General features: G+C 38.9%; 1 protein-coding gene and 2 long non-coding RNA genes across 7 annotated transcripts; 1 reads left to right on the top strand and 2 right to left on the bottom strand.

Annotated features, from left to right (window-relative positions):
- Positions 1-10,927: 10,927 nt before the first annotated feature.
- Positions 10,928-14,719, bottom strand: LOC138988284 (uncharacterized). The gene is made up of 3 exons (XR_011464600.1): positions 14,325-14,719; positions 13,420-13,513; positions 10,928-11,101 (listed from the first exon to the last, which is right to left on the bottom strand). It is a non-coding gene; the product is annotated as an uncharacterized lncRNA (long non-coding RNA).
- Positions 14,720-84,283: 69,564 nt separating this feature from the next.
- On the bottom strand, positions 84,284-112,490 carry LOC138988211 (uncharacterized). Of its 3 annotated transcripts, none has more exons than XR_011464464.1 (4): positions 112,239-112,490; positions 105,788-106,022; positions 85,300-85,617; positions 84,284-84,411 (listed from the first exon to the last, which is right to left on the bottom strand). It is a non-coding gene; the product is annotated as an uncharacterized lncRNA (long non-coding RNA). The 3 variants fall into 3 exon arrangements; XR_011464462.1 differs by having other exon boundaries at positions 84,288-84,585; XR_011464463.1 differs by lacking the exon at positions 105,788-106,022 and having other exon boundaries at positions 84,288-84,585.
- TET2 (tet methylcytosine dioxygenase 2) lies at positions 111,797-255,215 on the top strand. Of its 3 annotated transcripts, none has more exons than XM_070372062.1 (11): positions 111,797-111,967; positions 155,812-155,958; positions 209,883-213,334; positions 214,945-215,035; positions 216,425-216,518; positions 217,120-217,328; positions 232,013-232,163; positions 234,305-234,394; positions 245,227-245,364; positions 248,067-248,421; positions 250,424-255,215. In XM_070372062.1, the coding sequence occupies exons 3-11, from the start codon at positions 209,929-209,931 to the stop codon at positions 251,911-251,913; spliced, it is 6,024 nt and encodes a 2,007-aa protein (XP_070228163.1). In that variant the 5' UTR covers positions 111,797-111,967; positions 155,812-155,958; positions 209,883-209,928; the 3' UTR covers positions 251,914-255,215. The 3 variants fall into 3 exon arrangements, with proteins under 3 accessions (XP_070228163.1, XP_070228162.1, XP_070228164.1); XM_070372061.1 differs by having other exon boundaries at positions 155,812-155,990; XM_070372063.1 differs by lacking the exons at positions 111,797-111,967; positions 155,812-155,958 and adding an exon at positions 155,976-156,098.
- The last annotated feature ends 33,143 nt before the right edge of the window (positions 255,216-288,358 follow it).

Here is a 288,358-nt window from a genome sequence, read left to right as displayed (position 1 = left end):
AGGGCAACCAACTCCAGTATTCTTGCCTGGGAAATTTCATGGACAGTGGGCTATAGTCCATGGGGTCTCAAACTGTCAGACAAGACTGAGCCACACACAGACTCACAGAGACACGTGCACACACACACACACACACACACACACACACATGATCAATATGACAATCTTTTGCTAATCAATAGAAATAAGATACCACAAAAGGAGAACTTATTCCCAGTCTTCTCACTGCGGGAGGTCTATTTAGCAGCATAACTTCTAAACCTTCATCAGACCACCTATAAACAGATTCTTGGAACTAGTTAGAGCAGAGAAAGCAGTGATTCTAAGCCACCACCTGAAGTCATATGACTCATCTGAAGCAGAAGTGGTAAGAAACATTTAGGCCAGGAATCTGAAGTTATGAGCAGCAAAGAAAGTCATAATGATTGTACTGATGAGTCATCTGCCATCTGCTTCTCATTCAGAAAAGATAAGTCAAGATACAAATAACCAAGAATAAAGCAATACCAAGAAAATGCAAAAACTGTTCTACTAGAATGATAGAAGGAAAGATGAAGTGTATGAGAAGCTATCACAAGGAGACTGACTTATTCAGAACCTCATTAAACAGGCTGGGCAGATACAGATATGAGACCTAAAACCTGCAGGAACTGCCATGGGAAAAGAAAAGAGGCTTATACTCTAACCAGAGACCTGGAAGCCAACAGACTCAATAGATGAGTTTCAGTTTAACCAATTCATTCTTCCAACTCTACTTGCTGGCTCAACTTGCGATACCAGAGGCAAGAAAATGTCCTAATGACAAGATTCCATTTTAATGAAAGGAGAGAAACTGACAGCTCACATAAGGTCTCTTCTTGGTGCCCTGATTCCCTTCAGCCCTCTCCATGATCTATTTTGACTACTTCACTAGGAGAGACAAATATTCAGTGGAATTGCGTGATGCTCAGTGGAGCTTCTCATGTCATGGCTCTTGCTTTATATTGCCATGTTAGCACCAGTCACACTGTACTGTGAGGCTTTGTTCATACACTTGTTTCTCTAATAGATGATAAACTGAGAGCAGAAGCAACAGCTGATTCATCTCTGTCTCTCTAGTACCCAGCTAAGTTCCTGGACCAGATAGGCATTTTTTAAATTTTGGTACAACAATGTCCTATTTTATAGCACAGAGAACTATATTCAATACCCTGTAATAAAACACAGTGGAAAAGAATATAAAAGAAGAATGTATTTTTATAACTGAATCACTTTGCTGTACAGCAGAAATTTATAAAACATTGAAATTCAACTATATTTCAGGTTTTTTTTTTTTTTTTAAAAAAAAAACCTTAATGTATTGAATTTAACCGAAAGTCCTCTTGATGTTTCATTTGTGGCTTGCCTTCCTATTAGCATACACAATAGGACTTTGGTTATAACTCTTCTCCAGAACCCTAATGAAATTCCTCTGAGATTATAGCAGCCCTACTCAAAAACTTACCTAAAAGAGGGGCTGTAGACTTATATTCAATCATTCATCCTACAAATCTTTATTGAGCATCTGCTATGTGCTACATATAGTTCTTAGGGCTTGGGATACACTAGTAAACAAATTAAGAACCCTGCCCTTGTGGAACTTAACATTTGAGTAGGAAGCAGAAACAGAAAATTAATATAATAAGTAGACATGCTGGGGCTTCCCTGTCGGTACAGTGGTTAAGAATCCACCTGCCAATGCAAGGGACACGGGTTAGATCCCTGGTCCAGGAAGTCCCACATGCCACAAGGCAATAAGCCCATATACCACAACTACTGAAGCCCGCTTACCCTAGGGCCTGTTCTCTGCCACAGGAGAAGCCACTGCAATGAGAAGCCCACATATCACAGCTGGAGAGTGGCCCCCGCTCTCCACAGCTAGGTAAAGCCCACATGCAGCAACGAAGACCAAGCACAGCCAAAAAACAGTAATAATAATAAGTAGACATGCTAATATAGAAGAGTATAAATGCCACAGAAAAGAAAGAATGTAGAGTAAGAAAGATCAGGAGTGCTGGGATCGGAGTTGGAGGTGTGGCCATTTGCAGCACTAAGTAGCGGAGTCAGAGTGTGTCTCATTTAGAAGGTGAGGTTTGACTAGACTTAAGGAGGTGTTGGGGTGAGCCGAATGGATATTTGAGAAATGATGTATGACGCTTTCCTCCCCCAACTCCATGGAGAACTTTCAGTCCGTGCTGTCTGAGATTCAGAAGATGTGGTTAGTTGGCTGAGCTGCCAGGGCACTTGCTTTTGGCTCATGCAGTAAATTCAGTGAGTAAGGTTTTAGTCATTTTGTTACTGCTGTGTGACGTGGGAGACTGAGAACAGGAACAGAGAAAGGAGAAGCACAGTACTCAAGAATGGGGCAAGGAGGAGAGGTAGCTCAATGCTAATCTGAGATCAAGGAAGGTTCTGGAAACCTTGTGAGTGGTAGGAAGTCAAAACTTTTCCTATTTCCTAAATGTTGTCCCCTGTAGGAAGTTTAAATTATCTAAATTTACCATTGAAAACTCACAGGATCTTTTTGCTGCTGCTAAAGACTTCTTTAACTGGATTTTTTTCCTTCATTCTGTATTTCTGTGGCATCCAAAGGAGAGCAATCAGAACTATAATTTCTGACCCAAGAGAGGGAATTCCAGTTTTATGGTTTTAATCCTTGCTCTCTATCAGTCTTATCACATTATATCTCTCTTTTCCTTGGAACTTTTCAAGCTAATCAAAACATAGTTGAAAATGTATGCATTCAACTAAATATGTTTATTAAATGATTGGCAGATCCTGACTATATTCCAAGGACACAAAGATGAAGAAAACGTGATCCTATCAGTAGTGAGAAGCCAACTTTAATAGCCTGTTGGGGTGTTATGTACCATAGACCAGGACATCTGACCATAAATCACAAGAAAACGATAAAATATATTTGTCACACTCTAAAAATAATTCAGCCAAAAATAACATTTTTCCCAATGGCATCTAAAGAGTTGAAACTTAAGAAAACTCATGTTCTTTCCAATGACATTTTATGACTGCCATTGTCTTTCCCATAAAAGTCTGAGGCCCCAGCAATATTTAGCCACTCCTCCCAGTTCCTGTTAGTAAGTTCGTGTTTCAACAAAAGGCCTGTATCGCCCACATTTACCATTTCATCACTACACCACAAGAAAGGACGAGGATGCAAGCTTCACAAAATTCAGTATAGAAGAACTGGACACAGTGAAGTTAGGCGACACTTTAAGCCAGGGATTATGGACAACCTATGAGCATAGAGAGTGATGGTGGCCCGGTGGTCAGAAACCATGACTCTACAGTGAGGTCTGCCTGGTGATGTCATTTACGTAATATGGAGCTCAGTTGTCTGAGAAATAAAGGTCTCTTCAGCCGTATAGGTCTTAAGAATTTCCCCCCAAACTCAAATAACAAAACATGAAAACCACATGGACGTGGTGTTTGGCGTCACATCACAGAAATGTTTTTGCTTCGATGAGCAGGTAGTTGCTGACGTGAAATAAGACTGCGCTTCTGCAGGGGGAATTGCAGACGTATGGGGATGGGAGCAGAAAACAAGCATTGCCTCACAGACTGCTGTCTTCGTTTTATTCGTTCTGAGGTCCCACCACTCTCAGGAGGATTTTGCACTGCTTCTGTTTTGCTGCCGGGGCCTATCCTGTTCCCATACCCCAATGAAGTATTCCTGGAATCTGAGGTGTCATTTTACCAGCCTAACCACAAGTTCTGCATTGTTTCCTCTGCTCTGCTCTCCCCCTTGAATAATACCTCTCCCTCAATCTACATTCAGTGCCCTGTCTAGGACCCAGGGAAGAATACTGAGTCCTCTGCCCTGCATATCTTCCAAAACAGTAAGACAGACCATCAGGGCAGTAAAATGACAGGCCCATTGTTTGAGCCCAAAACCGGGACTTCCCCTTTTGTATAAGCTGAGTCACATTTTTCCTGTTGTCAACTTGAAGCCTGTCCGTTGATGTACGATAGGCTATCTTGCTGATGTATAAAGCCAGGCAGACAGGTTTCCCTGCATTTGTTTGCCTTACCTTGGACCCTTACCAATTAGAAGCTGTCCACTGGCCAAAGGAGATAAGACGTGGCTTATTACAGCCCAGATACTAGACTGAATGAACTAATTTCTGACAATTTTCTTCTGTTAGCACGCTATCCCCGAGGTTCCTGCCTTGTGCAATCTTACCGATTTTGACACAAGTCTTTTGGGATGTATATGTGCATTTTATTCTTGCTATCTGTTCAGTTGACACATGCTTTCAAACCACACATCTCTTTGATTGGTTGGCAAATTGTGAAAACAGGAAGTCAAAGGATGGAATCAACTGTGAAACAACCATAACAAGTAAAGCTTTCTGCTTAAGTGCTAAGATGGGAATGCTGTTATAAGGAACAGACAAAAAATGAGACAATAATATTGATATAATTCCGACAGGAAAAGTGAGCATTCATAATGCTCTAATTATCTTATTTTCAGGACCTTATAACCATGAAACATTTGCAGATCTCAATCCACAATATTGCTGCTAGGTATGATAAAATCTCCAAAATTAGGTGAGGGGTGTGGTAACATTTGCTGACTAGGAAATATTTGAGATAATATTTTTTGTCCGACAATCACTATCTGCATTGAACTGAAAGGGAAAAAAAAAAAGTTGCTGTTCTAATTTAATCCCTTCATTTATTTGCAAATATCTATTAGTTCTCACTCTGAAACAGGATTGTGGAGGTCATAGCATATTCCTTTTTTGCTTACGAGCCTTTGCAACAAGATTTCTCTTGTAATTCTTCAAAGTTGCAATGCATCGGTCCTCCTTTGATATTATTCTCCTCTGGTGAATTCTCAAAATGAAGGATTTTACCACCAGGATAAAGAATAAAGTGAGGTCGCTCAGTCGTGTCCGACTCTTTGCGACCCCATGGACTGTAGCCTACCAGGCTCCTCTGTCCATGGGATTTTCCAGGCAGTAGTATTGGAGTAGATTGCCATTTCCTTCTCCAGAGGATCTTCCCTCCCCAGGGATCGAACCTGGGTCTCCGGCATTGTAAACAGACACTTTGCCGTCTGAGCCACCAGGGAAGTATAAAGAATAAAATATAAAGAATAAAAGGTATCTTCAAATCAGTAGATATGAGGAACACAGGCAAATATTAAAATGAATGAATGAGGCAATCTTCAGACAAATGTCAGAATTACTACTTCACTGATACGTAGAATGCTTATGGAGTTATTACTTTATAACTTTCAAAACTGTAAATGGACTTTAGAAGGATACGGATAAATTTTCAGGCAGGACAACTGTTGGCGATAGAGTAAGGGAAGGACAGAGAATGAACCACTCCTGTGCTAAATCTTGTTTATCTATTTTCTGAGAATTTCTATATAAATATGCTATATAAATGATATCATGTGCCATCTATTCAGATAATTAACTCTTATTTAAGGCATGATCAATATATCTCAAGGTCTACCTCTGCCTGAAAAGAATTTAGAAGAACACAATGGGGCATTTTAATGTCATCTTGTTGGAGGGAGAATAAAGAATTCATAATGAGGACTTGGTACAAAAGTGCTTGTTCATTACAAGATTAAAACCCAATACATGTATTAATCCATTTAACCTTCAAATACTATTTAAAAGACTGTTTTAGATTGAAGCACTTTTGGGGCAGTTGGATGTTCATTTCAGCCAGCCTTAATTGTATTCAAAAACCTGGTTTCTAGAAATTTAAAATTAAAGCTGGAAGAAAATAAATCTAAGGGGGAAATGTGGGGGAAAGGAGGAATAAACTAAGAGCTTGGGATTGACATATACTCACTACTGAGCTATATATAAAATGGATAGCTGGCAAGGACCTACTGTAAAGCACAGGGAGCTCTACTCAAATTCTATAATAACCTAAATGGGAAAATAATCTGAAAAAGAATGAACACAGGTATGTGTATAACTGAATCACTCGAATCACTATGCTGTACACTTGAAACTAACATTGTAAATCAACAATAAAAAATTTTTAAAAAGTTAAAGAAAAGAAAATAAATTACTCTAACCCACTTATCTCACAGATAAGGAAACTGAGGCACAAACAAAATGACTCCAGAGATCACAGCATTGATACAATGCTTGAAAGACGCCAAGGCCAGCCCAAGTCACTTCGATACTGAGCTTGTTTTCTGCTTCTGTGCATGAGGAAATAAATCTGCAACCTAGAATTATCCAGTTATCCTCAATCCCACATTGTGAAATGATTCCATTTAAGGATGTAATCAATCTTAATTGTGAAGGTCCTGCATTGATTTTCGACTCATGAATCTGCCTGAAGAGGTGATATCCTTGTCATAGTTCTAGCCCCATCCACAGTGCATTCCAGAGCTGCTCACCCACCTTGGACTAACAAAACAGTTCTTTTTGTTGTTTAATAGAAAGATGAAAAGTGAAGAAAATTTCTAAGTGTAAAGGTACACCCAAAGAGAAATCCAGAGAAAATAGCAATAATAATGCAAAATATTCAACTATATAATTTCCAAGACTTTCATTTAACTGTGTAGTCAAATAATGCTATTATTCATTTCACAGCTATAGATCAATTTGCTCATGTGTGAAACCTATGAAATAACAACAATTTTCTCTTCAGATGAATAATTCTGGTCTGAGTTAGCCATACAATTTGATGAAAATACATTATTCCAGATGGACTCCAGTTGCTGGGCAGATGGAAATGTATAAGTAAAAGACTAAAAACCTTATTATCCTAAATTAGGTGGTCAGAGAAAGTATGAGAACATAAACTGTATCCCAAATAATTTATAAGTTTTCTGATTTTTAAAAAATCTTTTCAGGAAAAAAAAGCTGCTAAAGAGAAAAAAATGTATGTATTTAATTTTGACAAATATTTCAGTTTTAAAAAAATCTACTTTTACAGTCAAATTTTTATCCATATATTGTAGCTATACTAAATATAATACAGTCACTTTCCATTTTCACATACTTGGCCAATTTGTCTATAAACCAAGCACATGTATTTTCAGTCTCCTTTAGATGAATGCATGGTATTCCCCCCACCCACGGGCACAGGTACAAACTAAGGGGAAATCACTGGTTTGACTGTGTTGAGTGACATGAGGTTCTGGGCCACCTACCCATGCAGCTACCTGTGTTCTCTGTCATTGCCTGTGCCATTTCTGGACATACCTTTCTATCTAAAAACAGACTGTTGCTGGGCCCATCCACATTCATGACTTGGCCAGTCCAACAGAAATTAGCTCACAATGGGCAGCTCAACTGGGGTCCTCTGGGCAGAAGTTCCATCTTTACCTGAACCCAATACCACTTCAGAAGCTGTTTTTCAAGAAGTATGTGATTCTCCACTGCAAATGGCATGGCCTTTCTCCAGACTCCCAAAGACCTGCCTTGAGTATCTGCCACTAGATATCGCTAGAAGCTCCAAACAACATCTTTTCCCACCACTGACACCTCTGTCGACTCCGATGGATCACACAGCCTGAGGTCTTGGACCCCCACTGCAGACTAGTCCTGTTGCAGAGTCCTTTCCTTCTCTGGTGCCCTTCAAAACTGACAGCCTTCTGTGTAACCAGTGTATGGGCTACAGTAGCATTTCCAGTTTAGAAAGCACTGCCTCTAGAACTGAGAAGAACCCCACTGGGAGCAGTGTCTCCCTGCTTGTGATGGGGATGCAAAATGCAGCAATTTGACTTTTATATAGGAGAGCATATTCCACCATATCACTCATCACTGGGTATCTATAAACTTCACTGAAGTGGCAGGTCCCTGAAATTTCATCACCCACACTCAGGGATCGCCAACTCTTATTATAGAAGAGTAGACTATCTCTGTAAACTCTGAACACTCAGGCCAGTCTACAGAGCCCAAATCCTCTGGGGGTCATTTTTCCAGATGTTTCCATCCCATGTTTCAAGATCCCAGGTTTTCCAAATCAGGGCCTACAGAGACCTGCTCTGGCCGAGCATCAAAATATCTCTTCAGCTTTCAGACTCTATCAAGTTCTGAGTCTGCTCTTGGCTGTTCACTGTTCTACTGGAGGAGATAAGAGGCTCTTCATCATCATAAGGTACCAAAGAGCCTCTCCGACACTCACTCTTAGTATTTGTTTGTGAACAGCCCTCAGTTTCTCATATCCCACTGCAGGGCATCAGCATAGGATAGTTATAACCAGTTAACTCTGCTGTCCTTGCATGCCCCATTCCCACATCCTCAAATCCCTATTTCATCACACCCAGAGGGGTGTTCTCCATTGTGATGTGTCTGCACATCCCCACTGGTGAAATCTCCAGCTATAGGGCTGCCTTCTGTGCCAGGGAATGTCCGCATCCTACATTCCTTTCAGGATGGGGCCTTCCTTGCTTGCTGGGCATTAAGTGAGCCAGTCCCCAAACCCATCTTACCACCTGATTTATCAGAACATTTTTAGTATCAACTATATCAGTGCAGGCCAACCCAGAAGCAGACATCAAGATAGGATTTAAACTTGTAGGATGTTTATTAGGAAACACTCCTGTGAATGATAAAGGGAGAGGGGGCAGAAGGGGGGAGAGCTTTCAGGGCACCATGAGGTTTATCTCTGTAAAAATAGAAAGTTTGTCATCCTGGATCAGAGGATTTCTAACTTTATAGCTCCCCCACTTCTGCATCTTCTGCTCACAAAGTTGTCAGAAGAACTAAAGGTAGGTGTAGATGGAAAGGCCTAGTTCAGAGTCCATGCTGAGAAGGTACTTTAACGACAATAGTTCTTTAATAATGTTAAGTTATATGTTCAGTGCAGAAAAAACAGGGGAATAATAGGCAGAGCCCTTGCGTGTCCTTCAGAGAAATACAGTGCCCTTAATTCCATGCGTAAATAGGTAGCCATGGAGGCTGCCTCTCTCTGCATTTACAACAACCCTTATTTATCATCAAAGTCAATGTTAAGCACTTTATATTTAGCACAAGGAAAAAAACAGGATGCACTTATCTCTTACAGACACGACCTCAAAATGTATTCTGTTTTACAACCATTATTACTAACTAAAATGCATCTCCCCTATTGTTTAAGCAGAAAGAGGAAAAATAGGGCTTGTGGCAAGAGGTAGAACAAGGCAAACAATTACTGTGTGCTGGTTGATGCCAGGCATTACTTTACACCCTTGATGAATGTCTTCTGACTTCATCCTTACAACAGCACTCTGGGGTAGGAATTATTATCCATATCTTATATGAAAATTGAGGTTTATAGAGGTTAAGTCACTAGTTCATAGTAACTCAGTTAATTATCAAAATGATTAATCATTGACTCTAGATCCTTGTATATTTCACTTTTTAAAATTTTCATCTATAAAGGGAGACTTATGTAAGAGTTATAAAAATATTTTAGCTTAAATGATTTTCTTTTCAATATACAAAGACTTTTGGCTATATTTTAATATAATGAACTCTGTAATAATTTTTATCCCTACCTCAGTTAATACCACATTAAAGTAGTTAGTAGTTTGGTGCAAATGTATTTGCAGTTTTGGACCATGAATTTTAAATCATCATGCTGCTGCTGCTGCTAAGTCACTTCAGTCGTGTCCGACTCTGTGCGACCCCATAGACGGCAGCCCACCAGGCTCCCCCATCCCTGGGATTCTCCAGGCAAGAACACTGGAGTGGGTTGCCATTTCCTTCTCAGAATGGGAACCATTACCATCAATACATTTTTGCAAATGAGAAATGTTTGTTTATTCCTGTAGCAAAAAAAAAAAAATCTGTGCTTCAGCATTCCGTGAACTCTTGGAAACTCTTCTACCTCCTGCTGGCTGTGGAAGTATTTTGCCTGCAGAAAGCTGTCCAGTTCCTTGAAGAAGTGGTAGTCAGTTGGTGAGAAGTCAGATGAATATGGCAGATGAGGCAACATTTTTGTAGCCCGAATTGTTCCACTTTTGAAGCACTGGTTGTATGATGTACAGACAGGCACTGTCATGGAGAAGAACTGGACCCATTCTGCTGACCAATACCAGTTTCGGGCATTGTCGTTTTCAGTGCGTCTCATTGATTTGCTGAGTGTACTTCTCAGATATAATGGTTTCACTGTCTGCAGTGGATCGGACAGGCAGCGGATGACCAAACAGTGACCATGACCTTTTTGTGGTGCAAGTTTGGCTTTGGAAAGTGCTTTGGAGCTTCTTCTTGGTCCAACCACTGAGATGGTCATCACCAGCTGTTGTATAAAATCCACTGTTCATCACGTGTCACAATCCAATTGAGAAATGATTCATTGTTGTGGAGAATAAGAGACGACAACACTTCAAAATGACAATTATTTCGATTTGCATCAGCTCACGAGGCACCCACTTATCGAGCTTTTTCCACTTTCCAAAGTGCTTCAAATGCCAAACAAACCATTGAATGGTCAACTCTGAGTTCTCTGGCAACTTCTCATAGAGTTATAAGAGGATCAGCTTTGATAATTGCTCTCAATCAGTCGTTGTCACCTTCTGATTGCTGGCCACTACACTCCTCATCTCCAAGACTCCCTTGCAGAATTTCTTGAACCACCACTACACTGTACTTTCATTAGCAGTTCCTGGGCCAAATGCATTGTTGATGTTCAAGTTTTCTCCACTCCTATACAACCTATTTTGAACTTGAATACGAATTGAATCACTCGAATTTGCTTTTTGTCTAACATCATTTCCATAATCTACAGTAAGTATAAAATACACAGCAAGTAATAAGTCATTCAGTTCAGTTCAGTTCAGTCGCTCAGTCGTGTCCGACTCTTTGCGACCCCATGAATCGCAGCACGCCAGGCCTCCCTGTCCATCACCAACTCCCGGAGTTCACTCAGACTCACGTCCATCGAGTCAGTGATGCCATCCAGCCATCTCATCCTCTGTCGTCCCCTTCTCCTCCTGCCCCCAATCCCTCCCAGCATCAGAGTCTTTTCCAATGAGTCAACTCTTCGCATGAGGTGGCCAAAGTACTGGAGTTTCAGCTTTAGCATCATTCCTTCCAAAGAATACCCAGGGCTGATCTCCTTCAGAATGGACTGGTTGAATCTCCTTGCAGTCCTTAGCAAAAATCATAAAGTGAGAAATATGCATTATAGCATAGTCACATTTAAGAATGTATTCCAATAACAAACAGCAAATTTCAACAGTGCAAAACTGAAATTAGTTTTGTATCAACCTAACAGTTGTTCATAGATCTATTGCTCTCACTTAAATTTAACCTCCTTGAGGACAGTTGTCATGTCTAATTCATCTCATCCCTGCCACCCAGAACAAGGCCTAAATATTACAGCTACTTCATTTCTGTATGCTGAGCCAAATAGGAAATCTCAAACAACACAGTTAATTTTTCTTCTAATTCTCCAGTTATTTTGATATAACAGATTAGAATATTAGAGAGGAAAACACATTCTCCTCTTTATTCTGTGGAACCCACATCAACATGGAAGGACTCTCTCAAGAGTGTTAAAACTCTTCTATTTGTTAAGAATCCAAAGTTGTTTAACTAGGTTTTTCCCTTGGCTAAAAGATAGATGTGTGCCATGGGAATCAACAGCAAGCCCTCATCCCAGAAACTCACCCCGAGGGTTTCCCCACTGCATGGAGAGAGGATGGGGAACGTGAAAGGAGAGAGCACCTGGGGGCTGGGGAACAGATCATGAAAGAGTCACTTCAGAAAATAAGGCTTTGACAGTGGCTTTCTGCGTTTGCATCGTGGAGCACAGGCTTAGAGACAGACGAGCCTTAGTTTGAATCCTGCATGTGGCATTAAGCTGTGTGACCTTGAACCATCTGCTGAAAACTTCTAACCACAGTTTCCTTGAGTGTTTCACACTAATACTATACTAATAGTGTTATTGTGAGAATGAAAAGAAAGAGCAAGTGTAAAGCATTTAGCACCTGGCCAGAGCAGGAGAAATACTCATTAAATACTCATTGCTACTCATTCTTATTTTTCCTTTGCATGCAACTATCTCCTCGTCTGTCTGGGCCAAATGATAACAACACTTGGAACTCATGATTTTAGTAGGTCTTTGAGTTTCCACAGCATCCTCCATCTCAGAGAACCAAAACCCTGGAAAATATAAATTCTTATCTACTTTATTTATACTAGTAAAGGCAGGAGCACACACAATGGCCAGTTATTCAAAAGAACTGTAGTATAGAAAACTAACTCCACAGGCACAAAGAAAAACCAAGTAAACCCTTAGCAGAATCTAGGTCTCTCATCTTGCAGGATTCCTCTTTAGTTGGATCAGACTATCTGTTTCCGGTGGCTAAATATTATTTATTGGCAGCGTAAGTCAATGCTGCTGATATATTACTCTTTCGGGGAGTGTTTGTTTTTGGAAAACTGCTCTCAAATTTTCTAAATGTGAATTTAAAAGTCTGTCAGTCTATGTGCCGATAACACAAAACAGATTGTAAATGTAACGGGATGCAATCAAGTCAAACAAATCCAATGAGAGTGCCAGAAGGCTTAATATTAGGACTGCTCCTGTTCACAGGCTTTTGCTAATGACGGAACAATTGTTTGTGCTGATTTGTAGCTGGCATTGATATGCAGACAGCGACACTTTCATCTAAAATCCAGCTCCAAAATTTTTTTAATCCTGTCAGTGAATTTGCTGTGTCTGCAAAGAGCAACTCCAAAGAATCTTTCTCAATAATAAGAAACGGGAATATGTAAGCAGAGTCTTTAATTCTAAATCCAAGGCTTTCGTCAAAATATACAATGATTCTTTTTCTCTGTCATTGTTTTGTCATCTACTGGGATGCCTGCCTCTGAACTACTTATGTGAATTTATAAGTAACACATCTTTAAAATACTGAAATTGGTCGATGATGGAGGGAGGTGGGCATTAAACTACAGAAGGATATTGCAAGATTCCAAACTCATCTAACATTTCCTTCTGAAAATAAGAAAATGTAAATGCGCTCTGACTGCTGTTCACATTGACTGTGGGGACCAGTTTTTTATCAAACAGCACCTGCCTCTCTTTTCAGAGATGTCTGTGTGTGAGGATAAATGCAAACAACAAAGGCTTCGACTGTGGCAGCGGCTGCATCATTTGCTGGGAACTTGCCATTATGTTTCAGGTCAGAGACTGAGGCTTGATGCAGGGAATGGAGCTTTTAATATCAGGTGAATGGATTTTTATAAGAGGTTGGGAAGCTTTGGGTCTTAGTGAGAAAATAGCGCTTTAAAAATAGTCACATTTCTTTTGTACTGCAATTATCAGTGCATGACGAATCATTTTTTATTCTGCTTCATGTAGGCAAAGGGAAATATCCCCTACCCATCTCTGTGGGCTGGACATTTTAAGAAGTCAAAATGTTCCCGTGTTTAATCAGTTTCCTGAGAATATGCAATTTACCTCAAAGATTGATCCTGAAACCAGGCTTCTGAGGGAGGATGAACAAATGGCACAAATTCATCAATTTGTCCAGGAAGTCACTGTCACATGTTCCCTGTTTAAACAGGTAATGTTAAGTAAATTGGTAGCATTTCCATAATTCCTACTGGAAAGAAGCTCACATTTTAAGTGACCAAACATCAGAAATAATAATCAGCTTTATTAAAAATTGGGAAAAAATGATAAAAATGAAAGAACAGAACAATCCCTTGAACACAGCTCTGACTTTGATGGTGAAACCCAGGCAGATCTCTTAATGCCTCTGAGCTTCCATTTCCTTGTCTGTAAAGCAGAAATAGTCAAAGGTTCCCCTAATTGTGAATAGGAAATGGGAAAATGTGAAGAGCTTTGCAAACAGTAAAACACTTAAGAGCATCAGGAAGAAAAGGAGCTAGGGGAATGATAATAGTAACAATAAAACAATTGTAAAAGCAATTTTATTATTAAGTAATATAATGGCAATTATTATCATTACTATTGAAAATAGTAAATCTTGCCCAGAAGTGCCGAAAATTAGTAGATGGTACACCTCAGACTATGTTGTTCTTATGCTCTGGAGGAAAAGGAGACACAGAGGCCTCTTAATCCCATATGAAAAAATGAGTCTGTTCTGACTGAAGTGGACTCTAGTCACATTAACATGTATTCTTTGAAAGAAATTCTGCAGACCTTGAATTAAAATCACATCTTTCTGAGAGCCTTTTTCAAAAGCAAAGGGTGGGCTGGTTAAGGATCCTATTCTTCAGAGAGTTTGCAGGGTTTCAAATGACCTTGGCCCACCTAACAGGAGTGGGGGATCACATTAACTTTTAAGGTCATATTTCTCTCTCAATAAATCAGTTGGCCACATGTTTATATAGTCTTACCCAAAGGTGCCTGTCAGTGGCAAGCATTCATTACTGTATCTCTGCTCCAAAATTCATAGCAATCCATTGCTTCAGGGACTAAAGATTTTTAAACAGCATCCTAAAAACATCACAGGAATTATGGATCAAAAACTACTGTGTAAACCAACACCCCCCAAAAATAAATATATGTTTAACACTAGATGCATTGTATATACAACTTCCCACACTCACTTTCAGGGTGAAAAGTTTTGTGATAAGAAGGTAAGGCAACGGTGGTCACACATGAAGAATCTAAGCACCACAATTCTCTGCTCAGAGATGGAGAAAGATGTGATCAGTATGTAGGTTGCCAAGCTTTTCCCTGCCTTTGGTGGTTGTAAACTGTGTCTGTTTAGATAACCACATTTCCCAGAGTCTTCTTCCCTGTGTAGTCCTGCGTTAGTGCCACCATGGAGATGTTTGCATGAGATTTGGGAGATTGAGTAAATCAGCAGGCATTATACTCAGAAGATAGTGGTTGCTTCAGTCAGAGAGGAACAGAGAGGTTTGTGTTGTCCTGTTCTCCTTGATCTATGTCCACCTTCCTATCTGACTGCCTGCTCTGCTAACCAATAACGGCCCCAGGCTACCTCCAGACCCTTTGTGGTGAATTCACAGAGGCGTTAGCCACCAAGAACGAGAAACTTTAAGAAGACTTCCCACTCGGTGCTGTTTCTGACTCCACTCTAGTGGCTGGACTTAACTGGCTCCCTGCAAGCTCTACTCTGTTTACCCACTGGAGAGTTGGGTCAAGTCAGGTTCATATATCAACACAGTTAAAGCCATATAAAGATGTTCGGTATTAGAAAAAAAAGCGTGGGCTTCAAAGCCATTTAAATCTACGTACTCCTCATAACTCTTTCCTCTTTTCAGCTATATTACCTTAATTTTCTTAAGCCTCCATTTCTACCTTCAGGCAAAATAGTAAAAGTCTTGCCTTGGTCTTATGTGAAGAACGTAGAAGTTCTTCCATGAGAATTCTTTATCATAGCTAGTCTTCAAGTAGGTTTGGGGCTCATGCACTCTACCTACATGAAAAGCCTAAGCGGAGACTTTAAAGCGACCCATGATTGTTAGTGCCTTGGAAGCATTTGGGAAGATCAAATATAGAAACTTTCCAAAGGAAAGCACCTTAGATCCAGGGCACAAAGTTTTTCCCAAAATATTTCCAAGAAACATGAGCTCAGTTAAGGGGGAAAAAATTGCAAACACCCAAGGTTGTTGTCATCAACAAAAACAGCAAAAAAACAGAATCTGACTTGCAAAGATTGCAAATAATTAATTTACAAACATATTTATCAATCTCATACTTTGTGTCAGACTGTCCTTGGTGCCTGGGCTCGTTGACGTATCAATGAGCAAAACTGAATTCTATCCATCTTGGTGATATTTATTATCAATGTTTAAAATGTAAGGTATGTCCCTTTAAATTTTTGAAGAGATACTAGAGGCTGTCAAGGGCTTCCCAGGTGGCAGTAAGGGTAAAGAACTCGCCTGCCAAGGCAGGAGACGTAAGAGACATGGGTTTGATTCCTGGGTTGGGAGGATCCTCTGGAGGAGGGCAGTCCACTCCAGTATTCTTGTCTGGAGAATCCCATGGACAGAGAAGCCTGGCAGGCTAAAATTCATAGGGTTGCAAAGTGTCAGACATGACTCAAGTAACTTAGCATGCACGCACAAAGAGAGTGTCAAAATTACAGGCAAATTTGATAAATAAATAGAACTTGAAGAAAAAAATAAAAATAATGATCTTGGAAATTAGAAACTCAAAAGGACAGGATAAGACACACGTTAGAAACAACTAAAGAGAGAACTCAAGATTTTATCCAGAATGTAGGACAAAGAGACAGAGGGATGAATAATATGAACTCAAGACAACAGGACATGAAAATTAGGTTAATTTCTAACACATACCCTTTCAGTGTTTCAGAAGGAGAAGTGGCAGGTGGGGGGACAGGGAGTGCAATATTCAAGAGATTGTGGCTGAGAGTTTTCCAGAAGTGAAAGATAGCAATCCTCACATTCAAGAAACACAGCAAGTCACACTGCTGTGTTGTTGTTTAATTTATTTGACAATAAATAAAATTTAATTGTAACATATTTTATAACATTAGGTTTTGGTACCAAATGCATATTAAAAGATGGAATAAAAATGTATCTTCTATCATGTCTTCAAAAAGGGTGATGCACTCAAGGCATGAGATTTAAGGAAGCATAATCTAGAGACATACAAGGGCAGGGCTGACCCTTTTGGAAATCTGATGGTGAACACCGCCTTCAACTTTGTGCCCTGGGTGTCTCATTTGCCTCACCTCTGTCCTAGCCCTCATAGACAAAAATCTGCTTTTGTGATCTGATACTTGAAATTATCTAATTGAACATTTAAAAAAATAAACTGAGCTATTTTTATGAAGTTTATATATTTTTAAATTTACTATCTTGTAATCTAATATATATTCAATATAATACACCCTTTGTAAATGTATAGTTTATTGAATTTAACAATGTAACTAACTCCACAATCAAGATACAGATATTTCCATCATCCCCCGAAATTCACTCATGCTCTTTTGCTGTTATCTGTCCCCACCGCTGCTCCTAGGAAACCATTGATGTGATTTCTGTCATTGTAGTTTAGATTTGACTTTTTAACAATTTTATATGAATGGTATCATGTAGCATTTGTGCGTGCATGCTAAGTCACTTCAGTTGTGTGTGACTCTGCAGCCTCATGGACTGTAGCCCTCCAGGCTCCTCTGTCTGTGGGATTCTGCAGGCAGGAATATCGGAGCTGGCTGCCCCAACTTTCTCCAGGGGATCTTCCTGACCTAAGGATCCAACTTGCATCTCCTGCGGCTTTGGCGTTACAGGTGGATACTTCATCGCAGAACCATCAGGGAAGCCCTGTAGAATTTACATTTTGTTTTTAAATAACAAGATAAAATTATCTAAGGCAACACTTTTTTCCAAATGTCACATTACAGATATGAATTATCATTTTTGTAATAAATAAAAAAGCTAAGTTAGACATGTTTGTCACTCTGCTTTTTTCTTTTTACCAAGGCTTCAGAAGTACTAAAGAGATTTTGATGTACTGTGTAAAAAATGTTGAAATTAGCGAAATCAGAATTTTGTACAGTATGTCTTGAGGCAAATTAGAGAATTACTATTATTTCTATACTCTTAGTTAAATCATATTTAACTTCATATTCATTTTGTTTTTTTGTCTACAGAAAGTTTGATCATGGATATAAATTAAATTTAAAAGGTACAAAGAATTTTTTTTTAAATTTTAGCCTTATAACAATCAAAATCAACATAATGGCTAAACTTGGCCAAATCACAAGTGTAATTATCTTATATCCAATGATTGGTATGCCTGGCCACTCCATATACTCCATCAAACTCTCAAAGGTTCAGTTCTGAAAGAAAAAATAATCACATCATCATTTAAGTATGTTTAAAACAGAAATTAGAGGTCACTAACAATTTTTATGCATCTCTGTATTGTTTTTCTAAGGGAGATATAACACATTAAATCTTCCCTGGTGGCTCAATAGTAAAGAATCCACCTGCAAAGCAGGAGACATGGGTTCGATTCCTAGGTGGGGAAAATTGCCTGGAGAAGGAAATGGCAACTCACTCCAGTATTCTTGTCCTGGAAATTGCATGGACAGAGGAGCCTGCTGGGCTACAGTCCATGGGGTTGCAAGAGTCGGACATGACTTAGCGACTAAGCCACCACTATTGTTACATTCAAAAATCTTCTATAGGGACTTCTCTGGTGGTTCCAGTGGTTAAGACTCTGTGCTCCCAATTCAAGGGTACAAGTCTGATCCCTGGTTGGAGAACTAAGATCCTTCATGTGCTGTACAGTGTGACCAAAAAGAAAAATCTTTTATAAACTTACCAAACAGGTAACTTTTTAAACATACCAGAAGCCAAAGTGAAGTCGTTCAGTCATGTCCAACTCTTTGCGACCTCATGGACTGTAGCCTACCAAGCTCCTCCATCCATGGAATTTTCCAGGCAAGAGTTCTGGAGTGGGTTGCCATTTCCTTCTCCATGGGATCTTCCCGACCCAGGGATCAAACCCGGGTCTCCCGCGTTGCAGGCAGATGAGTTACCATCTGAGCCACCAGGGAAGCCCCCTAGAAGCCAAAATAGATGTCAATACCATTTTTTAATGATGAATCCCCTGTGACTGTTTTGCAAGCTTCTGAGAATTTTCAAACCACAATTCAGGAAATAAAATTTAACTGTTTATAGGCCACTTATGGCTCACTAATTACTGCACGTCATCAAGAAAAATTCTCTTTAGCCAGTCACACACTCTTTGAAGTCTCTGCATTATTTTACACCATTTATCAGACCTCTCCTTCTCCCTTGTAATCCTGTCACTTTTTAATTAAGGCCAACATTGTATTACTGTCTCTCCAACCTACCTAGCTGGTTCATCTCTGCTTCTTTGCCAGTTCCTCTTCCTTCTCCACGGCTGCAACAAGGCTACACCCTCTGCTTTTCCTCTGATTCATCTACATACTGATCCTGGTCTTGGTTCCCCAGTTCTATTTCATTTTGCAGACTGTGTTTCCTGGGTATCCCCTGTCCGCTGGCTTCATTTGGTTAGACCAAATGGGGGCACTGGAGGGAGGCTGGAAGCAGCCACAGAGGCACTGAGGAAGACAGGAGGGTAAAGCGTGGGGGAAGTCAGGGTATTTCCCTCCCTCTCTGTGTCTTGGGTGTCATCTCGGATGTCTTCACTGGAGCTGGGTGGTGCAGGCTTCACTCACATGTCTGGCAATTTATTTTGGCTGCTAGCAAGGTTCTCCTTCATGTGATAACTCACCTCTCAGCAGACAAGACTGGGCTTTTTCACAGAGCGGGGTCTGAAGGTTTGGAGAGAGCAAGACTGGAACTGCGAGACCTCTTATGGCATATGGGTTCCAGAATTCACACAGTGTCACATCCCCCGTGTTCTATCAGTCAACACAAGTTACAAGGCCAGCCCTTATTCGATGGCTAGAAAAAATAGACTTTACTTCTTGATGAAAAGAGCAGAAATAATATATTACAAAGGGCCTGGACACAAGGGAATGTTATTCCTTGGGGGCCATTATTGTAACAATATGCTTTACCCCATCCCTCCAGAAATACTACCTCCATCCTAACCATGGCTTAGAGTCCTAGCTGCATGCTGTTCCTAATCTCTGGCTTGTCTCCTTAGCTCCTTCATCACCTGTTAAACCTATTATTTGCATCAGATTGCTTCTGGTTTCTGTGTTACTGATTTGAAGCTAAATGTGTGTTACCTTTCTTACTTTAACAGTGAATAACTCAAATCTGAGTCCAGCTTGGTCTCTCATCCAAAATCCAATCCTAAATGCCCATATTGCCACCTAGATTTCCTCTTCATCATCTAAAGCTGGCATATCCAAAATCTAAGTTACAGTCCTCTCTTCCAGGCAATGACCATTGTCATTTTCTCTATACTCTAAACCAGGGGGTGATTAACGATAGCCAGTGAACAAATGCACCACTGGTGGTTATACTAGAACACAGTCATGCTTGTTTATTTTTGTACCATTTATGGCTGCTTTAACACCACAGGGAATGGCAAACCACTTCAGTATTCTTGCCTTGAGAACCCCATGAACAGTATGAAAGGCAAAATGATAGGATACTGAGTAGGTGCCCAACATGCTACTGGAGATCAGTGGAGAAATAACTCCAGAAAGAATGAAGGGATGGATACCACAACAATACCCAGTTGTGGATGTGACTGGAGATAAAAGCAAGGTCCGATGCTGTAAAGAGCGATATTGCATAGAAACCTGGAGTGTCAGGTCCATGAATCAAGGCAAATTGGAAGTGGTCAAACAAGAGATGGCTAGAGTGAATGTTGACATTCTAGGAATCAGCGAACTAAAATGGACTGGAATCAGTGAATTTAACTCACATGACCATTATATCTACTACTGCAGGCAGGAATCCCTCAGAAGAAATGGAGTAGCCATCATGGTCAACAAAAGAGTCCGAAATGCAGTACTTGGATGCAGTCTCAAAAACGACAGAATGATCTCTGTTCATTTCCAAGGCAAACCATTCAATATTACAGCAATCCAAGTCTATGCCCCAACCAGTAAACTGAAGAAGCTGAAGTTGAACAGTTCTATGAAGACCTACAAGACCTTTTAGGACTAACACCCAAAAAAGATGTCCTTTTCATTATAGGGGACTGGTATGCAAAAGTAGGAAGTCAAGAAACACCTGGAGTAACAGGAAAATTTGGCCTTGGAATACAGAATGAAGTAGGGCAAAGACTAATAGAGTTTTGCCAACACAACACACTGGTCGTAGCAAACACCCTCTTCCAACAACACAAGAGAACACTCTACACAGGGACATCACCAGATGGTCAACACCAAAATCAGATTGATTATATTCTTTGCAGCCAAAGATGGAGAAGCTCTAGGCAGTCAGCAAAAACAAGACCGGGAGCTGACTGTGGCCCAGATCATGAACTCCTTATCGCCAAATTCAGATTTAAATTGAAGAAAGCAGGGAAAATCACTAGACCATTCATGTATGACCTAAATCAAATCCCTTATGATTGCACAGTGGAAGTGAGAAATAGATTTAAGGGCCTAGATCTGATAAAGTGCCTGATGAACTATGGAATGAGGTTTGTGACACTGTATAGGAGACAGGGATCAAGACTATCCCCATGGAAAAGAAATGCAAAAAAGCAAAATGGCTGTCTGGGGAAGCCTTACAAATACCTGTGAAAAGAAGAGAAGTGAAAGCAAAGGAGAAAAGGAAAGATATAAGCATCTGAATGCAGAGTTCCAAAGAATAACAAGAAGAGATAAGAAAGCCTTCCTCAGCGATCAATGCAAAGAAATAGAGGAAAACAACAGAATGGGAAAGACTAGAGATCTCTTCAAGAAAATTAGAGATACCAAGGGAATATTTCATGCAAAGATGGGCTCAATAAAGGACAGAAATGGTATGGACATAAGAGAAGCAGAAGATATTAAGAAGAAGAGGCAAGAATACACAAAAGAGGTGGCAAGAATACACAAAAAAGATCTTCACGACCCAGATAATCACGATGGTGTGATCACTGACCTAGAGCCAGACATCCTGGAATGTGAAGTCAAGTGGGCCTTAGAAAGCATCACTACAAACAAAGCTAGTGGAGGTGATGGCATTCCAGTTGAGCTATTTTAAAACCTGGAAGATGATGCTGTGAAAGTGCTGCACTCAATATGCCAGCACATTTGGAAAACTCAGCAGTGGCCACAGGACTGGAAAAGGTCAGTTTTCATTCCAATCCCAAAGAAAGGCAATGCCAAAGAATGTTCAAACTACCACACAATTGCACTCATCTCACATGCTAGTAAAGTAATGCTCAAAACTCTCCAAGCCAGGCTTCAGCAATACATGAACCATGAACTTCCAGATGTTCAAGCTGGTTTTAGAAAAAGCAGAGGAACCAGAGACCAAATTGCCAACATCCACTGGATCATGGAAAAAGCAAGAGAGTTCCAGAAAAACATCTATTTCTGCTTTATTGACTATGCCAAAGCCTTTGACTGTGTGGATCACAACAAACTGTGGAAAATTCTGAGAGATGGGAATACCAGACCACCTGACCTGCCTCTTGAGAAATTTGTATGCAGGTCAGGAAGCAACAGGTAGAACTGGACATGGAACAACAGACTGGTTCCAAATAGGAAAAGGAGCACGTCAAGGCTGTATATTGTCACCCTGCTTATTTAACTTCTATGCAGAGTACATCATGAGAAACGCTGGGCTGGAAGAAGCACAAGCTGGAATTAAGATTGCCAGGAGAAATATCAATAACCTCAGATGACACCACCCTTATGGCAGAAAGTGAAGAGGAACTAAAAAGCCTCTTGATGAAGGTAAAAGAGAAGAGTGAAAAAGTTGGCTTAAAACTCAGCATTCAGAAAACGAAGATCATGGCATCTGGTCCCACCACTTCATGGGAAATAGATGGGGAAAGAGTGGAAACAGTGTCAGACTTTATTTTTTTTGGCTCCAAAATCACTGCAGATGGTGATTGCAGCCATGAAATTAAAAGACACTTACTCCTTGGAAGAAAAGTTATGACCAACCTAGATAGCATATTGAAAAGCAGAGACATTACTTTGCCAACAAAGGTCCATCTAGCCAAAAAGGCTATGGTTTTTCCAGTGGTCATGTATGGATGTGAGAGTTGGACTGTGAAGAAAGCTGAGCGCCGAAGAATTGATGCTTTTGAACTGTGGTGTTGGAGAAGACTCCTGAGAGTCCCTTGGACTGCAAGGAGATCCAACCAGTCCATTCTGAAGGAGATCAGCCCTGGAATTTCTTTGGAAGGAATGATGCTAAAGCTGAAACTCCAGTACTTTGGCCACCTGTTGTGAAGAGTTGACTCATTGGAAAAGACTCTGATGCTGGGAGGGATTGGGGGCAGGAGGAGAAGCGGACAACAGAGGATGAGATGGCTGGATGGCATCACTGACTCGATGGACATGAGTCTGAGTGAACTCCGGGAGTTGGTGATGGACAGGGAGGCCTGGTGTGCTGCGATTCGTGGGGTCACAAAGAGTCGGACACGACTGAGCGACTGAACTGAACTGAACTCACACCACAAGGGCAGAACTGAGTAGCTGCAACAGAGACCATCTGACCTGCAAAGTTTAAAATATTTACTATCTGGCTTTTTTGGAAAATTTGCCAACTCATTTTCTAGACCTCTGGTTCCTTCTTTCTCGTGTACAATCAGTGAGCAAGTGTTATCAATATCAGTTCAGACTCTAAGTTATCTCAGTATTCTCTTATCTCTCCCTGTCTCCAACCTCTTGATCTATTTTACATGTCTCCACTAAATTGATTGCTGCAAAATACCATTTTAATTGTTACTCACAGGTCTACAGTGACTTATTTTATGTATCTAATAATTACAAACTCACATTCTTCCATATTCACCCAACAAAAGTTAATTTGCTCTTTTCCCAACCCATCCTTTCCAATCTAGTGTTCCTTCTTTTACTTCATGTCAGAGTCTATGAATACAGGAATTTTGTTTCATTGCTTAAAGCTCTGGCACCAACTACAGTGTCAGGCATATAGTGACCTGGGAGTGAGTCACTGAGTGACTGTTCCACCTGAATACTACTAACTTTTTCCCTCTTCTGATACTTTATTTATGTATTTCTTCTACCTAGGGTGCCCTCTCCATTTTCTATCCATCCAAACTATTTTCATAGTCTCAACTTCTTTCCAAACTGTCTTAAACTTAATGATCTCTTCCTTCACTCAAATACTATGACCCTAAAAATCCATATCATCCATCCACCACTTAGCCCCATGCACAAGTGGATATGAAATTAGCTACTATATTGGTTCTTGGGACAGTAAGAACATATGTTTAACCATTCAAATTTATAACCTCCTTTCACATACCTCACAGCTGTCCTTTGAGATATATTTCATTATTGTTGATTAGTCATTTGACCAAAATTACAAAGCTAAATATTAAAAGACAGACCAATAGTCCAGTTTCTAAAAATATAAGTTCTAAGTCCAAAACTCTATGTTAATAAGACTTTCTAAGAAATGTCAGATGAGTCAGGTAATATAAAATTTTGTTCTTTTTTTTGTTTGTTTTTGTAAACTGAGAAGAAAAATTATTCAAATAGAAGAGTTGGGAAAAAGATGTAGAAAACACTTACCCGTAGGTTTTTACTCAAAAGAGAAAAAGATCACTTACACAGAATCTAACAATTACAACTCTTCCTTTCAATGTTTGTAAACAAAATCTTGAGATCAATACAGACATCCCTGGAAATAAACTCTTAAGACATTTAAGAGTTGAAACACTTTTTTACCAGTTTGAGAGGACAGATTATTAAATAATCAGGAATTTCACAATCTAAGCATTAAGTCTTTGGTACTTTGAAATCACCCACTGTGTATGAACTTATATGGAAATTGGCAATGATGAAAATCAGGAATTTTTTCATTTTTTTAAGCTTTTTAAAAATAGTTTTCCAGCATATCACTGGATTGTAAAAGAAGAGGAAGAGAGAGAATAATAATAGCAGTAGTAATTAATAATTGATTAAAAAAAAGACACATTAGTTTAGATTTTACTATGTCAGTGGGGTGTTAAAGTTTCCTACTATTATTTTATAATATTACTGTCAGTTTCTCTCTTTATGTCTGTTGGTATTTGCCTTATATTTCAGTTCAGTTCACTCTCTGAGTCATGTCTGACTCTTTGCAACCCCATGAATCACAGCACGCCAGGCCTCCCTGTCCATCACCAACTCCCGGAGTTCACTTAAACTCATGTCCGTCGAGTCAGTGATGCCATCCAGCCATCTCATCCTCTGTCGTCCCCTTCTCCTCCTGCCCCCAATTCCTCCTAGCATCAGAGACTTTTGCAATGAGTCAACTCTTCGCATGAGGTGGCCAAAGTAATGGAGTTTCAGCTTTAGCATCATTCCTTCCAATGAACACCTAGGACTGATCTCCTTTAGGACAGAATGGTTGGATCTCCTTGCAGTCCAAGGGTCTCTCAAGAGTCTTCTCCAACACCACAGTTCAAAAGCATCAATTCTTCAATGCTCAGCTTTCTTCACAGTCCAACTCTCACATCCATACATGACCACTGGAAAAACCATAGCCTTTTTGGCTAGACGGACCTTTGTTGGCAAAGTAATGTCTCTGCTTTTCAATATGCTATCTAGGTTGGTCAAAGCTTTTCTTCCAAGGAGTAAGCGTCTTTTAATTTCATGGCTGCAATCACCATCTGCAGTGATTTTGAAGACCAAAAAATTAAAGTCTGATACTGTTTCCACTCTTTCCCCATCTATTTCCCATGAAGTGATGGGACCAGATGCCATGATCTTCATTTTCTGAATGTTGAGCTTTAAGCCAACTTTTTCACTCTCCTCTTCCACTTTCATCAAGAGGCTTTTTAGTTCCTCTTCACTTTCTGCCATAAGGGTGGTGTCATCTGCATATCTGAGGTTATTGATATTTCTCTTGGCAATCTTGATTCCAGCTTGTGCTTCTTCCAGCCCAGCGTTTCTCATGATGTACTCTGCATAGAAGTTAAATAAGCAGGGTGACAATATACAGCCTTGACGTGCTCCTTTTCCTATTTGGAACCAGTCTGTTGTTCCATGTCCAGTTCTACCTGTTGCTTCCTGACCTGCATACAAATTTCTCAAGAGGCAGGTCAGGTGGTCTGGTATTCCCATCTCTTTCAGAATGTTCCACGGTTTGTTGTGATCCACACAGTCAAAGGCTTTGGCATAGTCAAGAAAGCAGAAATAGATGTTTTTCTGGAACTCTCTTGCTTTTTCGATGATCCAGCGGATGTTGGCAATTTGATCTCTGGTTCCTCTGCCTTTTCTAAGACCAGCTTGAACATCTGGAAGTTCACGGTTCACGTATTTTTGAAACCTGGCTTGGAGAATTTTGAGCATTACTTTACTAGCATGTGAGATGAGTGCAAATGTGCGGTAGTTTGGCATTCTTTGGCATTGCCTTTCTTTGGGATTGGAATGAAAACTGACCTTTTCTAGTCCTGTGGCCAATGCTGAGTTTTCCAAATGTGCTGGCATATTGAGCGCAGCACTTTCACAGCATCATCTTTCAGGATTTCAAATAGCTCAACTGGAATTCCATCACCTCCACTAGCTTTGTTCGTAGTGATGCTTTCTAAGGCCCACTTGACTTCACATTCCAGGATGTCTGGCTCTAGGTCAGTGATCACACCATCGTGATTATCTGGGTTGTGGAGCTCTTTTTTGTACAGTTCTCCTGTGTATTCTTACCACCTCTTCTTATTATCTTCTGTTTGTTAGGTCCATACCATTTCTGTCCTTTATCGAGCCCATCATTGGTGCTCCTATATTGGAGGCACATAGGTTAATGAGTGTAATATTTTCTTCTTGCATTTGTCACTTTATCATTATATAATGCCCTTCATCTTTTGTTATAGTCTTTGTTTTAAAATATATTTTGTTGTTATGAGTATAGTTAACCCCACTATTTTATCATTTGTTTGAAATATCTTTTTCTATCTGCTCTATCTGTGTATGTCTTTAGCCCCGAAGTGATTTTCTTATAGCTAGCTTATTGAAGGTCCTGGTTTTTTATCCTGTCAGATAATGCCTTTTGATCATTTAGTTCATTGACATTTCAGTAACTATTAATAGATATGTAGATATTGCCATTACTGGTTTTCCATTGTTTTTGTAGTTATTTACTGTCCATTTCTTTTTTTTTTGGTTTCTCACATTGCACTTTGGTGATTTTCTTTAGTAGTATTCTTAGATTTCCTTTCTTTTTGGTTTTTGTGTATCTGCTGTAGTTTTTTGATTTGTGGCTACTGTTGGCTTTACATATGTTGATTCATAATTATATCTACTTGACTTAAACTGATAGTCATTTAAATTCAAATACATGCTAAACAATCTACATTTTTTTCTCCCCTCTACCACATTTTGTGTCTTTGATGTCATATTTTGCATCTTCCATCTTATTCCGTTACTGTTTATTGTACTTATTAGTATTTAAAAAAAATTTTTTTATCTTTGTACTGACTTGAGACATTATAACAGCTTATTTGATCCCTTATCAGCTTATTTAACATTTGTAATGTTATCCCAGAGACCTCATATGTTGCACTTTTTTTTTTAATTGCCTTTCTGTCTGTTGTTCTTATTGGATGATTTCCATCATTCTATCTTCCCAATCACTTATGTACTTTTTTCTGTGTAATTTGGTTATTCATTGCTTCTAGCATATTTTTATCTCAGATATTGAATTATCTGTTTTTTTTATTGGATCATCTTTATATTTTCTAGTTACTTGTTAAAATGATTTGTGTTGAGATCAATTCTCTTCCCTAATTCAGGTGGCATTTCTATTACCAATATCTTGAGGTCCTTGGTAAAATTTCTTTTATTTCATAATTTTTTTTTCTGTGAATTTTTTCTTGCTATTTTTAAATTTTTTTATTTATTTTTTATTGAAGGATAATTCCTTTACAGAATTCTGCTGTTTTCTCTTAAATCTCAACATGAATCAGCCATGGGTATACATATATCCCCTCCCTTTTGAACCTCCCTCCTATCTCCCTCCCCAACCACTAGGCTGATACAGAGCCCCTGTTTGAGTCTCCTGAGGCATACAGCAAATTCCCATTGGCTATTTTATATACGGTAGTGTAAGTTTCCATGCTACTCTTCCCATGCATCTCACCCTGTCCTCCCCTCTCCCCATGTCCATAAGTCTATTCTCTGTGTCTGTTTCTCCAGTGTTGCCCTGTAAATTAATTCTTCAGTACCATTTTTCTAGATTCTGTATATATGCATTAGAATATGATATTTATCTTTCTCTTTCTGACTTACTTCACTCTGTATAATAGGTCTTAGGTTCATCCACCTCATTAGAACTGACTCAAATGCATTCCTTTTTATGGCTGAGTAATGTTCCATTGTGTATATGTACCACAACTTCTTTATTTATTCATCTGTTGATGGACATCTAGGTTGCTTCCATGTTCTAGCTATTGTAAATAGTACTGCAATAAACAATGGAATAATGTGTCTTTTCCAATTTTGGTTTCCTCGGGGTATATGCCTAGGAGTCAGATTGCTGGATTATATGGCGGTTTTATTCCTAGGTTTTTAAGGAATCTCCATATCATCTTCCATAGTGTCTGTATCAATTTACATTCCCACCAACAGTGCAAGAGCATTCCCTTTTCTCCAAAACCCCTCCAGCATTTATTGTTTGTAGACTTTTTGATGATGGCCATTCTGACTGGTGTGAGGTGATATCTCATAGTTTTGATTTGCATTTCTCTAATAATGAGCAATGTTGAGCATCTTTTCATGTGTTCGTTAGCCATCTGTATGTATTCTTTGGAGAAATGTCTGTTTAGGACTTTATTCCATGTTTTGATTGGGTTGTTTGTTTTTCTGGTATTGAGTTGTATGAACTGCTTGTATATTTTGGAAATTAATGCTTTGTCAGTTGTTTCATTTGCTATTATTTTCTCCCATTCTGAGGGTTGTCTTTTCACCTTGTTTTTAGTTTTCTTTGCTGTACAAAAGCTTTTAAGTTTAGTCAGGTCCCACTTGTTTGCTTTTGTTTTTATTTCCATTACTCTAAGGAGGTGGGTCATAGAGCATCTTGCTTTGATTTATGTCTTTGAGTGTTCTGCCTGTTTTCCTCTAAGAGTTTTATGGTTTTGGGTCTTAAATTTAGGTCTTTAATCCATTCTGAGTTTATCTTTGTGTATGGTGTTCATTTCAGTTCAGTTCAGTCACTCAGTCATGTCCAACTCTTTGCAACTACATGAACTGCAGCACATCAGGCCTCCCTATTCATCACCAACTCCTGAAGTCCACCCAAACCCATGTCCATTGAGTCAGTGATGCCCACCATCTCATCCTCTGTCATCCCCTTCTCCTCCTGCCCTCAATCTTTCCCAGCATCAGGGTCTATTCAGATGAGTCAGTTCTTCTGACTCAGGCCGCCAAGGTATTGGAGTTTCAGCTTCAACATCAGTCCTTCCAATGAATACCCAGGACTGATCTCCTTTAGGATGGACTGGTTGGATCTCCTTGCAGTCCAAGGGACTCTCAAGAGTCTTCTCCAACACCACAGTTCAAAAGCATCAATTCTTCAGTGCTCAGCTTTCTTTATAGTCCAACTCTCACGTCCATACAGGACTACTGGAAAAACCATAGCCTTGACTAGACGGACCTTTGTTGACAAAGTAATGTCTCTGCTTTTTAATATGCTGTCTAGTTTGGTCCTAACTTTCCTTCCAAGGAGCAAATATCTTTTAATTTCATGGCTGCAATCACCATCTGCAGTGATTTTGGAGCCCCCCAAAATAAAGTCTGACACTGTTTCCCCATCTATTTCCCATGAAGTGATGGGACCAGATGCCATGATCTTAGTTTTCTGAATGTTGAGCTTTAAGCCAACTTTTTAACTCTCCTCTTTTACTTTCAACAAGAGGCTCTTTAGTTCTTCTTCACTTTCTGCTGTAAGGGTGGTGTCATCTGCATATCTGAGGTTATTGATATTTCTCCTGGCAATCTTGATTCCAGCTTGTGCTTCTTCCAGCCCAGCGTTTCTCATGATGTACTCTGCATAGAAGTTAAATAAGTTAAATAAGGGTGACAATATACAGCCTAGACATGCTCCTTTTCCTATTTGGAACCAGTCTGTTGTTCCATGTCCAGTTCTAACTGTTGCTTCCTGACCTGCATACAAATTTCTCAAGGGGCAGGTCAGGTGGTCTGGTATTCCCATCTCTTTCAGAATTTTCCACAGTTTATTGTGATCCACACAGTCAAAGGCTTTGGCATAGTCAAGAAAGCAGAAATAGATGTTTTTCTGGAACCCTCTTCCTGTTTCCATGATCCAGCGGATGTTAGCAATTTGATCTCTGGTTCCTCTGCCTTTTCTAAAACCAGCTTGAATATCTGGTACTTCACGGTTCACGTATTGCTGAAGCCTGGCTTGGAGAATTTTAAGCATCACTTTCCTAGCGTGTGAGATGAGTGCAATTGTGTGGTAGTTTGAGCATTCTTTGGCATTGCCTTTCTTTGGGATTGGAATGAAAACTTACATTTTTCAGTCCTGTGGCCACTGCTGAGTTTGTGTTTTAATGTCATTCTTTTACATGTACCTGTCCAGTTTTCCCAGCACCATTTATTGAAGAGGCTGTCTTTGCCCCATTGTATATTCTTGCCTCCTTTGTCAAAAATAAGGGATCCATAGGTGCATGGGTTTATTTCTGGGTTTTCTAGCTTATTCCATTGGTCTATATTTCTGTTTTTGTGCCAGTGCCATACCGTCTTGATGACTGTATCTTTGTAGTATAATCTGAGGTCAGGAAGGTTGATTCCTCCATCTCCATTCTTCTTTCTCAAGACTGTTCTGGCTATTAGGGGTCTTTTGTGTTTCCATATGAACTGTGAAATCTTTTGTTCTAGCTCTGTGGAAAATGCCATTGGTAACTTGACAGGGATTGCATCAAATCTATTGATTGCATTTGGTAGTATAGTCATTTTCAAAATATTGATTCTTCCTACCCAGGAACATGGAATATCTCTCCATCTATTTATGTCATCTTTGATTTCTTTCATTAGTGTCTTATAATTTTCTGTGTACAGTTCCTTTGTCTTCTTAGGTAAGTTTATTCCTAGATATCTAATTCTTTTTATACAATGGTGAATGAGATAGATTCCTTCATTTCTTTTTCTGATTTTTCATTGTTAGTATGTAGAAATGCAAGTGATTTCTGTGTATTGATTTTGTCTCATGCAACTTTCCTAAATTCACTGATTAGCTCTAATAATTTTCTGATACTATCTTTAGGGTTTTCACTAGTAAAGTAATACTCAAAATTCTCCAAGCCAGGCTTCAGCAATACGTGAACCATGAACTTCCTGATGTTCAAGCTGGTTTTAGAAAAGGCAGAGGAACCAGAGATCAAATTGCCAACATCTGCTGGATCATCGAAAAAGCAAGAGAGTTCCAGAAAAACATCTATTTCTGCTTTCTTGACTATGCCAAAGCCTTTGACTGTGTGGATCACAATAAACTGTGGAAAATTCTGAAAGAGATGGGAATACCAGACCACCTGACCTGCCTCTTGAGAAATTTGTATGCAGGTCAGGAAGCAACAGTTAGAACTGGACATGGAACAACAGACTGGTTCCAAATAGGAAAAGGAGTACATCAAGGCTGTATATTGTCACCCTGCTTATTTAACTTCTATGCAGAGTACATCATGAGAAACACTGGACTGGAAGAAACACAGGCTGGAATCAAGATTGCCAGGAGAAATATCAATAACCTCAGATATGCAGATGACACCACCCTTATGGCAGAAAGTGAAGAGGAACTCAAAAGCCTCTTGATGAAAGTGAAAGTGGAGAGAGAAAAAGTTGGCTTAAAGCTCAACATTCAGAAAATGAAGATCATGGCATCCGGTCCCATCACTTCATGGGAAATAGATGGGGAAACAGTGTCAGACTTTATTTTCCTGGGCTCCAAAATCACTACAGATGGTGATTGCGGCCATGAAATTAAAAGATGCTTACTCCTTGGAAGGAAAGCTTTGACCAACCTACATAGCATATTCAAAAGCAGAGACATTACTTTGCCAACAAAGGTTCGTCTAGTCAAGGCTATGGTTTTTCCCATGGTCATGTATGGATGTGAGAGTTGGACTGTGAAGAAGGCTGAGTGCCAAAGAATTGATGCTTTTGAACTGTGGTGTTGGAGAAGACTCTTGAGAGACCCTTGGACTGCAAGGAGATCCAACCAGTCCATTCTGAAGGAGATCAGCCCTGGAATTTCTTTGGAAGGAATGATGCTAAAGCTGAAACTCCAGTACTTTGGCCACCTCATGCGAAGAGTTGACTCATTTGAAAAGACTCTGATGCTGGGAGGGATTGGGGGCAGGAGGAGAAGAGGATGACAGAGGATGAGATGGCTGGATGGCATCACTGACTCGATGGACGTGAGTCTGAGTGAACTCCGGGAGTTGGTGATGGACAGGGAGGCCTGGCGTGCTGCAATTCATGGGGTCGCAAAAAGTCGGACATGACTGAGCAACTGATCTGATCTGATGTACAGTATCACGTCTTCTGTAAAGAGTGAGAGATTTACTTCTTCTTTTCCAATCTTGATTCTTTTTATTTCTTTTTCTACTCTGGTTGCTGTAGCTAAGACTTCCAAAACTAGGTTGAATAATAGTAGCAAAGTGGACACCCTTGTCTTGTTCCTGATCTTAAGGGGGATGCTTTCAGTTTTTCACCATTGAGAATGATCTTTGCCGTAGTCTTATCATAATGGCCTTTACTATGTTGACGTAGGTTCCTTCTATGCCCATTTCTTAAAGAGTTGTAATCGTAAATGGGTGCTGAATTTTGTCCAAAAAAAATCTCAGAATATGTTCTGCATCTATTGAGATTATCATATGGTTTTTATCTTTCATTTTGTTAATATGGTGTATCACACTGATAGATCTGCATATGCTTAAGAATCCTTGCTTCCTGAAATAAACCCAACTTGATCATGATATATGAGCTTTTTGATGTGTTGCTGAATTCTGTTTGCTAAAATTTTGTTGAGGATTTTTGCATCTATGTTCATCAGTGATATTGCCCTGTAGTTCTCTTTTTTTGTGCTGTCTTTGCCTGGTTTTGGTATCAGGATAATAGTGGCCCCATAGAATGAGTTTGGGAGTGTTCCTTTCTCTACAATCTTTTGAAAGGGTTTTAGAAGGATAGGCATTAGCTCTTCTCTAAATGTTTGATAGAATTCTCCTGTGACACCATATGGTCGTGGGCTTTTTTTTTTTTTTTTTGCAGATTTTTAAGTCACAGCTTCAATTTCAGTGTTTGTAATTAAGCAGTTTATAATTTCTATTTCTTCCTGGTTCAGTCTTGGAAGACTGAACTTTTCTAAGAATCTATCCATTTCTTACAGGTTATCTACTTTATTCTCATATAGTTGTTCATAATAGTCTCTTATAATCCTTTGTATTTCTGCATTGTCTGTTGTAACCTCTTCTTTTTCATTTCTAATTTTGTTGATTTGATTCTTCTCTTTTTTTCTTGATGAGTCTGACTAAACGTTTGTCAATTTTGTTTATCTTCTCAAAGAATCAGCTTTTAGTTTTATTAACCTTTACTGTTGCTTCTTTCTTTTCTTTTTCATTTATTTCTGCTCAGATCTTTATGATTTCTTTCCTTCTACTAATTTTGGGATGTTTTTGTTCTTCTTTTTCTTCTTGTTTTACATGTAAAGTTAGTCTATTCAATGTTTTTCTTGTTTCTTGAAGTAGGATTGTATTGCTATAAACTTCCCTCTTAGAACTGCTTTTGCTGCACCCCACAGGTTTTGAGTTGTCATGTTTTCCTTGTTATTTGTTTCTAGAAATTTTTTGATTTCCCTTTTGATTTCTTCAGTAACCTGTTTATTTAAAAATGTGTTGTTTAATCTCTGTGTGCTTGTGTTTTTTACAGTTTTTCTTGTAATTGCTATCTAGTCTTATAGCATTGTGGTCAGGGAAGATGCTTGATACAATTTCAATTTTGTTAAATTTACTGAGGTTTGGTTTGTGACCCAAGACGCGGTCTACCCTAGAGAATGTTCCATGTGCACTTGAGAAGAAGGTGTATTCTTCTGCATTTGGATGGATTGTCCTGAAGATATAAATGAGATCCATCTCATCTAATGTATAACTTAAGACTTGTGTTCCCTTATTAATTTTCTGTTTTGATTCTCTGTTTTGATTATCTATTGGTGTGAGTGGGGTGTTAAAGTCTCCTACTATTATTGTGTTACTGTCAATTTCTCCTTTATGTCTGTCAGTATTTGTCTTATGTATTGAGGTGCTCCTATGTTGAGTGCATAGATATTTACAATTGTTGTGTCTTCCTCTTGGATTGATCCCTTGATCATTATGTAGTGTCCTTCCTTATCTCTTGTAATATTCTTTATTTTAAGGTCTATTTTGTCTGATATGAGGATTGCTACTCCAGCTTTCTTTTGCTTCCGATTGGCATGGAATCTATTTTTCCATCCTCTCACTTTAGTCTATACGTGTGTTTAGGTCTGAAGTGGGTTTCTTGCAGACAGCATATGTATGCATCTTGTTTTTGTATTCATTTAGCCAGTCTATATCTTTTGGTTGGAGCATTTAATCCATTTACAATTAAACTAATTATTGATATATATGTTCCTATTGCCATTTTCTTAATCATTTGGGGTTGATTTTATAGATCTTTTTTCTTCTCTTGTATTTCTTGACTGTATAAGTCCCTTTAACATTTGTTGTAAAGCTGGTTTGGTGGTACTGAATTCTCTTAACTTTTCTTGTCTGAAAAACTTTTTATTTCTCCATCAATTTTGAATGATATCCTTGCCAGTTGCAGTAATCTAGGTTGTAGATTTTTCCCTTTCAGTACTTTAAATATGTCCTGCCATTCCCTTCTGGCCTCTGGAGTTTCTGCTGAAAGATTAGCTGTTAAGCTTATGGGGTTTCCCCTGTATATTACTTGTTCCTTCTCCCTTGCTGCCTTTAATATTCTTTGTGTTTAGTCTTTGTTAGTTTGATTAGCATGTGGCTTGGCATGTTTCTCCTTGGGTTTATCCTGTATGGGACTCTTTGTGCCTCTTGGACTTGATTGACTATTTCCTTTTCCACATTGGGCAAACTTTCAACTATAATCTCTTCAAAAATTGTCTCATACCCTTTCTTTTGCTCTTCATCTTCTGGGACCACTATAATTCAAATGTTGGTGCATTTGATATTGTCCCAGAGGTCTCTGAAACTATCCTCAGTTCTTTTCATTCTTTTAACTTTATTTAGCTCTTCAGAAGTTATTTTCACCATTTTATCTTCCAGCTCACTGATTCGTTCTTCTGCTTCAGATATTCTGCTATTGATTCCTTCTAGAGTACTTTCATGCATTGGAGAAGGAAATGGAAACCCAATCCAGTATTCTTGCCTGGAGAATCCCAAGGACAGGGGAGCCTGGTGGGCTGCTGTCTATGGGGTAGCACAGAGTCAGACATGACTGATGTGACTTAGCAGCAGCAGCAGCAGCAGCAGAGTACTTTTAATTTCAGTAATTGTTTTGTCTCTGAACGTTTATTCTTTAATTCTTCTAGGTCTGTGTTTATTGATTCTTGCATTTTCTTCAGTTTGTTTTCAAGGTTTTTTGATCATCTTTACTATCATTATTCTGAATTCTTTTTCGGGTAGTTTGCCTATTTCCTCTTCATTTATTTGGACTTCTGTGTTTCTAGTTTGTTCCTTCATTTGTGTAGTGTTTCTATGCCTTTTCATTATTTTTTTTTAACTTATTGTTTGAGATCTCCTTTTCCCAGGCTTCAAGGAAAGTTGAATTCTTTCTTTGAAGAGGATTGAATTCTTTCTTCCTTTTGGTTTCTTCCCTCCTAAGGTTGGTCCAGTGGTTTGTGTACGATTCCTATAGGGTGATATTTGTGCTGAGGTTTTTTTTGTTTGTTTTTCCTCTGATGGGCACAGCTGAGTGAGATAGTAACCCTGTCTGCTGATGACTGGGTTTGTATTTCTGTTTTATTTGTTGTTTAGATGAGGTATCCCACACAGGATGCTTCTGGTGGTTGGGTGATGCCAGGTCTTGTAATTGAAGTGGTTTCCTTTGTGGGAGTTCTCACTATTTGATACTCCCTCAGGTTAGTTCTCTGGTGGTCTAAGGTCTTGGAATCAGTGCTCCCATTCCAAAGGCTCAGGGCTTGATCTCTGATCAGGAATAAAGATTCCACATGTGGTTTGTTATGGCATTAAGTGAGATTAAAACAAACATCCAAAAATGAGAAATCAAAGATGAACCCCAGACGAATGACAGTTACAAAATCAGGCAAATAATAATTAAAATAATGGAATACACATAAAGTCAGAACAGTCCTCCAAAAATAAAGTACAGTAGATTGACATGGCAAACAAAGGAAATTAAAAATTATATTTGCCAGTTAAGAACAAAATCAACTAAAGCACAAATTGGAAAATAAAACTAAAGCAAGATGCCAGGTGGCAAATAATGCGATGAAAACAAAACTAACAAGTATGTTGAGAGGAAAGGAAAGAAAGAAAGAATAAATATGCAAATTAAATAGAGGTAGATGAAGATTTATATACATTAAAGATTAACTGCAAGGGGAAAAGAACAGTAGGAAATGCAAACAAAGGAATAAATGTAGAAAAAATAATAATAGGTTTAAAATTTTTTAATTAAAAATAAAAAGAGTAAAGAAAAAAAAAAGGCGGGTGGGGTGGGGAGGGGAACTCCACAGAACTTCAAAAGCCCAACGTAGGAGCAGAGGTTTATAACAACAATAAAAAATGTGACTGAAGGGGGGGAAAAAAAGCTCAAAAGCTTAACTGGATTTCTTAGTGCCAATAAAATTGACAAGTACAACAGAGGTGGAAAAAAAAGAAAAAGAGGAAAAAGGAAAAAATCCAAAAGAATCTACAAAACACGTCAAAAAATAAGAACAATAAATGTTTTTCTCGAGTCACTGCTGTCAGAGTCCTTTCCCTCGCTGGGAGTCACAGTCCAGCTCACCTCCCTAGGGTGCCCTCAAACACTGTGCTGATCTCTGGACCTGCTGGGGGGCAGCTCAGATTCTAATCTGGTCCTACTCCTTTGTGTTCTTGCCTCCAACGTCCACAGCTAACAGAACTAGTGCATTTTCTTTTGTGGGAGCTCTCAATGGTCTTTTATATATTCCATAGACACAACAGAGTCTGCCTTGTTTATTGTATGGATTTAATTTGCAGCTTGTACAGCTAGTGGGAAGGTTTTGGGTCTTCTTCCTTAGCCACACTGCCCTTGGATTTCAACTGTGGTTTTATTTCCACCTCTACATGTGGGTCATCCACTGGGGTTTGCTCCTGAGGCTGCCCTGGAGGGCTTGGGTTTGCCCCTGTGAATGCCAGGTGTGGAGGTGGTGCAGCTGCTTGGGTCGCAGGGGTTCTGGCAGCACCAGGTACTCAGGGGGTTGGCGGCTAGGGCAGCAGGAAATATAGTGCTTTAGAAGGGTATGGCAACCAGTATTGGCCAATACACTCCAGTATTCTTGCCTGGAGAACTGTCCCTGACAGAAGCCTGGCAGGCCACAGTCCACAGGGTTGCAGAGTCAGACATGACCAAAGTGACACTGTGAGCATAGATGTAAGACTTTTTTGCCTGTGGCAGCTCTGCCCCAGTGAGAGTTGAGTGTGAAGGTGGAACAGCTGCTTGGCTTGCAGGGACCCTGGCAGCACCAAGTGTGCAGGGACATGGACTGCCTCTACCGCAGGAGTTATGGTCCTATCAGAGTCTTTTTTTCAAGCCTCTTGTAGCTGGCGATCAGAAGGCCTCTTTGGCTGGTCTTTCTCCATAGCCCCACCTATTCAGGCACTTACAGGGCTCCCTTGCCTGGGGTCCTTCTCTGTTTGGCACATCAGTCACTTAAAGGAGCACCCTGGGTGGGGTCCTACTCTGTAGTTCAGTGCCTCAGGCGTTTGATGGGCGAACCTCTCTATTGTTCAGCTGCCTATGCTGGCGGGTGGGGAGAGGGAGGCTATGGTGATGGCTCCACCCACTACGTGTGACTCAGCAGTACTGCCTTGCTTCCAAGGCTGCCCGGCTTTCTTCCACTGGCATTTCCCACCATGATCTCCTCCCTCACATCCTCTCAATTTCTCTCTCCGCAGTCAACAGCAGCCCTCACAGCCAGACTGCTCCCCCATCCCCAAATTCCAGCTTCCAGCTGCTGAGCCTTCCAGGGGACCAGCGTTCCTGTCCAGGGTATGTATGGCTTCAGTAAGGACTGTCTGATTCTCATTCCATTTAGGCTGCCACAGGTCAGCTGTTTCACTTTCGGCCTTAAATGTTTCTCTTCTCAGACCATCGCTCCAATGTGGGGATCGGACCCTTGCTTCAGTTCCCCCACCCACTGAGGGCAGGTCCAGTCCTACTAACACTCCTGTTTTTCCCCTAGTTCCTTCGTCCTACCGAGTTTTGCGTGGTTCTATATATTCTTTTCTGCTGGTCAGGTACTCCTATCCACTCTCAGGACACGAGAGTGAATGTGTTCTGCATGCACTTCTGTGTCTGAAAGTGTATTCCTGATGTATCTGTGGAAAGAGATGTACTCTACATCCACCTACTCCTCTGCCATCTTGTTCTCCCCCTCTTGCTCTTTCAGTGGAAAATAGTTCCTCTGCCATCTTATTTTACTTAACTTGCTCTGCCTCTATGAATTTAGGTGAAACGATTTCCTATTGTGGTCACACAGAGGTGTTCTTATGTGAGAGCATCCTTATGCAGGCTGCATATGCCCAATGCCTTTGGTGGGAAAGCTGGACCTGAAGAGTTTGCCAGTCACATCTTTCCTCAGGATGTGCTAGCAAAGCATATGGCTGATTATGGTGGAGCTATGTTCTTGCCTGGAAAATCCCAGGGAAGGGGGAGCCTGGTGGGCTGCCGTCTATGGAGTCGCACAAAGTCGGACACGACTGAAGCGACTTAGCAGCAGCAGCAGCAGCAGCAGAGCTTACCTGGAGTGTGAGATGGGATTTCCTCTCTGCTCTGTCGTCATCACTGCCCTATCAGGAGCAGGATCTGCTCTCAGATCACTGAATCAGAAGTTTTGAGGGTTGGGCTCAAGGTGGCTCTGTTCCCTTGAAGAGTGTGATTTTCCTTCTCCCTGCTCTGGGACCTTTGCCCTTACAGAGGGGAGTGCTGAAACAAGTGGGGTTCATGTGCTTACAGAAGTCCAGTGCTCTGTCTGTGTAGGCAACTGTGGCTGCAGTCAGACACAGTTCGTGGTCACATCTTGCCGTTGTCATGGCCACCCCAGATCTAGTGCTAGGCTGCAATGTAGAGACAGCGGGGGCTCAGTGTTCCCTCATCTTGGGTTAGGACACACGGCAAGGCTGTGGTGGGAATTCCAGCAGCTGTACTGCTGTCAGAACTCTGGGTTGCTTCTGGGGTGCAACCTGAGTAAGTACCAACAGTGGCCACCACCACTCCACCTGAGCTACACCCCAGGGCCTCAGGTTGCTGCTGCATTGCTAGATCAGGTCTTTTTTCCAGGTCTTGGATGCCTAGATCTTGTGCCAAGCTGTGGTACAGAGTGAGCAGTGCCAGGGTTCACTCAGTTCCAACTGGGGAATGCAACAAGGAGGTAGCAGCTAGGACAGACCTCTGTCCACCTTCCTGGGGACACACCACACCTGTGCAGTCCTCACAAGTGGGGGTCTAGTCTTCTCCTGACTTTCTATCTGTCCCGGCAGTTCTCCAGGCATCCAAAAGGGTTTGTCTCCTACTCTTAGGACTCAAAGACTGTGACACCCAGTCTGTGACTGGATCCACTCACTCCCCAGGGCAAGTGTGCATCCGGGCAATCTCCCTTTTCCTCTTGTTCCCTCCCAGGGGTGCAGGTCTCCACCTGATGCTTTTCTTCCTGTCCTACTTTATTACGTGTTTATCCTTCTTACAGTCTTGGTTGTACAGGAGTCCTTCTGCCAGTTTTCTCTGAGAAGCGTTTCACATGCAGGTGTGTTTTTGATGTGTTCATGGAGGGAGGCGAGCTTCATATCCTCTTACTCTGCCATCTTTATCTCTCCCTCTCCAGCACATCATTGGTCTTAAGCCAGACTTTTACAAGACAGAATACTCACTATTGGTCTCCTGATGAATTAATCTGTGTCCTTTCATCAATAGGAAACCTATACTTGAGTAAAGAAACAGGAAGGAGAAATATGAGATTGCAAAAAGTAAAGGACACTTGACTGCAGTATAACTGGTCTGTGGAAAATAGGAAGTCTAGGAACTAATCACTTACCTTCCTTCTGCCATGGGAACTTCGGGGGAAAGATGGCTGCATATTCTTCCATTCACTGTGCTATCTCCATCATCCTTGCCCTCTCCACAAAAAAGAATTGTGAATAGTTCAAATGCTTCACTTAACTCCTGGAGGATCACTAACCATTTCTGATCACACCCCTTAGTCATCAATAAGCAGGGATTTCCTAAATCTAGATAATCATTTATAAAATATGACCTTGAGCAGGTTCAAAGCAATATGCCAGCACTAATGAAGTAGGGGAAAGTGTGAGACAAGGGAAAGAGAACCAGATAAAGAAAGAAATTAAGAATGGCACCAGGGATGGGGTGAGTTCTCTAAGGGTTCAGATTCTCCCAAGTTAGTAGGGTTCTCTCGATGCTTTGAAATGGCAACAACACGGTGCCTGTGCTTGCATTCCACTTTCCCTCCCTCACAATTCTTGGTGTATCCCTGAGTATATCTGGGAAACTGCACAAAAAGAAAGTTAAAGCAAACTTCTTATGTCATATGTCCATAAAAGGAAAAGATTTCTATATTTCCAAGAAGTAAAAGTTCATTTTTAATTCAAGTTTATGCCCCCCTTAGGGGAAGAGCTATCCAGTAAATTAGACAAATTTCTTTTTTTTTTTTCCTCTAATTTTATTTTATTTTTAAACTTTACATAATTGTATTAGTTTTGCCAAATATCAAAATGAATCCGCCACAGGTATACATGTGTTCCCCATCCCGAACCCTCCTCTCTCCTCCCTCCCCATACCATCCCTCTGGGCCGTCCCAGTGCACCAGCCCCAAGCATCCAGCATCATGCATCGAACCTGGACTGGCAACTCGTTTCCTACATGATATTTTACATGTTTCATTGCCATTCTCCCAAATCTTCCCACCCTCTCCCTCTCCCACAGAGTCCATAAGACTGTTCTATACATCAGTGTCTCTTTTGCTGTCTCGTACACCGGGTTATTGTTACCATCTTTCTAAATTCCATATATATGCATTAATATACTGTATTTATGTTTTTCCTTCTGGCTTACTTCACTCTGTATAATAGGCTCCAGTTTCATCCATCTCATTAGAACTGATTCAAATGTATTCTTTTTAATGGCTGAGTAATACTCCATTGTGTATATGTACCACAGCTTTCTTATCCATTCATCTGCTGATGGACATCTAGGTTGCTTCCATGTCTTGGCTATTATAAACAGTGCTGCGATGAACATTGGGGTGGATTGGAAGAATCAATATAGTGAAAATGAGTATACTACCCAAAGCAATTTATAGATTCAACGCAATCCCTATCAAGCTACCAACAGTATTCTTCACAGAGCTAGAACAAATAATTTCACAATTTGTATGGAAATACAAAAAACCTCGAATAGCCAAAGTGATCTTGAGAAAGAAGAATGGAACTGGAGGAATCAACCTACCTGACTTCAGGCTCTACTACAAAGCCACAGTTATCAAGACAGTATGGTACTGGCACAAAGACAGAAATATTGATCAAAGGAATAAAATAGAAAGCCCAGAGATAAATCCACGCACATATGGACACCTTATCTTCGACAAAGGAGGCAAGAATATACAATGGATTAAAGACAATCTCTTTAACAAGTGGTGCTGGGAAATCTGGTCAACCACTTGTAAAAGAATGAAACTGGACCACTTTCTAACACCATACACAAAAATAAACTCAAAATGGATTAAAGATCTAAACGTAAGACCAGAAACTATAAAACTCCTAGAGGAGAACATAGGCAAAACACTCTCCGACATACATCACAGCAGGATCCTCTATGACCCACCTCCCAGAATATTGGAAATAAAAGCAAAATAAACAAATGGGACCTAATTAACCTTAAAAGCTTCTGCACATCAAAGGAAACTATTAGCAAGGTGAAAAGACAGCCTTCAGAATGGGAGAAAATAATAGCAAATGAAGCAACCGACAAACAACTAATCTCAAAAATATACAAGCAACTCCTACAGCTCAACTCCAGAAAAATAAACGACCCAATCAAAAAATGGGCCAAAGAACTAAATAGACATTTCTCCAAAAAAGACATACAGATGGCTAACAAACACATGAAAAGATGCTCAACATCACTCATTATCAGAGAAATGCAAATTAAATTAGATAAATTTCAAAATTTGCTAGCAGAAATAAAAATCCAGAAACTTGGAGGAAAATGCACACAATAACAAACGGTAAGTTTTCTGTCATAAACAACAACGCTGGGCTTCAGAAGAGGAGAGGGAGGTGTACAGTTCAATTAGGAAGTGTTCGCCCAGAATACAGTGGCCTCCCAAATGCTCTGCTTAGTTTGCTATGGGCCATTGTCTTTCTCCATAAAGTTAAATTAGCATCTGCAGCAACTCTCCTAGAATTAAAGACTATAGTTCTGTGTCTCATTTTGAACACTCACTGGTCTTGAACTAAATTTAAATCATGAATGGAATATTATTTAAAGGTTGATAATCTTCACGTAACATTACTTCAGCCATGAAACTAAAACCCCTTGAATAAAATTCTGTTGGCTAGCCAAGAGGACCCTGGTTAGGTTCCAGTTTAATAAAATTATCTAGCATTTGCAACTGTAAATGCTTTAAGGCCTTTTTAAAGGTGATATTATGACCCATACAACACTGAGCATAAAGTGATTGACAATAAAACCTTGAGCTGATCTGTAGAGGAAGAGGGGGTGATAGAGGCCCATGGGAAGTGTCATGTACTTCCTCCAATTGGGAAGAATCTCTTTTCTCTTTTCCTCCCTAACATCAATAAGGAGCAACTCTTCTGTTCCAAAAGGATTTTTAAATTTCCATCCCAAAGAAAACATATTCCACTGAGAAATTTCAATAGCCAGTGAGATTGCAGAGCCAGAGCACACTTATTGGGAGGAAAATGGCATCCACGGTTACCAAATTAACTTCTTTGTTACACCCATGACATCTACCAGTATTTCCAGGTACAGTCTGTCATGCTGTGGAAGGGTATAGTCAGGAGAAATAATCTTGTTATTATGCAATCACAAATCTGTAAAGCCCTAGAGGTCATGCAGATCATCTTTTCTATTTCAGTCTACAGGCATTGTCCCCAGTGGAGAGTCCACAGGTTCTTGTAGTGCTTGGTCCCCAAAGAAGGCTGGACATCCTGCAGACACTTGTGCTAAGATTGGGTATCTGGAATGTGATGCTTCTGGTGTGTTATTATGTTCTTGTGGGGTGGGAGAGAATAAAAGGAGATCTGGAAGAAAATTTGATCCCGTCTACCTAGGGAAAACCGAACTACCTAGAGGAGTCAAAGAGACCTCATGAGAAAAAGGTTCTGCTTCATTTTTATTTTTCTCTCACATTTAAAGATTTAGCCAACTCATTAATACCTGGGAAGCAAGAAGCAAGTGTCTCAGCTCAGTGCAGACCTGGAACTAAGAACAACAGGCCAACAGTCAATGTCCACCTGACAAGGGGAGCCAACCTTCCATACGATCCTGATATGTGAGCTATCGTGGATATCCTGATGTCCACACAGAGATCCCAGAAAATTCCAGAAGCCCTATTGGAAATTAACTGGATCAGCTTTGAATCTATTATCTGATGGGACCTGATATCCTGAAAGTATATTGTATCATGTACTGAAGCACTATTACCTTCCTCATTGAATGCTCAGAAATGATGAAAAGCAGCTACTATGATCTCAGAAACTGAGGAAAGCTTCTGGGCTGTTCTCATAGTTCTGACATGAGAGAAACAGACCCAGCCCATTCATTCTGTTAGACACAAGACAGGAAATGATCTTTTTGTAAGTACGCCGAGAATTGTTAGGGAAAGATGAGATCAAGAAGGAAGGTCACAGTCACTCTACAAACAGTTGTAGCATCAACAAATCAGCAAATAATTTGAGAAAACCAATGTGATTTATGATTAATAATCCTAAAAATCTGTAATAGGTATAGATAGACACAGATATAGATATATACACATACACACAAGGCCTAATGCAGGTAGAATTGAGACAAACATATGACTATTATCAACAGTTAGTTAAAAAATAACGTGACAAGTCCATTGCTACTACTGCTACTTCAGTGTCATGGGCAGGGTAAAAGAAAGAAATACTCATGTGTCAATTACTGTGTTCTCATCAGTGCTATCATCTTTGATCTTCATTCCAAAAATAGCAAGGAGTGATCATCATAATCACAAAACAATACCATAGGACATTATGAAATTTAAAATAGTTTCCTACGTGTTGTTTCATCTCATGATTGCCCTGTGAGAAAAGCAGGCTATTAGGACAGACATGGTAGTATTAAGAAGAGGAAGCATGGAAAAGAAAGGAAGGGCAGAAAGGGAGAAAGGGAAGGAAGAGAGAAAGGAGGAAGGGAGGGAAGTTGCCTCCCAGGTCTTCCTGCAATTGGATATCAGTCTCGATTCTAATAATATCTCCTAACAAGTGTTCCAGAGATTAAGAACTGCATAGTTCTTTGAAATTCATGATACCAATTGCTTTACAAATTCTAAGTAGTAATATCATCATCATCAATCTTAGCTATAAAATTTCTCATAAACCCATGTATTAAGTTGGGAAACTTCAGAAAAAAACAACAGTAAGAGCAGAGTTAAGCACAAAGTCAAGGAAGTTGGTTAAGGAAGGAAAAAAAGCAACAAGCACTAACTTTCCCCATAAGCCTCATAATCTTTCTCCGGGAGGCACTCGGCAGCCAAGCAGTAAGCTTCCATGAAGCACAGGGTGCGTAAAGAGACCCAGAGACCAGCCCTTCGAAGGGAAATCCCTCCCATTTTGTCCTCAGTTCAACTCCCAAGATTCCCAGGCTCACTGTGTGAGTCACACTGCAATTGCCTAGGACAGGCATCTGCACGGATGCCCTCTGCTTCAGCAGGGAATTGCAAGCTCCCGCCTGCCTGTAATAAGGGGGAAAATCAGGGCAATAATGTGACCGGATGCTGGAAATCTGGCAGCCAGAGAAAACAGTAGTGTATTTGGCAAATTTTCTTTTGCAGGGCTTTTTACTGTAAAGAACATTGGCCTCCATGGACTAAGAGAAATTTTGCGTCCCTTTCTCTCGAATTTGATCTCTTTGTTTCCATTTTAATAGGTCGTGGGAAGTTTCCTGTGAATACGTAAACAAGCTTTGTGTTTATTTTAATCACTTTTTCCTCCTGTTTCCAGGCTCTGGGACAATCCCCGGCCCTCACTTGAATTGTGGTGGTTACAGTAGAACACAACCCAGTTGTAACTCAAGTCTTTCCTTTTGTAAGAGGAAGTGGTGAGATAAATAAAGGGATGGTATTTCCTTAAAGCAGCTGCATCTCCTATTAACTGGCTAAAGAACTAACTCCTCAACAAAAATTAGTCAACTGAACTAGTTTAAGAAAGAAAAGAAATCTTTGAGCTGGCGAATTTGTAGCTTTGAAAACTGAACACCTACCTAAGAAAGAATCTCTTGCTTTCTTGTCATTCATGAATAGTGCCTCTCTCCTTTATTTCTCAGTGAATCACCTTGAAAATGTTGCCATTTTATGATATCTAGTCCCTCTCATCTGAATTATCAACCCACTGTAATCTGGCATCTGCCCTTACTACCTTACTGAAACTTACAAAGAAAATGATCAAAATGACCTGCTTATTGACAAACACAGTGGATATTTTAAAGTCCTTATCTTATTAGATTTCTCTGCGGTATTTCTATATGCTGACCAACCTCTTCTTTGAGAAGTCTCTCTTCTTTTCTTTGCCATGATAACATGCTCTCCTGATTCTCTGACGTCTCAGAACAATTCTTTTTTTTTTTTTTCAATTCCTTTTTTTAAGGCAGCAACTATAAAATTTTTAATATTCTTCAAGTATAGAATAAAGAGTTAAGTAAACACTTTTTAACTTTTAAATCAGATCAATCCTTAGAGTTCTTTCCTGAATCCTCTTCCCCCATCTTCTTAAAAATAGGTTCTTTTGTGTTCTCCACCTCTTCTTTATCTTGTTTATTCTTGTGCTTTCAACATCACCTGTACATAATTTTCACATCTGTATCTCTAGCCTAGATTTCTTCCCTAAGTCCTTACATCTTCACCTCCCCATCTTGACTGTAGCCATGGTTATTATGAACAGTTCTAACTCAGCTCCTGCTGCCAGACTCCCACCACAAGTGCCTGCTTCTGCACGTCTTTCTGTATTCTGCCCCCAGGACCTTCTCTAATACCACAGGAGTTGGGCAGCCCACAGCGGGGGTGTCAGTAGATAAAAGCTCCAGACTTCCACCCTTCAGATGACTAATTCTTGGAAGCATTTTGTTCTTCTCAAAAGTCCCTTGTTGCCCAGAGTTCTGATCTGAATAAAGTACCCTGACATTGTCTCTTCCTCCTTCACCATCTCATTCTTCTTACCTGGATGCTCATGCTTTGTAGGATCACTACCCAAATAAACTACCCACACCCAGGTTCTTATCTCAGGCATTGCTTTTAGTGAAACCCAAAGGTATTTGGTACCAAGAATGGTCCTGGAAAGCAGATTCTCAACATGAGACTCTATGGCCATACTGTCTCCATTTAGATGATACCAGTAATATAATCACTGGTGGGAGCAGGAGAGTGATAAAACCCAGCATGATGTAGCATTCAATTACTCACATTCTATGTGAGACTCACATTCATCCATAGTGAATGTGATGAAATACAGGGGAAAGGAAAAGCATTGCATGAATGATATGGGCTGATGGTAATTACCAGTATTGTGGAATTGAAAGTTTTTTGTTAGATGTCATAAAAGGCTTGAAAGAATAGAATAGAATATGGAGTAGAAATAAAATAGAATCATATCAGCCATCAACTCAGTGCCCACTGGAAGATCAGAAAGCTTCCATCAGTTCAGTTCAGTTCAGTCACTCAGTTGTGTCCAACTCTTTGCGACCCCATGAATTGCAGCACGCCAGGCCTCCCTGTCCATCACCAATTCCCAGAGTCTTCCCAAACTCATGTCCATCGAGTTGGTGATGCCATCCAGCCATCTCATCCTCTGTCGTCCCCTTCTCCTCCTGCCGCCAATCTCTCCCAGCATCAGGATCTTTTCCAATGAGTCAACTCTTCACATGAGGTGGCCAAAGTATTAGAGTTTCAGCTTCCACATCAGTCCTTTCAATGAACACCCAGGACTGATCTCCTTTATGATGGACTGGATGGATCTCCTTGCAGTCCAAGGGACTCTCAAGAGTCTTCTCTAACACCACAGTTCAAAAGCATCAATTCTTCGGCACTCAGCTTTCTTCAGAGTCCAACTCTCACATCCATACATGACCACTGGAAAAACCATAGCCTTGACTAGATGGACCTTTGTTGGCAAAGTAATGTCTCTGCTTTTTAATATGCTGAAGGTCCAAAAAGAACTTCACTCTTACAATTAGATGGTAGTCTATGTTGAAAGTCAGGCCAAAGAGCTAAACCTTATGAAAAGACTGGATGTACAATGTTGAGATATCTCCCAAGCTGAAGACACAGCCATAATAGAAAAATAGTGGAATCCTGAGACCTGATATGAAGATATTTGGGTGGATTCATTTAAGAAGACTGAAGCACCAAGTTCTTCTGGAGCCTTCAGACTGCCTGAAGCATCTTGCTCCCTTCTGCTAGAGAAAAAGAATGTCCCTTACCTGAATATCTTGTAAAGATCTCACATGAGGCAGATTCCTAGAAAGATGATGTTGCCTCCTTAAGACCCACCACAGTCTCCCCTTACAATGTACAAACTAATAACTAAGGTCATGACCCAGTATTCACTGAGTAAGGAAATACAGTCCCTGCTCCAGAAGAAAATAGCTTTTTTTAACAAAATGTAGTACTAGCTTATTAAGGCTTCCTTGGTGGCTCAGTGGTAAAGAATCTGCCTGCCAATCCAAGAGATGCAGATTCAATTCCTGGTTCAGGAAGATCCCCTGGAGAAGGAAATGGCAACCCACTCCAGTATTCTTGCCTGGGAAATCCTATGGACAGAGGAGCCTGACAGGCTATAATCCAGTTCAGCTCAGTCACTCAGTCATGTCCAACTCTTTGCAACTCCATGGGCTTCAGTACACCAGATCTCCCTGTCCATCACCAACTCCTGGAGCATGCTCAAACTCATGTCCATCAAGTAGGTGATGTCATCCAACCATCTTATCCTCTGTCATCCCCTTCTCTTCCTGCTTTCAAACTTTCCCAGCATCAGGGTATTTTCAAATGAGTCAGTTCTTTGCATCAGGTGGCCAAAGTAATGGAGTTTAAGCTTCAGCATCAATCCTTCCAATGAATATACAGGACTGATCTCCTTTAGGATGAACTGGTTGGATCTCCTTGCAGTCCAAGGGACTCTCAAGAGTCTTCTCCAACACCACAGTTCAAAAGTATCCATTCTTTGGCTCTCAGCTTTCTTCATAGTCCAACTCTCACATCCATACATGACCACAGGGAAAACCATAGACTTGACTACACGGACCTTTGTTGGCAAAGTAATGTCTCTGCTTTTCAACGTGCCATCTAGGTTGGACATAACTTTCCTTCCAAGGAGTAAGCGTCTTTTAATTTCATGGCTGCAGTCACCATCTGCAGTGATTTTGTAGCCCAGGAAAATAAAGTCTGTCACTGTTTCCGTTGTTTCCCCATCTATCTGCCATAAAGTGATGGGACCGGATGCCATTGTCTTTGCTTTCTGAATGTTGAATTTTAAGCCAGCTTTTTCACTTTTCTCTTTCATTTTCATCAAGAGGCCCTTCAGTTCCTCTTTGCTTTCTCCCATAAGGGGGTGTCATCTGCATATCTGAGGTCACTGATATTTCTCCTGGCAATTCCAACTTGTGCTTCATCCAACCTGACATTTTGCACAATGTACTCTGCATAGAAGTTAAATAAGCAGGGTGAAAATATACAGCCTTGATGTACTCCTTTCCCAATTTGGAACCAGTCCATTGTTCCATGCCTGGTTCCATTGCTTCTTGACCTGCATATAGATTTCTCAGAAGACAGATAAGGTGATCTGGTATTTCCATCTCTTTAAGAATTTTCCACAGTTTGTTGTGATCCACATAGTAAAAGGCTTTGGCATCATCAATAAAGCAGAAATAGATGTTTTTCTGTAATTCTCTTGCTTTTTCTGTGATCCAACAGATGTTGGCAATTTGATTTCTAAAACCAGCTTGAACATCTGGAAGTTCTCGGTTCATGTACTATTGAAGCCTCACTTGGAGAATTTTGAGCATTACTTTGCTAGTGTGTGAGATGAGTGCAATTGTGCAGTAGTTTGAACATTCTTTGGCATTGCCTTTCTTTGGGATTGGAATGAAAACTGACCTTTTCCGGTCCTGTGGCCAATGCTGAGTTTTCCAAATTTTCTGGCATATTGAGTGTAGCACTTTAACAGCAGCATCTTTTAGGACTTGAAATAGCTCAGCTGGAATTCCATCACCTCCACTAGCTTTGCTCATAGTGATGCTTCCTTAGGCCCACTTGACTTCACATTCCAGGATGTCTGGCTCTAGGTGAGTGATCACGCCATTGTGGTTATCTGGGTCATGAAGATCTCTCTTGTACAGTTCTTCTGCGTATTCTTGCCACCTCTTCTTAATATCTTCTGCTTCTGTTGGGTCCATACTGTTTCTGTCCTTTATTGTGCCCATCTTTGCATCAAATGTTCCCTTGGTACCTCTAATTTTCTTGAAGAGATCTCTAGTCTTTCCCATTCTATTGTTTTCCTCTATATCTTTGCACTGATCGCTAAGGAAGGTTTTCTTATCTCTCTCCTTGCTATTCTTTGGAACTCTGCATTCAGATGGATATATCTTCCTTTGCATCTTTTCTTTTCTCAGCTATTTGTAAGGCCTTCTCAGCCAACCATTTTGCCTTTTTGCATTTCTTTTTCTTGGAGATGATCTTGATTACTGCCTCCTGTATAATGTGACGAACCTCCATCCATAGTTCTTCAGGCACTCTATCTGATCTAATCCCTTGAATCTGTTTGTCACTTCCACTGTATAATCATAAGGGATATGAAATAGATCATACCTCAATGGTTAGTGGCTTTCCCTACTTTCTTCAATTTAAGTCTAAATTTGGCCCTGGTGGCTCAGATGGTAAAGCGTCTGCCTACAGTGCGGGAGACCTGGGTTTGATCCCTGGGTCAGGAAGATCCTCTGGAGTAGGAAATGGCAACCCACTCTAGTACTCTTGCCTGGAAAATCTCATAGACAGAGGAGTGTAGTAGGCTACAGTCCATGGGGTCACAAAGAGTCGGACACAACTGAGCAACTTCACTTCACTTCACTTCATAGTCCATGGAGTTGCAAAGAGTCAGACACAACTTAGTGACTAAACAACAACAACAGTACTAGCTTATCTGTTTTGACAGGGCTTGGAAGAATATGTGTGGGAAAGGATTGTGAGGGTTAAGATGGGCAGGCAGTGTATTAATCTGAATAAGGGAGATTTGTTGACATTGAAGTACTCTTCTGTGACTCAGGATTTAATATCTTGGCAAGAACACAGGAACCCAGTTCTAACACAGAACTGGGATGCCTTCTTGAAGCTTAGTCACAATTATGGCCTATAAGGGTAGAGATAATGGAACTGCCTTGGCAGAGTACTATAAAAGGATTTAGAAGGCTCAGGAAAGAGTGAAAGAAAACACCCTAACCTTGTTCTGCAGGACAGCCCAGAGGATATACCCTTTACTAAGACAGCAAAGAATCAAATTTTTGTAGGATTCTCTCATATCTTTGAGAATTTCAGGGCTAATTCTTCTCTGTATGCCTGTGTAGATAGTAGGAATTAATGCCACAGTAGTGCATTTCCATTTTGCTGATGGGGATGATAGAATTCCAAAAAATCAGAGACCCAGTTGTTGCAGTTAATAGTCAGAAGCAAGGTAAAAGTGATTACCATCAGTTCAGTTCAGTCACTCAATCATGTCTGACTCTTTGTGGCCCTGTGGACTGCAGCACGCCAGGCCTCCCTGTCCATCACCAACTCCTGGAGTTTACTCAAACTCATATCCTTTGAGTTGGAGATGCCATCCAACCATCTCATCCTCTGTCGTCCCCTTCTCCTCCTGCCTTCAATCTTTCCCAGCATCAGGGTCTTTTAAAATGAGTCTGCTCTTTGCATCAGGTGGCCAAAGTATTGGAGCTTCAGCTCAGCATCAGTCTTTCCAATGAATATTCAGGACTGATCTCCTTTAGGATGGATTACCATAATAGGCATCAAATCCATAATGGCAATCAAGAGTACCTTGACCATGGTGTTTCTGGGAATGACACAGATGGCCGTCTGCCTACAGAAAAAAATCAAGGGCTGGTGAGCAGATAACTGATGTCAGCCTCCACACTGGAAAATCACAATATACTCAGTTGATTTTCACCAAGGGTCCCAAGAAAATTCAATAGGGAAAGAGCAGTCTTTTTAGCAATAGTGCTGGGACAACTGATGATCCACATGTAACAAAATGGATTTGGATCCTTTCCTCACACCATACATAAAAATTAACTCAAAATTGGTTGTAAATCTAAAGAGCTCAACTATAAAATGCTTATTAAAAAAACACAAGTGGATCTTCATGACCTTGGGTAAGGCAACTTCTTAGAGATGACATGCATGTGATAAGAGAATGCAAGTGATAAGAGGAAAAAAATAATAAATTCAACTTTATTTTTAAAACTTTTGTTTTTCAAATGTCACCATCAAGAAAATGATAAGACAATTTTGACTGTTAATTTTATGTTCCAATTTCGCTAGGGTATGGTGCTCTGTTATTTGGTCAAACACCAAGCTACATGTTGCTGTGAGAGCATTTTTTAGATGTAATTGATATTTAAATCAGTAGACTTTGAACACATTACTCTCCATAATGTATATGAGTCTTATCCAGTCAGTTAAAGACCTTAAGAGAAAAAACTGAGTTCCCTGGAAAAGGAAATATTCTGCCTCCAGACTTGCCTTCATACAGCAACATATGAAAGACTACAACATCAACTCCTACCAGAATCTTCAGCCTGCCAACCTGCCTACAGATTTCAGACTTGCCCCCACAATATGTGAACCAATTCCTTAAAATATCTCTTCTCTGTATCTAGATATATATATTTTTTTCTCAATATATGTATTCTTTCCCTGGGGAACCATGACTAATACAATAACCCACAGAATAGAAAAAATTTGCATATTATGTATCTGATAAGAGACTACTTTTATCTAGAATGTATTTGAAAACACAGTTCAGTAGTAAAGAAAAAAATAACCAAATTTTGAAATGAATAAAAGTTTTTACATAGACATTTCTTCATGAAATATACATGAATGGCCATTCGTGAAATGATGCATATTATCTCTAGTCATTAGGAAAATGCAAACCAAAACCACAATAAAATATCATTTCACATTTACTAGGATCTAAAATCAAGATGTAAGACAATATCAAATATTGGCAAGAATGTGGAGAAGTCATAACCCTCATACATTGTTGTGGGAATGTAAAATGATATAACTACTTTGGAAAATAATTTGGGAGTTAACTGTTTAATGTCAAAATAGAGTTACTACATAATTCACTCCTACATATGGATCCATATAAAATGAAAATACATGCCCACATAAATATTTCTGAAGTATTATTCATACTAGCTAGGAATGCAAACAATTCAAATGTCCATCACCTAGTAACTGGATAAACAGTATGTAGCATACAATAGAATATTATTTGGCAAAAAAAGAGAAATGAAATTCTGATATATGCTGTTAATACAATTTTGATGACCCTTGAACACATTGTGCTAAATGAAAGAAGCCAGTAACATCAGATCAAATATTGCATGATTCCACTTACATAAAATGCCCATAATGGTCAAATCTATAGAGACAGAATGTCAATGACTCGTTGCCTAAGACTGTGTAAGGCAGTGGAAAGAGGAATGTAAGGAATGGTAAATGAATGTTGATGGGGATCGAGGGTCTCTTGCAATAGTGAAACTGTTCTAAAATTAACATATAGTGATGTAACACAACTCTTTAACTATACAAAAAAAAAAAAAAAAACTCTTGAATTATACACTTAAATGGGTAAATTTTGTGGTACATAAATTACAGCTCAATAAAGCTATTTTTAAAAAAAGAAAATAAGAAAATAAATCCTTTATTGGCTTCCTTCATTTCTTATTTCATTTTTCCATTCTCTTTCCATGATTTCCTCTGCTTGTTTGTTTCCTCCCAAACAAACAACTGGCATTGCACACAAATCCCTTTTTTCACTGCATATTTTATGGGAAAATTAAAACAATAGTAGGCTTTGGATTTTAGAGTCATCATATACCACATCTGAGAATATTACTCTGACCCATATCACAGTACTGAAAAGGACTGAAAATTCTGAGAGGGCTCAGAGCAAGATCCAGTCTATGAAGCAAGCCTCCCCACTATTTAGGTCACAAGACCCAGAAGGCCCAGTGGTGATAAAGCTACATACCACAGTAGAGGATGCTTTATGGGGTCTCAGTAGGAGACAGCACAGAATCCTCTGGTTTGCAGCTACATCTTCCACAATAGAGACTGAATATCTCATTATGGCTAATCATGTGTTTACAACCAGATCTTCCCAATTTGAGCTGGATATTGTGAGAGCCACCAAATTTTGTAAGGTGGATGTTGATTGCACAGCTCCAATCAATCATATTGGATATAGTACGTTGGTGGAGTCAGGTCTCAACACGCCTAGAGGATACAAGTAAATTACATGAATATGAGGCCATGATCACTGTATCAGTTACCCCTGATAACTGAGGGCCAGTTTTCAGGACTGGTGGACTCTTCTTCAACACACAACTATGCATATTGTCTATGGTGAGTCCTTCTTGTCATAAACAAAGGGAAATACTGGGCCTGTTCACAGTCGTTTCAATATGTTGACCTGAGACAAAAAGGTCTGCACTACACCAGAACTCCACTAATGGACAAAGCAGTCCCTAAAGAACAGAGAAAGGGAAATGCTGTTTGACAGAAATTTGATCAGTATTTTTAGTTGCCCACTGTTTGTAGAGGGACAAATGGCCTGAGTAAGGGTATATAAAGACAGTGAATTACTATCACCCAGAGGTAATAGAGTTCTTGGTACTATTACCAAGAAGTAATAGTAGTATTGACTCCTCACTATCACTGCTAATAATATGCTTGTAAAACTTGTGCTTTGATATCCTGTGGTCTTAGACTTTGTTGTATTTGAGGTCTTAATTCTGAAAGGGGTGGTAATATTTGGGAATTCTTCTACCAGGCAACATTGTAAGTATTCCACTGAATTTGAAACTGTAGTTCTTCATGTCAATGGACCAACTGGCAAAGAAGAAAGTACTCTACTGAGAAGAACACTCAAACTTGATTCTCTTGAGGGGTTATAGCTGATACAAAATAGAGATAAAAAGGACTGCATCTGCAGCTTGCAGTGTTCACCACAGTCTACTATGGTGCTTCCATGCTTGGCAATGACTGTTTATTGGCAACTGGAGCAATCACACCACACAAGGGACTCAGGTCCTTTCATCCAACCAGGCAGGCAGCCTCAACCAGCCGGTGTTGGACTGTTGTTGTTCAGTCACTCAGTTGTGTCCAACTCTTTGTGACTCCATGGACTGCAGCAGGCCAGGCTTTCCTGTCCTTCACCATCTCCTGGAGTTTGTGCAAACTCATGTCCGTTGAGTCAATGATGCCATCCAACTATCTCATCCTCTGTCACCCTCTTCTCCTGCCCTCAATCTTTTCCAGCACCAGGTCTTTTCCAGTGAGTCAGCTCTTCCCATCAGGTGCCCAAAGTATTGGAGCTTCAACTTCAGCATCAGTCTTTCCAGTGAATATTCAGGGTTGATTTCCTTTAGGATTGACTGGTGTGATCTTGCTGTCCATGGGACTGTCAAAAGTCTTCTCCAGCACCACAGTTTGAAAGCATCAATTCTTCAGCACTCAACCTTCCTTATGGTCCAAATTTCACAAGGGTTAAAAATCTAGTGTCAGGAGTAGAAGAGGCAGAAGATAAAAATCAAGGACAGTCTGAGGACCACTGAAACAACACAGATTGTAGCTTATACTACTGATTCATCTGAGCATCTTCCTGCCTTCTGTTCCAGGGCTTTCTCTAGCACAACAGGAAGTCCCATGGCTAACAGAACTTCAGTGCGGCTCATACTTCTTGAGGCTTTCTTCACCTCCTTTCATCCAATTGTAGGAACTACATCCAGTTGTCTCTACTTCCCAAGAGTCTGTTGAACCTATCATTTGAACTGTCTCCTCTGGTCGCCCTGACTGCAGTCTTACTAATTTCAAATCTTCTCTAATATCAAGACAGGCTTTTAAAAAGCAAGTTATGTTTCTGCCCTTTAAGTCTTTCAATGGCTTCATATCACCTACAAGTTAAGGACTAAATTCCTTAGCCAGGTATATAAGGCCCTGGATGGTATTTCTCTGCTTACTTCTCAAGTCTGATTTCCTATCATTTTTTTAATCCTCAGCCTTTTCACTCTCCAGAAATATCAAGTAGCTGAAGCTTCCAGATACCTTGTAATAGGCATTTACTATCCATTCTCCCTCTGGAAAACATATTCTAAGTTATCTCTGGGTGACCAGCATTTCTCCCTTTTCCAGAGTGCGTGCTTGCAATTGGACCACAGTTATTGTCCCAGGAATGGGCACTACTTGATCAGAACCAGTGAATCATAATGAGATTTTTTTTTTCAGGAATCCTACAAAAGAAAACATTCCCATTGAAAGAAAACTTTCCTATGAAATGTAAACCCATGAATTATGTGAGCTCTGCATCTGTGGAGGCCACCTGGAGACCATGGGGGAGAGCCATGAGAATAAAGCCAACACAGTGGATGCAAAGCAAATAATAGAGCAAAAAGAACTGGATACCACCTACCTCATTGAGACCTTATATACTGCCAAAATAGAAGTTAGATCTACTCTACGTTGCTCACATGTATGAACCAGGGCCTTCCATTTTTAGCTTAACTTAGATGGATTCTCTAGGCCCTCCTGTGCCCGCGCAGCCATGGCTCCTTGGACATGGGGTTGGACCTCCCAGCCGCCGCCCCTGACCTCGGGCTTGGGGGCGTGGAGTAGCTTCTCCCAGCTGCTGCCCCTGACCTCGGACACAGGGTAACTCCTCTCGTCGCCGCCCCTGACCTCGGACGCGGGGTAGCTCACCTCGGAGTTCCTGCGCCGTCACAGTCTGGCACTCTCGGCCACTGCCCCTGACCATGGACGTGGGGTAACTCCTCTTGGCCGCTGCCCTTCGGGCATGGGGTCCTCCCAGCTTCTTGCCCCTGACTTCGGATGTGGGGTGGCTCCTCTCGGCCGTGCTTAATGCACCGGAGGAGCTATCCCATGTTGAAGCTCAGGAAGAGCAGCGGTGAGGAGATACCCCTCGTCCAAGGTAAGGAGCAGCAGCTGCGCTTTGCTAGAGCAGCTGTGAAGAGATACCCCACGCCCAAGGTAAGATAAACCCAAGTAAGATGGTAGGTGTTGCAAGAGGGCATCAGAGGGCAGACACACTGAAACCATACTCACAGAAAACTAGTCAATCTAATCACACTAGGACCACAGCCTTGTCTAATTCAATGAAACTAAGCCATGCCCGTGGGACAACCCAAGACGGGCGGGTCATGGTGGAGAGCTCTGACAGAATGTGGTCCACTGGAGAAGGGAACAGCAAACCACTTCAGTATTCTTGCCTTGAGAACCCCATGAACAGTATGAAAAGGCAAAATGATAGGATACTGAAAGAGGAACTCCCCAGGTCAGTAGGTACCCAATATGTTACTGGAGATTAGTGGAGAAATAACTCCAGAAAGAATGAAGGGTTGGAGCCAAAGCAAAAAGAATACGAGCTGTGGATGTGACTGGAAATAGAAGCAAGGTCCAATGCTGTAAAGAGCAATATTGCAAGGGAACCTGGAATGTCAAGTCCATGAATCAAGGCAAATTGGAAGTGGTCAAACAAGAGATGGCAAGAGTGAACGTCGACATTCTAGGAATCAGTGAACTAAAATGGACTGGAATGGGTGAATTTAACTCACATGACCATTATATCTACTACTGTGGGCAGGAATCTCTCAGAAGAAATGGAGTAGCCATCATGGTCAACAAAAGAGTCCAAAATGCAGTACTTGGATGCAATCTCAAAAACGACAGAATGATCTCTCTTCATTTCTAAGCCAAACCATTCATTATCACAGTAAGCCAAGTCTGTGCCCCAACCAGTAACGCTGAAGAAGCTGAAGTTGAACGGTTCTATGAAGACCTACAAGACCTTTTAGAACTAACACCCAAAAAAGATGTCCTTATCTTTATAGGGGACTGGAATGCAAAATTAGGAAGTCAAGAAATACCTGGAGTAACAGGCAAATTTGGCCTTGGAATACGGAATGAAGCAGGGCAAAGACTAATAGAGTTTTGCCAAGAAAATGCACTGGTCGTAACAAACACCCTCTTCCAACAACACAAGAGAAGACTATACACATGGACATCACCAGATGGTCAACACCAAAATCAGGTTGATTAAATTCTTTGCAGCCAGAGATGGAGAAGCACTATACAGTCAACAAAAACAAGACCAGAAGCTGACTGTGGCTCACATCATGAATTCCTTATTGCCAAATTCAGACTTAAATTGAAGAAAGTAGGAAAAACCACTAGACCATTCAGGTATGACCTAAATCAAATCCCTTATGATTATACAGTGGAAGTGAGAAATAAATTTAAGGGTTTAGATCTGATAGATAGACTGCCTAAAGAACTATGGACTGAGGTTCGTGACCTTGTACAGGAGACAGGGATCAAGACCATCCCTGTGGAAAAGAAATGCAAAAAAGCAAAATGGCTGTCTGGGAAGGCCTTACAAATAGCTGTGAAAAGAAGAGAAGTGAAAAGCAAAGGAGAAAAGGAAATACATAAGCATCTGAATGCAGAGTTCCAAAGAATAGCAAGAAGAGATAAGAAAGCCTTCTTAAACGATCAATGCAAAGAAATAGAGGAAAACAACAGAATGGGAAAGACTAGAGATCTCTTCAAGAAAATTAGAGATACCAAGGGAACATTTCATGCAAAGATGGGCTCAATAAAGGACAGAAATGGTATGGACCTAACAGAAGCAGAAGATATTAAGAAGAGGTGGCAAGAATACACAGAAGAACTATACAAAAAAGATCTTCACGACCCAGATAATCACGATGGTGTGATCACTGACCTAGAGCCAGACATCCTGGAATGTGAAGTCAAATGGGCCTTAGAAACCATCACTACGAACGAAGCTAGTGGAGGTGATTGCATTCCAGTTGAGCTATTTGAAATCCTGAAAGATGATGCTGTGAAAGTGCTGCACTCAATATGCCAGCAAATTTGGAAAAGTCAACAGTGGCCACAGGACTGGAAAAAGTCAGTTTTCATTCCAATCCCAAAGAAACGCAATGCCAAAGAATGCTCAAACTACCGCACAATTGCACTCATCTCACACGCTAGGAAAGTAATGGTCAAAATTCTCCAAGCCAGGCTTCAGCAATATGTGAATGGTGAACTTCCTGATGTTCAAGCTGGTTTTAGAAAAGGCAGAAGAACCAGAGATCAAATTGCCAGCATCCGCTGGATCATGGAAAAAGCAAGAGAGTTCCAGAAAAACATCTATTTCTGCTTTATTGACTATGCCAAAGCCTTTGACTGTGTGGATCACAATAAACTGTGGAAAATTCTGAAAGAGATGGGAATACCAACCACTTGACCTGCCTCTTGAGAAATTTGTATGCAGGTCAGGAAGCAACAGTTAGAACTGGACATGGAACAACAGACTGGTTCCAAATAGGAAAAGGAGTACATCAAGGCTGTATATTGTCACCCTGCTTATTTAACTTCTATGCAGACTACATCATGAGAAATGCTGGACTGGAGGAAACACAAGCTGGAATAAAGATTGCCAAGAGAAATATCAATAACCTCAGATATGCAGATGACACTACGCTTATGGCAGAAAGTGAAGAAGAACTAAAAAGCCTCTTGATGAAAGTGAAAGTGGAGAGTGAAAAAGTTGGCTTAAAACTCAACATTCAGAAAACGAAGATCATGGCTTCTGGTCCCATCACTTCATGGCAGATAGACGGGGAAACAGTGGAAGCAGTGTCAGACTTTATTTTTGGGGGCTGCAAAATCACTGCAGATGGTGACTGCAGCCATGAAATTAAAAGACGCTTACTCCTTGGAAGGAAAGTTATGACCAACCTAGATAGCATATTCAAAAGCAAAGACATTACTTTGCCAACAAAGGTTCGTCTAGTCAAGGCTATGGTTTTTCCTGTGGTCATGTATGGATGTGAGAGTTGGACTGTGAAGAAGGCTGAGCGCTGAAGAATTGATGTTTTTGAACTGTCGTGTTGGAGAAGACTCTTGAGAGTCCCTTGGACTGCAAGGAGATCCAACCAGTCCATTCTGAAGGAGATCAGCCCTGGGATTTCTTTGGAAGGAATGATGCTAAAGCTGAAACTCCGGTACTTTGGCCACCTCATGTGAAGAGTTGACTCATTGGGAAAGACTCCAATGCTGGGAGGGATTAGGGGCAGGAGGAGAAGGGGATGACAGAGGATGAGATGGCTGGATGGCATCACTGGCTCGATGGACGGGAGTCTGGGTGAACTCCGGAGTTGGTGATGGACAGGGAGGCCTGGCGTGCTGTGATTCATGGGGTTGCAAAGAGTCGGACACGACTGAGCAACTGAACTGAACTCAACTTAGTTCGATTCTGATTTTTTTGGTTTTGTCCATTAAATATGTCCTAACTGATATAAAATTCTCCAAGCCAGGCTTCAGCAATACGTGAACCATGAACTTCCAGATATTCAAGCTGGTTTTAGAAAAGGCAGAGGAACCAGAGATCAAATTGCCAACATCTGTTGGATCATCGAAAAAGTAAGAGAGTTCCAGAAAAACATCTATTTCTGCATTATTGACTATGCCAAAGCCTTTGACTGTGTGGATCACAATAAACTGTGCAAAATTCTGAAAGAGATGGCAATACCAGACCACCTGACCTGCCTCTTGAGAAATCTGTATGCAGGTCAGGAAGCAACAGTTAGAACTGGATGTGGAACAACAGACTGGTTCCAAACAGGAAAAGGAGTATGTCAAGGCTGTATATTATCACCCTGCTTATTTAACTTATATTCAGAGTACATCATGCAAAATGACAGGCTGAAAGAAGCACAAGCTGTAATCAAAATTGCCAGGAGAAATATCAATAACCTCAGATATGCAGATGACACTACCCTTATGGCAGAAAGTGAAGAACTAAAGAGGCTCTTGATGAAAATGAAAGAGGAGAGTGAAAAAGTTGGCTTAAAGCTCAACATCCAGAAAACTAAGATCATGGCATCCAGTCCCATCACTTCATGGGAAATAGATGGAACAGTGGAAACAGTGGCTGACTTTATTTTGGGGGGCTCCAAAATCACTGCAGATGGTGATTGCAGCCATGAAATTAAAAGACGTTTATTCCTTGGAAGGAAAGCTATAACCAACCTAGAGAGCATATTAAAAAGCAGAGACATTACTTTGTCAACAAAGGTCCATCTATTCAAGGCTATGGTTTTTCCAATAGTCCTGTATGGATGTGAGAGTTGGAGTGTAAAGAAAGCTGAGCACTGAAGAATCGATGCTTTTGAACTGTGGTGTTGGAGAAGACTCTTGAGAGTCCCTTGGACTGCAAGGAGATCCAACCAGTCCATCCTAAAGGAGATCAGTCCTGAGTGTTCATTGGAAGGACTGATGTTGAAGCTGAAACTCCAATAATTTGGCCACCCGATGCACAGAGCTGACTCATTTGAAAAGACCCTGATGCTGGGAAAGATTGAAGTTGGGAGGAGGAGGGGATGACAGAGGATGAGATGGTTGGATGGCATCACCAACTCTATGGAGATGAGTTTGAATAAACTCTGGGAGTTGGTGATGGACAGGGAGGCCTGGCGTGCTACAGTCCATGGAGTCACAAGATTCGGACTCGACTGAGCGACTGAACTGAACTGAACTGAACTGATATACATATACTGTTTCATGTTTCTGTATACTTGTGCATGTATAAATGCCTAAATGCCTTATTTAAATACTTTGGTTACATGTTATCTTCCTTGGAAGTTTTTCCTAATTATTCAGAATGTGTTTTTCAGGTGGATCACTGTGTTTTCTCTGTACATAAATACAGAGAAATTTGTATTTATGTATTTGAATTTGTCCCCATATACTATATGCATAGCTAATGTGTAGGTCTCTTCCACTAGACTATTATTAATTCTATTTGTTTCTTGAAAGAGAATTTTGCTTTCAACTAGCCCAATGACAGGCACATAGCAAATACTTACATTTATATATTGTGGTGGTTTAGTCACTAAGTCGTGTCTCTTTGCGACCCCATGGACTATAGCCTGCCACGTTCATTTATGGAATTTTCCAGGCAAGAATATGGAATTGAGTTGCCATCTCCTTCTCCAGGGGATCTTCCCAACCCAGGGATTGAACTCGGTTCTCTTGCATTCCAGGCGGATTCCTTACTGACTGAGCAAACCAAAGAAACCCACATTTATATATTGTTGCATATCACAACTTCCCCAAAATCACTGACTTAAAGCAATCAAGATTAATAATTTCTCTTTATTCTGGGTTTTGAACCCAGAATTTTGAACCCTGAAGAACCATTCTGGGCTGGTTCTTCTGCTTCGTGTAGTGTCATCTGGGGCATAAGGACAACTGAAAAATACCAAATGGCTTCATTCACATAGCTGTCACTTTACAACCAGGAACTCAGCTGGGATTGGGATTGTCAGCCAGAGCTCTTGGTTCTCCTTCACATGGACCTCTCCTCTCCAGGGGACTGCTTGGGCTTCCTCACAGCATGGTGTCTGTGTTCCAAGCAACAAAAGCAGCAACGGAAGATATTTTTAAAATTTTATTTATAAGTATACTTGACTTATAATATTATATTAATTTTAGGTATACAGCTTCAAAGTCTTTTCCATTATAGATTATTATAAGATACTGAATATAGTTCCCTGTGTTATACAGTAAATCCTTGTTGTTTATCTATTTTATATACAGTGCTGTGTATCTGTTACTTCGATACTTTTAATTTATCCCTCCCCCTAACCTTTCCCCTGTGGTAACTAAGTTTGTTTTCTATATCTGTGAGTCTGTTTCTGTCTAGTAAATAAGTTGACTTGTGTTCTTTTTTTAGATTTCACATAGAAGGGATATCATATTTGCCTTTCTCTGCCTGATTTACTTTACTTAGCATGATAATCTTTAGGTCCATTCATGTTGCTCCAAATGGCAGTATTTCATTCATATGTATGCACATCCACAATAGAATATATATATATATATATATATATATATATATATATTATACACACACACACACACACACCCTCCACATCTTCTTTATCCACTTATCTTTTGATGGATATTTGGGTTGTTTCCATGTCTTGGCTATTCTGAAGAGTAGCAACTGAAGATATTTTAAAGCCCAGGCTTGCAAGTTACACAGCGTCACTTCTATCAATACTGTTGAACAAAGCAGCCAATCAAAACTCAAGGGGAAGAGAAACAGATTCCACCTCTTGATGTATAAGTAGGAAGATTATATTGCAAAAGAGCATTTAATGTGGCAACTAGTGTTGCAGCCATCTCTGAAAACAAAGTAAAACCATCCACTGCAGCACTTAACAATCTTTGAAGGAATGAATGAGAAAATGAATGAACATACTATTGCCAGCCTTTACTCCTGTCACTCATCTCGTTCCACCACATTTGTGTTTAAAGTTTGATGGTGGCACGATTTCTCTTATTGGAATACTCTTTTCTTTCAGTAAGAATTTCTAGAATTTTCAGCTAGTAAGATCAAGATTTAGGTCAGTTTATATAATTTTTCTCTAATAGTCTCTTTGTGGGGGGAAAAAAAAACCCTCTTTCAAGCCTGTGTTGCAGGAATGTATTGTGTGTGTGTGTGTATTTGCTTATTCTGTGTATTCAACAGATCTAAAATGCTCTAATATTCTGACTCAAATTTTAAATTCCTGAGACTTTTTAAAATTGTATTTATTTATTTTTGGCTATGCTGAGTATTGTTGCATGGGCTTTTCTCTAGTTGCTGTGAGCAAGGGCTACTCTCTAGCTGAGAGAAGCACGGGCTTCTCACTGCAGTGGTTTCTCTTGTTGCAGAGCATGGGCTCTACGGCACACACGCTTCAGTCTCTGTGGTACATGGGCTTAGCAGTTGCAGGTCCCAGGCTCTAGAGCACAAGCTCAGTAGTTTCTGTGTATGGGCTTAGCTATTCCATGTCATGTGTGATCTTCCCAGATCAGGGATCAAACCCATGTCTCCTGCATTCACATATGGACTCTTTACCACTGAGCCACCAGGGAAGTCCCTTAAATTCCTGAGTTTTAAGGCTTATGTCTGGTTTAATTACTTTATATAAAACACAGTCCAACAATACTTAATGACTGTGAGAAGGTGATAATTTGGCTTATAGCCAGATTCTTGAGTCTTTAAAAAATAAGGCAAAGGAGTTTATTACCCTACATCCAAGTCTATGCTACAAAACTCCATGAAGAATGTATAAATGACTGTTTAGCATAGATCAGCATTATATTTTTTCATGTACTATTATAAAACATATAAAGTGAAAATTTTCCATGTTTGAGGCTACATGAACATTGCTAAAGTCTCCACAAGACCCTTTTATCCAATGAGCTTCTTTTAAGACCAGATGGCCCCAGTCAGAGAGCTTTTGTTCAATTAGTCATTTCCTGAGGACACATCTCTATGGTTTGTCCTTTGCAGTATAATTCCTCTGATTCCCTTTCTATCCTTAGTGAGTTTGATCTAACTTCTCTTTTGACTTGGGTGTTCAAGACATCATCACATATTTTTTGCTGTATATCTTTATAAATTATATGCTTTATTATATAGAAAGCATATAATTTATGCATATATAATTTAAGCATATCTTTATTATATGCTTGGGTTTTTGCCACAGTCTCTTCCACACTAGTTTCTACTTTGGTCCTGCTATTTTTTTGTTTCTTTTAGTTTTGCCTCATAAACCAAGCCCTAAATACCAAAACAAATTCTCTGTTTTCAACATTCTTGAATTGGAAACAGTAAACTACATGAACCGTCACTTGCCCTGGAACCACCAAACCAAGCCCAATTTCTATGGCTAAATCTGTGGATACAACTATTTGGAGCTTGGCATATGTATTTTCACAATACCTACGGTTAGGTTCTGTGCATCACAAAATTTCTAATCAAACCATGACGTAGCTAAAAACCTACTATCCAAGAGTTGAGTTTTAAGTCTCAGATATATTTGAATCTTTGGCTCAGATGGTAAAGAATCTGCCTGCAATGTGGGAGACCCAGGTTCAATTCCTGGGTCAGGAAGATCCCCTGGAGAAGTGAATGGCAACCCACTCCAGTATTCTTGCCTGGAGAATTCCATGGACAGAGGAGCCTGGTGGGCTACTGTCCATGGGGTTGCAAAGAGATGGACACAACTGAAGCGACTTAGCAGGTATATTTGAATCTTAAGTTACTGAGAACTCTGAAGGTGGGAAACCAGAGGGATAACAGCTTGTATACTGACCCCGGAAGGTGGTTCTCATGACAGCAGCCACCTATGTACCATGCAGAGGCATTCAGAGAACATGTTTTAAAAATAAGCTGGAATTTATTTTCCGAATACTGAAAATGACACATCTGTTCTTCATTTGCCCTGGTAGGTGAACTTAGGTAATCAGTGAAATGGTACTAGTTCTCTGCTTTAGAAATTTTGCAAAAACATCTTGTAAAATGTAAGGAACAAGGAGTTATTTTCTGTCATAGGCCTGTTCTACAGGGTGATCCATGTACTCTGTGTTTCTTAATCTTTCTTCCCACTTGAGATGCCATCAAGGTAATAATGTTGATACTGAGTATATGGACTTCTTGATGTGTCTGAAATCTAGCCAGAGGCTGACTCCAACTCCTCTTCACAGGCTGGCTGCTGGAAAAATGATATAGTATCTGGTGCTAACTAGCTAGTGAATAAAAGAAGGAAGGAAGAAGAACATTAAATTGCTAAATCAGAAACAAAAAAATGCCGGAACACCAGGAAATTAATTGAAGTCACCAATGTCAGGGAATAAATCTGATGCTGTCTCACCATCAGGATGCCAGCAGAGCCTTGATTCCTGTTCTTGGAAGAGCGGTGGGGAAATCAGTGCTGGCCCCAGCAGGGCTAGGTGGGAGTGACAGGTTAAGAAGTGTCTAGAAAGGCCTAAGGGGCTACGAGAGTTATTGGAACTTTCTCTGGGAATTTTCTAAAAATTAAAGTCATAAATCTCTTCATTAAGTTGTAAGTAGTTGGAAAATCTACTTTAAGCAAATCCATAAATATGAAGATTATCTCACTTGATACAAAGAGAGATTTTAAGTCAAATGCCAGGGATGAAATATATAATTTCTTAGGCATGAACCAAGAGTAAATAGAGGAAGCCTTGTGCTTTTAAATAAACACCCTCAGCAGGCTCAGACAGACACAGAATCTGCAGTCCCCAAAACATCTTCACTTGATAGAGAATAGTATATTACCTGTCTTTCATAAACACACAGAAGAAAGTTTCATAATAAAATGTGTTCCAAGATGCATTTGTAAATCAGTTGATTGGCATTGGAACATATATATATTTTTTAATACTAAATCCATAGTTCAGGTTCTTAGATGAATCCAAAAAATTACTTAAAATCATGCAGTTGAAAATCCGGACCATTCAAATGTTGAGTACAATGACCCAAGTTCTTTGAGTCCTAAGCTAAGCAAGCACCAAAGATAGAGATCAGAGGAAAAGCAGTGTCCATAGTAGTCCAGGAAGATAGTTCCTATGGCAACAAACATATGTATGCATTTGCCATGCATACGTCAAGAATCTTCAAGACATATAGCATAATATTCCCTCTATCGAAATCCCAACTTGACCTAAGTTTCTTTCCATTTCATTTATCAATTAAAAAGTGTTTTCATTCCATTTTAAAATAAAACTGCTACACCATAAGAGGTTTCATTCACTTTTTCTATCTCAACCCATGTTTTTCTTTCTAAAACCAAAATATGGAGCTTTTATTCTGCCAGTAATTTTCCTCCATGTTCCAGGGACCCATGATAAGACCTGTAATATAATTTGTCACTCTTTAAGCATAAGAAACCATTAGCCTTTGTCTACCTCTTCCTCACAGAGGCTTTTATTGCTGTCTTCTTTCTCACTTATCCCTTGAGAAACAGTTCCTTCCAAATTGAAACTTACCAAAAACACTAGTTTTGCTCGACCCACAGTAAGACCTAACAGTACCAAAATGTATGAGTTTGGAACAGAGAAAGGTTTATTGTAGGGACCTGCAAGGGGTGGCTCACGCCTGAAAAACCCCAAATTCCCCAAAGGCTTTCAGCAAATCCGTTTCATAGCAAAGGTGAGGGAGGGCTGTGGTTGGTTGCTGCAAATTTCTTGGTGTCAGAGTCTTTGTTCTTGACATCGTGGTCAGGTAATAATGTTCCTATAAATCTCTACCAAACAAATACTATTTTCTGTTCTGGAAAGAAAGGGCAAGGTTCCCAGGTACAACATTCACCCTCTGAGGTCTAGGCCCTGGCTAAGGGGAGGGGGTCCCTGCAAGGCCCAGTTACCCTGCCCAGGAGTATTCCTCCAGCCCTGAGTCTGGGTCGGCCTGCCAGGGCTAACAAGGCAGATCTCAGTTGGAAGTTCCCTGAGGGCCAGGGCCCCATACCCTGCCCAACTGTCATCACTGAGGGAGCCAGGAGCCCAGGAGCCAAGTAGGCCTCAGGTTCCTCAGTCCTCCCAAACAGCAGGGCTGAAGCCTTACAGACAGTGTTCCATCGCACACTGCCACTTCCATTAGGTCCCAGAGGTGATGGGAAAGAGGCTCACGGCCACCTCAATGCTTCAGCTTGGCCAGTTGGTGGCCTTGGCAAGGGCTATGGAGCCCCGAAGGCTGGCCTGAGACCAGGTGAGCTGGAGAGCTCTCGGGAGAAAGCCGGTATCCACCTCTTCTTACCTCACTGCCTGAAGACTGCCACTCCACCAACCAAGACCGAACAGGCCTCTACCAACCGGTTGCTCATTGACCTCGGTTCCCCGGGGGAGGGGCCCACTGCAGGGTCGACCAATGACTGAGCAGAACCTCTAACCGCCGCCCTAACCTTTCAGTTAGTGGTCTCGTGGAAACAGTTGCCTGGTAATGGTGCTAAGGGCCGCACTCCGCCCTGCTCTTTTGTAAAACCACCGCTCATTTGTATTTAGAGAACCGTTTATGTTTGTGTTCCCAGCCTTTGCCAGGGATACTAAACTCACATTTCAATGTTCTCCAACAATAAATCTCAATCAAAAATGCCCCTGCCTTACATGTTCCAGAATGACATATTCACCAGGCTCCTCTGTCCGTGGGATTTCCCAGGCAAGAATACCGGAGTGGGTTGCCATTTCCTTCTCCAGGGATCAAACTTGCATCTCCTGCATTAGCAGGTGGATTCTTTACCACTGACTGAGCCACCAGGGAAAGCATACAGCCATTACTTATAATTCCCTATTGAATTTATGATTGACATGATAAATTCTGGGATTCTGAATTAAGAATTAATTCTGGGATTTTAAGTGTCTAGACCAAAAAAGAAGGTTCTATTTGTCATTCTCTCCTCCTATTGCCCTCTTTTCCTCTCTCTATTCAAGTCTTTTTTTTTTTTTCAGAAAGTTGCTCAGCCATGCACTCTTCCAGAGCTTGGTTCTTACACTTCATTTTTCAAGCACGACATGCTACTGAGATAAGGTCTTGGCTGACTTACATTCTGGCCCAGCAGCTGTAATTACCTGCTGTGTAGACTGTCCCCCAGTACAGCAGGGGGAATTTTATTAGAAACGCCAGTGGGTTTTGTGTAAATAGTCATTCTAAGTCGTTAGTGACCATTCTCATTCCCAAGATTGCCATGAAAAATTACATGTTAGCATCAAACCTAGCTCAGTGTAAGCTTTCAAGTTCCCAGCCAGTCTCAGGAGGCCCTACATCTCTTCCCTCTTGAGATATTCTTTGTCTGCTGGCCAACACATAGCCGAGAAGCAGGCAGACGGGTGTACAACCTCATGAAATTCAGCCCAGTTCTTCCAACTTTCTAAGTACCGTTTCCTGTTTGCCTTGAATTAAGTGAGAGTTGCTGTGGTGTCATACAGTATTCACCAAGTACAGTATACTACAGTTCACCTTTCCAGAGGTGTCTGAAACATTCAAGACTTAAGTCATGTTACATTGACTCCAAGTGATAATTTAGTTCATACTTCATACTGTTGGCCAAAAATTCAATTTTCTATTGTCTATTTAGTTCCTGACCTTATTTCTAGTCTTAATAACTTTTTAAAAAATTATTTTATAGTAATAACTACTCTGACATTATCACTTTAATGAAAATGTTAAAATTAATTATAAATGCAAAGTTTTAGTTCACTAAAGTGTTATTTTCTATTTTTAAAAGAATGTTCATTAGCCATAAATATCTGGTTTCTAGCAGATTCAAGTGACTTGGTTCTGCTTAAGACAAAAAGTTTCATCACCAGAGGTGATAGAACACAAATTACAGACAACAATCCCACTAATCCACATTGGCAAGAAAAAACAACAAAACAAATTAGTGTAACTCTAGATAAAATTCCTATTTCTTACCAAGGGTTTCACCAGCAATCCTCTTAGGATGAAAAGTTCAGCACACTTGTGATATTGGGGAAATCCCAATTTGAGGCAAAGGTAGTTTGGAGTAGCTATTGGCATCTCATTGAGTAACAATAATAAAGCATTCTACACATGTATGCCTGTTTCCATTTCAGTGGAAGAAATCGAGTGGCATCTGGGTTTGAAGCTCTTATGACTAGGAGAGGGAGTGTATCATAAGGGTTAGGTGTATAACCCCAGAAACATACTTGAATGAGTTTGCAGCCCATTCTACACAATCAGTGTATGTGCGAACGTGCTAAGTTGTTTCAGACTTGTTCATCTCTTTGTGACCCTATCGACCGTTGACCCAGGAAACGAACTTACATCTCTTACATCTCTTGTACTGGGAGGTGGGTTCTTTACCATCAGCGCCACCTAGGAGGCCCAACACAATAAATAACATTAAACGAGTTACTCAAGGTCTTTGTGTCTCAGTTTTTGCATTTTTAAAATGGGGATGATAATAATAACCAAATTTTAGGGATATTATAAACATCTAGAACAGTACCTGGTCCAAAAAAAAAAATAAATTAACAAATGTTAAGTCCATGGCTATAGCTGTGAAAGCAAGACTATATTTTTATTTTTAAAGCTCTCAGTGGCTGCAGCTAATGAGGTTGTGACTAGCCCTCTTAACATTTCATTCACACATTTTCAGTAAACTGAATGCAATGAGAGCAAAAGAAATCATTCTGAACTGAGAATTGGGTTATAGTGACTGTCTTGGCCACCAACTGATGGTGATCATAAATGATTTGGGCTCTCTATTTCCTTATCTGAAGACTGAAGGGAGTAAAATTTATATCTCTAAGGTTCCTCTAGATCTTACAAAAGAGGCTGTACTTGACTATCTTGAAACAATTGGGATGCAATTTTTTAACAACCATTTTTCAACAGGTATGTTTCCATGCTTGCTTTTAGATGTTTTTCTTCTTTTAAACTTTAAATTGAAGGTCTGTGTTAACTGAAATAGGATTTCATGAATTTTGAACCAGAAATACAACAAAATGCATTTTTATACCAGAGTCAATAATAGCATATTATACTCTAAATGAAGATAATTTTTTAAAACATAAACTTCTAGTTTAGGGCAACTTGGAAAATAAGGACTTCAATTAAGAGCTATATAAAGGAAAGACAGAGAGATAAGAGAAAACAAGTGGAACTCTTAAAGGAGAATTTAAATTACACTTTTAGAAAGCATTTTTAAAATAGAGTCATCTTTGCAGGGAGCACATAGTCTTGAAGGGAGGTGCTAAAGAGTCAGAAAGAAGACAAATCAATTACAATCTTCAAAGATAGTATTATCTCAAGGAAACAGATGAGTGCCTCAAGAGAAAAGTTGGTTAAGAAAAAAACCTGATAAAAGAGAACAAAGGGATTTTCCAGATAAATAGAGGGATAATGAAAAGATATGTGGATCAGGAGGAAGATTTTTTTTTTAAGTTATAAAGCAATCGGGACAATAGGGGAAATTTGGATATGGACAACACATTAGGTAACAGTGTGGTGTCGATGATAATTTCTTCAGTGATAATAAGATTGTGGTTATGTAGGAGAATGTCTTATTAGAAGATATATGCTCAAGTATTTAAGGGTAAGTAAAGTAAAAAGATGCCACTTATTCTCAACTGGTTCAGGAGGGAAATGTTAAAGAAAAAGAAACAGTAAATGTGGCAAAATATTGGCAATCATGAACATAGGTGAACAATCTGCAAGTGTTCATTGTATTTTTCTTGTAATTTGACTATAGGTTTGACATTTTTTTAAAAAAGAGTTCTCAAAATTAAAAAAATTCACATATAACCCTTGAATAAATGTTATTGTTTACCAAAAAAAAAAAATGAGCTTTCAGATGTATTTGACCCTTGTCCATTCTCCTCCTCCCCTATCAAAGGAGGAGTGTGTGAAAATGAATCAGTAGTTGCTGATTGGTTCACACATCAGAACACCAGGGGCTTTGGAGGTTAGCGCTCTCCTTGTAATTAGAGCCAGTTATTTTGTGGTATCTATTGGGTAACACCAAGAGAAAAAAAAAAATGGGAACCTCTAAATGTAAAGTCAGCCAGTGGTGAGAATAAAGCTAGCAAGGGGAATTTCTTCCCCTAAATTGAGGTGATGTAAAGTCTTGAGTGGATAAACAAGAAGGGATAACTCAATACTTAGAGCCATATGGCTCACATCTCTTGGGGAGGTATTAGTGGTGGAAAAGAAACTGATTTTGGTAGTCTATTGAGCCTCTTTTAATTATAAAAAATCAACTTGTCTAAAACTACAAAAGGTGAAAAAAATTTTAAAGGAACCCTTGAAAGGTGGAATTTTTCTTAATGAGAAAGCATTCTATCACCATTTTAAATTTAAAATTATAATGAACAATTCTAGCAAGGAGAAAAAGAAATGGTGTTCCCATACATTGCTTATTTCCGCATAAATTAGTGCAGCATTTTTTGTAAATAATTTCACAAGAATTGTCAAGAGTTAAAAAAATTCTTTTCCTATAATCATTTTTCACAATGTATCTTAACAAAGGAGAGAAAAGTAAGGGAGAAGGAGGTGAGGGAAGAAAAAATGAAAGAGGACAAGAAAGAAGTGAAAAAGAGAGGAAGAAAGGTGAGCTATATATAATAAGATGGTCATTGCAGATATCTACAAAAACAAAAAGAGAGGCTAAAAAGAGAGGAGAAAAAGAAAGAAAATGCCCAGTAATGATGACATGTTTGCATAATGCACATCAACGTTTGTTGTTGTCCTTCATTCACTGTCATGTCCAACATCAAACCCAAGTACATAAAATATTTTGCAAATGGTAAAACTATACATACATACTAGGTCTCTTCAGTCGTATTCAACTATTTGCAGTCCTATGGACTGTAGCCAGCCAGACTGTCCATGGGATTCTCCAGGCAAGAATACTGGAGTGGGTTGCCATTGCCTTCTCAAGGGGATCTTCCATACCCAGGGATCAAACCCGTGTGTTTTACATCTCCTGCTCTGGTAGGCAGGTCCTTTACCACTAGCACCATCTCGGAAGCCTGTAAGACCATACAGGAAGAAGGAAAAATGCGTAGAGTGCCAAGCACATAGAATTAACAATTGCATCTACATTTTTAATTCAACTATGTAAAGTCATGAAGCACAAAGATATTGATCTGTTGGATTATAACCAGGATGGGAATTGGGTTTATCCTTTTAAAATCGCCATTGCTATTGTTACGAGAAGAGACTTGAGTTTAATTATTCTCTGAATAGTTTAGGGCATGCAAGCAGCTTTGTTATTGTTGTTGTTTAGTTGCTAAGTTGTGTCCAACTCTTTTGTGACCCCATGGACTGTAGCCCACTATGTTTCTCTGTCATGAGATTTCCCAGGCCATTTCTTTCTCCAGGACATCTTCTCAACCCAGGGGTCAAACTCATGTCTTCTGCACTGGCAGGCCACTGAGGCACCAGAGAAGCCCATGCATGCAGCAAAGTATACTAAATTGAATATAAATTTGGGGGCATCAGTAAATATAAATTCTCTCTCCACCTCTACTGCAGACTGTCCATATGAAATTATATTAAACCCCTATATTCCTCAGCCTGTTCTTACATAAAGAAATCTCAAGACACGAAAATAATACTTACAAGATTAGAAAAACAATACATGCCAATTTGATGAGACTACTTATTTTAGGTTTTCACCTTTACAGTGTGACTCTGATACTGGCAACACATCTATTTGTCATTTTCAGGAAACTTGGTTTAGAAGGTCATATAGTACACCAGAGGTTAGCATATGGCTCTAGAGTTAGGTAAATCTGAATCTGTTTTGTACATTGAAAATCCTTGAGAATATTTGTTAGCAACTTTCTGCACCTTTGCTTCCCTATCTGTAAACTGAGTAAAAACTACACCTGTTGTAGGGCTATCATGAAGACGAAATGAGTTGTTATATATAAAGTGGTTAGCACAATGTCTGACATACAACGATGCTAGGTGAACATCAGGGATTGCTGTTGGTCTCTTTAATTTCTTTAAAAAGGGATGGTCAGAAACACTATAGGGCCCGGTTCTCTATTTGAACTCATTTATAGTAAGTCAGAGTATTCAGTGGGTAATGTTCCTTGAAAACATCTTCAGTGGCATAATTCTATCACCATATAAGATACATTAAATAATATATTATTGGGCTATATTACATGATATATAAAATTATATAGGGTTGTGGGAGATTTTAAAAGAAAAACTTTACAAAGTTATGTCCAGATGTGTTACTTCTCAAGCCCCATAGAATACGTGCAGTTGAGAGGAAACTGAAGAGTAAGTTTAGGCTCTTCCTGGAACTAGCTCTGAAAGAGTTCATTTTCCTAATGCCTCTTGCTGCAGTCATAATACCCAAATTCAGGATTTGAATACCCCAGAAGATATTGAGACATTTTTAGATAATCTGCATCCCTTTGTTTCTCTAGAAAAGTCAATTACAGAATCATGGGAATTCATCCAAACTTCTTTGAGGGACTGGTCTAATCCAGCCATAATCAAGAAATAGAGAAGTTGACCAAGAATGTCTCTGTAAAATAAGCGGAAAATTTGATGCTAATAAAAACACCTAAATAATAGAAAATAAATATGCAGATTGCATCCTGTTATTACTCACCAAGCAGTTCTGGACACTTAAATAAGGCTGTGTATTAGCACAGTGGAGAAACAGGGGGCACTATTTTTGATTGCAGGAAACTTGCACTTTATGTGATCAAAATATATGTGTGAAAAAATAAATCATGGTGAACTATTAAATGCATCCAAAATACAGTCCTGATAGCGTGATTGTGAATGAGCTTTAAAACCTAAAGTCTTCATTCTGGCAGGTAGTAATCTTTAGGTTCTTTTTAGTTCCACAAATAACTTAGGTCTTGAACTTTCAACACCTCATTAACTGAAAGGAGAGGCTGGGGCAATCAGTGTTGTAATAGCATGACTGCTCTTTTTTTTTTTTTTTAACTCTCTCAGCCACCAACGGATAGCTGCAAAGCTGCTTCTACTAAGAATGTGTCGAGAGAGTTTCAAGGCTCACCAAAGTTCACTCTTTTGCCGTCAGAGGTACAATCAGACATTTGATGCATCGCTTAGGTTAGTTATAAAGGAAGCATCTCATTGGATTAATAAACACTGAGGTTGTTGCCCTAGAAATGAGGGAAAATAGTACCAAATAATTCAGTTTGCTCTATCTGGTTGGCACTTGGCAGTGTTAGTTACTTGGCAGGTCAACGTGACCCGGGTTAAGTCACAAAAGACCACGTGCGGCAGGTGTGGAAGCAAGTCAAGTGATGCTAGCACGTGTCACACAGAGCATTCTGTGCACATTATCAAGTTGAAGTAGCACACAATATGAGCTGGCTTTCCTCTGTGGACTAAAAGCTCAGTTGTTCTTCCACTTATTTGATTGATAAAGATACTTTATTTTGGAGCAAAATTTCACCAAAAGTAGTCTCCAAATGTATTTCTAAATTCTGGGAGTTTGAAAAATATACTGGTAGAGTAAGAGAGTCCATTCCTGGAAAAAGTCTTTCAAAATATATGTATAATCTACAGCCCAAATGCATTAGAAAGCAACTCTGCTTGGACATATCAAAAGTGACTTCTAAGTAAGCACAAACTTGGCACTTTGTTTTACTGTGATAATAGAAATGACAGTTAAAAAGTTTATCTTTTTTCTTCCTAGAACAATATCTAACCTGTTTTAAGCTCTTGATAAGTAGTTCTTGAATAAACGAATAACCCTTTGACTAGCCTAGGAAAGTAGACTCCATTTGGCATTTATGCCTATGATTAATCTCTGGTAATTTCCACTGGTATTTTAGGGACAAGTTTTGATACTCTAATCCTTTGAGATTCAAAATTTGGCCCACAGAGAAGCATCATCAATGTCACCGGGGAGCCTGTGAAAACTACAGTATTTCAGGCCTAATGAACCAGCATCTTCACGTTATGTGTGTGCATGCTCAGTCATGTCCAACTTTTTGCGACCCCCCCTAGACTGTAGCCTGTCAGGCTCCAGGCAAGAATATTGGAGTGGAGTACCATTTCCTACTCCAGGAGATCTTCCTGACCCAGGGATCGAGCCTGCATCTCCTGTGGCTCCTGCATTGGCAGGTGGATTCTTTACCACTCGTGCCACGTGGGTTTGATAAAGGTTGAAAAAACCTGATTTAAAACAGGTGACATAGTTTTAAAATCAACACACAAGCCTGCCTTCAAAGGAGACCCAAGGGGAGAAAATCTCACAAATGGCAACAGGACCAAATGTGAGGTTTGGAAGGTCAAAAATTTTACTCATACGTGATATATGGTAGATACATGAAGTCAAATGCCTGTATCAAAGGAGTTATGACACTTCAGGTAAGTTTCTTAGCCGTTCTTAGAATTATCTGTTTAAAAAAAGCAAAGAAAAAGCCAAAGTAGATATCTTCTAGCCATAATGAGACTTTTCTCTTGCCCTCAAGTGCCTCGGGCTTTGTTTCCCAGAAATTAACTGGGGCATCTCTTTCACCCTAGATCACTCTCGTTTGGCTACGGCACGTGCTTCCTGCCCATCTCCTGCCCCCTCCTCAACTCTGCCAGGTGCTGTACACATTCTGCGTAGACTTCTAGTCCATGAAAATGTAAAAACAGCATTTATTCTGAAAAGCCTTGTCATTTCAGACAGCTCAGGAAAGAGTTTACCCATATGTATTGCATTCACGTGTACTTGATTAATAGGGCACAATAAAAAAATGTCTAGGGAATCCCCTGGCAGTCCAGTGGTTAGGACTCTGTGTTTACTGCCAAGGACCCAGATTTGATCCCTGGTGTGGGCCCAGAAAAATCCCAGAAGCTGTGTGGCAGAGCTAAAAACAAAAGGCAATCTTCCACAAAGATCTGTTTTGTACTTTTTTTAGTTTTATATTTGTTCTATTAACTTTAGAAGTTTTTTTTTAGTACTTTTAAAGGCGATTCTGTAGAAAATAATTGCCTGTACAGCTTTCAGGAAAGTTAAAAGTTTTTATTTATATCCTTAGACTAGAGAAGTGCTGTGTGTGTGGCATGGTTTAAGGAAAACATTGCTAATAAACACAGTGATTCTCAGCAAGTTATGACAAGTGGCCCTGAACACACCCCATTCTCACCACCAACACCCCATTGGGTGTTGGGACCTTCCATTTGCATAGTACAAAGACTCAGAACTGGAAAACCATATGTCTCTAAAGTAACCCTGATATGGTGACTGAAGGATATCATCAAATTCTTGCCACACCTCTCATCAAGCGTGCATGTAGTCTGAGAGGTGAGGTTTATTTCCCCTCCCCTTGATTCTAAACTAGCCCTTACACACACTTTGACAAATGGGATGTGGCAGCAGTGGCTATATAACTTTCAAGGCTGGTCTTCAAAGATCTGTATATTCTACTTAACCCTTCCTGGAATGCTCCTTAGAAACCAGCCACCACTTAAGAAGTACAACTAACCAGGGATCACCGAGCAGTGAGGGAGCCCAGGCTAGCCCCGTACAGGGTGAGAACCCTTGTGGTGGAGCACAGAAGTGCCATTTACATGAGGAAAGTTTGCTTGGAACTTCCAGTCCAGCTCCACCACCAGGTGAATGCAAATGAGTGAACGAGACAGCTCAGGCCATGTGGAGCAGAAAAACTTGCCCAAACTCTGCCTAAATTCCTGACCCAATCACGAGCAAGCAAAACTCTTGTTGATAGCACTGAGTATGGGAGTAATTTGTTACACAGCAGGAGCTAGCCAAAACACTTGGGGACCAATTATTTTCTCTTTTATTACTTTATCGGTTTTCTCCTATTTTAATATTTTTAACATTTTTATTTATTTATTTGGCTGTTCTGGGTCTTAGTTGTGGCTCAAGGGATATTCAGTCTTCAATGCAGCATGAAGATCTTTAATTGCAGCATGCTGGATCTTTTTAGTTGCTGGCACATGGGATCTAGCTCCCTGTCCAGGGATGGAGCCTGGGCCCCCTGCATTGGGAGCATGGAGTCTTAGCCACTGGACCATCAAGGAAGTTCCTTCTCCTATTTTAATCTGTCTGACTGGCCTGCCCATTCTGCTCTTGTATACCCTTCCTGGGAATTTTTTCCTGGAATCTTCATAGGAAACTCTGAAGGAGATAGGATGATTGGTTTAGTGAATTATCTCACCCTTACTGGACAGAACGTTTTGAACCAGTCAGTCTTACAGGTACCTACTCTGGTCAAATTAGTTCTGACTTTGCATGTAGAGCCTTTCCTCAGCAGAGCAGTTCATGGGGGTATTGGGCATGACTGGCACCTGATCGGATTGTTCTGAATATTTTATGATTAAATCTTCAGCCCTCTGAATTAACCAATTATCCCATGCTAAAATGCAGATACTCCTTGCACACAAGAAACTACTCATTGTTTAAACTTCAATAAATGTATGAGAGTTTTCCAATATGATCTGGCTGAATCTGAACTTTAATGTTGGAAAAGGAAAAGAAGGCCTGATATCCGTGAACAGTTGGTAGAGGTACTAAAAAGAAATCAACAAGGACTTAAAGACTAGGAGATAGTGAAGGATAATTTTTTCTGGTTCAGCCTAGAGCAGGCCTTTGGCTTAAAGGTGGAGTGTTGATGAAAGATAGGATTTTTCTAGATATGTGGGGTCACTTGAGAAGTCATGTGAAGGCATAATATGGTGACTAAGTCTATGTGACAGTAAAGGAAGAGGAAGATGGAACAAGATACTTGAGGAATATAAGCAAGAGGTTGGAGCCTAGAAAAAGAGGAAGAGAACAGAAGTTTTGGGAAGTATAGAAAGTGTAATACCCTAAAGAGGTTGTTCACTGTCTATCCTTTTCTGGTAAATGCTATTAAATAATACTTAAAATCAGCATTTACACAATAGACATATGTACATAATGTTTACTGACTTCTAGAATTTGGTCTGTATGCTTCCGGAGGCTTTCAGAGTTTTTAAAATGGCATTCCCTTTATAATTTTTTGCAGTGTCTCCAATTTGAAATGTACATCATCTCAAACATCTGAGCTGTTAGTATTCTATGCAGGTGATCCAGCGCACTGGGGGAAGAAAAGAAAGACAAAAATTGCCCAAGTGGCAAAAGTAAAAAAACAAAAAAAAAAAGTACTTTCTTACATCAGTGAATTTCAAAATCTAGATGAAGCATGCATTTTTCTTGCAAGAAAAATTCTTAATTTTTCCTTCAAGCTTATGTAAGATTTTAAAAAATAATCTTTTCAGTATTAATTGGACTAAACTTCATTTTAATCAAAGACTATACAATCAGGAAACTAAAGACTTCTCTATGATATTTGTTTATATCTGCTTTATAAAACCATAATCGGTACTATATCATTACATTCAAAACTGTAAAAACAAACCCAACAAAACAGACTTCAAACATAAAGCTTGTTCTCATTAAGATGAGAACACAAGACTCGTATATTTGTAAGATAAATCTCCAAGACAAAGTGTGGGACACGAGGAAAGAATATGTATCCTAGAATTTGGCCAAGTGTGCATTTTTTAAAAGTTATACTTTATATTGGAGTATGGTTGAATTACAATGTTGTGTTATTTTCAGGTATACAGCAAAGTGATGTAAACATGTATGTTAAACATACACAGGCACCTGTTCTTTTTCAGGTCCTTTTCCTATATATGTTATTACAGAGTACAGTAGGTCCTTGTGGACTATTGTGTATATATAGTAGTAGGTATATGTTAATCCCAACCTTCTAATTTATCCGTCCCCCTACATTTCTGCTTTGTTAACCATAAATTTGTTTTCTAAGCCTATGAGTCTATTTCTGTTTTTCAAATAAGTTGATTTGTATCATTTTTCAGATTCCACATATAAATGATATTGTATGGTATTTGTTTTTCTTTCTTGTTTCACTTAGTATGATAATTTCTAGGTTAATCCATGTTGCTGCAAATGGCATTATTTCATTTTGTTAATGGCTGAATAATATTCCACTGAATATTGTATACAACATTCCATTGTATATATATATTCTTTATTCATCCCTCTGTTAATGGCATTTAAGTTGCTTCCTTGTCTTGGCTATTGTAAATAGTGCTGCAATGAACATTGGGATACATGTATCTTTTCAAATTGTGGTTTTCTCCAGACATATGCCCAGGAGTGGGATGTCTAAAATATTATCCTTCCTAGGGGAAACAGTGGAAACAGTGTCAGACTTTATTTTTCTGGGCTCCAAAATCACTACAGATGGTGACTGCAGCCATGAAATTAAAAGACGCTTACTCCTTGGAAGGAAAGTTATGACCAACCTAGATAGCATATTCAAGAGCAGAGACATTACTTTGCCAACAAAGTTTCGTCTAGTCAAGGCTATGGTTTTTCCTGTGGTCACGTATGGATGTGAGAGTTGGACTGTGAAGAAGGCTGAGCACCGAAGAATTGATGCTTTTGAACTGTGGTGTTGGAGAAGACTCTTGAGAGTCCCTTGGACTGCAAGGAGATCCAACCAGTCCATTCTGAAGGAGATCAGCCCTGGAATTTCTTTGGAAGGAATGATACTAAAGCTGAAACTGCAGTACTTTATCCACCTGATGTGAAGAGTTGACTCATTGGAAAAGACTCTGATGCTGGGAGGGATTGGGGGCCAGAGGAGAAGGGGATGACAGAGGATGAGATGGCTGGATGGCATCACTGACTCGATGGACGTGAGTCTGAGTGAACTCCGGGAGTTGGTGATGGACAGGGAGGCCTGGCATGCTGTGATTCATAGGGTCACAAAGAGTCGGACACGACTGAGCGACTGATCTGATCTGATTTTTGATTAATGTAAAATTAGTAATGTGATATTTTAAATTCTCTTTCATGCTATGTTTTCAAAATTTGGTATGTGTTTTACACTTTGGTTTCAAGTGCTCAGTAGCCATCTGGGACTGGGCTGCCATATCAAGCAGTGCAGTTTAGCCTGTAGATAACGTGGCAATGAGTCACAGACAGGGAAAGAGTGATTTGGGGATGTTCCTTCCCTGTTGGATCGCCACAGACTGGCTTTGTCCTTCATAGCTCCCCGCAGGGTGGCCTCGTCTACACATTGTTCGCTTCTGGGTTCTGGTAACCACTTCTTCAACTTGCCCCTGCAAGCTTAGGGGTGCGAGCGGTGCTCTCCTTTGTATTTTGCATAAACCTTCTCCAAACATCTGCAGTCTCTATTAAACCCTTTTTAGAAATCCTTGTTTGAGTATGCCTTCCATTTCCAGCTGGGACCCTTTCTAACTCATCTCTTTTATTGGCATTTTTCTAAAAGGTTTAAGGGTTATGTCCCTGAAAGTATTAGGGATGGTCAGTTCTAAGTATGAACCTGTCAAATGATAGGGTGGTATACCTAAAAAGTTCACTAATAAGTAGAATTCACTGGAATTTGATAAACTAAAATTTGCTTAATGTAATTATAAAGGTGCCTAATAGAGTATACCTTCTGTATTCAATACCTATTGCTCAATAAAAAATTGGCACATGGAAAAGTTTCTGGATTTTTAAAGGTTGAAACAATCTTGAAACTTTAAATGTCAGTATTTTCCTGTGTTCCAGGACTTCTAAACACAGTATTCTAGCAAGAATAAAACTTTTGGAAGTCCTACAAATCTTAGATTTTATGGATTAAAATATCCTCTTTCAAAAAAAAATGTGAGGAAAAAAATCCATTTATGTAACACAGATATTGATTTGGTTAGCTTTATTATTGATTTCTAAGATTTATTTTGTTAAGGATTGTTATCAGTTCCAAGAAGGAAATTATATATAAATAATCTTTCTAACTGGTAAATAATACATAGATTGTAGGAAAAAATCTTTGGCACCTGCTAATAAGAAAACTCACTCTGTGCCCCTTTATGGATAAAAGAAGTCTATTCAATTGAGTACTGTGATCTCTCATGTAAGCTATTTGAGAACATTTTCTAGACACTTTTGGACCTATGGAAATGCATGTCTCCTTTATCTCAAACCATGGCCATAATTTCAAATATTTTTGAAACACAGGAAATTCAGTTATATGTTATTCTCTAGTGAAATCCAGACATAAAATATTTATTTTTGTAGATGCTTTTCTTGGCCAAAGACATTGTTTGTGGGACAAATGGGAAAATGGAAAAAAATCTATGCTGAAATGAAAAGTACTTGGGGTTCATAAATTGACAACCTAATGGGATGAGAATATTTTCTCCTTTACAAAGTAAAGTGCTTTTTTCCAGAGATCAATGAGGTAGTAACAACATTGTTGCAAAATATATTTGAATGAGATTCCAGCAGGCATACTAGAAAGAGAAGTACTTACAAAATCAGTTTTCAAAGCTAAACTCCACTTGTTTCACTGATGCCAGCCAATGCCCTCCATGTTTTGAAATAGTTGGCAGATGTCCCTAACACCATAACATTATGGGTGCAGCCAATTTTCTTGTGGCTAAATCTACTCTTAAATATTGGTTAAAATAGAATGGGGAGTGAGGAGATTACTCTTAAACTGTGGGCTTCACTGATGCATATGTGGATTCATCTGAAGAAACTCAGATTTTAAGGACAATAACTTGTAAAACCACAAGAGGGTTTACCCCAAACCTCGATCACTTAGAATTGGCCACAGAAGCTTGGTTTTGAATAACAAACTCTGTCAAACACTAAATTAAGCTTCATGCTTACCATCCTCTGCTTCTGTTCAAAAGAAAACATTAGTTTAGAATATTAGTAGGTTAAGTTGTTGAATAAGAGTCTCAGTATTTTTTTCTGGGAAGGGGCCAGTGAATTACCCTAAATACTCTCCAACTTATTAATGCAAATATCTCTTAGCCAATCCATTAAGCAAAATTTCACCTACAAAAGTGAGTGATCTAGATTTTTAGGTCACTCTTCCTCTGTAAAATATGCTGAGAAATGTAGAGGGAAAAGAAAGAAATCTTGCTATAAAGAAGGAAATCTTGTGGCTCTGAGGCATTGTGTATAAACCAAAACGTATGTATAGGCTGGTATCTTGACACTGAAAAATGAGAATGGGAACCCAAGTCAGGCATTATACCATCAGAACTTTCTAAACTTTTGCAATGATAAGGAATCACGAGATTACCCTATTAGAAGGTGGTAATGTGGTAGTAACATTACATGGAGGAAAATGCTTCTTACTGTTAACATCTTTTAAAATATATCAATAGAATTTAAATTAATACAAAAAGGCATTTTAAAAAGCTGACTCACTTTTCTCAAAATTGTCTTTCCTAAAACTTTTCAATAAGGAACATGTTACTATCATTATGTTACATATTTATTCCTCATTATGTTTCACACCCTGAGTATCTCTGTGTAAATATCTAACTTACAATTTTTAGTCTGAAACTGAAAGTAGATAATAGTATTTTGTCCAAATTCAGATACACAACAGGTTGTCAAGACATTTGATATTAATTGTTAGTTATGTTTTAAATGTATACTTATACCCAGATAAGACTTCAGGTTCTAGAAATCAAAGAAATTATTTTGTAATTTTATTTATTTAGTTAGTTTCATTTTTGGCCATAATTTTATTTAGTTAGTTTCATTTTTAGCTGTCCTGGGTCTTCGTTGCTGCACACACACTTTCTCTCGTTGCAGCAAGTGGGGGCCGCTCTCTATTTGCGGTGGGCAGCTTCTCACGGCTGTGAGTTTTCTTGTTGCAGAGCACGGGCTCCAGAGCACATGGGCTCAGCAGTTGCAGCTCATGGGCTTAATTGCTCCATGGCACGTGGAATCTTCCTGGGGCACGTGGAATCTTCCTGGACCAGGGATCGAACCCATGTGCCCTGCGTTGGCAGGCAGATTCTCAGCCACTGAACCACCAGTGAAGTCCTATACAAAGTAATTTTTCAGTCTCTTGGGGAGAAGGGTATATAACTCAGAGTGTCAAGCAATTTCTTTCCTCTGGAATGAGAACACTTAATGGGTGCATATTAAAATGTTCGTTAAAGGCAAACTACTTAATCATTCGGAAAACCTATTGAAAAAAGTAATGTGTGAGAAGTTTCACCTCTTTATGTCCAAGTTGCATAGATGTGAAGTCCAACTTGTTTCCTCCTTCTATAAGAAGCATTTAAAGCCACTTGGCTGGGAGAGAAATGTGCTTCTTTCCTGCAACTCAGGCCTCCTTGTGTGGCTTGCTTCCCACCATGAAATAAACATAGTTGCCTTGAAGGAAATTTTGCACTTGGTCATAATTTTCCTCTTTTTGAACTTTTCTTGCATGCTGAGGAAGTAGAATAAGTCCCCAGCTTAAAAGCAGGCCCTCTTTTCTTCACAATAAATATGTTAGAGGTGACAGATATAGAATTCAACAAAAATGAAGGAAAGAATTTATCAATGTAGAGTCTGGGGGCTTTTTTTTCCTCCCAATTTGGCTCTTGTTTTCCACCAAGGTATAATTAGATGGATTTTTTTTTCTTTAACTTTTATTTAGACTTGAGGATTAGAAGTATGAGGGACCTAATTTAGTATTTTCTTTCATTTTTCTCACCTATTTTCTTACCTCTAGTTGCTTCAGAAAGTTACAAAAACACTTAAGAATCGAACACGAAGCTTATCATTCTATCCTTAAGTTTAGATTTAACTTAAAGTCTAGCACTTCCGTTTCTTCCATGCAGAACTAAATATTGCAGTGAAAAGTCTGTCTCTTGTATCTTTCTGATATACATTTCCGATTCTAAATCACTTCCTATAATTGAATCATTATTTATAATTTTAACATATCTCAAGCCCATTTTTATTTTTAAAAAATTTTTTTATTTTGTATTGGGGTGTAGCCAATTAACAATGTTGTTGCAGGTGAGTGTCTAAGGGACTCAGCCATACATATACATGTATCCATTCTCCTCTAAACTCCCCTCCCATCCAGGCTGCCACATAACAGTGAGCAGAGTTCCATGGGCCATAAGGTAGGTCCTTGTTGCTTACCACGTCCATGCCAAACACCCTGTTTCTTCCCCCTATCAAGTCCATTTTTAGACTATACAGAATTAAATGTTTCAAGTTATATCTATATCTTAGATATAATTAAATTCAAACTAATTTTAAAAGAATAAGTCTATAATACCACTATTTGTAAAATGATTAATCAAATCAAATTTCTGTGCTCTCAAAATTATGAATTTAGAAATACCCTTATTCTGTTACGTATTCCTACTTTTCATAAAGCACTCATAATCTTTCATGCACAGTGTTGACAGATCTTCTACAAATAAAGTTTCTCAGACCACTTATATCGGAGTTATCTGGGATGCTTTTTAAAAATGCAGACTCCTGGACCATACTCCAGCACCAGTAAATGAAAATCTCTGGGAATAGAATCCAAAATCACCTTTCTAAACAAGCTCCCCAGGAAATTTTTATGTATTCTAAAGTTTGGCAAACATTGGCATTCCCTCTATATCCTGAGAATAAAGAAAAAGTTAGATTTTTGTTTAGCTTTTGGTCACCTAATCTGCTACATACACATACACATTATTTGGAAATAATAATCCATTCTATCTGATGGATGCACACACTAAACTTATGTATTAAAGAGCCACCAAAATACCATGCTTTACATAAAACAGTTTATTTCTCATGGGTTGTCCCAGGTAGGTGGGTGGCTCCAATCCAGGTGGTCACTTAGGGATCCAGGTTACTTCTGCCTTGCTGTTCTGCCTCCTCTAGAGTGTTGGCCTCATCTTCATGGCTCATGGTCAACACTGGCTCTTATCATCATGTCCACAATTCAGCCATCGGTCCACAGTAGGGAAAGGAGATGAAGTGGAGAGCAATAAAATGAGGTCTACAAGTTGTATGGCTTCCCTGGTGACTCAGATGGTAAAGAAACTGTTTGCAATGCAGGAGACGCAGGTTTGATCCCTGGGTCAGGAGAAGATCCCCTGGAGAAGGGAATGGTTACTCACTCCAGTATTCTTGCTTGGGAACTCCCATGGACAAAGGAGCCTGGCAGGCTACAGTCCACGGGGTTGCAAAAGTTGGACATGACTGAGCAACTAACACTTCTCACAAGTCATATACTTCACTTCTGTTGTTGTTGTTTAGTCCCTGAGTTGTGTCCGACTCTTTTGTAACCCCAGGGACTGAAGCCGGCCAGGCTCTTCTGTCCATGGGAATCTCCAGGCAAGAATACTGGAGTGGGTAGCCATTCCCTTCCCCAAGGCATCTTCCCAAGGATGGAACCTGTGTCTCTTGTCTTCTGCATTGCAGTCGAGTTATTTACCACCTGTGCTGCCTGGGAAGCCCAAACATGATCACATCTCTGATTAAATCCAGTTCATGACTTCCAGTTGCACTTGGGTTAAAGAGTCTTTCAGTTGGAAAGAAAATAAACCCAACATAATCTAGATAATCTAGATTATCCCCCAAGAAAGTGGGAAGTGGAGGCAGGGGATTGACTCACATTATGAAAAAAATTCAAGGGTAGATTATTTTTAGGTTCAGCTAGATGGAAGTGACTCAAGTGAGTCAAATGCTCTCATTTGTCTATGTTAGTTTTATTGTCAGGTAGGTTCATCATTTATGATAGGTGCTCGAAACCCCAGGCTTATATTCTACATTCACAACAATCCCAACAGAAAGAAATTGACTCCTACCCAGCTCCAGAACTGTTCTGTTTCTTTTGATTTAACTGGCCTGCTGCTGCTGCTGCTGCCAAGTCGCTTCAGTCGTGTCCAACTCTGTGCGACCCCATGGACTGCAGCCTACCAGGCTTCTCCGTCCATGGGATTCTCCAGGCAAGAACACTGGCCTAGATATCAACATATGGTTCAGATGTCCAGAATCGATCACTGAAGCCAGAGGTTTACAATGTTTTGATTGGCTATGTCTGCAGTTCAAAGTGAAATCAGATTCACCTATTCACATGTAAAGGAAGTTAAGAGTCGTTCCTTTGGGAAAATCAGGGAGCAGACCTAGAAGAAATGGATTCCAGACAGGTCAAAACACAGACATTTATTATAGTTCATCTCCTAGCTGCACACCATCCACACATCTTTTTCTTATACCTAAAAATTCAAAAATTCCCCAAGCTTACATTAAGCAATAATATCATGTGGAATCAAAAACATATGTTATCAGCACCAGGCACTTGTTACCCAGTTACTGCTCCTAGGCTGAGTCTAGACTCTTACTAATGTACATTTCTCCTGGCTCAGAAACTTATTGCACAATGATATTTAATCATCTCCAACAAACATATATTTGTGAGGAGGAAACAAAATAGCTACCATAAGAATTTCTACTTGAAAAAGAGGAAATGGGAGGAAGAGTGGCTTACAATATACTATTTGCAGGACAGGAGTAGACGGATCTCTTGTTCTGGCTTTAGAGTGAATTTCTTGAGAACCTCTTTTGTCTACTCCGGGATCTGTCTTCTAAGAGGATTTTGCTAGTCCTCTGTCTTCTATGGCCATTGCTGAGAAAGGCACTGGGGAGTGTTTACTTCCTGAGCTTCATAGCCTTCTCCTGGTGCTGTTTCTGTTAGTGTGGGTTTAGGATCCTGGCTGAGTACTGCCTTGGGAGTTGAGCAATCACAGCCTTGAGTTTATGGGTGTTGCAGTTTCTCTGGAAACCCAAGTTCCTTAAAAGTTTAGTAAACTCAACCAAATGTTGAGTTTAGTAAACTCAACCATGTTTCCTATAAATTCAGGGAGTTAGCAACAAAAGCCAGTGTTGGTACTTCAGGCCAATCCTTGACTCCAGATCCTAAAGGGATAGTTTCTGTCTTCTAATAATTAACCTTGGTGCTCTTGTCAACAGATGTGGGTGCAGCTCCTGTTTTCAGTCTTATCTTCTAATTTCATTCTACCCTCCCCACTTTTGCCAGCATTAAATTTAGACTGAAACAGAGGACTTTACTTTCCAAACTCCAGTTATAAAGTTTCTGACTCCTGGTTGGTTGGGATTTCAGGATAAGGGTTAGGGGCTGCTGTTAGTGTTTTCACTGCTTTCAGACAAACCGATGTTAACTGCAGCTTGCCCCTTTCTTAAAGGACCTCACTAAACCTCACAAGAAGGAACCAGTACTTTACTGATTTTTTTTTTAAAAACACATCCTCAAATCTCCAGTCTCAGTAGACCCACACTCTGAGCCCCAAGATACTACAGATAGATAACCAATTGTTGTGTTTCGTTTCTCAGCTAAAGCAGTGTAAGCAGATAAGGTAGGGGATTCCTGGTAAACGAGAACCAGGAATGGTTTTCTTGACAGAAGAGAGGCCATTTTGGTCGAAGCCACTCTTTTTTTTTTTTTTTTTTTTTAATCTAAACCTTCCCACAATGCTTGCCCTTGGACAGGCCTCAGTAACACTGATCTTAAGAGAACAGAAGGACAAACTTAGCAGGCAAGAAAAGTAACAATAACAAAGATGACAAACCAGTTGTAAAGAATCCCAGCTCTATTTCGGTGGTAAAGACAAGCCTAAAGCACTGTCTTGAGCTGTTTTGCAGAATTTAAATCCCCTACTCTGGTGCTCCACTACCAGATCAATTGGAATCTAAGGAGTGATGATGTTGACCTTTTCTGACCCTCATGACTTCAATTAACTAAAGCTTGGGCTCTGTCAATCTCTGTCCCAATTCTATGCTGAACTCTATTCTCTGCATGAATTGACATGTACTCTTAGCTTAAAACTTCCCCAATTTTGCTGTTCTGAAACCTTGTAACTCTGACTGGGACTTGAATCCACACGGCCCGGACTCAAACCCAGCCAAAATCCACAAACTTTTAACTAAAATCACACACCTAGTTTCAGGACTTAATGAAGCTCAGTGACAGATTTTAGAGTGAACCGCACTCCACAGACAGAATGTAGGCCATCTCAAAAGGCAAGGTGGCCTCAAAATATGGCATGGTTAGTTTTTATGGGCTTGGTAATTTCACAGGCAAATGAGTGGGAGGATTATTCAAGCTATTTGGGGAAAGGGGCAGAGATTTCCAGGAATTGGGCCCCACCTACTTTTTTGGTCTTTGATGCTCATTCTTAGAACTATCCTGGCCTTGTGGGAGTGTCATTTAGCTTGTTGATGTGTTATATAGAGCATATACTGAGGCTTAAGGCCTAATGGAAGTTGTTGACTCTGTCGACCGTTTTGAATCCATTTGGTTCAAATCAGTTTTTGTAGTGTTCGTAGTCCTCGGACTATGTCATTCTTTCAACGGTTGTGCCCTGCCTTTTTTACTCATGTGCCAGTTTGAGGAGTCTGGCTGCAAGTAATAAATCCTTCCTTCTCCTGATCTTTGGCTTGGTTGTGTCTTTTGGTTCAATATCCTTCAAGAAGCTGAAATGGAGCAGGACTCTGTGCAGCCCTCCCAGGGAAAAGTCTTTTTCATATCCCTCTTTCTTATTTGTAGGCAATAGAGTTCATTCAGCCTCCTTGACTTTCCCTGAATTCCAAAGGGCAAGTTCAAACTGTTGTTGTTGTTCAGTCACTCAGTCATGTCTGACTCTTTGTGACCCCATGGACTGCAGCACACCAGGCTTCCCTGTCCTTCATCTCCTGGAGTTTGCTCAAACTCATGTCCATTGAGTCAGTGATGCCATCCAACTATCTCATCCTCTATCCCCTTCTCCTCCTGCCTTCAATCTTTCCCAGCATTAGCTTCAGCATCAGTCATTCCAACGAATATTTAGGATTGATTTCCTTCAGGATTGATTGGTTTGATCTTGCAGTCAAAGGGATGCTCAAGAATCTTCTCCAACACCACAGTTTGAAAACATCAATTTTTCAGCACTCAGCCTTCTTTATGGTCTGACTCTCAAATCCATACATGACTACTGGAAAAACCACAGCTTTGCATATATGGACCTTTGCCAGCAAAGTAATGTCTCTGCTTTTTAACATACTGTCTAGGTTTGTCATAGCTTTTCTTCCAAGGAGCAAACGTCTTTTAATTTCATGGCCGCAGTCACCATCCACAGTGATTTTGGAGCCCAAAACAATAAAGTCTTTCACTGTTTCCATTGTTTCCCCTTCTATTTGCCATGAGGTAATAGGGTCAGATGCCATGATCTTTGTTTTCTTAATGTTGACCTTTAAACCAACTTTTTCACTCTCCTCTTTCAACATTATCAAGAGGCTCTTTAATTCCTCTTTGCTTTCTGCCATAAGGGTGGTGTCATCTGCATATGTTAGGTTACTGATATTTCTCCCAGCAAATTCCAGCTTGTGCTTCTTCCAGCCCAGCATTTCTCATGATGTATTCTGCATAGAAGTTAAATAAGCAGGGTGACAATATACAGCCTTGATGTACTCCTTTCCCAATCTTCAAACTGTTACTAATCGCAGAAGGGAGGGAATGCAGAAACAAGAGAGGAGTAATCAAGGAAACAATAATGTCGCCTTGGGGTAGGGTCCTGGTTCCTCCTCAAGGAGTATACATAATATCTTTAGGTCTTTGTTGAAGGTCAGGAAGGGCGGCGGTGAGGAGATACCCCTCAATCAAGGTAAGGAGCAATGGCTCCGCTTTGCTGGAGCAGCCTTGAAGAGATACCCCACGTCCAAGGTAAGAGAAACCCAAGTAAGATGGTAGGCATTGCAAAAGGGCATCAGAGGGCAGACACACTGAAACCATACTCACAGAAAACTAGTCAATCTAATCACACTAGGACCACAGCCTTGTCTAACTCAATGAAAATAAGCCATGCCCGTGGGACAACCCAAGACGGGCGGGTCATGGTGGAGAGAGCTAACAGAATGTGGTCCACTGGAGAAGGGAATGGCAAACCACTTCAGTATTCTTGCCTTGAGAACCCCATGAACAGTATGAAAAGGCAAAATGATACAATACTGAAAGAGGAACGCCCCAGGTCGGTAGGTGCCCAATATGCTGCTGGAGATCAGTGGAGAAATAACTCCAGAAACAATGAAGGGATGGAGCCAAAGCAAAAAGAATACCCAGCTGTGGATGTGACTGGTGATAGAAGCAAGGTCCGATGCTGTAAAGAGCAATATTGCATAGGAACCTGGAATGTCAGGTCCATGAATCAAGGCAAATTGGAAGTGGTCAAACAAGAGATGGCAAGAGTGAATGTCGCCATTCTAGGAATCAGCGAACTAAAATGGATGGGAATGGATGAATTTAACTCAGATGACCATTATATCTACTACTGCAGGCAGGAATCCCTCAGAAGAAATGGAGTAGCCATCATGGTCAACAAAAGAGTCTGAAATGAAGTACTTGGCTGCAATCTCAAAAACGACAGAATGATCTCTGTTCGTTTCCAAGGTAAACCATTCAGTATCACAGTAATCCAAGTCTATGCCCCAACCAGTAACACTGAAGAAGCTGAAGTTGAATGGTTCTATGAAGACCTACAAGACCTTTTAGAACTAACACCCAAAAAAGATGTCCTTTTCGTTATAGGGGACTGGAATGCAAAAGTAGGAAGTCAAGAAACACCTGGAGTAACAGGCAAATTTGGCCTTGGAATACGGAATGAAGCAGGGCAAAAACTAATAGAGTTTTGCCAAGAAAATGCACTGGTCATAGCAAACACCCTCTTCCAACAACACAAGAGAAGACTCTACACAGGGACATCACCAGATAGTCAATACCGAAATCAGATTGATTATATCCTTTGCAGCCAAAGATGGAGAAGCTCTATACAGTCAACAAAAACAAGACCAGGAGCTGACTGTGGCTCAGATCATGAACTCCTTATCGCCAAATTCAGACTTAAATTGAAGAAAGTAGGGAAAACCACTAGACCATTTATGTATGACCTAAATCAAATCACTTATGATTATACAGTGGAAGTGAGAAATAGATTTAAGGGCCTAGATCTGATAGATAGAGTTCCTGGTAACTATGGAATGAGGTTCCTGACATTGTACAAGAGACAGGGATCAGACTATCCCCATGGAAAAGAAATGCAAAAAAGCAAAATGGCTGTCTGGGGAGGCCTTACAAATAGCTGAGAAAAGAAGAGAAGCAAAAAGCAAAGAAGAAAAGGAAAGATTTAAGCATCTGAATGCAGAGTTCCAAAGAATAGCAAGGAGAGATAAGAAAGCCTTCCTCAGTGATCAATGCAAAGAAATAGAGGAAAACAACAGAATGGGAAAGACTAGAGATCTCTTCAAGAAAATTAGAGATACCAAGGGAACATTTCATGCAAAGATCGGCTCGATAAAGGACAGAAATGGTATGGACCTAACAGAAGCAGAAGATATTAAGAAGAGGTGGCAAGAATACACAGTTCTTCTGTGTATTCTTGTACAGAATACACAGAATTCTGTGTATTCTTCTTGTACAGACAAAAAAGATCTTCATGACCCAGATAATCACGATGGTGTGATCACTCATCTAGAGCCAGACATCCTGGAATGTGAAGTCAAGTGGGCCTTGGAAAGCATCACTATGAACAAAGCTAGTGGAGGTGATGGAATTCCAGTTGAGCTATTCCAAATCCTGAAAGATGATGCTGTGAAAGTGCTGCACTCAATATGCCAGGAAATTTGGAAAACTCAGCAGTGGCCACAGGACTGGAAAAGGTCAGTTTTCATTCCAATCCCAAAGAAGGCAATGCCAAAGAATGCACAATTGCACTCATCTCACATGCTAGTAAAGTAATGCTCAAAATTCTTCAAGTCAGGCTTCAGCAATACGTGAACCGTGAACTTCCTGATGTTCAAGCTGGTTTTAGAAAAGGCAGAGGAACCAGAGATCAAATTGCCAACATCCGCTGGATCATGGAAAAAGCAAGAGAGTTCCAGAAAAACATCTATTTCTGCTTTATTGACTGCCAAAGCCTTTGACTGTGTGGATCACAACAAACTGTGGAAAATTCTGAAAGAGATGGGAATACCAGACAACCTGATCTGCCTCTTAAGAAATCTATATGCAGGTCAGGAAGCAACAGTTAGAACTGGACATGGAACAACAGACTGGTTCCAAATAGGAAAAGGAGTTCATCAAGGCTGTATACTGTCATCCTGCTTATTTAACTTATATGCAGAGTACATCATGAGAAATGCTGGACTGGAAGAAACACAAGCTGGAATCAAGATTGCCGGGAGAAATATCAATCACCTCAGATATGCAGATGACACCACCCTTATGGCAGAAAGTGAAGAGGAACTACAAAGCCTCTTGATGTAAGTGAAAGTGGAGAGTGAAGAAGTTGGCTTAAAGCTCAACATTCAGAAAACGAAGATCATGGCATCCGGTCCCATCACTTCATGGGAAATAGATGGGGAAACAGTGGAAACAGTGTCAGACTTTACTTTTTTGGGCTCCAAAATCACTGCAGATGGTGACAGCAGCCATGAAATTAAAAGACGCTTACTCCTTGGAAGGAAAGTTATGACCAACCTAGATAGCATATTCAAAAGCAGAGACATTACTTTGCCAACAAAGGTCCGTCTAGTCAAGGCTATGGTTTTTTCTTGTGGTCATGTATGGATGTGAGAGTTGGACTGTGAAGAAGGCTGAGCGCCGAAGAATTGATGCTTTTGAACTGTGGTGTTGGAGAAGACTCTTGAGAGTCCCTTGGACTGCAAGGAGATCCAACCAATCCATTCTGAAGGAGATCAGCCCTGGGATTTCTTTGGAAGAAATGATGCTAAAGCTGAAACTCCAGTACTTTGGCCACCTGTTGTGAAGAATTGACTCGTTGGAAAAGACTCTGATGCTGGGAGGGATTGGGGGCAGGAGGAGAAGGGGATGACAGAGGATGAGATGGCTGGATGGCATCACTGACTTGATGGACTTGAGTCGGAGTGAACTCTGGGAGCTGGTGATGGACAGGGAGGCCTGGCATGCTGCGATTCATGGGGTCGCAAAGAGTTGGACACGACTGAGTGACTGAACTGAACTGAACTGATGGAACAAAGCTACTGAAGATAATTTCAGCTGAGCTATTTAAAATCCTAAGAGATTTTTGTGCGTGGTGTTAGAAAGTGTTCTAGTTTCATTCTTTTACAAGTGGTTGACCAGTTTTCCCAGCACCACTTGTTAAAGAGATTGTCTTTATTCCATTGTATATTCTTGCCTCCTTTGTCAAAGATAAGGTGTCTGTATGTACATGGATTATCTCTGGGCTTTCTATTTTGTTCCACTGATCTATATTTCTGTCTTTGTGCCAGTACCATACTGTCTTGATGACTGTGGCTTTGTAGTAGAGCCTAAAGTCAGGCAGGTTGATTCTTCCAGTTCCATTCTTCTTTCTCAAGAAAGCTTTGGCTTTTCGAGGTTTTTTGTATTTCCATACAAACTGTGAAATTATTTGTTCTAGCTCTGTGAAGAATACCATTGGTAGCTTGATAGGGATTGCATTGAATCTATAAATTGCTTTGGGTAGTATACTCATTTTCTCAAAATGGATTAAAGATCTAAACATAAGACCAGGAACTATAAAACTCCTAGAGGAGAACATAGGCAAAACACTCTCCGACATACATCACAGCAGGATCCTCTATGACCCACTTCCCAGAATATTGGAAATAAAAGCAAAAATAAACAAATGGGACCTGATTTAACTTAAAAGCTTCTGCACAACAAAGGAAACTATAAGCAAGGTGAAAAGACAGCCTTCAGAATGGGAGAACATAATAGCAAATGAAGCAACTGACAAACAACTAATCTCAAAAATATACAAGCAACTCCTACAGCTCAATTCCAGAAAAATAAATGACCCAATCAAAAAATTGGCCAAAGAACTAAATAGACGTTTCTCCAAAGAAGACATACAAATGGCTAACAAACACATGAAAAAATGCTCAACATCACTCATTATCAGAGAAATGCAAATCAAAACCACCATTTCACGCCAGTCAGAATGGCTGCGATCCAAAAGTCTACAAGCAATAAATGTTGGAGAGGGTGTGGAGAAAAGGGAACCCTCTTACACTGTTGGTGGGAATGCAAACTAGTACAGCCCACTATGGAGAACAGTGTGGAGATTCCTTAAAAAACTGGAAATAGATCTGCCTTATGATCCAGCAACTCCACTGCTGGGCATACACACTGAGGAAACCAGAAGGGAAAGAGACACGTGTACCCCAATATTCATTGCAGCACTGTTTATAATAGCCAGGACATGGAAGCAACCTAGATGTCCATCAGCAGATGAATGGATAAGAAAGCCATGGTACATATACACAATGGAGTATTACTCAGCCATTAAAAAGAATACATTTAAATCAGTTCTAATGAGGTGGATGAAACTGGAGCCTATTATACAGAGTGAAGTAACCCAGAAAGAAAAACACCAATACAGTATACTAACGCATACATATGCAATTTAAAAAGATGGTAACAATAACCCTGTATATGAGACAGCAAAAGAGACACTGATGTATAGAACAGTCTTTTGGACTCTGTGGGAGAGGGAGAGGGTGGGATGATTTGGGAGAATGGCATTGAAATATGTATAATATCATATATGAAACGAGTCGCCAGTCCAGGTTCGATGCATGATACTGGATGCTTGGGGCTGGTGCACTGGGATAACCCAGAGGGATGGTATGGGGAGGGAGGAGGGGGGAGGGTTCAGAATGGGGAACACATGTATACCTGTGGCAGATTCATTTTTATATATGGCAAAACCAATACAATATTGTAAAGTTAAATAAAATTAAATTAAAATTAATAAATAAAATCCTAAGAGATGATGCTGTTAAAACCCTGCACTCAATATGCCAGCAAATTTCGAAAACTCAGCAGTGGCCACAGGACTGGAAAAGGTCAGTTTTCACTCCAGTCCTAAAGAAGGGCAGTGCCAAAGAATGTTCAAGCTACCATACAGTTGTGCTCATTTCACATGCTAGCAAGGTTATACTCAAAAGCCTTCAAGCTGAAACCATTTACCTTAGATTGGAACATGAACTCATGTGGTCAGGACTCAAACACAGCCAAAAGCTATGGTATCTGGTTTCAGGACCTAATGAAGCTCAGATTGATGTCTCATCTCAGAAAGAATTCAGTGAAAGACAAAGTGATTGGTAAGAAGTGGATTAATTTAGAGAGAAAGGCCCGCCACAGACAGAATATAGGCCATCACAGAGAATGAGAGTGATGGCCTTGAAATGTGGCATGGTTAGCCTTTATGGGCTGGGTAATTTCATAGGCTAATGAGTGGGAGGATTATTCCAACTATTTTGGGGAAAGGGTGGAGATTTCCAGGAATTGGGCCATTGCCCACTTTTTTTTTTTTTTTTTTGACAGTGCCTTGGAACTGTCATGGCACCTCTGGCTGTGTCATTTAGCTTGCTGACTAAGGATCATGGTCCAGTCTGAAGTTGACTTGTCTGTCATCTTGGACACATTTGATTCTAATTTGTTTATGTTGTGTCCTTGGGCTATGTCATTCTTTCAGAAGTTGTGCCCTGCTATTTCTACATTAGGCTTCAGCAGTATGTGAACCAAGAACTTTCAGATGTACAAGCTGGGTTTAGAAAAGACAAAAGAACCAGAGATCAAATTGCCAACATCCGTTGGATCAAGGAAGAAGCAAGGAAATTCCAGAAAAGCATTTTCTTCTGCCTTATTGACTATGCTAAATCCTTTGACTGTGTGAATCACAACCGAAAAATTCTTAAAGAGATGGGAATACCAGACCACCTTTACCTGCCTCCTGAGAAACCTGTATGCAGGTCAAGGAGCAACAGTTAGAACCAGACAGGAAACAACTGACTGGTTCCAAATTGGGAAAGGAGTTCAAGGCTGTATATTGTCACCCTGCTTATTTAATTTCTATGCAGAGTACATCGTGTGAAATGCCAGGCTAGATGAATCACAAGCTGGAATCCAGATTGCCAGGAGAAATGTCAACCACCTCAGATACAGAGATGAGACCACAAATATCAACAACCTCAGATACAGAGATGAGACTACTTTAATGGCAGAAAGTGAAGAGGAACTAAAGAGCCTCTTAATGGAGGTGAAAGAAGAGAGTTAAAAAGCTGGCTTGAAATTCAGCATTCAAAAAACTAAGATCATGGCATTGACATAGAAGCAAACAGAAGGGGAAAAAGTGGAAGCAGTGACAGATTTTCTTTTCGGGGCACCTGTGGGGCATCATGTAGTTTGTTATGTGTTACAGTGAGTGTATACTGATCTTCAAGGTCTAGTGGGAGGATAGTGACTAGTCTACATCTTGGACCTGTTTTGTTCTGATCGGTTTATGTTGTGTCCTTGGGCTATGTCATTCTTTTAAATGTTGTTCCCTGCCCCCTTCCTTCCTGTTTCAAAAAGAAGGCTTTATTATCTCTTGCAGTAAGTAAAGAGAACACTGGGGATCTTTCCTAAAGTAGTGTCTCCCTGAACAGCAAAACCGGGGGAATTTTAAGCTAAGAGTACATGGCCATTTATGCAGGCACTTGGGCAGTTGACATGGACCATTGGCAGAGTCCAAGCTTTAGTTGATCGAAGTCATAAGGGTCAGAAAATGTCAACATCATCCTTCTTTAGGTTCAGGATGATCTGGCAGTTGAATGTTTCAGGCTGATCTTTACCACTGAAATAGAACTGGGACTCTTTACAACTGATATATTATTTTGCTATGGTTTACTTCTCTTGTCTGAGAAGTTGAGAATTATTACTGAGACCTGTTCAAGGGCCGGCTTCCCAGGTGGCGCTAGTGGTAAAGAACCTGCCTGCCAATGTAAGAAACCCAGATTCATTTCCTGGGTCAGGAAGATCCCCTGGAGAAGGGCCTGGCAACCCTTCAGTATTCTTGCCTAGAGAGTCCCATGGACAGAGGAGCCTGGCAGGCTACAGTCCATAGTGTTGCAAAGGATCAGACACGACTGAAGTGATTTAGCACTCCACGTTCAAGGGCAAGCATTGTGCCCAGGCTTAGATCACAAAATGGCATAGGTCAAAGATGGCCTCTCTTCTGTTAAGAAAGTCGTGCCTGGTTCTTTTTCTCCCCTATCTACTTACAGTTTCCCAAGGATAAGATCACAGTACCAGTATATCACAGTATCAGTATATGAGAAAAGGGAGGATGGATCCTGAGCAGGTTAAATCAATAGGAAAAGATAGTAACAGACTCAACATGACCTACAAGGACCTGTATGTCCAGATCCCTGCCTATCTTTCCAGTCTCACCTGATTGAATTCTATTAACTTTTGGGGCTGCAGCTGCACTTGCCTTATGCCACACCCATCTCTGCTTTTGGCCTTAGAAGCAGAAGTGTTAGTCACTCAGTCACGTCTGACTCTTTGCAGCTCCATGGACTATAGCCCACAAGGCTCCTCTGACCATGGACTTCTCCAGGCAAGAATCCTAGAGTGAGTTGCCATTCCCTTCTCCAGGGAATCTTCCCAACCAGGAATTGAATCTGGGTCTCTTGCATTGAAGGCGGATTCTTTATCATCTGAGCCATGAGGGAAGCCCTGCTTTGGGCCTTCCCCCTGTGCAATTCCTTCTGCCTGAAACAAGACTCCTCTCCTCATGCCCGATTTGACTGGTTCATTTCTAGTTATTTTTCAAGTCAGCACAGTTATCACTTCCTCAAAGAAAGCTTAAGTGGGCTTCTAAACTGAGCAGTGTCCTTTTATCTTCCCCACAGCCACTAAACTTCTCCTTTGTAGCACCTATCATAATTACAATTAAGTATTTAGTTGTGTAATTACTGTAGCTCTAGGAGGACACAATACATCTGTAAACTTGAGAATATTATTCATGGAATGAATAAATAAAGTGCATGAACAAATAAGCCAGCTGAAGGAATATGCGATGGCAAAGATAGTTTTTTTTCTCTCATTAATCTCTATATGTCTGGATCTTGTTTTTCTCCAACTCTCTCTTCCTTGTACACCAATACTAGTTTTTCCCTAGGCTGATTGTTCACTAATATCTAAAAGAGATGTCTTAGTTGCATAACATGTGACTGTAAGGGAAATTGAGGGCAAAAAGAAAATTTTTCAATTAGGTATTTATGCAAGATACATCATGTTACTTAATGCGAAGTGCTCGCATGCTGAAACAGATAAACTTGGGTTCTACTACTAGTTGAGCCATTAACCAGCTCTTTGATTGTAAATGTTTATTCTCTCTGAGCCTTTACTTATTTGTAAACTGAAAATAGCAATCTACCATGCAGGATTCTCATAGGAATATAAAAATAACATGTACTTTGTGCTTAGTACTTAGTAAGCAATCAGTATTTGGTATATATTCTTATGATATTTCATGAATCACAGAGCTGTCAATATAGTAGGAAGCATGGATTAGAAACCATGGCCATCACTACACATCACCCTGATGGAGATTCTTTTGCCAGCATATGATCCTTTTACTATTTATTTATTACCTGTGTGTGTGTGTGTGTGTGTGTGTGAGCCCTCAGTCATGTCCAGCTCTTTGTGACCACATGGGCTGTAGCCCACCAGGCTCCTCTGTCCATGGAGTGTTTTATAATACACCCTTGTGTTTCGAAGGAAGCTCTGATTTCTAGAAATTCTTGTTATATTATAGACACCACTTCAGCCTTGTCCAAGCACCAGCCTTTAATCCATAATACATTTCACAGACCCCATTCCTCTTTCTCGCCAAAGCAATGATGAAACTTTATGAAGAAAATCTACAGAGCCCTCTAAGGAGATGGTCGAGGAAAGGCAAAGTGTAATGAACTCTTTCAGCCCATCAGCAACTATGGACTATACACAACCTGAACCACAAAAAATGGAAAGACATCTTGAAACCAACTCCCACCTCCCTCAACCCCTGTACAAGGCCTATCCTCTTCCACCATTTAACAGCAGAATACTCTCTTAACAGACCCTACCTTTCAGGGACCTTGCTCAGTAAGTCTTTTTTACTTTCTGTATCTTTAACCACCCTCCTCAATCTGCTTTCTCCCATCAGTAAACATGCTTGAGTCTCTTCCATCTTAAAACATTCTTTCCTCAACCCCACACCGCCTCCCCCCCACCCCTGAACTCCTTTGCTATCTGCTTCCTCGTCTCTGCAGCCAACCTTCTTTAAACATTGGCTCTCCCTATCTCCACATCCTCACTTCCTGTTTATCCTTCAACCTCAGGCAATCTGGCTTCTGTCACAGGACTCTTCTCCTGAAACTCACTTTGCCAAGGATTCCAATGAATGCCCCACTGTTATATCCAAGGGACTTCTCATTACTTGTCTCAGGTGACGGCTGCTAACCAGGTCAGACCTCCTTCATGAGGTTTGTCCTTAATTTGGCTCCTACAACAGCACACACCTCTGGCTTCCTTCTTTGGGGGTTCCTCTTCTTTCTCTCAAACCTCACAGGGGGTGTCCCTCTGGTTCTGTGCTAGAGCTCAGAAACTCAGGTGACATTCTGGAGCCCTGTCTCTGCTTCATCTTGCTTCCAAGCAGTTTACTTGGCTCTATTTCTTCTGCCTCTGTGACACCAATGGAGCTGTCCATTTCTCTCCTTATTGCCTAATCTCTAATTCAAGGCCACTCTAATTTTTCCTAAGTCACTACCCCAGTCTCCCCATGGGTGCCGTAGCCCCTGCTGTTGTGTTCTCTCAATTCACTCTCCCCAGTGCTACTAGGCATATACTTCCAACATCCATAGCTGATCATTTTCCTCCCTCTCAAAACTAACCATTGATTTCCTACTCCACTTAAGGCCACAACCCAAACCCCTTATCATGACTATCACTAACTCAAGAGCTGGTCCCCACATGCCGCCACAGCCTAAGCGGTCACCCTCTTCCTCTTCACTTCCTATACGAGTCATCTGGAATGTGCTTTTTCTCTCAAATGCATCATGCTCTCTCCTGTCCCTATTCTTCATATATTCTTTGATCTCCACCAAGTGGTCTCTGACTTTCTACTTGGCTTGAATAATTCCTATTCATCTTTAAGCTCTCATATCTCAGTATCATGTTACTTTCATGGAAAGTTTGCTCTGAGCTTGCAAGTATGAGGTAAGTACCCTTCTGACTATACTCTAGCACACAACATAGAGTGTTTTATCGTTGCCTGTATACATGTCGAAAGCAAAGATCATGGCATCTGGTCCCATCACTTCATGGCAAACAGGGAAACAATGGAAACAGTGACAGACTTTATTTTCTTGGGCTCCAAAATCACTGCAGATGGTGACTGTGGCCCTGAAATTAAAAGACACTTGCTCCTTGGAAGAAAAGGTATGACAAACCTAGACAGTGTATTAAAAAGCAGAGACATTACTTCGCTAACAAAGGTCCACATCGACAAAGCTATTGTTTTTCTGGTAGTCATGTACAGATGTGAGAGCTGGACAATAAAAAAGACTGAGCGCTGAAGAACTGATGCCTTTGAACTGTGCCGTTGGAGAAGATTCTTAAGAGTCACTTGGACAGCAAGGAGATCAAATCAGTCAATCCTAAAAGAAATCAACCCTGAATATTCATATGAAGGACTGACACTGAAGCTGAAATTTCAATACTCTGGCCACCTGATGCAAATAGCTGACTCATTGGAAAAGACCCTGATGCTGGGAAAGATTGAAGGCAGGAGAAGAGGGGGACAACAGAAGACCAGATGGTTGGATGGCATCACCAACTCAACAGACATGAGTTTGAGCAAACTCTGGGAGATGGCGAAGGACAGAGAAATCTGGCGTGCAACAGCCCATGGGATCACAAAGAGTCAAACATGACTGATCAACTGAGCAACAATTTATATGTCTGTTTTCCCACTTGACAATAAGCTCTTGGCAGGTAGGCAGCACATCTTGTTCACTGTTATATCACTGAATGAGAGAATAAACATATTGAAGTGAGAATAATGTGGTGGACTATCACCACGTAAGTTCAATTTTAAGTTACAGCATTAGGCTGAGAGAGCAGAGCCTGGGAAATGCCACCACTAGTGTGAAACAAGGATGACCAGATGTGTCATTATTATTACATCTTTAATGGATGTTTTTGCAATGGTATTTCTATTCCCTTCTGATCCTTCTGTGATCTGAGGATCTCCCGGGCAGACCTTCATAATCGTGCCATTTGACTCTGGTTACGGTCATGTGCTGATTAAGCTGCCCCTCAAGAATATGAAATTGAAACGCAAATGACACATCAGTATCTCAAGCACCACCACAACCTATGACAGTTTAGAAACTTCAGATTAACCATTCGGCAATGGAAAATGAGACTAGGAAGCCTTCACTTCTAAAGCTTTAAAAAAAAACATTTCTGAGAAAGCGTCTTGCCTAGGTTAGTTTTCAATCACTTCAAATCGTCTGGTAAGCTACTCCCAAACCTTTGCATTTACAGCACAACCCTTTCATGAGCAAAGCAGTTCAAAAGGTGGGGCCTACAATTTAGTGCTAAGGTCAACAAAGCTATGCTTTTGAATGGTATGCATTATCCCCAGATCTGTACCCTCCATGTCAGGCAGCAAGTCTAAAAAGACCAAAAGTAGAAATATATGCCAGCAAATAAAATAATTATTGTCACCAAGAATGAACAATTCTACAGTAAATTTATTAAACGTCAGTGCTTTTCTTTCCCCCTAATAATATATGGCATGTAATGAAGTGCTCTTGTTTGGTAAGCAGCCGTCTTGGAGAGCACTCTCATTTGCTAGAGTTGTATGAAACTTGCCTTTTCATGAAATAGTTTAAAGCAAAATGTTTTACTCATTCCAAATTGTATGTATGAAGTTTCATTTTGAGTTTTAGTTTCATTAGAAAATCTGTGAGTTTGTAACTGACTTAAATTAAATCTACTAAACCCCACCCTCTACAGCCCTATTCAATAAAAGGGGAGTTATTTCGATAAATTTCAGATTAAAAAAAATAATTTGCTTTTTATGTAAATGTAAGTCTATGTCTTCTTATCTAATGACTTTGCTCCATTAAACCCACACCCACACCCACCCACACACCTATAACCAAAATCTTTCTCTATGCTCTGAGAGGAAAGACTGCAAGGAAGAACTCCCGTGTTTTTATCTTTCATACCTTTGAGTAAATTGTTATTCTTTCACTTAAGAAATGTTGTTAGGTAATAGATTAACTATCTCCTCACATTTGAGTGGGGAGAAGACAATGGCAACCCACTCCAGTACTCTTGCCTGGAAAATCCCATGGATGGAGGAACCTGGTAGACTGCAGTCCATGGGGTCGCGAAGAGTCGGACATGACTGGGCGACTTCCCTTTCACTTTTCACTTTCATGCGTTGGAGAAGGAAATGGCAACCCACTCCAGTGTTCTTGCCTGGAGAATCCCAGGGACAGGGGAGCCTGGTGGGCTGCCGTCTATGGGGTCGCACAGAGTTGGACACAACTGAAGTGACTTAGCAGCAGCAGCACATTTGAGTGAACAGAATGCCTATCACACTGGCTGGGCTACATTAAAATATACACAAATAAATAAACAAATGAAAACACTCATTACTGTAGCTTTCTGCTCTGCCTGTGTGACCACCTGCAAAGAATACAAAAGTAGTATCAGCATAGGATACAATGTCACAAGTTGGCCAGAACATTTTTTTTCTGCTCCCAAGAAGGAATTAAAGTTGGTTGATATGTTTCCTTTTGGTTGTGGAAAAGTACTGAAGAACACTTAAATCTGAGAAGGTATCACCTGCTGTGTGACCCTGGGCAAGTTACTTAATCTTTCTGACATGTCCCCTTATACATTGAACACATGTTCCCTAGTGTTAAAAAATAAGATAAAATGGGATTCATAAATGTCTCATCTATTTTTAAGATTATTATACATACTAAATTCTGCTGCTGCTGCTGCTGCTGCTAAGTCGCTTCAGTCGTGTCCAACTCTGTGTGACCCCATAGAGGGCAGCCCACCAGGCTCCCCAGTCCCTGGGATTCTCCAGGCAAGAACACTGGAGTGGGTTGCCATTTCCTTCTCCAATGCATGAAAGTGAAAAGTGAAAGTGAAGTCACTCAGTTGTGTCCGACCCTCAGCGACCCCATGGACTGCAGCCTGCACCAGGTTCCTCTGTCCATGGGATTTTCCAGGCAAGAGTACTGGAGTGGGGTACCATATAAGATAATACATATTAAATATTTGGGGTAGGTTTAAACTACAGACCTACACCTTGTTATTTACTCATATCAGATTGAGTTTAACACTTCCGATAACTGTTTTTATTAGTTTTTTTTTTTTAATTTTTTGAATATCTATTTTGTGAGTTGCTAATAGTGGGCCTTAACCTTTAACAGTGGGCCTTAACCACCAAAATTATGATTTTACCCTTTTTTCTTTCTTTTTTTTTTTTTAAATTTAAAGAGACTTGATTCTTGACAGTAGATATTAATGTTCTAAGATTTAAGGAGAATCAGGAATGTCTCTTTTATTAAACTACATCAATATTATCACTAGGATTACACCCACTTGACATCTTCCAGCCCCATGCTAAGCATACCATTCTCCAACAGTTCTCTCTTCCTTCTCTCTCTCTACCCAGTCTAACTAGGGTCAGTGATCATAAGACTTCAGAGAAATAAATGTTAGGGACAACCAAGCAAATGCTTCTTTAGCATTCTTTTTTTTAAAGATTGATTTATTCTAATTGAAGGATAATTACAACATTGGGATGGTTTTTGCCATACATCAATTTGAATTGGCCATAGGTATACGTGTGTCCCCTCCATTCTGAATTCCCCTCCCACCTCCTCCCCACCAAGCCCTCTAGGTTGTCACAGAGCACTAGCTTTGGGTGCCCTGCCTCACGCATTGAACCTGAACTGGTTATCTATTTTACATATGGTAATGTTTATGTTTCAATGCTATTCTCCCAAGTCATCCAACCCTCTCCTTCTCCCACTGAGTCCAAAATAGCATCTGTTTTTGATGTTCTGATTTAATGTGTGTGTGTATTTCTTTTCACCTTCTACTCTAACTGCTCTTTCAAGAACACCTATTTTGTGGTCAGTGCTTAAATATAATTTATTCTCTTGGGGATTAAAGTCATTGTGAAATGCAGAACAATTGCTTGGCAATCAACCCACGTTCAACTTAGAGGCATGCCTAATTACTGACAGATGAAGGAGATTTTCTGCCAAATAGTAATAGTATTCTATTCTAAGATATAAAATAAGAAAACAAGTTAAACAGAGGTTGGTGGTTTAGATCTTTGCAGGAAACTACTTCACCTTCCCACAGGCTCTGAGTTGGCATGAGATAGATCTCATTACACTTTCTCACACATCTCTTGAAAGTATGAAAACACACTTAAAATATTTGAAGAAAACTGGATGTCAAGTAGTGATACTCTTAATTTTTCTTTCTTTTCCATACAGAGTATCGTAAGAAAGGAAAGAATCTAACTCATGGGGCCTAAAATTAGTTTAATCTGTAAAGCTCTTCCTTTCAGGAAGAGCTGCACTAATAGTTAGCATGGTTCTTTGTAATATATTCATGAACTACTGCCTGACTATTATTTTGGGGGAAAAAAAAAGAAATCAGAATCAACCTGTCTAATTGCCTGTATTAAAGATTTGTTTACATTTTTAAAGAAAACTGTAATAAACTAAACCAATAGATTTTTCTTATTAGAACAAAAATCCCAAATAGTCTTCACCAGTTGAACTCAGGCAACCTTCACCACTTCCTCTCCTCTGCACCAAGCTACCAGTCCTGTCGTTTGCATTTTCCCCTGCTTCTTCCTTTTCATGACTGATAGTTGGGATCATTCTTTGGCAGCTAATTACTTACCTTTTTCTCGAAGGAGAGTCTGTATTTTTAACCTGTTATAAGACAACTTAGAAGGATTTGCTGCTGCTGCTGCTAAGTCACTTCAGTTGTGTCCGACTCTGTGCGACCTCATAGACGGCAGCCCACCAGGCTCCTCTGTCCCTGGGATTCTCCAGGCAAGAAGACTGGAGTGGGTTGCCATTTCCTTCTCCAATGCATGCATGCATGCTAAGGGGCTTCAGTCGTGTCTGACTCTGTGCTACCCCATGGACAGCAGCCCACCAGGCTCCTCCATCCATGGGATTCTCTAGGCAAGAATACTGGAGTGGGTTGCCATTTCCCTCTTAGAAGGATTTAACTAACCTGAAATACAGAAAGGGAGTCACAGGCAGATTTGCTGGATTTTTGCAAAGGTATGAGGGCTTCACCAGAATGCAGAAAGATACACACTGTTTGCTATTTGTCATGGATGCTCTATGAATAAAAACAGTGTGCGCCTATTAACTATTAATATTGTGTGTAAGCATTAATTATTTTTATCATATTTTTACACACTAGGCTATACCATTGATTTTTTAAGCAAAGCTGTACATCTGATTTCTGTGAATCTTTTGAAAAATATTGTTACTCCAGCCCCATCCCAGATGTTAATCAGAATTTTCCAAGATGCTGCTGGGGTAGTATAAAACTGGAACCTAGTTATGTGTATTTTTCAAATGCTCCAGAGGGGATCCTCATTCATTTCCCCAGTGGAAAGATTTGGTGACATCCCATTCTGAGTATTTTATCCTCAAACATCCATATGTCCTATGACAATTTCAGTAGGTGGCACTCTTTCCACCCGTCAGCTTTCCTCTTTGGTGGGGATGAACCCTAAGTTATCCCTGGCAATCAGGAACAGATCAAGAGTGCAACTACCTTTTACCACACCAATATTGAAAACAGATAGCAGAACTTACGTTTGTAAACAATTTGTTAGTAAGGCAAATTTGGAGTAAGACATACATTAAAGGGGTGGAGGGAGTAGGCAAGGGCGTGTAGCTCCATTTATTTATTACATAGATAATAATCACTGATCTAAAGAGCTCAAACATGCCAATTTCTAATATACAATTGGGAAACTTAAGGAACAGGGTAGAGAGAAAATGATGCTAACAAACAAGCAAAACCAAGTAGAGGTTAACAAGAGTTTTTGTTTCTGTTTTTGTTTTATAAGAAGAATGGGGAACACTAATGTTATTGCAAAAAAACCCCAAAACTCCCTAACAACAAAACAACCCTCCTCTCCCCCCCACATGCATTAATTGTGTGAAAAGTTTATCATGGCATTAAACATAGATGTCTGTATCTGTAAGCTGGGGAGAGAGCACAGTGTAGCTTGCAAGGACATGAGCTTTAGAAACAGATAAATCTAGATTCAGATTTGGACTTTGGTTCAAGCTCTTTAATCCCAACCAAGTTACTTGACTTTTAATTCTCAATAAACTATTACCTACCTTAATGGTTATTCTAAGCATTAAATTAAAAGATCAGTTCAGGCGCTCCGTCCTGTCTGACTCTGGGACCCCATGGACTGCAGCACACCAGGCCTCCCTGTCCATCACCAACTTCCAGAGCTTGCTCAGACTCATGTCCACTGAGTCAGTGATGCCATCCAACCATCTCATCTTCTGTTGTCCCCTTCTCCTGCCTTCAATCTTTCCCAGCATCAAGCTCCACTACTTTGGCCACCTGATGTGAAAAGATAAGGGATCTGAAAGAATTATCATAATGCTTGGTACATAGCCAGTATTTAACAAAGAAATATAATGCTAGGTATATGTAAGTGCAGATGTTGAGTTTTTTTTTTTTTTTTTTAACAGAATATTGGGAAATTACTGTGAGTTTTGAAGGGAAGATTTTTATACTAGTTAGTACTAGTAATGGTACAAAAATTTTGGAGGAAAGCGAGCAGGAAAAGATAGGAGGACAGTTTGGGTATAATGAAAAAGGTCAAATCTTGGATTCACAGAACTTGGGTTTGAGAGGTGATCATTTATTTGCAAGCAAGGTCACTCAACCTCACTTTTCATTTTTATAAGATGGGAATTAAAGGCCATTTTGAATGTGGCATATAATTTTGAATATTAAACTTTTATTAGTGTGTACCTAACCATAAAAAGACTAGTGTACAAAAACTTTTTTTTTTAACTTTACAATATTGTATTGGTTTTACCATACATTGACATGGCACCCCACTCCAGTACTTTGCCTAGAAAATCCCATGGACGGAGGAGCCTGGTAGGCTGCAGTCCATGGGGTCGCTAGAGTCGGACACGACTGAGCGACTTCCCTTTCACTTTTCACTTTCATGCACTGGAGAAGGAAATGGCAACCCACTCCAGTGTTCTTTCCTGGAGAATCCCAGGGACGGGGGAGCCTGGTGGCTGCCATCTATGGGGTCGCACAGAGTCGGACACGACTAAAGCGACGCAGCAGCAGCAGCAGCAGACATGGGTGTACATGCGTTCCCCATCCTGAACCCCCCATCCCACCTCCCTCCCCATCCCATCCCTCTGGGTCATCCCAGTGCACCAGCACTGAGCACACTGTATCATGCATCGAACCTGGACCGGTGATTCGTTTCACATATGATAATTTACATGAAAAACATTTTTTAAATTAACTATTCATTTATTTTATTTTTGGCTGTGCTGGGTCTTCGTTGCTGTGTAGGCTTTCTCTAGTCCTGAGAGGGCGCTACTGTCTCGTGCGGCGTGCAGGCTTCTCCTTGCGGTGGCTTCTCTTGCAGAGTACAAGCGCAGGCTCTAGCAGCGTGGGCTTCAGTAGTTGCATCTCACGGGCTCTGGAGCGCCAGCTCCGTAATTTTGGTAAGTGGACTGTTGCCCGGTGGCATACGGAACCTTTGGACCGTTGGCAGGCAGATTTCTAGTTGTAGAGAACAGGAGGCTACTCTTCGTTGTGGTGCAGGGGCTTCTCATTGCGGGGGCTTCTCTTGTTGCGGAGCACGGACTCTAGAGCCTGCGGTTACACGCATGCTCAGTAGCTGTGGCAAGTGGGCTTAGTTGTTCCACGGGCATGTGGAATCTTCTTGTACCAATGATGGAATTGTTTCCTGTATTGGTGGTTGGATTCTCCTCCACTGTACCACCAGATAAGTCCCCCCAAACACTTTTAAAACTATAAAAATCTTATATCAATGTGGACTGGTGCTGAAGTAATTACTAATAAATTTCATTACTGAAGTTTATCACTGAAAAAGAAGAAGTGAAGTCGCTCAGTCACGTCCGACTCTTTGCGACCCCATGGACTGTAGCCTACCAGGCGCCTCAGTTCATGGAATTTTTCAGGCAAGAGTACTGGAGTGGGTTGTCATTTCCTTCTCCAGGGGATCTTTCTGACCCAGGGATCGAACCCGGGTCTCCTGCTTTGCAGGAAGACGCTTTACCGTCTGAGCCTATCACTGAAGCTGAAAAATTATTCTCTCAAAGAAAGTGGAACATTAAATGTGTTACCAAATTTGGATGAGAAGAAGAGTAGTTACTGGATTGCAGATTCAGAATTCATGAGAAGGAAATTCATGGATGTCAGGAACACATTGGCAACACTTCTAGAGGCATTTCCATGAGATCTCTAGTGATCCTAATATTCTTTTTATAACACCTTTGGCAGTTTTTAAATCAGATTAGATTTCTGAGTTTCATCTGACATCTTGTTTTAACCCCCATTAAGTCAGTAGACACATTTGGTTTGAGTGCTAGGATTATATCATTTGTATCTATTTCTTTAAAAATTTCCAAATTATAGAAAGAGGAATTAACCATATGAAACAAGGTCAGGAAAAAAAAAAATAAGTAAAAATCACATTAACAAAAGAGAATCATAATATTATGATCCTTGGCTTTAGACAATGATTATTTATATTAGTAACAATGTATATAAATAATTTAAAGTGTTCTAAATGGTTCATCTCTTGGAGATTTTTTTTTTAACTGGCATTCGACTTATGTTAAATAGATACCTTGTATGGTGTGCAGTAATGTCACTAGACAAAAGAAACAAGAAAGTCCCTTCACAGCAATGACTGCTGTGCTGTTTGAAGGTCAACTGTCTCTTAAGCATGCAGAGAATCTTTATCATGTCATGCTTCAGAAATATGTTTTTGGAGATGGGAAACAACAGGCCATAATTTAATGTTTTTGTTAAACCACTATAATTCTTTCAAAGGAGTATGTACCACAACTCTTTTCTCTCTGTTAAAGAGAAAGTCAAGTCCTTAAGAAAATTTCCTATTCTGCAGGAGGGGAGGAAAGTAAGAATAACCTATTATTTTTTGTTAGTACAAGAAATTTGCATTGTAAAGCAAGCTGCTGTTGTCAGCTCTTTAAAGGACAGAGCAGACAGGAAGCTGCCTCCACCCTAAGAGGCTTAGAGACCAGCAACTGAGTTAGACAGCAGGTGCCCAGGCCAATCAAGTCAATTTTCTAACACAGAATAGCATGTCATGGAACTTGTTCTATTAGTCTTTTTTCTCTGGTAAGGAAGCAAGGATTTTTCTGTGTGGAAGCAGAGCTGGTCTTTCTAGTTGGAGGGGGTAAAATGGTAAGGAGTTTGATAACAATTGACTGTTGTTAAAACAACAAATTATCTTTTAAAAACACATTATCCACACCTATAAGAGGAGGAATCTCAAGAATGCACACAATTAATAAAAGCTGGCTCTGAATTACTCGTACAAATGTGCACTAATATTTAGTAAACAGCTGATTATGTGCACTATAGGTTTTCTTTCCCAGAAATCGAGGTTAAGAAAGAGGGTGTTTTTTTTTTTTTAATCAACAATACAAAATTTTACTAAAATATTTTATACCTGTAGACGTAGAATTTTACTTCCTTTTGCTGTTGAAAAGTCACAATAGCCAAGAGGAGTAAGGAATTTTCTTTCAAATTAACAAAATGTCATGGTGGTTAAGGGTGGGGTGGGGTGCAGAGAAGTTGGCAAGAAAAGGTTCAGGGCCTGTCGCAAAACCAACTGCAAGTCAAGTGTGATTCCAGACAGACAAGAACCACCTGTTACAACACAGAAAGAGGGAGGTATTTAAAAGATAAATGAGAAAGAGGTGACCCTACAGATCATTTCCCCAATTATCATATACATAAGTAAGGGAGCATTCAGGTAGTCATATCAAACTCATGTCAGTACAATATTTGCCGCATGTTACTCAATGTAAGAAGACATATATTTACTTATATACTTCTAGTCAAACAAGAAAAACTCCTGGAAGTAGAAAGTTTATGATCGGTAATAGTATTAATAATAACTACCTGGGCACTTAGTGTCATATTTAATTCTCACAACACACTGTTTTAATAGTGGCTCAGACAGTAAAGAATCTGCCTGCAATGCAGGAGACCCAGGAAAGATCCCCTGGAGAAGGGAAAGGCAACCCACTCCAGTATTCTTACCTGGAGAATTCCATGGACAGAAGAGCCTGGCAGGGTAGTCCATGGAATCACCAAGAGTAGCACACCACTGAGAGACCAGCACTTCATACTTGACAGATAAGGGCACTGATACACAAAGAGTTAAGTACCATGCTTAAGGTCACACATTTAGTAAGGGGTGGAGTCAAGATCCATCTAGGTCTGACTCCAAAGCCCATGTTTTCCACAATTCTGCTGTTTTGTGCTGGACACAAAGGTAGGTCACAGTCTTCAGGAAACTTTACATTTGGGACTTGAGAACAAATTACAAGGCACCTGTTAAACAGCTTACAGCTCATTAGCAATTACCAAGACTTCAAAGACACATTGGTGTGCAGTTAAAAAAGATGGAAATTCATTTTACATGAATGCTTAGGGAAACGAATGATCTTGCTTAGACAAGTTCGAAACCAGAAGTCGAAGTCAACTTTGTCTCAAAGTGGAATAAACAATGTTTCATTGGAACACACTTTAAACGCTCTTCTTTGTTACAACGTAACATACAAACAGTTGCCTTTTTAAAGCCTTTTCAAAGAGGAAATATTCCGATCTCATAAAATTGGGTAAAGCCTTCACTTCTTAAAGAAATTACGGACAAAAAATGTAAGCTATACAAAATAACTTGTGTTGACTTAAGAATAGCCTGGTCACAATGTAGCGATCCCAAAACAGATGTGCCCCCAAAAATCTATCTAAAATTTGAATGCCAGTAACGTGAGAACTTCTAATACAGGGCCAATCTCAAAAACTATCAATCTGATATAAAGATTCACATGGGCTTTGTTCTTTATCTCATCTTCAACATAAATGATGATTCTTTTTAACAAAGCATTAAAAAGAGAAGCAAATCTACTTGGCAATAGAAAAGAAAAACTGTCAACGGATGCGAGTGATTGTAGAATCCCGAACGTCAGGGAAAATCGAGAGTCCGTCATTCGGAGTCTAGTTCTTTACGGGTCGATTTCTTCATTACTTAATTATAAGGCTGGGCATTTTTGCAAAATAGAGGCTCTCACGCGAGAAATTGCAGGTTTATTTCTTACGACCGAATTTAGGGAGAAGTAAGGAGTCACTGTTGAGAAAGTCCTCTCGGATCTGCTTGAATCCTTCTTCTCAGCCCACGTGGCCAAAGTAAACAGAAGGTGGGCTGGGGCTGTGAGAAGCGGGCCTCGGTCAATTTCCTAATTTGTCGAGTCTTTGAGACTACAGGCCCCTAAAGCACTAAGGGCATGCCCTCTGAGAAACTGGGGAGTGCTTCTGCAGAGCGAGATTAACACGACTGTGGGGAGAGGATGCCAAAGTGGGGGCGAGGCGGGGCGAGTGGACCTACCAGGGGTTGGGGTGCGGGCCTGCGCGGGCGAAGGTGGGTGCGCTCCGGGGCGTGCGCGAGGATACCTGCCAGGAGGTGGGAGTCGGGGCGGGTGCGCGGGCACTGGGGATTAGGGAGGTGCGCATCTACCCTAAGGTCTCAGTGGGTACGATACCAAAAAAAGTTTAAAAGGTTCAGCTGGGGTCTCGCACCCTCCTGCCAGGGACTCACACTACCTCCCCCGTCGCGCCAGTCCCACGCCTCCACCTGGGTGGCGACCCGTCCAAGGGTCCCGGGGTCTGGACCTTCCCCCGCGCTCCTCCGGGCGCACTGCTCCCCTCCCTGGCTCCCCAGTCCCAGCCTCGAGAGTGCGCCCCTTCGATCGGCCCCAGGTGCCTCCGGCTTTTGTGCTGGGAGCCCCGGGGCGAGGAGCCAATTCCCGGGGAGTCCGGGCCGAGAGCCCCGGGGCAGCGGTGGAGGCCCGGGCGGAGGGGAAGGAGGAGGCGGCCAGGAGGAGGAGGAGGAGGAGGAAGCGGGGCGGAGGAGGCGGAGAAGCGGGAGGAGGAGGAGGCGGAGAGCGGCGGCGGCGGCGGCAGCGGCCAGTGCTCGGGCGGCCCCGCCGCCTCCTCCTCGCGAGCGCCGCGCGCCCAGGCCCGGCTCGCATGCGAGTCACGTCCGCCCCCTTGCCGCGGCCGCCCCGAGACGCCAGCCCCGCCGAGTGATGAGAACAGACGTCAAACTGCCTTATGAATATTGATGCGGAGGCTAGGCTGCTTTCGTAGAGAAGCAGAAGGAAGCAAGATGGCTGCCCTTTAGGATTTGTTAGAAAGGAGACCCGACTGCAAACTGCTGGATTGCTGCAAGGCTGAGGGACGAGAACGAGGTCAGAGCGCTTCTCTTATGCCGCGAAACTCTCCCTTTCCTCTCCCCTTCGCTTTCTCTCGGGCTCACAGGGACTGGGGAGCAAAGCCTGCAGTGTCACCCGCAAATACCAAGAGGGAAGAAGGGAAGCTTCACAAATTACTGGAGCCTCTTCAACATGGCTGACAAATATAGTTTTAATTCCCCCCACCCCCCTTTTAAACCTGTAGTTGTGTGTTCCCCTCTCTCTCCTGTTAATTAATGCTCGTGCCCTCCTCACCCAGAAAACTTACCTTTGTGAGTCCGGCCGGCCGCTTTCCCGGCCTTTTATCCTCCGGAAAGTGATTTTTCTCTGCTTTCCTTTCTAAACTAGTTCAGCTGTCGGGGGGCACGACTTTTTCCTTGAATCTTCCCCCACCCCCTCCCTCGGTGGAAGGCAGACGAGCCCCGGGTTTATCCTCACCCACCCCTGGGGAGCACACGGACCGTGTGGTTTTCGACCCTTTTCTCCGCTGGGGGTCTGGATCTGAGTGTGCGTTTGCGTCCGCCCCCTTCTGCCTGCCCCGTGTCCCCTTTTCGGGGGGCCGCGCTCAGCGAGTGTCAGGGCGAGTGGAACAGGAGTCCACTCGGTCGGGGGTTGTTGTTTTTTTTCTTTTTTTTCGTTCCCCCCTGAAGTCCGCGGGTTTTGTTAGCGCTGCGGAGCCGAGAGAGGAAAGAATAGTTTCTTGGCTTCCCCAGACAAGACCCGAACCCCACTTTTCTCAAGGTACATCAGCTCTGCCATGGGCTGTACCTTTCAGCGTGGGGGAACGTGTGTGAGAGCATTTGTGAGCAAATCTGTGTCCTGGCTTTGTGCTTTTCCCAAATCAGCTTCGTCGGGTTCACCGGTAAGTGACAGGCAGACACAAAGGCAGGCGCAGGCCGGGGGAGGGGGCAGACGGGCGAGCGCGGGGACGGGGGGAGAGGGGTGAGTTGGAAGACTGCAAGGTCAGGGGCGCAGAAAGAAATGAAACCCAATCCCAGTGAAGAAACGGAGAAGCAGAGAGCACATTTCTAACAGTCTCATCCAAATTTCTCTTTTTCGCAGTTCTCTGGTCTTTTTATCTTTCTGCCTTTCTCTGTGTGTCCCTTTTCTCCTCCCGTTCTTCTCCTTTTTCTCCTTCTTCCTTTACTCATACATGACTCTTGATGAATCTTTTTCATGGAGGCTGCTTTTCTAGTGATACTAAGCTAAGTTTCTACGGAGAGTTTTCTATCTGTGGCAAAATAAAGTGTGGGCTGGATAGACTGCTGGGAAGGTCGAATGTGAAATATAAGTGAAATGTACAGGCTGGTGCCCTCATGACATACTTTTAATTGTATTGAGTGAGTTTTTCTCCTCCTCCTTGTACTGTTTAGGAATTGAAAAGGGGTCATTTTCCAGTCGTTTAAAATTTAGTAAAATATTTTTGTATTTGCCTGTCTAGGGAGTAGAATAGAGCCACAGTTTAAAATCTCAAATCATACATCATGCTTTTCTTTCTCCAATCAGGGATAGATAATGACAAATCCAAATCCAAAAATATTCATCAATAAATGATCCAACATAAAAGTAAGATTCTATCTTAGGGACAGTTGGAAATGTATATAGGAAAGATACTGGCTATGGTTTGGTTTGATTTAAGGCTGTGGGTATTGTTGCTTGGCTAATGAAATCATTATATTTGCATTTTAATGGAAAGTCGAAATACTGGAGGGGAGTTATATTCTTTTCCTTGTTTGCTTGTGTTTCATAATAGGTTTGAAGTAGAATATACATTTCAACATAATAAATACTGATATTTTAATGCTATTAAACAGAGAAGTGTTAGTGAAGGATTGGAAAGTCAAACAAGTTTAGAAGTCATGTATACAATTAAAAGATGGATGGGGAAAAAACGCAATAATGGACATTGTTCCATAAATCCCATCTCCAAAACTACTTGTCCTTAGTAATTGACTTTGTAACTCTACATTTTGATCTCTGGAAAGCAGTTAAGTTTAATCGTTGTAGATGCATGATTCCAAGGGAGACATGTTACTCATCTTTGTGGAATAGAAACAGCTCATTTGGTTGTTCTTATTTGTCCTCAGATAATAAAGAAAACACTTAAAGAGTTTAGCAGAAATGCTTACTATCTGTTGAGAAAACTGTGGTTAATTATCCCAGCAACTGAGAATTTAAAATATACAATTCCTTTTGCCAAGAGTAGTATCTAACTACTCTTGGCAAAGTAGTTAGCCAGATGTCACTAACTACTTTGGGGGGACTTTTCCAATGTTGTATATACTGTCTTCAGGCTATTCAACTAATAATAGATATAATATTTATTGTTCACATTGATAAATAAGAATATCTACATTGGTTAATCATTTTGAGTGTGACCATGAAGGCCTGTTCTTTCCCAGCATCCAATTTAGACTTTTCTGAAAGTAGCTACTAATGAATATTATATAAGGGATTTCAATGATTATAAGAAGGACTTGTACATTTTATTCACTAATCCAAATAAAAGTGTTCTCTTTTATTAGAAAAATTATTTGAATTACTATGGAATAGTTTACAATGAAAGATATAACCTCAGCTCTTTGTTTACCATATTTGTGAAAGTCAGTGCTACCTGGATTCTTCAAAAATTTCACAGCTTGACCTGTTTTGGGTAATTGAATTGTAGTGGAGTCATAGTGGAGAATAATAAGATAGATAGTTTTTCTTAAACTACAATATTGTTTTGCTTATGTTTAAAAATTGAGCTAATGCTTAATGAGAAATTAACTTGGAATAAGGGAAGTCTCTTGTCTTGTTTAAATTCACACATTTACCAAACTTCTTAGGGCTCTGATTAGATCTGGCCTCGTGCTGGTCCATGCCAGGAGCCAACAGGATTGATAGGATTTTGATTCAGTGGCACATGGATGTAGACATTAGCAGGTCCGCGTCACTCCCAGCAGGTGAAATGCGGCTGCCCAGGAGTTGCTATGACAGACTTCCAGAGTTCTGTTTGGGCACTTAGATAACAAAGACTGGAGTTAATGTTTTGGTTTCACTTGTTGGAGTTAGAATTTCTCTATCAATTTCTCCAGTGCTCCACCCATACACAGTGCTGTAAGCCAGATGTCACTATTGAAATGTATTTCCTTATTTGCTGACTCATTAAGAAGTTCTTATGATTCACAGAAACACCTGGCAGAACACCTTATTTTTCATCCTGGCCCAAATCCAAGTTAGTATATTCTTATGAATTCTCAAGAAATTACCATAAAATGTTCTCAAAAGCTTTAGATGTTTCACAGTTTTTAGAATGTCCAATATTTAGAAAGTGTTCAATCTGCTTTTCCTTGCCCTAATTCCTTCTACTACAAGAGTTCAATTGTTGTCTTTGTTGTTGATGTTGTTGTTAGTTAGAAGAATTTAATAGTCTTACCTAGCCATCTTCACTAGGAAGAGACTTCTTTTGTAAACAACCATGTAGACTGTTCCACTCTAATCTTTCTGAGTCATGGAGACAGGTTAAAACTTTGGATCAGCTAGCTGTCAGTATTGGTTCATGAAAGTAACATTTTCTCAACTCTTAGGCCATCACTGCATAGTAGTTCTTAAGAGTAGTAATGGCACCAGAGCCAGTAGCAAGAAAATATCTCTTAAGCCAGCTTTACAAATGGAGTCTTAACTGTGGGAGAGTAAGGTTGCCAAGTAGAGCTGGTGGTTATCTTGGAAACTGTGTTGAAGAACACAACCACAAATGATTTTGCCAAATATACAGTATTTACTTGGTCTAGATCTCCAATTTCTATTTTGATTCACTGCCAAAACTCAGTGAATACTGTGGCATTATTTAAGAAGGTTACATAGTGCATCTGTTGTTTTGGTATGTTGTAGGAGAGAAGAGTTTCAGAAAGGAAGAGGGTAAAGCAATACACCTGAATCATTGTGACTAGCAGCCAAAAAAGAATTGTGTGTCTTTGCTTATTTCCAGCATTATTCTTATCCTAAATTGTGCATTGCAGAAAAATCCTAAGATAGACATACAATACTTTCTCAGTAAAATAGATTTTGGTTGCCCATTCCAAAATAGTAAATTCTATCAGCTTTCATTTATACCTTTTCCACTTGTCATGAAATGCAGTTAAGTGCACCAGGTTTCAAGAACTATAGATAGATGGTAGGTGGATTTTGAATATTTTGTGTAAAAATAAATTCAGTGATAATGTCAACCTACCTGCAGTATTAAGAATTTGGAAATCAACATTTTATACTTACTAAGGGTTGTTCCTCAAAGTGACTTGAATTCAAGCTTTGGATAATCTGAGAATTAAGTAAAAAGATGAGTGAATTGGGATGAAGTGTTTTGGAGGACAATTTAGGACAGAAAATGAAGTTATTGCTTCACTAAAAATACCATAAATGCTTCTTTCAAGTTAGATTTATGTCTGTTGAAAGATTTATGTTCTGAGAATAGCACTGAAACATGTATATTATCATATGTGAAACAGATCGCAAGTCCAGGTTCGATGAATGAGACAGGGTGCTCAGGGCTGGTGCACTGGGATGACCCTGAGGGATGGGATGGGGAAGGAGTTGGAAGGGGGGTTCAGGATGGGGGACACATGTGCGCCTGTGGCGGATTCATGTGCATGTATGGCAAAAATCACTACAATATTGTAAAGTAATTAGCCTCCAATTAAAATAAATAAATAAATAAAAAAGAGTTATGTTCTATGTCTTTTTATTCCCTAATAGAATCTATTGGTATACTGCTAGGTCCAGGTTTAATTTGTTGGGGGTCAGGGGTGATGGGGTGAAGGTGCTCAGAGGGTACTAACTTCCAGTTATGAAATGAATAAGTGCTGGGTTGAAAGCATAGTATGGTGACTATAGCCAGCAATACTGTATTGTATATTTGAAAGTTGCTCATAACTATGTGAGGTCATGGATGTGTTAACTAACCTTATTGTGGTAGTCATTTCCTAATATTTACCTATTATAAATTGTTACATTGTATATTTTACATTTATACAGTGTTATATGTCAGTTACTCGAAATAAAAGCTGAGGGGGAAAAGATACAATGAATGATGTAGAAGTAGCTAAAAAATGTCATTTAACTAGAAAATGTGTAATCTGTTCTCAATGCATAAGAGAAAAGCAAAGTAAAAGGTGTTTGGTGATACCAGTGATGAAAGCAATGGTGCTGCTTTTTCCTTAATGTAACTTCTACAGGTTATGGCAGTTGTCCCATAAAAGCCACCCATTATAAGCATACAGTTGAATGATGTTTTGTAAATTTATATTTTTAAATTTAAAATTGTTTTGAGCTAGTTGTAGAGTCACATGCCATTGGTATGAACTAATAATTGGACATGGACGTTCTGTCCAGTATTCCCCAGTGGTAACATTTTGCAAAACCATAGTATAATATCCCAGTCAGGAGACTGACATTGATGTAGTCTACCAACCTTACTCAGATTTGACTTGAATGTTTGTGTAGGTGTATGTTTCATTCCATATACCATTTCAAAGATAATTTAATCATTGATAATGTAATCATTTGATCAGATAATTTTAAACATTTTCCCTCCTGAAAACAGAAGTTTAACACAGTTTTACTTCATCAATCATGTGATTGTGCTACCATGCCTTATCAAAATGTGTATCAGAATATAGGTTTTTGTTTATTCAAATATTTTAAGTTGTTATAATGTTTTATGACATTTCAGGTTACATCATTTGATTCTTATCACAACTCTAGAAATAGGTGGTGGTGGTATTATCCCTATCTCTGGAGAGGAAACTAATGCACAGTGAGATTAAATAACTTGCCCAAGTTCATACAGCCAGTACATGTCTTAGTTAGGATTTGAATTTAAGCAGTCTGTCTCTGGAGTCAGTCTTTTAACCACTATACTGCTGCTGCGGCTGCTAAGTTGCTTCAGTCATGTCCAAGTCTCTGTGACCCCATAGACGGCAGCCCACCAGGCTCCCCCGTCCCTGGGATTCTCCAGGCAAGAACACTGGAGTGGGTTGCCATTTCCTTCTCCAATGCAGGAAAGTGAAAAGTGAAAGTGAAGTGGCTCAGTTGTGTCGGACTCTTAGTGACCCCATAGATTGCAGCCCACCAGGCTCCTCTGTCCATGGGATTTTCCAGGCAAGAGTACTGGAGTAACCACTATACTATATCACCACTAATAATAAACATGTAGCGGTAACATAGGCTATGTAGGGAAATTCATAAAAGGAGACTTAAAATGCATGCAACTATCTACACAAAAACTTGTGCCTGAATATTCGTAGCAGCATTATTAACAATATACATGTGAAATCAGTTTGAGAAAAGAAACTGGTCGGCAGAAGTCTTTGTGATGCCAGGACAAGTGGGAAAAAGAATCTGAACATTGATGGCTCTCCATGTTTTGCAACATATAGCCAGTCTTTAGAAACACCAACAAAATTTTACAGATTGTTAATGGTAAAATGAGTTCAGATTTTTAGGAATAGCCCTTATGAAATTAGGACATTATTTTTGACACATTATTTTGACTTCATTTTAATTTCTAACTTTATATACTTCTAGATACCAAACATTCTTCTTCTTAAGCAGTACTTCTTTCTCTTTTATCCTGTTGAGAAAGATGCCAGTTGGGTCCCTTACCTTGATACCATGACTGTTAACAGCTCTGGGGGAAGAGCCAGTGATCTTGAAGCATTCAGCTTTAATAACATGTGCCTGTTGTTATACTCAATGAGGACATGTCTTGGCTTCATATAATTACTGTAATCATTTCTTTTTCAAGGAATAGCTATAGAAATGACCCAGAGATACCTTTTAAGAGTATGATTATAGCATTTACTTGTAGGTTTGTTGTATATTTGTGCCAGGTTCAAGTTAGACACTCTTGTTAGAACCTTTTAACCCATCAAGAAGTTGACGTAGTGATTGTTCAGTTCAGGTCGCTGAGTCATGTCTGACTCTTGCAACCCCATGGACTACAGCACACCAGGCTTCCCTGTCCATCACCAACTCCCTGAGCTTGCTCAAACTCATGTCCAGTGAGTTGGTGATGCCATCCAACCATCTCATCCTCTGTCATCCCCTTCTCCTCCTGCCTTCAATCTTTCCCAGCATCAGGGTCTTTTCCAATGAGTCAGTTCTTCGAATCAGGTGGCCAATGTATTGGAGTTTCCACTTCAGCCTTAGTCCTTCCAATGAATATTCATGACTGATTTCCTTTAGGATGGACTGGTTGGATCTCCTTTCTGTCCAAGGGACTCTCAAGAGTCTTCTCCAACACCACAGTTCAAAAGCATCAATTCTTTGGTGCTCAATTTTCTTTATAGTCCAACTCTCACATCCATACATGACTACCGGAAAAGCCATAGCTTTGACTAGATGGACCTTTGTGGGCAAAGTAGTGTCTCTGCTTTTTAATATGCTGTCTAGGTTGGTCATAGCTTTTCTTTCAAGGACCAAACATCTTTTAATTTCATGGCTGCAGTCACCATCCACAATGATTTTGGAGCCCAAGAAAGTAAAGTCTGTCACTGCTTCCATTGTTTCCCCATCTATTTGCCATGAAGTGATGGGACCTGATGCCATGATCTTAGTTTTCTGAATGTGGAGTTTTAAGCCAACTTTTTCACTCTCCTCTTTTACTTTCATCAAGAGACTCTAGTTCTTCTTCACTTTCTGCCATAAGAGTGGTGTCATCTGCATATCTGAGGTTATTGATATTTCTCCCGGCAATCTTGATTCTAGCTTGTGCTTCATCCAGCCCAGTGTTTCTCATGATGTACTCTGCATATAAGTTAAATAAGCAGGGTGACAATATAAGCCTTGATGTACTCCTTTCCCAATTTGGAATCAGTCTGTTGTTCCATGTCCAGTGACTGTTATGGAAAGCAATAAGGTAGAATACAGGTCTGATCTTTCTTATGGGAGAGATGAGTAGCTTATTTGCTTCTACCATCTCTTATTTCTTGTGACACTTTTTGAACCACCTCAGCTGATAGTAGATTTTTATGCTATTTTTATTATATTCAAAAAGCTATTCACTGAATTTGAGTGTAGTACTCCATCTTTGCTTTTCTAAAGTGAAAGTGAAACTCTTTGTGACCCCATGGACTATACAGTCTATGGAATTCTCCAGGCCAGAATACTGGAGTGGGTAGCCTTTCCCTTCTTCAGGAGATTTTCCCAACCCAGGGATCAAACCCAGGTCTCCCACATTGCAGGCGGATTCTTTACCAGCTGAGCCACCAGGGAAGCCCAAGAATACTGGAGTGGGTAGCCTATCCCTTTTCCAGTAGATCTTCCCAATACAAGAATCGAACCAGGGTCTCTTGCAATGCAGGCAGATTCTTTACCAACTGAGCTATCAGAGAAGCCCATGAAAGATACACTATATTCAAAAGAAAAACAGTGGGCTGTGGATATTTACTGATGGAATGACTGCTCTCTTCAAAGAGAACAGACTTGCCCATGATCAAACATAGACAGTAGATCTCCCACAAAGGTATACCATACATACTATTGATGTCTTTCACTTGCTACTTTTGCAGTTTTGAGATTTATTAAATTTGTGGATGTCACAAAGTAATGATCATTTTAATTACGATTGTCATGATTCATTAGTTATTGCTAAAACTTGCCTCATCATGTCTTTTTCTTGATAGAGTATTAAATATTGTTTCTATGATTAGATTACACATTAATGGAAACTCTTCACCCAACTCTTAGAGTTTTTATTATTTCTCCTCAAATTGATTTTTTTTTTTAATCTAGCAATGGATAAGAAAAAAGGCTTAAATAGTAATAGTGAAGCCTAGAGGATATAATGTGGTCTATCTCTGAGTTATTTCTCCTATTTTTCATTCCTGCCTGCATTGAGGAACAAGAGTACTTAATTATTATTTTAAAAATACCTTAATTATTAGCTGTGCTAATTCTAAAGTAAAGCACAAGAATCTAAAAATAGTGCAATGATACCACACCCGGATTCCATCACTAACCTACTGTCTTGTTCCTATTAATTTATTTTTTAATGTTTGTTCTTTCAGCACTTTTCCCATTTTTGTTTGAAGTCTCTTACTTTGAAGTCACAGAATTTTCATATTTGCCATTGGCTATAAAGTTCTGTCAGTTCTTTTATAACCTTTCATGATTTTTGTATTAAAAGGATTACTTTTGGACTCCCACTAATTAGTTTGGATCACTATTAGCCTTTTGTTTGTCTTCCTGCTTACATCATAACAGAACAAGAAATCATTTGTGCAAATACAGTGATAGTTCATAAAATTAGAGTGAGCCTCTTAAAAAGTGAATTCAGTTATTTGGATATTAATTTACTTTATATTCATATTTTCATGTGCCAAACATAACTAATAAAAGGAAAAAAATACCATAAATGGATACTTTCAAATATGAGGGAAGGACATACAGTGATGTATGTCAATTATTTCTCATTAAAACAGGAAAAAATTTTAAAAAGCATGAAGGAAGAACAAATCTTCCAACCTAAAAATACTCACCACATAAATTATTTTTGTAAAAAGAGAAGCAGGTATAGTTCAGCGAGAAAGCATGCATTCTAAACTTTGCATTCTAGATTTCGTCTATCTTTATTGTAATCTACTCACCTAAATGGTGTTTTTTTCCTTTTGTGAAGTTATACTATATAAAATTGAAGTGAAAACAAAGGTGTATTCTAATTTTTGAATTATCTACCACATTATAGCTTGGAGAAAAACATATTGACCAAAAAGAAAGCTAGTGAACATTTTACTAATAGCTTACAAAGGTAAAATAACTATGACATAATTATGTATTTCTACCAGAAATCAAAATTAGAAAGGACATTTGGTTAACTTTGGGAACTAAAATTTCAATATATTGAAACAACATTTTTAATCAAGCATATAGAAAATACAGGATATGGTATTTTAAAATGACTAAAATATATGCATGAGGTTTTGCTGAAGTCAGTATTTTTTTAAAATAGTTTAATTTACTACTGATAATTTGCATCAGTATTTTTGCATTGTTATAATTTGTCATGTTTCAAGTAATCCTGAAGATTATGGGAAACTTTTCATATGTAGGAATAAAAAGCTTAGTTGTTGACATTGTCAATTTCCTTTAATATAGGTAAGAATTTGGCCTCCTTAAGGAATAGAGCTTGTTTTCTGTAAACAAACCCATGTAAAAGATACAATGAGTATAGTGAGGGTAAAATTTAAAATAAGAAGACAGGTAGAAAACTAAACTGTACTTCCATTCACTCAAATGAAGTTATTGGATACTTTCCTCTGAAAGGATCATATTGTAATTTTATTTGGATGTAGAATTGTTACTTTGCAAACAGTTTGCCTCCTTAGTGTCTTAGTAGTTGTTGTGTAATGCAATCTTTCATAATAAGAAAAACAATTTTTGAGAGGAGGTATAAAGTGCATTCAGAATTCACTGTTGAGATTACAAAATTTGCCCTAAATTTAATTAGGCAGGCAGTTAATTTTGATCATGTCCTAGGTCAGGAGCTACTTAAAGAAGAAAAGAAATGTGATAGAGATTGGTCATGTCCTCCAGTTCTTCCCACTGCTCTTTTTTTTTTTTTTTTTTGCACGGGGCAGGGGTTGGAGGGAGAGAGAAAAAACCTCCCTAATAAATAATTCCTTGACACTCACATGCTCTTTTTTTAGGGCCAAAGAAATAGGAGGTTTCTCTCTGGAGCTTGTTGACACTTTCTCGCCTTGCGATTACACGCGGTCACAACAACATTTGCCACGTGGGTTCCGTGCGCATGGCAGCGCTATTTACAAACACCATCCAGGGATTCCAGAGACTCTTATGTAACAGCTGAGAGTACGGGCTTTGTGTGTCCGTGGGCGCGGAGGAACCGAACAATTTTATTCATAATGGGGGAGCCCTTGTCTGGCTCTGATGGGGTCCTGCATCAAAGTTCACCGAAGTCTAGGTCAGGATCTACCTAATATGCAACTTGCCGGCGCCTCAAAGGCTGTGCCTTAGTATAGGATCACTCTTTTCTTTTCCCCGCCCCCTCTTGCGGCAAACGGAATCCGTTATGCCAAACTTTTCTGTGTGCGTTTTTTCGAAATGTGGGCAAATTGTGTCTTGGTTCTGGTTGTCATTTACTTCTACCACTTGTGACAGAAATGCACATGCCTGCCACCCAGTCTCACAAATGCTTTTTTTTTTTTTTGAAAAATATTTTCTTATTTGTAAGCAACTTCAGGTGCAAGAGAATTGGTAAACTGACTTGGTAACTCGACACTCTGACCACAGAATACTCAGGAAAACGGTTGTTTGATCATCCTCCATATCCAGTTCAGTTGTACCCATCCCTGTCATTTCTCACCTCCCTCTTAAATTTTCCATTATCACACCTCCCTCAGCCCTCTTCCATCTTAAGTTACGTATCAAGACATGGTATTTCTTTTTTAAATTAGATTTCAATATTTAGGAAATTGTTCTTCTTTTCCCATATTGCTTTTAAGAGTTTTTCATTTATACTTATCATTTTTTTTAAGTCTCAAGTTAAAAATAATTAAAACACCCAAGAATTTGTGTCTCATCCTGTGTACCTGTGTTCCTGGTGCTTTTTTTTTTTTTTTAATTGTAAATTGTAAATTGACTGGTTGGAATATTTAAAATATGAGTAAATTTTGAGTCCTTTTTGATCAAAAAGGATCCTAAAATGCAATACAAAAAAAGGACTCAAAATTTACTCATATTTTAAATATTCCAACCAGTCACTGGTTATCCAAAAATAGAAACCTTGCCTAACAAAGAATTGAAATTAAATCATCAAAAAAAACAAAACCAAAAAAAACTTGTAGTTACTTAAAAACTTGGGCTGTTTGAAGTCTTCTTTCATAGATTTTTTTTTTTCTAATCACACTATCTTTCTAAAAAGAGGAATGATCAGAATCTTTGAAATGTGGTACTGTAAATAGAAGGAATTTAACTTTTCAAAATAAAGAATTTTCTCCCCAAGAGATAAACCAAACACCAAGAAATGTTTGGTATAGGAATAATTTAGAGGTTATGTCTTCAAGTCTATTATTTACCTATGAGACTTAGAAATTAAATTTGATCTGTTTAACAGCTGGATGTGCTCTCTTTTAGAAGAAATTATCAAGAGAGTGATTAATTTAACCAATATAAAGGAAATTTGAGAATAGACATTTTCTATTTTTTCTTGCTGAGTAAAATTTCCTTCTAAATTTGAAGATAATATAATTTATTTAGTGGTTATAAGTTATTGTACTTTTTTAATACATTAAGATTTAGTGAATTTAGATTATAGGCTTTAAAATTTATTTTCATTTTTTATTTGCATGCTTATCATTGTTTTGACCTGAAGATGGTGTATTTATCTTAATTGCCCTAAATTCAAATAGTGAAAGTTTGTGTGAAATTACTTATGAGTATACTTTCTTCCTAAAAGCAGTACCATGTCTGAACACTCTTGAGCTTTCACAAGGATGATCTTAGCCTATGTTAGAACATTACCATTTTCCTCTCTTCTTATACCTTTATTGGACAGTAAATTATATATGGTTATAAACTGAATCTGCTCAGAATTTGATGAAGGTTGTAAGTTGATTCATTTCTGCTAAGAAAGGGATTAAATATAACTATTTTTGTTTCACTTGAAGCTGCAAGCATTCAGTAAACATTTATTCAATAGATGGCCTTCCTTCCTGAAGGTGAGATGAACAGCAATTGTCTCTGTATTATAAAAGATTAAAGTGGTAGATCAAATGTGAAGGATACCGAGCAAGATGCAGTGTGGGAATTTAGGTTGTTTTCTCTCTCCACCAACTATTGAGAGCATGTGTTTGCACATGCTTGTGTGTGTTCTCTCCCTCAAAAAGTTTTTGGACTTCTGAGTTAATTTCTCTTTGGTAGGAATGATTAATTAAACCATAGTAAAACTATCTACAAATATAAAATTTAAAAAATATTGATGTCATGCATTTTCCCAAATATCGTGAAGGTGAACAAAATCCCCAGGGTCTTTTATAGAAACTACTTTTATATGATTCCTTAGAAGACCGTTGAGGAATCATATAGGCGCTCACACATAAAAACAAACAGCTGGTGTGGTGATGTTAAAATTGGCCAGGGTGTTCCCTCTAGCGTAGGAGTCCTAGGTCATAATGATGCCTTCCCATGTGGTCAAGCACCCATGGCTTTCATGTTTACACACACAGCCCCAGAATTCTGAACACCAGTGATGCAGCAGTGGGGGAAGGGGTGATCTGTGTCTCACAAACTGTTTAATGACCTGGGTCATGAATATTGATAGAGAATAAGAACGAACCGATTGTGGTAAAATGTGCCTGGAGGGGAAATAGAGTAGATGCTTAAAGCAGGCTTTCCACCCTCACCCCACAAGCTCTGGATTGTTTATTTTAAGCTATCATTACCACCCAAAAGGAGCTTTCTACTTTGAACTTAAAATAGTAGCTTTTAACCGGACAAATGAGTAAGCGCTTTGGTATCCAGGGACTAGAGGTGACAAAGCTCACAAGAGTGTCACTCTCTTTCGTAACCAAGCTGACTCAGACTCTTTTGGAAGCTTTTATGGCAATTTAACCAGCTCTAATGATATTACCGCATAGGTGCATGGGAACAGATAATTGGAGCTAGAGCTGCCATTTTCTCCAATTTTAAAATTGTTTCATACCCATCATTCCAATTTTATTTGTGAAAATAGGCCAATCATACTACATATAGAAATGCTTTTCAAAATCACTGCATTTATTTGTATAGAACTGCTTTGTTTACCTGTGTAAACATGTAGCCTATGTCTACAACAATACAGAGGAAAATACCTTCTTATCTGGTAGAATCAATGATAAAGGGGAAAAAAGAGTGAATGGTAATTCTGGAAAAATATATGATAATAGCATGGTGGTATTCATGCAACTAAATGGCAAGCAACTATTTTTAAGCATGGAAAAGACCTCAAAGGATGAGGGGGGAACATGTTATAAACAAGGAAAATATAGTTTTCAGTAAATAAATGCTTTATTACAAACTATGGACATTTAAAAGATTTGTTTCAAACTCTTTCCTCCTTGTAACAAATTATCCAAGACATTATCTACCTATCTCTGAACTTTTAACGGATTGTTCTGGACTGTGGGTTTAATTTTGTATGCATGTATGTGTATGTTTGAGTATGCGTGTGTTTGAGTATGTTTTTCTGTTTTAGATCTAGCTATGCAAACTAGAGACTTTGCCCACTACTTATAAGATATTGCTCCCTGGATTCCCATCACATTTACTTCAATATGTCAATAAATCATTCATCAGATTTGCAAAAAATGTAGCTTATTTTCAAAGATAGAATCATAAACTATTATTAACAAGAAACAGAAACTTTAGAGACTATCTGTTGCATTAACTAGAAAAAAATGGCAGCATAGAGAGGTGAAGACCATTGCCTCAAATTGAATAATGGGATATTTATCATTCTGCTGCTGTTGCTGCTAAGTCGCGTCAGTCGTGTCTGACTCTGTGCGACCCCATAGACGGCAGCCCACCAGGCTCCCCCGTCCCTGGGATTCTCCAGGCAAGAACACTTGCCATTTCCTTCTCCAATGCATGAAAGTGAAAAGTGAAAGGGAAGTCGCTCAGTCATGTCCGACCCTCAGAGACACCATGGACTGTAGCCTTCCAGACTCCTCCGTCCATGGGATTTTCCACGCAAGAGTACTGGAGTGGGGTGCCATTGCCTTCTCCGATTTATCATTCTAGTAATAGCCAATAATAACTAAGGTCTTCACATTGTGTCAAGAACCATACTAGGGACTTTCAGAGGTTATCTTATTCAATTCTTACATCACATCTATTTTTGTTGGTGCTATTATTATCCTCATTTTACTAAGGAAGAAACCAAGACGTCGGATTAAATAATTTCCCTACACATTTTGAATTATCTTTGACATCTCCCTATTTGCAAATTTATCCTTAAACCCTATAGAATATTTTACTATGGCCATTTGGCTTGTCTCTTTCCATTTCTGCTTCCCTCATCCTTTTTTTTTTTTTTTTTTAAAAACATATGTATTTATTTTTGGCTGTGCTGGGTCTTCACGGCTGCACAGGCTTTGCTCTAGTTGCAGAGAGCGGGGGCTACTCACTAGCTGTGGTATGCAGGCTTCTTATTGCAGTGGCTCTTTGGTTGCAGAGCATGGGCTCTAGGCATGTGGGCTTCTTCAGTAGTTCTGGCGTGTGTTTAGTAGTTTCAGCTCCACAGGCCCAGTAGTTGTGATGCCCAGGCTCAGTTGTTTCATGACACACGGAATCTTCTGAGGCAGGGATCAAACAATGTCTCTTGGATTGGCAGGTAGATTTGTTACCACTGAGCCACCAGGGAAGCCCTCACCCTATTCTTTTTTTCACTCTGTTCCTTTGTAACTGAAATTTCTTCCTTCTTGGTGTTCTCACCTATATGAGCTTTCTCTTCCATCTTCTTGGCTTTTTCAGCTGTTCACCATATTTTCCCTGGAATCTGTGTTCATTGCCTCCTTATTTCTGATAAATCAATCAACTCCTAAACAGTTCAGTTCAGTTCAGTTGCTCAGTCGTGTCAGACTCTTTGCGACCCCATGAATCGCAGCACACCAGGCCTCCCTGTCCACCACCAACTCCCGGAGTTCACTCAAACTCACATCCATGGAGTCAGTGGTGCCATCCAGCCATCTCATCCTCTGTCGTCCCCTTCTCCTCCTGCCCCCAATCCCTCCCAGCATCAGAGTCCTTTCCCGTGAGTCAACTCTTCACATGAGATGGCCAAAGTATTGGAGTTTCAGCTTTAGCATCAGTCCTTCCAAAGAAATCCCAGGGCTGATCTCCTTCAGAATGGACTGGTTGGATCTCCTTGCAGTCCAAGGGACTCTCAAGAGTCTTTTCCAACACCACAGTTCAAAAACATCAGTTCTTCAGCGCTCAGCATTCTTCACAGTCTAACTCTCATATGCATACATGACCACTGGAAAAACCATAGCCTTGACTAGACGGACCTTTTTTGGCAAAGAAATGTCTCTACTTTTTACTATGCTATCTAGGTTGGTCATAACTTTCCTTCAAAGGAGTAAGCATCTTTTAATTTCATGGCTGCAGTCACCATCTGCAGTGATTTTAGAACCCCAAAATAAAAGTCTGACACTGTTTCCACTGTTTCCCCATTTATTTCCCATGAAGTGACGGGACCGGATGCCATGATCTTCGTTTTCTGAATGTTGAGCTTTAAGCCAACTTTTTCACTCTCCTCTTTCACTTTCATCAAGACATAAATTGAAGAAAGTAGGGAAAACCACTAGATCATTTATGTATGACCTAAATCAAATCCGTTATGATTATACAGTAGAAGTGAGAAATAAATTTAAGGGACTAGATCTGATAGACAGAGTGCCTGATGAACTATGGATGGAGGTTTGTGACATTGTACAGGAGACAGGGATCAAGACCATCCCCATGGAAAAGAAATGCGAAAAAGCAAAACAGCTGTCTGAAGAGGCCTTACAAATAGCTGTGAAAAGAAGAGAAGTGAAAAGCAAAGGAGAAAAGGAAAGATTTAAGCATCTGAATGCAGAGTTCCAAAGAATAGCAAGGAGAGATAAGAAAGCCTTCCTCAGTGATCAATGCAAAGAAATAGAGGAAAACAACAGAATGGGAAAGACTAGAGATCTCTTCAAGAAAATTAGAGATACCAAGGGAACATTTCATGCAAAGATGGGCTCGATAAAGGACAGAAATGGTATGGACCTAACAGAAGCAGAAGATATTAAGAAGAGGTGGCAAGAATACACAGAAGAACTGTACAAAAAAGATCTTCACAACCAAGATAACCACAATGGTGTGATCACTCACCTAGAGCCAGACATCCTGGAATGTGAAGTCAAGTGGGCCTTAGAAAGCATCACTATAATAGTGGAGGTGATGGCATTCCAGTTGAGCTATTTCAAATCCTGGAAGATGATACCTTGAAAGTGCTACACTCAATATGCCAGCACATTTGGAAAACTCCACAGTGGCCACAGGACTGGAAAATGTCAGTTTTCATTCCTAAACAGTTGGATTCCATCAAACAATGGTTTTATTTTGTTTTTTGACTGCCCCACTCACCTTGTGGTATCCTAGTTCCCTGACCAGAATCAAACCTGGGCCCTTGGCAGTGAAAGAATAATGTCCTAACCACTGGAGCACTGGAGAATTCACAAACAGTCTGGTTTTTGGAGTTAGGAAGATCTATTTTTGAATCCTGACTTGCCTTCTTATAAGCTGTGTATATTCTTACACAACACGGCAGCTTTAGCCTCTCTGAATCGTCTTCCCCATCTGTCAAACGGGGCCAGCTAAAAATTCTCATCTGTCTCAATGATTTTTCAAGTTTCTTAATTATACCACTTGGTGAATGAAATATACCTTCTATTTAAACTCCTCTGTGCTCTCTGATTATTCTATTCTGATTTGGTTTTCGTTCATTATTCCCCTGCTTAGGTCCACCATTGCTTTAGTTCCATGTCTTTCTCGGTAGTTTCTTCTTTCATTCTTTTCTTTTCACTGATTTACATCCACAATTTATTTATTTTGTCCAGAAATGGTGTGTAGGAGGAAAACTGAGTCCTTGCATGTCCAAAATGCCTTGAATTTTCCCTGAGCTAATTGATAAAATAATGGTGTATAGAATTCCATGTTCAAAGTAATTTTCCCTCAGAACTTGGGAGACGTTGGTGCATTGAAACAGCATTTCATCCAGTGTTGGTTAATGAGATATCTGAAATAAATATGGTTCATCTTCTTTAGATAACTCTTTTCAAAAAAGCTTATTCCCCGAAGTTAGGGAAGTCGGACTTTTAGGAGGGAATGCAAAGACAGATAAAAATATTCAATCTCTAAACAAAGTCTGTTGACTCTGGTTTTGAACTCTATCCAGAATCTGACCCGTTTTCTGTCATTTCCTATCATTTCACCATTTCCACACTCTTGCAAGCCACTGTCATGTCTGCTGCTGCTGCTGCTGCTGCTGCTGCTAAGTCACTTCCAACTCTGTGCGACCCCATAGACGGCCTCCCACCAGGCTCCCCTGTCCCTGGGATTCTCCAGGCAAGAACACTGGAGTGGGTTGCCATTTCCTTCTCCAATGCATGAGAGTGAAAAGTGAAAGTGAAGTCACCCAGTCGAGTCCGACTCTTAGCGACCCCATGGACCACAGCCCACCAGGCTCCTTTGTCCATGGGATTTTCCGGGCAGGAAGAGTACTGGAGTGGGGTGCCATTGCCTTCTCCACTATCATGTCTAACTTTGCATATAACCGTGTCATCCTAATGGATCTCCCTGCTTCCGACTTTGCCCTCCCTTCCTCACCTTACCGACGTGTTTTACCCAAATTCAGAAATAAAAGTTTAATCATTTAAACATTGTCAGCTCATACCTCTGCTTAAAGCCACTGATGAATCCCTATTTAACTCAGAGTAAATACCATGGTTTTTTTTATTTTTTTGTAGCCTCCAAGGTCTCAGCTGATATTTAAATTTCTGATTCCATTTCTTTCCAGTTCTCTCCCTCATTCTAATAGCCATGGCTGTCTTGCTGTCCAAGCAGCAAAATGAGCATCCTCTTTCCTCTAGGTTTTTGCGCTTGCTATTTCCTTTTCTTGGAACAACCTTTGTTTAGGTATCCACTTACATTGCTTCTTCCTTTACTTCTAATCTCTCCTTGAGAGTGTTAGTTTTCCAGGAATAAAATTCAGGGATTTTCCTGGAAATCCAGTATTTAAGACTCTGTGCTTCCTCTTCAGGGGTTATGGGTTCAATCCCTGGTCCGGAAACTAAGATCCCACATACCATGTGGTGTGGCCAAAAGGAAAAACAAACCCATAACCATTTAACAGAACTACCACACTTAGCCTTGTCTCATTTTATTTCATTAGGTTTATCATCACTTGCTAGAGTACTTGTTGCTGCTTTAAAAAAAAAAAAAAAAAAAATTTGGGAATTTCCTTTTGGTCCAAGGGTTAGGACTTTTGAGTTTCCACTGCATGGGTTCAATCCCTGTTTGGGGAACTAAGATCCTGCAAGCCAGGAGGTGTGACCAGAAAAGTTTCTTTTAATTTATTTTCTGCTCCTCCCAGAAGATGTGAGTTCCATGAGAACAAGGGCATTGTTTGGGTCACATATAGCTTCAGCACCTAGAATGGTGGCTGGCATGTGGTAGACATTGAATAAATATTTGGTGAATATATATATGAATAAAATGGTGAGTAAAGGGGCAATAATATAATTTTATTTTTACTGCTTTCCCTTTAAGGCTACCAGTGTTCTGTTTGACACAATATCCCAGGAGTTTCTAGGGCCAAGGAAACATTTGTAGCTAAAATGTCATACATACTGGCAACTGTACTCCTTTCTGATGTTGTTGTAATTGGATAGTATTTCAGGTACCTATGTGTTTAAAAATCTACTTTCAAATACAAACAGGATTTTAAAAGCTACCTTAAGTTTTAAACAACTAATTTATGAGTAGATTTTTGGAGCTAAAACCTCCTAAAAGATGAGCAATGCATATGTTCTTCTTTCTGCTTCCTTTCTCTGAGTTGTGTGGTTACCAACTTCCTTCCAGCTAGGAGAAATGGCACTGTTCTCAGTATCTCTTAGCTTCTTCTATCAAGATGAGATAATATCCTTCAGAAAATTAGTTATGAACTCAAGTGTCCTTGACATTTATTTCATAGTGAGAAATAATTACAGATAGATGATTCTTCAATGAAGTTTCCAAAAGTTTTGACATACCCTCTTTATTAATTAATTGAGGGGAGGGTGGGATATAAATTCATAGTGTTTTGAGTGCATTTTTCTCTCACTATTGTTTTTATCATTTAAGGCTTAAAGTCTAGTAGAATTTGAGTGTGATTTGTAAGTTTCATGTTAGAAGTTCTTTTTCTGTTTTAAGTGTTATGACCATTGCCTAACATAGCACCTGAAACATTGTAAGCCCATAATAGCTATTTGTTGAATGTGGACCCTTACTTTTGGGGAATTCTGATTCCAAAGTTTTTATAGCATAAAAACTCATAATGATTAATATTCTTCTTGATGCTAGTAAAACGAAGTATAAACTGATAGAGTAGTTCTTTCTTTTCTTTTCTTCCAAATATAGAGAATTTTGTAAAATCAGAGAGTTGGTTTAAGATTTTTAATATCTTTTATTGACATAATTATATGTGACCACATAGCCAGATAAGAGAAGCCAGTAGTCTTTCACCATGTAACTTACTGAAGCATCCTTTGAAATTCTTAAAATTTATAGTCATGTTACCAAGGTACAATTCTTTTTGTTTTTGTTGTTGCCTAGGACTGGGGAGATTGGGAGGAAATGGGGAGTGAGTGATAGTGGGCATGGGGATTCTTTTGGGGATAGTGAAACTGTTTTAATGGCTGCACAATTCTGTGACCAAGGTACAGTTCTCGAGCTACAACAGTTTCTTGATAAAGAATGCTGGTCCTTGCTGCCATTGTTACATTTGCCCATTTACAGTCACCTACAGAAGTAAGCTAGCTTCTTTCTTCTTTATGTCATCTTCTTCAGCTAGCTTCATTCATCTTTATGAATATCATTTCCATATACTTTACCTGTTTTGGAAAAAAATTAGAAAACTGTCCCTGTCCAGTAGTCTGTGGGGTCGCAAAGAGTCGAATATGACTGAGCGACTTTCATTTTACCTGTTTTGGAAGTCTGTTTTCTAATATTCTTCCAAGGTTTATCATCTTCCTATGTTTATAGCATGTGTTTTTCAGACAGGTCAAACAGAATTAATACATATTTGGTATTGCAAAAATACATTATTGACTTTAAATGAGTTCTTTAGCTTTTCATGTGATGCTGGGCAGGAAGTTTATTACTGTTTCCTCATCTATAGAAAGAATAACTTGGGCAAAATAATGTTTTCTGAAATTTCACTGAACTTCAAAATTTGAATTTAAATATACATATGGGCTTCCCTGGTAGCTTAGCTGGTAAAGAATCCATCTGCAATGCAGGAGACCCCAGTTCGATTCCTGGGTCAGGAAGATCCCCTGGAGAAGGGATAGTATATCCACTCCAGTATTAAGAATCCATCTGCAGTGTGGGAGACATGGATTTGATCCCTGGGTTGGGAAGATCCTCTGGGGAAGGGAATGGCTACCACTCCAGTATTCTAGCTTGGAGAATTTGGGGTTGCAAAGTGTTGGACACAACTGAGCAACTTTCGCTTTCATATGACTACTTGCAGCGTATCACAGATATTAACTAAGTATTTGTTTCATTGCATTTTGTAAGTGACCTTGTTATTTCCTTTCAAGGAAAAAACAATAGTATTTTATTCAAATGCTTGAATGTTTATGAGAAATATTTCAGAACTCTGAAGGCTGAATTCAGGGTTACTTACAGATTGTTTTTATACTTTATGCAATATTTATCAGAATGTGAAATAGCAAAGAGCAAAATTATTTTGGCCTTATTTCCATAAATCAAACTTTAAATATTCCTTGAGGGAATAGATATTGTAGAGGACAAAAAAAGAATTCTGCTTTTCAGACCTCTTAAGGATGTATATTTTGTTTTTAAGAGGAAGTTCATTTCTACACACCAATACAAAGGATAAAAAGTTTACCTGTCTTTAATCCCTGAAGAAAAATGTTCTAAAATTGCCTTTTGCTCTGTACAATTTACTAAAGTGATGAGTTCCTGGATTAATCTTTAAAGAAAATGTCAAGCTTATTGAAAAACTTGAGATAACAATGAGTCATTTTAGTAAGTAAAAGATATAAAATCTAGTTGAAAATGAAAGATTGTCTACAAGAATGCAAAGATGATGAGTCTAGGAAATTCAGAGAAATTTGCAGATTTATTTTCTTTACTTAGTGAATACAAAAGTCCACTTGTTCAGATATTAATTACATGCTAAATTAAACCATTTTTGAAGTCAGGCTAATATCCTTAACAGAACTCCTCTTAAACTGATATATGAACAGGATATAAATTAACAGAGATTGGTACTAGTTAGGAACAATATTGAGACTTCTTCAGGATTTCAGTTTATAACATACTGACTGAAGGTTAGTTTTGTGCATGGAAGTATAAAACGTACCATGCCTATAAAAATAATGTATATCATTTTTTAAATAGTAGATAGCAGTGACTTCAAAAGACCATAGGTCATTCTGTAAACATACACACTGACAAAAGTATTATAAATGTGAATTTAGCATGCTAATTACATTCTCATCCAGAACTTCAACTTGTTTTATAACTGTATTACATATATGAGTACAATCTGATAGGTATCAGAGTTACAAAAAGGCAAGTGTTTTTATAAATATATATAAAACCTTGGTCAGTCTACACCTTCTTTGATATGTCTTAAAGGTTATTTCACCAGTGTCTTCTAAAAGTCTTATTTGTACATTGTGAAAACCCTTTTTGAGAAACAGCTCACTGTGATCACAGAATTTTAGTCACTACTATTTCCCCATGCATATTTGCAAAAGAAGACGTGATATATTTCTAGGATGACATATGGTTTTAAAGTTTTTTTAAAATCCTAAAAGAAAAATACTGAGATTTTCTATTTCTAGTCCAGCATGTGAGGAGTTTGCTATCCTACTAAGTGAAAAGCTGAACAAACTGAAAAATCAACAATTGTTCTTTGTTCCATCAGAGAAGCATGGTCATAGGGCAAACTACTGCTTCCAAAACTGGAGATAACAGGCAGATTCTGAGAATCGTAAACTTGTTGGAGCAGAAATATGTGAGTAGAAATGGCCGCAGGAACCAGTGCCATGGTAGAAAAAAATCCTGTAATTAGCAAACTGCTGGAGCTTCACTGTGGATAAAAGTCATAGGGATAAGTCATTAGGGGAGCCTAGCTATAGGGGGTGGGCAGGCACATTTTTGTGAATTTTACCTCCAAGAACTCTACCAGGGCCTTAAAGTAAATACTCAATATATTTAAATGTTTATGATATATGTAATAGAAACATTAGAGGAAAATTGTCTTCTGCTTCTGGAAGGAGCAGGGAAAAGAAGAGTTTTGAAATATACCAGAGCATTGTGTTCTTCTTGACAAAGCCTCCCCTCAGGGGAAACTGTTTTACCAGAGCTCAGAATACTGCAGATCCCTCTAACCTCCCATGTGGGGGAAGGGAAATATGCACCTCCAGACTCCTCCAGCTATTTTATCCTTCTTTTAAAAGTGAGGGGAGAGGGGATGACAAGCATTAGTGAAATCCACAGTCCAGGGGCAAAGACTCACCAGAAGACTGAGATGAGACCTAATCATATGACTCTAGAATGCTTCCCACTTCTCCACACTGTACACCACATTTGTTGTTGATTACTGTTAAGTAGTATCTGACTCTTGTGACCCCATGGACTGCAGCCCACAAGGCTCTTCTCTCCATGGGAATTCCCAGGTAGGAATACTGGAGGGGGGTGCCATTTCCTCCTCCAGGGGATCTTGCTGACTCAGGGATAGAACCCCCATCTCCTTCATTTGGCAGGTGGATTTGTTACCACTGAGCCACCAGGGAAGCCCCTGTATTACTAAAGGCCTGTTTACTGCAGTTTCTTTTCCTGAGTACATCATGTCCACCTTACAACAAAAAATTATGAGGCATACTAAAAGGTTAAAACAAACAAAACAAACAAACGAAAAAAAAAAAAAAAAAAACCCAGAATTTGAAGAGACCAAACAAGCATCAGAACCAGACTCAGATATGGCAGGAATGTTGGAATTATCAGACCAGGATTTTTTTTTAAAACTAAAACCTAAGGATTTTAAATGGAAAAGTAGACAACATGCAAGAACAGATGACAGAAATGACAATTTTTAGGAAAAAAATGCTTCTGGTGAAAAACATTGTAACAGAAATGAAGAATTTGCCTTTGAGCACTGCTGAGTAGACTGTGGGCTTCCCTGATGGCCCAGTGGATAAAGAATCTGCCTGCAGTGCAGGAGACAGGAGACATGGGTTTGATCCCTGGGTCAGGAGGATCCCCTAGAGAAGGATATGGCAACCCACTCCAATATTCTTGCTTAAAATCCCACGGGCCGAGGAGCATGGTGGACTACAGTCCATGAGATTGAGAAGAATCAGACAGGATTGAGTGACTGAGCACACAAGTAGACTGTATATGCCTGAAGAAGGAATCTCAGAACTTGAGATATAACTTCAAAAATGGAAAATACAGGAGAAACAAGAACAAAATAGAATATCCAGAACAGAATATCCAAGAACTGTGGAATAGTTACAAAAGATGTACTGTAGGCAAAATGGGAATACTCAGAGGAAGACAGGAACAGAAGCAATATTTGAAGCAGCAGTGGCTAGAATTTCCCCAAGTTACGTCAGACACTAAACCACACATCCAGGAAGCTCAGGGAACACTAAACAGGATAAATACCAAAACAAAACAAAAACAAAACAAAAAGCCACACATAGATGTCATATTCAAACTTCAGAAAATCAAAGAAAAAGAAAAACACTTGAAAGAAAAAAAAAAAGAATACCTTTCCTATAGAGAAGCAAAGATAAAAATTACATTCAACTTATCCCAAGATACCATGAAAGCAAAAATAAAGTGGAGGGAGATATTTAAAATACAGAGATTAAAAAAAAAAAAACAAAAACATCAACCTAGAATCCTGTACCCTGTGAAATTGTTCTGTAAAAGTGAAGGAGAAACAAAGTGTTTCTCAGACAAGAAATGGAAGGAATTTGTTGCCAGTAGTTTTTCCTGTAAGAAATGCTAAAAGGCATTCTTCACAGAGAAGGAAAATGACATAGATCAGAACCAAGGATCTACGTAAAGGAAGAGCATTGGTGATGCAACTGAAAATAAAATGAAGACTTATTTTTATTATTCTTTGTTGGTCTAATAGTTGGTTCAAAATAATAATAGCAATACTAAATCATATATGTGGATATACAAAATACGTGGGTATATAATGTATGTATGTTGTAATTACATATATACACATATAGTGTATATTCTTATGTAGTGAAATAAGTGACAGCAATGATACACAAACAAGGTGGAATTAAGAATATTTTATTATAAGGTACTTGCATTACCAATAAAGTAGTATATATTGTTATTGGAAAGTAGACTTGAATTAGCTGTAAATGTCTGTTGCAAACTCTAGGACAACCACTAAAAAATGGTTTTTAAAAAGTATAACTCATATTCTAAGAAATGAGAGAAAAGGGAAATACAAAATGCTCAGTGAAAACCACAAAAGAAAGGAAAAGTATGGAAGACAAAAATAAGAAAAAAACCAAGGCTATAATTAGAAAGCAGTAATAGCAGATATTAATTCAACTATACCAATAAACACTTTAAATACCAATGATCTAAATACACCAGTTAGAAAACAGATCATCAGAGTGGATCAAAAAACAAAATCCAACTATATGTTTTCTACAGGATACCCACTTTAAATGTAAAGACACATAGTGATTATAAGTAAAGGTTATGCAAACACTAACAGTAATGAAAAGCTAAGATAGCTATATTACTTTTTTTTTTTTAAACATTTTATTTTGCATTGGGGTATAATCGATTAACAATGTTGTGATAGTTTCAGATGCTCAGCAGAGCAACTCAGCCATACATATACCTGTATCCATTCTCCTCTAAATGGTGTTTTATTTATTTATTTATTTATTTGGATTTGAATGGTTTTTTTTTTTTTTAAACTTTACATAATTGTATTAGTTTTGCCAAATATCAAAATGAATCTGCCACAGGTATACATGTGTTCCTCATCCTGAACCCTCCTCCCTCCTCCCTCCCCTCTGGGTCGTCCCAGTGCACTAGCCCTAAGCATCCAGTATCCTGCATCGAACCTGGACTGGCAACTCATTTCATACATGATATTTTACATGTTTCAATGCCATTCTCCCAAATCTTCCCACCCTCTCCCTCTCCCACAGAGTCCATAAGACTGTTCTATACATCCATGTCTCTTTTGCTGTCTCGTACACAGGGTTATTGTTACAATCTTTCTAAATTCCATATATATGTGTTAGTATACTGTATTGGTGTTTTTCTTTCTGGCTTACTTCCCTCTGTATAATAGGCTCCAGTTTCATTCACCTCATTAGAACTGATTCAAATGTATTCTTTTTAATGGCTGAGTAATACTCCATTGTGTACATGTACCACAGCTTTCTTATCCATTCATCTGCTGATGGACAACTAGGTTGTTTCCATGTCCTGGCTATTATAAACAGTGCTGCGATGAACATTGGGGTACATGTGTCTCTTTCCCTTCTGGTTTCCTCAGTGTGTATGCCCAGCAGTGGGATTGCTGGATCATAAGGCAGTTCTATTTCCAGTTTTTTAAGGAATCTCCACACTGTTCTCCATAGTGGCTGTACTAGTTTGCATTCCCACCAACAGTGTAAGAGGGTTCCCTTTTCTCCACACCCTCTCCAGCATTTATTATTTGTAGACTTTTGGATCGCAGCCATTCTGACTGGTGTGAAATGGTACCTCATAGTGGTTTTGATTTGCATTTCTCTTACAATGAGTGATGTTGAGCATCTTTTCATGTGTTTGTTAACCATCTGTATGTCTTCTTTAGAGAAATGTCTATTTAGTTCTTTGGCCCATTTTTTGATTGGGTCATTTATTTTTCTGGAGTTGAGCTGTAGGAGTTGCTTGTATATTTTTGAGATTAGTTCTTTGTCAATTGCTTCATTTGCTATTATTTTCTCCCATTCTGAAGGCTGTCTTTTCACCTTGCTAATAGTTTCCTTTGATGTGCAGAAGCTTTTAAGGTTAATTAGGTCCCATTTGTTTATTTTTCTTTTATTTCCAATATTCTGGGAGGTGGGTCATAGAGGATCCTGCTATGATGTATGTCAGAGAGTCTTTTGCCTATGTTCTCCTCTAGGAGTTTTATAGTTTCTGGTCTTACATTTAGATCTTTAATCCATTTTGAGTTTATTTTTGTGTATGGTGTTAGAAAGTGTTCTAGTTTCATTCTTTTACAAGTGGTTGACCAGATTTCCCAGCACCACTTGTTAAAGAGATTGTCTGTAATCCATTGTATATTCTTGCCTCCTTTGTCAAAGATAAGATAGCTATATTACTTTCAAACACAGCTGACTTCAGACTTAAAAAGTGCATTGCGTAATGATAAAGAGGTTCAGTTCAGTTCAGTTCAGTCGCTCAGTCGTGTCCGACTCTTTGCGACCCCATGAATTGCAGCATGCCAGGCCTCCCTGTCCGTCACCAATCACAGAGTTCACACAGACTCACGTCCATCGAGTCGGTGATGCCATCCAGCCATCTCATTCTCTGTCGTCCCCTTCTCCTCCTGCCCCCAATCCCTCCCAGCATCAGTCTTTCCCAATGAGTCAACTCTTCGCAAGAGATGGCCAAAGTACTGGAGTTTCAGCTTTAGCATCATTCCTTCCAAAGAAATCCCAGGGCTGATCTCCTTCAGAATGGACTGGTTGGATCTCCTTGCAGTCCAAGGGACTCTCAAGAGCCTTCTCCAACACCACAGTTCAAAAGCATCAATTCTTCAGTGCTCAGCTTTCTTCACAGTCCAACTCTCACATCCATACATGACCACTGGAAAAACCATAGCCTAGACTAGACAGACCTTTGTTGGCAAAATAATGTATCTGCTTTTGAATATGCTATTTAGGTTGGTCAGAACTTTCCTTCCAAGGAGTAAGCGTCTTTTAATTTCATGGCTGCAATCTCCATCTGCAGTGAATTTGGAGCCCAGAAAAATAAAGTCTGACACTGTTTCCACTATTTCCCCATCTATTTCCCATGAAGTGATGGGACCAGATGTCGTGATCTTCGTTTTCTGAATGTTGAGCTTTAAGCCAACTTTTTCACTCTCCACTTCCACTTTCATCAAGAGGCTTTTTAGTTCTCTTCACTTTCTGCCATAAGGGTGGTGTCATCTGCATATCTGAGGTTATTGATATTTCTCCTGGCAATCTTGGTTCCAGCTTGTGCTTCATCCAGTCCAGCATTTCTCATGATGTACTCTGCATATAAGTTAAATAAGCAGGGTGACAATATACAGCCATGACGTACTCCTTTCCCTATTTGGAACCAGTCTGTTGTTCCATGTCCAGTTCTATCTGTTGCTTCCTGACCTGCATACAAATTTCTCAAGAGGCAGATCAGGTGGTCTGGTATTCCCATCTCTTTCAGATTTTTCCACAGTTTATTGTGATCCACACAGTCAAAGAATTTGGCATAGTCAATAAAGCAGAAATAGATGTTTTTCTGGAACTCTCTTGCTTTTTCCATGATCCAGCGGATGTTGGCAATTTGATCTCTGGTTCCGCTGCCTTTTCTAAAACCAGCTTGAACATCAGGAAGTTCACGGTTCACATATTGCTGAAGCCTGGCTTGGAGAATTTTGAGCATTACTTTACTAGCATGTGAGATGAGTGCAATTGTGTGGTAGTTTGAGCATTCTTTGGCATTTCCTTTCTTTGGGATTGGAATAAAAACTGACCTTGTCCAGTCCTGTGGCCATTGCTGAGTTTTCCAAATTTCCTGGCATATTGAGTACAGCACTTTCACAGCATCATCTTTCAGGATTTGAAATAGCTCAACTGGAATTCCATCACCTCCACTAGCTTTGTTCGTAGTGATGCTTTCTAAGGCCCACTTGACTTCACATTCCAGGATGTCTGGCTCTAGGTGAGTGATCACACCATCATCATTATCTTGGTTGTGAAGATATTTTTTGTACAGTTCTTCTGTGTATTCTTGCCACCTCTTCTTAATATCTTCTGCTTCTGTTAGGTCCATACCATTTCTGTCCTTTATCGAGCCCATCTTTGCATGAAATGTTCCCTTGGTATCTCTGATTTTCTTGAAGAGATCTCTAGTCTTTCCCATTCTGTTGTTTTCCTCTATTTCTTTGCATTGATCACTGAGGAAGGCTTTCTTATCTCTCCTTGCTGTTCTTTTGGAACTCTGCATTCAGATGCTTATATCTTTCCTTTTCTCCTTTGCTTTTTGCTTCTCTTCTTTTCACAGCTATTTGTAAGGCCTCCCCAGACAGCCATTTTGCTTTTTTGCATGGGGTGGATAAAGAGGTTAAGACTCCAAAAAAGTATACAGTTTTTAATGTGCATGCATCTAACAATAGTATCAAAATAAGTGAGGCAAAAACTGATAGAATGTCAAAAAAGAAAAGAAGAAGCAGCATCTACTATTATAGTTGGGGGATTTAACAACTTTGTATTAAAAACAGCCAGCTCCAGCAGGCCAAAAATCAGTCAGAACATAGTAGCACCATCAATCAGTGGGATAAAGTTGACGTCTATAGGTTTCATCCAGTGATAGATAGTGTGTTAGTCTAACACACAGCATATGTTGATATCAACCAGTGATAGCATGTTACATATTCTTTGAAGCTCTCATGGAACATTCACCAAGACAGACCACATTCTGGGCCATAAAAAATACCTTATCGAGTTTTAAAGGAATAGGAATTAAAATTCCCTTAATGTCTGCTCTCAGACCCTAAGGGAATTACACTGGAAATCAATTACAGAGAGACCATTGAAAAATCCCTGAACACCTGGAGATTTAACATACTTGTAAATCAAACTTAGGTCAAGGAGGGGATCTCAAGAGAAATATAAAAATATTTTGAACTAAATGAAAATGAAAATACAACATATAAATTTGTGGGAAATCAGTGAATATAGTGTTCAAAGGTAATATATGTATAGTACTGAATACATATATCAGAAATGAAATATCTAAAATCAATAAGGGAATGTCTCTGGCAGCCCAGTGGTAAAGATTCTGTGCTTCCACTGGAAAGGGCATGGGTTTGATCCCTGTTTAGGGAGCTAAAATCTCACATGCTGCATTGGTGTGGCCAAAAATAAATAAATAATAAAAATAAATAAAATCTATAAGCTAAGCTTTCATCGTAGGAAACTAGAAAATTGAGAGCAAATTCAATCCAAAGTAAGCAGAAGAAAATAAAAATCAGAGGTAAAATCAATGAAATTTAAAGCTGGAAATCAATAAAGGAGACAGTACTACAGATGCCATGGACATTAAAAAGAAAAGAAGACAGTAATGTGAAAACTGTATGCCCACAAATGTGGTAACCTAGATGAAAAGAGCTAATTCCTTGAAAGACACAACCTGCCAAAATTCACACAAGAAGGATTAAATAATCAAAATAGGCCTATATTTGTTAAATAAATTGAATCAGTAATTTAAAACTTTCCAAAGCAAAACACCTGGTCTTTCTTATGGGTTCATTGGTGAATTCTACCAAACATTTAAAGAAGAAAGTATATTAATTTCAGAGAACAGAAGCAGCGAAAATAATTTCTAACTCATTCTTTGAAGTCAACCTTGTGTGTGTTACTCCCATACTGCTAATTTATCCCTCTCTCTTTCCCCTTTAGTAACTATAAGTTTGTTTTCTACATCTGTGAGTCGGTTTCTGTTTTGTATACATGTTGCTTCAAATGGCAATGTTTCATTCTTTTTTTATGGCAGAGTAAGAGTCCACTGTGTGTGTGTGTGTGTGTGTGGGTGCGCGCGCGCACATTTACCTATATATATACACACACACACATATACACATACTCATACTGTATCTTCTTAAACCAATCATCTCTTGATGGGCACTTGGGTAGTTTCTAAGGCTTGGCTGTTGTAAATAGTGCTGCTATGAACATTGGCATGCATATATCTTTTTGAATTAGAATTTTCATCTTTTCAGGATATGTGCCCAGGAGTGGTGTTGCTGGATCATATGGTACCTCTATTTTTAGTTTTTAAGGAAAGTCCATACTGTTTTTCCTATTGGTGGTGCCAATTTACATTTCCACCAAGAATGTAAAAGTATTCCCATACTCACACCAGCATTATTATTTGTAGACTCTTTTTTTTTTCTTTTGTAGACTTTTGTATCATAGCCATTCTGACTGGTGTGAGTTGATAACCTCTTGGTGATACACCACCAAAGACATGATTCTTGAAAGGAATAGTTTTTAAGCTGGACTTCATTAAAATGGGGATAAAGCGTCTGCCTGCAATGTGGGAGACCTGGGTTTGATCCCTGGGTTGGGAAGATCCCCTGGAGAAGGAAATGGCAACCCACTCCTGTACTCTTGCCTGGAAAATCCCATGGATGGAGAAGCCTGGTAGGCTACCATCCATAGGGTTGCAAAGAGGCAGACACGACTGAGTGAGTTCATCTTCACTTTCATTAAAATGAAAAACTGGAAATTCTCTGGCCATCAGTGGTTAGGACTTTGAGCTTTCACTGCCAAGGGCCAGGGTTCGATCCCTGCTAAGGGAACTAAGATCCCACAAGCCGAGCAGCACTGCCAAAAAAAAAAAAAAAAAAATTTAAACTTCTGTTCTACTAAAGTGTATGTCGAAAGAATGAGAATACAAGCCACAGACTCGGAGAAAATGTTTACAAAGACCACATTTGTTAAAGGACAGTCATATACAAAGAACTATATACAGAGAAAACTATATAGAGAGGAAAATATAGAGAACTCTTGAAACTGAAAACAATTAAAAAATCAACAACCTATTTAAAAATTGGGCTAAAGACCTGAACAGATATATTATCAAAGAAGATATACAGATGGTAAATAAGTTTATGAAAAGGTGTTCATCATCATGTAATTAGGGAATTACAAATTAATGAATGAGGTTACTCAGCGCACCTAATAGAATGGCCAAAACCTAGAATGCTAAAAATGCCAAGTGCCGGTGAGGTTATGGAACAACAGAAATTCTTCACTCATTGATGGTAGAATGCAAAATGGTAGGGCCACTTTTGGAAGAAAGTTTCGCAGTTACTAATAACACTAAATATATTCTTACCATATAAGCCGGTGATTGCACTCCTGGGAATTTACTCAAAGGAGTTGGAAACTTAAGTCTACACAAAAATCCACATAGAGTGTTTATAGTCGCTTTCTTCCTAATTGCCAAAACTTGGTAGCAACCAAGATGCCCTTCAGTAGGTAAATGGATAAATATACCGTGGCATGCAGACAATAGAATATTATTTAACACCAAAAAAATTAGGTATCAAGCAATGAAAAGACAGAGAAATCTTAAATGCATATTACCAAGAAAAATAGTCTATTCTGTAAAAGTCCATACCCTTTGATTCTGATTGTATGACTTTCTGGAAAAGGTGAAACTATGCAGATACTATAAAAATTAGTTTTTCCAGGAATTAGGGGTAGGAAGGATGAATAGGCAAAATACAGAGGGTTTCTTTTGGGGGGGTGAAACTGTTCTGTAATATATTACAAAGGTAAATACATGTCATTAAACATCTGTCAAAATTCATAGAAGGTAAAACAGCAAGAGTAACACCTAGGGTCAACTTGGTGATAATGATGAGTCAGTGTAAGTTCATCAACGGTAACAAATGCACCACTCCAAAAGGAAGCCTTATAGTGGGAGAGGTTTTACATGTGTGTGGCAACACACCAGGCTTCTGTGTCTGTCACTGTTTCCCTGAGTTTGCACAAACCCGTGTCCATTGAGTCAGTGATGCTATCCAACCATATTGTCCTCTGTCAACCCCTTTTCATCCAGCCCTCAGTCTTCCCAGCATCAGGATCTTTTCCAGTTAGTTGGCTCTTTGCATGAGGTGACCAATGTATTGAAGCTTCAGCGTCAGCATCAGTCCTTCCAATGAATATTCAGGGTTGATTTCCTTTAGGGTTGACTGGTTTGATCTCCTTGCTGTCTAAGGGACTATCAAGAGTCTTCTCCAACATCACAGTTCAAAAGCATCGAATTCTTTGGCACTCAGCCTTCTTTATGGTTCAACTCTCACATCCATACATGACTATTGGAAAAAACCATAGCTTTGACTATACAGACCTTTGTAGGCAAAGTGATGTCTCTGCTTTTTAATATACTGTCTAGATTGGCCATAGCTTTTCTTCCAGGGGGCAAGTGTCTTTTAATTTCATGACTACAGTCACTGTCCACAGTGATTTTGGAGCCCAGGAAAATAAAGTTACCGTTTCCACTTTTTCCCATCTGTTTGCCATGAAGTGATGGGACCAGATGCCATAATGTTAGTTTTTAAAATGTTGACTTTTAAGCCAACTTTTTCACTCTCCTCTTTTATTTTCATCAAAAGGCTCTTTAGTTCCTCTTTGCTTTCTGCCATAAGGGTGGTGTCATCTGCATATCTGAGGTTATTGTTATTTCTCCCAGCAATCTTGATTCTAGCTTGAGCTTCATCCAGCCCAGCATTTCGCATGATGTACTCTGAATATAAGTTAAATAAGCACGGTGACAATATACAGCCTTTACGTACTCCTTTCCAATTTTGAACCTGTCTGTTGTTCCATGTCCAGTTCTATTGCTTCTTGACCTGCACCAGATATCTCAGGAAGCAGGTAAGGTGATCTGGTATTCCCATCTCTTAAAGAATTTTCCACAATTTATTGTGATCCACACAGTCAAAGGCTTTGGCATAGTCAATAAAGCAGAAGTAGATGTTTTTCTGGAACTCTTTTGCTTTTTCTGTGATCCAGTGGATATTGGCAATTTGATCTCTGGTTCCTCTGCCTCTCTAAATCCAGCTTTTACATCTTGAAGTTCTCAGTTCACGTACTGCTGAAGCCTAGCTTAAAGAATTTTAAGCATAATCTTGCTAGAATGTGAAATGAGTGCACTTGTGTGGTAATTTAAACATTCTTTGACATTGCCTTTCTTTGGGATTGGAATGAAAACTGACCTTTCCTGCCCTGTGGCCACTGCTGAGTTTTCCAGATTTGCTGGCATGTTGTATGCAGCACTTTCACAGCATCATCTTTTAGGATTTGAAATAGCTCAGCTGGAATTCCATCACCTCCACTAGCTTTATTTGTAGTAACACTTTCTAAGGCCCACCTGACATTATACTCCAGGATATCTGTCTCTAGTGAGTGACCATACCATTGTGGTTATCTGGATCATTAAGACATATTTTGTACAGTTCTTCTGTGTATTCTTGCCACCTCTTCTTACTATCTTCTGCTTCTGTTAGGTCTTCGCCATTTTTGTCCATTTTTGTGCCCATCTTTGCATGACATATTCCCTTTGTATCTCCAGTTTTTTTGAAGAAATCTCCCTCAATGTATTGTTTTCCTCTACTTCTTTCCATTGTTCACTTAGGAAAGCGTTCTTGTGTCCTCTTGCTGTTCTCTGGAACTCCACATTCAGTTGGGTATATTTTTCCCTTTCTCCTTGCCTTTTGCACCTCTTCTTTTCTCATCTATTTGTAAGGCCTCTTCAGACAACCACTTGCCTTCTTGCATTTCTTTTTCTTGGGGATAGTTTTGGTAGTGTTATGAACCTCCATCCATAGTTCTTTGGGCTCTCTTGTCTACCAGATCTAGTCCCTTGAATCGGTTCATCACCTCCACTGTATAATCATAAGGGATTTGATTTAGGTCATACCTGAATGGTCTAGTGGTTTTCCCTCCTTTCTTCAATTTGAGCCTGAATTTTGCAATAAGGAGCTCATGATCTGTGCCACAGTTGGCTCCAGGTCTTGTTTTTTGCTGACTGTATAGACTTTCTCCATCTTCAGTTGCAAAGGATATTATCAATCTGATTACATGTGTGTGCATGTGTGGTAAGTTGCTTCAGTTGTGTCCAACTCTGTGCGACCCCATGGACTGTAGCCCACCAGGCTCCTCTGTCCATGGGATTCTCCAGGCAAGAATACTGGAATGGGTTGCCATTCCCTTCTCCAGGGGATCTTCCCAACCCAGGGATCGAACCCACATGTCATGTTTCCCTACGTTGGCAGGCAGGTTCTTTACCACATGTGTGTAGCGCAAAGTATATTACAACTCATTATTCTTTCTGATATATTTTACAGTGAACCAAAATCTGCTCTAAAAATATGTTTAATTTTAAAAATGTAATGCAACCTAAAAACACCATAAATTTATTAAAAGAAAATGGTCTAGGCAGTAAAAGTATCTTTTGTTTTTCTTAGTGTTTCAGTTCAAGTCCTGTCTTGACTCTTGGTTTCCAGTCTGAGGTTGAGAAAATAACCTAATCTTCTTAATTGAGTCACAACCTAATTTCAATGAACAGTTAGTACCAGTCCTTTATACAAAAGGTGAGGGAGGGGATATGAGTTGATCAGAAGATGGCCAGTGGGCGAGATTTACTTGGCTTCATTCAGTGCCTTTGATAGATGAAGGGCTACAAGCCAAACTCATGTACCTACAGACTCCATGCCTTTTCTCCGAGTACTGAAGATGAGAGTCCTGTTTGGTTTTATGTGAGGATTTCCCCCCTCCTCATCACTCCTCAGAAAATGAAGGATATCTATCCTCCTCATTTAGGAAATGAGTGCTTGTAATAGAAACTTATTTTTAGTCAGCTGTTCTCCTTAGATGATTTATGTTACCTCTGACCTGCTTTCTGATAAAACATGACTTCATTCATGGCTCTGGAGATGACCTGGCATAAACCTGGAGTGTTAAGTCATTTTAATGACAGCTGGAGACAGGATTGGTCTCCCACTGTAAGACTGTCTACCGTGAGATTCTGTAAAGCAGCTGCATTCCTAGGGAGGCCTGGTTAAGTTTATCCCACTATTAGGTTCTTCAGTATTGCTCATCTTTCTCAAAAGAAAAGAGGTTTTTCCAGCATGCACAGTATCTGGCTTTTAATGGCTGTTGTGTGCTTATTTGCTCAGTTGTGTCCAACTCTTTGTGAACCCATGGACTGTAGCCCGCCAGGCTCCTCTGTCCATGGGGATTCTTCAGGCAAGAATACTGGAGTGGGTTGCCATGCCCTTCACCAGGGGATCTTCCTGACCCAGGAATCGAACCAGGGTCTCCTGTACTGCAGGCGGATTCTTTACCACCTGAGCTCCCAGGGAAGCCCCTTGTAATGGCTACAGAGCTGAAATAACATACATATACTTGGTTGCTCGTTTGTCTGTTTTCCCTTCATTTTGTTAACTGACTCATTCTTGAAGGTTACAGTGGTTATGCTTTTCTGGTCAGCTGATGGTTGACCTTTCTTAGAAATGACACTTTCACATCTCCAAATATAAGAAGTTAATGCTCCAGTTTCATTGAGCATCTCATCCACTCAGTGAAGAATCAGGACATTCAGGATTGATTCCCATGGCCTGTGACCCAGAGTCAACTTGGTGCAAAGGGCTTTTCTCAGACATCCTTCTTGAAAGGCAGGGTCAGCGACTCCTTTTTTTCCAAACTCTGTTTTGCTCAGTGATGATTTTAAAATGGTGATTTTGTTCTTTCAGTATCTAAAAATGCTTCCTATATTCCAGAACCTCAGTCATCAGTACATCGGGGGAAATAACATACTCTCACATTCCTGTTCTCATACTTTTAATTGTATAAAATACATTCACATGTTTTATAATTATTGAGGGGTTTTTGTTTTAAAATATGTAGTTTCTTTGTTTTACAAGGGAGCTACATGATACCTTTTTGTTTTAGAGCTTATATGTTATGCTGTGGTATCATGACATTCCAAAAAAAAAGGTAAGTAAGTTCTGACATTTAAATATATTCCATTATTTACCTTTCCCTGTATCATCATCACCAATAGTATTTCACATTTTTATTGATGTTGTCCTTTTATCATTCTTTATAACTCAATTCCTCCTGTTTATTCCTCTGCATTAAAGTTGCTTTCCCCAGCTACCTCCTGTCCCACTTTTATTTCTTGTTTGCCTCTATAAAATAAGGTTTAAAATAAAGCCTCTACTATAAATCATTATTATTATACTCATTTGTATTTTGACCTAGAATATTTTAAAGCCCTCAGAAAGTTTCCGTTGCTCAGTCACCCTCCCTAAGCTATGATCTGTGTACTCTTTGGACAAGTCTTTTGTTATTTTCTTTATTGGAGTGTGTGTTATATGTCTCTGTCTGTGTGGTCATGGCTGATAAACTTTCAATTTAGCCACAATTAATATGCTTTTAGATGAGTTTCTTTTTCTTGGGAGTTTGTTGATGATATTTACTTTGTCTTGTGATTAAAAATGTGTGACAGAGTTCTGTAGCAAAATAATGCCTTCTTACCTGCTTGCACTCTTCCATTTAGAAGAACTGGTAGTTGACAACGGGCTCTTTTTAATTTTGGTTTCTACAACACAGGGGTTGCTAGGTAACTTTTAATCCCTTTCAACAAGAGAACAGTCAACAACAACAACAAATTTCTGCTCTCTTTAGACTGTATATTCCATCTAGAAGACCTAGCAAATAAAAAATGACTTAAAATTTTTTTAAAATGTACAGTTCTATATAGACTGCCTTCTACATCTTTGGAACATGGCATCAAATATTTTTTAATTAAACTGCCATTTCTTCAACATTATGATCTGCTTATTCTTAAGAAATTAACTTCTAAGCAACATTTGCCATCTCCACGAAATGTATGGAAATCCAGTTTAATTTGAAAATAGTAATTTTATGAAAACATATAAAAATTTTGTTATTAAAATATCTACTTGGATTTCTCATTTACTTATATGACTCTCCAATCTTAAGTGTGGTACAGCTGTTCATACTAAACATTTTGTTTATTTAGGGGGCAAATGTACTTAAATTCTGTCATCCTGGTCATTACTTGAAATTTTAACTTCATATTCTAAATTTTAAATAATTTCAATCTTACAAAGCATATAATTTTTACATAAAATTTTTAAAAATTAAAAAAACTTTTATCTTTTTCATTTCTTCTATCAGATTTCCCCCATGATGTTTCTTTCTAGCTACTGCCAAAGTTAATAGTTACATTTTCCCCAGTAACAAGAAGTACATTTGCAAAGACTTTAAAAATTATTTTATTGGAGTATAGTTGATTTGCAATATTGTGATTTGCAAAGATTTTAGCAATTGCTTAAAGCCTGTATTAAAAAATCCTTTATTTAAGAATCATTCAAATAGCTAGAGCTGATATGTAGCAGGTATACATGAGTGTAGCTGTGCTGAAGGTTGCTGAAATATTTCCAAGGTGGTGAGGAATTCTACTACTCTAAGACCCCTTGCCTCCTCCATGACTCCCTGATCTTCCCCACAGTCCTGTAGCTAAAAATAGGTGGTCTCTTGGACCCTCCTCCAACACTATGATCCATGCTTTGACAGGCTAGCTGTTAAATGTTTTTATTATAACTCATGTGGATAGAGAGAGAATTATCATTTACATGTTTTGGTGTTTTTAAGAGTACCTTATGATAGAAGTACTTTATGTCATGTTAATAACATTTCTAATTTTGTAAAATGCATAATTTCTTTTAATAATCTGAGTAAATAAAACCATGGTCTCATTACTCTGAAAGATCTGCTTTATTACTTTATAATATGAAATTACCAAATCTGAAGGAAGAGAATATATCATTACATTGTAAAATACTTTAGGGGAAATGAGTAAGCATTGTGATGATCAGTTTACAGTTACCTGTTATGTGAGGATTATTCATTACAAAGTTTTAATATTTAGTATGTGAAGGTGGTTGTTGTTCACTCTCTGACTCTTGTGACCCCATGGACTGCAGCATGCCAAGCTTCTCTATCCTTCACCATCTCCCTGAGTTTGCTCAAACTCATGTGAAATAAAATTATATTGATTATTCTAATTATTCTAATTTCCTATCAATATAATTTTGTCATGGTTTTACACCTTATTCATTGTGTAATACCTCTTTTTTTAAACATGTATTTGTTACATCTGTATCAAATTAGACCATATTTAAGTCATAGAATCATAACACCTTAAACCTGGTTTGGAACAGAACAATCAAGCTTGTTCTGCTTGATTTTTACTCAGTATTTTTTTTTTTAATGTGGGTTTTTCATCTTGGTGTTTAAGAATATCTATTCCCTCATAACTTCTGTTTGCCTGTTTGTTTTTGGAAGGTATATATGTTGATAATCTATACACAACGCCAATGCCAAATGAATTTATACCTGTAACAAATTAGGACACGGTACCTAATGTTTTTGTGCAATAGAAATACTATGTCAAAAAGTTTATAACTGCTGCCTAATGTTTCAGCTTTATTTGGCAATTTTAGTTCTATGAAGACTGTTCATTAGGAACAGTAGTCTTGTTTGGTGTATATATGTATACTTTTATCTTAGTGGAATTTGTTCTGTAAATGCTTACTGAATTTTTCCTTGGAGTTACTACTTTGTGTTAGGAAGAGTGAGGAGAAAATATACACGAGGACTTCCTTTAGTTTTCTTCTTAGAGCTTTAACTGCTGTAGTGAATTTTTTTTTTAAAGCTTTATTAGAACAAACATTGCTGCCAAAGAGCTGACATTCTGAAATAGCACTTCCCTTTGGGCACCTTGCAGTGGGGATCATTTCCTTGAAGAGAGAGAGGGAGGGAGCCTGAGCCCAGGCTTGTTGGGGTGGGGGAGGGGGAGAAGGGAGAGGAAAGAGTGGGGAGACCTGAGTCCTGGGGATATCCTGCTGAGGTCAGTAACCTGCTGTTCAGTGGACATCCAGTCTGACCCCTTTCAGACCCGGAGAAGGCTCATGTCCAGCAGGGAGGCAGCCCAGGCAGCATGACAACAGGAAGGAAACACCTATCACTGGGAAACTTTGTAGAGACACACAGTAAAGGTGGCTGAGTAGCACAAAGGGGGAAGGAAGGGCTAGATCCAGCAGCATGAGCATAGTGCCCTGTTTGCTGTGGAAATATTTATCTCATGATTTGATCAGTGAAATCTCTGTCTATTGGAAGGAGAATGAATATGAGACCGCAAAGAAAGATTTCTATATACAATGCATAGTGTACATTGATGTGTACATCCTGATCGTAAAGAAAAGTTTGGTTCCGCTTTTGAAGGAAAGTGTCTGCTAACTCGTATTTGAAGTACAGAGTAACTTACCTTTCACCAAAAAGAATTCTGTTCTTCCCTGAATCTCCTATAAGCTGTTGGAGGCCTGCCACCTACAAAGTGTGTGCTAACGGACATGACTGACAGTATTTTGAAGATTAAATGACTAAGAATGCAATCAGTAAATCTCAGCTGTTTTTATTGCCACTGTTATTTTTTTCATCTACACTCTGGAAAATATTGCAAAAGGATATTATCCTTTTGAAACAGTGAGTAGTTGATGAAGATAAAATAGCAGAATAAGCTTCAATCTAGGGAGACAAAAGAAAAATCTGTCTTAGAACCACATTATCCTTAGAAAGATAGTGATTTTGACTGTGAGATTTATTTCATTCAGTTGAAAATATGGATGGGAGTGAGAAAATTTCAATGTGCTCTTGGTTTGCAGTGGGAGGTGGTGGGGGGGGGGGCGAGGGGGCAGTGTTACCTTGATTTTTGTCTGGTTGCAGTTATCCTTCATGCCTGTTTAGCCTTCTAAATGATTTTTGTTTTCTTTATAATCTCAGTATATCAGGTCAGAGGGAAAACTCAATATATAAGCAGATTGATATTGTTTTGTATTTGCTTTAAGAGTATTTACCATAGCATCCTAAATAGTATTATTAAGGTTCTCTTTCAAAGCCTGTACCCAAGTATATGAGTCATCACTGCAATGATTCCTGAATGATGTCATGTTGGAGACATTCCAAGACTGAACACAGCCAAGACCATTGGTCAGTGAGGAACTGTGTTCTGACAGGAGCCTTGTGGCCTCTTACAGGTGTACATTCTATGTATTGGGTCAGCCTCTTTCTATAAAGGACCTTTTTGGGGCATAGAAAATTGGAACTTCATGGTCTCTTTGATGATTTGCCAGCTTGGTTCCCAGCCAGTCAGATAACTGCTCATGGTGACATGCATTTCTCTAGGGCCCCCCACCTTGGGCTGGTCTTTAGAGAATAGTCTCACTCAGCCCGCTCACACCATTCTGGGCCAAGGACATTGCTGTCCCGAATGCCTTACAGTATAGATAAAAATCTTACACCAGTTACATTCTGATAAAACTCTGAGTTTACTCTGAGAATGCATTAACCATTTAGGTTTTACATTACTATTTTAAACAGAAAACAGGAAGGCAAGTGTTTCCTTCCTTCCTCAATATTTGGTCCATAAGTTGCTAAACCCAGCCTTAGGAATCTAAGGATATACAGACAAAGACCCTCTTCTTACCATTGTTTCTTTGACCTTTTCTAAAATGACAAAATGTTTCATTGTCTCCAACCCTAACCTCCTGAACTGTACTTGTCTTGTAATAATTATTTGGAATACATGGATTCCTCAAATATGTCATGTCAGAAGTTTATTTTGTCATTTCAAATTCCTTTATAGAATTTTTTTTCCAATTAATACCATCGTTCTTCCAGGCAACCAAACCCAAAGCTTTATTGCTATAATTGAGTCTTTCTTCCTACATCTACAGTGTTACTAATATCCACCCATTTCTCAATCAGTAATATTTCCCTACTTTATCATTTTATTTCATTTTCTCTGCCACCCTTCTGTTCAGACTTATCACTTCACATCTGGACTATGGCAACAAGCCAGTATCTTTTTTAAAAAAACAATGTTATTTATTTATCTATTTTTGGCTGTGCTGGGTCTCCAGCTGTGTGAACTTGTCTCTGACTGCAGCAAGCAGGAGCTGCTCTCTGGTTGCAGTGCATGGGCTTCTCATGGCAGCGGCTTCTCTTGTTGCAGAGCACAGACTCTGGGCTGCATGGGCTTTAGTAATTGCAACTCCCAGGCTCTAGCGCACAGGCTCAATAGTTGTGGTGCATGGGCCTAGCTGCTCCATAGCATGTGGCATCTTCGTGGACCAGGGATCGACCTGCGTCTCCTGCACTGACACATGGATTCTTTACCACTGAGCCACTTGGGGAAGCCCCAAGCCTCTGCATCTTCTCCTGCATCACATTCACTAGGATGGCTTTAAACAAACAAACAAAAAAGACAGACAATAACAAGTGTTTGTGAGGGTGTGGAAGAATTGGAACCCTCATATAATTGCTGACGGGAATGTAAAATGGCAAAGACTTTGTAAAAAACAGTTTGGCAGCTCCTCAAAAGGTTAAATGTAAAATTATCTTATGACCTAGCAATTTCACTCCTAGGAATTCTACTCCCAAGAGAATTGAAAACATATGTCCATACAAAAACTTAGAAACAATGAACAAACATGCTTAGAGCTGCATTATTCACAGTACCCTAAAGGTGGAAGCAATCTGTGTCTATCAACAGATAAATAGAAAAAGAGAATGTGGTTATATGCATATAATGGAATACTCTTCTGCCTTAAGAAGGAAGGAAATTTTGATATGTTACACCATGAATGAATCTTCAAGACATTATGCAAGGTAAAATAAACCAGTCACAAAAGGACAAATGTGATTCTGCTTATATGAAGTACGTAGAATAGTCAAATTCTTAGAGACAAAAAGTAGAATTATGTGCTTAAAAATGATGACTTCTATGGTATATGAACTATTTCTTAATTTTTAATTGAGACATGACAGTCTTACTACATTGACTTTTATGATGCCGTGTTGCTGAAGAAACAGCATGCCCCAGTCTCAGCTTAGTGTTTCTGGCTATGTAATGGAGAAAAGTAAGTGACCTCCCTTCTGACTGTAAAATAGGGATAAGAGTAACTACCTTTCCAGATGTTTGTGTTAAATGAGTTAACATATCTAGTTACTTCTAGCACAGTATCTGGCATCACTAAGAACCTAGTAAATTTACTAAGACCTCTTGGGACGTGAGCCTTCAACAGCTTCCAGTACTATTTCAGATACTGTTTGCAGATATTCTGGAAAGTGGTCCAACTCCTTTGCCATTTTACCAATACTCTGTATTCTGGCTCAAAATTCCTCTCCAGATTCTCCTAAGGCTATTTTATAGAAACCCTTCCTTCAGAATGGGCTTTTTTTAGTCCCCCTAAAGTTGCTTTGCATATTCTTGCAACTGTGTCTTTTCTTGAAAACAATGCTCTCTCCCTGTTCTGCTCTCTGAATTTCATCCTGCCTTAAAACTCAGCAGAAGCCTATTCTCATGCATTAAACTTTTCCTCTCATTTCAGTGCATGGATATCTCTCATTTTTATAGCACCCAAGATTTTCACTACATCTTTGATCAGTGAAGCCTTACTTTGGTTATATTTTTTAAGTATTTATCTTATCATGTGATCTTTTGAAAGTATGTATCGAGCTACATTAAAGCCCCTGAGCACTGGGTTGCATGTTATAGTTCTTTACCTTTTCCACAGCACTTAGAACATGGCCTTGATGTGGTGTATTTGGGATAAACATCTGCTATAGGTGAGTTAAGCTAGTGCTACATCTCAACAAGTACAGGGACTTTAATGATTCTCTATTTTGGCTGCACCTTAGAAACACTTGGGGAATAAGGTTTCATTTTTAGGCCAACAAATCAGAACCTCTGAGTGTTAGGCCTCAGCTTTATACCCAGGTGATAATTATAACCAAGACTGAGAACTATTGGCTTCAACCAGTGAAATAATAGAAGCCAGTGGTTCTCAAACTTAATTGGTAATCACAGTTAAGATGTGATGATCACAGACTGACATGGGCAGAGGTGCTTTGGTAGTGCAAACTGCTCCGCAAATATTAGACATATATTATAGTGCCATTGAGACTTTGATGGCCTTGGGAAAGATCCTTAAACCCCGAAATTTTTCAGAGCCAACGGCACAGTGGGGAAATACCTAACTATAGGCATCTAAAACCTCTAAACTCTGCATCATAGCTTTCATACCAGATGCGCATGCCTAGTTCCTTTTAGCTCTTAAAAATGTTTAAACTCTTCATCTTTTCCAGGCTGGCCACCATTCAGCAGCAGACCCTCTCAAGATTGTCCACTTGCCTTTGCTCCTGGTTGAGTTACCTCACATGGAAGCAGGAGATGGGCTCAGCGGCAGCCAGCAGGCCATGACCCAGGAGGTGCAGTGAGGGACAGAGCTGCTGGTAAGGCCGGCGACAGTGATGCCAGTTTGCAAGTATGTTTATTCTCACTTGAACGGTCCACCTCTCGTCCAGTCTCCAGCTTCGTACTCTCTCAAATGCCTCTATTATCTACGCTTACAATGCATGGCTTAGAGTTTAAGGTCTGTGAATCCCCTAAAGTTGTGTGCTGACTTTTAAGTATATACGGTTTTTTTGTTTTTCTTCTGGAGAAAAGGAAGGTTTTCATCAGATTCTTAATGTCTGATATCTTAGTAAAAGAAAAATGAGAACCATTCAAATACAGTAAGCACAGAGAAAGTTCTTGTCTTTAACCACTTGTTACAGTGTTTCTTTTCTCCATTCTTATCTCACCTCTGGCTACTTTGTCTCAGTCTTGTTGAAGACCAGAATAATGCTATTTTATGGTTATTTACTGGTCTGGAAGTGAGCATCTCTTGAGCCTGAGCAGCTGGGCTTCATGACAGTTTGGCTTCCTAGACCTAGCTGAGAACTAAAGTTTAGAATGACAGATGTCAGAAGAGTCTGATTTTTTCTGAAAAATGCAAATAGAGGTACGGACAAAGAGAAAGACACCCTTTTCATTATGTTCTTATAGTTGATCTTAATAAAGATCAATTAATTTTGTTAATGAGCATCCCAACCTAAAGGTTTTTTCATTGGTGTGTTTTTTTTTTTTAATCAGATCACTATCTTTTATATAGACATACAGAAGGAGGGAGCTGATTTATTTTTTCCCAGAAACATTCAAAATAAATGTGCTTAGTTGCTGGGTCGTTTCTGACTCTTTGGCACCCCATGGGCTGTAGCCTGCCAGACTCCTCTGTCCATGGGGATTCTCCAGGCAAGAATACTGGAGTGGGTTGCCATGCCCTCCTCCAGGGTATCTTTCCATCCCAGGGATCAGACCCAGGGCTCCTGCACTGCGGGCAGATGTTTTTTACCATCTGAGCCACCAGCGAAGCCCATGAATACTGGAGGGGATAGCCTATTCGTTCTCCAGGGGATCTTCCCAACCTAGGAAACAAGCCAGGGTCTCCTGCATTGCAGGCGGTTTCTTTACCAGCTGAACTACCAGGGAAGCCCTTAAGATGAATAATAGAATGAATTCTACTGTATATACCTTTGCTTGTTTAAATTGTAGATGCATTGTAGGAGAGGAAGTACAGGTTAGCTAGAGAAAAGGGGGAATGAGATTTTTTTTTTTCATCTATAATTCTTTAGCAGGTAATTCTGCTTTAGTTTCACTGAGTCTTGTTTATGCATTCAGCATAGTAAATCTTCTAAAAAGCCTGTGTAGCTTAATCTCTGCCCTCACTACAGATGCCTGAGGATATAAGTATCCACTCTGCCACTTGATACTTCTTAGAGACTGACCTGGTGCTGAGAAATCCTTTCCAACGTGTCCTCAGTTAAACTCCCATGATTCCTGGATATTGCCATTTTCAAGACACAGGGCAAGTGCATCTGCCTAGATTACCTCTCTGCCCTGGGAATTTTAAGTCACCATGTAAGGGAAAGAGAACTCAGCACAGTGGTAACTCTCAGAATGAAAATTTTCCCCTTGCATGCTAATGTTTTTAGAGTAATCATTGTCACTGAAAATAGACTTCCTCTTTCCCCTCTCATACTGGAAAATCTTAGGTAATTATGAATAAAGCTTTCTTTGCTTTTCCCCTCCTCCCTGAGTGAATGCTTTGCCCCTCACTGTGGGGACTGTGGCTATTCTTTCTGTGTTTGGCTTTAACATGAGAACTGAGACATACGTTAAGAAAATTTTTATCTCAAGTCATAACATTAGTCAGAAGATTTTCTCTTCTTGGAGGTGACGGGTGGATAAGTAAGGAAAAATGAAAGTTTAGGGGAAAGCATAAGATAAATTACTAACAAGAAAAGAGGACAGGGCTTTCCCTGGTGGTCCAGTGGCTAAGACTCCATGCTCTCGATGCAGAGGACCTGGGTTCCATCCCTGGTCAGGGAACCAGATCTCGCGTGCTGCAGCTAGACCCAGTACAGCCAAATAAATATTTTTTTAAAAAAGAAAGAAAAGAGGACAGGAGATTAAAATATTAGCTGTTATTTTTTTTTTTTTCAGGTCACTCCTGAAGGAGTCCTTCCTTCATATCCAAAAAGAATCTAATTTTGCATTTAGTTTTTTTACAGTTTGGTAAGCTCAGCCTAGGACTTATTTTCAGTAGTAAATAAGCTGGGGCTTATTTTTAGTAATGTTGATTAGCTGTGTGTTCCATGGGAAAGTTATTTAACCTCTTTAAGCCTTGTTTTATTTGGCAAGGAGGAAAATAGGTCAGAGTTAAATAATAATAGAATTGTGTAATGTCATATGGATAATATGTTCAGGGCCTGGCACATAGTAAGTTCCCAATTGTATAGTAACATTTTTTTTATTATTATTAATCACTATTACTAATGTTGCTTTTAGTTTTTTAATAATGAATTCACTCAAAAAGTGTTTCTTGACCACCTATCAAATACCAGGCACTCTTTAGGAAGGGACATATTAATGAGCAAAACAGACAAGAGTCTTTCCTTGTTTATAGAGTGGGCTGCTGCTGCTAAGTCACTTCAGTCGTGTCCAACTCTGTGCAACCCCATAGAAGGCAGCCCACCAGGCTCCCCCATCCGAGCCAGACATAAATACAAATGCATACCATATAGAATATCAGGGAATACTAAGCATGAGCATTTTGTCAGAAAAAGGAAATTGGAGGCATAGTGAGTTAGTAATTGAAGACAGAGTAGTCAGAAAAGACATCAGGATAAAATTACTTCTTGAGTAAAAAACATGAAAAAGGAATACGCTCATACCATAAAGTTACATGGGGGCAGAGTGTTTCCAGTAGAGGGGAAATACCACAAAGCCTCTAGAGCGTTTTTTTCGGAGTGATTCAAAGAGAATGAGAACATCATGTACAGCTTCTTCATGCATTACCAATAAACGTTTGCCCAGGTACCCAAGTGAATGATACAGATAAGAACTTTGGAAGTTCAGAGAATGGCAAAGTACATCTAGACTAAAACAGGTAGAGAAGACTTCATGAAGGAAGGTGGTGATCTGGATCTCGGAGGCGAGGAGGAATTTGGATAGTTGGTAAAAGGTACAAACCTTCAGTTACAAGATAAATAAAATCTGAGGATCTAATATATAATGTGGTGACTGTAGTTGACAATGCTGTATTGTATAATTAAAATGTGCTAAGAAAGTACAACTTAAATGTTCTCGCCAAAAAAAACCCAAGAACCTAAACGTCACGTGATGGCAGTGGTAATTAACTTGATGGGGGAAATGCTTTCACAGTATCTAGGTCAAATCATCATATTGTATACTTTATATATTTTAGTTTTATTTGTCATTCATACCTCAATGAAGCTTAAAAAAAAAACTCCAAAGTAAAAGTTCTAGTTAAAATTATTTTTATACAGTTCACAGTCATACAGCCTCACATCATCAGCCATAAAACAAATAAAACAGTAAGGAATGATATACCAGTGGACTGAAATAAATGAGAAATAGCATGAGGTGGAATAAAATTAGGATGTTGGCTTTGCAGGCAGGGGTGCACTAGGAAAAAGGAACAGGCAGACAACTTTTCACAGAGTTGGCAAGTCGTGGATGGGAAGATGGCAAGATCAGTGAGGTCAGTTTTTGTAAAACTCTAAGGGCAGTCTAAAGATTATTACCTGCTCTCATATAAATATTGAGGAACAGCTGAAGCAGATAAGTAACATGGTAAATTCAGGTCTTCAGTGATATTATTAAAAGTCTAGAAGAGTAGGGAGATGCAGGAAGTGGTTGGAGTCATTGAGGAGTGAGGTTGAAAACATGGATTATGGTAAGAGATAAGACAGAAAAGGAAAGATAGGTTTGATATATTTTAAAGAAAAATGATTTAACTGCTTAATTGCACACAAGAGATTAAGAAGAAATGTTTTCAAGTTTTAAATTGACCAGTGAAGTGTGGCCATTATAGGAAATAGGGTACCCAAAGGTGACGTATGGCTTCCCTAAGTCCATGTCACTAATAACTGGCAGAACCCAGACTGGCTCCACGTCTCCATCTTGACAGCTCCTGCCTCTGCTCCCTGTGCCTTCTGTAGGAAATATTAGTGATTTGTATTTTGCCAGATCGTTTGTGGAGAACAGAGTTAGAATGTTTGGATTTGCCTATTCGTATTCTTATACCACTTTTTCTAATTAATGTGGACATTTTTATTTACTCTCACATGAAACAGATCTAAGTTGCTTAGAAAGGGTCAAAGAAGCATTGGTAAAACTAGAAGAGGTTCATCGTATATGCTTAGATTCTCCCACCTGTGGTGATTATGGTTTCCTGATTTAAAACATCTTTCTGTCTTTTCAGTAGTTTGAGATGGAACAGTTATTTCTATCATTGTACCTTTTTTCTGTTTATTTTTCTAAAGAAAAATGCCTTTTGTCATCCTAAATATAAATCACCACCCATATTTTTATTTTTTATTTTTTTTTTCACCCATATTTTTAAAATGAACACTTCAGACGTCCCTTCCTTTTAGATCAGTCTTATAAACTGAAATTCATTGTCATTGTTCTGACAGATGTGATCAATTTATCCTTTGAACCATAAGACTTTAAACAAAAAAAAAGACCCTAGAGATCATGCAATGCAGTGCTCTTCAAACTGCACCCTTCAAACTATTATTTTGCTACCCATCTGTTATTAAATATGTTCTTATTTTTAATAAAATGAAACTTTCTAACAAAGGAGCAGAAATGTACTTAAAAGAGAAAATTTTAGTTTTCTATTCACAATAGTGCTACACATCTTTCTGTATACATTCCTTTACTTTCTCCATTATACATGCACATTATAGTACAAGTCATGACTGAACCATATGAAAGCGAAATCTTCATTATCTGTGGTGTCTTGTCTTATACTTGTCCAATGCCCAGTTTGGTCTCATAGTCTCTATGTCCCAAGAGAGTGAATTCTGGAAGACATGGGTTTCTGCTGAGAACTTTGGCAGTCCCTGAATTCACAAATAGCACTGTAACACTTTGGCCATCAGTGCCTGTCCACGATGACACGTACTGTGAGTTTGGAACGAGTCAGCCATGCTAAAATAGACTGCACCCTATGAAAGTTATTTTCACCATTCTTGTATTTCAGTTTCCCTATCAAAAGGTGAAGTATCAGCTGCCTCTATTGATCTCATAGGATATTTTAAGCATAAATGAAAGAGTCTGGTGAAAACGCTTTGTATTCTGAAAGTTGCAATGCAACTAAAGACAATGGAAATGTTTACCTGTCTTTACAGATGTTAATCTCACCAAACCTTCTCCTCAGAGTGTGAAATTAATTTGTAATCTTGGCTTTTTTCATGTTGAAAAGATGGAGAGAACAAGTAACAGGTTTCTGAGAATCTGTGATCACATAATTAACGTCATCGTGTATGTCTATAATGTGTCCTCCAGGTGGCACTGATGGTAAAAAGCCCCGCCTGCCAATCCTGGAGACATAAGAGATGTGGGTTCGATCCCTGGGTTGGGAAGATCCCCTGGAATAGGAAATGGCAACCCACTCCAGTATTCTTGCCTGGAGAATCCCATGGACAGAGGAGCCTGGTGGGCTACAGTCCCTACGGTCACAAAGAGTCAGATACAACTGAAGCAATATTAGCATGCACTCATGTAATTTTCAACCAAGAACACATACAGTCCTTTGAATGTTAGTGGTGGAGTTGAGGGGACTTAAAAATGCAAAACAAAAACAACCAACCAACCAACCAACCAAGAAAATACCTTAACCATCTTTTCCAGATCTTTAATCCCTCTCACATGCACATGTACACACACATCTTTCCTTAAATTTTTCTGGCCATGTTGCTTCTTTCTTCTTTGAGAACAGTGCACGTGTTAAGCAGGAATGTCTACCACTTTCTTTTCCACTCACACCCACAAATCCAGCTTGTCCACATCTCTCTGCTCATTCTTACCACTCTTAATTTCCTTTTTCCATGAATTAATCATTTCCTAATTGTTCCCTCTGATTCTTTTTTTCCACTCCCCCTCCCCCACCCCCACTGGTCAATGTAAAGTACTTTAGTGTGCTCTTTCTTAAATGCAGATATAAGTATGTATTATTGTTGTTTTTGTTTAAACTCTTTGCGATCCCCATGGACTGTAGCCCGCCAGGCTCCTCTGTCCATATTCTTTTCCAGGCAAGAGTACTGGAGTGGGTTGCCATTTCCTTCTCCAAGATATCTTCCTGATCCAGGGATCAAACTCACATCTGCATTGGCAGGCAGATTCATTACCTCTGAGCCACCAGGGAAGCCCATAAGTATGTATACTCCTTCTTACTACCCTTTGATAGATGTCTGTTGGCAAACTTTGTTAAAGCACCCATGCCCCTCCCTACACACCTGCCTTTCAAAGTTGTTACAATTAAAATGAAGTTCATTTGGTAAGTGCAGAAATGGATACAATGTGGGGACTTGTAGGGCCACCTACCTACCCCCTTTTCAGCCAGTGTGGCTCTGAAGAGCTCTGTGAACTCTTGCTATTTAAAGAACTCAGCTTGGAAAACCACTGGCCTATAAGAAGTAGATCAAACTCTGTGTTTGACATTCCTTATCTGGCTCTTGATTACTCTTCAGCCTCCTGTCACCATATTGACTGTCTCTCAGATTGTATGGTATAATTATTCCTAACTATAGGTCTTAAACATAACATTATATTTCGCACATTCAAGTCTTTATGCTTGTTGTTCCTCTCCTGGTTAACTGTTCTTTTCCCATAAAGCCTCAGCTCAGATTTCTTATCAGCACATCCTCATATTTGTGGCATTTCTTGTCCCTCAGACATCACACTTAATATAGTCCCATGTGCCTGTCTTCTCTGAAATCCTTAGGACAAAGGCTGTCTTATCTTCCATGCCTAACATTTTATACAGTGTTTGGTTACATAGTAGGCACTTAATCACACTCTTCAGAAGAAAGAATTCACTTTGTGATCATATCTTCTATTATTTGTTATTCTCTCTGGCTCCTTCAAATAGATACACCTGCCCATTAAGTGGGAATGGGGCAGAGGAGGAACTGGGAGGGTGTCTACAATTTACAGTGTCTAGACTTGGTAATTTTGTATACAGAGTTACATTATTTCAGAACTTGAACCTCAGAGATACTCAACTGTAACTGTTGTTGTTGAGTTGCTCAGTCCTGGGGCAACTCAGTCCTGGTCTAACTCTTGTCACTCGGTGGACGGTAGCCCACCCAGGCTCCTCTGTCCGTGTGATTTCCCAGGCAAGAATACTAGAGAGGGTTGCTCTTTCCTTCTGCAGGGAATCTTCCTGACCCAAGGATCGAACCTGCATTTCCTGCACTACAGGTGGATTCTTTACCACTGTGTCACCTGGGAAGCCCAAAAGTAACTATCTCTTGCATAATTAACATTTGATGGTTATGTATTTTTTCTCTAAAGCGCGTGCTGCTGCTGCTAAGTCGCTTCAGTCCTGTCCGAGTCTGTGCGACCCCATAAACAGCAGACCACCAGGCTCTGCCATCCGTGGGATTCTCCAGGCAAGAACCCTGGAGTGGGTTGCCATTTCCTTCTCCAATGCATAAAAGTGAAAAGTGAAAGTGAAGGTGCTTAGTCGTGTCTGACTCTTCGCGACCCCATGGACTGCAGCCCACCCAGGCTCCTCTGTCCATGGGATTTTCCAGGCAAGAGTACTGGAGTGGGGTGCCATTGCCTTCTCTAAAAGTGCGTGCTAAGTTACTTCAATCATGTCTGACTCTTTGTGACCCTATGGACTGTAGCTCTCCAGGCTCCTCTGTCCAAGGGATTCTCCAGGCAAAAATTCTGGAGGAGGTTGCCATTCCCTTCTCTAGGGGATTTTCTCGCCCCAGGGATGAAACCCGTGTCTCGTATGTCTCCTGTATTGACAAGTGGGTTCTTTACCACCCACACCACCTGGGAAGTATCCCTGAAGTATACTACCCTAAGTAAATTGATTACAATTGGGATTTGTTGGCTATTTTGGGAGACATTAAGAATATTCTGATTACAGGAGTACTCATTAACACAAATGATTCACCATAGGAAGAGAAATTTAAAAGCTATTATGAATAATATATGCTGTCTATTGGGTGATAGTTTTAAAGAATAAACACACTCAAGACCTTGCTTGATGAGACATAAACACAGGAAATGTCTTGAAAATTCCAGAAAGTTTAGTTGATGATGGATTTTCTGACCCAGCAGATTTTTATTTTGTTCTGTTTTTCACCGTCAGGGGAGAGGAGGCAGGTTGGTCAGTGTACTTTTGAATGTAGGCTTTTGTGGGAGCCATGTGTTTGGCAGAGATATCCAGGTGCCTTGTGATGATATGAGGACATCGCTGGGAATGTATGCAAGCTTGCAGGGCTAAATCAATATTCTGGATCTCTAGAGAGCATTTCAGGAAAGACCTCTGAGCTCTAGGTTCCCTAACCAAACAGTGACATGTTTATTAAAATTCATAGCTTCAGAGGAGGGTAAATAAACTTTCCACATCAAATGCACAATTGAATACTTGGGCATTTTAAATGTATTTTATTTAGAACAACAACAGAAAAATGTATAGCCTTTTGATATGTATTTACTAAAAGTATAAAACCAGATGGTCTCAAAAGATTTTTTTCCCTTACTTAATTTTATACATTTTTAAAGTGGAAAGTAGTTAATTTAAAATGTGTTAGTTCAGGTGTACAGCAAAGTGATTCAGTTATATACACACGAATATATTCCTCTCTCAGATTCTTTTCCATTATAGGTTATTAAAAGATACTGAGTATAGTTCCCTGTGCTGTATAGTAGGTCCTTGCTGTTTATCTGTTTTCTATATAGTAGTGTATATCTGTTAATTCCAGATTTCTAATTTACCCTCTCACTCCCCCCCTTTGGTAAGCATGTTTCTTTTCTGTGTCTGTGTATCTGTGTCTGTTTTGTAAGTACATTTGTATCATTTTTGTCAGTCTTACAATGTATGACATTGGTATTTCTCTTTCTGACTCACTTCACTTAGTATGGTAATCTCCAGGTCCATCCATGTTGCTGCAAATGGCATGATTGCACTCTTTTGTATAGGTGAGTAATATTCCATTGCATGTATGTACCACATCTTCTTTATTCATTCTTCTGTTGATGGACATTTAGGTTGTTTCTGCGTCTTGGCTATGGTAAGTAGTGCTGCAGTGAAAATTGGGGTCCATGTATCTTTTCAAATGAGCGTTTTCTCTGGATATATCCTGAGGAGTGGGGTTCCTGCATCATATGTGTGTACGCGCTCAGTCGTGTCTGACTCTGCAACCCCATGGATTGTAGCCTGCCAGGCTCCTCTGCCCATGGAATTTTTTAGGCAAGAATACTGGAGTGGGGTGCCGTTTCCTACTCCAGGGGATCTTTTCAACTCAGGGGTTGAACTCATGTCTCTCTCATCTCCTGCATTGGCAGGTGGATTCCCTACCACTAGTGCCACCTGGGAAGCCCTGCTGGATCATATGGGAATTATTTTCAGCTTTTTACGGAGTCCCCATACTGTTCTCCATATGGCTGCACAATTTACGTTCCCACCAGCAATGTAGGAGAGGTCCCTTTTCCCCGACACCCTCTCCAGCATTTATTATGGATATTTGTAGACTTTTCAGTGATGGCCATTCTGACTGGTGTGAGGTGATACCTCATTGAATTGGGCCAGTGATGAACCATGAACTTAAGGGTATATTAGAAGGTAGGCTTGAACATGTAGAAGCAATTGTCTCACTTTTGGAACTGTGGTTACTTTTGCCATTTGAAAAGACCCTGATGTTGGGAAAGATTGAAGGCAGGAGGAGAAGGGGACGATAGAGGATGAGATGGTTAGATGGCATCACCGACTCAATGGACGTGAGTTTGGGTAAACTCTAGGAGTTGGTGATGGACGCGGAGGCCTGGCGTGCTGTGGTTCATGGGGTCGCAGAGTCAGACATGACTGAGCAACTGAACTGAACTTGCCTTTACTTAGGGCTTCCCAACCCCTTAGAGGGTGGCTCAGATGGTAAAGAATCCACCTACAATACAGGTTTCCCAGGTGGAACTACTGGTAAAGAATCCACCTGCCAAAGTAGGAGACATAAGAGACATGGGTTTGCCCCTTGGGTCAGAAAGGGCCCCTGGAAGAGGACATAGCAATCCATTCCAGTATTCTTACCTGGAGAATCCCTTGGACAGAGGAGCCTGATGAGCCACAGTCCTTGGGGTTGCAAAGAGTTGGACAGGACTGAAGCAATTTAGCACAGGGAGAGAGAAAAAATGCTTTCCTGTTGGATCTGCAGATAATGTACTTCACATCTTTGACCCATTGGTAGACTGTTTTTCCATTAAACTAGTTTATCAGCAATAGCAGATAATACTCTTGATGACAGTATAAACCTGGGACTGTGTGGTTTATATCCTATTAGAATACAAAGGTCACAAGATATGATATGCACAACTGACATTGATATGAAAAACTGAATTTGTTTTCAGAGGACATTCGGGGGGAAATGTAAGCTTTAGATTTCCACTGTTACTTCTCTAAGCCTCAGTTCAATAATTATTTCTATTTTGAAATTTTCTTGTAGAGTTTTGTTTTGTGAATGTAGTAAAAGATACATTAATTTAAAAAATCCTGCTACATCTCTGCTTGTTATATGTTTATTCAACCTTTGTCTAATTACCTTCTCATTTAAATCTCATTTCCTCCCTCCAGCTTGTTAAACCATTTTTCATTTTCCTCCCTTTCTGAGAACACTGCTTCCTGTTGTTCAGGAGTTCAGAGACCATGTGTCATATATATATACACACATACACATGCATGTATATACACACACAGACAGACACACTCATGTCATACTTTTCATCAAAATAAGAAAGAAGTTTGACTTTACCATGGTACTTATGTTTTATGTTCAAGGTCTAAGGTTTATGTACATGAGACAATTATGACTTTGAAAGTGAAAGGAAAGCGATAGTTTCTCAGTTGTGTACGACTCTTTGTGAGCCCATGGACTGTAGCCCACCTGGCTCCTCTGCCCATGGAATTCTCCAAGCAAGAATACTGGTGTGGGTTGCTGTTCCTTTCTCCAGCAGATCTTCCTGACCCAGGGATTGAACCCACGTCTCCCGCATTGCAGGCAGTTTCTTTACCGTCTGAGCCAGCAGGGATGCTATTATGACTTGAGACACTCGATAATACTCTGATTACAAATCTTTGTAGTTGAATCCTTCTACCCCAGAAAAATGAGAAGAATTAAATTCTTCTTTAAATTCAAGTATTTAGCTAAATCATTTAAATACTTTTAAATTAAGAGTTTAACTTTGAAACATTCCATTTGATATATTTTTATTTATTTTCATTAATTTTTATTGGAATATAGTTGCTTTACAGTGTCACATTAGCTTCTGTTGTACAGCAAAGTGAATCAGCTGTATGTATACATATATCGCCTCTTTTTAGATTGCCTTCCCATTTGGGTCACCACAGAGCACTGAATGAAGTTCCCTGTGCTGTACAGTAGGTTCTCATTAGTTATCTATTTTTTACATAGTAGTGGGTATATGTCAATCTTGATCTCCCAGTTCATTCCATTTTCTCCCCCCTTGGTATCCGTACGTTTGTTCTTTACATCCGTGTCTTTGGTTCTGCTTTGAAAATAAGTTCATTTGTATCATTTTCCTAGATTCCACATATAAGCAATATTTTTTTCTCTGACTCCCTTCACTCTATATGACAGTCTCTAGGTCCATCCATGTCTCTGCAGATGGTACTATTTCATTCCTTTTTATGGCTGAGTAATATCCCATTGTATGTACCACTGATATATTTTAAAAGTTAGACGAATTGCCTTTAAAGGCAAAATTATCTCTTCCTCAAAAAAGGCACCATTTTCCCTTCAAATATGTAATTGAGAAGAACTGCTTTCCTGTTGAAGTGGTTCATATTTACATATCTTATTTGTGCTATTTAATATAAAGTATTTCCTAAAAATTTTATGGAAAGTCTAAGACTGTATTTCCATTCATTGATAGTAATCAACACAATATATATTGAGGCAAAAAGTGTTGTTTTTTTAAAGTGATAAATTGTGAGTGCATTTGGTGCAATGCTTATTTTTATTCCCATTGCAGTGCTCAGTAGCTTTTAGTAAATTTTAAAACCATCAGTTGATAATATTTAAACCAGGAACTTTTTATGTGGGGGTATTTCTTCTTTGTGAGCTTTTTAAAGAAAAACTTCATTTCACTGAGAGGGTTTCAAGGCTACTTATTATGAATTATTAAAGCAAACTATATAAAGCAATAAAAAGTCACCTCCAAGTTGGGACTAGAGTTGAATCCCTCCCAGAACATCTTCATCCAGAATCTATGGGTTACTATCTCCTGTCCTCCAGATTTGTGTGACCAGAGAAATTAACTGTATATTTTAGGAGATAGCAACCACTCCCATCTTCTCTCTTCTTTGACTTCTTGTAAACATAGATATATGTCCAAGAAGAACTGGTTCCCTGACTCATAAATATAATGAAGATGTACTTATATAGCTATCTCTTCAAACTTCAGTTTTATAGAAAGCTTGCAAAAACTGTGGATAAGTAGCAAACATATATTAATCTTACTTAATGGATAGCTGATGCTGAAAATAAAATAAAAATCAAATTATTGATAGTGTTTTCCTAGCCCTTATCATTGATAAGCCCGAGTCTTCTGAGAGATGAGATGACTGCTTCAGGGCGGAGTGATGAATTACTGTGGCACAGATCTGCCTGTTCAATCCTCTGAATACACAGTGGTTCTATTTCCACTGCTACAGACTGCCTCTATTAAAGGAAAATCTGTAATTCATACTTTATTTTTTAAATCTTCTCCCTTAACTATTAATATTAAATACTGGAAAGATTTTTTAAAAATCACTTATTTTTTTATTTTTTAGTGAATGTTTTTCTTCTCTGAAATTCTGGTTTTCTCAAAGGCAATAGTTTTTTAGTTTCTTCTAAATAACACTTAGTAGTTTTAGTAATATCATAACTTTAGTTAATGGCCACACTAAGCCCTTATTTTGAACCACATTCTCTTTTTATAGCAAAGCTTGGGTTTTTATTATTATTTATAATTTATCGAAGAGTTCTTTGTCTTTAGGTTCCATAGTTTTGTGGTAGAGTTACTGTCAAAGAGTAGTGGATACTATGTTAACACCATAAAGATTTTATTTTGAAGACAGGCTGATTGTTACTGTGGCAGGCAAAATGAAACTCACAAATACAAACATTTTCTGAAACAAAATAGAACATGAGTAAGTAAAAGGATCAAATAGAGTTGGATACCTAGCCAAATATTTTTTAGTGAAACCCTCTCAGAAATGTCACTGGAAACATTGGATTTCATAGTTATCCTTGCAAACTGAAAATGACATAGTGGAGTTTGAGCTCATGAAGTACTTGGACTTCTCTCTTAGATTAGGGTTCCTAACACTGTGCTTGGCACATGTTAGGTAATAAATGTTTGGTGGATCGATAATGATTACTAAACAAGGAGGAGAGCTGGAAAAATACTAAAAACATCCAGTTAGTTATTTTGAAACATTTTATATAAGTTTATATGATAAAAGTAGTGCCATATGACTGTGTTATACTTAGTGAAGAACTACTTCCATTCTTATGTAGACCATATAAATTCATATTTGGCCTATATAATTATACCAGAATACATAAAACCAAATTTGTTTAGAAGATTTGGAAAGGAGTGGTAGGTGAGGGTTTTATACTTTGAATTTACTGGAAAATAATATTTCTAGTTTTAAAAGCTATCCTAAGGAATACTGTGAACAGTTGGGAATTGGATGTGCTTCTGTCCATGAAAGGCCTTTGTATATTTGTCAGTACATTTCATCACACAGAGAGGAGTGCACGGGTACCTGAGCTCTTACCTGCAGTACTGATGCTGCTGAGCAGTAGGTAATACCAAAAAGACTCAGATTAACAACTGAGGAAATATTTTCAGCAAGAGTTGAGTAAATTTTCAACATAATAAGGAATATATAATCTCTGTGAAGGCATCCCAACTCCTTGAGATAAATTTATCCCCTGTCTTTTCTATGTCTCCAAAGCATGTCGTATATGATCTTTCAGGAAACTAACCACTGTGTTTTCTTTGGTGCTTAAAGCAACTCTCTTCCTCAGGGACAAGAATCTTGAATCCTTGGTGCATACCAGGCACTTAACAGATATATTTGAATGAATAGTGGGCTAGTACTGCCCAAAATTATAGACATTGTATAATATTAGGCAAGCAGTAGACAGAAGAAAAGTGCTGTCAGTTATTCAGAATAACTTTCTAATGGGGTGAACTTTAGTTATGCTTTTTTTCTCTCCCCCCCAAGCTCAGTGTCCTGTCTTCCCAAATAGCTCAGTGGTAAAGAAGCCGCCTGCAATGCGGGAGACCCTGGTTTGATTCCTGGGTCAGGAAGATCCCCTGGAGAAGGGATAGGCTACCCGCTCCAGTGTTCTGGGGCTTCCCTTGTGGCTCAGCTGGTAAAGAATCCACCTGCAATGTAGGAGACCTGATTTCGATCCCTGGGTTGGGAAGATCTGCTGGAGAAGGGAAAGGCTACCCACTCCAGTATTCTGGCCTGGAGAATTCCATGGACAGTCCATGGAGTCACAAAGAGTTGGACACGACTGTGTGACTTTCACTTTCACTTTCTTTCAGAGTTCTAACCACTTGACTGCCAGGGAATTCCTGTGTGTGTGTGTGTATGTGTGTGTGAGAGAGAGAGAGAGAGAGAGAGAGAGAAAGAGAGATAAAAGTAAGATGTCTCTTCGAAAACTGAAAGGTATTGCTTGTGGGAATACTTGAGCTCTGGGTCTAATTGCAGAACAATAATTTGAAAAGTTTAAAGGTTATATATATTCCAAAAGTATAAATTTTTTTTCAAAGTTGAAATTTATTTAGACATTGTAACTCCTTTGAATTGATTTTAGCAATGTGTATTTCCCTGTAACACCAGTCTAGCTAGGTCTTCTAATTTATTGGTCTGAAGTATATGACATTCTATTATTTTTTTAATATTCTCTATATCTATAGATATGGCACTTAGGTATTTATTTATTTTTTAAAATTGCATGAGTGATTTTTCTATCCACTGTATTATCTTTTCTAAGAATTTACACTTAAATTCATTTACTAAGTATAATATACAGGTTTTTATTATTAATTCTCTTATTATTGTCAATTTCCCCCTGCTCTTTTTTTTCACTTACGTTTGTTTTGTTTTCCTAAATTATTTGGTTGGAATACCTAAGTCATTTATTTTATTTTGTGTTGTCAATAAAAGGAGTTTAAGACTCTAGTTTTAATAATTTGGTTACAGCTCATGTATTTTGGGCTTCCCTGGAGACTCAGCTGGTAAAGAATCCACCTGCAATGCAGGAGACCTGGCTTGGGTGCCTAGGTAGGGAAGATCCCCTGGAGAAGGGAAAGGCTACCCACTCCAGTATTCTGGCCTGGAAAATTCCACGGACTATATAGGCCATAGGTCACAAAGTGTCAGACATGACTGAGCGATTTTAACTTGCATGTATTTTGAGATGTGCTGTATTCATTATCATTTTTTCAGAAATTTTTAAAAGTTTAAATTTCTTCTTGGAACAAAAAGTTATTTAGAAAAAGAAATAAAAATTGCTTCAGATTATACTTCACTTGACTATTGTCATTATTTGCAATATTTATTCTTGTGTTGTTTTTCATTCTATAGGCAATGAGTACTTTAAAAATTTTCTTTTAATCAAAGTATAGTCAATTTACAGTGTTTCAGGTATACAGCAAAGTGGTGCAATTATACATATATCTATTATTTTTCATATTGTTTTCCATTTTTAGAGTATTATAAGATACTGAATACAGTTCCCTGTACTATAGAGTAGTTCCTTATTGTTTATCTATTGTATATATAATAGTGTATATCTGTTAATCCCAAATTGCTAATTTATCCCTTTGGTAACCAGAAGTTTTGTATGTCTACGAGTCTATTTCTGTTTGGTCAGTAAGTTCATTTGTATCATTTTTTAAGATTCCACAAGATATCATATATTTGTCTGACTTATTTCACTTAATACGATAATCTCTAGGTCCATCTGTGTTGCTGCAAATGGCATTATTTCATTATATTTTATGACCGAGTGATATTCCATATTGTGTGTGTTTGTGCATGCATACCACATCTCTCTATCCATTCATCTGTTGATGGATACTCAGGTTGCTTCCACATCTTGGCTGTTGTAAATAGTGCTGCAGTGAACATTGGTGCGCATGTATCTTTTTGAATTAGAGTTTCCTCCAGATATATGCCCAGGAGTGGGATTGCTGAATCATATGGTAACTATTTTTAGCTTTTTTTAGGAAGCTCCATACTGTTCTCCTTAGTGACTCCAGAAGTTTACATTCCCACCAACAGTGTAGGAGGGTTCCCTTTTCTCCACACCCTCTCCTAGCATTTATTATTTGCTTTTTAATGATGGCCTTTCTGACTTCATTGTAGTTTTGATTTGCATTTCTCTTTTCATTCCAATCCGAAAGCAAGGCAATGCCAAAGAATGCTCAAACTACCACACAGTTGCACTCATCTCACACGCTAGCAAAGCAAATGCTCAAAATTCTCCAAGCCAGGCTTCAACAGAATGTGAACCGTGAAGTTCCAGGTGTTCAAGCTGGTTTTAGAAAAGGCAGAGGAATCAGAAATCAAATTGCCAACATCCACTGGATCATCAAAAAAGCAAGAGAGTTCCAGAAAAACATCTACTTCTGCTTTATTGACAATGCCAAAGCCTTTGACTGTGTGGATCACAATAAACTGTGCAAAATTCTGAAAGAGATGGGAACACCAGACCACCTAACCTGCCTTCTGAGAAATCTGTATGCAGGTCAAGAAGCAATAGTTAGAACTGGACATGGAACAACAGACTGGTTCCAAATCAGGAAAGGAGTACATCAAGGCTGTATATTGTCACCCTGCTTATTTAACTTATATGCAGAGTACATCATGAGAAATGCTGGACTGGATGAAGCACAAGCTGGAACCAAGATTGCCAGGAGAAATATCAATAACCTCAGATATGCAGATGACACCACCCTTATGGCAGAAAGCAAAGAAGTAAAGAGCCTCTTGATGAACGTGAAAGATGAGAGTAAAAAAGTTGGCTTAAAACTCAACATTCAGAAAAACTGAGATCATGGCATCTGGTCCCATCACTTCATGGCAAATAGATGGGGAAACAGTAGAAACAGTGAGAGACTATTTTTGGGGGCTCCAGAATCACTGCAGATGGTGACTGCAGCCATCGAATTAAAAGATGCTTGCTCCTTAGAAGGAAAGTTATGACCAACCTAGACAGCATATTAAAAAGCAGAGACATTACTTTGCCAACAAAGATCTGTCTTGTCAAGGCTATAGTTTTCCCAGTAGTCAGGTATGGATGTGAGAGTTGGACTATAAAGAAAGCTGAGCACTGAAGAAGTGATGCTTTTGAACTGTGGTATTGGAGAAGACTCTTGAGAGTCCCTTGGACAGCAAGGAGATCCAACAAGTCCATCCTAAAGGAGATCAGTCCTGAATATTCATTGGAAGGACTGATGCTGAAGGTGAAACTCCAATACTTTGGCCACCTGATGCAAAGAGCTGACTCATTTTAAAAGACCCTGATGCTGGGAAAGATTGAAGGTGGGAGGAGGAGGGGACGACAGAGGATGAGATGGTTGGATGGCATCACCGACTCGGTGGACATGGGTTTGGGTGGACTCCGGGAGTTGGTGATGGACAGGGAGGCCTGGCGTGCTGCAGTCCATAGGGTTGCAAAGAGTCGGACACAACTGAGCGACTGAACTGAACTAGTGACATTGAGCATCCCTATGTCGGGGTGAGCCTGCCCCAAGAATGTGTAGCTGGGAGAGAAATACCGCGGCACTGCTCAGTTTCTGTGTTTTCAGTTGCCTCTCAGCTATGGTACAGTGATGGAGGACTCGCATTGCAGAATCTCCTTTTCTCCTGTTAGCCCTGACGGCCCCAGTCCATGCCTCAGTGACACGGTTTTGGGGCAGTCGGCTAGTGTCTTCTTTATTTTCTACATTCCACAGCTGCCTGAAAGAGGGACTGAGATTAGACTCTCAGATATGTCCTTTAATGTGGTTTTATCTGCATTTTATCCAGAAATTCCTCAAAACTTCTGTTTCTCAGCTGTCACTATTCTCTAGTACTTTAGTGCTCATGTAGGATATTTCCACTTTTCTTTTTTGGTTTTAATTATTTCAGTCATTTAATGGGAAAGGGCTTGGATGTCTGGTGTTATGTTACCATTTCTCTCTCCAAGTTCTCCAGCCTAATTTTGAACATGATGAAAATTAGTTCCTTAAATGAATTTAATACTGGATGCTGCTTTCAAGGAAATTCAGAATAGAAAGCAATCTTTCAAGAAGAGAGAATACATTATCAGCCGGTCTCACAAGGATAAAAATAAGCCAAGTTCTTTGGAGTAATTTTTTCTTTCTTTCTTTTTTTTAACATTTCCAATTCAAGTTGAATTCTTTAGATGAAAGCAAAGAGCTAAAATTTTTAACTGACAAGGATCCTAAGCATTCACTGATAAGAACCTATAAGCTCATTGGAAATTTTCCATGAATTTTGCTAGAACGTTAAAACTAAGTTGCTTTCTTAAGATCCTCAATGGGATCTCAAAATTTAGGAACTAGTGCTATAAATATCTAAGAAAATTAAGTCAAAAATGTACCATCTTATGAGTTTCTAGTTTTGCTACATAAAAGGAGAGGGAAGATATGTAACTGGAGTGCAGAAAACTAGATTTGCCACCATTCCAAGTGTATCTAGAATTAATACTAGATTTTAACACAGTCCTGATTGCATGGTTCTTGAGTATGCTGAAGAGGAAGAAGCAGAGGGTTTTAAAAGACAAGTGGAGAACACAGTCAGTTTGTTCTGGCCGTGACATCAGGCTCAGTGTCTATATTAAGGCAGCATAAGAGGGAACTGAAATGATTGGTCATGATGGCAATTCTGCAGATCTGTGGTTTCTGAGGGGAGCCCAGCTCTCTTTTTCTGCTGTGGAAGGCACTATAAATACCTTCATTTTGTTGTGAGGTGTTAGCAGGATGAGAAAGCTCCCACTTTAATTTATCAGAATATTTTCATGTGCATTTTTGGTTTGGCGGGAACGGGTAGAACAGTTTTCAGCAAAATCTGAACAAATTGTTCGATTTGTGAACAATCCAAACTGGCCAGCATTGAGCAGGACTCCCCAGCATCTTTCTCTGAATTACATTTTGAGTTCTCTGAGGAATCAAGTTTCCAAATTGGGAAGCGAGTTTTCTCATTCATTTTTAACATCTAATTATTTTTTTTTGCCATTAAGTATAAGGGACATGGAGACTTGATTACTCTTACGTGCAGGACGGTGAAGTTTATTAGGCATCTTTATTTAACCATTTATCCTTCTATATTTCTCGCATCTTTTCCTATCACAGAAAAGATGCTGAGCAAGCTCAATTTTGTTTAGTAGCTTGGAGGATGAAGACGCGTAAAATAGTGTGTAAAGGCTGAATCGTGGTGAGTAGATGGTGTTTCCAATTAATCTCAATGTTTGGAATTAATTTAGCATTAATTCTGTTCTTTGGTATCTTCCTGTTTTTTTGACATAGTGACCCTCCATAACAAAGAGGAAACAGCAGGAAACTTGGTGCCAATTAAAACCAGCCTCCTTCCTCCAAAGTGAACTGTCAGCAAACGTAGTCTCGAATTCAAATAGTGATAAGTGTTTTAGATGAAACAGAATAAAAGAGCAAAGCTATTAAATTTCAATATCTACTGGGGAACAATTAAAATGCATGCCAGTTTAATTAGGTTTGGTATTTAATACGTTACAACTTGCACAACAGAAATCCAAATAGATGCTGATACATGGTGTGTGTGTTTGGGTGGAGGCTGCTTCAGCAGAACTGAATACACTGGGGTGAATGCATAATATTGTTTATACATTCACCTTTGGCATTCATTCCACCTATGAGAGTGGCAGTATATGAAGGCTGAATTTGTTCTAGGCTAAGTCAAGCATAATAACAGACTTTTGGATCAAAATAAGTCTGCAGCCTTATTTGTGAGGAAAGTTGAAATATCTGTCCTTACCCTAACGGAGATTCTCTAGATGATCCCAGGTACAGAACTCATTGCTTTTAAATTGTTATATTAAGTATTCAGCTGAACTGACTTTCAGGTTTAAAGATCTAAATCCTTTGATACAGGTTCATACCTGACATAATGCACTTCCAACTTTCTTGTAACTAAAATAGGATACATGCCAGGTTAGTGCGTCCCAATGGAAATAGAACAGAAATTTAACAGCAGATTTCTCAGATATGTTTTTGTGTTTCTTAATGGAATTAAATACATGATTTTTGCTTTTCTACAGTGAAGATACTTTATTGATAAAAGATGTCTAAGAAAATTGAGAAATCTTAAACTTGTAGCTATGCAATTACTATTTTAAACAGATATAGAAAACTAAAGTTTATTTCTAATCATCTGGGAATACTAACATGCTAATATTTTCCCCATGTGGTTGGCATAAAATATTTAGTTTATAAATATTTTACTGACATTTCAGGATTGTTTGTTGTTTATAGTGGAGCTAGTGGTAAAGAATCCGCCTGGCCAATTCAGGAGACTTAAGAGACGCAGGTTTGATCCCTGGGTTGGGACGATCCTGTGGAGAAGGAAATGGCAACCTACTCCAGTATTCTTGCCTGCAGTATCCCATGGACAGAGGAGCCTGGTGGGCTACAGTCCACAGGGTCACAAAGAGTCAGACACAGCTAGGCGACTGAGCATACACGTACACATACCATCTAGAATAATCGTATCTTTTCCGTTTTTCTTTCAGTGAATAGTCACTTTTTGAGTGCCTTTTGCATATATTGCTAGGCTTTTAGGTTGGGAGGGAAGGTAGATAAGACCTGGAATTTGCCCCTCGGGAGTCCAAAGCTGAGTCAAAGATGGACAAACCTTGTTAGCAATAACCAGGGCAATCACTAAGGGAATTTAGAAATCCCTGTGTGAGGCCCTTGCCTTTTAATCCTGCGGGCAAAAAACTAAACAGATCATTTATATTGTAGTCAAAGTAGTTTTTTTGAGGATTTGTTTTTTATGTGTGGGACCTGGGTTAAAATAAATATGTATGGCAAGAGATTTTAAACTTATTTTTCCTCAATTGCTAATTCAATAACCAGGTGTTCTTTTTTCCAGGTAGTATCTTATCTATACCTGCCTGTACCTTTTCTCTTTACCAAGTACTTTGTGTTCTAGTTTTTAATGCACTTATTCACTAAAATAAATATCTATGTTAAAATGCTGAATTTTAAATCTTAAGATTTTTATAGACGAGTAGGAGAGAAAATATGTATACCCAATCTTTTATTCAACAAATATTGAGTATTTTCTGCCAGGTATTGGATTAAGTGTTGTGATTATGACTATGAAACCAGTAGACAGCTTCTTGTCTGCAAGAAGCTTAAACCTGGTAGAGAATGCAGAGAGGGAAATTGGCAGATACAGTATAGTGTGTTAAGTGCTATCTATGTTGAAGAAAAATACAGCAATGCATCTAAGAATACAATGGTGTTCTTAAACCATTCTAGCGACCGTGTAACATGCCCTTGGAAAGTCAGTTTCCTAGAGGAAGTACTGTCTACGTCAAGATCTGAATAGAATAAATGAGAGTTAATTTGTCCAGGATGGGAAGGGTGAAGAAGAAAGAGATGGGGAAGATTTGTACAGTGAAACAAACCAGACCACATGTGCAAAGACACAAGAAACGGAATCTTCTGAGTTAAACTGTAAATTATAAACACATCAGTAGGAGACTGGGGCAATGAAGGTCAGAGAAAGGTTTGGAGAGAAGTCACTGGTAGATCCTGATAGCTTTAGGGTCATATTAAGGGGATTAAGGACTATCAAGGCTAAGAGAATCTACTGTGATAATGGGAGTAAGTAGACAAGCAAGATTGTCCAGCATTGGGCTTTGGTATAGAGCATAGGTACAAGATGAGGAAGACCAAAGGCAAGAAGACCATTTAATGGTCTATTGTAGTAATCCAGGAATGAGATGGTGACAGTAAGACCATGATAGTAAGAATGAGGATGTGGATGTTTTATGGATTCCAGATACAATGAGAAGGTAGAGCCAATAATACTTGCTTTTGATGGGATGTTTGTAAGAGAAAAGAAAGAATTAAACATCCAAAGTTTCTTCTTAAGTAACTTTTGTTCAGTCGTTCAGTTGTGTCCAACTCTTTGCAACCCCATGAACTGCAGCATGCCAGGCTTCCCTGTACTTCACCATCTCCCAGACCTTGCTCAAACACATGTCCATTGAGTTGGTGATGCCATCCAACCATCTCATCCTCTGTCATCCCCTTCTTCTCCTGCCTTTAATCTTTCCCAGCATCAGGGTCTTTCTAATGAGTCAGCTCTTTGCATCAGCTGGCCAAAGTATTGGAGCTTCACCTTCAGCATGTTGGATCTCCTTGCAGTCCAAGGGACTCAAGAGTCTTCTCCAACACCACAGTTCAAAAGCATCAATTCTTTGGTGCTCAGCCTTCTTTATGGTCCAACTCTCACATCCACACATGACTACTGGAAAAATCATAGCTTTGACTAGATGGACCTTTGTTGGCAAAGTAATGTCTCTGTTCTTTAATATGCTGTCTAGGTTTGTTATAGAGCATTTTTAATGTCATGGCTGCAGTCACCATCCACAGTGATTTTGGAGCCAAGAAAATAAAATCTGTCACAATTTCCATTGTTTCCCCATCTATTTGCTATGAAGTGATGGGACTGGATGCCATGATCTTTGGTTTTTGAATGTTGAGTTTTAAACCAACTTTTTCACTCTCCTCTTTCACCTCCATCAAGAGGCTCTTTAGTTGCTTTTCACTTTCTGCCGTAAGGGTGGTGTCATCTGCATATCTGAGGTTACTGATATTTCTCCCGGCACTCTTGATTCCAGCTTGTGCTTCATCCAGACTGGCATTTTGCATGATGTATTCTGCATGTAAGTTAAATAAGCAGGGTGACAATATACAGCCTTGATGTCCTCCTTTCCTAATTTGGAACCAGTCCATTGTTCCAAGTCCGGTTCTAACTGCTGCTTCTTCGCCTGCATACAGGTTTCTCAGGAGGCAGGTAAGGTGGTCTGGTATTCCCATCTCTTTAAGAATTTTCCACAGCTTTTTGTGATCTACACAGTCAAAGGCTTTAGCATAGTCAATGAAACAGAAGTAGATGTTTTTCTGGAATTCTTTTGCTTTTTCTGTGATCTGATGGATGTTGGCAATTTCATATCTGGTTCCTCTGCCTTTTCTAAATCTAGTTTGAACATTTTAAAGTTCTTGGTTCATGTACTGTTGAAGCCTAGCTTGGAGAACTTTGAGCATTACTTTGCTAGCCTGTGAAATGAGTTCAGTTGCGTGGTACTTTGAACATTCTTTGGGGTTGCCCTAAAGAATGCCCAGTTAAGTAACAGGGTAGATAGTTGATATTACCAGTGATAGGAATACACAAGAGAGGATAAGTTTGGAGCAAAAGACAATGAGTTCAGTTTGGGGTATATAGATAATGAGGAGACAGTTGTAAATTCAAATTGTCAACTCTGCTGAGGACTAGAAGTAGAGATCTGAGGTTGGTCTGCAACTTGAGAGCATGGGTGTTAAATAGGTCACCCAGGAAATGGTTATGTTTCTGTCATTCTGGCCATCGCTGGGTTACCTTGCTCTCTTTTCTTTCTCATTAAGATCTCTAAATTCTAAAAATTTCTCAGCTCCCATTTTAGACCATCTTCTTTAACTGTGCTGTCTCTGAAGATAATCTCATAGAGTTCTGTGGCTTTAAATACCATTGATAGGCTGACACAGCTCAAAGTCAACTCCAGCTTAGACTGCTTACTTAGTTCTCAACTTTTATACCCAACTCCCTGCCTAGCATACCCATTTGAATGATAATATGCATTTCAAACTTAGCTTGTACAAGACCTAACTCATAATTTTCCATTAATCTTGTTACTGGCATTCACCTCTCTCTGCAAATGGCACCACCATCAGTCTTGTGACTCAGGATAAAACTCTAGGCACATCCTGGTTTCTTCTTCCCTTTCATGCAGTACCTCACATCCAATCTATTACTGGGTAGTTTTGTTTCTGCCTCCAAAATGCATCCAAATTCATTCACGTCTCTGTATTTCCACTGCTGTCATCCTAGTCCAGGATATTATATGCTTTCTTTTGGATTACTGCAGTCTACCATCTTGATGTATCTATTCTTAATGCGTTCAGTTCATCCTTCACAAACTACCAGGGTGATCTTCTCAAAGTCCAAATTAGAGTATGCAACTGTTCTACATAAAATGCTCAGATGGCTTCCCGTTGGATTTAAGTAGTAATCTAGGTGCACAGTGATAGGCTATTTTTTGGGGCTCCAAAATCACTGAGGATGGTGACTGTAGCCATGAAATTAAAGATGCTTGTTCCTTGGAAGAAAAGTTATAACAAACCTAGACAGCATATTAAGAAGCTTTACTTTGCCAACAAAGGTCCATATAGTCAAAGCTGTGGTTTTTTCCAGTAGTCATGTATAGATGTGAGAGTTGGACCATGAAGAAGGCTGAGTGCCAAAGAATTGATGCTTTCAAATTGTGGTGCTGGTAAAGACTCTTGAGAGTCCCTTGGACTGCATGGAGATCAAACCAGTCAATCCTGAAGGAGATCAACACTGAATATTCATTGGTAGGACTGATGCTGAAGTTGAAGCTCCAGTACTTTGGCCACCTGATGCAAAGAGCTGACTCATTGGAAAAGACACTGACACTGGGAAAGATCAAAGGCAAAAGGATAAGGGTGTGGCAGAGGATGAGATGGTTAGATAGCATCACGAATTCAATGGACATGAGTTTGAGCAAACTCAGGGAGATAGGAACTGGGACGCCTGGCATGCTGTAGTCCATGGGGTTGCAAAGAGTTGGACATGACTTAGTAACTGAGAAACAACAACATCTAGGTGCCTCTGCCTGGCCTATATATTTCTCTGAAAAATGAAAGTGAAAGTTGCTCAGTCGTGTCCAACTCTTTGTGACCCCATGGACTATTCAGTTCGTGGAATTCTCCAGGCCAGAATACTGGAGTGGATAGCCTTTCCCTTCTCCAGCAGATCTTCCCAACCCAGGGATTAAACCTAGGTCTCCTGCATTGCAGATGGATTCTTTTACCAGCTAAGCCACCAGGGATGCCCAAGAATACCGGAGTGGGTAGCCTATCCCTTCTCCAGCAGATCTTCCTGATCCAGGAATCAAATCAGGGTCTCCTGAATTACAGGCAGATTCTTTACCAACTGAGATACTGGGGAAGCCCAACTTTATCTTGAAACCTCTCTCTCTCTTGCTTACTGAGAACCACCCAAACCAGTTTCTCTGTTCCTCAGATAAGCCAAGCTCATTTATGCTTCATTGCTTTTGTACTTTCTGTTCCTTCCGACTGGAACATACTTCCCCCAACTTTTCCTACCACTGGGTTTTTCGTTCAGCTCAGATAGATGTCAGCAACTAAAGAGCCTTTTCCGTAACTTCTCTATTAAATAGGTCTGTTTTTACCCCTCTCTATCCCATCATTCAGAAAAATTTCCTTCAAAACACTTAACAGTCTGAAGTTGTTTTATTTGTTTACTTGCTTGTCTAAATAAACTTCACTAATGAAGAAATCTAGATTATCTTGTTTGTCATTACATCCGTAGAATTCAGAGCAATACCTTGATTATAGGTCCCTGTTAAATAGAATGAGTAAATAATGAACGTTGAAGAAGTTGTAGACTGGAACCCCAAGAACGCTGGCATTTAATGAATAAACAGAGGGGGAGGAGCTTGGTAGGACAGTGAGAAGGAGCGATGAGAAATAGACAACAGCTGAGTCAAGATGTTACTGAAGTGAGAGTGTCCTAATACAAGTCTTAAAGGGAAAGAGAGTTCAGAAAAGGGCAACCCTTCTGTTTGGACAGAAACAGGGAAGGCTGTATGGAAGAAGTAAATTTTTATTGCACCTTGGCAGATAGATAGGGAAATCTTGTAAGAAGGAGGGGATGGAGGCAGAGAAGCAGAATATACATGCCTTGGTAGGGAACAGAAAGTCATCCCATTAATCTTTCATATTCCTCAGCTAACAGTTAGTAACTCTTTTAGTGTTAGTGTTGACACTAGACTAGTAAACAAAGGCTCCATCAGAGTTACACAGTAAGTGGAAAAATGAAGATTTAAATGCAGAGCTACCTGACTGCAAGTCTGCTTTTTTTGTTGTTGTTGTTCTGACTTGTCATTGAGATTCTCTATAAATACCTCATATCTACCCTGTAAATAACATTATGCCAGCGATGGAAAGAGGTGTGAATGAGTAGGTGGCAGAGAACACAGATACTCTTAACTTTGATTATTCCCATTATAGTATCAAGAAAACCTGAGGCTGAGGAAAAAAATAACTATTCTCATTGTAGCATTTTCATTGTTCCCAAAATAGAAAATTTTAAATATTTGAACCGTGCAGTTTTTCTCTTGTCAAATGGTTGGCAAGTCCAGTTTACTCTTAATGAAGAGCACCTCTTCTTTATCTCCTTATTGTTCTACTTTGCAAAATGATCTGTACTGATCATTTGAAGCCCGTTTGAGATTGAGAGGAACAGCAGACTTTCCAAAGATTATATTTAATCACCAAACACTATTAAATGACTAAGCTTATAACAGTTTCAAGTGTTGAATTATTTTTCTTGTGTATTGAAAACCAACTGTTTATAAAGATTGGCAACCTGGAATAGAATTTTGTAGTGAATTGTTTATATGTGCCTGTATTTGTAGGTGCACAAACACACACCCCCTTGTATTTTGGTATTTATTTTTTCAGTTTTGAGATATAATTGACACACAACATTGTATAAATTTAAGGTCCACAACAGTGATTTGATATATGTAGTTATTGAAAAATGATCACCATGAATAGTTCAGTTAATATCCATCACCTCACATAGATATTTTTGTCTTGGGATGAGAACTTGTAAAGTCTACCTCTTAGCAGCTTTCAAATCTACAACACAGTGTTGTTAACTCTATACCTGTAAGTTTGTACCTTTTCCTCACCCTCACGCATTTTGCCATTATCACCTCTGGTAACTATCAATCTATCCTCTGTTAAGTGTGAGTTTGTTTGAGATCATGTGGTATTTGTCTTTCTCTGCCTGACTTGTGTCACTTAGCATAATACCCTCAGGGTCCATCTGTATTGTTGCAAATAGCAGGATTTCCTTTTTTTGTATGGCCAAATAATATTCAACTTTATATATAATAATTTCACATTTCTTTATCCATTTATCCATTAACATACACTTAGGTTATTTCCATGCCTGGACTATTGTAAACAATGCTGCTGTGAACGTGGGCGTGCAGATATTTCTTCAACATAGTGCTTTTATTTACTTTGGATGTAAACCCAGAAGCAGAACTTCTGGATCATATGGTAGTTCTACTTTTAATTTTTTGAGGATCCACCATAGTTTTCTGTAGCTACTGCACCAGTTTACAATCCTACGAACAGTGTACAAGTTTTCTCCACTTTCTCACCAGAATTTGTTCTCTCTTGTTGTGTTGATGATAGCTGTTCTAAAAGCCATGAAGTCACATATCTCACTGTGGTTTTAATTTGCATCTACCTAATATTGAGCACCTTTGATAGACCTGTTGGCCATACCTATATCTTCTTAGTATAAATGTCTGTTCAGGTCCTTTGCTCAAATAATTGAATTATTTGAGGGTTTTGCTATTGTATGAATTTTTTATATACATTGGATATTAACTGGTTTTCAGTTACTTGATTTGAAGTTTTTTTTCCCACAGTCCATGGATTGTCTTTACATTTTGTTGATTGTTTCTTTTGCTTTGCAGAAACATTTTAGTTTGATGTAGACCCATTTGTTCATCTTATATTTTGTTGCTTGTGCTTTAGGTATCATATCCAGAAAATCTTTGTGACCCTATGGACTGTCGCCTGCCATGCTATGTCAATGGAATTCTCCATGCAAGAATACTGGGGTGGGTTGCCATTCCCTTCTCCAGAGGATCTTCCTGATCCAGGGATTGAACCAGGGTCTCCTTCACTGCAGGCGGACTCCTTTCTATCTGAGCCATCTAGGAAACCCAGAAAATCTTTAGCAAGATCTATGTCAAGAAGCTTTTTTCCCTATGTTTTCTTCTAGGAGTTTTATTATTTCAGCTCTTATTGTCTTTAATGAATTTCGAGTTAATTTCTGTGAATGGTAGAAGTTAAGAATCATTCTTTTGCATGTGAATATTCAGTTTTCCCAGGCTTCTCTAGTGGCTCTGTGGTAAAAAATCTGCCTGCCAGTACAGAAGACGTGGGTTCAATCCCTGGGTTGGAAAGATCCCCTGGAGAAGGAAATGGCAACCCATTCCAGAATTCTTGCTTTTGATGCTATTGTAAAAGGAATAATTTTCTTTATTTCTTTTTAAGCTAATTCATTGCAAATGTATAAAAGCACTACTGCTTTTTGTAGTGTTTCATGTCCTGCAACTTTGCAGAAGTTGTTGATTAGGGATGGTGTTTTAGTAGAGTCTTTAAGATTTTCTACATATAAAATCATGTTATCTGAAAACAGAGAAATTTTACATTTTCCTTTCTGGTTCTGATGCCCTTTATTTCTTTTTTTTGCTGGATTCCTCTGGCTAGGACTTCCACTACCATGTTGAATACAGATGGTGAGAGTAGGTACCCTTTTCTTGTTCCTGATCACAGAGGAAACTTTTTCAGTTTTACTATTGAGTATCATAAATAGTCTTTATTATGTTGAGGTATATTCACTCTACTTAGTTTGTTGAAAGTCTTTTTTTTTTTTTTTTATCATGGATCTTGAATTTTGTCATGCTGTTTGCATCTATTGAGATGATATGATTTTTATCTCTCATCTTATTAATGTGATGTGCCACTTTTCTTGATTGGGGTATGTTGAACTATCCTAGCATTTCAGGGATGAATCCCACTTGATCATGGTGTGTGATTCCTTTAATGTGTTGTTGAATTTGATTTACTAGTATTTTGTTGAGAGTTTTTGCACCTGTAGGCATTAGGGATACTGGGCTGCAGTTTTCTTGTAGTATCCTTCTTTTAATATTTTGTTGAGTTCAATTTGCTAGTATTTTGTTTGGAGTTTTTGCATCTATATTCATTAGGGATATTGGCCTGCAGTTTTCTTGTGGTGTCCTTATCTGGCTTTAGTATCAGGGTAATGCCGGCCTCATTTGGGAGTGTTCCCTTCTATTCCCAGGGAAAGTTTGAGGAGGATTGGCATTAACTTTTCTTTAAATGTTTATTAAAATACACCAGTGAAGCCATCTTGTCCTGAGTCATTCTTTCTTGGGAGGTTTTTTGATTATTGATTCGATCTCCCTACTCATTATTGTTTAGATTTTCTATTCCTTTATGATTTAATCTTGGTAGTTTGTATGTTTCTAGGAGTTTATCCATTAATTTTAGGGTATCCAAGTTTGTTGGCATATAGTTTTTCAAAGTAGTATTTTTTGATCCTTTGTGTGTATCTGTGATATCAGTTGTAATATCTCTCTTTTTAAAATCTGAGTCCTTTCTATTTTTCTTGTCCAGCTGAAAGTTTGTCAATTTTGTTTATCTTTTCAAGAGCCAACTCTTAGTTTTGTAAATCTTTTCTGTTGTTTTTCCAATTTTATTTCTCCTCTAACCTTTATTAGTTCCTTCCTTCTGCTTTGAGTTTAGTTTACAAGCCTGTATTTTAAGCTAGAGTCAATTTATTCATTTGTGCACACTAAATGAAAGTTAAGATACCCCAGATTTTGGAAATTGAAATTGTGAAGGCTGTCTATATTTGCTAGTGCTGTTCTTTAAATACATAAAAAGTTGAATTCATGTTATTAACCTCAATTTTTTTAAACTTTCCATTATTTAAAAAAATGCATTCATTCTCCACCACACCCTTCTCCCACCAAAAGACTCCATGGAAGTTTATTTTGCAAATGTATTTGCTTTTTGTTTTCTTTTTAACTACATCAAGTCTGAGTTTAATTCTTGACTCAACTCATCAACCCTTCTGAGATGGAAATATACAGCTGCGGTATGAAATAGCCTACAGCGGCTATTTTTAGGACTAGAACTCAATATTTTTGCTGAAATGTGACAGTATGCTTACTTGATTATCATAAGATTATAAAGGTAGAATTTAGGAAGATTGTAATGGGCTTCCCTTGTGGCTCAGCTGTTAAAGAATCCGCCTGCAATATGGGAGACCTGGGTTCCATCCTTGGGTTGGGAAGATCCCCTGGAGAAGGGAAAGGCTACCCACTCCAGTATTCTGGCCTGGAGAATTCCATGGGGTCGCAAAGAGTCGGACACGACTGTGCGACTTTCACTTTCAGCTCTTCAAGTATACTCAGAAGCAGTAAAGTCAGAAGAAGCATACTAAAATTTTTTAGCCAATTTTAATCAAGTTGAGTGATTGTGCATCAAAGCTTATAGTGATCATCACAAATAACCTTACTCAAAATGACACCCTAATTGCTATCACATCTATGCCCTTCTCATTTTAAGGTTTTACGTATCTTTGCTTGACCAAATAGATTTCTTGTTATTTTAAGATCTCTGTTCTAAGTCTCTTTTCTATAAATTTCCTGAAGCATTTCCCTCTACTTGATGCTTTTATTTCACTGCAACTGAAGATATCCTAAAAATTCTTAACAGCTTCTACAAAAATCATCTCCATTATGATGTATGTTCTGTGGTTCTGTGTTTGTATGAGCCTGATAGCATCTATCTTCTTTTTTATTAGCATTATCTTATTTTTAAATTTTATTTATTTGTTTTTGTCTGTGCCATGTGGCTTGCAGGATCTTAGTTCCCTGACCAGGTGATCAAACGCTGGCCCCTGGCAGTGAAAGTGCCAAGTCCAAAGCACTGTACCACCAGGGAATTCCTTCATTGATTTTCTTAAAACTCTATGAGGCACCTCTAAGTTAGGTATAAGTTCCCTGAGAGCACTATGACAGTCATCGTGTTTCTCATAGTATCTAGCATAGTACTCAGCTCACAGGCCTAATAAATGGTAAGCTGAACTACAGATTTGAAAGTGTATAGGAGAAGGCCACGGCACCCCACTCCAGTACTCCTGCCTGGAAAATCCCATGGACGGAGGAGCCTGGTAGGCTGCAGTCCATGGGGTCGCGAAGAGTCGGACATAACTGAGCGACTTCCGTTTCACTTTCATGCATTGGAGAAGGCAATGGCAACCCACTCCAGTGTTCTTGCCTGGAGAATCCCAGGGATGGCGGAGCCTGGTGGGCTGCCATCTATGGGGTCGCACAGAGTCGGACACGACTGAAGTGACTTAGCAGTCAGAAAATATACCATGAAAGTTTATCATATGTAATAATATAGATATAATGCTTGCTTTTACAGAAAATGCCACTTGAGACGTTTTAATAAAAATCAAATATTCTTCAAGTAAGTAGCATTTAAACTGAAAAGAATGGGTTATTTCAGTTTCTTTCTGTAGTAACATCTTATGATCATTTAGCAGATCATGAAATATATGTTCAAGAAAATTAATGAAAAGAGCTTTTTAAACCTTGTGGGTCTTGACTTATATTTATTACCCAGAAGCTGAATTCTTATTCTGCATATTATAATTTCAATTATTTAAAACTTAAATTAGCTTGGAGGTATTTAAAATCTTTGGTAACTCTGTGGCAGTCTTCCAAAGTTGGAAATGCCAGAGTGGGTTCTAAGGAAAGATTTAGAGTTTTGAAAGTATTATGAATGAAGAAGCAGAAAGGAATACAGCATTTTCCCAGTATTGCTTCAATAAAGCCATTTTAAGCATCATCTCAAAGCATTAACGATAGTTAAGATGAGATCAGCCAGTTTTCTTTTTTTTTTCTTGGCTGCAATGATTTCACCATCTCTTCAAGCTGACTCTTGCCACAAAGAGAACATTTAAACATGGGAATTTGCCTTGAATTGTAAGAAACTGAAAGGGGACCAGACTGCCAATTCAGTTCTGGGATTATACCCCATAACCTCTTTCAGCAGAACAGTGTAGAATTTTTTTGCAGTACCATAAATGGGTGGCCTGAGGAACATTTTAACTGTAAGTCAGTACCTTTGAATAGAAAAGTTTGACAATTCAGAGTTCTGTTTTCTCCATGTGTGACTAAAGAAATTTTCCCATTAGGAGACACACCATAGTTTCCTTCTACCTGTTGTTTTCCCCTCAAATAAAATTAATTTTGCTTCAGAGAATTTTATGATCTGTCCATGGGGTCACAAAAGAGTTGAACACAACTTAACAGCTAAAACAAAAAAACAAAATTTTATTATCTTATTGCTCACCATGGGTTTAGAAGACTGTGTAAAACATTTCCACGCTTTGAATACTGGAGTTTGTGGGCTTGGAGTTTGGTTAGTTTCTTGGGGAGATGAAAGAGGACAAGTAGAGTAGAAATAAATATTTTTAAAGCCAAAGACTAATGCAAATGAGTGTTTGTTTCCAATGTGTTTATTTCTCTACAATTCTTTGCAACAGGTGAGGGAAAGGAAAGCTGAAAGGAAATACTGTTTTGAATTTTAATAAAGTTTTTTCATGGAAATGTTGGTACTTCTGCTTCCTACATTTCTGTAACCTTTATAAGTTAATCTGGGATGTTCTTTTTCTTCATCTTAATTCAGTGACTATTTTAACCAGTAACCTTATGGTACCATTTTATAAGATGACAGTTAAAGTCTGAGTGTGTATACCCACTGAAAGATGGAAAGAAAGGGGTGCAACAGAAAGCTACAACTTTTAGAGAGCTGGTGATATTTTAAATGTACATTATTTCAGATTTATGTTGCATATGAGTGCATGCTAAGTCCAACTGTTTGCAACCCTATGGACAGAGCCTGCCAAGTTCCTCTGTCCATGGGATTCTCCATGAAAGAATACTGGAGAAGGTTGCCATGTGGATTCTTTACCACTAGCGCCAAAGGAAGCCGTATGTTGCATATACCATATTCAAATATAACTGAAGTGTAAACATGACAATTTGATAAAAGAAAAATGTACGACATTTTCTATTATATTTTTTTCTCTAGAAAATTGTTTTCTATGAAAATGCCATGAACTTGTATTATTCACTGATTTATTAATTTGAAATGATTTTCAAACAAAAGCTGATTCATTTTTAGTGAATTTAGTTATAGTCATGATCACAGATATATCTATGTTTGTTATGCAAATAACTAGCCAAACCAACCGCTAATGCATCCTTTGGTGTGACCTGTGAATCTGTCAGTTCAGTTCAGTTCAGTCACTCAGTCGTGTCCGACTCTTTGCCACCCCGTGAACCACAGCACACCAGGCCTCCCTGTCCATCACCAACTCCTGGAGTCCACCCAAACCCATGTCCATTGAGTCAGTGATGTCATCCAACCATCTCATCCTGTCATCCCCTTCTCCTGCCCTCAATCTTTCCCAGCTATCCCCTAAATAATGCTGTGGTTGTATGGAAATTTCTTTGTAGATAATTAAGTCTTATTATGAATATTCAGATGATATTATTAATATTCAGTTGATATTTTTAACACAGACATAGTCAAAGTATATTTTTAGTTTTTCTCAGTGTTTAGATTTAGTGAGTTTATAATCCTTTTTTTTTTTCCTTTTTCTTATCCTTTCCACATGCTCTATGAAGATTTACATTAACGCAATGCTACATTAAAGGAACAGTCACCCAGATTACACCCTGCGAGCTGCCTTTCTCTTAATTTTAAGGGCATAACTTAAATGATTTATTTAGCTCACACACAGAAAATTAGCAATTTCTGAGTACTAGAGCAAAGTAGGATAGTTTCATGAGTAAAATTGCTGCTGGGAATCTGAATTTTCCTGTTTGTCTTCATTTATTTTTATTTTATTTTTTTTTCTTCTAATTTTATTTTATTTTTAAACTTTACATAATTGTATTAGTTTTGCCAAATAAATTATGCTTCAGGGTTGTTTTATGTTCAATATTATTGCCAAAGACTGTACTCTTAATACATGGTAGGTTTAAAAGCATTTAGAGAGAAAAAGAGTTTTGTGATTATCAAACGTTTAATTGTTCACCTCAAGGTTGAAGAAATTTCTGATAGGAGAATTTTTTTCTCCTAAATATCTAAGTATATTGGCACTTTCAATGCTTAGAAAATAATCATAAAAAGCTAGATTTTCTATTCCCATTCTATTCAATATTATCCTTAATTGGATTCTTTATATTATTGTAGTTCCTCAGCTATAATCTGATTTTATGTCTATTATTTATACTTAATGCATAAAAAGTTACTTTGTGTGAGTCCTTGTGCTTCCATTACATTTTTATGTGATCTGGTCTTGGACAGTTAGGAGTGGCTTTCTTGATGTGGCAGGTGGTAACACAGACATTACAAAGACCATGTTTATAAGATTTAATCTTAAAACCAAGTATTCATTTGTCTCTTTAAATATCTATATATAATGTAAATCACTTTTGACATTAATTAAATGACTCTACTCTTAAAATTACCAAGAAAGATTTGTTACCATTATTTGAAGAGTTTTGAGTCACTGCTTCAAAACATTTTGGTTTGAGATTTTGTAGCCATTTCTAAATATTTTCATCAGGACAGAAGAGATTTTGAGCTAAAGGCAAAAGCCTTTTCTAAGGAAGAGTTTAAGTATTAGAATGGTAATGTAACTGGAAGAAATTAGAGAGAATAGTTTTTACATGTTTAATTTGAAGTTAAAGCAAGGCACATGTGATGTCTTTGGCTCTCAAAGATGAACTCAGAGCTCTTTACACCTAAGTTATGGATATGAATTTATATTTTCCTAGACCACAAGTTCAAGATCCATGTACATATTTAAAACTGCATAAAGTCATCATGTACATCTGAATTAGGATTTTTTAGTGTGTGCTATTCCGTGGGATGTTGGTTTTGCAGGGTATTCTGTAAACTGTGATTCTGCACTCAAGCTATGTCTAGGAAATGCCACACATGCACTGACTTTTTTGGGATCCCACCATCATATTAAAGGCTTTGAGGACTTTCATTAAAGGCAGATTTAAATTTATTCATAACCCAGTTTTCCTTATTTTCTCTCAGCCTCGTCCTTCCTTTTAAAAAACATGTATTAATAACCAAGAGAACTAGTACTTTATCGATTATATGATGTGACCTTGTTCCTATAGTGTGGTTGTCTATTTGTGTTCTTGCAACTTACATACAGACTAATCTCCAGTGTACTTAGCAATGCACTTAAAAAGAGACTTGCTAGAGATGTCAAGAATGTATCATTTTGGGATGGACAGTATTGCCCAGAATCTGCTCCTTAATTTGAAAATCCAGAAACCCAGTTTTATCTTTCTCTCAGAGTTGATTGGATTGAAAGTGATTTGTTTTAATCAAATGCACATGAAGTTGATGTTTAAATAAACATATATTTCTCAATTCATAATCAGAAATTCACACTTCTAAATATGATGTACGTATGTGCCTTGTCCAAAGTACTTGCATTCAGGGTGCCCGGTGTTTCTTGGATCTGGAGAACTTAAGGAATATTTTCTTATCTACATCTCATTGAAGAAAGCATTCTTTCTCGCATGTAGGAAAATTTGCTCACCTAATGACTGTACTCATACTGGCCAATCCAGAGTTTCTCTTCCCAGGACAGTATATGGAGTGCTTATATAACCATAAGGAGCACCAAACCTGCTTCTCTGCCGGGAACTGACCGCCTCCATCTAGCCACATTTTGGCTCAGAGGTTGACAGGTCTGTGTTTCATATCTGTATCTGCCCTGTATCAGCTATGCCAAGCTTCTTTACTCTTTTAGCTTCTATTTAGTTACTATTAAATGAAGTGAAAAGAATACTTTCCAGGCCTAGAGTAGTCTTTGTGATGACTTATTTCACTGAGACTCCAGTAGTTGTGCTGCTAAGTCGCTTCAGTCATGTCTGACTCTGTGCTCCCCATAGACTGCAGCCCACCAGGCTCCCCCATCCCTGGGATTCTCCAGGCAAGAACACTGGAGTGGGTTGCCCTTTCCTTCTCCAATCCATGAAAGTGAAAAGTAAAAGTGAAGTCACTCAGTCGTGTCCGATTCTTTGCAACTCCATGGACTGCAGCCTACCAGGCTCCTCCATCCATGGGATTTTCCAGGCAAGAGTACTGGAGTGGGGTGCCATTGCCTTCTCCACAGTTGTTGTTAATCGTAGCCAATTTTAAAGAATCATATCATTTTAGCACTCAGAAAGATCTTAGACATAATCCTGTTCATTTCCCTCAGATTATAATTGAGGTTTTTTGTTTTTGTTTTTTAATTGTGATGTGCAGATGTTATGACTTGCTCAAAAATCTATATCCAGGACTAGATCTGAAGAGCTGGTCTTGTATATATATGTCTTATCCCACCAATTTAGTAATTAAAAAATTTTAATGATAGATATTTAATGCTTCTTCTGGATCCCTTAAGATTGTATATCCAGAGTAAGAGCCTTTTTGAGGGAAAAAAATGTATAGACTTTTTATTTCTATTTTGATACTAGTTAAAATATACACTATAATTTGGGACAGTATGAAGTAGTTATCAGATGTTCTAACAGAACACAGAAGCTCAAAAAAGATGAGAGTAACCTTCATAACTTATGGGAACATGTTTCTGATGAACACATGGTTATATACTCTTATCAAGTAAAATCAAATAGTCGATGTTTCCCATTTTCTTAATGCTTTGTCCACTAGAAAATCTCTTTTACTTCTTTTCTTCTGGAAGGACAAAAATTATTTTATATTATGAAATAATATTAGTTTGAATATGAATATATCATTTTATTTTTTTATTTTTATACCTCTGAATGATTAAGTCTGTCAGAAATTATATAGAGTCCTTTTATTTTGTTAGAAACTGTTTTGTTGGATTTATGTGACAGTTTTATTGGAAACATCATACTCCAGGATACAAAAATAAAAACATTTTTTCCTATAGTTTACCTGCAAACATACCATGATAGCGTACCCCCATCCCCCACCCCACTATCCCTATGGTGTCTTCTTGGCTAGACTCTATACTTTTGACAGCATCCTCTGGTATTAGAACAGATTTATCTTGGTCTTTGAAATTCAGCCCTATTCATCTTAAAACTCCCAAGTCAAGCCTAATTCAGTACTCTTCCTCCCCCAACAGAGTCTTTATCTGTGGTTCCAGCACGTGGAGAGTCTGACTCTGAGTATCTCTGCCCCCGCCTCCTCTATTTTAAACACCAGCCACTAGGAAGTTAGGCAAGGCTAAGGAAGGATGGAAAAACTTAGGGTTCCTTATTCGCCTGCAGGACTTGGAATGTTGCTGTACTCGTGGTTGACACTGACTAACTGCTGGGTGTCCTCTGTGGGGCAGGCCTTCAAGCACTGGCTCTCTGGGCTCCCGTGGCTCTTGAGAGGGGCCCACAGGGGCTCTTCCTACGTGGCTCCCTGACCAGGAAGTCTGTCCTCTCTTTGTCTCTTCTGTCACTATGTCCAGTTCAGCTTTGCCTACAGCAAGTCCACTCTTCACCCTCTCTGTGCCAGGGTGCTTGTCCACTGGACAGATCTTCAGATAGTAAGTCAGTGAGGTCAAGCCCAAAGAATGACAGTTTCTGTAATACATTCTTTTTTAAATTGAAAATGTCAGACGTTGGATAGAGTGTATTCCAATAAGTGTATCCCAGTGTCCTAGTGAAAATAAGCCACTCACAATTAGCTGTTCTAATGATGAAAATGGACTGAAGCTAAAAAATCGAACTTTTATAATTTATGAGAAACAAATGATGCTTGTGACACATGGCATTTGTAATTATGTTTGATCATCTTTTCCCTCAACACATATTTATTTGGTGAGAGAGACCAGGAGTAAGTCCAAATTCAAGAAACAATCCCAGGATTAACACATATGTGGATAATTGAAAACTGACAAAAGAGCATGCCCATCTCACCGGTTGGGAAACCTGTTGACTTGAGTTGTAAACTGTAAGCAGATCTGTCTCTAAACTGTCAGGTGTCTGCACGTTTTACATGCAGACTTCTGTCTACAGGCCTCTTCTCTAATCTTCATTGACATTTCTCCTCTCTCCTCCCTCAAATTGTCTATTTGTTATTCAGTTGTGTCTATACTGTTATTTTTAAGATAAGAAACACACTTTAAAACTTACAACATTGGAATTATATAGTTTCTACTGAGGATTATGAAAAACGGGACGAGCCTCTATACGCATGGGTAACACACCACAGGAGCAAAGCAAAGTGCTTGTCGTGTGCGTAGCTACTTGTATAATTAATACACTTCTGGAAATGTAGGCACTTTCTCTGAGATTTTGACACGTTTGTGTGTTTGCTGGGTTTTTCCCCCTAAATTATGGGAAGTATATCTTAAGAGATTTCTTAATATTAAAATTGAAAGTTCTTATTAGATGAGACATTGAAAAGTCAGTTTTGAAGTGAAAATATTAATTCACTTTATATTCTCCATATTTAATGCATATATAAGGCATTATGTTCCAAGCTTAACATGTAGTTTGGAGACAAAGTTTGCTATTGAAAGTAGGTTTTGCATAGATTGTTTTTCTTAAAAATGTTAGCTTTAATATTAAATTAATGAAAAATAACTTTTAATTTCTTAAGTTATGCCCTATAAAAAATGCTTTGCTTACTTCCAGAATGGGACTTAGCAATACTGATATTATATAGTAAGAAAGTAAGTCACACTGAGTGGAGAGAATTTGATAGATGCAGAAGATAAGGATGGAAATCTGCCAGGATTTTAGAGCACTACCCATGGGGACCTTCAGTAGACAAAACCAAGGCCCATTGTCCTGCATGCATCTTGAAATAAATACGTCGACTCAAGTTATCTCCCATTTTGGTGGGAAGAATCTAAAATAGTTTTGGAGAATAGTGCCATCTTCACAGGGAGGGTAGTGACATATATCGTCTTTACTCAATGTTTTCCATGTTAGGAACTAATTAATTCCTAACACCTGAATTACAATAGGGGCTGAGCCTGTCAAGGAGGCAGTAGAGACATACAGTAATCTAAGGCTGATGCTGAGACACAGGACCTTGAATAGCTACAGTGCTTGAAAGTAACTAGTCTAAAGAATTTACTCCCTGCAATGTGCCTGTGTCAATAAACAGGACTCATACGAGGATGGCAGAACATTTTATATACTTTCAATATTAGAACATGAAGTCAAAATTTTTTTATAGAAAAAAAATTATTGCCTTATCATATGGTAGCTATACATATCTATAAATTGACTTTTTTTGTCTCCTTGGAAAAAGCTGACATGAGATTTAAATGACTTTTTTTTTCCTTCTTTTCTTTTAGAGCAGTTAAAGCCACACCACCAACAAAATCAATAAACCAAAAAGTAAACGCAAAAACAGAAAGCCCTCTTCACAAATTTTGAGCATCATCTACAGCTTTATGTGGTGAGAGATGCAGCTACCATTCTTGAATGATTCAAAGAGAGTCAAATGGTGTTGAGCTAAATTACAACCCTAAATGCGTATTGGTGAAATGAGATGCTGATCCATTTGCACACTAATGTGCTATTTTTAAGTCATGCATCATAGCATCTTCAAAGAGGCCTGTCATAATTATGATGGATTAGACTGCAGAGTCAGTCCTGGATGCAGTAATTGTTTCACAGATGCTGCCAATGTGACTTGAATTCATAATAAATTATTGTCAGAGAGGTGGGAGAAGGAGCAAAATCAAATACCAAAGGAAAGCTGCTGTGGCTGTTTTTGGTCTTAGGAAACTAAAAATGTTAGCTACTAGTCAAAAGGCTAGTATTTTCAACTGAGATAAACAGGCTTAATTAATGTGTACCTCTAATACTGAGGATGAAGGCTGACATACTTGGAATTTTTACTTAAAGTTCTCAGTCTCTATCTCAGTATCTTTCTCGTCCTCCCCCTTATAGCTTACAAAAAATTATCCTGGAGCATTAGCTGAAATCATGAAGTGGCCATAACATATTCTTGTACATTTCTATTATCTGGTTATAACTTGACCGTTAGAATTTCCAAAAAAATTGGCTGTATTTATAATAGATAAAACTGTTCTTTTTGGTTCTGTAGAAGACCATACTTCATGGTGAACATTAGACTGTTACAATGGAGAAACATAAATAACATGACTAGTAAAATCTAAATTATGACATTTTAAGCTATGATTTAATTAACACCCATCATTTAGGTACTTTCTATAACAGCTTCTTTAGGCTTTGAAAAAATTGCCAAAGCTAGTAGTGTGTGTACACAGTTTAAGCAATGAGTTACTTATTACATTTGTGCATGCTCAGTCATGTCTGACTCTTTGCAACCCCATGGACTGTAGTCTGCCAGGCTCCTCTGTCCATGGAATTCTCCAGGCAAGAATACTGGAGTGGGTTGCCATGTCCTCCTCCAGGGGATCTTCCTGACCCAGGGATCAACCCGTGTCTCTTGCGTCTCCTGCATTGTAAGGTGGATTCTTTACCACTGAGCCACCTGGGAAACTCACTATTACATTTTGATTAGCAAAGATGACTGTTAGAGCATTTATTTATTTGTTTTTTAATATAAATTTATTTATTTTAATCGGAGGCTAATTACTTTACAATATTGTATTGCTTTTGCTATACATCAACATGAATCCGCCATAGGAGTACACGTGTTCCCCATCCTGAACCCCACTCCCACCTCCCTCCCCATACCATCCCTCTGGGTCATCCCAGTGCACCAGCCCCAAGCATCCTGTATCATGCATCAAACCTGGACTGGCGATTCATTACATATATGATATTATACTTATTTCAATGCCATTCTCCCAAATCATCCCACCCTCTCCCTCTCCCACAGAGTCCGAAAGACTGTCCTATACATCTGTGTCTCTTTTGCTGTCTTGCATACAGGGTTATCGTTACCATCTTTCTAAATTCCATATATATGCGTTAGTATAATGTATTGGTGTTTTTCTTTCTGACTTACTTCACTCTGTATAATAGGCTCCAGTTTCATTCACCTCATTAGAACTGATTCAAATGTATTCTTTTTAATGGCTGAGTAATACTCCATTGTGTATATGTATCACAGCTTTCTTATCCATTCATCTGCTGATGGACATCTAGGTTGCTTCCATGTCCTGGCTATTATAAACAGTGCTGCGATGAACATTGGGGTACACGTGTCTCTTTCAATTCTGGTTTCCTCGGTGTGTATGCCCAGTAGTGGGATTGCTGGGTCCTAAGGCAGTTCTATTTCCAGTTTTTTAAGGAATCTCCACACTGTTCTCCATAGTGGCTGTACTAGTTTACATTCCCACCAACAGTGTAAGAGGGTTCCCTTTTCTCCACACCCTCTCCAGCATTTATTGCTTGTAGACTTTTAGATAGCAGCCATTCTGACTGGCATGAAATAGTACCTCATAGTGGTTTTGATTTGCATTTCTCTGATTATGAGTGATGTTGAGCATCTTTTCACGTGTTTTTTAGCCATCTGTATGTCTTCTTTGGAGAAACGTCTGTTTAGTTCTTTGGCCCAGTTTTTGATTGGGTCATTTGTTTTTCTGGAATTGAGCTGCAGGAGTTGCTTGTATATTTTTGAGATTAGTTCTTTGTGAGTTGCTTCATTTGCTATTATTTTATCCCATTCTGAAGGCTGTCTTTTCACCTTGCTTAGAGTTTCCTTTGTTGTGCAAAAGCTTTTAATTTTAATTAGGTCCCATTTGTTTATTTTTGCTTTTATTTCCAATATTCTGGGAGGTGGGTCATAGAAGATCCTGCTGTGATTTATGTCGGAGAGTGTTTTGCCTATGTTCTCCTCTAAGAGTTTTATAGTTTTTGGTCTTACATTTAGATCTTTAATCCATTTTGAGTTTATTTTTGTGTATGGTGTTAGAAAGTGTTCTAGTTTCATTCTTTTACAAGTGGTTGACCAGTTTTCCCAGCACCACTTGTTAAAGAGATTGTCTTTTCTCCATTGTATATTCTTGCCTCCTTTGTCAAAGATAAGGTGTCCATAGGTGCATGGATTTATCTCTGGGCTTTCTATTTTGTTCCATTGATCTATATTTCTGTCTTTGTGCCAGTACCATACTGTCTTGATGATTGTGGCTTTGTAGTAGAGCCTGAAGTCAGGCAGTTGATTCCTCCAATTCCATTCTTCTTTTTAAAGATTGCTTTGGCTAGTCAAGGTTTTTTGTATTTCCATACAAATTGTGAACTTATTTGTTCTAGCTCTGTGAAAAATACCGTTGGTAGCTTGATAGGGATTGCATTGAATCTATAGATTGCTTTGGGTAGTATACTCATTTTTACTATATTGATTCTTCCAATCCATGAACATGGTATATTTCTCCATAGAAAATCTTAATAGACCCATCACAAGCTCAGAAATTGAAACTGTAATCAGAAATCTTCCAGCAAACAAAAGCCCAGGTCCAGATGGCTTCACAGCTGAATTCTACCAAAAATTTAGAGAAGAGCTAACACCTATCCTACTCAAACTCTTTGAAAATTACAGAGGAAGGTAAACTTCCAAACTCATTCTATGAGGCCACCATCACCCTAATACCAAAACCTGACAAAGATGCCACAAAAAAAAAAAACTACAGGCCAATATCACTGATAAACATAGATGCAAAAATCCTTAACAAAATTCTAGCAATCAGACTCCAACAACACATTAAAAAGATCATACACTATGACCAAGTGGGCTTTATCCCAGAGATGCAAGGATTCTTCAGTATCCACAAATCAATCAATGTAATACACCACATTAACAAATTGAAAAATAAAAGCCATATGATTATCTCAATAGATGCAGAGAAAGCCTTTGACAAAATTCAACATCCATTTATGATAAAAACTCTCCAGAAAGTAGGAATAGAAGGAACATACGTCAACATAATAAAAGCTATATATGACAAACCCACAGCAAACATTATCCTCAATGGTGAAAAATAGAAAGCATTTCCTCTAAAGTCAGGAACAAGACAAGGGTGCCCACTTTCACCACTACTATTCAACATAGTTTTGGAAGTTTGGGGCACAGCAATCAGAGCAGAAAAAGAAATAAAAAGAATCCAAATTGGAAAAGAAGAAGTAAAGTTCTCACTGTTGCAGATGACATGATCCTCTAAATTGAAAACCCTAAAGACTCCACCAGAAAATTACTAGAGCTAATCAATGAATATAGTAAAGTTGCAGGATATAAAATCAACACACAGAAATCCCTTGCATTCCTATACACTAATAATGAGAAAACAGAGAAATTAAGGAAACAATTCCATTCACCATTGCAACGAAAAGAATAAAATATTTAGGAATATATCTACCTAAAGAAACTAAAGACCTATATATAGAAAACTATAAAACACTGGTGTTAGAGCGTATAAAGTAGATAAATATATGCCATGTCTTTTCCTAAGTTAAAGATTCAATAGCCAGAAAAGTTTCCATGTTATTTATTGAATATTACTTTTTTTTTTAAAGGCACGGAGTTTTTTTTTACATAGTCCCCTCTGTATCTGATAACTACTGATGTATAATCTACTTAGAACACTAGTTCTTCTGCCTCAGTGATTTTGATAGATCTGTTTGGTGAACATTCATTGTCATCCTTTTAAAACTAACTTTGACTTAGTGGCACATGTATTTCTCTCCTATGGCAAGAGGGAATGGAGTTAAATTTCATGAGAGAAATTGGGATTGATGGCATGCAGACCTTGACAGTTGAAAGTGCTTTCCCCTGTCCTGTACTCCTGTGGCAATTGAATATTCATATTGTGTTACCAAAGCCACAGTCCAGGGCAGTGCAGAACCTATGCCTCTATGGTGCTGCTGGTTTAGCCCCTGTGGGAGCAATTATTTTGATGCCTAACTTGAGGAAACTGCTCAGTTTTTACATCTGTAAAATAACAGAGTGGAACTAGATTTTTTTCTTATGCTCTGAAATATTCTATACATTGTCATGACCATCATCATCACATTTATCACTCATTTTGAATAATTAAAAATTTCTTAGCCTTGCAAAAGTTTAACATACTGTTTAGTAAGTCTATAGGCAAGAATGCTTTGTCTGCTGTTATTCTGGAAATAAGGAAGACTGCTGCAAATAAAATGACACGTACTTGTTCTCAGAGAACTTTCATTCTATTTCCAAAAAAGACGAAAAGAAACAAATATGATTTGTTAATATTTCAGTAGCTTTAACAGTAGTGTGCCTAGAACTACCTCTTAACAGTTTGCAAGAGCAGATTGTGAAATTTTCAGGAATTTTGTGAGTTGGTAGTTGATAGCTTGAAATTAGCCATCATCTGTCAGAACATCTCTTAAGGAATATGTTAAAAGCTCACTATTCATTTTAAAATTGTGACTAAATGCTATAACATTAAGTGTTGACACCATGAAAAAAAATAACTGGGTAAGCTTAGCCAGTCTTTCTTTCTAGGTCTGCCAAAGGCTCTTCTGCCTATGTTCCTGCTGACAAACTTCCTAACAGTTTTAAGAAAAAAATTAGTGCTTTAGTTTTGATTGGCCCATGTCCCTGTAGATGAGTCATTGTCCTTATTGTAGAAATTGAATCTTATTCTAAAATGAAAATTTTCTTTTCTGATTTTTATAGATATACTTTTATTTGGCATTAACTATTTGACAATTGTCGGAGAAGGCAATGGCACCCCACTCCAGTACTCTTGCCTGGAAAATCCCATGGACGGAGGAGCCTGGTGGGCTGCAGTCCATGGGGTCGCTAAGAGTCGGACACGACTGAGTGACTTCACTTTCACTTTTCACTTTCATGCATTGGAGAAGGAAATGGCAGCCCACTCCGGTGTTCTTGCCTGGAGAATCCCAGGGATGGGGGAGCCTGGTGGGCTGCTGTCTCTGGGGTCGCAGAGAGTCGGACACGACTGAAGCGACTTAGCAGCAGCAGCAGCAGCATTTGACAATTGTATTTGGTATAAATTATCATATACAAACCTCCAAGAGCTGGTATTACTTTAAAAACATTTTAATATTGCTTCACAATGGAATAGCATCCTGATTAGTACTATACATCATATTAATTATATGCTCTCTAGTGTAGGAAAAATGGATAAATGAAGGATATTCCATTTCAATCTCAATTATGAGGATTCTAAAATGTTTCTGCTATCAGTCATGTAGAACAGATATGAATGAATAAAAACTCTATTTCTGTTTTTAGTCTCTTTTAGACTCTATTTCTGTTTTTAGTCTCAAAAGGAATGCCACACAAAAATATCTCTCTAATAAAAATTTACATTCATCTAAAAAAAAACCCACTTAGTTTAATTATGAAAAAAGTTTCCCTTTTCCCCTTGAATTTGTTAAAATATTTACTCTATTTTCACAGCTTAGAAGATAAAAACTATCTTGGAAGATTTTTTGTCTTACATACAAATTATTGACTTCTGTAAGCTTGAAAAAACTTTTTATATTTATATACACTGTAAAAATTACAGCAGGAAAGTTTTTATAGAGGAAAGCTTTTATAAGCAGGAAAGTATTATACAATGATCAAAATGAACAGGTCTCATTTCTTTCTTCTTTCGTTACAAGATAAATAATGTTCCAATGTCAGTATAAAAGCACTCGGTGATTTTAAGAGTGCTGTTGCAAGTAGACTCCTGGATTGTGTAATATTCTGGGGGTATATATGCAAAAAGTGTGGTCTAGGACAAACTGAAGTCAAAGAAAATATTTCTCTTCTCTCCCTCTAAAATGGCACTTTTTTCGTTTAAATTGTCTGAATTAGATTCATAGACCAGTAACAAATAATTCTCAAATAAAAGTTATCCCCATCCAAAAAAAATGAAAAGATAATATATAATTTTCCTGTCCTCCCTGAAAGAGTTAACAATGTAACTTTCTACATCTGATGGTTGTACTCAGTAAAGGAATTGCTGTCATGGACAGAAGAGTTCTAATACTAGGATTAAATTAGTGTTTAAAACTGGCTATTGTGTTTAAAACTCCATATTGAAATAAATTTCAAGTCACCTTCATTTCTTCTTAGAAGCTATTATTTTTCTCATAAAAGATTTGCAAACTCCATCCATTGTAATTCTGTCCTTGACACTTTAAAGAATATCCAAATTATGTGGTATGGATTGTAATAATGTATTATTTTATATATATCTTTTTTTTTTTTTTGGTCACACTATAAGACCTGTGGCATTTTCATTTCCCAACCAGGGATTGAATCCATGTCCTCTGTATTACAGAGAAGTCCCCACTAATATATAAATATTTTTATTTAAAAAGTAAGTAGGACAATATGTATTCAGAGCCTGCAAATTTCATATAATATATAAAAATATAATGTACATATGTGTGTGTGTGTGTATATATAATATATATATATGTAAATACATTTTGTTTGGTGTATGTATTAATCAATTTTACAGTTGCCAAAAAAACACATTTTTTGCTATAATATTTGGAAAAATAATTGACCTAATTCTATGAAGAATTATCTAGCTTATATCTGTGCTTCTTACTTAATTTCTTTTAACTGAAGTATAATTATTTTACAATGTTTTGTTAGTATCAAGTGTACAGCAAAGTGATTCAGTCATACGCATACACATGCTGGCACACACACATATATTATTTTTTGGATACTTTTCCATTATGCGTTATTATAGGATAATGAGTATAGTTCCTTGTACTATACTTTAGGTCCTTATTGTTTACCTATTTTATATATAGTAGTATACATATCCAAATCTCCTAATTTATCTCCCCCACCCTATCCTTCCACTGCTACCCGCTACTGTTGCCTTTGATAACCATAAGTTTATTTTCTATGTCTGTGAGCCTATTTCTTTTTTTGTGAACAAGTTCATTTGTATCAGTTTTTAGATTCCACATGTAAGTAATATTAATATACTTGTCTCTGTCTGACTTACTTCACTTAGTATGATAATCTCTAGGCCCATCCATGTTGCTGCAGATGGTATTATTTCATTCTTTTTAATGGCTGAGTTCAGTTCAGTTCAGTTCAGTCACTCAGTCGTGTCCAACTTTTTGTGACCCCATGAATTGCAGCACGCCAGGCCTCCCTGTCCATCACCAACTCCCTGAGTTCACTCAGACTCATGTCCATCGAGTCAGTGATGCCATCCAGCCATCTCATCCTCTGTCGTCCCCTTCTCCTCCTGCCCCCAATCCCTCCCAGATTCAGTCTTTTCCAATGAGTCAACTCTTCGCATGAGGTGGCCAAAGTACTGGAGTTTCAGCTTTAGCATCATTCCTTCCAAAGAAATCCCAGGGCTGATCTCCTTCAGAATGGACTGGTTGGATCTCCTTGCAGTCCAAGGGACTCTCAAGAGTCTTCTCCAACACCACAGTTCAAAAGCATCAATTCTTCAGCGCTCAGCCTTCTTCACAGTCCAACTCTCACATCCATACGTGACCACTGGAAAAACCATAGCCTTGACTAGACAGACCTTTGTTGGCAAAGTAATGTCTCTGCTTTTGAATATGCTATCTAAGTTGGTCATAACTTTCCTTCCAAGGAGTAAGTGTCTTTTAATTTCATGGCTGCAGTCAGCATCTGCAGGGATTTTGGAGCCCCCAAAAATAAAGTCTGACACTGTTTCCACTGTTTCCCCATCTTTCCCATGAAGTGATGGGACCGGATGCCATGATCTTAGTTTTCCAAATGTTAAGCTTTAAGCCAACTTCTTCACTCTCCTCTTTCACTTTCATCAAGAGGCTTTGTAGTTCCTCTTCACTTTCTGCCATAAGGGTGGTATCATCTGCATATCTGAGGTTATTGATATTTCTCCCAGCAATCTTGATTCCAGCTTGTTTCTCTTCCAGTCCAGCGTTTCTCATGATGTATTCTGCATAAAAGTTAAATAAGCAGGGTGACAATATACAGCCTTGACGTACTCCTTTTCCTATTTGGAACCAGTCTGTTGTTCCATGTCCAGTTCTAACTGTTGCTTCCTGATCTGCATACAGATTTCTCAAGAGGCAGATCAGGTGGTCTGGTATTCCCATCTCTTTCAGAATTTCGCAGTTTATTGTGATCCACACAGTCAAAGGCTTTGGCATAGTCAATAAAGCAGAAATAGACGTTTTTCTGGAACTCTCCCATTATAAATATTCAATATATACACCTCTTCTCTATTTTATTTATTTTTGGCTGTGCTGGGTCTTTATTGCTACACGTGGGCTTTTCTCAAGTTGCAGTGAGTAGGGGCCAGTCCTCGTTGCAGTGCATAGCTTTCTGATTGTGGTAGCTTCTCCTCTTGTGGAGCACCAGCTCTAAGATGGGCTCAATAGTTGTATCTCCCAGGATCTAGAGCACAAGCTAAATGGTTGTGGCTCACAGGCTGAGTTGCTCTGTGGCCTGTGGGATCTTCTTGGACCAGGGATCCAGCCCATGTCTCCTGCACTGGCAGACAGATTCTTTACCACTGAGCCACCAGGGAAGATCCTACCATATCTTCTTTATCCATTTATCTGTTGATGGACATTTAGGTCACTTCCACATCTTGCTTATTGTAAATAGTGCTGCTGTGAAAACTGGTGTGCATATACATTTTCAAATTAGCGTTTTCTCTAATATATGTCCAGGAGTGGGCTTGCTGGATCATATGGTAGCTTTTTTTTTTAGCTTTTTAAGGAAACTCCATAGCAGCTGTGCCAGTTGTAGTCCTACCAACAGTGTATGCTGCTGCTGCTGCTGCTAAGTCGCTTCAGTCATGTCTGACTCTCTGCGACCCCATAGACAGCAGCCCACTAGGCTGTCCTGTCCCTGGGATTCTCCAGGCAAGAACACTGGAGTGGGTTGCCATTTCCTTCTCCAATGCATGAAAGTGAAATGTGAAAGTGAAGTATCTCAGTCGTGTCCGACTCTTCGCAACACCATGGACTGCAGCCTACCAGGCTCCTCCATCCATGGGATTTCCAGGCAAGAGAACTGGAGTGGGGTGCCATTGCCTTCTCCAAACAGTGTATGAGGGTTCCCTTTTCTCCATACCCTCTCCAGTATTTGTTATTAGTAGACTTTCTGATGATGGCCATTCTGACTGGTTTGAAGTGATAATTCATTGTAGTTTTAATTCTTATTTCTCTAATAATTAAGAATGTTGAGAATCTTTTCATGTGCCTGTTGGCCATCTGTATGTCTTCTTTGGAGAAATATCTATTTAGGTCTTCTGCCTATCTTTTGATTGGATTTTTTTTTAGTACATATATTAAGGTGTATGAGCTGTGTGTACATTTTGAAAATTAAGCCTTTATTGGTAGCATTATCTGCAAATTTTTTTCCCATCATTCTCAGGCTGTGGGCTGAGGAAGTCTTTAGGCAGCCTTTCTGCTGATGGGTGGGGCTGCGTTCCCATCCAGTTTGTCCTTTGGCCTGAGGCACCCTGCCACTGGAGCCTAAGGCTATTGAATGGGGCCAGGTCTTGGTGCCAAAACATCAGCCTCTTGGAAAGCTTACACAGATGAATGTTCCCCAGTATATCCACCACCATTCCCCAGGAGGTCCTGCGAGACCAGCAGGTAGGTCTGGCCTGGGCTTCTATTAAATTGCTGCTTTTGCCCTGAGTCCTGGTGCACATGAGATTTTGTGTGTGCTCTTTAACAGCCTCTGTTTCCCCCAATCCTGGGGAGCTTCTGCAGTCAAGCCCTACTGACCTTCAAAGCCAAATGCTCTGGAGGGCTCCTCTTCCTGGTGTGGATGGAACTCTCACTTCTGTGGGAGAACCTCTGTGATATGATTATTCTCCGGTTTGTGGGTTGTTTACTTGAGGGGTATGGGATTTGATTATATTGGGAATTCACCACTAGGCTGGTTGTGCTTCCATCTGTACGTGTTTAACTGTAGGAAGTGTTTTCTGGTAGGTTTCAGTCTTTTTCAAGGATTGTTCTGTAGATTGTTGTGATTTTGGTGTGCTCATTAAGCTCCTTCTAATTTGCCATCTTGGCTGCTCTCATATGCTTCTTAATTTTTGAAAAATGGTAATGCCCTCATTTTGGAGAAACCTCCTATATCAAAGACTATAAATCAATATTAATGATTCTGAAAGCTAAAGGTTATATTTTATTAAAGATTATCAATGATTACAAGTATCAGTTTAGCTTAGAGCTACCCAATAGAAATGCAACCTAAGCCACATTGGAAATTTAAAAATTTCCAGTACTCACAGTAAAACAAGTAAAAAGAAACAAATGAAATGACCTGTTTTTACTTATTATATCCAATATGACATTGTTTCAGCATGAAATAAGAACTGACTTATTTTATATTTTTTGGCCCACACTAAGTTCTTTGAAATACATTGTGTATTTATACTTATGAAACTACTCAACTTGGACTAAACAGGTTTCAAAGGCCCAATGGCCATTTGTGACTAGTGACTATTGCACATCTAGGCCATCTCTTAATATTTGAAAGGAAATAGGTCCAGCAGAAATTAAGATATCACTTTGTTCTGTTGTTTTTCTTTGTCCATTATGAATTATGACCTTTAAAGTTTCATTTATTTATATGCATGCCTAAATGTTATAAAATGACACAGTTAAAGGCAATCTCCCTCTCAGTGCTGTTTTCCAGCCTCTCCATTCCTTTTCCTGGAAGCAAAGTATTTAAACCAGAGCTCATTTTATTTTTATTCTTGTAAATGTACAGGTTGTGGCATTCTTATACATACTGTCCTGCAGCTTTCTTTATTTCATTTAATTACTTGGAAATACTTTATCTGAAAATGTAGGTTGTTTCCAAACTTTTGCTAATGCAAAACGTTGTGCATACATCATTTAACACATATATATGAGCATGTTTGTTAGAAAAGTTTTTAAAACTGAAGAATCAAAGGAAGTTTTTACGAAATTCTGTAGCTATTGCTAAATCTCCTCTATGTTGTTTGTACTAGTTTTGACTCATTTTTTCTATTTGATGGTTGATTTTTTTTTCTTCTGTCAATTTGTATGAGTCTTACAAGAAAAGTATTATGTAACTTTTAACTTTGCCTAGGGGTTTGTGTTTGCATGCATGCATTTTACTGAACTTCCTCATCTTTCATGGCTTTAGATTTTGTGTCACAAAGAACTTTTCCAGTCATTAGATTATGCTTTTAAGTTTAGTAAGACTGTTTTTAAATTTTTTGGTGATTTGTTTTCCATATTCAGATGTTAAATCTATCTAGAATGCATTTTGGTATAAGGTATAAGGAATTAATCCAACTTCATCATTTTTTCAGAATACTATCCTATCGATCTAACATTACCTCATGCCATATTTCTATGCGTGTTTGAATCTATTTCTTTATATTCTATTCCATTGGTCTTATAAACACCCTATTATCTAATGATGTGCAAGTACAAGCTGTTTTAAGTAGAGCTTTTGTTGCTTTTTAATATCTTTCAATTTGGCTACTGCCCTGCTCAGGCTGCATTACCATTCTCTTTCACATTATTCCTGGATATCCAATTTGTTTATTTTTTCCACATCAACTTTAGAGTCTGGCTTCTTAATTCCTCAAAACATTCTGCTAGTATTTTTATGAAAATGTATTAAATGAATTGGTTGATTTGACCGCTGTGTAAGAAGATATATTACCTTTCTACTTGTTTTGTGTTTGTGTTTGTAGATCCCTCAGTCTCGTTTTAACGTTTTATTCAGATAGGTCCTTCACATATCTTTTTAAGTGTATTCTTTGTGTTTAAAAAAAATTTACAGTTTTTTATTTCACCAAAGCTTCTGACTAGTTGTTGCTGTCAGGTACCAAGGTGGTTGGTTTTTTTCTCTAGCTCCTTTACTATCCTTTGGAACAGTTTTTCAGTTGATTCTCTTGGTTGGCCAGTGTACAATCTTATTCGCTGCAAATGGTAACTTTAGTGTTGCTTTCCAATATTTATTTCTTCCTCTGTTTCATTTGTCCTGGTTAGTAAGCAGTGGCTATTTTAATAGACCTTTTTTTATAGCCCAAAGGGAAAATAGTCTTGATGTCTTTTTCTGCTTACATCCTTAAAATAAATTTAATGAGAAAAACTGTGGGAAAATAAAGCATGACTCCATAATAAATGGGGCAGCATTCACTTTATATAATGGATTATATTTTTATTTTTAGTGCCCATTTCATCCTATTATTTGGACTTTGAAATGTCCATCAATATTGGTCTCAAAAATGTTTGAATGAATGACTGAATAAAGAAATGAACTCAAGATGAATAAAGTTTTATCAGTCTAAGTGAAACTGATTAGATGTTTACTCTATAGTAAGCACAAAAATAAACAGAGTAGGATATTTTTAAAGAATTCACAGCCCAGTAATAGAGACCAAGCAAGACACAATTGTATGTGATGTGTTCAGCAGTAGACTATATATAAGGTAAAGAAGGAGAATAGAAATGGGAGTGATTAATTCTTCTGGAAAATCAGGAGGGAATCCCTAGAGAAGGTGATCTGAGACAGTTTTAGCTGGATACAGAAGTCACTGGGCATGATAAAGGGACTAGGAAGGCATTCTAGGAGATAAAACAACAGTGTGGAGGTCTGAAAGAGCTTACAGTGTTTGGGTATTTATAAACAGTTGTTATGGTTGGAGTATAATCTGTGGGAGCAAGTAGGAGGACAGAAGAATGGAAACTTGCATATGAAAAACCATGTCTATTAGGCAGGAATTCGCAGAAGGAGGAGCCAGCCGGATCCTATAGAGGAAAATACAGAATCACTGAGAAAGGCCATATAAATTATACTTTCACCCCTATACCCCATCCCCTGGAGTGTTAACACTGCAGGGACCGTGCCTTGTCTTCCAGGTGTGTTTGGGTAAAGAGTTTGAGAACTGCTGATGCAGGCAATAAGAGTTACTAAAGTGTGCTGGCTTCCCTGGTAGCTCAGTTGGTAAAGAATCTGCCTGTAATACAGGAGACCCAGGTTCGATCCCTGGGTTGGGAAGATCTCCTGAAGAAGGAAATGGCAACCCACTCGAGCATTCTTGCCTGGGCAATCCCATGGACAGAGGAGCCTGGTGGGCTATAGTCCATGGAGTTGCAGGACTCAGACACAACTTAGAAACCAAACCACCACCAAAGTGTGTGCAGAAGGGTATGACACCAGATTTGCATTTTAGAACATTCCCTTTGATAGCAGTTTGAAGGATCCTTGCAGGACTGGGAAGAGGACAAGCTGGGTTCGAGAGAAAAATCTTTTAAAAAACTACTGCAGTAGATAGTGAAGCAAGATAACGTAGATCCGGCCACTAAATTGCAGTGAAGATAATTCCAGGAATACACAGGAAATGGAATTGATAGAACTTAGCAAGCGATTGGATATGTAAGGTGCTAGAGAAGGAGGTAGTCTTCCTCTGTTGTTCTTAGCATTTTGACAAGAAAAATTATTTGGCAAGGAAGTTGATAATATTTACTAATACAGTATGAACTTCTCACATTAGCTGGTGATTTTGATCTTTGTTTTTTGTGAACATAAATATTTGAGGGTTGCTGGGAAGACAAGAATAAGCATATCCTGAGTAGCTTTTGACTGTCACTTTGAGACATGAAAAGGAGTATCACAGTTGGCTATGTCTAGGAATAGCAATATTATTAAGGCCACAGTTTTTCTGTAAGGTGTACTGTTAGTGTTAGATATATATTAATGTACTTTATTTTTTTGTTTCTGTGCTCTTTAGAATTCATTCAGAGGGCAGCCTTTTGGATGGCCCCGAAGCAAGCCTGATGGAACAGGACAGAACCAACCATGTTGAGGGCAACAGACTAAGTCCATTCCTGATACCATCTCCGTCTCCCATTTGCCAGACAGAACCTCTGGCGAGAAAGCTCCAGAATGGAAGCCCATTAACCGAGAGACCTTATCTGGAAGTGAATGGAGACAGCAAGTGGCCGTCTTTGAAAAGTTATTATGGAATACCCCACATGAAAGGAAGCCAAAAGAGTCGCGTGAGTCCAGATTTCATACAGGAAGGCAGAGGGTATTCCAGATGTCTGCAGAATGGCGGGATAAAACGCACAGTTAGCGAACCTTCTCTCTCTGGGCTCCATCAGAACAAGAAACTGAAACCAGACCAAAAGGCTAATGGAGAAAGAAAGAGCTTCGGGGAAAGCCGAGAAGGAAATCCAGACAAAGGCAGCAGTCAACCAAATGTCTCCGATGTGAGTGGTAGGAGGGAATCTGTGAGCTCTGCGGCCCAAGAAAATGAAGTGAAAGATTTCACCAGTTTTCCAACACACAATTGCGGTGGGTCTGAAAACCCAGAGCTTCAGATTCTGAACGAACAGGAGGGGAAAAGTGCTAACTACCACAACAAGAACATTGTATTACTTCTTAAAAACAAGGCAGTGCTCATGCCTAATGGTGCTACAGTTTCTGCCTCTTCCATGGAAAACACACACGGTGAACTCCTGGAAAAAACACTGTCTCAATATTATCCAGATTGTGTTTCCATCGCGGTGCAGAAAACCACATCTCACATACATGCCATTAACAGTCAGGCTACTAATGAGTTGTCCTGTGAGGTCACTCACCCAGCGCATACCTCAGGGCAGATCAATTTCCCACAGACCTCGAACTCTGAGCTGCCTCCAGAGCCAGCCGCAGCGGCGACTGAGAGCTGTGAGGCGGATGGTGCCAGTAAACCAGCTGCAACGCTAGGGGCCTGCCCCTTTCAGAAACCAGAGCAGCAGAATTCCGCTTTTGAGATACGCCCATCTCTGGCAGAAAACAGTAACATCCAAGCAACTGCAAAGCTAGGCTCTGGCGAAGAATTCTGCTTGGGTCCCAGCGGCAATTTGCAGTCTCCCAGCGGCAGCTCTGAACGGTATTTAAAGCAAAATGAAATGAATGGTGCTTGCTTCAAGCAAAGCTCAGTGTTCACTAAGGATTCCTTTTCTGCCACTACCACACCACCACCATCACAATTGCTTCTTTCTCCCCCTCCTCCTCTTCCGCAGGTTCCTCAGCTTCCTTCTCAAGGAAACGGCACTCTGAATGATGGGGTTTTGGAAGAACTCCATCACTACCCCAACCAAAGTGACCCAACTCTTTTAAGGGAAGTGAAAATAGAGGGTCAACATGAGGCACCACCACCCCAGAGTCCTACTCCCTCCGCCCATGTATCCAACCCCTCTCTGATGCTTCCAGTAAGGCCTCAGAATAATTGTGTTAACAAGAATGACAGTCGGACTCCAGGGACAATGACTATTCCATTGGGTTCTGAGAAAACCAGACAACTTTCAGAACATCTCAAGCCTAACCCACCGATTCTTCGTAGCGGTGGAGATCCACAGGATCACTGCCAGCATTTGATGGGACACAAACAGCAAGAGATTCTCAAGAGTCAAGACAAGGAACAAACACGTGACCTCATGCTCCCAACACAGTGCTATCTGAAACCAGGATGGATTGAATTGAAGGCCCCTCACTATCGTCAAGCAGAATCCCATCTAAAATGTAATGAGACAACCCTGCGGTCAATTCTTCAGTATCAGTCCAACCCCTCCAATCAAATGACCTCCAAACAATACACTGGAAATTCCAACACACCCGGGGGGCTCCCAGGGCAGGCTTATATCCAGAAAATAATGCAGCCGGAGCAGAGGCCACCAAGGTACCAAGTTGAGATGAATCAAGGGCAGTCTCAAGGTACAGTGGACCAGCATCTCCAGTTCCAAAACCCCTCACTCCAGGCGCACTTCTCCAAAGTGGAGCCTTCACCGGACACTCACAGGCAGCCACTGTGTGCCCCGAGATGGCATTTCCAACAAAGACCAGATCCCCAGACTGAGAAACTCATGCCCCCAACATTAAGACAGCACTTGAATCAACAGACTTCAGAGACTGAACCCTTCTCAAATTCACACCTTTTGCAGCATAAGCCTCATAAGCAGGCAGCACAAACACAACTACCCCAGAATTCACATCTCTCTCAAAACCAGCAACAGCAGCAAAAATTACAGCTGAAGAATAAAGAACAAATGCCCCAGACCTTTTCTCATCTCCAGGGCAACAATGATGAGCCAAGAGAAGGAACATTCTTCAGCCAGGTTAAAGTAGAAGAATGCTTTCCTGGTGAAGATCAATATTCAAAATCAAGTGAGTTCCAGACTCATAATCCCCAAATGGGACTAGAGCAAGTACAGAATATAAACAGTATAAATTCCCCCTATGGTCAGATCTTGAAGTCAAATGCAAACAAAGTACAGATTTCTGGTTCAAACCATATACAACTGGTTCCAGACAATAAAGAACAGACTGTAAATTCTGAACTGTTTGCAGGCAACAAGACCCCAAATGTGCATCACATGCAATATTTTCCAAATAATGTGACCCCTAAGCAAGATATTCTTCACAGGTGCTTTCAACAACAGGAACAAAAGCCTCAACAGGCTTCAGTTCTGCAGGGATATAAAAGTAGGAACCAAGACGTGTCTGGTCAACAAGCTGCACAACTCGCTCAGCAAAGGTACTTGATGCAAAACCAAGCAAATGCGTTCCCTGTGCCCGATCAGACAGGAACTCATGTTCAGACCCCACCTCAGAAGGACATTCAAAAGCATGCTGCTCTGAGGTGGCGCCTCTTACAGAAGCAAGAACAGCAGCAAACACAACTCCAAGCCGAGTCTTGCCATAGTCAGATGCAAAGGCCGATTAAGGTCGAGCCTGGATCCAAACCCCATGCCTGTATGCGGCCCCTGTCAGCACAGCCAGAAAATAAAATGTGGAAAAAGATACCCAAGCAAGAGATTCCACCTCCCAGCTGTGACAGTGTGCAGCAGCGGAGCATCCTTGAGACCATGGAGCAGCATCTGAAGCAATTTCAGGTCAAATCATTATTTGACCATAAGGCTCTTAATCTCAAATCACAGAAGCAAGTAAAAGTTGAAATGTCAGGGCCAGTCACGGTTTTAACTAGACAAACCACTGCCGCAGAACTTGAGAGCCACACCCCAGTTTTAGAGCAGCAAGCAACGCCTTCCTCAGAAAAGACACCAACCAAAAGAACAGCTGGTTCTGTTCTCAATAATTTTTTAGAGTCACCTTCCAAATTACTAGATACTCCTATAAAAAATTTATTGGATACACCTGTCAAGACTCAGTATGATTTCCCATCATGCAGATGTGTAGGTAAGTGCCAGAAATATACTGAGACACATGGTATTTATCCAGAATTAGCAAATTTGTCTTCAGATATGGGATTTTTCTTTCTTTTTTAAAAAATCTTGAGTCTGGCAGCAATTTGTGAAGGCTCATAAAAACCTGAAGCTTACATTTCTTGTCTTTAAATTACAGATGCTTGTGCTGTGCAAGAGAGAACTTCATTTACACTCAAATTAAAAAAAAAAAAAAATTAAAATGATTGTGCATGCTCATTTGTCCCTACCTTCAAACCCTTTAAAATATAAAGGTATCTGTTTTAGACTAATCAATTTATTTGACTCTTTGTGTATCAACTCCTGGCGAGATACCCAAGCTGTAAAATCATCTCATTAAAATGGCAAAGTAACTGCCATATGCAAATTGATGTAGGAGCTTTTAATATTTTTTTTTAATTCAAGGTTGAATATATTAGTAGTCTTACAAGGTTAACTTCCAGTTAAGGGGGAAATGATCATCCTTCTGCCTCAGTGAGTTGGGGGAAATTATAATGCTGAAGTTCTAAATACTCATAAAGTTGCCCTTTCTCTGTGTATTCATTTAAAACATTGTGTGATTTATATTTATTTTGATAATATTTTCTCTTTAAAATTTCATCTATTTGATAGAAAATATGGTATTTCCCTTTTTTTTTTTTTTTTAAAAAAAGCTTCTTTTTGTTAAAATTCAAGATGCGTGATAGGTCCGTTGTTGGATACAGTAGAAGACATTTGTAAAAACCAGTGTTAAACTACTGTGGCTAATAGTCCACCCACTCCATGTTATCCTTCTCACAATGGGACACCCCACATTTGATAGGAGGATGGAGGGAGGACCATACTGCCCCTTGGCGTGTGGTTAATATTATTGCCTCATGGGGCTAACGTGCCACACATGTCATAGACAGCATTAGGTAAGTTATCCTCATCTCCACACCCCGCTCCTGTCACACTAACCCTTTTTTCCCTCACTTGTCATCTTTGATGGTATGCAAGAGCCTCTTCCTTTTATCTGACCCTCTCTTCAAGTTTTCTCTCATCATAAGTTGTTCTAAAGTACATACCAACATGGATCTGGATTCAGTGTTCTTATTTTCAAAACAGAGTGATTGAATGTTGTGGGGAAAGAAGAGGAGAAAAAGGTTTCTTGACAATAAACTGAACAAGATCCTGGGGGTGAGATAGGACAGGAGATTTTAATTTTAATCTTTTAACATACAAATAGCAGGCAGGCTTCTAGTAAGCTGTAATTTTTTTGTTCAGTTTAAAAAATTGGATTGTAGTTGATATTACATATAATATATTCTAATTCCCTCACTGTTTTCTTTGTTTAGTTCCACTTACTTGGTTTAAAATAGCTCCTTATCCCATATCTGAAATGTATTTAATATATTTTTATCCGACAGGCAGAATGTACATATACTTAATTATTTGGCACATTTTTTAATAGATTAGTCCATCAATTCATTTTAAAGGAAAAAAAAATGTTTAAAGTCACATTTAGGGCCCTTACTGTACAGTTGGGGGATAAGCTTTGTGGATGTAGCCTTTATATTTAGTATAATTGAGGTCTAAAATAATAATCTTCTATTATCTCAACAGAGCAAATTATTGAAAAAGATGAAGGTCCTTTTTATACCCATCTAGGAGCAGGTCCTAATGTGGCAGCTATTAGAGAAATCATGGAAGAAAGGTAATTAACACAAAGGCACAGGGCAGATGAACGGTTATCCTTTTGTATATGTCAGAATTTTTCCAGCTTTCACATACAAAGCAGTAAACAATTGTAAACTGAGTAATTATTAGTAGGCTTAGCTATTCCAGGGTTGCCAACGCTACACACTGTGCTATTCACCAGAGAGTCACAATATTTGACAGGACTAATAGTCTGCAAGCTGGCACAGGCTGCCCACTTTGAGATGGATGCCAGAAAACCCAGGCATGGACAAGAACCAGCCAGCCAGCCAGCCTGCCAGGCATAAGGGTGCTGGCGCGGGCTGCACAGAGAGGCCCCGCTCTGGTTTTCCCACTTGATGATAAACTGTCAGAAAGAGGGGAAAGGTGGTATAAGAAAGGAACCATTGAGTTCAGTTCACCTCGAGTTGTAAACGAGTAGCGATCTCTAAGGAAGTTGTCCACTGGTATGAGCAGAGAGCAAGGATGATGTACTGAACAGAAATAGAACAGATTCTATTTATAGCTACATTTATGTTTAACTGTTAGTCATGAGTATGCAAGTATTCACCTGAGTCTACGTGGTTACTCCTGCATGTAGAAGACTGAGATAATCAGCGGGGAGAGAGACGTTCATATAGGTGTCAACAGCGCTGAGCTGCTGTTATGCTGGGGTGCCTTTTCTTAAGAGGTAGGCAGTTTTATCATTAAAATACATTAGGAAGCATTCTGGGCAGCAAGGATATATTCTGTATCATTGTTGCCCCAATTCTAAATTATTTATTTCTAAATTAGCATATAGAAATTCACTAAATAATCATCTCGTAGCCTGGCAAAAATTGTGAATTTTCTTAAGTGCCCTTTTTTATTAGCAAGTAGTAAGTAGTGTCTTGGTCATAAAGGAAAGTATAATCTGTTTCTAGAATTATTCCATAGTTTCAAAATTGCCGGATACTAGTTATTTGAAAGCCTTTTAAACTATGTGAGAGAGAGTCTTAGAGGAATAGATTCTAACTAAAATCTATTAAGATTCCCCAAGTTTTAAAATAGTTAAATTCAGCAAAGGACAAATCAAATAGTACATATCTTGGAAGACTAAATTTAACAAACTTGGAAAAGTTTTGTGCTTTGTGAAATTATGTATAAAAATAAGCGTCCCCATTATTTTTACCCAACATATAATTTCAAAATAGTTCATTACAATTATCAATATATTTTGCTACTAAAGAGATACAAGGCTTAAGTCTGTTATCCAGTTTCCTTGGCTTAGTTCTGTTTTTAATAAATTATTCATTTCTCAGGATGTGATCATAGAATAAAATTATGCTCAAATGTTCAGTATTTTGGTTGCCTCTTAGATTCATTTGCTAATTTTATGTGTGTGTGTGTTTCTGTGGATTTCTTTAAGGTTTGGACAGAAGGGTAAAGCTATTAGGATTGAAAGAGTCATCTATACTGGTAAAGAAGGCAAAAGTTCTCAGGGATGTCCTATTGCCAAATGGGTAAGTGTGACTTGACAAGGCCTTTGATCCTCAGTCTTGGGCGTTTTGATTCATTCATCTAACCCTGAGAATTGGGTTGCCCAGATCAGTCGTTTATGCCAGTTGAAAGGAATATTGCTTATATTTATCATTGTGTCATCTCTTAAGAAAAAGGCAGTTTAAAACCATGTACAAACTGTACTTAATTGAAAGAACTTAATGGCGAGGAGGAGGTCTGTTCAGGTGCCTACTAGAAGTACAATTCTTCCCAGCGTGTGAGGTCCTTAATCCTTTAAAAACCTGCGGTTAATCTTTATCTTGTCATTTGTGAAGCCCTGGAACTTTAAAGTCTTGCCCGTGTAGCTCTGGCTTTAATGCAGGGAGCACTGCCTGCAGGGTCCTGGGGAGGGGCTGCTGCCTGCATTTGCATGACCCCAGGGTAAGCCCCGGTGTCTAGATGGGCAACAAAAGGCAGGTGGCATGTGCTGATAGATGTCAACCTAATTGTGACCAGATGTGAGAAAATATACAGACATCAATCAATGCTCTTCTCTGCTGCAAGTGACCCTTGTTTTGTTTTGGTTGGGGTGGGGGTGTTGGGGTGGAATGGTGACCCGAACAGGTGGTTCGCAGAAGCTGCAGCGAGGAGAAGCTACTGTGCTTGGTGCGGGAGCGAGCTGGCCACACGTGTGAGGCTGCGGTGATCGTGATTCTCATCCTGGTGTGGGAAGGCATCCCAGTCTCTCTGGCCGACAAGCTGTACTCGGAGCTCACCGAGACGCTAAGGAAGTACGGCATGCTCACCAACCGGCGCTGCGCCCTGAACGAAGAGTAAGTGCCTCCGGGGGCCTCTCCTCCTCCGCTGCTAGAAAAGCCTGACCGTTGGCTTGAGGCTAAAGAGTCGAACTTGCGTTTTCATGTTTATAAAATAGGGCTCAAAATGCCCACTTCACAAACCTGCAATAGGATCTTGTATTTGCTAACATGAATACTTTGAGGAATGTGCACTCACTAATGTTTTGTACCTTTGGACACTGTAGCTATGAGTTAGAAGCAGCTTGATGGAAGTCTGTGTATATCCACAAACTGGACCATACTATAAACTTGAAACTATTTGTGTGTCCGCTCGCTCTTTGTGTGTGCCTGGCCATCATGTTAGTAAGTATTGATACCACTTCTGTGTTGCAGTATTTGAGACAGTAAGCTTGGTAAGAAACTTTAGGGTTTCCAGATCAAGGATTTTACTATATCTGTAGCAGACAAAAATACAAGGCTTATAGAGGTCCTGTAGGAACAAACTGGTTTTGACTTCATTGCAATCTAGTTCATTACTCCCACTGTAATAATCAAAATTGCCTCTATTTTTACTGCTGCTAAATAATCAACACATTAGCTATGGATGGGCATTATTTTCTAGGAATATAAAATTTTGAAATAGGAAAACAAGGGTATACAGTTAAATATATGTAATGCAACCAAGAATTTATGGTTTGTGTTTTTTTATTTTTTAATCTACTTGCAGGAAATTTAAATCTTCACTTTGAGAAAGTGTACTTTTTAATATTCCTTCTGCTATGGTATTCTTGTATATCATTAAAAAAAAATACAGGAAAATTCACAGTGCTGCACTGAAATCCTATGTAACTATTTTAGTCACAGTTTAATTTTGCACTTCTTCTTTTAGTCTCCTTTCTCCTGTGTCCACCAAATTACAAAATAGTTTACTGAGCTTATGGAAGTATTGTCTGTTCATTGCAATAACCCACTGCTAACCAAATTTGTAATTTCATTGACTATTACTCTAACTGGTATGGTTTAAGTATATGTTAACATAGGTTCTCCTCCTGGGACATTGGGGGCAGGTAGAGAGGGTTCTAAATCAACTATAAATAATGTATCAAAGTTACTGTTTCAATATGAAAATGTGGCTTGGTTTTCTATGATAGTTATGATCCAAAAATTTCATGGTGTGTACCTTATGGCCATAAACGCACTTTCACAAATAATAGATTGGAGGATCCAAGTTGTTGATTCATAAGACATGACTCAAACTTATGGTTGACTGCTTTGAAGTGAAGTGAAACTCACTCAGTCGTGTCCAACTCTTTGGGACCACATGTCCATGAAATTCTCCAGGCCAGAGAGAATTGGAGACACAATGGTATTTATAGGAATCAAAGAAAACAACAACTGGAACGGGTTGCCTCACTTCTCCAGGGGATCTTCCCAACATAGGGATCGAACCTAGGTCTCCCACATTGCAGGCGAGTTCTTTACCAGTTGAGCCACAAGGGAAGCCCAAGAATACTAGAGTATATCCCTTCTCCAGTAGATCTTCCCAACCCAGGAATCAAACCGGGGTCTCCTGCATTGCTTTGCTGCTGCTGCTGCTGCTAAGTCACATCAGTCGTGTCTGACTCTGTGTGACCCCAGAAACGGCAGCCCACCAGGCTCCCCCGTCCCTGGGATTCTCCAGGCAAGAACACTGGAGTGGGTTGCCATTTCCTTCTCCAATGCATGAAAGTGAAAAGTGAAAGTGAAGTCGCTCAGTCATGCCTGACTCTTAGCGACCGCATGGACTGCAGCCTACCAGGCTCCTCTATCCATGGAATTTTCCAGGCAAGAGTACTGGAGTGGGGTGCCATTGCATTGCTTTAGGTGTAAAGTAATATTCTATTTATCCTAACATCTCATGTTTCATCTTTAAAAAAAAATTTAGGTGCCTTTAATCAGAAAGAAAATGAACATTAAGACATCTCGAGCTGGTGTTGGTGGTCACATTTTTCTCAGGAATTCAGAGACACTGCCTTGTGTTTGTAAAGCAGACCTCCTCTTAGACTTGGTGGCTGGAACTTCTAAACCACCAGAGCTTGTGAAAATGACAGTTCTGTATACATTTCTTAAAGTTTCTTGCAAACTATATTTCACATCCTTTGAAATTGATTTAATTGGTATAATATCTGTTATTTTTCCCATGAAGGCTTTTCTTTGATTCCTATAAATGCCATTGTGTCTGAAACAGAATTTATTTCTATATGTCAGATTTTATGTTAAAACTTTGCTAAATTACATTATTTGAAAATGACAAATGTTGATGGGGCTGGGATCTAAGAAAACATTGTAATTTATTTCACTGGTCTAAATAGGAGGCGAGTCAAAAAGTATTAAAAGATGTGCTGCAAATATTAAGACATTTTAAAGGCCAGTCTGTATACTTTCACTTAACTTGGTCTGGAATTTCAAAGTAAAGATGAGGAGTTATTTAGATGGTATTTTGGCTTTGGGCTACTCACAGCAGTCCCCCCAAAAAAACAAAAAATATACTTGAAGTACATGATTCAAATAGACACTTAACCAATGGCATACCATGTATCACTCAGATACAGCTTATGAAGTTTCTCCTACCCTATAAAATAAATTTTATTTCATATCTGGCAAAAGTTAAAATTATTATTATTATTTGCCAAGTATGAAGAATATTTATTTTCTTGGTATGAGATTTTATTTTTATTGCAGCTTGTTTATTGTTTCTCTATCCTTAGGCCTTGAAAAACTCCTGGTAACAGGGTCAGAGGGCTTCCCTGGTGGCTCAGCAGGAAAAGAATCTGCCTGCAATGCAGGAGATGTGGGTTTGATCGCTGGGTCGGGAAGATCCCCTGGAGGAGGAAATGGCAACTCACTCCAGTATTCTTGCCTGGAGAATCCTATGGACAGAGGAGCGTGGTAGGCTATAGTCCATGGGGTCACAAAGAGTCAGACACGACTGAAGTAACTAAACAACAATGGAGGATAATCTCAAATTGGGGCTGCTGACTCATTTTAATGTTCAGAGCTGTGTGCCCCTCATCAATGAATTGTTATAAATCCCAGTGCCCGCATGTACCATAACCACCCACTGTGAGTCCAGAAACGAACTCTGAGAGCACTTCCAGTGGGAAAGTCAGAATGAATTTTTACATTTCCTTTGAGCCAAGCCATTTGTTTCCCCTTTAAAGGTTTCCCTTTGACATGTCCATTTTATAAGGACTAAGCCTAAACAGTATTTTTTTGGCAAGTGGGAGTTGTGGGAGTGTTATCTGTCATTATAAGAAAGTCAAAGCCAGAACTGTCTCTGCCATGCTGGGTGATATTAAGCTTTTAAAGAAACTGTATATTATAAAAATTTTCCAGTATACATAAATGGAGAGCACAGGATAATGAATCCCCAGGAACTCATCACACAGCCTCAATATTTATCAACATTTTGCCAATACTATTACATATATCCTCCCCACTGCACTTTCTAACCCCACCCCCGCCACTGTTTTAAAGCAAAACAGATGCATATCATCTCAGCTACATTCACTCTGATGTATAGCGCTAACAGATAAGGATTTATTTTTTTTAACAAAACCTAGTCACAGTGGCATTATCCTTCATGTCAAAATTGAGTGATTCTTTAATATCATTTAATGTTCAGACCACATTTAAAATTCCCTAATTGGATCCTGTTTCCAGTATACACAGAGAGTAAAATCATACTGGGAAAAAGAAAGTCTGTATCTTGCATTGGACTGAGACTTTTCAGTAGGTCCTAGTTCAAGCCTATCGTCTAGCATAATTATTGATAGAACTTCCTTTTATTCTCAAAAGTGTCCCAGTTTGTAAGATAAAGTATATGATTCACAAGCCTCTTGTGAATAGTTTCCCCTGTTTTTAATGAATTTGTTAGACTGTATGATTTTGATTTGCTTTGTAAAATTTCCCACACTCTGGATTTGACTGTGCACACTTGCTTAACTTGTTCCTCTGCCACTAATATCGTCTATACACTGGTAGTTAGAGACTTAAATATGTATGTATGCATGTATATTAGCAAAATGCTTCATAAGTGGTCATGAAATAATCTTACTTCTTTAGACCCATCATGAGGGACATAATATCTGCTTTGTTCCATTTATAGTGATATTATCAGTGTTCAGTTCAGAAGTTATTAGCTTGATCCACCCATCATAAAGTTTCCTAGAAAACTTTTATTTAACAGCTTAGCAGATCCATCAGCGATTATTACTTGTTTCTATCAGTTTGCAAATTGAAAGGTTTCTTATTTTTTAATGTTGTACAAATTTATTTGTTGTATACATTTATTTTGCTAGTTTTCTATTCTTGCCTAAGTTTGAATAGCTGATCTAGTTTTTAGCTTAGATTTCTTTTCTAAATTTCTAAAAGAAATTTAGCTTAAATTTCTTTTCTTTTTTACAGTTAGAAGTCCAAAGAGGTTGAAACATTTTAAAAAATCTTGCATAGGCAAATATTTTTACTACAATTTCTCTGATTTGTTATTTAACAATTAGCCAAATTCTGAGTCATGTTGAAATGAGGCTACAATGTGAAAATTCTAACCATAATTGAAAGGCCTCTGTCGAAAGAAATGTGCCTTAACCACTTCATGTAGGAAATCACCTTGAAGTCACTTTGTTATGTAGTGATTTTTTTAAATTTAGATATAATTCACACACTATAAAATTCACCCTTTTAGTATACAATACAGTGCATTCGTATATTCATGAAGTTGTGCAACATTTTCATCACTCCCAAATATAAACCTCATAGCCATTAGTCAGTCACTTTCCATTCTTCTCTCCCCTAAATGACAACTACTAATCAACTTTCTGTCTCTATAAGTTTGCCTCCTCTGGGCATTTCATATTAATAGAATCATACAATATTTAACCTGTCTGGCCTTTTCCACTTAGCATAATGTGTGTTCTTTAAATTTTTAAAAAAAATTTTAGTATAGTTGGTTTCCAACGTTGTCTTAGTTTCAGGTATACAGCATAGTGATTTAATTCTACATATATTCATTCTTTTTCAGATTCTTCTCCCATATAGATTATTGCAGGATACTGAGTAAAGTTTCCTGTGCTTTGCTGGTTTTCTGTATATAGTAGTGTGTGTATGTTAATCCCAAGCTCCTTGTTTTGTAAATCACTTTTTAAAAAGCAGATTCCACATGGACTGCTATCATGTGATATTTGGCTTTCTCTGACTTACTTCACTTAGTATGATAATCTCTAGGTCCATCCATGTTGCTGCAAATGGCATTATTTCATTCTTTTCTATAACCAAGTAATACTCCATTGTGTGAGTGTGTGTGTGTATATATATATCACATTCATTCTTCTGTCGATGGACATTTAGGTTGCTTCCATGTTTTGGCTATTGTAAATAGTGTTGCAGTAAACATAGAGTTGACTCATTGGAAAAGACTCTGATGCTGGGAGGGATTGGGGGCAGGAGGAGAAGGGGACAACAGAGGATGAGATGGCTGGATGGCATCACTGACTCGATGGACATGAGTCTGAGTGAACTCCGGGAGTTGGTGATGGACAGGGAGGCCTGGTGTGCTGCGATTTGTGGGGTCGCAAAGAGTCGGACATGACTGAGCGACTGATCTGATCTGATCTGAAACATCGGGGTGCATATATCTTTTCAAATTCTAGTTTTCTCCAGATATATGCCCAGGAATAGGATTGTTGGATCAAAAGCCTTTGACTGTGTGGATCACAATAAACTGGAAAATTCTGAAAGAGACGGGAATACTAGACCACCTGACCTGCCTCTTGAGAAATCTGTGTGCAGGTCAGGAAGCAACAGTTAGAACTGGACATGGAACAACAGACTGGTTCCAAATAGGAAAAGGAGTATGTCAAGGCTGTATATTGTCACCCTGCTTATTTAACTTATATGCAGAGTACATCATGAGAAATGCTGGGCTGAAAGAAACACAAGGTGGAATCAAGATTGCCGGGAGAAATATCAACAACCTCAGATATGCAGATGACACCATCCTTATGGCAGAAAGTGAAGAGGAACCAAAAAAAACCTCTTGATGAAAGTGAAAGAGGAGAGTGAAAAAGTTGGCTTAAATCTCAACATTCAGAAAACAAAGATCATGACATCTGGTCCCATCACTTCATGGGAAATAGATGGGGAAACAATGGAAACAGTGTCAGACTTTATTTTTGGGGGCTCCAAAATCACTGCAGATGGTGATTGCAGCCATGAAATTAAAAGACACTTACTCCTTGGAAGGAAAGTTATGACCAACCTAGATAGCATATTCAAAAGCAGAGACATTACTTTGCCAACAAAGGTCCGTCTAGTCAAGGCTATGGTTTTTCCAGTGGTCATGTATGGATGTGAGAGTTGGACTGTGAAGAAGGCTGAGTGCTGAAGAATTGATGCTTTTGAACTGTGGTGTTGGAGAAGACTCTTGAGAGTCCCTTGGACTGCAAGGAGATCCAACCAATCCATTCTAAAGGAGATCAGTCCTGGGTGTTCATTGGAAGGACTGATGCTGAAGCTGAAACTCCAGTACTTTGGCCACCTCATGCAAAGAGTTGACTCATTGGAAAAGACTCTGATGCTGGGAGGGATTGGGGGCAGGAGGAGAAGGGGACGACAGAAGATGAGATGGCTGGATGGCATCACCAACTCGATTGACATGAGTTTGAGTGAACTCCAGGAGTTGGTGATGGACAGGGAGGCCTGGCGTGCTGCAATTCATGGGGTCGCAAAGAGTCGGACACGACTGAGCGACTGAACTGAAACTGATGGTAGTTCCATTTTTAGTTTTTTAAGGAACTTCCATACTATTCTCTACAATGGCTGTGCCAATTTACATTTCCCACAAACAGTGTAGAAGCATTCCCTTTTCTCCACACCCTCTCCAGCATTTACTGTTTATAGATTTTTTGATAATGGCCATTCTGACTGGTGTAAGGTTATTGCTCATTGTAGTTTTGACTTGCATTTCTCTAATAATTAGTGATATTAAGCATCTTTTCATGTGCTTTTTGGCCATCTGTATGTCTTCAGAGAAATGTCTATTTAGATCTTCTGCCCATTGTTTTTATTTTATTTTTTGATATATAACTACATGAACTGTTTGTATATTAGAAATTAATCTCTTTTCGGTCACTTTTTTTTGCAAATATTTTCTCCCATTCTGTGGGTTATCTTTCATTTTGTGTATGGTTTCCTTTGCTGTACAGAAGATTTTAAGTTTAATTAGGTCCCATTTGTTTTTTTGTTGTTTTTATTTTCACTAGGGGGTGGATCAAAAAAGGCTATTGCTGCAAAATTTTTGTTAAAGGGCATTCTGCATTTTTCTCTCAGAGTTTTTAGTGTTCAGCTTTATATTTAGGTCTTTAATCCATTTGAAAGTTTATTTTTGTGTATGTTTTTAGAGAGTGTTCTAAGTTAATTCTTGTACATGTAGCTGTCCAGTTTTCCCAGCCCCACTTATTGAAGAAACTGTCTTTTCTGCATTGTATATTCTTGCCTCCTTAGCCGTAGATTAATTTAGCATAGATGCATGGCTTTATTTCTGTTCCATTGATCTGTTAATATATTTCTGTTTTCGTACCAGTACCAAACTGTTTTGATAACTGTGACTTTGTAGAATAGTCTGAAGTCAGGGAGCCTGATTCCTCCAGCTTTATTTTTCTTTCTCAGGATTGCTTTGGCTATTCAGGGTCTTTTGTGTATCCATACAAATTAAAAAATTTTTTGTTTTAGTTCTGTGAAAAATGCCATTGGCAATTTGATAGGGATTGCATTGAATCTGTATATTGCCTTGGGTGGTATAATCATTTTGATGATATTGATTCTTCTAATCCAAGAACATATCTTGGAACATATCTTGGTATATCTTTCCATCTTTGTCATCTTCGATTTCTTTCATCAGTGTCTGATAGTTTTCAGAGTACAGGTCTTTTGCCTCTTTAGGTAGGATTTTATTCCTAGGTATCTTATAATGTTTTAAAGGTTCATCTTTGTCATAACATTAATCAGTGCTTTATTTCTTTTTATGAGTGAATAATATTCCATTGTGTATATATACCACATTTTCTCTATTTATCAGTTCATAGACATTTTGGTTATTTCTACTTTTTGGCTGCTAAAAGTATCTGTGCACATGTTTTTGTATAGACATATATTTTTACTTCTCTTGGGTATATACCTAGGAATGGCATTGATAGTCCTTTGGTAATGCTGTTTAACTTTTTGAGGAACTGCCAGACTGTTTTCCAAAACAGCTGCACCACTTTTCATGCCTAGCAACAAAATATAGAGGTTCTGATGTTTCTGCATTTTAATCAAAACTACTTATTGTCTGCCTTTTTCATTATAACTTTTTCAGTGGATTTAGTGTGTATCTCATGGTTTTGATTTGCATTTCCCTATGAGTAATGATGTTAGTCATTATTTCATTTGCTATTGGCTCTTCCTCTATCTTCTTTGAAGAAATCTTTACTTAAATCTTTGCTCAATTTTTAATTGTTTTGGATACTAGAACTCATCAGATATATGGTTTGCAGATATTTTCTCATTCTGTAGGTTATCTCTTCATTTGATGATATTCTTGAAGCACAGTTTTATTTTTATGAAACCAATTTGTCTTTTTTAATTAATTGCTTGTACTTTTAGTGTCATATCTAAGAAATCATTGCATAATCCAAGGTCTTGAAGATTTACACCAGTGTTTTCTTCCCAGAGTATTATAGTTCTAGCTCTTACATTTGAGTCTTTTGATCACTGTTGAGTTATCATGTGAGATAAGAAGTCAACTTCATTCTTTTGCATGTGACTGTCCAGTTGTCTCAGCACCATTTGTTGAAGAGACTGTGTTTTCCATATTGAACTGTCTTGTCATTCCTGTTGAAAATTAATTGACAAAGATGTATGGGTCATTTCAGGACTTTCCTATTTCATTAATTTACATACCAGTCCTTATGCCAATACTTCATGGCATTAACTGCTGTACTTGTCGTGGTAAGTTTTGAAATTGGGTGTGTAAATCTCTGTTTTCCTTTTATAGGATTGTTTTGGCTATTTTGTGCCCTTTTCAGGTCTATATGAGTTTTAGGATCAACTTATTAATCTCCTGATCTGGGATTTTGACAGAGGTTCTATTGACACGTTAACAATATTATATCTTCCTATTTATTAGACAGTATATCTTTACATTTATTTAGGTTTTTGATTTTTTTTAACGGTGTTTTATAGTTTGCAATGTACTACACTTTTTTTGTCAAATTCCTAAATAATTTATTATTTTTGATGCTATTTAAGTGGAATTATTTTGATTTCATTTTGAATTGTTCATTGCTAGTATACACTTACACGATTGGTTTTTATATATTAACCTTGTATCCTGCAAACTTATTAAACTAGTTGATTAGTATTAATTTTTTTTTAGTGGATTCCTTAGGATTTATACATACAAAAGTCTTGTCATCTACGAATAGAGATAGTTTAATTTCTTCATTGCCAATCTGAGTGTCTTTATTTTTTTTTTTTTTAAATCCTTTTGCATTATTTCCCTGGCTAGAACATATAGTGGATAGTGAACAGAACTGGCAAAAGCAAACATCTATGTCTTATCCCTGATTTTAAGGGGAAAACTTTTAGTTTTTCACTATTTAGTATAATGCTAAATGTAGGGTTTTTGTAAATGTTCTTTGTCAGATTGAGGAAGATTTTTTTCTGTTCTTAGGTTGAACATTTTTATCATAAAAGGATAATGGACTTTTCTCAGATGCTTTTTCTGTATTTCATTTTGTTAATGTAGTATATAATATTGATTTTTTTTGTACATTGGACTAATATTGCATTTCTAGGATAGTTATTACTTGGCTATAGTGTATACTTTTTGTGTATGTTGCTGGATTCTGTTTGCTGGTGTTTTATTGAGGATTTTTTCATCTATATTGATAAGATATTGGTCTATAGTTTTCTTTTGATGTCTTGGTTTTATGGTTTCAGGGTAATACTGGATTCCTAGGATGCATTGGAAAGGGTTCTCTCATATTATTTGGAAGAATTTGTAAAGGATTGGGGCTAGTTCTTTAAATGTAACAGGAAAATCGTGTACTCCTGGGTTTATCCTTGTGGGCAGTTTTTTGATTGTTGATTCAGTCTTTTTGTTATAGATATATTCAGATTTCTAGTTCATCAGTTTCACTAGTTTGTGCTTCCTGGGATTTTTGTCCATTTCATCTATGTTATCTAATTTGTTAATAGATCGTTTGTATAGAATTCCCTTACAATGCTTTTAATAAGGCCATTGGTAATATCCTCTTTTTGTTTTCTAATTTAGTAATTTGGGTCTTCTCTCTTTTTCTTGGTCAGTCTAGCTAGTTTTGTCTACCAAGACCTCAGACAGCTACAGTGTTCAACAACTGCCTCTCACTATTGCCAACAAATACCTCCAGTGGGGAAAAGGCTGTGTATAATAGGTGAGCTCCAGGTCAGCTCAAATAAAGAAAGCCTTGTCAGTGGGGTCTTCTAGAGAGCTACCAAACAGGTAAAATAGGGACATTTCTCCAAGAGGAGGGCTTTGGAGGATATCCAGCCTAATTCTGCCCTCTCCAGTGGTTGCCAGCCTGCTGGTTTTCACCATAAATGTGAACTGCTGGTTTTCAAGGCTGTTGTGGAGTTCTGGGGACAGTGGGAATAGGGCAAGTTAAAACACTGTGTAAAGCTTAACTTATCATAATTTCACTGCTATTGTTGAATAAATGCTTTCTGGACTGCTACAAGCCTTTTGTTAATTTCCATATTTCTGAAAAGTTGACTTTAAAAACCTTTTCCTTATTAGTTGTTTGGTTACCATTAAATGTAGCTTGTAAACAAATGATAGAATAATGCATGGCAAGTATCTCTAGTTGTGAAATTTTCAAAATAGTGAATTGGTACCTTAGTAACCATCCAAAAATGATTAGTTTGTGCTTTCTTTTTGATATCATTATTAACTCATTTGAAAAATAAAAACCTCATGGATTTTAACTTGTGTTCTTTTCAAAGAGAAATGATACTTAGAGATCACAACCGATATATCCAGATGTGCCCATTGCTACAACAATATTGTTACTTTAGGTATTTTCAGTGGGAAGATATAGAAATTTTTTTAGAAAGAGAAATTTTGAACTTTTTAACCCGTGAATTCATACTATTTCCTATTCATAGGATTATAGGATCTTTACTTATGTTTAGACTTCTTTCATTATACACTGAAATTCTTAATTGAAGTTAACAATGATTTCTTCATATCAGAACATACATAAGTAACTTCAAAATAATATCGTTACTACAGATAAGACTGTTGTTGTCCAGTGAGGTCAGGAGAACAATACATAAATGAAAGATGCAACAATCCACTTGTCCACATGTATCCAGAGTAAATGAAATCACTATCTCAAAGAAGTATCTGCTCTCCAATTGCAGCATTGTTTACTATAACCAAGGTGTGGAGACAACCTAAGACTCCATTAATGGATAAATGGATAAAGATGTGGTTTGTGTACACACACAGGAATATTATTCAGCTTTTAAAAAAGGAAGTCCTGTCATTTTTGAAACGTGGATGAACTTGGAGAGTATTATACTGCATGAAATAAGCCATATGGAAAAAGACAAATACTAATGGTATCAATTATCCATGGAGTCAAAAACAAACACATAAAAATCAAATTCATTAAAACAGAGTAGCATAGTGGTTGTGAGAGGCTAGGGCCTGAGGGAAATAGGGAGAGATTGGTAAAGGATATATATAATCATCTTTCATTATAAAATAAGATCTGAGGCTCTAATGTATAACATTGTAAATATGGTTGATAACACCTTATGATATAATTGAAATTTGCTAAAAGGGTCATACTTAAATGTTCTTTGCAAGAAAAAAAAAGATAAATTTGTGAGGGATAGATCTGTTAAGTAACTTGATAGGAGAATCCTTTCATAATATATGCTTATATCAAATCATCACATTGTATACTTTAAATATTTACAATTTTATTTTCAATTATACCTCAGTACAGCTAGGAAAAAAATACCTATTAAATATAGTTTTCCTTGTGGCTTGTTTTATCTTGTTTTAAATTTTTGATTTCTTTGGTTGCCTGTATATTCCCCTTAGGATATAACTGACTTGGTCTGTAAAGTCACAGTACTGTATTTTAGCCAAAAACTAGAAAGCACTCAAAGGCCCATCTGTGTTGGAAAGGTTCATTTGTGGCATATTTATACAATTGAAAACTGTATGCATGTAAATATAGTAAAACTACATGTAACAATGCAGTTGCAACATCCAAAAAATGTTGAAGAAAAGATACAAATAAGCTTATACTAAATAATTGCATGTACCTGTGTATGTTATGTATGTATATATGTGTATAATATACATATACACATTACTGCTTATTTTTATACTACAGTATAAAATATATAGCACACTACATGTAGTGTCATTTCAGTTCAGTCACTCAGTTGTGTCTGACTCTTTGTGACTCCATGGGCTGCAGCACTCCAGGCTTTCCTGTCCATCACCAACTCCCAGAGCTTACTCAAAGTCATGTCCATCGAGTCAGTGATGCCATCCAACCATCTCATCCTCTGTCATCCCCTTCTCCTCCAGCCTTCAATCTTTCCCAGCATCAGGGTCTTTTCAAATGAGTCAGCTCTTTGAATCAGGTGGCCCAAAGTGTTGGAGTTTCAGCTTCAGCATCAGTCCTTCCAATGAATATTCAGGACTGATTTCCTTTAGGATGAACTGATTGACTCTCCTTGCAGTCCAAGGGACTCTCAAGAGTCTTCTCCAACACCACAGTTCAAAAGCATCAATTCTTCAACGCTCAGGTTTCTTTATAGTCCAACTCTCACATCCATGTATGACTACTGGAAAAACCATAGCTAGATGGACCTTTGTTGGTGAAGTAATGTCTCTGCTTTTTAATATGCTGTCTAGGTTAGTCATAGCTTTTCTTCCACAGAGCAAGCATCTTTTAATTTGATGGCAGCAGTCACCATCTGCAGTGATTTTGGAGCCCAAAAAAATAATGTCTGTCACTCTTTCCATTGTTTCCCCATCTATTTGCCATGAAATGATGGGACCGAATGCTATGATCTTTGTTTTCTGAATGTTGAGTTTTAAGCCAAGTTTTTCACTCTCCTCTTTCACGTTCATCAAGAGGCTCTTTAGTTCTTCACTTTCTGCCATAAGGGTGGTGTCATCTGCATATCTGAGGTTATTGATAATTCTCCCAATAGTCTTGATTCCAGCTTGTGCTTCATCCAGCCTGGCATTTCACATGATGTACTCTGCATATAAATTAAATAAGCAGGGTGACAATATACAGTCTTGACGTTCTCCTTTCCTGATTTGGAACCAGTCTGTTGTTTCATGGTCAGTTCTAACTCTTGCTTCTTGACCTGCATACAGATTTCTCAGGAGGCAGGTAAGGTGGTCTGGTATTCCCATCTTTCAGAATTTTTTACAGTTTGTTGTGATCCACACAGTCAAAGACTATGCCATAGTCAGTAAAGCAGAAGTAGATGTTTTTCTGGAACTCTCTTGCTTTTTTGATGCTCTAACGGATGTTGGCAATTTGATCTCTGGTTCCTCTGCCTTTTATTTACATGTAGTATAAAAATAGTCAAAACTATGTATGCGTGTGTGTGTGTGTATGCATAAATGTATGTGTGATCTATACTATACATAGAATGAAAATGGGCAAAACTATATATATACACACACATACTTTTTCACTTTTATATCACTTTCACATACATGTACACATGCATACACACTAAATTCAGTAGGTTTACAGTATCTATTGTATAAAGAGCTTCTTTAGTGGCTCAGTTGGTAGAGAATCCACTGGCAGTGCAGGAGATCTGGGTTTGATCCCTGGGTCGGGAAGATCCCCTAGGGAAGGGAGTGGCAACCCTCTCCAGTATTTTTGCCTGGAGAATTCCATGGGAAGAGGATACTGGCAGCCTGCAGTCCATGGAATCACAAAGATTTGGACACAATCGAGTGACTAAGCACCATGGAAACAATAGTATATACAGTATAAAGGGTTTCCCTAGTGGTTCAGTGGTAAAGAATTTGCCTGCCAATGCAGGAGACGCAGATTCGATCCCTGCATCAGGAAGATCCCCTGGAGAAGGAAATGGCAACCTACTCCAGTATTCTTACCTGGAGAATCTCACGAACAGAGGAGCCTGGCAGGCTACAGTCCATGGAATCGCAAAGAGTCGGACATGCCTGAGCGTATGGGCACAGGCACAGGCACACATATAGTGTAAAAACAGGCAAAGCTAATCTCTTGTGATAGAAGCTACTGTTAGGAGGACAGGGCCTGAAAGGATGGGGTTTTGAAGGTCAAGTGGATGTTTTGTTTCTTAGTTTAAGTGCCACATGGGTATGTTTCATTTGTGAGTGATTGCAAGCTATAAAATCATGTGTACTTTTCTCCAGTTTATATTGCAATAAAATGTTTGTTTAAATGGTCTTTTTGAGTCAGTTGAAATAGTTCTTTTCTCATTTGATTGCAGCACAGCTTAATATAAAGTTAGACTTTTAAAATTAATTTGCACCCATTTTGGAATGTAGATACCCAGAATATGAGATTGATGGCCCAGTCAGTGCTACCCATAGTCATGAACTTGGTTCTTTGCTTTCTCAGGAGAACCTGTGCCTGTCAGGGGCTGGACCCAGACACCTGTGGTGCCTCCTTTTCTTTTGGTTGTTCATGGAGCATGTACTACAATGGATGTAAGTTTGCCAGAAGCAAGATCCCAAGAAAATTTAAGCTGCTTGGGGATGACCCAAAAGAGGTTTGTTTACTTCCTGATGTATAATCTGTTTATTTTTCATGGAGAATTGATGAACACAGATGAAATGAATAATATGACATACTCTGTTAAACTCTCTTTATCAGAGAGAATTTCATCTCAAAGATGGATCAATAAAATTTTGGCTAAACTGTAGACACACATATAATGTTTTATAAAATTATGCATGATAACAACCATGTGATACCAAAGTGATAAGGTTTGAGCAACACAAACTCTTTATGCTTACGGGTTTTTATTCTTTGTCTTTTATATTAATTCCAGAGTTTTACACAGCTGTCATTTCCATATTAAAATTATTAATACTTGACTATTAAAACTTTCATCTTTTAAACCTGAATTATAGAAGCCATGTTTGTGACTGCCACATTCATAAAAGACCATTTCTAGTCACATTTTCAGCCCATGAGACTTGACGATTTAATGTTACTATAATTGCATTCAAGTAACTAAAACATATTTAGATTTTAATACAAAAATGTAGTTGAAATAAATGAACTCTGATTTCTCATTGACGTCACTGGGTTTGTCCTTTCTCTAGACTATCAATTTCTTGAAATATAACTTGTAAACTGGTATCAATTTAACAACTTTTGGGTAGCTTGTGTTCTAGGGTATGTTAATTGAATAACTGGAAAACCTCAGTATGTTTAGTGTTTAAATATGATAAAATTTTTAGTGAATCTGTACACAGTATAGTTTTCTTTCAAATTTTAGATGCAATTGAAATAGATATCTATACTATTGATATAATAATTTTTACATGTCCTTCTAATTGAAAAATGTGTTATCTCTATTATTTGTAATTATAATAGTAAGTGGAAATTTAATAAAGTGCAAAAGCTCTTCAAGTCACGACAAATTTTTTTCATAGAATCATAATATTTTAATAAGCTGTATTAATGTGCTAGATGTCCTCTTTTCATAAAGAAAAACACCCAACTATTTAATAAACCTAATGAATAGCAAATTTGCATGCTGCCTTCCACTTTAATTTTTCACACTGGAGAGCTTTTTCAACACTACTTCATAAATATTTATTCCTGTGTTTCATGTAAACCAAATCCAGGGGATGGCTCGTAACATCCTCTGTCTGTCAGATAGGAGGGCTTCAGTCAGAAATCTCCTCACCTTCTGAAATACAAACGTTTTTCTGACAGCTGGTTAAATCTCCCAAGGTTTTTAGAGAAATATGAACGTGAAATGAGAACTTCTAAGTATGAATGGAACAATGGACTATTATCACCTAGCATTTAAAAAAGCATATCTTTGTTAGGGGGGAGGGAATGTAACTGAACATTTTTCCTCTTTCAAACTTTACAAAATTTTTCACATATACCACATTATAGTTCTTAGAGTTTTATTTCATATTTGAATCACCTAGTGATTTTTAGTTCTATGGCGATATTTCAAATTCTGAAATGCTATTTTTATAAACATTTAAAAATATAAAGATTGGAAACAGGTTAAACCAAACGAATCCTTTCAACACCTCATCTTCCTTGGCCACTAACTGGAGAGGAGTAGAGAATGTGACCTTTTAAAATGATATGGCTTCATTCTCCTAATCTACTACTAGTATAGACATATTAATAAAATGCATGCAAAGTAGAAAATGGATTAATCTTATTAAAATAACAAAGTGACAGACATTTGCTGCTGCTGCTAAGTCACATCAGTCATGTCCAACTCTGTGCGATCCCACAGACGGCAGCCCAACAGGCTCCCCCGTCCCTGGGATTCTCCAGGCAAGAACACTGGAGTGGGTTGCCATTTCCTTCTCCAATGCATGAAAGTGAAAAGTGAAAGTGAAGTTGCTCAGTCGTGTCCGACTCTTAGTGACCCCATGGACTGCAGCCCACCAGGCTCCTCCGTTCATGGGATTCTCCAGGCAAGAGTACTGGAGTGGGGTGCCATTGCCTTAACAACACAAACAAAAATAGGTTATAAATGGTCTATGCTTTTCACCTAGAAATCGTGTGTTAAGATGGCAGTTATTTAATAAGAGATGCTATTAGTGATTTGGATCTAAAATGTAGGTGAAAAAAATCTAATTAATCACCTTTCATATATGGATAGAATGGATTTGGGATTTAATATGCAGAATTATTCATTTTATACAGGAAGAGAAGCTGGAGTCTCATTTACAAAACCTGTCCACTCTTATGGCACCAACGTACAAGAAACTTGCACCTGACGCATATAATAATCAGGTAAGTTTAAACAGTTATTGACAGTTATGGAGACACTTTACTTACTCATTATTGATGACCTACCTGTCTTTCCAGAAATATTTTCGAAGCAATGCTTTTCTTTTATCTAACTTTTTCTCTTCCTAATTGTTGAAGCCACTGTAGTGTTCTGTTTGATACATGAAAGTTATACCATCCAAAAGAGCATAATTCTGGTCTTTTAATCTGTAAAGATAATGAGTTTTTAAGGCTCACAAGCTGTTTTGCTTACTAATCTTGTTCTCATATGGATAATTTTATCTCTATAGACAGGCTTTAGTGGTTAATTAAATTATATGATTCAAACTATAGTTCCAACCACCTGTTAACCACCTGTTAACTGTTTTCATAGCAAGACTATACATATAAAGCTATGGGTGTACCACTTTGTAAGTGTATATACATGTGATGAGATATATTAGATTTTGCTAGTTTCCCCCTGTTTTCTAAGTGTGTGCCAGGTTGTGCCTATATGGAAGGCTTGGTGACTTGTTTAGAGGTGCTCATGAAGGAGGCAAAAGACCATGAAGTCGACACGGTTTCAATAAACTCCTTCTTTAGAGGAGGAATGTAAAATGCCAACTATAGAAAAAAATGATAACAGCTGGGATAGAGGTATGCACACATTTCTGAAGGAATAAAAGCTTCTCCCTGAGTAGAGGAGAGCTGTAAGGTCATAAATGGCCTTGGAGGCCATACAAAGATCTTTGAACTGTAAAATCCTGAAGACAAGAGGCCTATCACTGGGGTGTTCTAAGTGTATATTGGGGGCAGTGAGGGTGAAGCGGTTTAACTCTATAAGGTTGAAAGTGAGTGTTAGTTGCTCAGTTGTGTCCAACTCTTTGCAACCCCGTGGACTGGAGCCTATCAGGCTCCTCTGTCCATGGGATTCCCCAGGCAAGAAAACTGGAGTGGGTTGCCATGCCCTCCTCCAGGGGATCTACCTGACCCAGGGATCAAGCCAGGCCTCCCACATTGCCAGCAGATTTTTTACTGTCTGAGCCACCAGGGAAGTGGTGAGAGTGAAGTGTTTTAACTCTATATGGCTACTCAAGCCAAATAAATGAAATGCAGCTTAGATTAATGGAAGGATTAAAGAAGTAAACTATTGCAGCCACTGGGCAAGACATGTTAAGGTCCTGACTTAACAAAATAGCAGCAGTGATAAAATGAAATAAATATATGAAATATTTGAGGTGGAACTGATAGTGACCAATTGGATTTGAGGATGAGCAAAGGAGAACTTGAGGATCCACCAAATTTCTGGCTTAGGTGGTTATTAATTAGTATTAGGAATCAGTGAAGAAAATTAAGTTTGGAGGAGATAATGAGAAGATAAATGTCATTTTGGACATGCTAGATTTGACGTATTTCTAGGATAATTAGAAAAACAATCAGAAAAAAAAAATCCAAGTTAGCACTGTGGGAGTTATCAAAATGCAGGAAGTAGTTAGTAGTAAATGTAATTTTTCACAGTGGAGATTATAAAGATGAGAAGGGGCTAATGATTTTGACATTTAACAGTTTAGGGGTGAGTGGAGGAAGAGAAACCATTGAAGAAATGGCTGGGGGGGCGGCGGGGTAGGAACAATGGAATAGGAGAGGTTAAAGATTTAAGAGGAAGACTGATAGATGGGGAAAGCTGGAAGTGATGAGAAGGTATTCAGAGTATGCAGCAGCGGGGATATGAGGAAGTATGAGGAAGTATGAAGGGCAACATTTTTGCAAACATTGTTATTTGCAGTACTTAACAATGTTAAAGACTCTAAGGGGACTAGATTGGTCTACAGCAGAGACGGGACCAATTCTAATTAACAGTTTAGTTATTCTTTAACATGTGGACATCAACATTTTCCTCAAACCCCAATTCACTTTTTTTTTTAAGTAGCAAAGAGGGCAACTTTAATGATTGTCTCTTTATAAGTTGTTTTATGTCACACCTAGATTTTTAGAGATGTATATATGACTGTTTTAAATGTGGTTAATAACAGTGGGATTAATATTGTTATTTTACAACCTTACCTGTTTTAATCAGTGTCACAGGAAAGTATAAGGAATGGTTTGATACTGTTGTAAAACAGCTCTGGGTAAGCAACACAATAAATCAAGCTATAAAAAGAAAATGAATTGAGTCTATATTGCTAGATTTCAAGTTTGGCCACTTTCTGTTGAATGAATTTTTTATAGAGGTTATTAATCAAATGGTTTTAGCTGAGAAATGGGACAGAACAAGCAGCATTGATGTTCACCTTACTCCTTTGATTCTTACTATAGACTGTATCATACAAACATGATTATCTAAGCATCTATATTCTCCTCTATTTGTGTTTGGAGTATTTTATGCATTTCCTAAAATATCTAAAATACGAAGGAGCCTCAGATTTTTAAGTTATAACAACATGATTATGATTATAATTCCTTAGGTATGTTTTAATATTTGTATATGAGCAAATGTGTAGATGTACTATGGGCTTCCCTGGTAACTCAGTGGTAAAGAATCTGCTTGCCAGTGCAGGAGACCCAGGTTGATCCCTGGGTCAGGAAGATCCCCTGGAGAATTGGCAACCCACTCTAGTATTCTTGCTTGGGAAATCCCATGGACAAAGGAGCCTAACCAGTTGGCATAAAGTTTTGGTTAAGCACAATCAATAATGTCTAGAGATCTACTGTATAATTGTACCTATAATCAACAAATTTAAACATTTTCTAAAATTGTAGCTCTCATGTTGTGTTACCACCATAAAATGCATACATACATTCATACATTAAAAAATAGACATAGTGTCTATATAAACTAAACCATCTAATGGCTAAGGATGAATAAGGTGTTTTTTTTAATTTCATGGTAGGTACTATTGGAAATATTTATCCATATAGCTTAACATGGTTTAGAGATCTGAAAAACAGCCATGTGATCGTTCCTACAGAATATGTAAAACATAAAAGTTATGGATGCTGCCAAGGTCTGTTATTTGGTCTTTGCCTCCTTTTCCCCAACTGAATATAATACCTTTATTTCTCACATATGCATGTTTTTCCTTGCTTTAGTCCTTGATTTCATAAAGTCTTACTGCTAAAGTTAAGCTTCATTGGGTCTTCACAGCATTTTTTCTGTCAGCTCCATGATATGAGAATATATTTTCTTAATTTAAATACACCTTCATATCTTCCAGTAGATTTGTATTTCTCTGTCTTTTCTATGATTATCTCACCACTAAAGTTTAGGCCTGAATTAGCAGGCTTAAATCTTAAAATCATGTGCTTTCATCATATGTGGAGATGACATTTTAGACCAAGAGAACTTTCTATGACAGTGGAACTCTTTCCTATCTACACTGTTTAGAATGGTAGTTACTAGCTACATGCAGTTACTGAATACTTCATATGTGGATAGTGCAGTTGATTTAATGAAATTTTCATTTTAATTAATTTAAATTTAAATTGCCACATGTGGCTGCTAGCTACCAAATTGAACAGCACAGCTTTACACCATCAGAAAGTCATCCACTTAGAATTGTCTTCCAGACCGATTAATTTCCAGTCATTCATTCACAGACTCCTGCATGGTGTTTCTTCTAAGATGGCATAAGTCTAAAACTCAAATAGATTTTGTATCATTTTTATTCAAGGAACAGAATAAAGCTAACTAGACCACAGCATCGACTAAATAGTCACAAACCACTGTGGTTTGTGAAATAGAGTGGTTGTTTACCTTTAGCCAGTCTCTCAAAAATGTTGTATAAACCTAATAGTAAATAATATTCAAGCCATCACAAACTTTATCATGTTATGACTTCAGCTTCTAGCCATGGTGGATTAGCAGAAACTGATTTACTTTCACACATTTTAAAAAAAAAAAGGAAAAATACACAAAACAGTAGTTTTTAGATATAAGACAATAAGAAACTCAAGATACTAACACTTAAGAGAAGGGAATTTTAAAAGGTAAACTTACAATTACCCCAGCTTACTTCCTAAAGAGCTCATTAGGCTTCAGGCAGGAAGGAGGAACCTACACAGATGCCATGGTTTTCTCTGTGTTAGGATACGAAGTTCAGAATTCGGTAAAAGTGCTGGAATTCACAATTCAGAGTCCCAAAGAGAAGAATGCTTCATTGAGAAGAGCTCCAGAGATCTGTAGAGTCTTCAGCTGTGTACTGAATGTTCCATGCATGTGAAGAGATTACCAGGGCCATTGAAAGAATCATCAAAAGAGGCAAAACAATCCTTTGATTTTATACAGGACTTGGACTAGTTATTGTTAATACCATCCAGAAGGAAAAGACACCCTAACATGAAAGATATTAAGTAGAGTATTTAGAATTTCCTGGCCTTGGTAACAGAAGTAGATTAGGCTGTTCTGGTTCCATCTAATAATGTTTAAAAGCAAGCCTTGAAAGGATCAAACTGATTCCAACAAACTTAGTGGGGGTGGGGGGTGGTTTTCCCAGATGGCGCAGTGGCAAAGAAACCGTCTGCCAATGCAGGAGATGCAAGAGATGTGGGTTTGATCCTTCAGTCAGGAAGATCCCCTGGAGGAGGAAATGGCAACCCACTCCAGTATTCTTACCTGGGAAATTCCATGGCAAAGGAGCTTGGCAGGCTACAGTCCATGGGGTCACAAAGAGTCAGACACAACTGAGTACACACACATAACAGCATCTCAGAACAAAAAAAAAAATTTTTTAGATGGAATTAATAGTGTATAGTAACTCATCAAAAATTACCAGATATACAAAGAAACTAGAAAACATGATCCATAATTGGGGGCAGGGGTAGGGAGCAATCAACAGAAATAGTTCCAGAAATGATATATGATAAGAATATATTGACAAGGGCATTAAAATCGCTAATATTTCATTTGCTCAAGACAATAGAGGAAAGTATGAGCATGACTTTAGAAACAGCTAAGAAGACATCAGACCCATACTGAACTTCTAGAGATGAAAAACATAATATCTGAATAAAAAATACAGTAGATGGAATTAACAGCAGATTAGTGAGCTTGAATATGTGGTGATAGAAATGTCCCAGTGTGAAAGAGGAAAAGCGAAACTGAAAAATAAAATGAATTGATCAAATGCCTATGGCACAGTATTATTACCCTAATATATGTGTAATTAGAATCCCAGGAGGAGGACAGAGAATATTTTAAAATATAATGGCCAATTACTCTTCAAGTTTGTTCAAAACAATAAACCCATTGATCCCAGAAGAAGCTCAGCAAGCCCCAAATAGAGGTTGTGGGGAGCGGGGGTAGAGATTAACAAAGAATGCTACATAAAGTCATATTAAAATCAAAAACATGAAGAGCAGATGGAGGAGGGGAAAGAAAAGACATTATTTATAGAGAAAAAATGATAATAGACATAAACAAATGCAAGAAAGAAAAAGAAACATCTTTAAAGTACTGGGAAAAATAAATAAATAAAACTATCAACCTTGAAATCGGTAAAGACTCTAAAAACTGAAGGCAAAATAAAAATTTTTTTTCAGACCTACCAAAGTTGAAATAATTTGCCACCAGCAGACTAACACTTCAAAAATGTTAAAGGAAGCCCTCTGATAGAAAAATACTAGACAGAAATCTGCATTGACAAAAAGGAATGAAGACACCATAAATCGTAGATATTTAAGAAAAAAGACTTTTTCCCTTATTTAAAAAATTTTCTTTAAAAGATAATTTGGTATTTTAAAATATATTTAAAATGTAATTTAAGGCTCATAACATGTAAAAGTGCAGAAGCTGGGGAATTGGAAGTATACAGTTGTAAGATTCTTATATATGGAATAATATAATACTATATGGATAAACTATTACACTGCACTATAAACTTTAAAATAAGCAGCCACTAAAAAAAAGTGTATAGCCCCCCAGTAAAGAGATGAGAATAGAATCCCAAAGCATTTTTAAAAATATGGAACCAAAGATAAAACAAATATAAAACAAATAGCATATGGTATATTTAATCCCAGCAATATAAAAAAAACACATTAAAAGTAAATTTTTTTACCACTCCCAACTTAAAAGATAGAGCTTGTGATATTGAATAATCACACTGATGTAAAACAATTATGATTTTAAAAAGCAAGAACCAAGAAATATTGTACTAATGTCAATCAAAAGCTGGAGTGATATCAATAGCAAGGTAGATTTCATGGCAGAGAATATTATAAAGATGATTTCATAGTGATAAAAAGGTCAGGTTAGCAAGACAACATAATCCTAACTATGTATATAATAAATAGCTTCAAATTATATTAAACAAAAACTGGTAGAACTAAGAAATCTCCAACCGCAATCAATTTTCAGTATATCTTTCTCAATGACTGTTAGAACAAGTGGACAGAAAATTAATAAGGGAACAGAAGACTTGAACAGCACTTTTAACCAAATTGATGTTATTGGCATGTATAAAACTCCCCACACAATGACAGAGTTAACATTAATTTCAAGTGTACAAGGATGATTTACCAAGATAATTGTTTGGTGTCCCAGAATATTAACTATCAGTAAATTTAAAAGTCACGAAGTATGTTCTCTGACCCTACAAAGTAAAAATCACAAATCTCAACAAAGAAACTATTTCAGACTGAATGAAAATGAAGATGTGGCATTGAAATCTGTGGGATGCAACTTTGAATCCTTGCTTAAAGAAAGATTTATAGCATCAAACAGTTATATCAAAAGAGTATAAAGCCTCAAATCAGTGATCTTCTACCCTGTGAAACTTGGAGAAAAGGAATACTTTTAGCCTTATAAGAAACAGAAGGAAAGAAAAGCAGAAGTTAGGAACAGAAATCAATAAAATAGAATGCAGAAAACAAAATATATCAGTGAAGCCAAAAGCTATTTCTTTGAGTCAGTTTAATCAATAAAAAAATAGAAGGTACAAATTGTCAATATCAAGAATTAGAGATGAGAAATCACTGTAGATCCTACAAATTAATAATAGAAAATATTATTAAAACTTTATGAAAATAAAATCAATGACTTAGATGAAATGAACAAAGTCCTTAAAAGGCACAAATTACCAAAGGTTACTAAAGAAAAAATAAGTAGGACGTGGAAGAAACCTAGATTTCCACTGACAGATGAATGGATAAAGAAGTTGTGGTACATATATACAATGGAATATTACTCAGCCATAAAAATGAACACATTTGAGTCAGTTCTAGTGAGGTGGATGAACCTACAGCCTATTACACAGAGTGAAGCAAGTCATATACATTAGCATATGTAAAATAGACAGCTAATGGGAAGCTGCTGTATAACACAAGGAGCTCAACACAGTACTCTGTGACGATGTAGAGGGCTGGGATGGGTGCGGGGTTTGGGGGAGGGTAGGGATATATGTCTATTTATGACTGATTCATATTGTTGCATGGCAGAAGCCAATACAACATTCTAAAGCAATTATCCTCCAATTAAAAATAAATTTTAAGAAAGAAAATAAATACCACAAATACTTCTGTGTCTAGTAAAGAAATTATAAGTAAAAACTTTCTCAAAAAGAAAACTCCAAACCCAAATGATTTTCCTTCCAAATTTTACCCATTATTTAAGAAAGAGATAACAATGGAAATTCTTCTAGAAAATAGCAAAGGAGTAAATACTTCCCAATTCCTTCTATGAGACTGGAAATATCCTGATGCTAAAATCAGACAAGGACATCAAATAAAAAATAAAGTCCAATGATCTTCATGAATATTACTATGAAAGTTCTTAACAAAATTTCATGCAAATACATCCAATAATGGTGTAAAAGGAATAATACATCATGATCAAATGGAGTTTATTTCAGGAACAGTTAGTTCATTTAACAGTCAAAGATCAATCAATGTGATTCACTGTATTAACCAACATATTGGGGGAAAAATATTCAACAGAGAAAAGGCATTTGACAAGATTTAACATCCATAGAAGGAAAATTTCTCAGCCTAATAAAGGGCATAGATGAAAAACCTAAAGCTAACATGAGTAATGGTGAAAGACTGAAAGCGACTGAGCGACTTCACTTTCACTTTTCACTTTCATGCCTTGGAGAAGGAAATGGCAACCCACTCCAGTGTTCTTGCCTGGAGAATCCCAGGGACGGGGGAGCCTGGTGGGCAGACGTCTATGGGATTGCGCAGAGTCGGACACGACTGAAGCGACTTAGCAGCAGCAGCAGCAGCAACTAAAGTGCTTAGTGTTTTTACAGCATGGCAGCAAGTTAAAGAAGCATTTCATTCCTTAACTTGTTCAAGGTAGAACTGTAATTTGCTTTACTCTATTTTATGACATGAAACTTTTTAATGTTATTTTGTGATAAAAAGTAAGTGTTTGCTCAGTTCTGTCTGACTCTTTGTGACCCCATGGACTATAGCCCACCAGGCTCCTCTATCTATGGAATTCTCCAGGTAAGAATACTGGAGTGGGTTGCCATTTCCTACTCCAGGGCATCTTCCTGACTCAGAGATTGAACCTGGGTTGATCTGCATTGATCAAATTTGCATTGGACGCAGATTCTTTACCATCTGAGCTGTGCATCCATTTTGTGATGGGATCATGCCCATTATCTAAGGTAGACCTTTGACATCTGTGAAAACTCAATAAATGGAAACCTAAAATTAAAAAAACAAAAAAACACATTACTCAGAATAAGAAAAGGATGACCATTCTTACCACTTCTAGTTAACATCTTTCTTTTAACTTCTCAACTAGGTTTTACTGTTTGTTGACAATGTTCTCTGTGCCACATTTATAAATATAAGTTTAATATACAGCTGTCATACAGTAATAAAAATAAATACATAATTCTTTATCAAATGGATATTTGCTTAATAAAATTCAAGATAGGTTTTCAGTTTTCATCTTAGCAGCAAGCTTTTTGTGGCATCCTAATTTTTTTAATTGAGGTATAGTTGATTTACCACATGAGTTTCACATGTACAACACAGATATTCACAACTATTGAAGATTATACTTCACTTATAATTATTGTAAATTTTCAGCTGTGTTCCTTGTGCTGTATAAATATCCTTGTAGCTTATTCTATTTAACATCTAACTGGAAATTTTAGACAGTGCAGAAGGCAAGAATACAGATTTGAATATGAAGAAATAAAACTGTCCTTATTTGCAGACAACATGTGTATCTACATGGAAAATTCCAAAGAATCTACCAAAAAAAACACCTAGAACTAATAAATGGTTTACAACAGTTGCAAATTATATTTTCTATATACTAGCAATAAACAATTAAAAGTTGAAATGAAAACCAGTAGCATCAAAAGTGAAATCCATAGCTACGTATTTGACAGAACTGTATAAGACCTATGCACTGAAAACTACACAACACTGCTGAGAGACATTATAGAAGACCTAAATAACTGGAAGATACGCAGTGTTCATGGATCACAAGACTAAATATTATTTGTCAGTTTTTCCCAAATTAATCAATGGATTCAGTACATGACCTACCAATATCTTACCAGGTGTTCTGAAGGAGTTGACAAGGTGACGCCAAAATATAGAGAGAGAAGTGTAAAGAACGCATAGTAGTCAAACAGTTTTTTAAAGACCGAAATTTGAATATTTATACTCCAGGATTTCAAGATTTACTACAAATCTACATTTACTAGTAATTAAGACAGTTAGTTATTGGCCTACACACACATACACGTGCCTGTACACTGCTGCTGCTGCTGCTGCTAAGTCGCTTCAGCCGTGTCCGACTCTGTGCGACCCCACAGACGGCAGCCCATTAGACTCCTCTGTCCCTGGGATTCTCCAGGCAAGAACACTGGAGTGGGTTGCCATTTCCTTCTCCAATGCATGAAAGTAAAAAGTGAAAATGAAGTCGCTCAGTCGTGTCCAACTCTTCGCGGCCCCATGGACTGCAGCCTACCAGGCTCCTCCATCCATGGGATTTTCCAGGCAAGAGTATTGGAGTGGGGTGCCATTGCCTTCTCGTATTACATAACAAAAGATCAGAATAGATAGTCTGGAAATAGATTCAACATGTATGGTCAAGTGATTTTCAACAAAGGCAATTCAATGGGATAAGTATAAGCTTTTTTTACCCACTGGTGTTTGAACAGTTGAATATCCACATGGAAAAAAACTTCTTTGACTCTTATTCTGACACCCTATATGAAAATTAACTCAAAATGGATCCATTTGTATAAAATTCTAGAAAATACAAACTAATCTCTAGTGACAAAGCGGATCAGTAGTTTGCGCTTGAGAAGAAAGTCATGTGGCTCAGCTGATAAAGAATCCGCCTGAAATGTGGGAGACCCCAGTTCAACCCCTGGGTTGGGAAGATCCCCTGGAGAAGGGAGAGGCTACCCACTCCAGCATTCTGGCCTGGAGAATTCCACGTACTGTATAGTCCATGGGGTCACAAAGAGTCAGACACGACTGAGTGACTTTCACTTACTTACTTACTTACTTACTGGAGAACAAAGTAGGAGGCATGAAAGTAAAGAGGCATGAGGAAACTTTGGGGAAAGATGGATATGTACATTATTTTGTTTGTGGCAATGGTTTCACATATATATATAGTGTACTGTTTGATATATATATATATTAAACATATATTTAAAGTATAAGTCAATTATATCTCAATAACACTCTAAAAACTTTACTATGTCAAAGCATTTGCCCCATTTCACCTCATTCCATTGTGTTTGGGAATATAAAATATAATACTAAGGAATTTTTTGACCTGCTTGGTATACCTGTCTTAAACTGTTTTCTCAAATGTGTGCCTAAGAATTTCAGATGCCTCAGTCCTTCCCACTCATAGACACACTTCTATTTTTCAGATTGAATATGAACACAGAGCACCAGAGTGCCGTCTGGGTCTGAAGGAAGGCCGTCCATTCTCAGGGGTCACCGCGTGTTTGGACTTCTGTGCTCACGCCCACAGAGACTTGCAAAACATGCAGAATGGCAGCACACTGGTAGGTGGAGCTGAGGACAGGTTAGCAGCATGTGCTATTGAAGTGTAGAGGACGGAAGCTGGCAGCATTTAATTAGAGTACTCTGCTTCCTGCAGATGTCATCGTAGCGACCAGTGTTTTCATGAATGATTGCTGGTGCAAGTGACCTTACTTGGCATAACTAGTACTCGTATAACAGGTTGGCATATCAGTGGAAAACTGTTGAGAAGTACGTGAAAATCATGAAAATTCTTGGTGCTAATCTAAACTGGTGACTAAACATTGCTAGCTATAATTGGATGTCAAAAAACAGCATTCAGAATTTAGTATCAAATATCTGGTAGGTTATAATCAGTTCATCAAAAAGTCATACACAAGCCAAGACACCAGTCTAACCTACATAGAGAAGATATATGAAAAATGTGTCGCCTTTGTCACAGTAACCACTATAGAAGGGTCAAAGTCCAAAACCACCTATTGTAGCTACATATTACAGTCAGTGAAATGAATTGCCCTTAATTGGAAACTTTGCTAAGGGGAGAAAATGGATCCATCTTAGGAGGGAGCAGTGTGTTCTATACCAATAAAACTCAGGGTGTGGCCTTGCACCTAGGGTGATAATGACCCAGGATGGAGATAAAGAATGAAAAAGCTCAAGTATAGAAACTGTAAATTAATCAACCTAATGAGTCATCAGTTCGTGAGGTTCTGATGGCAAGTATACTGGAATGGTTTGCCATTCCCTCCTCCAGAATGCCAAAGAATTGAAGCCTTCAAACTGTGGTGCTGGAGAAGACTCCTGAAAGTCCCCTGGACAGCAAGGAGAGCAAACCAGTCAGTCTTAAATCAACCCTGAATACTCATTGGCAGGACTGATGCTGAAGGTGAAGCTCCAGTATTTTGGTCATCTGATGCAAACAGCCAACTCATTGGAAAAGTCCCTGATACTGAGAAAGATTGAGGGCAGAAGGAGAAGAGGGCATCAGAGGATGAAATGGCTGGGTGGCATCACCAGTGCAATGGACATGAACTTGGGCAAACTTCAGGAGGTGGTGAGGGACAGGCATATCTGGTATGCTGCAGTCCATGGGGTCACAAAGAATCAGACATGACTGAGCGACGGAACAACAGTGAGTCATCAACATAGATTTAAGTGTATCTGAGGAAGATGAGACCTAACGTGGAAAATATAAGGCAGGCACTATAGTTCTATTACAGAGGAGAAAATAATTCAGAGAGGCAGTAGAAGTAATTTGAGGAAGCTGGTTTGAAATTTTTGTTGAAAAGCAGAGAAGGTATTAATACCTATAATTTAGAGCAGGGGTTGGACACTTTCTGTTAAAAAGCTTTGCAGGCCACATAGGATCTCTGTAATGTTCTTTGGGTCCCTCCCAATAAAAAGTTCTTTAAAAATGAAAAAAAAAAAAATCTTAATTCACTGGCCATACAAAAAAACAGGCTGCAAGGCAGACTGGCCACTAACCCAAGTTTGCTAACTTTTGATCCAGGAGAACAAACACGAGGCTTATCATCTATAATATCTTATATCATCACTAATCAGGTATTGAACATCTGCTCATTTGGAGGCTCAAATGATAGATGGAGCTATAGTTGGTCCTGAAGATAACCAGATTCCTCTTCAGCAAGGAGATGGGGAGCAGGCAGAGGAAGAAGAAATTTTTAAGTGGAGGGGAATTTACCTCTGATAGACTGCAATTTATGTAAGGTTAGATGGAAGCTGCACAAGAGAAGTAGAAGTGAGTAGGGATAAATTGTGGGAAAAGGTGACAGATGGTCAGAGACAAGGATTTGGGATGACTTATGTGTACCATTTTAATACCATCACACGTTAAACTTATTTACAAACATAAATCTAACAATCACATTCCTTTCAAGCATATCTCTCAATGATTTTTATGTTACCTTGGGTTTTAAATAATTGTGGTCACATTTTCTCAATTAAAAACACTCAATACTCAAAGCTAGTATATCAAAACCAACAGTCTTTCAAAGCCAATGTGATTGTGGCCAACCAAAAAAAAAAAGTACCATCAAGTTATCAGAGCAGCAGAAGTAGCTTTTTTTCCTTTTTAGAAAAGAAATGAGAAAGAAGAGAAACAATAAGTTAGATTTCACAGAGTATAGAGGAGAGAAAAGAAAGGTGGAAACAGCATTAAGTTACATATGAATCAAATCTTTAGTTTTACATTATTTAGATTTCACTTTGGTATCTGGTGCAAATTTCCTAAACACAGTTAAGGAGAGTTAGGTGTGAAGAAAGATGTGAAATTTCTTTGTGCACAAAAGTATGAAATGAGGCGAATGTGATATTACCAAAAACAGAGGAAGTCGTTTTGGTGGAGGAAACTTGTAGTTTCTTTTTTGAAGAGGCTTCACCTCTAGCACATCTATTTTGTTAAGTGTGGAAAGTGGAAGATTGCTACACTTTGGGTACAGTACAGTTTCTTCCCTTAGAAATGTCTGTGAGGAACAGGGTCACTACAAGTAACAATTCCTGATAGATTAAAAAAAAAAATGAACTTATTTATCTTGATGTACCATTTTGATGCAGTCTTCATTAATAGACAAACATGGTTTTAGGGTAACAAACCACTCTGGTCCAGTAGGCCAGCACCATGAATCTAAATACTGAGGAGAAACTCACACACACCAGCTTTCATTTGGACTGAAACTGAAGCTATGCTCTCTTACTCCCCTGCCAGGTATGCACCCTCACCAGAGAAGACAATCGAGAAATTGGAGGAAAACCTGAGGATGAGCAGCTCCATGTTCTGCCTCTCTACAAAGTCTCTGATGTTGATGAATTTGGCAGTGTAGAAGCTCAGGAGGAGAAAAAACGAAACGGTGCCATTCAGGTACTGAGTTCTTTTCGGCGGAAGGTCAGGATGTTAGCAGAGCCGGTCAAGACGGGCCGACAGAGGAAACTAGAAGCCAAGAAAGCTGCAGCTGAAAAGCTTTCCTCTTTGGAGACCAGCACAAATAAGAGTGAAAAAGAAAAGTCAGCCACATCTCGTCTGAAACAGACTGAAAATGCAAGCCAGGCTAAACAGCTGGCAGGTAAATCTAACGTGAAGTGCTGTAGATTCTTGTGTTAGATGACACATTTTAAAAGTGAACATTGTTGATTCTGGAAGGTTAAGTTCAGCCATGGTCTTCATTCCATACCAGAATTTTCTCTAAGGTAGCAAGGCCCAGGCTTTGTTCTTGGAGATGTAATGAGATGTTGCACCATTAGCCCCAGTTTGAGGAGGAAGTTTGGATTTTATTTTCTAATAAATGGCAGAGTTTTATGGTAAGTGATGTGGTGAAATTAGAGTTATTAGCAATGACTGGCAAGCCAAATTGGAGGTAGAGTAACTAATAGCTTGGAGACAGATGCAGTCAACCAAGAGGGAGATAAAAAGAGCTTGAACTTTGGTGTAGTGAAGATGATAGAAGCGAATTCTTCCAAAATGATTATCAATACATCAGTGAAAAAACCATTAGAATGAGGGAGAAAAAATAGTTAAAGATGACTCTAAAGTTATAAGCCCAGATAATAGTACTATTTATTGAGATATGGAAGGGGAAGGGCAGGAGAACAAGATACCTTTCCTTAGCCAGGTTGAGTCTGAGGTATGCAAGGGGGCTCCACATACAGTTCTTATAAAACTTTTACCCATCAAACTAGATCACATCTATAGTTACAGCAATAGAGCATTATTTATCAATGCCTAGTGAATATTCTCTTTCTAAAGCTTCTTGCTTTATGACTATAGTTAATACTCTAAAAAATAAAATCATACAACATGTTGTCCATATCCAAATTTAAGAGATGGTATTGACCTAGCCATAAACAAAAGAAAAATGTGTATCTTTTGCGTTAGTATCCTGCTTTGCTTGGAACCGCCCATCTCTGCTTCACTAAGTCAAATCTCCCTACTGATTGATTTGTCTCTGAATCTCAGAGATAAAACTAAGTCATTTAGAATCATATGTCAAAGATGTTTAATAAATATTTGTTGATATGTTGATTTACACTAAGTAAATCCTATCCACTCCCTGATAGCTCCTTTAAGTTAGCTATATAGTATAATCAGTAAGAACTTTGCATCTAGTTCCTTCTAACTGGCCTCTGCAGTAGTCATTTCAGTTCTCAGAACTGCCATTGCAGCTCCATTTATCTGTTCTGATCTCATATTACTTTTTCTTTTTTTTTGCTTAAGTGAAGTCATGAAACAGAAGTGTGACTTTTACCAGTTTCACATGCAAAGCTAAACGTTTCTTTAAAGTTCTATCTATAACTGTGTGGATTTCCTTCCTGGAAAGCATGCTAATGAAATAGAGTTTGCCAATTGTATAAGGTGTTTTGGGTATTTAAATGAATGCCGTTTTTTTTTTTCTCATAGCATTGCTAAATCTTCCGTAACAAATTTTCTTGCTTCTTTACCCATTTAACATTGTTTGCCAGGCAATGGAGAAATAAAGTGAAATGAGACAGGATCCTTTCCCTCAAGGAATTGCTTTACAGTGAGGTGAAGAAAGAACTAAACATGGATAATTCCAATATCCATTATATATAAATTCCAGTATCCAGTATATTATGACTGTTGCTTTATCTGACTTAATGTTTGCAGTGACTATGACCAAGAATTACAGAAGCACTAGAAGCTGGCTTTAGAGAAGGCTTCCTTGAGGAAAGGATGACTGCGTCAAGGAAGGGCAGGGAGATGGGGAGGATGGGGCGGGGCACTTCAGTAGACAGTGTGGCGTGATCAAAACCACAGAAGCTCCAGAGCACATGGTGCCCTCAGTGGAATGGCTTTTGGATGTTTTATTACATTTCCCACCATTCACCCAGTTGCACTGTTATGGATTCTGCCATTTTATTTCTAACACTTTAGACACAGAAAATTATGCACGACAGTGATTAGAGAGCTCTGATGTTACTCTTACCCTTGTTTGACAGGTCTTGCATAATTCTAGTCCTGGTTCTCACATGCGTGTAAACGTCCTCACTGGCCTTCATAAAATGATAATCAAGCATATTTGTCCCTGCTCTCTCTTATCCTGTCCACAGAACTTCTGCAACCTCCTGGACCAGTCATGCAGCTGTCCCAGCAGCCCCAGTCCCAGCCCCAACTGCAGAAACAACTTCCACAGCCACAGAAGCAGCCGCCACAGCTGCAGCAACCCCAGCAGCAGCCCCCACAGCAGCAGCCACATCACCCCTTAACTAATAACTCTCAGTCAGAGTCGGTCAGCTCGTACTCTTCGTCTGGATCCACCAATCTGTACATGAGACGGCCCAATGCAATGAGCCCTTATCCAGGCTCTTCGCATACTTCAGATATTTATGGAGGTGCCAACCCTGTGAACCTCTATTCCACCTCATCCCAAGCTGCAGGTTCCTATTTGAATTCTTCCAATCCTATGAGCCCCTACCCTGGGCTTTTGAATCAGAGTAACCAGTATCCATCATATCAATGCAATGGAAACATATCAGTGGACAACTGCTCCCAATATCTGGGCTCCTATTCTCCCCAGTCTCAGCCCATGGATCTCTATAGGTATCCAAACCAAGACCCTCTCTCTAAGCTAAATCTGCCACCCATCCACACACTTTACCAGCCAAGGTTTGGAAACAGCCAGAGTTTTACTTCTAAATACTTAGGTTATGGAAACCAAAATATGCAAGGAGATGCCTTCAGCAGCTGTACTATCAGACCAAATGTACATCATGTAGGGACATTTCCTCCTTATTCCACACATGAGATGGATGGCCACTTCATAGGAGCCACCTCTAGATTACCGCCCAATTTGAGCAGTTCAAACATAGACTATAAAAATGGTGAGCATCACCCAGCGTCTCATTTAATCCATAACTACAGTGCAGCTCCAAACATGTTCAACAGCTCCCTTCATGCTCTGCATCTCCAAAACAAGGAGAACGACATGCTCTCCCACACAGCGAATGGCTTATCTAAGGTGCTTCCGGGTCTTAACCATGAGAGAACTCCTTCTGTGCAGGAAGGCTTGCACAAAGTGCACGAGGCTGGCAGTCAGGAAAAGCAGCCTTCGGCCACCGAGGACAATGATGAGGTCTGGTCTGACAGCGAGCAGAGCTTCCTGGATCCTGACATCGGAGGAGTGGCTGTGGCTCCAACTCATGGGTCAATTCTCATCGAGTGTGCAAAGCGCGAGCTGCACGCCACGACCCCTTTAAAGAATCCCAACAGGAATCACCCCACCAGGATCTCGCTTGTCTTTTACCAGCACAAGAGCATGAATGAGCCAAAACACGGCTTGGCGCTCTGGGAAGCCAAAATGGCCGAGAGAGCCCGTGAGAAAGAGGAAGAAAAGTGCGGCCCGGACTATGTGTCTCAGAAAACCCACGGCAAAAAGGTGAAACGGGAGCCCACTGAGCCGCATGAACCTTCCGAACCCACTTACCTGCGCTTCATCAAGTCCCTTGCTGAAAGGACCATGTCCGTGACCACAGACTCCACAGTAACTACATCTCCATATGCCTTCACTAGGGTCACGGGGCCTTACAACAGATACATATGATGTCGCCCCTTGAGTTGGTTACCTCATTTGAAAAGACCACAACCAACTTGTCCGTTAGTGTAGTTCTCATGACGTGGGCAGTGGTGAAAGGACACAGTAATCCTGACAAATGTGGTGGGAGGAACCTCGGCTCACCAGCAAAACAAGAGGTCATCTTGCCATAGCACTTAATTTCCACTGACTCCTAAGTGGTCACAGATGGAATCTAGGCAAAAGACCAAAGCATTCTATGCAAAAAGAAGGTGGAGAAGGAAGTGTTCCACAATTTACATTTTTAAACACTGGTTCTATTACTGGACGGGACGATATGTAAATGTGATTCCCCCCCTTTACAACTCTACACATCTGTGACCACTTCTAATAATACCAAGTTTGCATAGTCATGGAACACAAATCAAGTACTGTAGTATTACAGGGGCAGGAATCTTAAAATACCATCTGGTGCTGAATATACAATGTACTGAAATACTGGAATTATGGCTTTTAAACATGCAGTTTTTACTGTAACCTTAATATTAACTTTTATTTATCGAAATAGCTACAGGAAGCGTGAATAGACAGCAAAACACTGAATTTGTTTGGATGTTCTAAGAAATGGTGCTAAGAAAATGGTGTCTTTAACAGTTGAAAATTTAATGCCTTTATTCCATCAAGATGCTATCAGTGTACTCTGATGCCCTTGAATAATGGGGGTACCTTTTCATTCAAGTTTTTAATCATAATTATCTATTCTTACACAAGCTTAGTTTTTAAAATGTGGACATTTTAAAGGCCTCTGGATTTTGCTCATCCAGTGAAGTCCTTGTAGGACAATAAACATATATATGTACATATATATACACATATGTATATGTGCACAGACATGTATATCTATAAATATTTTAAATGGTGTTTTAGAAGCACTTTGTCTACCTAAGCTTTGACAACTTGAACAATGCTAAGGTACTGAGATGTTTAAAAAAAGAAAAAGAAAAAAAGTTTACTTTCATTTTAGAATGAAAAGTTGATTTTTTTAAGGAAAGCTTTTAAAATATTTTTGCTTTTAGCCATGCATCTGCTGATGAGCAATGTATCCATTTTTATTACAGCCAGTTACATCCAAAATGGGGCTTACTGGATTCAAGGGAATACATTAGTCCACAAAACACATGTTTTCTGGTGCTCATCTTACATGCTATACTGTAAAACAGTTTTATACAAAATTGTATGACAAGTTCATTGCTCAAATATGTAGAGTTTTAAGAATTTTCTATTAACTGCAGGTAATAAATAAAAGCATGCTACAGACTCAACAAAGCTAGTTCACTTAAGCCAATGCTGTTTTATGGATCTGTATGGTTCCCTTTGGTGAACCAAATGGCAGTCTGCCTTTGTGTTGATAATTGTACATTTTAATGTTGTCATGTCTTAGCTTAAGTGTCCTCTTTACCAGAAAGATTGAGCAGACTGATGCCTGCATAAGATGAATAAACAGGGTTAGTTCCGTGTGAATCTATTAATTAAAAAAATTTAAAAACAGGCAGCTGGTTTGCTGTGGTGGTTTTAAATCATTAATTTGTATAAAGAAATGAAAGAGATGTATAGTAAGTAAATTAAATTGTAAACAAACTTTTTTAACGCAATGCTTTAGTATTTTAGTACTGTAAAAAGAAATTAAAATATATACATATATATAAATATATATATAGATTTGAAACAAAATTCACATCATGATGGTGCTACTCAACCTGCTACAAATATATCATAATGTGAGCTAAGAATTCATTAAAGGTTTGAGTGATGTTCCTACTTGTCATATACCTCAACACTAGTTTGGCAATAGGATATTGAACTGAGAGTGAAAGCTTAGAGCATTGTGTACCATCATTTTTTTCCAAGGCTTTTTTTTTTTTAGTTAAAAAAAAAAACATACCTTTTTCCAATACTTGATTTCTTAGCAAGTATAACTTGAACTTCAACCTTTTTGTTCTAAAAATTCAGGGATATTTCAGCTCATGTTCTCCTTATGCCAACACGTCACCTGTGTTCATGTAAAATTGTTGTAGGTTAATAATATATTCTTTTTCAGGGATTTAACCCTTTTATTTTGAATCCCTCCTATTTTACTTGTATATGTCCTGATGTAACTAAAACTAATCTTGTAAATCTGTTGGCTGTTTTTATTGTAAAGAAAAGCATTTTAAGAGTTTGGAAAATCTTTTGACTGTTTCAAGCAGAAAAAAATTACATGAAAATAGAATGCACTGAGTTGATAAAGGGAAAATTGTAAGTCAGGAGTTTGGCAAGTGGCTGTTGGCTAGAGTCTTTAACTCTCTAAATAAAAGATGTTTTGATCCTGTAATCAATACAGGTACAGATCCACAGGACTTTTCTACACAAGCAAAACACTTAGGGGGATGGTGTGCAATCAACTGTACAATTATGTCTTAGTCTGTGTACATTTTTGCTTTTTAACATTTCAAATAAATTCTTAATCAATGGAGGCCTTTGAGTTTTATTGGTCAAATCTTAATGGAATTTTTTAGTCAAAACATGGCTTTTGTCTTTAAAATAAATTTTTCTTCTCTAGTTTTTGGCTGTGACCAGTTTACAAGCATTTCAAGAACATTTGCTTTATATATTTCAAACTGCATGATTTGAATGTTTTGCATATGCCATGTATCTAACCCTAAATATTTGGTTACTACATGCACATTTGTTGATTTTGAGTCAACCAAATCCCTAGATGAGTGAATATTTGGTTTCTGTATCAATCCACTGTCATTTGTCAAACTGCTGGCCAACAGAGCAGGACGTATAGTTTGGGGGGTTGAGGAGAGGCTAGGTAGGAAGGAGAAGAAATTAAGTGGCATATTGTAAATATCAGATCTATAATTGTAAATATCAAACCTGCCTCAGAATGAATGGAAAGCAGATCTCCAATTTGCTTATATAGGAATATCAGGTTGACTATATAGCCATACTTGAAAATGCTTCTGAGTGGTGTCAACTTTACTTGAATGAATTTTTCATCCTGATTGACGCACAGTGGTGTACAGTTCACTTCTAAAGCTAGTGGTTAACTTGTGTAGGAAACTTCTGCCGTCTGACACTAAGATAATGAGTTCTGTGTGCATTTTTCTACGCTTTTTTTAAAAACTTATTTTCATGAGATGTTCGGTTTGTCTATAAAAATCTGAGGATGGTTATAAATACTGTAAGTATTGTAATGTTATGAATGCAGGTTATTTGAAAGCGTTTATTATTATATCATTCCTGATAACGCTATGTGAGTGTTTTTAATAAAATTTATATTTATTTAATGCACTCTAAGTATTGTCTTGTTGTTGAAGTTTCTGTTCACTTCCTGAATTACTGCCACCTCGGTGGGGCAGAAGGTAATGAAAAACAGGAGCTTTTTAAAGATACTTTTTAGATGGTTATTCTTAATAGTAAACTATATCTAATCAGATCAGATCAGTTGCTCAGTCATGTCTGACTCTTTGTGACCCCATGAATCGCAGCACGCCAGGCCTCCCTGTCCATCACCAACTCCCGGAGTTCACTCAGACTCAGGTCCATCGAGTCAGTGATGCCATCCAGCCATCTCATCCTCTGTCGTCCCCTTCTCCTCCTGCCCCCAATCCCTCCCAGCATCAGAGTCTTTTCCAATGAGTCAGCTCTTCACATGAGGTGGCCAAAGTACTGGAGTTTCAGCTTTAGCATCATTCCTTCCAAAGAACACCCAGGGCTGATCTCCTTCAGAATGGACTGGTTGGATCTCCTTGCAGTCCAAGGGACTCTCAAGAGTCTTCTCCAACACCACAGTTCAAAAGCATCAATTCTTCAGCGCTCAGCCTTCTTCACAGTCCAACTCTCATATCCCATACGTGACCACAGGAAAAACCATAGCCTTGACTAGACGAACCTTTGTTGGCAAAGTAATGTCTCTGCTTTTGAATATGCCATCTAGGTTGGTCATAACTTTCCTTCCAAGGAGTAAGCATCTTAATTTCATGGCTGCAGTCACTATCTGCAGTGATTTTGGAGCCCAGAAAAATAAAGTCTGACACTGTTTCCACTGTTTCCCCATCTATCTCCCATGAAGTGATGGGACCGGATGCCATGATCTTTGTTTTCTGAATGTTGAGCTTTAAGCCAACTTTTTCACTCTCCACTTTCACTTTCATCAAGAGGCTTTTTAGCTCCTCTTCACTTTCTGCCATAAGGGTGGTGTCATCTGCATATCTGAGGTTATTGATATTTCTCCCAGCAATCTTCATTCCAGCTTGTGTTTCTTCCAGTCTAGCGTTTCTCATGATGTACTCTGCATATAAGTTAAGTAAATAGGGTGACAATATACAGCTTTGACGTACTCCTTTTTCTATTTGGAACCAGTCTGTTGTTCCATGTCCAGTTCTAACTGTTGCTTCCTGAATTGCATACAAATTTCTCAAGAGGCAGATCAGGTAGCATCCAAATAATTAAGGCCAAAATATTTCTCTGATTGAATAGCTAGTCAGCTGACTTTTTTTTCAAGCTTATTTTTTAACCTACTCACTTTTCATGTGTAGCCAGTGTCAGGAATGGAGTAACAGCTCTACTGAGGACCTCAGTTGACCGTCCCTCCTCGTGTACAGTCTCAGCACCATTGGCGACAGCAGGGACCCCAGAGTTGAGTTCACATTGCTTAAGTCTAAAGCCAGCCCTTTTCTCAGATTCTCATTTTCCTCTTCCTGTCTACTCTTAACGGAAAATTCCTCTCCCTGGCTGTCAGAAAGGCAGGCCGTGTTAGTGAGTGGGAAGAGGTGGCCTGAGAAGCACCAGACAAACACACGTCCACATCCACCCCACGTGGCTCCAAGAAGCCGGAAGCTAGGTTGCTCTCCTCTCGATCCCTTCCCTGTCGTGTGACCACTCCTCACACAGCCCCTGTGCACTCCTGCTGAACACTTTGTAGAAACGCAAGAGAGCAAACAGAGTTACACGTTCTAATTACCTCGAGTCTTCCAACTGTCGTCCCTACCGCTTCTGAAACCGGTAGAGAAATCATTTATATCATGCGTGAGGTAAGGGAATTCTTTCTCATATTTTTGTCTCCATCAAATAGTCATTCTTGAATCCAGAAAATGACTGCCATTTAATAACCTTTGAACTCATTGCCTGGGTGATTCCTCTAGCATTCTACTCAAAGCCAGGGTGGTAAGAAGCAATGTCACCGTTAAAAAGCAGTAATCCAACCATTTGTGGGTTTTGTTTTTGTTTTTAATTTCAACCCTCTGGAGATGTTGTCAGTTCTCATTTCACAATCCATCCTCTGGCTTAACCTTGGGAACTTCTAGCTCTTCAGGTTTGCTAGCCTGCACTGCTCCAGGCAAGGGGAATTTAAGATTCTGTGAGTGCAAATCTTTTCTTGCCAGGGGCCTTCCTGATCTCACTGGCCAGGCAGAGGCTGATGCCAATGCCCCATAAATGAAGGTGTGGGCCACTTTACTGCTTCCGAGCCTGCAGGTGGACTTGAATCAGGGAGACAGCTGACAATGACAGACGAGCCAGCATCAAAAGCTTTATTGGCCCCTTGCCTTCTCTGGAAATAACTGCCAAGAATGAACCTTTTCATGCAAGCAGGCATGCGCACAGCTGCCGTGTCACACAGTACCCCTTACTACTTTCCTTGGTCTCTTTAGTTGCTCTAGTGTAAAAACCCTCCTGCTTTGGGTAATTTGAGCTTCTATTCCTTTCCATCAGCTGTGTAAGAACCAAATTCAGTGAGAAAAGACCTTATTCATCCAGGCAGCTACTGTTCAAGCTGCAGAGAGTTTTTAATTGGTTTTGTGGGTTTAAAGGCCACCTGGAGGCGAGTGTCCAGCATCTTTCTCAAATCAATGCAGTGGGAGAGTGCTGGCCACAGGAAGACACTTGCTAACTAACTTCAGTCTCAGGCTTTGCAGTAAGGGGTGGGGCACTTCCTCCCTGCCTCCCTCCCGTGAGAAACACACTCTCTAGTTAGAGTGGTGAGAAAATGTTCACAAAAGATGCCCAGCAGAGAATTAGCAGTAATTATAGATTATTTCAGTTTTGCCAGCACTCTTCAGTTTCAAAGAACAAAGATACTTTTGTTCCCATATTCTCGAGGCCACCTGCCTGCATTTCCCTCTCTTACAAGGCAATTTCTCACAAATGTCTTTGCTCCCTCTCAAAACATTTCCCTCTTGAAAGGAGCACTCTTTCCCTTGCATGTATGCTGCACAAATATGCTTTCTTTGGGGGCTTCCTTTTATGCAATTTCAAAAGAATTTCTCGACTCAAATTGACATTTTACTCTCTAATCAATTCTTAATTCAAACTGAAATGAGATTTCTCCTTAGGTGTTGAGTAAAATAGTAGTTACACAGAGATACTCCACTTCTTCCCTACCCCCACAAGAATGAATTCAGATCATTTAAATTCACTGAATTAAGGATTTCTAGGCATATTCACGGAGCACTTGCCTTATATTCCTTGCACAGAAGAGTCCCATTAATAGAAATCTGGGTGGTGTTGCTTGAAACTTGAGATGCCCCTGGTAGCCTAACGCCTCTCTCACAAGCAGCTCTTGACTGAGCTTTAAGGAACACGATGAAGCACCCGCAGCAGTACAGCAGAAAGCATCAGGCTCTGGATGCAGACGAGCAAGCACTTTTACTGGTTAAGCCTCATCTGTGAAAATCAGTAAAATACTGCATTCCTCACAGGGATATGGTAAGGGTTAATAAGAGTCTAAAACTTTAAGTACAAACTAGAATAAACAGTTATTTTCACAAAGTGTTTCCTTTCCCTCCCCTTTGCTTCATGCTAGCAGGTGCTTTCCACTGATCACACCCCAGTGCTCATCCAGCTGACTCCTCACCGCGGGACCTGGGATTCCCTCACCCTTGACCAAACAGGTTTGTGTAACAGCATATGAGCTCTTGATCATGAAGCACCAATAGGACCTCAAAGCTAGAGAGAAGACAGTGACAAGAACAAGGAAATAATTCTCTGTCATATATTCTTATTGAGCCTCAGACTGATTTTCAGGTAAGTAAATCAATCCAAAAAAGAAAGTAAAAGTGACAGTCCCTCAGTCGGGTCCGACTCTGTGATCCCATGGACTGTAGCCCACCAGGCTCCTCTGTCCATGGGGATTTTCCAGCCAGCTGTTGCCATTCCCTTCTCCAGGGGATATCCCCTGCCCCAGGGATGAAACCCAGGTCTCCTGCATTGCAAACAGATTCTCTACCGTCTGAGCCATCAGGGTATAGTAAATAATCCCCTGGTGACTGTGTAAAAATTCCAGTAGTTGGAATGACATCACAGTTTTTAAGATACTAAATGCCCACCAAAGACAAATAAAAAGCTCAAACAATTTGAGTTAAAATCAGAAGGGAAAAAAAAAAATCAGAGCATAAAATAAATGACTGAGGAAATTATATTTGTATTTCCTTTTATTACAATATCACTTACTAACAGGTATATATTTCATGAAATTAATGTCTATAATATCCATGTTTCAAATATGTATATTTGAATAAAATATTTTAAGGGAGAATATATTAAAATGAAAGAGTTATGTTTTAAATAGTATGTACCACCGATTAAATTTTCATTTTTATATTCCCTAAATGATGACTTACCATAAAGAACTATAATTTTGGGTTAAAATCCTGGCTCTGCATTCCTAGTATGCAACCTTGGGCTGTGTGCTTATCTGTCCTCTATTTTCCTCAATTCACACATCCCCAAAATGAAAATAATAACAACTATGTGACAAGGTTGCTGTGAGGAATAAATGAGTTCATTTAAAGCACATCAAACGAACTAAAAACAAAAAAGTCAGACGTTATGTTAATTAGTTGAGCTGAAGCTATAATTTCCTAACACAGTGGTTTTATTTTATGCATTTTCAAGTCATTAATGAGAAAAAGGAAGTACATTTTAACTTACAAAATCAGGGATAAGCAGATTTGAATGAGATCTTAGAGATCACCTTTTCCACCACCCTGGTTTTATATAATCATTCATTAATTCACCCATTCATTAAGAAATAGTTTAAACCTTCACTCTTAAAGCTGGTTTCAAGTGCATTTCTAGGAGTTAGGCATCCAGCAACAAGCAAAACCAATATGTCTCTATCTTCTTGGAGCCTATATTCTAGTTAGGAGAGAGACACAGAATAAAGTATTAATAGATAAGTGCAGGAGGAAAAAGTAAGGCAAGTTAAGGGGAAAGGGAGCACTGACTATTGGGAGGACTGCTGGATTTTCTAAATAATCAGTAGTCAGCCAAGGAGGTTTTACTGACAATATTTGAAGACGAAAGTCATGTGGATATTTGAGAAAGAGTATACAAGCAGAGAGAAAAGCAGGAGAAAAGCTCTAAAGTTGGAAAACTCAGAAAAGCTGTGGCCATACCAGAATGAGCCATGAAGAGAGTGGTGAGGATAAGGTCAGATGGTGGCCTTCACTCCAAGATGATGATATTAGAGGGTTCTCAGCAGAGGAGGAACATGACCTGATTTGTGTTTTAAAGGGTAATTCTGTGTTAAGAATGGATTTTAAAAAGTAAAGACAGATCTAACCTCATGAAGTTAATTGGTCATTTCAAAATTTTAATCCAAAACATTCTTCTCCAAGACATGTAATCATCAAACTGTTTAAAGCCAGAGAAAAAAAAGAATTTATAAGAGGCAAGAGACAAAAATTTTCTCACATCAGATTATCAGTGGATTTCTCAGCAAAGACCTTACAGGCCAGGAGAGTATGAGGATGATATAGGCAAAGTGGTAAAAGAAACTGCCAACCAAGAATACTTTACCAAGCAAAGTTGTTCTTCAGAACTAAAGGTGAAATAAGACTTTCCAGAATAAACAAAAGCCGAGAGAATTGATCACCATTAAACCAGCCTTATAAGAAAGGCTGAAATGAGTTATTTGAGGTGAAAGGAAAAAATGTCAACTACTAAAATGAAAACATAAAAATATATCAGATGTTGATGCTGTGTTGTGCTGTGCTTAGTCGCTCAGTCGTGTCTGACTCTTTGCAACCCCATGGACTGTAGCCTGCCAGGCTCCTCTGTCCATAGCGATTCTCCAGGCAAGAATACTGGAGTGGGTTGCCATGCTCTCCTCCAGGGGATCTTCCCAACCCAGGGGTAAAGGTTAGCATATAGTCATATTCAGAATACTCTAATACTATAACATGGTGATGTGCTATTTAACTCTAGAATAAAGGTTAAGTCATAAAGCATAAAAATAGCTCTAGGTTCAACAATTTGTTAATGGGAGCACAGTAAAAAAGATGGTGGGCTTCTCTGGTGGCTCAGTGGTTAAAAAAAAATTCAACTGCCAGTGCAGGAGACGCAGGTTTGATCCCTAATCCAGAAGATTCCACATGCTGTGGAGCAACTAAGCTTATGCACCACAACTATTGTGCTCTAGAGCCCAGGAGGTGCAGCTGCTGAGCTCACTCACAACAAATACTGAAGGCTATGCACTCTAGGGTCTAAGAGCCACAAAAAATAAGCCCATGTGCTTCAACTACTGAAGCCCATGCTCCCTAGAGCCTGTGCTCTGCAATAAGAGAAGCTATCACAATGAGAAGCCCACAGACCATAACTAGAAAGTAGTCCCCACTCTCTGCAACTAGAGAAAATCTGCATGTAGCAATGAAGACCCAGAACAACCAAAAATTAAATAAATTATTTTTAAAAGTGGAATGCTGCAAAAGCAGTTCTAAGATGGAAGTTTATATATGCATATATTAAGAAAAAAGAAAAAATATCTCAAATAAACTGCTTAAGTTTACAATACAAGGAACTAGAAAAAAAGAAGAAAGTAAGCCCAAAGTTAGCAGAAGCAAGGCAATAACAAAGATCAGAGCAGAAATTAATGAAATAGAGACCATAAAAAATCAAAAAGATCATTAAAATTAAGAGTGGATTTTATTTTTTTTGAAAAGATGAAATTTATGAACTTTTAGTCAGACAAGCTTTGAAAAACTGGAAGAGGACAAGGACTCAGAATGACAAAAAACAGAGAAGTTACAACTGATAGCCCAGAGATACAAAATATCATGATAGACCATTAAAAAAAAGTTACATGCCCCAAACTGGATAATGTAGACCTGGAAAAATTCCCAGAAACAGAAAAACTTCTAGAAAGACTGAATCATAAAGAAACAGAATATGAAAGATCAATAGTGAGTAAGGAGATTGAATCAGCATTCAAGTTGGTCAACAAACAAAGTCTAGGACCAGACTACTTCACTGGTGAATTCTATCAAATATTTATAGAACAAACACCCACATCATCAATAGACAGTTCATCCAGGCAAAAAATCAATAAAGAAAAGTAGCCTTAAATAATACATTTCACCCAAACAATACCTATAGAACATTCCATCTAAAAACAGCAGAATACACCTTCTTAAGTGCATGTGGAACTTCCTCCAGGATAGATCACATTCTAGGCCACAAACAAATCTCAAAAAATTTAGGAAGGCTGAAATTATATCAAGCATCTTTTCCAACCACAATGTTATGTAAGTAGAATTGAAAATAGGAATACAACTTTATAAATCCATGGGACAAGGCTTTCCTGGTGGCTCAGTGGTAAAGAATATGTCTGCCAATGCAGGAGACATGGGTTCAATCCCTGATCCAAGAAGATATCACACGGCATGGGGCAATTAAGCCCACTTGCCAGAAATACTAAGCCTGTGCTCTAGATCCTGGGAGCTGCAACTACTGAAGCCTGCATGCCCTAGAGCGTGTGTTCTGCAAAGAAAAGTAACTGCAATGAGAAGCTCAGGAACCGCAACTAGAGAGTGGCCCCCATGAGCCACAACTAGAGAAAACCCCATGCAGCGATGAAGACCTACTACAGCCAAAAATAATTAAATAATAAATAAATAAATCCGTGGGGCACAGCAAAAGGGGTTCTAAGAGGGAGGCTTATAGTGATACAGGCCTACCTCAAGAAACAAGTAAATCTCAAACAACCTATCTTTCCATATAAATAAATTAGAAATAGAAAAGCAAATCAAGCCCAAATTCAGCAGAAGGAAAGAAATAAGGATCAGAGAGGAAATAAAGATTAAAAGTAAAATCAATAGATCAATGAAATTGAGTTGTTTTTTAAAAAAACTGAGCCAGACTCATCAAGAAAAAAAGAGAGGGCCCAAATAAAATAAAGTTAGAAAGGAAGAGGGGAAGTTATAACCTGTATCACAGAAATATAATCATAAGAGAATACTATGAACAGTTATATGCCAATAAACTGAACAACCTAGAAGAAAGGGAAACAGTCTTAGAAACACTTAATCTTCCAAGACTGAATCAGGAAGAAGAAAATCTGAATGATCATTTACTAGTAATAAAGTTGAATCAGTAATCAAAATCGCTCAGTAAATAGGACAGACCTCTTCACAGGGGAATTCTATCATATGTTTAATGAAGAGATCTTTCTTAAACTATTCCAAAAAAATTGAAGAGGAGGGGTTAATTCAAAACTCTTCCACAAGGCCAGCATTACTATGATATGAAAACCAGACAAAGCAGTAAAAAATGAAGAAAAAGAATATTACACACCAAAATCCTTGATGAACATATATGCAAAAATCCTCAACAAAATATTAGCAAATCAAGTTCAACAATACATAAAAAGGATCATATATCATGATTGAGTGGGATTTATTCAGGAACATGGATGATTTAATAATCAGAAATCAGTCAATGTGATATACCACATTAATGAAAGAAGTATAAGAATTACATGATAAATCTTAATAGATGCATAAAAGCCTTTGATAAAATTCAACATCCATTTAAGATTAAAGATCTTATCAAAGTTGGTATAGATGGCACATATCACAAAATAATAAAGGATATTTATGACAAACCCACAGCTAACATCATTTTCACTGGTGAGAAAGACAAAGATGTCTAGTCTTGTCACTTTTATTCATCAGAGTATTGATAGTCCTAGTCACAGGAATAGACAAAGAAAGGAAAAAAAAAAAGCATCCAAATTAGAAAGGAAGAGGTAAAACTATCACTATCTGGAGGTGACATGATGGGATATATTTTAAAAAACTGAAGGCTCCACCAAAAAATTATTAGAATTAATAAGTCAATTCAATTCAGTGATGTTGTAAGATACAATAATTACAGAAATCTGCTGAGCTTTTATCCATTAAAAATGAACTATCACAAACAGAAATCAAGAAAGTAATCCCACATGTAATAAAATAAAAAAGAATAAAATGCCTAGGAATAAATGTAACCAAAAAATACTATAAGACATTGATGAAGGAAATTGAAGACAATAGAAATAAATTGAAAGATACCCTAAGTTCATGGATTGGAAGAATTAACATTGTTAAAATGTCCATACTACCCAAAGCAATTTACAAATTTAATGCAATTTCCTATCAAATACTCATGATATTATTCACAGAACTAGAACAAATAATCCTAAGATTTGTATGAAACCAGAAAAGACTTTGACTAGCCAAACCAATCTTGAGAAAAAAGAACAAAGCTGGAAGTATCATACTCTCCAACTTCAGACTATATTGCAAAACTACAGTAATCAAAACAATAAGATACTGGCACAAAAACAAATATATAGATCAATGGAACAGAAGAGTACTCAGAAATAAGTCTATATTTATATGGTCAACTAATCTATGATGAAGGAGGCAAAAATGTACAATCTGGAAAAAAGAGTGTCTTCAATAACTGGTTTTGAGACAACCAGAGAATTTCATGTAAAAGAATGACACTAGAACATTTTCTCACACCACACACAATAATAAACTCAAAATGTATTAATGACCTAAACCATAAAACCCCTTAATTAGCAATATTTTTTGGATCTGTTTCCTCAGGGAAGGGAAACAAAAGCAAAAATAAGCAAATGGCTTTTGCAAAGCAAAGGAAACCATTAAAAAAATGAAAAGTCAACCTACTTTTTCCAAAATCTTTGGAGAAGATATCTGCAAACAATTTGTCTGATAAGAAGTTAATATCTAAAGTATTTAAATAACTCATAAAAGTTAATATCAAAAATAAAAGCAATAGAATTTTAAAACAGGCTGAGGACCTGAATAGGCATTTTCCCCAAAGAATACAGGCACAGGAAAAGATGATCACCATCACTAATCATTAGAGAAATGCAAATCAAAACTATACCAAGATATCACCTCACACCTGTCAAAATGACTATTACAAAAAGATAACAAGCATTAGCAAAGATGTGGAGAAAAGGGAACCTTTGTGCACTGTTGGTAGGAACGTAATTTGCTGCAGTCACTATGGAAAACAGTATGAAGATTCTTTTAAAAATTAAAAATAGAACTACAATATGATCCAGCAATTCCCTTCCTGGGTTTTTATCTGAAGAAAAAATACTAATTAAAAAAAAATACAGGGGCTTCCCTGGTGGCTCAGAGGTTAAAGCGTCTGCCTGGAATGCGGGAGACCAGGGTTCGATCCCTGGGTAAGGAAGATCCCCTGGAGAAGGCAATGGCACCCCACTCCAGTACTCTTGCCTGGAGAATCCCATGGAGGGAGGAGCCTGGTAGGCTACAGTCCATGGGGTCGCAAAGAGTCGGACACGATTGAGCGACTTCACTTTCACTTTCATATTTATTGCAGCATTTTTTACAATAGCCAAACTATGGAAGCAACTTAAAGGCCCACTGATAGATAGATATACCCACCGACCCACCCACTTAAATACTCAGCCATAAAAAAATGAACCTAGAGCCTCTTATACAGAGTAAAATATGTCAAAAAGAGAAAAACAAATAACATATATTAACACATATATATGGAATCTAGAAAAGGAATGGTGATATGGATGTAGAGAACAAATGTAGACACAGAAGGGCAAGGAGAGGATGAGATGAATTGAGAAAGTAGCAGATATATACATATATATATATATATATATATATATACTTTTATGTAAAAATAGCTAGTGGGAAGCTGCTATATAACACAGGGACCCCAGCCTGATGCTCTGTAATAACTTACAGGGGTTGGATGTGGGGAGGAGAGAGGGTTAAGAGGAGGGATATATATATATATATATATATAATTATGACTGATTAAGTGTTGCTGTATGGTAGAAATCAACACAACATTGTAAACCAATTTTCCTCCAATTAAAAAATAAATAAACTAATGAAATTTTGCCATTTTCGACATGAATGGACCTAGAAGGTGTAATGTTTAGAAATATAAGAGAAAAATACTGTATGTTTTCGCTTAAAAAATAAAACAAACAATGATAATGAAACAGAAACAGACTCACAGATACAGAGGATAGATTAGCAGTTACTAGAGAAGAGAAGCCGGAGAAGGCAATGGCACCCCACTCCAGTACTCTTGCCTGGAAAATCCATGGATGGAGGAGTCTGGTAGGCTGCAGTCCATGGGGTCGCTAAGAGTCGGACACGACTGAGCGACTTCAATTTCACTTTTTACTTTCATGCACTGGGGAAAGAAATGGAACCCCACTCCAGGACTCTTGCCTAGAAAATCCAGGGACGGGGGAGCCTGGTGGGCTGCCGTCTCTGGGGTTGCACAGAGTCGAACACAACTGAAGCGACTTAGCAGCAGAGAAGAGAAGGGTGGTGGAAGGGTCAAAATAGATGAAAGAGATTAAGAGATACAAACTACTAGGTATAAAATAAAATAAATGTTAGAGGATGTAATGTACATCACAGGGAATATAATAAATATTTTAATAACTTTCTCTATAATGTAACATATTAAAATATTGAATTAATATGTTATATACCTGAAACTAATATTGTAAGTCAAATAGACTTAAATAAAAAAAAATTTTAATGAATTAACAACAATCCTTCTCAACACTTTCAAAAAATTGATGCAGATAGGACACTTCCAAATTTATTTTACCAGGCTAGCATTACCTTGATACCAAACAAGATAATGACAATACAAGAATATAGTATTACTGGGCAATATCCTGATGTACATAGATGCAAAAACCCTCAACAAAATATTAACAGATCAAAGTCAACAATAAATTAAAATAATTATATAGAATGATTAGGTTGGATTTATTCTAGTGATGCAAAGATGGTTTAACATCTTCAAAATAAATTAATATGATATTCCACATTAACAAAATAAAGGGTTAAAATCATATGTTCATCTCAACAGATGCCAGGAAGTCATTTGACAAAATTCAACATCCATTCTGATAAAAAACTGATTAAAAAAAAACAAAACCTCTCAACAAAGTGGGTATAGAGGGAATGTACCTCAACTTAATAAAGGCAATATATATAACAAAACACATACTCAATGATTAAAAGTTGAAAGCTTTTCTTCTAAGATCAGGAACAAAACAAGGACATCCACTCACCACCTTTTTCAACATAGTATTGGAAGCCCAAGCATTGGAAGCCCAAGCCAGAGCAATTAGGAAAGAAAAAGAATAAAAGAGTATCCAAATGGGAAAGAGGTTAATAGTCACCATTTGCAGATGACAGTGTATTTTCTCTAGAAGACCCTAAAGATAATACCAAAAGATGTTAGACTAAAAGAGTTCAGTAAAGTTGAAGGATACAAAAAATCAACATAGAAAAATCAGTTGCATTGCTATTTACTGAGCTATTGGAAAGAGAAAAGAAGAAAAATATCTCATTTACATTCCTATTTACACTAGCATCAAAAATAATAAAATACCTAGGAATAAATATAACTAAGGAAGTGAAAGACCAGTACATTGAAAACTATAAAACACCAATGAAAGAAATTGAAGATACAAATAAATGGAAAGATATTCTGTGTTCATGTGTTGAAAGAATATTGTTGAAATGTTCATGTTACTCAAAGCAGACTATAGATTCATCAATTCCTATCAAAATTCCAATGGCATTCTTCACAGATGCAGAAAAACATAACCCTAAAATTAGTATGGAATCACAAAAAAATATGAATAGTCAAAACACTCTTAACAAAGATGAACAAAGTTGAAGGCATCAACATTTCTGATTTCACGCTATATTACAAAGCTATGGTAATCAAAACCAGATGGTACTGGCAAAAAAAATCTAGACACAGATTAATGGAACTGAATAGAGAACCCAGAGATAAAAGCATGCATATATGGTCAATAAATTTATGACAAAAGAGACAAGAATATATTAATACAATGAGGAAAAGACAGCCTCTTCAATAAATAATGAGAAAACTGGATATCCACATGCAAAAGAAACTGAACCTCTATCTTATACCAAACACAAAACTAACTCAAAATGCATTAAAGACTTGACTGTAAGACCTGAAACAGCAGGACTCCTAGAAGAAAACATAGATGGTAAGCTTCTTGACGTCAGTCTTGGCAATGATTTTTTCGACTGGACACCAACAAATCCATAAATTAACAAGTGGCACTAGATAAATCAAGAAAGCACTGCACAGCAAAAGAACCCAACAACAAAATGAAAAGAAACCTATGGAATAAGTCAAAATATTTTTCAATCATTTATCTGACAAAGGATTAATATCCAAGTACTAAAAACAACTCATACAGCTTGAGAGCAAAAAGCAATATGACTCAGATCTAAATAGAAATTTTTTGAAAGAAGATATACAGATACGTGATATACACATAACAGATATACACATAACAGATACGTGAAAAGTATTTAATATCACTAATTACGAGGGAAATGCAAATCAAAACCACAATGCGGTATCACCTTGTAGCTGTTAGAACAGCTATAACAATTTTTTTAAAGTATTGGCAAAGATGTGGAGAAAAGGAAACCTTATATACTGTTGATACAAATGTAAATTTGTATAGCCACTACATAAAGCACTATGGAGGTTCCTCAAAAAATTAAAAATATAACTGCCATATGATCTAGTAGTCCTACTTCTGTGTGTTTATCTGAAGGAAAGAAAACACTAACTCAAAATGATATCTGTACCCCATGTTCGCCTCAGCATTATTTACAATAGCTCAAAAGAAGCAACTAAGTGTCTATAATGGATGAATAGGTAAAGAATATGTAAAGTGTGTGTGTTACATGTGTATATACATATATGTAAAGTGTGTGTGTATTGCATGTATATATACATATATGTAAAGTGTGTGTGTTACATGTATATATACATATATACTGGAGAAGGCAATGGCACCCCACTCCAGTACTCGCCTGGAAAATCCCAGGGGCAGAGGAGCCTAGTGGGCTGCAGTCCATGGGGTCACCAAGAGTCAGGCGCAACTGAACGACTTCACTTTTGCTTTTCACTTTCATGTACTGGAGAAGGAAATGGCAGCCCACTCCAGTGTTCTTGTCTGGAGAATCCCAGGGACGGGGGAGCCTGGTGGGCTGCCATCTATGGGGTCACACAGAGTCGGACACAACTGAAGCGACTTAGCAGCAGCAGCATACATATATACATACACACTTCACACGCATATATACACACAATGGAATCTTAATCAGCCATACAAAGAAAATCCTATCATTGGCAAGAACATGGATGGACCTTGAGGGCACTCTGCTAAGAGAAATGCCAGGCAGAGTAAGACAAATGTCCTACAATCTCACTTATATGTGGAATCTAAAAACTAAAACAAAAATGAACTTATGCATACAAAAAATAGAATACTGGTTGCCAGAGGCAGGGGTTAGACAGGGGTGAAATGGGGAAGGGACTCAAAAAGTACAAACTTCCAGTACAAAATAAATAAGTCTTGGAGATATACTGTACAGCATGGTGACTATAGTTAATAAAACAGTATTATATATTTGAAAGTTTCTAGAAGAACATATCTTAAAAGTCCTTATCATAAAAATGAAAAAAGTTGTAGCTGTGTGGTAACAGATAACTAGATTTATTGTGGTAATCATTTTACAATATAGACATATATCAAATCATTATGTTATTAACATAATGAAACTAATATAACACTATAATGTCAATTATATTTCAATTTTAAGAAGACATTCGAACAGGAAAGGAAGTAGTAAAATTATCTTTGTGTGTGAATGATATATTATATATAGATACATTATATATAGATATGATATATAGAAAATCCTAAAAACTCCACCAAAACCTGCTATAATTGATTTTAAAAATCAGTAAAGTTTCAAGATACAAAAATAAACAAACATATAGTAGACAGTTGTGTTTCTATACTTTAACAACAAAATATGTGAAAAAGAAAATAATTAATTTGTAATAGCATCAAAAACAATAAAATAGGCGCAAACTTAAACCAGGAGATGAAAGACACACAATGGAAACTATAAGATAATGATAAAAGAAATTAAAGAACACAAACAATTGGAAAGATTTCTCATGTTCATGGATCAGAAGAATTAATATTGTTAAAACATCCATGTTACCCAAAGCCATCAATACAATCCCTTAAAAATTCCAATGGCATTTTTAACAGAAATAGAAAAAACAATCTTACAATTTGCATGGAACCACAAAAGACTCCAAATAGCCAACACAATGCTGAGAAAGAACAAAGCCAGAAACAGCACGCTCCTGGTATCAAATTATACCACAAAGCTATAGAAATCAAAATAGTATGGTACTGGCATAAACATGCACAAGGACCAATGCAACAGAATCAAGAGCCCAGAAATGAACCCCCCACATGTAAAGTGAACTAATATTTGACAAAGGAACTAAGAATACTTAACATGGAAAAGGTAGTCTCTTTAATAAATGATGCTGGGAAAACTGGATAACACATGCAAAAAAAAAAAAATGAAAATATCCCATCTTAGACCAGTCAGAAAAAAAAATCAGCTCAAATGAATTAAATATTTAAACTTAAAACCTGAAAACATTGTACCTATAAAGAAAACATAGGAAGAAAACTCTGACATTGTTCTTGGCAGTGATTTCCTGGATAAGACAGCAAAAGCAAAAAACAAGTGTGACTACAAGAAACTAAAAAGCTTCTGCACAGCAAAAGAAACAATAAAATGAAATGACAAGGTATGGAATGACAAAATATTTGCAAATCACACATCTGATAAGCAGTTGTAGACCCTCCTCATCTGTGGGGTTCTAAGACCTCCAGTGAATGCCTAAAACTGGAGAGTACCAAACACTGTATATACTATGTTTTTGTCCTACATGTATAAATCTATGATAAAAGCTTAATTTATAAATTAGGCACAATAAGAGATTAAAAATGACTAATAATACAATAGAACCATAACAATATACTCTAATAAAAGTTGTGTAAATATGGTCTCTCTCTCACCCTTTCTCAAAATATCTTATTGTAGTGTACTCACCCTTCTTCTTGTAATGGTGTGAGATGATAGAAAGTGTGTGCGTGTGATGAGATGAAGTGTGGTGAAGGACACAGGCACTGTAACCTACTGTTAGGCTACTACTGGCCTGACAATACATGAGACGACCATCTGCTGTAGGGGACCCTGGATCACTGAGCCATGACGATGTCAATTGTTGGGGATCCTGGGAAGGACGCAGCAGTGAGATTTTATCATGCGACTCAGAATGGTACACAATTTTAAATTTATGGATTATTTACTTCTGGAGTCTTCAATCAATATTTTGGACTATGGTTGACAGTGGGTAGCTGAAACCACAGAAAGTAAAATCACAGAAAAGGGGGACTTCTGTATATGAGGAAGTCCCACAACTCAATAGCAAAACAAACAAACAAACAAAAAAATGAAAACAAAAAACTGAACTACCTGATGGAAAAATAGGCAGACACACTGAGTAAACAGTGTGTAAGTTTCCAAAGAAGACACAGAGGTCCAGCAGGTTCAGAAAAAAGTGCTCGACAGCACTAGTCACCAGGGAAATGCAAATCAAAACCACAATAAAATGATCACGTCACACCTGCTAGAATGTCTATCATCAAAATACAAGAGAACAAGTGTTGGTAAGGGTGTGCAGAGAGGAACCCTTGTGCACTTTGGTGGGGATGTAAATTGGTACAACCTCTATGGAAAATAGCAAGGAAGTTTCTCGACAATTAAAAAAGGAACTACTATATGATCCAGACATCCACTTCTGGGTATGTGTCCAAAGGAACTGAAATCAGGGTCTTGTAGAGATGTCTGCATTCCTGTTTTCATTGCAGCATTACTCACAATAGCCAAGATATAGAAACAAGCTAAGAGTCTGCCAATGGATGAATGGATAAAGTAGATGTGGTTTAGATACTTAGTAGATATTATTCAGCCATGAGAAATAAGGGAATCCTGCTATTTGCAACAACTTAGATGAACCTTGAAGGCATCGTGCTAAGTAAGACAGATAAAGACAAATACTGTATGATCTCACTTATATGTAGAATCTAAAAAAGTCAAAGTAAGTAACAGAAAGTAGAATGGTGGTCATTGGTCAAAGGATACAAACTTCCAGTTATATGACTGACATGTGTGGGCATCTAATGTACAGAATGGTGATTTTAGCTAATAGTGCTTTATTATATACTTGAATGTTGCTAAGAAAATAGACCTTAAGTGTTCTCAACAACAACAACAAAAGAAATAACTGTATGACAGTTTGGAGGTGTTATATAAGCCTGTGGTGGTAATGATTTTGCAATACATAAATGAATCAACTCAACATGTCGCACACCTTCAGTATCAGTATCATTTCAGTCACTCAGTCGTCTCCAACCCTTTGCGACCCCATGAATCACAGCATGCCAGGCCTCCCTGTCCATCACCAACTCCTGGAGTTGACTCAAACTCACGTTCATGGAGTCAGTGATGCCATCCAGCCATCTCATCCTCTGTCGTCCCCTTTTCCTCCTGCACCCAATCCCTCCCAGCATCAGAGTCTTTTCCAATGAGTCAACTCTTCTCATGAGGTGGCCAAAGTACTGCAGTTTCAGCTTTCGCATCATTCCTTCCAAAGAAATCCCAGGGCTGATCTCCTTCAGAATGGACTGGTTGGATCTCTTTGCAGTCCAAGGGACTCTCAAGAGTCTTCTCCAACACCACAGTTCTTAAATGTACACAGTATTTTGTGTCAAGAGGTCTCAGTAAAGCTGGGGGGAAAGGTAAAGATGGAAACAAGGAGATAAGGCAGAAGAAGGCCACTGTAATAAGCCAAGTAAGAGACCAGGGTGATAGATGTGATAAGAAGTGGCTGAATCAAGGATGTGCATACGAAAAAACAGTGACCTCAAAGTTTTTGACTTAGGCAACTGGAAGATTAAAGCTGTCATTTACTCGGGAGGAAAGAATGAAATTCAGATGGGAGGACTACAGAAAGAAAAGGTTGGGGGTCTGGGGTGGGAAGAGTTAGGAGTCCGAAGATGTTGAGTTTAAGATACCAACCAGATATTCAAGTGGAGGTTTGGGGAAAAGTCAACTGGAAATAAAACCTGGAGTCCAGGAACAAGTGTGACTGGAGATTCAAATGTGGGAATCATCAGCATAAGATGATGTTAAAACCATTAGACTAGATAAAATCACCTAAGGAGGAGTATAGATAGAAAAGATACTCAAGGAGGGAGCCGTGGCTCATTCTAACATTCAGAAACTGAGATGTGGAAAAGAAATCTGCAAAGGAGACTGAAAAAGAGCTGTTAATGATGTAGGAGGCAGTAGGGGGAGATGGAGACAAACCACGTTAAAAAAGATTATGGTCGACATTCACAGGAGTTGTTTTGAGGGAATGGCACCGGCCAAAGGATAACTAGACAGAGTCGAAAAGTGGAGAAGAGGAGGGGAAGGAGAGGTGGGGACACTGGGAGTTTGGGGTTGGCAGGTGCGAACTATTACATTTAGGATAGACATAAAACAGGTCCTACTGCATACAGCACACAGAAATATAATAGCCCATGACAAACCATAATAAAAAAGGATATAAGAAAGAATGTATATATGTGTGTACAGCTGAGTTACTTTGCTAGACAACAGATATGGGCACAACATTGCAAATCAACTGTACTTCCACTTTAAAAAATTAGATAAATTAAAAAAAAAAAAAAAAGTAGAGAAGAGGGAGTTTCAGACAGTGGTTTTTTCAAGGAGTTTTGCTCTGGAGAGAGAAGAGAAATGAGGGAGTGTCTGGAAAACAGGTGGAAGCAAGGTGAAGCTGGGCAACCACAGCACTCCGTATGCAGACAGTAACGGTCCGGGACAGAAGGGACACTGATGATGCTGGAGAAAGAGTGAGGGGAGAACTCTGGACTGACATTCTTGAGGTGGAAAGAGATTTAAGTTAAAAAAAAATGCTGAAGAAACTGAGGCCTGGGGCGGTAGAGTAAATTGGCTGAGGTCACAAGGCAGCAAGGGATGGACCCAGGCCTCTGCCATGTCTTTCAAGACGTTTCCCACCCACTCACACAAGTGCAGGCCCCGTGACTCAAGGCAGAGAGACAGGGAGGTAAAGGCCCACTGACTTGATAGACTCCTTTGCTGTATTAAGTAAATGCCATCTTATGACAAATATATGCCCCATTTCTAACTAAAGTGCTGCCTTTTCTTAAGCAGAAGTGCTGGTAGGTCCTTCATATATAAAGCTCATAACTAATGATAAAAAATGGGTGTAGGAACAGTTCATGCCTCAAATGCTCATTTGTAAATCACTAGTAGGCAGATTTCTCTCCTACCCCAAATGTGTACAGGTGGTTTCTTAACAAGGAAGCATTATCATCTAGATACATTATAAAGACACAGACACTCTGTATCTAAGTTAGTATAGAACTTGGATAAGAGCAATCTTTGCGGAGGCTTATTTCTGTTTCTTTCTTTCCTTTTTTTTTAAAAAATAAAAGAATATAAAGCCTTTGACTGTGTGGATCACAATAAACTGAGGAAAATTCTGAAAGAGATGGGAATACCAGATCACCTGACCTGAGAAACCTATGTGCAGGTCAGGAAGCAACAGTTAGAACTGGACATGGAACAACAGACTGGTCCCAAATAGGAAAAGGAGTACGTCAAGGCTGTATTAATAAATAATACATTATTTATTACAAGGCTGTAATATAAATTGTCACCCTGCAATGTAACTTATATGCAGAGTACATCATGAGAAACGCTGGGCTGGAAGAAGCACAAGCTGGAATCAAGATTGCTGGAAGAAATATCAATAACCTCAGATATGCAGATGACACCACCCTTATGGCAGAAAGTGAAGAAGAACTAAAGAGCCTCTTGATGAAAGTGAAGGAGGAGAGTGAAAAAGTTTGGCTTAAAGCTCAACATTCAGAAAACAAAGATCATGGCATCCGGTCCCATCACTTCATGGGAAATAGATGGGAAACAGTGGAAACAGTGTCAGACTTTATTTTCTGGGCTCCAAAATCACTGCAGATGGTGATTGCAGCTGTGAAATTAAAAGACACTTACTCCTTGGAAGGAAAGTTATGACCAACCTAGACAGCATATTCAAAAGCAGAGACATTACTTTGCCAACAAAGGTCCGTCTAGTCAAGGCTATGGTTTTTCCAGTAGTCGTGTATGGATGTGAGTTGGACTATAAAGAAAGCTAAGTGCCAAAGAATTGATGCTTTTAAACTATGGTGTTGGAGAAGACTCTTGAGAGTCCCTTGGACTGCAAGGAGATCCAACCAGTCCATTCTAAAGGAGATCAGTCCTGGGTGTTCATTGGAAGGACTGACGTTAAAGCTAAAACTCCAATACTTTAGCCACCTGATGTGAGGACCTGACTCATTGGAAAAGACCCTGATGCTGGGAAAGATTGAGGGCAGGAGGAGGAGGAGACAACAGAGGATGAGATGGCTGGATGGCATCACCAACTCAATGGACATGGGTTTGGTAGACTCTGGCAGTTGGTGATGGACAGGGAGGCCTGGCATGCTGGTGCTGTGGTTCATGGGGTCACAAAGAGTCAGACACGACTGAGTGACTGAACTGAAACATTGTAAACCTCAGGAAGATAGACATTTGAGGGAGAAAATAATTGAGCACATTTTTAATAAGGTCCACCTATGAAGTCACATTGAACTGGGAGTTAAGTGTAAACTTAACTCAGTTGTTTGGTTATTTCTTGGCCATTTCAATTGCAGCAACTCAGTTTATCTAATAATTATTATTAGATAATTATTGATTAAATCATCTAATCTCTTTAAGCTTTGTTTACACATCTGGTAAATGAGGGATAACACATTTGCTGCAAGGTTGCTGTGCAAATTAAATAAAATTATTTATATAAAATAATGTGCAGTGGAATGCCCAGAACATTCTGCTACACATGTAGTCTGTGTAGTCCACTTGCTTCCTTCTTGGGTTCCATTGCAGGCAGTGGGGCTGGTAGGAGGAAGGCCAGCATGCTGGGCCTGGCTCCTCATCACTAGCAATAGCTAAGCAAGTACATGTCAAGTACTGTTGAGCTACAGAAAAGCTACACAAGCATCTGCCTTCAAAGACTTTAGCACAGAGTCGGGATGACAAGCTTTGAGAGCAGCACCTATGTCTGACCAGGTCCCTTCAGGGTGTCTCACTGCTCCCAGGATCAAGGTCAATCTCCTGGCCAATGTTTACAGTATCCTTGGTGATGGGCCCAGGCTTCTGGTTCTCGTTACATCTCCTGCTCCTCCTCTGCCCCCTATCTTCAGTCCCAATTTACCCTCTAGACGTATTGACTCTCCTTAGTTCCCCACTGCAGCGATTCTTCGTGGAACATTTCCCAATGCCCAATGCAGGTTAGTAACTCTCCCCCACAGCCCTGCCTCCCATCTCACACCACTCATCAGGCTATAATGGCTTGCTTAGGTCCTCGAAAACAGGGCCAGGGGTCTCTAGAGGTCCTGGTTTTACTTCCCACCCCTCAATTCCCCACCTAGTGTCTGTCATATAAGAGGAATTCAAATGATACTGAATAACAATTTCCTAAAAGAATTTATTGTGAAGGGGTATCAATATAGGGTTGCAGAGGCTTGAAGCCCCATGAATGCTGTTGCTCTTAAGAGGTACAAAGCTCAAAAGAAGGAGACACAGACACTCAGCAGCCTAGGAAGGTGACACTTAAGCTACCTGGAAACATACAAGAGCTTTGCTGAGTAGCAAGCAAAGGGGAGATTCAACAGTAAATCCTTGAAAGGGAAAAAGAACAAAATGCAGAATGAAAGAATAACCTGAATCTACACAATAATCCAGTTTATCAAAATATATGTCCTGGGTACAAACTGTGTTCAGGGCAACTTGGCAGATAAATGAAAGCACATGGAAGAACCACCACCCTGGGAGGTGGCTTGTGCCTTCGTGTGAACAATGAAATAAAAGTGTGAAATAAGTAGTTGCCAAATAGGAGACCAAACAAGCCTCTCGATTATTCAGAGGAAAAAGGGGCCCCTGGGAGGGGCTGTTCCCAGAGGAAGCTGTGCACAAGAGGTGAAGTCTGAGCTGGGCTTTGAAGGATGGAGGAGTTTGGTTAGATAAATGTGTGTTAATCACCCAGCCGTGTCGGACTCTTTGCAACCCCATGGATGGTAGCCCACCAGGCTCCTCTGCCCGTGGGATTTCCCAGGCAAGAATACTGGAGTAGGTTGCCATTCCCTGCTCCAGAGGATCTTCCCAATGCAAGGATCAAACCTGGGTCTCCTGCATTGCCAGCATTTTCTTTACTGTCTGAGCCACCAGCGAAGCCTAGATGGATTCAGAAATGCTGTCTGACCGGCCCTCTTTAGGAAGCTCCCCCCACAAACTGTAAGATAGGACCTGTCTCCTCTGGACAGTTTTCTTTTACAGTTATCAAACGTCCGAGGAGTTGGAGGCAAGGGGTAAAGCAGACAAAATATTGGCTCTGAATAAACCTGAGTTTGATTCCTGGTTCTGTGCTTTTTGGCAGTTTCCTCATCTCTGTTAAGCAGCAGTAGTAGCAGGCCTCTCCCAACGGTGGCTGCAAGGATTGCATGAGCTAAGCGTGGGCATGCGTCCAGCAAGGCTCCCAGTGCACAAGAAGCCTGGCTCTTCCAGACAATTCAGAGAGGCTGCAGGGAGCGTGAATTTGTGCTTACCAGTTTAAAATCATTATCTTAGACAAGAGGAAGTGGGACAGAAAAGGTGAGAGGCCAGAGAAAGACACTTTTTAAAGAGTAAGATAAGCAGAGGAAATAAGAAAAGGCCACAAACATAAAACCCCAGAGAGTCTATATCTTTAAAAGCAACAGAGAGATAAAGGAAAGTGTTGAACTGACAGAGGAAGCTGATGACACTGAGAGAGCTCACCCCAAAGGCTTGAAGGCTTGAATAAAGGAATTAGTAAAGAGACCTAAGACAGAGGGCATACATTTCACCCCCCACCCCAAACTGAGAAAGTGAAAAATCTAAAGTAAGGGTTAAATGTTGACAAAAATCTGTAAAAATCAGAAAATAAAAACCTTTAAAAAAAAAAAAAAAGAATTGTAGGGAAAAGGAGAATAGATATTTGAGGACAGGTCATAGTAGGTAGCAAGGAAGAGGTGGTGTGAGTATAACCTTTGCTGGTGCTGGTGTTAGCGCTGTTCTTGCTTGCTGCTATCTTTCACAAATGAACGCAAAGGCAGGAGTCAAAGCGAGCCTGGAGTATTTATGGTCTACAGAAATGGAGAAGGCCAAATGTTGGCCCAAAGAAAAGCTAACAAGGAAAAAAAAAAATAACCCTTGCATCATTCTGAATGGTGTGTTAATAACAGCTGGGAAGTAAGCACAGTAAATCCCGAGCTGGGAGAGTTTGCCTCTGGAGAGAAGTTGCACAGATGCAGCTCACCACTTGCCAGAGGAATCCAGCTCTCAACTGGGGCTGATTCAAGCCAAGGTCGCCACTTCCTACATAGATATTGAGAACAGCTGGTGTGGAGTCGACCTCTAGCTGGGTCTCTGACCCGTGACTATTGGGACCCAATGCAACAGAACCTGACTAGGAGACAATTCTTTTTGACTCTATCTGGGGTTAAAATCTGTAACACACAGGCCGGGGGCCAAGTCTACCCTTCCTCTACTCCTGAGGCTCTGGGTCCCTGACTCAGCCTTGGTGGCAGGGTGGGCAAAGGACCCAAAGAGTCTGTGTACATGGGGTTCATGACAGCAAAGAGGTCCTGGGAAGCTGTACAATCACATGGAACAGATGGCTAAAAGACAGCCATCTCCAAATCAGAACCAGACCCATTTTTCCCCTGGTTTGACCCCATTGCATTTCATTGCTAAGTCATGTCTGACTCTTTGCAACCCCATGGATTGCAGCATGCCAGGCTTCCCTGTCCTTCACCATATCCTGGAGTTTGCTCAAACTCATGTCCATTGAGTCAGTGATGCCATCCAACCATCTCATCCCCTTCTTCTCCTGCCCTCAATATTTCCCAGCATTAGGGTTTTTCCAATGAGTCAACACTTTCTTAAAGACATCCTATGTGGAAGAGGCAAATGAGAATAGCGGTCAATTTAAACATAGACGTGGTTGACTGTGAGGCCTGAGTTCAAATTGAGGGTTCCATCAATTATGAGCGTGTAATTAACTGCCAAGCTAGTTAACCTCTCTATGTTTATCAAGAAAGTGGGGAAAATGATGCCTATACCTCAGAAAAAGGGTTGAAGGGTTAAATAAGACTGTTCATGGATGTCAGTTCTCAGCACAGTGTCCATCACTATGTCCTCAGCAAATAGTGGTTAGGGAAGGTTGAGCACGTGAGTGAGCGAAGTCGCTCAGTCATGTCCAACTCTTTGCAACCCCATGGACTGTAGCCTACAAGGCTCCTCTGTCCATGGAATTTTCCAGGCACGAGTACTGGAGTGGGTTGCCATTTCCTTCTCCAGGGGATCTTCCCAACCCAGGGATCAAACCGGGGTCTCCCGCATTGCAGGCAGATGCTTTACCATCTGAGCCACCAGGGAAGTCCCTAGGGAAGGTTAGTATTCCATAAATCTGGATTTTTCCCTGGCATTGATTAATTTTAAACTAAAACTTTTAGTTTCAAAAGGTAACAAAGTTCTACTACAAAAGCACTCAACATCATAGAGAGGAATCTCACAAAATGCTAAAAAAAAAAAAAAAAGCCAAAAACAAAAAAAGTACTGGAAAAAAAGTCAAAGGTCTACTAGCAACCAAAAGAACACCCAGTCAAGAAAAAGACACATTCACAGCGGTAGGATTTTCTGTGCTGTTTCACTTGCCCTTGCCCTACCTCCTCCCAGGGAAGGCAGGGCCCCTGGATGAGGCAGATTGTTAGTCTGGAAAAGGCAGCATCCCAGTTTCCAGTTCCCTTCTGTGTCCCGTGTTACAGCAGACCTCACCCACAACATTCTAGCCTCTGTGGGGTCCACCTGAACACCGGGTCTCTGTTTCATCTAACTTAAAGCTCAGCTTTAAGAAGAAATAGGAGCTGCTCACAAAAGCCACAAGGAGACAGAGACTAGTGGGTACTGGTAAAGACATACAAAAGACAATCAGAGGCCTCGCAGAGATGCTGGGTAGAGAAGTACCTACTCAGTAGGTAGCTGAGACACGCTAGAGAAGTAAAACATTCAAAAGCAGCCTTGTATGTGTGTGTGTTTGTGTGTGTGTGTGAGGGGAGGTATGTGCGTGATTTTAAAAGTTATGCATGGGCCCAGACAAAACTCACGCTTGGAAAAGATCTTAAGTTTTCAACTCAGGCTTATCCCAAGGCCCAGAGCACACTGAACTTAGCAAAGGATGACCACAGCACAGAACCAGTTTGTAATGACTGGGAGAGATCGCCGTTTTCCCAAATGCCCAATTTAAAAAATCACAAGGTACACAAAGAAACAGGAAAATAAGGTCCGTTCCAAATAAGAAAATAAACTGGCAGAACGCATCTCAAAAAGCACAGGCATCAGATTTACCAGACAAAAAATGTAAAACAATTATCTTTTTCAACAACACACACAACCCAATTAAAAAATGGGTGAAGGTCTTGAATAGATGTTTCTCCCAAGAAGACATACATGAAAAGATGCTCAGCATCAGTAATCATCACAGAAATGCAAATCAACCACAACAACCATTAGGATTTCCATAACAAATGTAGGCAAGGATGTGAAGAAATTGGAATTCTTATGCACTGCTAGTAGGAATATAACATGGTTCAATCACTGTGGAAAGCAGTCTGGTGCTTCTTAAAAAAAATATCAAACAGAATTGCCATACCATCTAGCAATTTCACTTCTGGGTGGATACCCAAAATAATTGAAAAGAGATATTCAAATATATGCACACCCATGTTCATGCCTAACATTATTCATAATAATGGAAGTGGAAGCAGCCCAAATATCCACTGACAGGTGAGTGGTATTTTGGATACATATTTGTGCCCTTCTCCCCAGCTAACAGGAGAAGGCAGTGGCACCCCAGTCCAGTACTCTTGCCTGGAAAATCCCATGGATGGAGGAACCTGGTAGGCTGCAGTCCATGGGGTCTCCAAGAGTCGGACACGACTGAGCGACTTCACTTTCATTTTTCACTTTCATGCACTTCATGGAGAAGGAAATGGCAACCCACTCCAGTGTTCTTGCCTGGAGAATCCCAGGGACGGGGGAGCCTGGTGGGCTGCCGTCTATGGGGTCACACAGAGTTGGACATGACTGAAGTGACTTAGCAGCAGCAGAAGCCCCAACTAACATGTTGAAATTCTAACCCATAATGCAATGGTATTAGTAGGTGAGGTCTTCAGGAGGTAATTAGGTGATGAGGATGGAGACTTCAGGAATGAGACTAGTGTCCTAATTGCAAGAGACACTAGAACTTGCTCCCGGTCTCTGCTTCCCAATATGTGGAGATACAACGAGAAGACAGCCATGTGCAAAACAAGAAGTGGACCTCAACCAGACTCAAGATCTGCTGGCACCTTGATCTTTGCCTACCAGACTCAAGAAGTATAAGAAACATATGTTTGTTGCTTTAGCTACCCAGTCTATGGTAATTTGTTACTGCAGCCCAAACTGACTAAGACAAATGGGAAAATATGTATAAGCAGTATGTATATATACGATGGAATATCATGAAGTCACAAAAATGAAATTTTGATACATGCTACAACACGGATAAATCTTGACAACATTGTGCGAGTGAAATAAGCCAGACACAGATGACAAATACATGGTTTCACGTATATGATGTATATGTGCCTAGAGCAGTCAGATTTAGGACACAAAACTGAATAGTTGTCAGGGTTGGGTCTGGGGGGAAATGGGAAGTCAGTGTTCAATGGGTAGAGAACTTTAGTTTGGGAAGTCAAGACATTTCTGAATTATTCTGAACATTTCTCCATTATTCAAAGGAGATGTCTGCACAACAATGTGACTATACTTAATGCCACTTAACTACATAGCTAAAAACTGCTAAAACAAAAAAACTTATGCATATTTAATCACAACGAAAATTACAAAATAAAACCTAAGTTGAAAACGTGGACTTTAACAAATGTGACTTAAAGTCTATCCCGGGTATCTCAGTGGTTAAAGAATCCAGCTGCCAGCGCAAGAGACACAGATTTGATGCCTGATACAAGAGGATCCTACATACGTCAGAGCAGCTAAGCCTGTGCTAAACCTAGCTAAGCCTTAGCTAAGCTAAGCCACAACTCCTGAGCCTGTGCTCTAGAGCCTGGGCTGGAGTTGCAACCACTGAGCCCACGTGCTCCAACTACTGAAGCCCAAGTGCCCCAGAGCCCATGCTTTGCAATAAGAAAAGCCGCTGCAATGAGAAGCCCATGCCCTACATCTAGAGAAAGCCCTAGCAGCAACAAAGACTCCACACAGCCATAAATAAACAAAATTATTTTTAAAAAATTGGTCCCGTTGTGCCCCTTTCTAAACATATTACCTCCTGAAGCCCTTCCAATGTTTTTCATGTATTTATATCTTCAACAAGTATTTATTGAACATTGATCATGTGCCAGATTCTGTTCTAGACACAAGACATACAACAGCTTAAAAGTAAGAACAAAAATCTCTGTGCTGCTGGGCATTTATATCATATGAGTCAGGAATTCTGGAGCTACTAGTGCCTGAAATCAACCTCTACTGTGTGAAGCAGCGGTCAGCACTGCACAGCCAAGCATTTTCATAGCAAAGATTCCAAATAATGATCCTCAATGGGGCTTCCCTGGTGGCTCAGATGGTAAAGAATCTGCCTGCAACCCTGGGTTTGATCCTTGGGTCAGGAAGATCCACTGGAGAAGGGAATGGCAATCCACTCCACTATTCTTGCCTGGGAAATCCCATAGACAGAGGAGCCTGATGGGCTACAGTCCAGGGGGTCACAAAGAGGTGGACACGACTGAATGACTAACACTTTTACTTTCAGTACCAATTCAACTGAGCACCTATAATATGCCAGGCATAGTGTAAGAGAGCTGGATGGAAGGATAAATATGACTCAGTTCTAGCCCCTACAGGCTTCTTTTTAAGTCCAACTGCAGGTAGAAAGCATGCATTCAAGGAGTGTTCAGATGCTTATGGAAGGGAATGACTCTGATGACCATTCACAGTATTTTAAGATCAAGGTACAGAACTTGTCAAAGGCTATACTTTCTTCTCCCATGTAGCCTGTGATATTATATGGTTGTGTCTTGGGAAGTTATAAGCTTAGTAAGCTTATTAAGGTTATTAATCATCACTAATATTTATAGAGAATTTTACTATAGACCAAAGATTGCTATAAATGCATTACATGGATTAACTTTTTCAGTTCTCACTAATCACCATTTGTAAGAGAGAGAAGGTCTTTTTTTTCTTTTCAATTTTTTTTTCACTATTCACTATTTTAAGGAAGTCCTGTTATTCTCTCCATTTTACAGTTGAGAAAATGGAGACACAGAATTGAAAGATCAGAGCTAAATGGTGGCTCCAGAGCCTGATTGAAAGGAAGGCAGATGTGAGGGATTCTCTTTTATCTGGGCAATAGTCTCTCTAGCTAGAGAAAGCAATGGCACCCCACTCCAGTACTCTTGCCTGGAAAATCCTGTGGACGGAGGAGCCTGGTAGGCTACAGTCCATGGGGTCGCTAAGAGTCGGACACGACTGAGCGACTTCACTTTCACGCTTCGGAGAAGGAAATGGCAACCCACTCCAGTGTTCTTTGCCTGGAGAATCCCAGGGACAGGGGAGCCTGGTGGGCTGCCGTCTCTGGGGTCACACAGAGTCGGATATGACTAAAGCGACTTAGCAGCAGCAGCAGCAGCAGCAGCAGCAGCAGCAGCAGCCTCTCTAGCTGACCAGTCAAAACAGTCAGAAACCCAGTAAATCAGCCCCTTGCCCTGCTGTCCAATTTTTAACAGAGCTCCCAGGTGGCCAAGGTATAATTAGCCTCATCTAGGACCTTCAGCAGAGTCCTGTGGATGGTGTCTGGGCTCCATTAATGAATTGGCTAAGAAACACTGCCCCTTAATTTTTTGCTCCCTAGTAATGGGATCTGGGTCAGTAAGAAAGGGTGAGGGGAAGGGAAAGAGAAAAATGGTCTCAGATTCAATGACACAGGTAAGAATGTTGAGTATACATGCATCACACTCGCATTATAACCCCCAGTTGGGCCATGTGTTTCTCAGACTTTCTGAAGAGAGTCAGTGGAAAACATTACACGGAGATGTGGTCTTACAATACCTGGGATCCTGCTCCATTCAGTGCTTCCAGCTCTGAATGACAAAAGCAAACTTTGTGGGTGTGGGTGGGTGTGTGTCTGGTTCCAGGCACAAGCCAGCAGCTGATGTCAAGAGACCGCCTGCCCCTTGGTATATTCAACAGCAGTGAGTCACTTGCTCTCATGGTAACCACTCACAACCAGAGTTTTAGAAGAGGGAAAACCCCCAAGGCTGCACTCTGCAACGGAAGGACAGAAAGACGCCCAGAAGCCACTCACTGAATGTAACCATGAGATCTTTCAGAGAAAAGAGGGTTATTCAGCTTTTCTGAGTCACTATTAATGTGAGCCAACTGGAAACAGAAAGAATGACTCAAGAGAGCACTACCTAGCCTGGAAATGGGGTCACTGAGTGGGGGATGGGGAAGGGCTGAGGGTGAGGATGGCGGGAGGAAGCAAGACATGAGAATCGTGTTTCCTCAATGCTGATGCTCTTCTCAAGTATTTTTGATGACACCAGTGCTCAGAAGGCCAGAAACTCGAAAGTGGCACAGGTCCAAGCCCCCTCAGAGCTTTAGAGACAAAATCCAGAAATGAAAGAATTTGACCTTACAATTGAGTGTGTATAGTGTCTACATTTGATCATCAGAGAGGGGGAAAATGAACTGGGCTAGGCCAGAAAACTCCTTTACCTACTTTCTCTTTTAAATCAGATATATGGATTCAATATATCAATTACAGCTGCCAGGATTAATGAGGGAACTGGGGAGAGAGGAAGTAGTCGGGGAAGCAGAGGAGAGAAAGAAAGGAAAAAGAGGGATGTGGGGAGAGGAATAGCTCCTTTTACCCACAAGGAAACCAGGAAGTCAAGAACTTCCAAATAGGGAAGGGGAGCTATTCCTAATTCCTTCTCTCTACATTCTCTCTCTCCCTCCAAACAAAATGCTCAGTCTAGGCTTAACACAATCACATTTTATATGTGTTTCTGGTTTGTTTATATTTTTCCCCACTAGGGAAAATTACGGAGAAGGCGATGGCACCCCACTCCAGTACTCTTGCCTGGAAAATCCCATGGATGGAGGAGCCTGGTAGGCTGCAGTCCATGGGGTCGCTGAGTCAGACATGACTGAATGACTTCACTTTCACTTTTCACTTTCATGCACTGGAGAAGGAAATGACAACCCACTCCAGTGTTCTTTGCCTGGAGAATCCCAGGGACAGCAGAGCCTGATGGGCTGCCGTCTATGGGGTTGCACAGAGTCAGACACGCCTGAAGTGACTTAGCAGCAGTAGCAGGGAAAATTAAGTGTGATGAAGGAGAGAAGTGAGAGGCGGGGGTAAACATACATCTGTTCCAACATGCAGGGTCAGCTCTGGGGTGTTTTGCATGTAGCTTCACATGTCGCCTGGAATTCTCCTCCTCTCAGCTAGTGGACTGGACAACCTTGACTGGCAAGGGGCATTCATTTTCCTTTTAGAGTAAGCCCCTCCCACTTTCACGTTTCCCCATATGGACCTGGGCATGTTTATGCTCACCTTCAAGGTGAGGGAGACCCTAGTGCTGGTTCTCTGCAAAAGGTAGTGCAGAGTCAAGGGCGTGAGACACACTGAGCCACAACCCTAATAACCTGCTTCATTTCCTAGGAGTTGATGACATCCAGGTCCGACTTCATGGGCACACAACCAGCATGGTCACATAGGGCCCCATGTTCAGACAGCCCCATACTTGGGGTTTAATTGTCTTGCTGTCATTCCCTTGACTGTCTTAAACTTTTTTTTTTTTTGCCACTTTTTTTTAATTGAAGGATAATTGCATTACAGAATTTAGTGGTTTTCTGTTCAGTCATACATCAACAAGAATCAGCCATAGGGGTATCCATGTCCCCTCCCTCCCGAACCTCCTTCCCATTTCCCTCCCCATCCCAGCCTTCTAGATGGTCACAGAGCCCCTGTTTGAGTTCCCTGAGTCATACAGAAAATTCCCATTGGCTATCTATTTTACATATGGTATTGTAAATGTCCATGTTGCTCTCTCCATACAGCTCACCCTCTCCCTCCTCCCCTCACCCTGTGTCCATAAGTCTGTTCTCTATGTCTGTTTCTCCATGGCTGTCCTGAGAATAAATTCATCAGTATCATCTTTCTAGATGCCATATATATGTGTCAGTATATGATATTTATATTTCTCTTTCTGACTTACTTCACTCCGCATGATAGGCTCTAGATTCCTGCACCTCATTAGAACTGACTCAAATGCCTTCCTTTTTATGGCTGAGTAGTATTCCATTGTATATATGTACCACAGCTTCTTTATCCCTTCATCTTTCAATGGACATCTAGGTTGCTTCCTTGTTCTAGCTATTGTAAATAGTGCTACAATGAACATTGGGGTACATGTGTCTTTTTCAATTTTGGTTTCCTCAGGGTATGTGCCTAGGAGTGGGATTGGCTGGGTCATATGGTGGTTTTATTCCTAACTTTTTAAGGAATCTCCATACCATCTTCCATACTGGCTGTATCAATTTACATTCCCACCAGCAATGCAAGAGGATTCCCTTTTCTCCACACCCTCTTCAGCATTTATTGTTTGTAGACTTTTTGATGATGGCCATTCTGACTGGTGTGAGGTGGTATCTCATTGTACTTTTGATATACATTTCTCCAACAATGAGGGATGTTGAGCATCTTTTCATGTGTTTTTAGTCATCTGTATGTCTTCTTTAGAGAACTGTCTGTATAGGTCTTTTCCTCACTTTTTGACTGGGTCATTTGTTTTCCTGGTATTCAGTTGTATGAGCTGCTTGTATATTTTGGAAATTAATCATTGTCAGTTATTTGCTCTTATTTTCTCCCATTCTGAGGGGTGTCCTTTCACCTTTTTATAGTTTCCTTTGCTATGCAAAAGCTTTTAAGTTTAACTAGGTCCCACTTGTTTATTTTTATTTTCATTAGTCTAGGAGGTGGGTCATAGAAAATCTTGCTTTACGTCATCAAGTGTTCTGCCTATGTTTTCCTCTAAGAGTTTTATAGTTTCTGGTCTTCCATTTAGGTCTTTGATCCATTTTGAGTTTATATTTGTGTATGGTGTTAGGAAGTGTTCTAATTTCATTCTTTTGCACGGAGCTGTCCAGTTTTCCCAGCACCACTTATTGAAGAGGGTATCTTTGCCCCATTGTATATTCTTGCCAGCTTTGTCAAAAATAAGTTATCCGTAGGTGTGTGGGTTTATCTTTGGGCTCTCTGTCTTCTTCCATCGGTCTATATTTCTGGTTTTGTGCTAGTCCATACTATCTTGATGACTGTAGCTTTGTAGTATAGTCTGAACCCAGGAAGTTGATTCTTCCAGCTTCATTCTTTCTCAAGACTGGAAAATCTTAAACTTTTTGAGTACTTTTTGTAAATGAAGTCCAGTGGGACAATAGAAAATGTGCTGAGCACTTGCAGCCTGGCTCATGGCACCTCAGAGCCCTGGTGTCCTGGCCCCACCCAGCTCCTACCTGCCTTCCACCCTCTGACTACAGTTCCCCTCTGTTCCAAGCAGGTCGTGGAGGAGGACTGGGGTCACACAAGCACGCCAGGTGGCATCTCAGGGCAGACCACGACCAGGCTGGAGGGAGGCACCTCGGTGTGAATTGTGAATGGCTGGCCAGAGCCCATCTCAGCAGGGAAAGCATCTCACCCACTCAGCCCTGGTCCAGGTACCATACTCCTCCCAGAGGGGAGAGTGCAAGATGCTTGCGTGTCCTCTTGTGTGTCACTGCAGAAAAGTGATGCTCCTGGCTCAACTTCCCCAGACCTGGCCCTCAGTCAAGGGACAGCTGAGAGGACTGGCTGCTGGGAGGAAGTGAAAGAGGCTGCATGGCAGAGTGTGGGCCTCAGGTACCTATGAGGA

The sequence above is a fragment of the Bos mutus genome, chromosome 6 (assembly GCF_027580195.1).
Source record: "Bos mutus isolate GX-2022 chromosome 6, NWIPB_WYAK_1.1, whole genome shotgun sequence".
In the NCBI taxonomy this organism is placed as follows: Eukaryota; Metazoa; Chordata; class Mammalia; order Artiodactyla; family Bovidae; genus Bos; species Bos mutus.
Note: the sequence above shows the minus strand (reverse complement) of the source record. Positions and strands in the feature narration are given on the sequence as shown.

Coding starts and splice junctions, on each gene's coding strand:
- TET2 (XM_070372061.1), top strand. Junction 234,395..245,226: donor CTGACGCATATAATAATCAG/GTAAGTTTAAAC, acceptor TCTATTTTTCAG/ATTGAATATGAACACAGAGC. Junction 245,365..248,066: donor TGCAGAATGGCAGCACACTG/GTAGGTGGAGCT, acceptor CTCCCCTGCCAG/GTATGCACCCTCACCAGAGA.